Source organism: Rhineura floridana, chromosome 4, assembly GCF_030035675.1.
Source record: "Rhineura floridana isolate rRhiFlo1 chromosome 4, rRhiFlo1.hap2, whole genome shotgun sequence".
NCBI lineage: Eukaryota > Metazoa > Chordata > Lepidosauria > Squamata > Rhineuridae > Rhineura > Rhineura floridana.
Window position 1 is genome coordinate 208,561,235 of NC_084483.1, and position 250,265 is coordinate 208,811,499.

General features: G+C 46.8%; 2 protein-coding genes and 2 long non-coding RNA genes across 9 annotated transcripts in view; 3 read left to right on the forward strand and 1 right to left on the reverse strand.

Moving 5' to 3' along the window:
• EFR3B (EFR3 homolog B) overlaps window positions 1-36,743 on the reverse strand; it is a 163,707-nt gene extending 126,964 nt beyond the window's left edge. Inside the window, exons 1-2 of one of the 6 annotated variants that reach the window (XM_061625876.1) lie at window positions 36,702-36,743; window positions 32,344-33,170 (exon numbers count right to left, since the gene is read on the reverse strand). In XM_061625876.1, the coding sequence (XP_061481860.1) occupies window positions 32,344-32,350 (7 nt within the window). In that variant the 5' untranslated portion in view covers window positions 32,351-33,170; window positions 36,702-36,743. Of the gene's footprint in view, window positions 1-2,203; window positions 2,306-32,343; window positions 33,308-33,550; window positions 33,617-34,805; window positions 34,884-36,701 lie in introns of those variants that run through there. The other 5 variants (XM_061625875.1, XM_061625878.1, XM_061625874.1 and 2 more) reach the window with 5 other exon arrangements.
• Window positions 34,940-48,969, forward strand: LOC133384024 (uncharacterized). The gene is made up of 4 exons (XR_009762452.1): window positions 34,940-35,129; window positions 44,726-44,909; window positions 45,680-45,811; window positions 48,715-48,969. It is a non-coding gene; the product is annotated as an uncharacterized LOC133384024 (long non-coding RNA).
• A 44,927-nt stretch (window positions 48,970-93,896) lies between these two features.
• Window positions 93,897-96,873, forward strand: LOC133384025 (uncharacterized). Its single transcript, XR_009762453.1, has 3 exons — window positions 93,897-94,015; window positions 94,774-94,911; window positions 96,590-96,873. It is a non-coding gene; the product is annotated as an uncharacterized LOC133384025 (long non-coding RNA).
• A 22,149-nt stretch (window positions 96,874-119,022) lies between these two features.
• Window positions 119,023-242,989, forward strand: SCARA5 (scavenger receptor class A member 5). Its single transcript, XM_061626142.1, is given in 10 exon segments — window positions 119,023-119,491; window positions 127,548-127,667; window positions 153,361-153,489; window positions 193,124-193,798; window positions 207,741-207,821; window positions 215,410-215,508; window positions 227,892-227,948; window positions 239,064-239,364; window positions 239,366-240,059; window positions 242,969-242,989. Coding segments are annotated over 9 exon segments (2,169 nt in total). The 5' UTR covers window positions 119,023-119,491; window positions 127,548-127,555.
• The last annotated feature ends 7,276 nt before the right edge of the window (window positions 242,990-250,265 follow it).

Sequence of the window (250,265 nt, forward strand, 5' to 3'; positions counted from 1 at the left end):
AGAGAAAGGAGACAAAACATAGTACCCACCCAGCAGAACCACAGAGGTCCTCCCCCCCCCCCGCAGCATATTTATTTATTATTATTTATTACTGGCATTTGTTAGTCGCTTTCTTTCAACAGTAGAACTCAAAGCGGCTTACAACAAGAAAGCAAAAACACAATAATTGAAATAACTGATAACAAGAGTAAACAATTGCAAAGCATATGGCCTGCAGCAGTGGCCGTCCAACGCAGGCCACAACATCCGTTCCATAGGCTGCCAATCCAGGGCTTTTCAGGGGGAGGGTAGATGCAACACACATCCTGGTCTCTCTGCAGAGCTCTGGTCTACTGGACTCCAACATCTAGCCTGGAGCTGAGAGGAGATCTGCCCTTAGTGTGCATGGGGGGAGGGTGTCTCCCACTGGAGAAAGGTACCTTCTTTGGGAGCTCAAATGCTGCAATGGGGGGGGGTCATGAAGAACCACTTATTCCCACAGAAGTGTCTGGACTGCCCTCCCTTTGGGCTGCAGAGTGGCAGTTCACAAGAGAGACCTGCTCTATACAAGTGCGGCAGCTGTGAAAAAGGCAAATTCCATGCTAGCAATAATTAGGAAAGGTATTGAAAATAAAACAGCCGATATCATAATGCCGTTGTATAAATCTATGGTGCGGCCGCATTTGGAATACTGTGTACAGTTCTGGTCGCCTCATCTCAAAAAGGATATTATAGAGTTGGAAAAGGTTCAGAAGAGGGCAACCAGAATGATCAAGGGGATGGAGCGACTCCCTTACGAGGAAAGGTTGCAGCATTTGGGGCTTTTTAGTTTAGAGAAAAGGCGGGTCAGAGGAGACATGATAGAAGTGTATAAAATTATGCATGGCACTGAGAAAGTGGATAGAGAAAAGTTCTTCTCCCTCTCTCATAATACTAGAACTCGTGGACATTCAAAGAAGCTGAATGTTGGAAGATTCAGGACAGACAAAAGGAAGTACTTCTTTACTCAGCGCATAGTTAAACTATGGAATTTGCTCCCACAAGATGCAGTAATGGCCACCAGCTTGGACGGCTTTAAAAGAAGATTAGACCAATTCATGGAGGACAGGGCTATCAATGGCTACTAGCCATGATGGCTGTGCTCTGCCACCCTAGTCAGAGGCAGCATGCTTCTGAAAACCAGTTGCCAGAAGCCTCAGGAGGGGAGAGTGCTCTTGCACTCGGGTCCTGCTTGCGGGCTTCCCCCAGGCACCTGGTTGGCCACTGTGAGAACAGGATGCTGGACTAGATGGGCCACTGGCCTGATCCAGCAGGCTCTTCTTATGTTCTTAAGAACTAAGCTCCCCTGACATGCTTGTTTTCTATGTGCAGGGAATCTCTTTTCTTCTTAGTGAGGATTTCATCATAGGAGCCCCCCCCCATCCGATGGGGACACAGCCTAGACACAAGTTGACCCCCTTCCCTCACAAGGAGACCTGTGGGGCACACTGCACACCTTGCTTTTTTGCAAACGTTTCCTTTAAGAGGGAGCCATTGCAGGTATTGTGATTTTCAGAAGTGAGGTTGGCGAGGGAGCTGCTTAATCCTTTCCCTTCCCAGCAGTCCCCCCCCTCAAAACTGCATCTCCCCTCAGCTGCTTCTCACCCCACTGGAGAAAAGACACTTCTCTTATTTGTCGGCTGTAGAGAATGAAGGGTGTAGGGGCGCGCACTCGCCTTTGAGTCGACTCCACCATATCGCGCACTTCGTTTAGAACTCAGCAAAATACCGTCCTTAGTGAGAGATCCCTTCATTTATATTTACTTAGAAAACAACCCAGCGCCCCCTCCCCCACGAAGCATCTCTTCTCGATTGGGGGGCGGAGGGGGGGTTCACGCCTGGGGGAAGGGAGCCGACTGCGTCTCCCTGGGAACTCCTAGAGATCGTGCGCGTAGGGGGGGCGCGCGAAGGGATCTCCTCCCGGGGGAAGGGAATCCTCCTGGGAGAAAGGGGGGGGGAGAGTTTCCAGAGCAGGCGACCTTCCAGTCTAAAGGCTCTACAAAATGGGATGCCCTTATCCAAGGACTGGAGCGGCAGCGCCGCAGGGAAACGGCAAAGCGAAACGGAATCTAAAACACAGCACAATTTAAAAAAATAAAAAATAAAAAAGGCACAGCAAAGGTGGGGCCAAGCCGCCAGTCCCCAGTGATCCCCAATAGACAGACAGACGCATGCCCTCCCTTACCGTACATGGCTCAGCTGCGGATCCCACTCGCCCCCGGTCGTCCCGCTCCTCCTCGCCGCGCTCACCCTGCAGCTGCGGCGCCTTTGGCGTTCATTCAGCCGCCGCGGCGGAGCGCGGAGTAGGCGGAGCTACCAGGGGGCTTGAATGAAACAGGAAGGCGCGCGTCGGGAGGCGTGTTCTGCGCAGGGGCAGGGCAGGGCAGGGCAGGGGCGTGGCCAAACAGGAGGCGGTCCTTCTTTAGACACGCCCCCTCGCAGGGGGGCTGGGGCTGGTGGAGGGTTGTGGTACCTTGAGGATGGGCGACGCAGAGAGGATCATCATCCTCACCATCATCATGAGCAGTATATAAATGTCCTAAATATAATTAATTAATTAAGGATCTTGTCAGTGTGATGTGATGGAATGTCATACTATAACCCAGGTAGACTTGATGTTCAAATCCCCGTTGAGCCCTTTGGATGATTTGGGTCAGTCACTTTCTCCAAGGCTACCTTGCAAGGCTGCTGTGATGTTAAAAGGCAGAAGAGCTCTTTGAATGAAGGATGGAATAGAATATGTTCCTGTTGTTTGATTGCCAAGCAATGGATGCAAAAGGGCCAGCAGAGCTTGGAAAAGTTACTTTTTTGAACTACAACTCCCATCAGTCCAATCCAGTGGCCATGCTGGCTGGGGTTGATGGGAGTTATACTTTTAAAAAGTAACTTTTCCAAGCTCAGCCCCTGCTCGAAGTCACAATTTTAACGCTGAGAAAGATAAGGCAAATAGGGGCTGGCCCACGCTTGTTTCAGTAGCAGAAAGCTCGTGCTTTGTGTATCGCAGGTGCTGCGAGCAACTACCGCTTGCAGGGGAACACATCTGGCTAAGGAGGGAGCACGGGGAACCTTTGGCCTTCCTGACATTGCTGAACTGCAGTTCCCATCAGCCCCAGCAAGCATGGCCAATGGCAACAGATGATAGGAGTTGTTCATCAACACCTGGAGAGCCAAAGGTGCCCCACCCCACACCTGGCCTAAGACCTTGAAGGGGTCCCTGACAATTGAAGCTTAAAATGTTTTTCACCCCACAGGATGAAATGAGATGGGACCATTTGCTGGATAACAGTTTATCTGGCAGCTTCATATGTAAGTTGACTATCTTTTGGCCTCACCTCTCCAATGCTAATACTTACATGACCTTCATATTCAGCACACACACTGGATGGGATCCTTCAGGTGGGGCATTCATGAATTTGAATATGCATAGACACACACATATATATTAAAAATAATAAATCCATGCATGCAGAAAAGTAACATGTCAAGGAGTTAGGAAGCCTGCTCTCTATTATGCCAGTTTTCCATCTGCAGGTATTCCTTGCAATGTCTGCAATATCTTAGGTAGGGAAATGCCTTGAACCTGTCCTTCTGGGCATGCTCACATAATGTGATCCTAAACGCAGGTCCCACTGACTTCAGTGGGGATTACTTCCAAGGACAGGGCTACACAGAATTGCAACCTTAGCTCAGTCTACCTTGCAGGGCTGGTGTGAACATGAAATAAGCCCTGTAAAACATGTGCACACTGCCATGCAATGACAGCAATCGTAACAGATGTGGAGAGTGAAAACCTTTCTAATTTCGCCCAAGACTGCTCCTCCCTTGTCTGCAGCCCAGCTGAAAACTCCCCCTACTTGAACTTTTTTTAAAACAATCAACAGAATTGGAATTTCGGATTTCTTTTTTAATCCAGTTTAACTTCTGGATTTTTACTTTGTTTTTTGTTTAACTAAAATTTAAATCTTGCTAATTAGACTTAAGGCTCTCATGTTTTTAAAAATTCATTATGACTCCCTGTCTCTTCCCTCTCTACAACAGTGGGGGCTAGTGGCTCAGTTTCAATGGGGCAGTGGAATCCACTGCCCTAAAACTCTCAGATTCAGCAGCACAAGTTGAACATGCTGGGGGAGGGGGAGAGAGACTCAGATCAGGAGATGATACATTCTGTTTTTTGCTAATACATTGGGATAATCTGCTTCAAAATACCTCTCTCCAGAAAAAGAATTATTCTCCCATCTGCAGTTAAAATGCCCCTTTTGAGGCATGCGTCCATAGCCTGCTAAGTCTTGTTGCTTCTGTTGATTCTCCTTCCGAAGAATCTGTGGGGGTTGCAAATGACAGCATCACTGGGTGACGTGAGCAGCAACTCCACTTTTGGGAGGGGACGGAGGAGAATCAGCCTGGCTAACAACCAGCCATGAACTGGACCACAACAGTTATTTTTGTATATCTGCTGTTGGAGACCATCGTTTTTACCGGATATTTCAAATGCAACAAGGACATCATTGCCCAGGTGGGTGGGGGGGAGGTGCTGATGATACGTCAAAATCATGTTTGGAAAGCAAAAAAGAAAGAGAGCCCCAAAGCCTGATGGCCTAAGAAATGTGTTGCAGGAGTGGGGTGGCTGACATTGTGGACTGTTCCTTGGGGGGGGCACTCTGTGTTGAAGTCTAGCTGTCAGGGAGAAAAGACTCCACCTTCTTCCTGACATGCTAGCTTGCCAAGTACAGGGTATTGGCCAATATGTAAAAACATTCTATTATGTGAGGCCTCATCTGCTGTCTAAAGTGGTGCAGCCCATTTCTGTGTATGTATAAAGCCAATTACCAGCATTCTGTCGTAGTCTCTTGTGTGAACCAAAAATGGAACCCCACGGTGGTGGAGGACTATATTAGTGAAAGGGTGGGCCTATAAAAATAGCCACCCCCAAGAAGGGCAGACCCTCCCCCTTCTCCAATCATGTAGAAAAGGTTATTAGCATGCCAGGCACCAAGTAACTGCTCTTTTCTCCAGCATGTAGGAAATATTCATTCGTTTTTTAAAAAGGTATGCCTGGAGGCGATAATGCCACTTTTTCTAGGGTGCTTGCAGACATTTCCTCCTGGGTTGCACCTTTAGCACTTTCATCATCAACCTACAGCTCACTCAGTTTCACACACACAACAGAGCAAAGGAATAACATTTTCGGCTGGTCCTCTTCCCTACATATTATTATTATTATTATTATTATTATTATTATTATTATTATTATTATTATTATTATTATTATTATTATTATTATTGAATAGCCTTTCAAGGCAATTTCCAAACAGAATAAAAACAACTAACGATTGGTTTTTCAGCAATACAAAACTGATATATAGGCTGCATCTTAAAATGCACAGTGACAGCCTCAAATAACCCCAGCCCAAGTCATATAAGCATTAAGCCCCAACACCGCTAATTAAAGAAATTAAGCAGTTCTATGAGATAAAAATCTGCTCTGAATACCAGGACTCCATCCTGGAACAATACGAAAAGAACAGGGCACCACTGAGCATGTACAGTGGGCATTTTCAAAAGACCTGAGTCTTTTGAGACCAGGCCAAGGGTCCAACTAGTCCAGCATCCTGGTCTCAACAGGGGCCACCAGATACCTCTAGGAAGGCAATAATCAGCACATGAAGGCAAGAGCTGTCCCTTTCTGTTTGTTCCCCCAAAACTGGTAGTCTGAGATATACTGCCTCTGATCCTGGAGGTTCCATTTTAGCTATCATGACCATTGGTTGTGATAGCCCTCTCCTCCTTGGTGAATTTGCCAAATCCTTTTTTTTTAAAAGTCCTCTAAGGGGAGGGAGAGGAAAAATATAATGGATAATCCCATAAAGGGGTTGGAATCCTGAACAAGAGCACTCCACACTCTGCAGTGCTTTGGGGGGGGGGTCCCACCTGTAGATTTATATAAAGGCATTATGATGGTATTTTATTTCCAAGGTCAATGTCTACATCTCCCAGGCAAGCCAGAGATCCTTGTCTATTTTAGTAGCACCTCAAATACCCATCGGAGGTTTCCTGCTCTAGTTTTCAACCCACTAAAGGTGCCTCCAGGCAGCTGGAATGGCTGTGCCTCATACGTGCAAGTTTTTTGCACCATGCACATCAAAATGCGAGCCTGTATGCTCCCCTCCCCTTGACTCCAAATCTATTACCCTTTCTAGATTCAGGGGAAACTCCAATAAGTTTTTTTTTAAAAGCCTGTTGCCAATGACCCGTATGCAATATCTTAACCTATCTGCAAGTTAAGCCCCTGTCTGGAAACAACCTACACCCATGTGTGATGAGCGGTGTCACAGTTTGCTGCACTTTACCACAAGAAGAGCCCTGAAGCTGGATCCGGCCAGTGGCCCATGTAGTCCAGCATCCTGTCCTCACAGTGGCCAACCAGGTGCCCTCAATGGGAAGCCCTCAAGCAGGACCTGAGTGCAAGAGCACTTGCCCCTCCTGCGGCTTCCAGCAACTCATATTCAGAAGCATACTGCCTCTGGACCCTGATTTTATCCTCTTACAACCAATTATCACAATTACTACAACTAATTATCAAACTATTGCCTTAATATCCCATGCAAGCAAAGTAATGCTCAAGATTCTACAACAAAGGCTCGTACCATGTATGGAGCGAGAAATGCCAGACGTCCAAGCTGGATTTAGAAAGGGAAGAGGCACCAGAGATCATATCGCAAACATACGTTGGATAATGGAATGGACTAAGGAATTTCAGAAGGAAATCACCCTGTGCTTTATAGATTATAGCAAAGTCTTTGACTGTGTAGATCATGAAAAACTATGGAATGCTTTAAAAGCAATGTGGGTGCCACAGCATCTGATTGTCCTGCTGCACAACCTATACTCTGCACAAGAGGCTACTGTAAGGACAGAATATGGAGAAACAGACGATACCATCCTACCAGCAGAAACCAGTAATGAAACGAATTTGAAACGAATGCTGATAAAAGTTAAACAGGAAAGCACAAAAGCAGGACTACAGCTGAACGTCAAGAAGACTAAAGTATTGACAACAGAAGATTTATGTAACTTTACAGTTGACAATGAGGACACTGAACTTGTCAAGGAATTATCAATACCTTGGCACAGTCATTAACCAAAATGGAGACAATAGTCAAGAAATCAGAAGAAGGCTAGGACTGGGGAGGGCAGCTGTGAGAGAACTAGAAAAGGTCCTCAAATCCAAAGATGTATCACTGAACACTAAAGTCAGGATCATTCAGACCATGGTATTCCTGATCTCTATGTATGGATGTGAAAGTTGGACAGTGAAAAGAGCAGATAAAAGAAAAATCAACTCATTTGAAATGTGGTGTTGGAGGAGAACTTTGTGCATACCATGGACTGTGAAAAAGACAAATAACTGGGTGTTAGAACAAACTAAAGCAGAATTGTCACTAGGAGCTAAAATGATGAAACTGAGGTTATCATACTTTGGACACATAATGAGAAGACATGATTCACTTGAAAAGATAATAATGCTGGGAAAAACAGCAGGGAGTAGAAAAAAAGGAAGGCCAAACAAGAGACAGATTGATTCCATCAAGGAAGCCGCAGACCTGAACTTACAAGATCTGAACAGGGTGATTCACGACAGATGCCTTTGGAGGTTGCTGATTCATAGGGTCGCCTCAAGTCATGATCGACTTGAAGGCACATAACAACAACACACAACCAGTTCAGTCAAAGCAGAAGGGTGGGTTCATCTCAAATCAGGGGCAATATAGAGGGCAACCCCTTGCTTTGGCACCTCTCCTAGACTTCATGCAGACCTGGCACACCAAAAAAATCACGCTGGCTGTCTTTGGGGTATATTTGTAGCCCAATGAGATTTCCGGTGGAAGGGTGGGGTCTCTTTGCACCCCAGAGATCATTTTTGTTTGTTTTGTCAGCACAAGCATGCTTGACAATACCAAAGCACCTTGAGCCAAAAGAACACTTATTCAGAGGAGGTAGATTTTTTTTCTGAGCTGGCCTCTTCCCCATGCATATTGAGTAAACAACACAATTTGCCCCCAGGGCTTTTTGCTGGGGTTTATTTGGACCCCAGATTCTTGTTTGTTTGTTTCTAGGAGGAAAACAGTAAGTGGTAACTGGCTGAAAGTTGGGGACATTGTACAGGTTAAAATTTGTGATGTCATCTCTGTAGGTCTACTTATGTGTAAATTACACAATGAAAAGCACATCTGGGGTCCAAGTGCACCCCAGACGTCTGCATTAAGGCTACGTATGAACAGACAGAGAACTCCGAATGTGTTGACTCCCTAAACGCAAGCATCTGCAGTGCAGATGGATGCCACGGATACAACAAATTGGTTTGCTGCATTGAAGCAAAAAGGGGGAGGGCCACAGCTCAGTGGTCTTGGAGCAGCACTTGCCTTGCATGCACAAGGTCCCGGGTTCATTCACTGAGAAAGGAAGAAGGCATATGAAGAACAGAGCCCACCACGATCAAACCAAAGGCCGATCTATTTCAGCATCCAGTTTCACCAGCAGCCAGCTCATTCCCTGCAGGATGTTCACGTAAAGGCAACCACCACCACCCTTGCTTGTCACCTGTATTTTGTTTTTGGAAGTAGAGTTCCCCTGAACCTAGAGGTTCTATTAGCGATCGTGGCTAATAAATCATTGGCAGACCTATCCCCCACGCATTTATCCAATCCCCTTTACAGTCAGCTAAACTAGTGGCCATCCCTACATCTTATGCCAGTGAATTTCTGCCTGACACCCTGGAGAACAATGGCCAGTCAGAGCAGAGAAATATTGGGCCAGAACAGTCTTCTCCAACCTGGTGCCCTCCAGATGTTTGGAATACAATTCACATCAGCCCCATCTAGTATATGGCAGATTGATCTGGCCATGAATTGTGAAAGTGTGGGAGATAGGTGCGTTTGAGCCTTATAATAGAATCATAGAGTCATAGAATAGTGGAGTTGGAAGGGGCCTGTAAGGCCATCAAGTCCAGCTCCCTGTGCAATGCAGCAATCCAAATCAAAGCATTCCCAACAGATGACTGTCCAGCTGCCTCTTGAAGGCCTCCAGTGTCGGAGAGCCCACTACCTCTCTAGGTCATTGGTTCCATTGTCATATGGCTCTAAGTTAGGAAGTTTTCCTGATGCTCACTCAAAATCTGGCTCCCTGTAATGAGCCCATTATTCTGTGTCCTGCACTCTGGGACGATCAAGAAGAGATCCCGGCCCTCCTCTATGTGACAACCTTTCATGTACTTGAAGAGTACTATCATATCGCCCCTCAGTCTTGTTTTCCTTATCCCAGCCCTACCTGGAGATGCTGGGGTTTGAACCTGGGACCTTCTGCATGCAAAGCAGATGCTCTGCCCCTGAGCTTCCCCTCTCATTTTCATAGAATCATAGAATCATAGAGTTGGAAGGGGCCTTGTAGGCCATCGAGTCCAACCCCCTGCTCACAGCAGGAAATCCACAGCTAGAGCATCTCCCGCAGATAGCTGTCCAGCCTCTGCTTGAAGACATCCAGCGAAGGGGATCCCACCACCTCCCCAGGCAGTCGGTTCCTTACTGTCAAGAAGTTCCTTCTAATGTCAATCTGAATCTACGCTCCTGCAACTTAAAACCATTAGACCTAGTCCTACCCTCTGGGGCAGCAGAGAACAAATCTGTACCCTCCTCTGTGTGACAGCCCTTCAGGTACTTAAAGAGTGCAATCATGTCACCCCTCAGCCTTCTCTTCACCAGACTGAACATGCCAAGTTCCTTCAACCTTTCCTCATAAGACTTGTTCTCCATACCGGCTATCATCCTCGTCGCCCTCTTCTGAACCCGCTCCAACTTGTCTATATCTTTCTTAAAATGAGGCGCCCAGAACTGAACGCAGTATTCCAGATGAGGCCTGACTAATGCAGAATATAGTGGGACTATTACTTCCCTCGACCTGGAAACTATAGCTCTGATTATGCAGCCCCAAACCGCGTTTGCCTTTTTTGCCGCAGCATCACACTGCTGGGTCATGTTCAACTTGCGATCCATTACAATTCCAAGGTCCTTCTCACACGCACTACTGCTAAGCCGGGTATTTCCCATCCTGTACCCGTGCATTTTGTTTTTGAGGCCTAAATGCAGAATCCTGCATTTGTCTTTATTGAATGTCATTTTATTAATTTCAGCCCAATTTCCTAGTCTATCCAGGTCCCTTTGGATTTTATTCCTGTCTTCCATTGTGTTAGCTATCCCTCCCAGTTTCGTATCATCCGCAAACTTCATAAGGCTTCCCTCCACCCCATCGTCTAAGTCATTGATAAAAATATTGAAGAGTATCGGCCCCAGGACAGAACCCTGTGGCACTCCACTCGAGACCTCCTTCCAGTCCGAAGCAGAGCCACCGACGACCACTCTTTGAGTACGGTTTTCCAACCAGTTGTGAATCCACCTGACAGTATTTCCATGTAGTCCGCATTTGACTAGTTTGCTAATCAAAAGGTCGTGGGGGACTTTGTCAAACGCTTTGCTGAAATCTAGATAGATGACATCTACAGCATTTCCACCATCTACTAAGCTAGTGACCCGATCAAAAAAAGAGATGAGATTAGTTTGACAGGATTTTTTCTTAACAAACCCATGCTGGCTCCTTCTAATCACAGCATTGTCATCTAGATAGTTGCCAATGGATTCTTTTATTATCCATTCTAATATCTTTCCCGGTATTGAAGTCTGACTGACCGGTCTGTAATTCCCCGGATCTTCTTTTTTACCCTTTTTAAAGAGCGGGACGACGTTAGCAGAGCTTGGAAAAGTTACTTTTTTGAACTACAGCTCCCATCAGCCTAATCCAGTGGCCATGTTGCCTAGGGCTGATGGGAGCTGTAGTTCAAAAAAGTAACTTTTCCAAGCTCTGCGTTTGCCCGTCTCCAATCCTCCGGCACCTCTCCCGTTCTCCAGGATTTCTCAAAGATGATGGCAAGAGGTTCCGAGAGTACATCTGCAAGTTCCTTCAATACTCTGGGATGCAGTTCATCAGGCCCTGGAGATTTGAACTCATTTAGGTTAACTAGGTATTTCCTGACTATCTCCTTATCAATCTCGAACTGCGGTCCCGACCCCTTACTGAGATTGCTACCGATGCAAGGTTGCACACTGTTCCCTTTTTGGGAGAAAACGGAGGCAAAATAGGTGTTGAGCAATTCTGCCTTTTCCTTGTTGTCTGTCAACATTTTGCCATCCTCATTGAGCTGCAGTCCCACCGTTTGCTTGGTCTTTCTCTTGCTTCGAATATATCTGAAAAACCCCTTTTTGTTGTTCCTCGCTTCCCTCGCCAGCCTCAGCTCATTCTGGGTTTTAGCTTTCCTTACGCTATTCCTGCAAGCTCGAGCCGCTCGTCGGTACTCTTCCTTGGTGATGCGTCCTTCCTTCCATTCTTTATACATGCTCTTTTTTACTTTTACCTCCTCCACCAGTCTTCCGTGTAGCCACATTGGCTTTTTCCGATGTCTTCCATTTTTCTTCCTCTTCGGAATTGTTTGCGATTGCGCTTTTTGTAATACGTTCTTCATGAACTCCCACGCTTCTTGGGCTCCTTTCTTCTTTAGTCTATCTAGCCACGGGATCCTACCCATCATTTCCCTGAGCTTGCTAAAATCGGCTTTCCTGAAATCCAAGGTCCATGTTTGACTATATTCTTCTTTGGCTTTCCCCAGAATCCCGAATTCCAGCATTACGTGGTCACTTTCCCCCAAGGTACCGACCGCTTTAATTCCCGTGACCAATTCGTCCCTGTTAGTTAAGATCAGGTCCAGGATTGCCGATCCCCTTGTTCCTTCTTCTACTTTTTGAAAGAGGAAATTATCAGCAAGGCCCATCAGGAATTTGTTGGAGGCTTTGTGCTTCGCAGAGTTTGTCTCCCAGCCGATACCTGGTTAGTTGAAGTCCCCCATCACTACTACTTCTTGCCTCCTTGAGATTTCAGAGATTTGTTTGAGAAAGGCCTCGTCTACCACCTCTTCTTGGCCAGGGGGTCTGTAGTAGACACCTACTACCATGTCGGTTTTATTTGTTTCTCCATTTATTTTTACCCAAATGGTCTCTATCAGACCACTTTGTTCGCTCTCTTGGATTTCCATAGAGGTGTATTTGTCTTTGACATATAACGCTACTCCCCCTCCTTTTCTGTTGCTTCTATTCTTTCTGCAGAGTTTATATCCTTGAATGGCTATATTCCAATCATGGGAGTCATCCCACCAAGTCTGTTATCCCTATGAAGTCATATTTGCCTTGATGCACTAAGACTTCAAGCTCCTCTTGCTTGTTTCCCAAGATCTGCGGATTGGTATATAGACAGCAGAAGTCTCTTTTGTCCTGATTGGATTCCTCTGTTAATATACTGTGAGCTTTGCCATGCATCCATTTCTCTCTCCCAGTGTCTCCTGTACCCTTCAAATCCTCGCGTTTACAACCCGCTGTCTTTGGATCAGTATTTAAGCTATCATCTCCATCCCCCAGAGGCTTTAGTTTAAAGCCCTCTTGATGAGTTTTGCCATACTTCTGCCCAAGAGATTCTTCCCAGGCCTCGTGAGGTGCAGCCCATCTCTTGCCAACAGTCCCCCCTCCAAGAAGCTTAGACCGTGGTCCCAGAATCCAAACCTCTCCCGTCGACACCATCTGCGTAACCAGTCGTTGACCTGCAGTATCTTCCTTTCCCTTTGTAGTCCTCTATCCTTCACGGGAAGAATCGACGAGAAGACCACCTGCGCCCCCAAATGCTTGACCTTCCTACCCAGAGCCTCATAGTCCGAGGTGATCTGTTCCACGGTGTTTCTGGCCGTGTCGTTCGTGCCCACATGGATGAGGAGAAAGGGGTACCTATCTTGGTTCCCAATGAGCCTCGGCAGGTTGTCAGCGACGTCCCGGATGCGCGCCCCAGGGAGACAACAGACTTCCCGATTCATTTTGTCCGGCTGTTCAGTAGCAGAAAGCCTCCAGAGCTGTGGGAAAGCATGCCAGGGTCATGGCCAGGTCCATGCAGGGAGTCTGTGTCAGAGGCTTGAAATGGAGCCCAACACTCCTGCAGCCATGCACCCACCTGGTCGCATGCTGCTCTCCCCCGCGTGCCTAGCCACACAAGTGTTCCCAGCTTTACCATTGCAAATGCGATGGTCCACGGCCACCGTGCAATCCAACAGGCCTCTTCGGCAGGCCGTGATGCTCCCGGGCTCTCGAGAGGGCCTGGCCTGCAGGCAAAGCATCTGTGCCTCTCCTGCCTCAGAGGAGAGGGATGCTCATGGACTCGCAAGCTGCCCTGGATAAAGACGTGGTCTTCCTCCCCCCAGCACCTCCCCAGCTCTTCTGAAAGCTGGTTCACTGTGCAGGCAAAACCCCCATAAAAAACACACGCACACGCTGCAAACTGGGGTGGCAGCAGCAGCAGCCACATTTCTCATCCGGCGGCTTCATTCTGCAGCCCCAGCCTCCTTTTCCCTCCCTGGCCTCTCAGCTTTAGCCTTCCCTTCAAAGGCCTCTCTTTATTCCCTCGTCTTGCTTTCTCAGCCAAGGATTTAGTAACCCTCTAATTCCATCTCAACAGGAATCCATCTCCCAAGCACGCCAGCCGCTTCCTTTTGAATTCTGGAGTCTCCTTAGAGGGCATCACTATTCAGCTGGAAGCAGCCTCTCTGGCAGCTTCCCTCTCCTCGCCTCTCCCCTCCCCATACTCTTTGAACCCTTGGCTGCAATGCTGTAGATGAGAGGGAGGGGTGAATCTGGGAGAAGACATCCTGAACGGAGGGTTTGGGGGAAGGTCATAGCTCAGTGGTGGGACAGCTGCCTTGCATGCAGAAGGTCCCAGGTTCAATCCCTGACATTTCTAAGTAGAGCTGGGAAAGAGCTTCTGGACACAGTACTCAAGATGAGGCCTAACCAGTGCTGAATAGCGGGGAACTAGTACTTCATGCAATTTGGAAACAATACTTCTGTTAATGCAGCCTAAAACAGCATTTGACTTTTTTGCAGTCACAACACACTGTTGGCTCATATTCAGCTTGTGATCAACAATTCCAAGATCCTGCTTGCATGTAGTATTGCTGAGCCCTTGGCACCTTTTCCTCTGACCCTCTAACACAGCACCCTCTCCCAACCTGGCAGCCCTATCTGAAGGCTCTTTAACCCTCTCCACCCTGTGTAAAAAAAAAAGCAAGAGAATTCAACAGAGACCTCCTTTCCTTTCTGCTTCTCATCTGTTCCCTCCCACTTTCTTGTATCTTAGACCACAGATGGGATTCACTGGCCAAGGTACATACAAAGAAACTCTTCTGTTGGTGTCCACGTAGCATAAGAACTTGACAAGAGTCCTGTTGGATCAGACCAAAAGGAGGAAAAATAGATTTTGGAGAAGGTGAATGAATTCTTTGCATCTGTCGTCACAGTGGAAAATGTAGCAAACATCTTAGTGCCTGAACTAACTTTCACAGGAAGGGAGTCTGAGACAAAAAGTGGTGACAAGAGATTAAGTTCTAGGCCTCAAAGACAAAAATAAACTGACAAATTGCTGGGTTCAGATGGCATCCACCTGAGACCTCTTAAATAACTCGAAAGTGAAATTGCTGATCTTCTAACAAAAATAGCTAACTTGCCCCTAAGATCAGCTTTCATATGTGAGGACTTTAAAGCGACCAATGCAACACCAGTTTTTTAAAAAGGAATCTGTGGAGATTCAGATTACAGGCCGGTTAGCCTAATGTCTTTCCTGGGAAAAACTGGTGGAAAGCTTTGTTAAAGATAGAATAACCTAGCATATAGAAGAACAAGCCTTGCTGAAGCACAGCCAGCATGGCTTCTGCAAGGGGAAGTCCTGTCTCACTAACCTGTTAGAGTTCTTTGAGAGTGTCTATAGATAGAGGTGATCCAGTGGACATAGTAAACTTAGACTTTCAAATGCTTTCAACAAGGTACCTCACCAAAGACTCCTAGCAGTCATAGAATAAGAGGAAAGGGCCTCTTGTGGATCAGGAACTGGCTAGAAAATAGAAAGCAGATAGTATGAATAAATGGGCAGTTCTCCCAATGGAGTTCTGTAGAAAGTGAAATCCCCCAAGGATCGGTACTGGGACCTGTGCTTTTCAACTTGTTCATAAATGATCCAGAGTTAGGGGTGAGCAGGCAGGTGGCCAAGTTTGCTGACGATACCAAATTGTTCAGGATGGTTAAAACAAAAAGGGATTGCAAAGAGCTCCAAAAGAATTTATCCAAATTGGATGAATGGGCAGTCAAATGGCAAATGCAATCCAATGCAAACAAGTATAACATTCTGCAAGTTGGGGCAGAAAAATCCTGATTTCACGTATACGCTCATGGGGTCTGAACATTTATAGAGGCCAGATTTGTCCCAGCTTCAAGGCTTGGTGTGGTATAGCTGTGGCTAGCGTGAGCTGTGAGCCAGCAAGCCCCTGGTTCAAATCCATACCTGGTATAAAGTCACTAGGTGAGCTGAGGAACAGAGGACTCTGCTTTGTACTGAGCCAGACCATTGGTGCATCTAGCTCAGTATTGCCTACCCTGAATGGCAGCAGTGGCACTCCAGGGTTTCAGGCAGGGGTCTACCTGGAAATGCTGGGGACTGAACTGAGGGTCTTCCTCTTTCCCGCAGCCTCCAGGGAAGGAGCTTCTACAGCTATCAGCAAAGCAGGGGAAGAGAAGCTGCTAAGGGCAGGCGAGGGGTTTCAACAGCAGCCTCCCTGCTAAATTTAATTGCAGAGCACTGGCCGGTCATACGGGTTGACCCGCTGGAGGAGCACTTGCAATTGCAAACAAGGCCATCAAGTTAATTAACTGGGGGCAAGGGGAGAGACTGCAGTCGAAGTGGCAGTCAGGATGTGCTTCCAGGTGGCTGTCCAGGCAGGGGACCTGGGAGTTTTGCTTTCCATTGCTGAGGCCTCCTGTTGTCCTTGCAGGCTATTTCTGGTCTTTGTTTTGAACATGAGATGGCAAGAGTGGTTTTTTTTTTTTTAAAGGCTGGCACAGATGCTGTGAGGCAGGACCAAAACAGGGCATCTCATTTGGAAGCACCATCTCTCATTAGCAACCCTCTCCTCCCTGATCCCAGCCCTATCTCCCCTCCAGCCTCTCTTGTAAAGCGTACAGGGAGTCTGTCAGCAGCCGCTCACTTGGAAGGGCTGCAGATCAGCTTCCAAGCGCCCAGAACATCCTCAGGAGATGGCGGCCTGTCAGGATTTGGCACGCATTAAATCCTTGAGCAGCCGTCACAGCGCTTGGCTGGACCACTCAGAGACAAACAAGGATGCCAGAAAACTCCCAGGAGGGGCTGATAAGGATGGAGCAGCCTGGCAAGGCGGGAGGAAGGAGGAAAGAGCAAGAAGTGGATACATTCAAGCTGGAGAATGTTTGGGGTTTTCAGGTGCATTGAAGGCCATTTTGCATTACTACATCAGTGCATGGTGGCAAGAAGAAATCAGTCCTATTCTGGCCGGCTTGAGACCCAGCAGGACACTGAGCAAGGCTTGAAGGGGGAGCAGCAGGGAGCAAGGCCAGGCTCTGCAGGACCAGGGATAGCTCCCAGGGCAGAGAGACGTTGCTTCAGCAGTGGCCAGAGATCGACTCAATAGCCAAGTGGGTCTACTGAGTGCTCAAGCTGGGTTTTAAAAGGTAAGGCTTGGAGCCATGCTCACTGGTGCTGCCGGATGGCCTTCAGCTGTGCCCTGTCTTCTCTACAGGGTCAGATTATTCACTAGAAGCAGGCACCCAGTGTTTCTCTTTGGAGTGCCCTGCAGAGGGCCCTTCGCTGGACAGCGGCTCAGGTTGGCTGATCGTAGCTCCATTCCCCACTGCTTCAGAGCCCTTAATCTCCACAAGTAACCATGGCAGAAAGATGAATGTTTTTAAAAAAGATGAAAGCTGAACACAATGGAGTGGGGCTTTATCTAGATCTGATGGGACAGCCCACCTTGAGCACTCAACCACCCAACAAAGCTGAATGCTGGAAGATGGAAGACAGACAAAAGAAACAACTTCACACAGTGCATAGCTGAACTATGGGATTTGCTCCCACCAGAGGCAGTGACGGCCACCGACTTGGATGGCTTTGAAAGAGGGTTAGACAAATTCATGGAGGAGGTGACTAGCCATGGCGGTTGTCTGCTTCCGTCAGTGTCGGAGGCCCATTGAATACCGGTTGCTGGTGAACAGCAACGGGGAGAGTGCTGTTGTGCTCATGTCCAGCCAGTGGGCTTCTCAAAGGCATCTGGGTATCTGGCCACTACTGGATGATGGACTAGATGCAACAGCCCCTGGGTTCTGGAAATGCTACAAAGCACCAGATTGTTTTGTTTTCTAAGCTAGTAGCAGAAATTGCTACTGGGAGAAGCCAGCGTCGGTGGTAGAGCTCCTGCTATAAAAGCCAAAGGGCCCAGCTTCAGTCCCTGGCATCTCCGATAAAAGGATTTAAGGAGGAGGGTTGGAGGGAGAAACCTTTCTTCCTGAGACTTTGGAGAGCTGCTGCCTGTTGGGGGAAGAGAATGGTGGGCTAGACATCCCAGCAGTCCAACTCATTATAAGACAGCGTTGCATTTTCTGCCTTTCCCCCCTTCCACCATAACCATGAGGTATAGAAACTTGCACCTTTATTTTAAAACAAAGGGAAAGCTATGCCACACTTTATCTTATGGGAGCTACCAAATACTAGCCCAGGGAGCTGCTTTGTGCTACTAAGTCCAGCTAGCCCTGTGCCATTTGCTGTGACTGGGAGTAAGAGTTGCCAGTCTCTCTACTGAGCACACTGAACTATTTGACTCCTCCTCCGAAGAGGGAGCACCCCATTGGGCAGCTTGAGGGGCGTGGTCAAGCCCACTTCCTCCTTGGCATCACTACAGACCCACCCTCTGACCAGCCACGCTAGTTAAATAACATTTAATGTACAAATGTTCTTATATTGCAGTCACAGGCCTGGTAAAAAAAACAAATTAAAACCATACAGCTTCTAACATATACAGCGTTAAAATATGCGACTACTTATATAAAGTAAGGACAGAAGCAAACCAAGATATAATGAAATTAATAACCAGGTCTTTGCAACAGAAAGAAGAACGTGACCAGCTGTTTACGGCAGTATTTTTTCCCCCATGTCAGCCAATAAGTAGGCGAAATGCCATTCAAAAGTGCTTCCTGGATGTTTTAATAGGGTGGGAGTAAATTATCTATTCTGCTCTTCTCTGCAAAAGTTGCCTGCAAAAAGAACAAACATCTACGTTGCTGTTCCTCCATCCTCGCAGGGGCAGAGCTGTTCAAAACCGCATAGAGGTTTCAACAATCAAGCAGTATACAAACTGTATTAATTCAATAAATGTACAGAATACCCGCCAAAATGGCAGAAGGAAGGCAATTAAATCTGGCAATTAACACTAACAGTGTAAGTCAGCCAAAAATAATTGGCATGACCCAAAATGCTGCATGGAGTGTCACATTCTTCAAAGTCTGGTCATTCCTTTGCCTGTGAATCTTTCACATCGTTGCAAGTAAAGTGAAGGCAGGAGGGGAGAGAAACTAAATGGCACAAATATTATCTCATCTGCCAGGCACAACTTCCATCTCTCTTAATAAGCAGAGGGCCATTGGGCTGCCCTCAAAGCTCTATGAGCATTCCATAACTGGCTTCCAGTGCTATGTGTCTCTAATAAGCTAGATTCAATATCTGAAAGCAAATGGCCCGGAGGGGACACTGGAGGGAGAATGTCATGTTAAATTAAACAAACACATAACACTGCAGAAATAAAGGCATCGGCCATCACATGGGAGGCCTTTTTGCTTTCCCTGCTACCAGACAAGAGGAGGCCAATTCACCCTACAGTGCAGAAAAGGGCAGCTTTCCGCTAGTATGAATAAGGAGGATGATCCATCCCAGGCATGGCAGCATTGTTTGGGTAGGACAGGAGTAGGGAACTTTTTAGCCTTCCAAATGTTGCTGAAGTACAAGTCCCATCAGCCCAAGCAAGCACGGCCAATGGCCAGAGAGGATGGGAGATGTAGTTCAGCAACATCTGGAGAGCCAAAGGTTACCCCACCCCTGGGGTAGGACATAAAATTAGAGATAGGCAAAGTTCTCTCACACCCCAAAGCCAGCCGCTCCATGAGCTAGAGACACAAAGTGTCAAGGTGTGTACAGCGGCAGAGTGCGTTTGGCAGTAGGGCACAGAGTCCAGGACATTGTCTGCCAACTTGTTCCTTGAGGTGAACCAAACCTAAGCTTTCAATAAAGTAGCCAGAGTAATTGATCGTCCCAGAGTGCAGGACACAGAATAATGGGCTCAAGTTGCAGGAAGCCAGATTTCGACTGATCAGGAAAAACTTCCTAACTGTTAGAGCCATATGTCAATGAAACCAATGACCTAGAGAGGTAGTGGGCTCTCCGACACTGGAGGCATTCAAGAGGCAGCTGGACAGTTATCTGTCGGGAATGCTTTGATTTGGATTCCTGCATTGAACAGGGGTTGGACTTGATGGCCTTATAGGCCCCTTCCAGCTCCACTATTCTATGATTCTATTCTATGATCAGGGAACTGGTAACAAAGCCCTATGAGGAGAGACTGAAAGAACTGGGCATGTTTAGCCTGGAGAAGAGAAGACTGAGGGGAGATATGGTAGCACTCTTCAAGTATATGAAAGGTTGTCATACAGAGGAGGGCCGGGATCTCTTCTCGATCATCCCAGAGTGCAGGACACGGAATAATGGGCTCAAGTTGCAGGAAGCCAGATTTCGACTGGACATCAGGAAAAACTTCCTAACTGTTAGAGCCATACGACAATGGAACCAATGACCTAGAGCGGTAGTGGGCTCTCCGACACTGGAGGCCTTCAAGAGGCAGCTGGACAGCCATCTGTTGGGAATGCTTTGATTTGGATTCCTGCATTGAACAGGGGTTGGACTTGATGGCCTTATAGGACCCTTCCAACTCTACTGTTCTATGATTCTAGCCCAGCTAACTGCAAAAACAAGTATGCAGGTCAGGAAGCCAACAGGGCTGGGTGTGCAGATGGGGCTTTCCAGTGTTTTGCACCATCTGTCACATGTTCCCCTGCCAGTCAGTATGAGCAATACTGGGCTAGATGGGCCAATGGACAGTTTTCCCTGTTCTGTCTGCTGCAGCTAGAAAGAACAGGTTGCTCCCTGCGCTTGATTCTGGGAAAGATATTGTATGGGTGCCTGCAGACTGTCAGTATTTTGCAGGTGAGATCCAGCTGCATACCAGAATGTGAGGTTTGGACATTTAAAATGGATTAAAGTACTCAGTCATCCTAGGGCAACAAATCCACTTAAAAAAACAAAACACCAAATCTGGCTTTTTGTGGTTTGGAAAGTGATGGGACAATGCATTGAAGAGTGTGGGATGAATGAATGAATAACAGGAAGATGTATAAAGAGCATGCAAGCAAATCAGGATGAATTTAGGATGGATGCTTATTGTCATATAACTGTTCTGTCAACAAATCAGAATAAATGCTCAACAAAGGCCAGATATAATCTAATCAGCACGTAAGCTTTGTACAAGCAAATTGGGATGAATGCTGAATAAACAGATCATCTGGAGGGGCTGCAAGTCTGACAAAAATGTGGCACAGGTGATTCTGCACAACTGCATGCCATCTCTGTCTCCCTCCAGCCACAATTTGGTGTGTGCATTCCAGAGTGTAATTGTGGCATGACCTCTTAAGAATTGTGGTGTTAGGAAGATCACTTAGTCCACATCTTGCTCACACAAGTTAGGGATTTGGGAGGCTGGCATGGAAATCAGGCCAGCGATTGGCCCACCGACCTCACCTTTGTCCACTCTGACCAGCCGTGGCTCTCCGGAGATGCTGCCAGGGATTGAACCTGGGACCTTCTGCATGCAAAGCAGATGCTCTGTCCCTGGTCAGTGGCCCTGAGGCAGATCGGAGAGACAAGATGCTAAATGTGTTGGGGAGCTGTCAAAGGTGGCTCTTGTGAACAGATGTCCTGATCATAACCTTTTCCTAGACGCCGGCCGTGGCTGCATCCCAACCTGCTGCTTGTCTGTAATTATTGTGCAGCACTGAATGGCGATGCAGAAATCTGCCCTTTGGGGATGCCAAGCTTTAATTAAAACCAGGCTTTTGATCAAACATGTTTCTCTGATTTCCCTAGAAATCAAGAAACCTGGGGGTTAACGACAGCAGTTCAAACATATGGAAGCAGAAAAGCAACTGAACTCTATTCCTCGAGAAGTGTTGGAGTGCGGAGAGTCAGCGCCGACTACAAAAGATAAGTGACCTTCGAGGGCAAAACAAAGGCCAATTGAAAGCAGCCTTCCCCAGCTTGGGGCCCTGCAAATGTTTTGGACTACAGCTCCCATCAGCCCCAGCATCACACGGCCCTCTTGGAAGTTCTGCCACCATTGGAAGTTTGGGTGGTGGCGGCCCAGGAGAGCGCACTCTCTATGGCAGTTGTGCGATTCCCTCCCCACAGAGGTGCATTTGGCATCTTATGTAGTTTCCATCAGATGCTGAAGACCACACCTCTTCACCCTGGCCTTTGACACTTGGTATATATATAAAGGACCCACTCTGTTATTTTGATTTTAAATTGCTTTCATTTCTAATTTAGACAGATTCATGGAGGATAAGGCTACCAATGGCTACCAGCCATGATGGCTATGCTCTGCCTCCACATTCAGAGACAAAATGCTTCCAAACACTAGTTACTAGAGACTGCAGGAAGGGAGCCCTTGCACTTAGGTCCTGCCTGCAGGCTTCCTTTGGGGGCATCTGGTTGGCCACTGTGAGAACAGGATGCTGGACTAAACGAAATGGAAATGGACTGCCTTCACGTCGATCCCGACTTAGGGCTACCCTATGAATAGGGATTTCGTGGTAAGCGGTCTTCAGAGGGGGTTTACCATTGCCTCCCTCTGAGGCTGGTCCTCCCCAGCTGGCTAGGGCCTGCTCAGCTTGCCACAGCTGCACAAGCCAGCCCCTTCCTTGTCTGCAACTGCCAGCTGGGGGGCAACTGGGCTCCTTGGGACTATGCAGCTTGCCCATGGCTGCACAGGTGGCAGGGCACGTCACCCCTGAGCCACTCCCTGTGGGGGTGATCTTTAGCTGGCCCTTGAAGACACCCAGGAGACACGAGCGGGGATTTGAACTCACAGACTCTGGACTCCCAGCCAGGCTCTCCTCCCCACTGTGCTGGACTAAATGGGTCCCATTTGGCCTAATCCAACAGGCTCTTCTTACGGTCTTATGTTCTAATTGATTTTAACATTGTATTTCTAAATTGCTGTCACCCACCCTGGGACCTTATGCTGAATGACAGGTAAGAAATCAGCAGCAGTATCCCTGCTGGACCACCCCAGTGGCCCATCTAATCCAGCAACGTGCTCTCGCATTGACCAACCAGATGTCCTAATAAGGAGCCCACAAGCAGGACATGAGTGAAACAGCACTTTCCAAGGTCATATTCCCCAACAGATGGTATATAGAGGTATATACTGCCTCTGATCATGGAGGTTCAGGTTGCAGGTGATGGGGAAATATCTTTCTCTGCCTCAGAACCTGGAGAGCTACTGCCAGTCAGAGTGGACAATACTGGGCTAGATTGGCAAACAGACCTGGTATAAGCCTCCTGGCAGTTTTCTAATCTCACGCCAAGGAGACTGGCAGCTCTCATGTCAGTGGGGCAGTGAATCCACTCGGGGTTTAGTCCAAACTCCTTGAAAGTTCAAACTAACACCTGGGGCAGATCCCTTTCCCCACTGACATCGGAGCCACCAGTCTCCACTGGTCTCAGGGGTTGTCTGAATTTTCTGAGGTGGCCTCCCAAATGGCAGGGAGAGATGAATGGAAGTGGAGGATTGGGGCCACTGAATTTGTGCAGTCTACTCTGGACTAGAGATGGAAGGATCAGTCCGTTTTGGTTCTCTCAGGGTCTCATTATTCCAGTCTTAAATTCACTTCACATGTCTGCAGCAATTTGCATTTAAAAAAAAAAACCCTCATGAAAATTCTCCAGCATTTTAGCGCAGTTATCCTAATAAACACATTCTTGTAGGCACTTTTGACTCATGTACACCTTTTTGCAAGCCATTTCTCCCAATAGAATGCATTTGTGCACATTATTTGCATTCATATTAATTTTTGTGCACATTTTCCCCTAATATTTGCATTCTCATCAACATTGGTTGGCTGGTGAACTGCATTGCAAAATTCAAATACGTGCAAATTCTGACAAGTGGCTGCGTTTTGCTTCTCCTGTTGTTTTGGAAAGTGTGAATTTGACAGATTTGCCTTGAAATGCGAACTGAATAGAAATCCTCACCCATTCTCACACTGGGCAAAATGCTTTGTGCATTCTCAGTTCAAATCTCACCTTTGCCATAAGCTCACAAGGTGGACCTAAAGCAGCAAGTGTATTTCTCTCTCTCTCAATCTCTCTCTCAGCCTGCTACCTGCAAGAGAGGGACAATGTGTTTCCCAACATTTCATAGGTTAAAACAATCACAGACCTGCTTTTGACCCTATCCATGTACTGAGGATCACTTTGCAAATCCTGCCCCCTCCATTAGTACACATGGTCGAATGCTTTCTTCACCTCTCAAGTGTGTGTGAGCGCGTGCACCAAGGATGGAAACATCTCAATTTTGGGTCTCATTTTTTCAAACTTAAATTCAATTCTCCACAATTCTGCAGCAATTTACATTTTTTAAAGTAATTCCCATAAAATTCTCCATCATTCCAGTGCAAATTTCTCCCAATAATTTGTAGGCAATTTTGACTAATGTACACATTTTTGCAAGCAATTTCTCACCATATAATGCATTTTCACTCATATGCTCATTTTTATGCTCACTTTCCCCTAAGACATGTAAGCATTGTTTGGTTGCTGAACTGCATTGCAAAATTTGAATGGTGTGAATTCTGAAGGTTGGCTGTCTCTTGGTGCTCACGTTGTTTCAGAAATTTGGATTTGATAAGATTCAGCTTCTAATGCAAACAATCAAATATCTCACCCATCTCTAGTGTGCAGATGTGCATGGACTCCTCTGGATTCTGAGGACCTTCTCAAAGTCATTCCTCTGAGGGTGGTAACAAGAGAGGCGGGCCTTTCCAGTGGTGGCTCCCTATCTGTGGAATATGCTTCTCGGTGGTGCCTTCACTGACATCTTTTCAGCACCAGGTAAAGGCTTATCTTTTTTCCCCAGGTGTTTGAAGATGATGTTGATTGTATGGGGTGCTCCCAAAGCTTTATGTGGCTGTGGGTGGTTTTATATATATTATTTTGTTTTTGGTGTGATGCATTTATTTTGATTTTTCATAATGTTCTATGTGGCTTGGAGACCTTCCGGTAACAAGCGGCTAGTAAATCTAAATGAATAATATAATCTATTCATGGAGCATTCACCCTGATTTGCTGGCACAAAACGTATGCAGAGGTCATACAATGGCTGACCTTTATTGAGCGTTTGATCTTATTTGTTTGCTGGAAGGTTATACAACAATGAACATTCTTCTTAATTTGCTTGTGGGGTGTTTACACATCTTCTCATTAGTCATTCATTTATCCTACACTTTTCAGGGCATTTCCAGATCTCCTAATCACAAAAAGACATTTTTTTAAAAAAAGATTTGTTGCACCAAGGTAACAGAGCGCTTTAATCCACTTTCACTGCACAGATCTAGATTCCCAATGTGCACTTGAATTCCTCCCACAATAATACTGACAGTCTGGAGGCCCCCTCTGTGCTATACTAATCTGTTCTGCAATCAGCTGTGCCCACAGATTTAAAAACATCAGTGTTTGTCATTTGGGTTCAAGATATATTAGCATAATAAAAAAATGAACAAGTGACACAACAAGATTGTCTTACAAAATATGATCATTGTCATCCAAGATTCAAAATAGATCTTGGCAGCTGCAGTGCCTAGAATGGCAGGTTGTGCATGCTGTGGTGCTCTGGGTCTCATGAGCATGAATTTATATACATGCGCAATAGAAGAAGCACATCTGCTCCACCTCCTCTCTCCCCTCTCCCACTCCCCATCATTCCTGGCAGAGATTTAAGTTCTAGAGAGGCTGGGAAGCGAGCTGAGTTCCAAAGAAATACCATGTGGTGTCTCTAAAAGGCAAAAACAGGGGCAGGATTGTGTCAGAGAGCAGGAAACAGGGAGAGTGGGAGTGCGTCGTGAATTCACTTTGCACATTGTAAAGGTGGCAGTCTGTGCATACCTCCTTGGGAGGGGCCGCCTGCAATTCAGTTTACCTTTAAAGGCAAACTTACCTAATTTGCATTTTCTGAAACAATAGGTGAACTGAAACACAGCCATCCTTAAAATGAACACTTCTCCAAATTTTGCAATGCAGATCTCCAGCTGATAAATCTGTACAAAAAGGCATACACTGGGGAGAAATATGCGTAAGAAATCATAGTGAAAATAACATAGAAAAGTGAGTTATATTTCAGAAAACTGCTTTGGAAAAATGTGTGTATAGCGAGAAATTTGCACTACAAATGTGGATGAATTTTCGTGAAGAATTTTTAACAAAAATTCACAGACTGTTGTGAAAATATGAAGAACCTGAAAAATAAGAAATGGAGAGAAACCAAAACGGACCGATTCTCCTGTCTGTATGTGGGGGAACTGGGGCAACCCCCTTTGAACTCAAGGAAACATGGATACTTCTAGGAAAACATGCATAGCGGGAGGCTGAAAACCTCCATGGAAGTGCAAAGTATTGCTATTTACTAAAAAGTCATCATGATTGGGCTGAAATTAGTCAATTATTGGGCTGAAAACAACAGAATGGGATTTAACAGGGATAAGTGCAAAGTTCGACACCCAGGAAAAAGAAACCAAATGCACAGTTATACGATGAGGGATACTTGGCTCAGCAATATGACAGGTGAGAAGGATCTTGGGATTGTTGTTGATCACAACCTGAATATGAGTCAACAGTGTGATGTGGCTGCAAACAAAGCAAATGCTATTTTAGGCTGCATTAACAGAAGTATAGTTTCCAAATCATGTGAAGTATTAGTTCCTCTCTATTCGGCACTGGTTAGGCTTCATCTTGAGTACTGCACCCAGTTCTGGACACTGCACTTGAACAAGGATGCAGACAAACTGGAACAGGTTCAGAGATGGGCAACACAGATTATTAGGGGACTGGAAACAAAGCCCTATGAGGAGACTTAAAGAACTGTCAGAATTCTATTGAATTGCATAGCAGAGCGGAGAGTATTGAGCGAGCTGTGTGTGTGTGTTTGAATCCTTGCTAAGATTCTACCTTCCCTGCAAATTAGTCAGACAGAGACTTTAAGCTTCAAAATAAGAAATAGCTACTTTATTCTGGAAATACATGCTTGATAGGAAAAAGTCCTATATCTAGCTAACTAGCGAAGTTGGAGCAGTCTGCACTGGTCCCAGTGCAGCTCTCATGCTGGTTGAGAGGGAGAGACAAAGGAATGATGTCTGCTCCCCTCTCGAGAAAGAAGTACTTAGACTTTCAAAAAGCTTTTGACAAGGTACCTCACCAAAGACTTCTGAGGAAGCTTAGCAGTCATGGAATAAGAGGAGAGGTCCTCTTGTGGATAAGGAATTGGTTAAGAAGCAGAAAGCAGAGAGTAGGAATAAACGGACAGTTCTCCCAATGGAGGGCTGTAGAAAGTGGAGTCCCTCAAGGATCGGTATTGGGACCTGTACTTTTCAACTTGTTCATTAATGACCTAGAATTAGGAGTGAGCAGTGAAGTGGCCAAGTTTGCTGACGACACTAAATTGTTCAGGGTTGTTAAAACAAAAAGGGATTGCGAAGAGCTCCAAAAAGACCTCTCCAAACTGAGTGAATGGGCAGAAAAATGGCAAATGCAATTCAATATAAACAAGTGTAAAATTATGCATATTGGAGCAAAAAATCTGAATTTCACATATACGCTCATGGGGTCTGAACTGGCGGTGACCGACCAGGAGAGGGACCTCGGGGTTGTAGTGGACAGCACGATGAAAATGTCGACCCAGTGTGCGGCAGCTGTGAAAAAGGCAAATTCCATGCTAGCGATAATTAGGAAAGGTATTGAAAATAAAACAGCCGATATCATAATGCCATTGTATAAATCTATGGTGCGGCCGCATTTGGAATACTGTGTACAGTTCTGGTCGCCTCATCTCAAAAAGGATATTATAGAGTTGGAAAAGGTTCAGAAGAGGGCAACCAGAATGATCAAGGGGATGGAGCGACTCCCTTACGAGGAAAGGTTGCAGCATTTGGGGCTTTTTAGTTTAGAGAAAAGGCGGGTCAGAGGAGACATGATAGAAGTGTATAAAATTATGCATGGCATTGAGAAAGTGGATAGAGAAAAGTTCTTCTCCCTCTCTCATAATACTAGAACTCGTGGACATTCAAAGAAGCTGAATGTTGGAAGATTCAGGACAGATAAAAGGAAGTACTTCTTTACTCAGCGCATAGTTAAACTATGGAATTTGCTCCCACAAGATGCAGTAATGGCCACCAGCTTGGACGGCTTTAAAAGAAGATTAGACAAATTCATGGAGGACAGGGCTATCAATGGCTACTAGCCGTGATGGCTGTGCTGTGCCACCCTAGTCAGAGGCAGCATCCTTCTGAAAACCAGTTGCCGGAAGCCTCAGGAGGGGAGAGTGTTCTTGCACTCGGGTCCTGCTTGCGGGCTTCCCCCAGGCACCTGGTTAGCCACTGTGAGAACAGGATGCTGGACTAGATGGGCCACTGGCCTGATCCAGCAGGCTCTTCTTATGTTCTTATGTTCTTAAAACTGGGAAGGCGGGAAGGAACTGGGATCAACATCCTTTGCATATCAGTCTAGCAGGAAGGGGAGAGATGGCAAGGATCAAAGGACAGGTATAGCCTAGCAACCAAGAGGTCTCCTCCTTAGCTACCCTTTTTAACCCCATGCAGCCTCAACCCACCAAGTTGGAGTTGAACCTCATACATTCCAACAAGAACTGAGCATGTTTAGCTGCAAGAAGAGAAGATTGTGAGGAAATGACAGCACTTTGCAAGTACTTGAAAGGTTGTCACACGGGGGAGGGCCAGGATCTCTTCTCAATCGTCCCAGAGTACAGGACACAGAATAATGGGCTCATGTTGCAGGAAGCCAGATTTGAGCAGGGGGTTGGACTCGATGGGCTTATAGGCCCCTTCCAACTCTACTGTTCTATGCTTCTACCATCATACTTCATCCACCCACAGGAGATTTTGTCTCCCCCACATACACATATATTTAATCTACATGGAACAGATGGTGCATCAATTGAGAGTGCAGCTAAGAAAAGAAGATCTGTGTGCCAACTCTGAGATTTACAAATGCCATCCAACCACCACCAACTCTTCGTCACAAATAATGATAGCAATCTTTTGGCGAATGTCAAAAATGCCACCCGGGTGCCAAAATCGATAGCTCTCCTGCCTGCAGGGCTGGCTTATGCAGCCATCATTAAGAGAGATCTGCTGAGACACAGGAGCACGCTGCAGAAATTGTGGATAATAACACAACGACCCCCAAGCAGCAGCAACCAAAGACCAAAATGCCTTTGGCAAGCGGAGGTGTGCTTTTGGGGGTAGAAATAAATGTGCAATAATTATTGGGTCAAATGAAGTGGTGATCACAACTCAAAATGTCACACTTAGGAAGACAACAGTGTGACGTATTGCTGGGAATTAAAGGGGGGGAGACTATTCTAAACTTTTTGCTGTTTTGCCCAAGGGATGAAGTAAAGCAAGAATGTTGTTATTTTAAATGCATAAACCACCCCCCCCCGGGTCCTGGGAAGCCCAGGCCAGCTCACAGCAGTAAATAAAAGCAATTCAAAACATTATAATACATTGCAGACAGCAGCTAAAACCGGCAGCAAAAAAATTCTTAAAACTGTTAGCCCAAAGCCTGGATTAATAAGGAAGTTTTCACATGTTTCCTGAGTGGAGGTAAAGAGGGCTGTGAATGTCTGAGGTTCCGTTAGGAAGGAGTTGTGCAGCTCTGTTCTTCCTGCTGTTCCTGCTGATGGGACTGCAGGAAGGGCACCTTCCCCCAGATTGCAAATATTGGATTGGAAAGCACTGGAGAAGGCATTTTTCCAAGGATGTGGGTCCCACTCCCAAGTCATTTGGGGCTTTTTCGGTACCATCAGAAGCATGGGTTCTCATTGCATCTTAAAGGCTACATGTTTCTTGGTGCGAAAGTTTTTTCTCTCTGCTGAAACACTTTCTCTGTCAGGAGCAAAAGCAACGGGCAAACTGAAACCCAGATCCTAACTGGAACTGTTGCAAGAATTGTTCATATTTTTAGCAGAATTAATTTTTAAAAAAACTTGCTTCTCGTTGAGTTCAAGGAGTGGAACAGGAATTAGAAAAAAAATCTATGCAGGAAAAAAGAAAAAGAAAAAAATCTGTGCAGACAAGCTTAACATCAAGATTTTGAGAAAATCCCATCTCAGCTGTTGCTCACCACATGAGGGTGGAGCAGAGTGACCCCCACTGGGCGCATACATTCAGCTGAACACTGAAAAGCCTACATATGTTCACATGGGCTCCATGCTTAAAGGGAACATGTGGAGCCAGAGCGGGTTTGTGTCAACTGACCTCTGTGTGTTGTGGCAAATGGGAGAAGGAAACAGACTGAGATCTCCAACTCAGTGCATGGAGATTGTGGTGCGCTCAGCCCAGTGGTGACTGTCAGTTGGACTAAAACCACTCTGGGTTTTAGTGCAGACTTCTAAGGAGTTGCCCAAGGTGCTGAATCCAGAGCGGATTGTAATGGACCAGCCTGGATATTGGCCTAAAATATGTATAAAATGTGCTGAAATCATTTACATTCACTTATGTTTGCTTAGTTTATAGCTTTTGGATGCATAAGTTGCAAAGAGTAAAAAAAGTTCTCCTTTTAAAAATGGGCCTCTCTTCTGAATAAAGCAATGTTTACAATGAAGCAAAATACAGAGTGATAAGCAAGTCTAGGCAGTCAGCCAACATTCTGGCTGTATGAACATGGAATCTTCTCATATGGTTGATATAAATCACACTAGGCGAGGAGTGGCATGAAGAGGCACAATGAAAAGGCGGCAACTGATAAGGCCATGGGAACATGCCCTCTCTTTGACATAAAAGTGTTTTAAAGGTCAGCTTTGGTAGCACTCATGACCTTCCACTCTGGCTGGACTGAGGGTCGAAAAGAATGCAGAACCATCCATCTATTCCATCCATGACATTTGATGGGTCTTGTATTATGGCATGTACTTCTGTGTGTTTTGTACCTTTGGCTCTGTAACAAGACGTAGAGTTTAACTCAGTCTTTCATCTGTTGTAACCTATTTTAACTAAGATGTGCCTTCAAAGTCTTATACTTTGATATTAAATGGATATCCAGCAATTTCTTTCTTGCTGATGCGTATTCCTGTTTTCTCTTTCTGCAATGTTGGCTAAGGCCACCTAGAATGCATTTTATTCGTTGTAGTGTGCAAGATATGAATAAATAGCTTATATTATAAAGATTATTCTGCTGTCTGAAGTCTGACTCCCAAATTTCTAGTGCCTTCCAAGACTCAAGAATTCTTGAGTGGTGTCTCCTCCGCCTGCATTGATGATTGCTGTTGATAACCGCGGCTTAGGTGAACTAACGTTTGACATATAAGGACTCTAAGTAGACGTGGACGAAGGGAGAAAGCAAGAACCCTTGGCCCTGTGCATTCATGACAAGGGGACTGGCCTTGCTGGTATCAGGATTCACTGCCCCACTGATACTGGAGCCACTGGTCTCTACTGGCTCAGTCAATGTCCTCCCACGGAACCCATTTGCTCTATGAGTGCATTCAGGCTCTTGCCCCCCTCCCACCCACGGCATTAGAGGACTTGGGCATTGCCCACCCCCCAAGCTCCCTCTGCCTAGGCCCCTGTGCTAAGGTCTGACATGAAGTTCCAAGGATTTTGCCACCTCCTCGGGCTGTCTAGGAGTAGGAGCAACATCTCAGGACTAGGGGTCAGAATTGCAAGGACAGGCCATTCTGCGTGGACAGCTTCAGGCCTTTTGCTCCGTATATCTGGGCTCCAACCCAAGGCACAGTGAAGCCTCATCCGCTGAATAGCCAGGTGCCCCACCCCACCCCACCCACAGGCGCTGCTAGGCTTGGCCCATTTTCCTCCAAGGACTGCCCCCTCCTCTGCCCAGCACCACTCATCATTCGCCACTCTCTGCCCTCCTGCTGAGTCCCAGGAAACCTGGCAACCCAAGACTAGCTTGGGGCCCTTCCTTCCCCTACATGAAGGATCCCCGGCTTGTGACACTAGTTTACAGTCTCCCCCTCCTCCTTTGATCTCTTGCATGTTCTGGATCTTCTCCTTGGTGTTGCAGGCCTCTCCCCAGTTTGGGAGGCCCCTGCTGTTTGGTCCCTTTCTCCCCACAACTGCCTCTCAACCTGCAAAACTTTTCATCGTTAACTCAGTTTACTTCCCCTCTCTGGAAGGGACATACAGAAACATGCCGCCCTGGGAGAAAGGGTGGGATATAAATCTAATAAATAAATAATAAGAAATAAATGCACTGTGGCAGCACAGAAGAGCAATGTCAGAGGCAGATTACCATGCAGCCTCTTGAGTCATGCATTTGGCCACCATCTTCTCATCTGTTGTCTTGTTGTGATCCGTACAACAATCCTGTAAGGTAGGCCAATAGTATTGTCGCCATGTTGCAGATGGGAGGGGCAAAGGCTGGCAGGGTGGTGGCTTGCACAACATAATCTAATGAGTTTGTGGAAGAAATCAAATTCAGAGAGATTGAAGCTGCAATCCTACAAACACTTGCCCGGAAGCAAGCCCTATTGGGACTTGCTGAGTAGACATGTCTAGGATTACGATTTCGGTATCTCAGGCACTACAGATCTCCTGTTTTGGTCACAGCTGCTTTTCCTGAGAAACTCAAAAATGGTGAAAAACAAGATAATCAATATTAGTAATCTTTGCACTTTTTAAAACGTATAAGGTCTACAACAGTACAAAAATGAACTGCCAATCAAGCTGCAGATTCAAAGCTTTCCTAAAAAGCTCTCTCTTCTGTAGCCCTTACAGTTTTACATGGTAGCATGAACTAGCTGGATTTGTAGGCATTCTTTCTGGGAGTGGCGGCAAATCTGTTTTGATGTAAATGTTTGCACACACACGACACCAACGCATGGAGACAAAAGCAAATACACAGAGCCCTTCATCACAAGAAGTGTAACAGGGGAGGCTGAATGACTCTCACCCCTAACAGCCACCTCTGTCATTTTCCCTTTACCTGCCATTGTGGTGTCCAGGGTGGGGTTCCACTGTTGCCCTGTTGTACTTCAGCCTGTGAGAGATCTCGTCCTGTGCAGCCCCCAAGGCCCACTTCCAAGCCAAATCCTGGCAAGCCCAGAGCTGCAGAAATGGACAGACAGGCAGGCGCTGGCTTTCTCTTTTCAACAAGTTGCTAGAAAACCCAGCAAACACAGATGGATGCCTTTCCTTCTTAAAACCGTGTTCTAAGACCGACAGGCTCCCAAAGGAAATTGCTGAATTGCAGCGCCCATCCGCCACTGACGGCTCTCCGCTTCCCAAACCAAGGCGGGCACTGGGGTTGTGTCTGCTGTCCTTCCTGTTGGGGCCAACGGCGAGGGCCAGGGCAATCCCCTGATGCCACCTTGCTTAGTGGGAGGCCAGGCCCGCTTCCCCCGCTGCAGAGCTGTCAGTCGTTTTGATTTTCTGTCTCTGCTGTCTTTTGCATCAGGAAGATCCAGAAAGCAAGATGCCATGCAACGGAGCAAAGCGCAAAAGGCCCGGCTGCAGTGGTGGCTTCCTCGGGCGCAGTGCTGGTCACCACCTGCCTGCCACCCTGCCTAGCACGGAGAAGGCTGGTGGAGTGAGGTCCTTTGTCAGTCAGGTTCCTCCCTAGACTGTCAGCTCCCACCTCCCTCCTGGGCTGCCCACAGCTGTTTCCATGGACACGGGTAGGAGCAGCTGTCAGTGCCAGCAGGGTCTTGACGACTCAAGGAGCCCAGGCATCTATGCCGCGTATCCTCCTCGGAAGGCACCCAGATGACTCGGGTTCTGATCCAGAGGAGCAGGAACCATCCCCTGCTTGGTCTGCCAGTGATAGAGAAAAGGGAGTCACTTATACACACCCGTTGGCTTACAGTGGGAGCAAACTTTTTGATTGGGAAAGGCAGCAGCAAGAGGTCCAAACCCACCAAAACACCAGCCCACCTCCCTTGCGCAGAAGCTGGGATAGAAAAGCAGAAATGGAAGAGGCAGGCTGAGCTTCCAAGAGACTGAAGGCTAGTTTATTATTAGAACAAGCGGACATTGAAGAAATGCTGTCAGCTAACACTCTCCAGCTGTCCCTGCACATGGCATGTTGCTGGAGGCATTCGGAAACCGGAGGAGGAGGAGGAGGAGGAGGAGGAGAGAGGGGCCGCGTTTTGGACTTGGGCTTTCCTCTTTAAGCTCTGTGGTAGAGCACCTACTTTGCATGCAGAAGATCCCCAGTAGTCATGTTGTGGCAAATTCAGACGTTCAGGGGCCTTTCATGTTAGTCACAGCCAGGCACTCCCCCCCTTTTTTTTTTGCTGTGGAGTTGAGAATGAAATCCTTTTTAATGCCTTCTCCCACAGTAGGACACCCTAGAAGCCAATCTGCGTGAAAGAAGAGTGTTAGCTACTGAGAAGAGTCTTCTCAGTAGCTGACTTACCCCCTTTCACTCTGACTAGCTCCAATCAGCAGGAAATGACAAGGGCTCTTCTCTGTGGCCAACACATTCCCCTTTCATGCAGATTGGCTCATGGGGTGCTAGAGATATAGGGACCTTGGCCCCCAACAGGTAGGGGGTCTAAGACAACCCCTGGCCCCAAACAACTACACCCCTGGTCCCCAGTTCAATCCCCAATGGCATCTCCAGGTAGGCCAGGGAATATCCTCTTGACTGAATCCTCTGAGAGCCACTGCCAGTCAGTGTTGGCAATACTGAGCTAGATGGACCAATGGTCCGGCTCAATATAAGGCAGCTTTTGATGTTCCTACAACTTGTTTGCCCTCCTCCCACAGCGTAAGACAGAGAACTTCTGTGCAGAAAAGCCATTCATGCAGCTGCGTTGCGGGAGCCAGCATGGTCAGTGGCGGCTGGTGGGGCGGAAGGCAGAGATGCCATCAGTCGGTGGAGCCAGCGCCAATGGCAGGGAGAGCCAACTCCCTCTAGTCCTTTTCCTGGTGGGCTCCTATGTGGGTGTGGCAGGCTGAGGGGGGAAGGCACCTCGAAGCACCTAGGCGCCATCTCGCTGCCCCCAAGCTCCTCGCCATGGCCTTCTGCCAGTGCTCCTTTATCGACCATGCATTCGAGCGTGGGGTCTTGCCCCAGACGTCCTTGGAGGCCCATCACTTCACAGGGTATCCCCCCCACTGCCCTCAAGCCATCCCAGAGTCTGTGATTTATGGCCCTCTTCAAGGCAGGGAGCTCCTTGAGCTCCAGCTCAGCCTGGCAGTCACAGCCCCTTCCCTTCCTTTCCTGTAGGCCAGGGGCAGCAACCTCTGCCTGTCTGGCGGCCATACTCCTTCCTCCATGAGCTTGGCTCAACTGGCAGCACCTCTCTCACCCTCTGCCAGCTCTCAGCACACCCAGGGCTTTTGTCTTGTGCTTTCCCCCGTCTCTCTCAGTACAGTAGTCCCATCCAGCAGAGAGAGGGAGAGTGCACAGACAAGCCAAGGAGCCACTGCCCAGAGAGTCACCTCTTTGCACCCTGGACCCTTGGTTGCATCCCTGGAGAAGATTCCCTCCTTGGCCTGCCAGCCTTCTTTTAAAGGAGTTGGCCCTTGAGTGAAGCCAGCTGTGCTTCTCAGAGGGCTGGGCTGATGGATCCCGCCAAAACTCTCTCGCCTGCTCTCAGCTCCAGGGGCTGAATAACAGCTTGCACCCACTGACAAGGGAGCCGGCAGAGGCAAGCGTGCAGCGGCCTGCCTGGGAGGCTGGCCACGGGCAGCACTGAGACTGAGGAGGAGGAAGAGGGTAGGCAGTGCCACCTCCTGGACCGGAGAAGACAGGCAGGCCTTAAGGTACCAGCCCCCACTAAGTGTTAGCTGAAGTGGCAGACCCTTGGGCTTGAATCCCCACTCAGCCACAGGCTAGTCTCTCTCTCTCTCTCTCTCTCTCTCAGCCTAACCTACCACACAGGGTTGTTGTTACTGGAGGGAGGGAAAAGAGAACAACACAGGAGGCCCTGAGCTCTGTGGAGGAAGGCACAGGAGGAGATGCCAGGGGTGGCTCAGGGGAAGGAGCTGGCTGAGCCATCCCCTCCTCCATCGCCACGGACCTGCCCCATCCTACTTCAGGGGGATATGGGGGGGGAGGAGGTGTCAAGTGTTGAGACAGCGTCTTCACTTGTGTAGCCATGCTGAGTAGGGCCTTGCTGTGATCTGAACTCTGTGTGATCTGTAACCTGATCTCTGTTCCAGTCAGAGGGTTAAAAACATATTATTAAAGAAAACATATTCAAAGCAATTCTAACACAGACACATATTAAAATACAAGTCATATTTCAACAAACACAGTTCAAGAGCATACAGTAAAGGGACAACAGCACTAAATTTCAAATAAAATTTCTTCTCCTGAGTGAAAGATACACTGACCCACCCCCTGACTTAGTGGATAAGCATTACAGCCATGATGGCGCCAGGGCACAACCCACTCACCCCACAAGATTTTTTTGGTATCTAGTTCTTAGTTTCCCCGCAGCTAGAGCAAATTTTGCGACCTGGGTAGTTATAAATGTATTGTTGCCTGCTAGCAGAATACATATCTGCTCGAGGGAAGATCTGTTTGACAAGGAACGAAGGATGTAGGAAAGAAATTTAAGCCTTGGGGAGTTGTATAGGGGGCAACTTAGTAAATAATGTACAATGTCCTCAACTTCACCAGATACAAAGAGACAAACTCTTTGATGAGTTGGAATGTTAGAAAATCTCGCATCCAAAAAAGCAGAGGGCATAGTCTGAAGTCATAACGCTGTGAATGGTTTTATTCTTCATCACCTGATCCAGAAATACTTGCATATAAGAATGTGTATATATATTACACATTTTTGCTAATATGGTGCATTTTTCCATGTTATTTTCACGAATATATGCATTTTTGTATACATGACTTGGCTGGAGAGCTGCATTTTTGAATTCAATGAAATTGCAAATTGCAAAAGGTGGCCGTGTTTCGATTTATGTATTGTTTCAGAAAGTGCAGATTTTGTAGGTTCAGCTTTGAATGCAAACTGAATGGGAGACCCTTCTCTGCCTGAGCCCTTGGAGAGCTGCTGCCAATCAGAGCAGACACTACCTGGCTCACTGCACAAACACTCTGAGCTGGTATGTGGCAGCTTCCCAAGTCTGTCATCCGAATGATGATACAGCTGGCTCTCAGTGAACCAATCCCATGACAGGTCTGAGAGGTGGCAACTGCCAAATTTCCTTGTCCTCTGTGGGAATCGTTTCATCTGCTGTTTCCATAGGCAGCCTTCAGAAACTTAAGGCAGGACATTATTTGGAATCCCATCATCCGTATACAGGTGACAGGATCAGGCATGGTACTTTTGTCCTGTGATTCCCACTGAAATAAGCAGGTGCTTCAAAGCTCACCCTTTTGGTCTGGAACAAGCAAGCAACCCTGGAATGCCCCCTGCTGGCTCCATCGAGTTCCTGCTCTCTGTGACGGCTCCCCCAGAAGAAATGTGTATCATGCTGCAGTCAGAGGGAGAGAGAAAATAATCGTTTCCCAGGAATTTGAAAGTGGAACTATGACAGAGACATCTTTGTCTCCTCTCTGTCTCCTGAGCCATGAGGGCAAGACCCAAGTCTGGGCATTGTGCCTCCAAGTTAGTTAGTTAGAACTAGGTATGCCTTTCCTCTATCCTGTGTAATTCTGTAAATAAAGCAGCTTTTCTTATTTTACTAAGTCTCAGTGATCTCAATGCAGGGTACAAGTCTGCTACTTCGGTAAATGCACACACTAGCACACACACAGCTCAGACCTTTGAGGACCTCTGGTTATGCATAACAGGAAGGAGAAGGGAAAAAAGCAAACTCAAGTTTGAATTCTTCAATGCTAATGTCTTATAACTACCAGCTGGGATGGGGAAATGAGTTCAAGGAGAGGAGGAGCTAAACATATCTGGCTCTGGGCTGAGCCAATGGAGAAAGCCTCCAGTAGGGAGAATATTAGCTAAAGTGGATTTTTATAATCTGACAATCTGCATCGTTTTCAGACCGGCATTAATTTCTTGCAGCGGGGCACGGCAGTCATCGGAAAGGGTTTTTTTTTTAAAAAAATCTGCTCTCAATTTTACATCATTGTCTTTGTAATCAGTTTTTCTCTAAGCTGATACATTCTTAACTCAGTGGAACAAGTGCCTACAGCACAAACATTTTCATTAGCTTTTTCATTAGCAATTACATTTTTTTTTTGCTGGGAAAAAAAATCATGAATCAGCAATTGCGAAAACAGTCGGGAACAAAAAATGGTGGATCAGTACTGAGAGCCGGATTGCTGGAATTCAAATGGACAAGGGGGCAGCTACTGAACCCCTATCCCTCCCCAGCAGCCCCAAATCTCCCTCTGTTGTAGCCTGCTGGGATGGTTGTTGCTAGAAGACACTTCACTAGGGATGGAGGAATCTGCCAGTTTCAGTTTCCAGGTTGCCACACAGAGGAGGGCCAGGATCTCTTCTCAATCATCCCAGGTGCAGGACACAGAATAATGGGCTCATTACAGGGAGCCAGATTTTGACTGAGCATCAGGAAAACTTCCTAACTGTTAGAGTGGTACAACAATGGTACCCACGACCTAGGGAGGTGGTGGACTCTCCAACCCTGGAGGCCTTCAAGAGGCAGCTGGACAGGCACCTGTCAGGGATGCCTCCTCTGTGTGGCAACCTTTCAAGTGCTTGAAGAGTGCTATCACATTTCCCCTTAGTCTTTTCTTCTCAAGTGAGAAACATGCCCAGTTCCTCCAGTCTCTCCTCAGAGGGCTTTTCTTCCACTTGCCACCGTAATATAGCCTTTGCCAAATTGTCACCCGCCAGAAGCGGACTACGACTCCCATCAGCACCAGGATCCTATGTCTGTGTTGGCTGGTGCTGATGGGAGTTGTAGTCCAGAGCATCTGGGGGAGGGTGGCAGGTTGGCAAAGGCTGTGACCTGCACAGACATGAGATGGGTCCTGTGCCCATATCTCCTCCCTTCCCTTTTTTGTCCCCATACCTATGCAAGACTGATGCTCTCTCTCTCTCTCTCTCTCAATTTTCCTGCTTCCTTTTCTTGTGTGGGAACTGGTGGAGGCCAGTTGTGGGAAAGCAACAGGGCTTTAGGCTGAGGTGCTGTGGTCATCCCCCTCCCGCCGCAGGATTTCTAAAGACCCCTGAAAGTGTCACAATCTCCCAGTGACCTATAAATGTAGGCCCCCTCTGCTTCCTCGTGTAGTCCTTGGCTAAAAGCGCTCCCAATGACATCCAGCCATGAAGGTCTTCTACCTCCTCTTCTTCCTTGTGGGAGTGCCAGATAAGATGGGCGTGGACAGAGAGTGATGCTCCTCCCCAAGGCTATAGGATCAGACAGGGATAGCCAACGTGGTGCCCTTGAGACATCGATCGACTCCCTCCAACACCCATCAGCCCATGGTCAGAGATGAAGGGAATTGTAGTCCATCAACATCTGGAGGGCACCACATTGGCTACCTGTGTAATAGGGCTTTGCCTAAGGGGGAACCATAGCCAGTCCCTCCATCCATTAGGTAACACTTCCTGGGAGAAGATGCCCACTGCAGGACCTTCCAGGCCTAAAGCCAGCATTGTTACAAAGCAAAGCAAGGGGTTTGGGGGTTGAATGAGGGTTTATCAGTGGGGCAGGGTGATGACATGTCCAAGGCTGGATGGCTTTTTTGGGAGCAAGTTCTGATCAAAAACAAACCTTGCAGAAATTTGATGCAGCCCCTAATAACATCTGGGCCAATTCCAGCTCTTGTCCGCCAGCTCTGGTTGCTGTCTCACCGACTGATTTTATGGAAAGTGAATCCTGACCCTGGGGTTTCACTTCCACTGATTCTCTGAGGGAAGACCCACACACACAGGGCAGGGAATGGGGTTTAGTTTGACAGAGCATTGGGAAATCAAAGATCTAGGCTCCTGCCCTAGGGAAGGAAGGATCTGTCAAGTTTGGGTCCCTCTGTTTCTCATTTTTCCAGTCTTATATTCAATTCTCCACATTTCTGCAACAATCTGTGGATTTTAAAAAAAATCCTCATGAACATTCATCAGTATTTTAGTATAAATTTCTCCCAATAAAAACATTTTTATATGCAGTTTTGACTAATGCACACATTTTTGCAAGCAGTTCCCCTAATATGAATGGTGTTTGGGTTTTTTGTTAATATATTCATTTTAATGCACACTTTCCCCTAATACATGCATTTTTTGTAAACATTGGTTCTTTGGAGAATTTGGGTGCATGAACACTTTGAAGGATGGCTGTTATTTGGTTCTCAAAGTGTTTCTGAAAGCGCTAATTTGACAGATTCACTTTTGAATGTGAACTCAATTGAAAGATCTGTCCAATTCAGTTCTCTTTGTGTGTCATTTGCAAAATTTGGAGAAGTGCGGCTTTTGAAGGGTGGCTGTGTTTTGCTTCTCAGAAAGGGTGGGTTTGATAGACTCAGCTTTGAATGAGAACTGGACTGAATTTCTCCCCCACCCTTAGTCAAAGGCCGTTTAAAAGTCTCACTGCTGTTCAGCTGAGAGCCACAAAACCCATAACCATTGTGTAAGCAATGCAATGGACTGCCTTCAAGTCGATTCCGACTTATGGTGATCCTATGAACAGGGTTTTCACAGTAATCAGTAATCAGAGGGGGTTCACCATTGCCGCCCTCTGAGGCTGAGAGGCAGTGACTGGCCCAAGGTCACCCAGGGAGCTTCATGGCTGTGTGGGGATTTGAACTCTGGTCACACTGGTAGTTGTGCAGTTGTGCCTTAAACCCAGCTACCCAAACTCAGCCCAGAGAGAAAAAGTCTGTCAGCCCTTCAGAAACATGCTGTGGCCTCAGGCAAGTCTCCAAGGGGAGGGACTCTATGTGTGCAGAACTTACTGAGACGGTGTCTCCCAGGGCAGTCTATCTCACTGATGGGGCAGCCACACTTGGAATATTGTGTACAGTTCTGGCTGCCTCACCCCCCACAAAAGGATATTGTAGTGCTGTGACAGCATCAGAAGAGGGCAACCGAAATGATCCAGTGGATGGAGAAATGCCCCGATGAGGAAAGGTTGCCACAACGGAGGCTTTTCAGAAAAACAGTGAGAAAGTGAGCGGGGGCATGACAGAGGTGTAGGAAAGTGCGCATGGTGTGGAGAAAGTGGCTGAGAGTTGTCTCCCCCTATCCTAACACTAGACCTTGGAAAATTCAGGAGAGACAAAAGAAAGGCCTTCTTCACACACCATATGGTGAAACTATGGAATTGGCTCCCACACGATGGAGTGATGACCATCAGCTTGGATGGCTTTAAAAGAGGATTGGACAAATTCATGGAGGAAAAGGCTATCAGTGGCTACTAGCCATGATGGCTATGTTTTGCCTCCACTGTCAGACCCAGTATGCCCCTGAATACCTCTTGCTGGAAATAGCAGGAGGGGAGAGTGCTCCTGCGCTCTGGTCCTGCTTGTGTGCTTCCCATTAGGACATCTGGTTGGCCACTGTGAGAACAGGATGCTAGACATCAATGACCTAGGTGGTGGGCTCTCCCAGACTGGAGGCCTCCAAGAGGCAACTCGATAGGCACCTGTCAGGTATGCTTTAAGTGGGATCCCTGCATTGAGTAGGGGGTTGGACTGGATGGCCTCACAGACCCCTTCCAACTCTATGATTCTATGACTAGATGGGCCATTGGCCTGATCCTTCAGGGCTCTTCTTATGTTCCCCACCCATGCTGCCTTGGGCCGATGGGAACTGTCATTCAAACATCAGGTAGGGCAACAGGTATGACAAGGCTGGTCTAGGTCAAGGGTGGGCATCCTGTGGCCTTCCAGGTGTTGCTGGACTCCATCTCCCATCATCCCTGAGCATTGGCCATTCTGGCTGGGGCTGATGGGAGCTGCAGTCCAACAACATCTGGAGGGCCACAGGTTGGAGAAGGCTGCTTTCCAACAGAGACTTCAAGGGGCTTATATGTCCTCAGATCTGTGTTGCACCGTGCTCCGTGTAACATCAATAATAGCATATTTTAACATCATCACCAGCAACAATAATATAGACAAGGTGGACAGAGAGATATTACTCAGCTGCTGAATCAACTGGTATTATTGCCACATTTCTGGAGATGAACGGGATAGCCTTTTCTTTCCCCTTTTCTTTTGGCAGGAGCTAGAACAGCAGCCGGCGGCAGCATCTCTCCCTCCCAGTACTTTGACGGGGCGGGTGCCCTCTCTCCTCCCACCCTCAAGCTCATCTTCAGCACCTGCTGATGCTGCAGCACTGTGCCTCTGGCCTTTCAGTCCATGACGTCAGCAGGGAACCCCCCAGGCACGGATCCTACTGGTGCAGCCCACTTGGAACCCACTGGCAAAACTCCCCTTGATGAGAACGACTCCAGCTAGACCCTTTGACCTGCATGTGTGTTATCAGATGCTGATACTCTGCTCTCAGTAATGCAGTCCGATCCGTGAGGCTTCTTGTGTGGCGAAACCTGGAAGAGGCGCAGGCAAGGAGGATTCCTATGGCTGCTCACCCTGATGGCTGTCTTCTGCCTGCACAGCTGGAGTGGGGAGATCTTGCGCTCAGATCCTGCTTGCAGGCTTCCCTCCCTTGTAGGCATCTGCTTGGTGGCTGTGGCTAGTTGGGCCACTGGCCTGATCCAGCAGGCTGAGGGGGAAGGGTCGTAGCGCAGTGGTGGAGCATCTGCCTTGCCTGCAGAAGGTCCCAGGTTCGGCCCCTGACAGCATCTCCACATAGCGCTGCCAGTCCGTGTAGGCAATACTGAGCAAGATGGACCCAATGGCCTGACTTGGTATGAGGCAGGTTCCTGTGTCTGTATGCACTTCCTATGTCCCACCTTAAGCAAGCTCTCCAGCTCCTTTTCCCAGGAGTGCAGGTAGCTGGCCTGGGAAAGGCCTGTGGGTCAGACATGAGACCCACCTCCAGTCCACAGGGAGGACACTGGTGTAGCCCACCATTTCCCAGCCTCATGTCCTCTGGATGTTTTGGCTCCTCATAGCCCAGCATCCTGTTTTCACAGTGGCCAACCCGGCACCTTTGAGAAGCCCACAAGCAGCAGCGACTCTCCCCACTTGTGATTCCCAGCAGCTGGTACGGGGACAGGCTCTGTCTTCGACAGTGGAGGCAGAACACAGCCACTGACAGCCATCTCCTCCTTGAAGTGGTTTACCCACCATGAACATTATTGCAGGTTCAACACCTTTTGGAAAACTCTTCCTTCCTGGACACATTTTTAGAAGCAATTCTCAGGTCCAAGGTCCACGGCCGTTCTCCCCATCCACCTGCCCCCTTTTTTTTGCTCTTGCCTGTCAGTTGGGCTCTCCCATTTCTGTGGTTCTTTTTCCAAATGTGATGTGGATTTGCACAAGAACGTTACTCAAAATGTGGTGGGGACGGCAAGCCAGCCTACCCTTTCATGCCTCTTCCTCCTAGTGTCCTCTCTAACTGCCGCTTCCACCTGGGTGATTGCACAGAGAGGGGACTCCAGAGAGCAGGCAAGGTGGGTGGTGGGGACAATGGACTGGATGAGGGCTAATAAACTGAGGCTCAATCCAGACAAGACTGAGATGCTGCTAGTGGGTGATTCTTCTGACCAGATTGTGGATGTCCAGCCTGTCCTGGATGGGGTTGCACTCCCCCTGGAGGAGCAGGTTCGTAGCTTGGGGGTTCTCCTAGAATCATCTCTGTCACTTGAGGCTCAGGTAGCCTCGGTGGCACGGAGTGCCTTCTACCAACTTCGGTTGGTGGCCCAACTACGTCCCTATCTGGACAGGAATAATCTGGCTTCAGTTGTCCATGCTCTGGTAACCTTCCATATGGTGAGTGGTGGCAACACCTGCACTCAGCCCAAATAATAGAAAGAAGACATGTCCTGTGCTGATCTTGTTTTAGCAGGGAGGAAGCAACTTTATTAAGACAGTTGATATAGTTCAGATGGTCACTTTAAATATGTCTGATTTACTTTGCAATTTTAGTGAATTTTCCAATACGAAATCATTTTCTTTTGTTTCTATTTCTGTGAATATGTGAAGTACAACAACAGTTTGCAAAATTTACACTAAAAAAACTCCAAACATAATTGTGGAATAATGGCACTGACTTCTGCAGAATAGTATCCAGTGGACCTCAGGAGTGTCTCAGTTTGCACAAGTTAAACAGTGGGAGGTGAAATATATTCTAGCAAAATTCTAGGTGTGCTCAATGTTTTTGAGGCAAGTGATTCCATCTGAGGTCACTTCCAGATGACCTGTTTTTTGAGCATTCATCCTGATTTGTCTGCACAAGTTTGTGTGTAGGTTAGACAACACTGGCTATTTATTGACCATCATTCAGATCATTTTCCTGTCACGTTCCTTACAGCAAAATGTACTCTCCCCCCCCTTTTTTTTTTTTACAAAACCCACGTTTGTTATGCAGGAGTCCACATCTGCTTTAATTATGCAACCTCAATTTGCTGGGATGTGACTGAATCCCATCCAAAAATATAGACCCTCCGTCAGTGCTCTGAGATTGAGCTCAAACAACTCATGTTGGCAAAGGTTTGACTAGGTGATCTTTTTAGTTTCTTTCAGCTCTATGATGAGTCTATCTCACAAGATTATTTGGAGAACAGAAGAAGACAACCTCATGTCTACTACAATGGGGTCTTTCAGAGAAGAGGTGGGCCTACACAAGCCCCCCAGGATCCTGCCAAAGGTCCATCTAGTCTAGCATCAGGCCAACCAGATGACTATGGGAAGCCTGCATGCAGGACCTGAGTGCAACCACACTCTCCCCCCCTTGATTCCCAGCAATGGATAGTCAAAGGCACAGCGCCTCTGACAGTGGAGGTAGAACATAGTCCTTGTGGCTAGTAGCCGTTTATAGCCTTTTCCTCCATGAGGTTGTCTCAAACCCCTTTTAAATCCATCCACATTCATGGCCATGGTTTAACTGTGCACTGTTTGAAAAACGTTTAAAAACTCATCTGAAAAACCTGTAACTCTGATAAGAACATAAGAAGAGCTCTGCTGGATCAGGCCAGAGGCCCATCATAGTCAAGCAGCCTTTTCTTCTCACAGTGACCAACCAGAAGCGTACAAGGAGGACCAGACTGAACACCACTCTCTGCACTTGTGATTCTGAGTCACTAGCACTAAGAGGCATACTGACTCCAGAAGTTCAGGGAGAAAATAGCCATCATAACCATTGATTGCCTTATTCTCCATGAAGTTGTCTTTTGAAGCCATCTGAGTTGGTGGCCATCAACGCATCTTGTGTGAGTGAATTCCATGGTTTTAAAACTAGAAATGCAGCAGTGATGGAGTAATAGGAAACAGAAGAAAGGAACCTAGTATAACACTATGGTCTTGGTCCTTGGCTCATGGCATTAACAGCTTACAACATCTATTCTTCAAATGACAGTTGGCCTCCCACAAGATTTCAACAGTCCTCAAGCCACCACCTATAAACGGGGGGCCTCTCCTCTCCCAGCGCATTGCGCTCCCTCTCGGCTTCAAGCATCTCTCGGATTCCGACCAACATCCAGCCATGAAGATCTTCTTCCTTCTCTCCATCACCTTCCTCGTTCTGCTGCTGGTGGCACCAGGTACAGTCTCCATAAATGCTTCTCCTCAGAGCTGCATGCTTTAATTCAGTTATTTATTTTATTCGTCTTTCCTTGGTTTTACACACACCTCTGAATAAATAGCAGGTTTTGGGAATCACACATCTTGCACTCAGATCCTGCCTGTGGGCTTCCCACAGTGGCATCTTCCCACTGCTAGCCACTATGAGGACAGGAGGCTTTGGCCCTGATCCAGCAACAGCCAGGCTCTTTTTACGTTCTTATGCATATATACCACCTCCCATACAAATCCAAACATGTGGAAAGCAATCCAAAACAAGCCATTTTTTAAAAAAACCACAAGAACACATTTCAATGAATGCAGATTAAAAGACAAGCCTAAATCAGTCAGCATTGCTGGGGAGGAAGCATGGAGACCAGTTTCCTGGGCTAGTGGGCTTCTCTTTCTAAGGCTGCAATCACCCTGGAAGGGAAGCCCATTTAACTCTAACGCAGCCTTCCTTGGAGCCTTGGCTGAGACCTTCAGCTGAAGGTGCAGGGGGAAGAGGGAGGGTCTCAGTCTCCATCCCAGCCCCCTTCCCTGCATTCTGCTCACACCAGCGTTCCCTAACCTGGTGCCCCTGCAGAGGGTTTGGCCAGCAGGGCCTATGGGAAGGCGGTTGGAATATGTAGCAGAAGGTCAATCTTGGGAGACGGCGCAGGGTTCCAAGGCAGCTTCTCTCTGGTGGACAGGCTCGACCCCTCGGGAGTGTTCTCTGACTCTCTCTCATCCCCCCCTCTTTCTTCTCCAGATTTCACCCAAGCCAAAAAAGGCGGTGCTACCAAAAAATGTGCTGAGAACGGAGGGAGATGTCTGCGTCGCTGTGGTGACGGACAAAAGGAGATCAGTAAGTGCTCAGGGAAGAGGCGTTGTTGCAAGTAAGGTGAGTTCTATCCAAATTATCCTTGTGCCAGAAAATTAATCTATGACATGAAATGCAGCTCTGTTTCTCCCCCACTTCTTTGTTTTACTCTTTGTAGCCACTGTGGGGGGAACCATATTAGTTGGGGCCATAGTGCACAGACAGGGGGTTGAAAACTCTTTCTTTGCCCCTTGCAGACTTGGTGAAAATTCTGTCCTCAGTACAAAAGTTTGGCTAATCAGCTGATATTAGCCCTGTTTGTTGAAGTCAAGCTCCTATCTCAAAGGCAGTCTACCCCTATAGATTGATTGCTGGGTGGTGGCAAACAATGGGAGGAGCGAGCTCTCTCCCTTTCATGTCCAGTTTGTGGACTTTCAAAACGCACTGAGCTGTCCACTGTTGGAAAGAGGATGCTGGAGTAGTGGATCTCGACTCAGTGGAGACTGGTGGCTCCGATGTCAGTGGCGCAGTGAATTCACTCCAGGTTATTCAGTGCCCCACTGGGTGGATTCAGTCTGACATTGGAGCCACCAGTCTCCACTCATCAGATGGATCCAGCAGGGCTCTTCTCATGGTCTTGCGTTCTACTATCTGGAGAATATTCAACACCACAATCTGCAAAGGAGAATTTTATTTGGGGGGGGGGAGCAAACCCTTTGCAGTGCTATATACTTATTTCCTATAAACCCCCCCCCCCATCCATGCTGGTGTGAACTGCAGAGGAGTTAAAGTACTCCAGCTGATTAAAGAATCCATTTCCTGGGTCAGAGTTACCCAGCCACAATCACTCACTTGGATGACAATCTCACTGAATTCAGTGGGGCTTCTTTCCAATAAACATGCCCTGAATCAGGGCGAATGGCATCTCTCTCTCTCAGTAAAACAGTCCCAACTCTTAAAGGCTTTCTTCAGAGGAAAGCAGGTGGACCCAGAAGTGGCCTTGTTCTGCTCTATAGATCAATCTCTCCCCTTAAGGGGCTAGAGATTTGCAGTAGAAGATGGCTAGAAGGGAAAGGGTTAAGCACATGGGCACATGCACGCGTCCACACACAAACTGCTCTGCTCAAATATGTATTCTCCTGTGGTTGCTGTTGGTTAAAACAAATGAACCATATTAAAGACTGGAAAGCCCCATTTAGAACTCCCACAGTGCACATGCTGAATCCACACAATTTCTCAAGCTTCTCCCCCATTCCGACCCCCCCCACCTCCGGCTGTTCCCCCTTTCCACTCAGCATCCCAACCCCATGCTTGCCCTGCCCCCTTGTCACATTCAACATTTTACCACCAGGACTTGCCTCCATGCTTGTGAGTTTCTGGGTCCTTCTCAGTTGTGGAGTGGCAAATTCAGAAGTGCAGGGTCCCTTCATGTTAGTCACAACCACGCCCCCTTTTTGCTGCTGAGTTGCGAATAAGATCCTTGTTCATGCCTTCTCCCACAACAACAGAAGTCCCTAGGAGCAAATAAGCAAGAAAGGGGATTGTGTTAGCTACTGAGAAGAGTCTTCTCAGTGGCTAACTCACCTCCTTTCACTCTGATTGGCTCCAGTCAGCAGGAAAGGGCAAGGAAGCGTGTTAGATGATTCTTCTCGATGGCTAACACACTCTCCTTTTATGCTGATTGGCTCATGGGATGATGGAGACACAGGCAGCCTGCTCCCAAAAAAGGAAAGGGTTTAAGATCCCCCTGAGTCCCTGGACGACTACACCCCTGGATCCCTCCCGAGTCCCCACACAGAGGTGCATTGGCATCTTCACTCTACAGCTTTAGGCAAATGCTGAAGACGCACTTCGTTACCCTGGCCTTCAGCACTTGAGAGGTATATTTTTAGGAAACACCCAATTCCTGGGGTTGAAACTTGTTTTCAACGGTAAACAGCCACAACAATGTACTCAGTCTCTGTTTTGCAAAGGAGGCTGCAACCCGATCCCTGAGTAACGATGTCCCCTTTGACTTCTCTAGTAAATGCACCCCACTTCCCCCTACCACCACCCAGTCATGAAGTGGCAAATTCAGACGTGCAGGGGTCTCTTCATGATAGCCACAACCATGCCATCTCCCCCTTTTCTTCTTTTGCTGGTGGGTTGAGAATGAGATTCTTGTTAATGCCTTTACCCATAACAATAGATATCCCAAGGAGCCAATCAGCATGAAAGGAGGAAGTGTTAGCTACTGAAAAGAGTCTTCTCATTGGCTAACTCACCTCTTTTCACTAAGATTGGCTCCAATCAGCAGGAAAGCACAAGGAAGCATGTTAGAAGACTCTTCTCAGTGGCTAACACACTCTCCTTTCATGTTGATTGGCTTGTAGGATGCTGGAGACATAGGGACCCTGCTTGGGATCCTACTCTCAAAAAAGTAAAGGGTCTAAGTCCCCCTGAGACCCTGGACGACTACAGTCCTGATCCTTTGCTAACCAGATCCTGGAAACTGCTGTGTGCTTGCTAAATTCTCTCCAAGTGCTAAATTCAATATTCTAGCTTAGATTGTGAGAATGCACCGATATTTGGAGCACTTTGTCTCCAGAAGCCAAGGAACAGGAGTGGCAGGCCAAAGCAAGATTTGGGGTAAGCCCTGTTCAGATTTCAAAGAACCTCTGCCAACCTGGTGCCCTCCAGATGTTTTGGACTACAACTCCCATTAGCCCCAGCATCTTGCAACCATGGGGGCTGAGGCTGATGGGAATTGTAGTCCAAAACATCTGGTGGCTGGATGTAGGGAGGGGTTGTGATCAAGAGCAAGACCTTCCCCCTGACATCTGCACATTCAACAGGAAGTCTGAATCAAACCCTCTGTGCAATCCCAGCCTTTTCAAGATCCATCTCTTCACACACACACCCCTCTGTAGTCACTGGCCTGTTTTCAGCACCAGCCCTGTCCACATGTTAATGGCATTCTCCTTCATGATCAATTATCTCTGCAGACCAGCCATGCATCAACTCTGAGGAAAGAGCACCTTTTCCTCTGAAGCGCACCTCCCTGGACCATGCTGTGCATTTCTGCTTGGGAAGAAACCATCCTGCTTGCTGCTGAAGACAAGTCTGGAAAGGATTGATTAGAGCGCAACTTCTTATGCCTCTTTACTTGGGACTAAGTCTTCCTGCGTTCAGCCTGAATTTGGCCTGCCTGCTAAAATGCTCTCGCTTTTCTTTTTAATAAATGCAAGCGTTTGAAACCATTGGTTGTTTTTAACGCTGTGGTTTAATGTTGGTGTAACTCACCCAGGGGCTTCTGGGAGAAGAGCAGGCAATAAATACCAATAACGGCAATAACAATAACCACTGAGTAGGCACACGGTGTGAAAAGGGGTGGTGGTTAGTGGTGGTTGCTTTTGTTCCCCTCCGTGGACTTTCTTTCCTTTTGCTGACTGTATTTTTGCTCTGGAGATCTTGGTCCTCCAGGAGACATGAAGAAGGAGGGCAAACCTATGAAACCTCCTGTCAGACTCCACTGTCCGATGTCTCATGCACACATGCAGTCCTGTCCAGAGCATTTCTTTAAGCCGCCAGGGATGCCTGCTTCCATCCTGTATGTGTGCAATATCTTAGCAGGGCTGGGCAAAACCTCTGGCCCTTCTGATGTTGTTATACTTCAGCTTCCCTTGGCCCACCCTTGTGGAAGAGAACGGCATCCATGAGAATAGTGGTCATTTTTATTCATGGGAAGGATGGAGATTCAGGTGGTGCACGCCCTCCCCTTTATTCCACATCTGGAGCGTGCCCACGGCTGGTTTGTGAAGCCACGTGCACGCAACATTAGCCACAATCCCAACACCTATTCTGACGTTTCCTGAGAAATACTGACATGATGCATTTTCCCTGAAACCAGCTTCAATCTGATTAGAAAACATAAGCCATATGAAGGCATCCACGCACCCTCCCTGCCTTCCCAAGAGGAGGGGTGTGGTTGTCCAGGGTCCCAGGGGGTCTTAAACCCCTCTACTCTTTTGGGAGCAGAGTCCCAGCAGGGTCCCTGGCTCTCCAGCATCCTTTCTTGCTGATTGAAGCCAATCACAGTGAAAGGAGGTGAGCCAGCCACTGGGAAGAAGCTCCTCTTAAAACTGCCCAAATGCAGTTACTCTGAGTCTTTCTTAGTATGACAATCAAGGGGGAAACTCAGCAAAGGAAGTTCCTTACCTTATAGAATCTTAGTACTTTTGCCCATGTACTTACACTGAAAATAGTAGATCTAGCTGGAAGGCAGCACATGGAGATTTGCATTGATCTTTGCAATGCACCAGTAAGGGAAAGTTCTCCAAACAAAGTAAGAGTTTGAAAGCTCATTTTATTGTATGGTTGCGTGCCACCCCAATCTCTGAGTGGTGTGAGACTTCCAGGGGTTCCTGTACTTACCAGGTTTGGTTTCCATGGAAAGAATGCCAGCAGAGTCTATGGTGTCTTATGGGATATACGGTTTTTATTGACACATATTTACAACCTGAGCTTAAAATGGAGGGGTTCACAGCATTAACAGTCCAATAGATCTTGCTTTTCCATCAGACTTACAGGGAGGCACCCAAAAGTCATGGTGCAGGGAGCAGGCCTCTCTGAGTGTCTCCCCAGTTCCCGGCTTCTCCAGACTGGACTAAAAACACAAGGGTCTCCTTGTCTTCAAGATGGGGGAGGGGGGCCCAGCCAAGTGATGGAAGGAGGAATGCTCTCTCCTGTGTCTCTGGTAGATTCATGCTCTTGTTAATGGGGGCAGTTGACAGACCCATTAGCTACTCTGTTAGATGAACAAAGGAAACTAGTCTGACCGGTGGAGCAGGGTTCTTCCATTGCAAGTTGTATCTCTTTCAGGCACACAATTATAAACTAGAAAGGGTCTCATAGATATCATCCAAACCCACCCCCACAATCCCATAACAGTATAATCTTAGAAGGAGGCGTGGCTGTCAGGGGATGCAGAGTGACTATCATGAAGGGACCATGGGGAGGGTCTCCGTATCCCAGCCCCCTCCCCTGCATTCAGATTGCCCTGGATAATCCCAACGTGGGATGATGGTCTGAACAGATAGAAGGTCAGTCCTGGGAGACAGAGCCAGCTTTCTGGGTAGCTTTGCTCCACTGGAACAACATTACCCCTCTGAAATGTTCTCTGTTGTGTGTGCTCTCATCTTCCTCTTCCCCCACCCCTCAAGTTTTCACGAAAGCGAATTGTGGCACCCAAAACTGCTGTAAGGCAGGAGAGTGATGTGAGCCTGTTGCCTGCATTGAAAGGAAAATAGATATTGGACCAGGCTGGGACACTCACAGCTGTTGCCGTAGAAGGTGAGTTCTATCCACATGGTCCATTCTGTGCCTGAAAATTCACCTACGAGGGCCAGACTGAAAACACAAGCGTCTGCTTGGCTCCAAGATGGGGGAGAGGCCTCCAGCCAGGTGATAAGGGGAGGAAGGCCTCTCCCCTGAAAGAATTCTCAATAGCCCACATTGCCACTCTGGTATTTTATACAGCCACGAGATTATATTATAGCAGCATGGATTTTTCTCATTCTGCAATGTGAAATTGAAAATACTCCCATGCCATTCTGATGCTTCCCATAAGCTCATTTCAAAACAAAACCTAGCAAGACTTATAGTCCTGAACTCAGAAACACTTGCTTAACAACCCTCTAAATTTTTATGGTGATATACAAAACAATTGAGAGTTCCAAATGTAAAAATAGAGAAAAACCAGACCCCTTTTGGACTTTATTTCTGTCAGAGTTCTCATAATCTGTTGAAATTCATTAAAAATCAGCCATGTTCACAGAGTACCTGTAGTTCTATTACTGCCCTTGCCCCATACTCTGGCCTTCATCTTCTGCAGTTTAAACGTTTAAAAAATGCCTGGCTGAGTTTTAATTAATTTAAGAAATTTTACATTGAACTCAATAATAATGTCGGGCATGCTCAGTAAGAAAAGCCAGACTCACAGCTGCTTGGCTAATCAGGGGGCCACACCCACACCAGAACTTTACAGACCACAAACATTGGAGGCAATTTTCAGAAAACCTTTGCATAATGCACCTCCAAGAATCCAAAGATGGCAGTTAACACTGCAGAAATATCAATTACAAGTGCACTATAGACCAGGCAAAGAATTAATCATTGCTGATACTCTGTCCAGGGCATATCTTGAACAGGGTGAAGGAAGAAGTTCTGAAGAAGCCGAGGTTGCTGTTAACCTCATGTTATCTTATTTACCAATCTCCAAATCAAAACTGAAAGAATTTCAGTTCACCACTGAAAATGATAGCATTTCGCAAATCCTGAAAAATGCCATTTTGCAGGGGTGGCCAGATAGAAGAGTAGAAGTTCCAGAGTGTATACGTGTTTATTAGAATTACAGAGAGGAATTAAGTGTTCATGATGCACTCATTTTTAAAAGTGACAGAATCGTAGTACCACAAGATTTGAGGAAAGAGATATTGAATATTATACATGAGAGTCATCTGGGTGTAGAATTATGTAAAAAGCGGGCACGAGAAGCTGTATATTGGCCAGGTATGTGTGCCCAAATTGAAGAATTGGTACTGTCATGTACCACATGTCATACCTTCAGAAATAAAAACCAAAAAGAACAAATGTTACCTCATGAAATTCCAAGAAGACCTTGGCAGAAGCTAGGAATGTACTTGTTTGAATAATCAACTTTTGGTTGATTATTATTCAAAATATGTGGAAATATGTTTGCGTGAGGACACTACAAGTAGGTCAGTAATTTTACACTGCACATCTATATTTGCAAGACATGGTATACCTGAAGAGGTTGTCAGTGATAATGGCCCTCAATTTTGCTCTAGAGACTTTAAAATGTTTGCCAAAGATTGGGTCTTTGTTCACACAACATCCAGTCCACTATTTCCTCAATCAAATGGAATGGCAGAAAGAGCGATCCAAACAGTAAAGAGGATTCTTAAGAAATCTAGTCTGAATAACACAGATCCTTATCTTAGTTTACTGGATTACAGAAATACGCCTACAGTAGATACAGCCTCACCTGCACAACTTTTAATGGAGAGACGTTTAAGAACCAGGTTGCCTACCTCAGCACCGTTGTTACTACCTCAGCAGGTAAAAGGTGACATACAGACACATCTGAAGAGAAGACAAGAAAAACAGAAGCTTTACTTTGACAAAGGTTCAAAGCCTTTACCACCTTTGCAGGTAGGTGATTCTGTTAATGTTCGGCCAAATGGAGTGTGGAAACCAGCGAGAGTGACTGGACAAAACATGACTCCAAGATCATATTCGGTTCAGACTGATGATTTAGCTGTCTACCAAAGGAACAGAAGAGATCTTCAAGGCACTCCAAGTTGTGAACAAAAGATGGATGAGACTACTGAGACTGCAACTGCACCTCCATCAGAGGTAGACCTATCAGAGTCTCAAGACAATAAAAGTGGAACAGCTGTAGCACAAAGTGCCAGTGATATACCAGAAATAGGGTTGGCAGGTCTCCGGTTTTCTGCCGGAGTTTCAGGGAAAAGGGGGCTGTCTCCGGCCTCCGGCAATACTTTGCTTAAACTGGATGATCTCCGGCTTTTCACTGGCCCCCTCAGCCACGCATGCGTGATTGACACGCATGCGTGACGGGTGTGGTTGGCCGCCTTCCCACCCTGTGTCATTGAGGCAGGGAGAGCTGGTGCCGCCGGGGCCAGGCTCTGTCTCCCAGGTGGCAAGGCCAGGACACTCTGCACGTGCCCAGAGATGCCCTGCGGCCGAGACCAGAGGTGCAGCCTGTCTTGGACAGGGGCGGGCGGGAGCGGCAATGAGGGGCTGGCCCTGGGCGCGCGAGGTGGGCGCTGCTTAAAAGGCTGGTCGGGCGAGCACGGCGCTGTCATTCTCCCTCCTGCTGTGGGCGCCGCTGGGCGGGAGTGGCCACGATGGAGCTCAGCAGTGGCGTCGGCGTCGGCGTCCGCAGCGTCTCTGGCTGGGGGGGGCATCGCGGCCGCTGCCGCCCAGCGGCGCCCACAGCACCAGGGGTGAAGCGGCCGGGAGTCCTTGGGGCTAAGAAAGAACTGGCCCCATCCGGCATCCACTGCTGCTGTGGGTGGCAGGCTGGAGAGAGAGAGAGAAAGAGAGAGAGGCTAGAGAGAGAGAGAGAGAGAGAGAAAGAGAGAGATGCTGGAGAGAGAGAGAGAAAGAGAGATGCTGGAGAGAGAGAGATGCTGGAGAAAGAGAGAGATGCTGGAGAGAGAGAGAGAAAGAGAGATGCTGGAGAGAGAGAGATGCTGGAGAAAGAGAGAGATGCTGGAGAGAGAGAGAGAAAGAGAGAGAGGCTGGAGAGAGAAAGAGAGTTTGGCCCTAATCCTCAGTTTCTTACTATTTCCTCTGGATAATTGCACTGCTGGAAACGGACAGAATCATCATGTGATTGTCTTTTCTTGACAGGATGTGGGAGTGAGATTGAAATGACAACAAATAGGAATGTGTGCCATTGTTCCATTTTTCTGCACATTTCCCATCTCCCCAAAGCAGCCTTCCCCAACCTGGTGCCTTCCAGATATCTTTGGGCATACAGCTGCCACCAGCTAACATCTGGAGGGCACCAAGCTGGGGAAGTCTGCCCTAAATTGTCAGCTGCTTCAGGTCTGTCAGATGATCCAGAGCTTGGAAAAGTTACTTTTTTGAACTACAACTCCCATCAGCCCAATCCAGTGGCAGTGCTGGCTGGGGCTGATGGGAGTTGTAGTTCAAAAAAGTAACTTTTCCAAGCTCTGATCAGATCTAAGCATATGGTCACCCTGTTGTGGGAAAGTTCCCATTAAACTGACTCGTGTTGTCTCATTAAGTCTCTAATGTGGCAATTTAAGCGAACAGACCTGATCTTGTTCTGGGTTTTGGACTTCCAGCAGGGGCTTAGACTAGAAGGACTAAAAGGCCCCTTCTAGCTCTGTGATTCTATGCTACATGTAAGTGTGTGTGTGTGTGTGTTACACACAAACGCACAGGCACACACACAAGCATACTTTTTTTCTTTGATCAATTTTGCTTAGAAAAAAAGTGTCTTGTTCTTGTCAGTTGACTTCCTTTTTTATTCTTTGTATGTACTTAAACAAGCTGGTCTGTTTTAAAAGAAAAGCTTGGTGGTGTTTGTGAGAGCCCACGAAAGAGCAATTTCAGGTAACTGCCACAGCCAAATGGTGAAGAATTGGCCTTATGACATAATGTGTACTGGCTGGTCTCTACAGAATTCCAAACACCATTTCAGACTTAAGGCTGCCATCTATTATCCCAAAGGCAGCCAAAGTAGCATCCTCCAGATATTGTACTAAAACTCCCATGAGCCCTATCCTGCTTGGCCAGCAATCACAATAAAGTCCAAAAACTTGACTGCATCTGTTTAATTATATGCATGGAAATGGAAATGGACTGCCTTCAAGTCGATCCCGACTTATGGCTACCCTATGAATAGGGATTTCATGGTAAGCGGTATTCAGAGGTGGTTTACCATCTAAGGCTAGTACTCCCCACCTGGCTAGGGCCTGCTCAGCTTGCCACAGCTGCACAAGCCAGTCCCTTCCTTGTCCGCAACTGCCAGCTGGGGGAAACGGCTCCTTGCGACTATGCACCTTGCCCACAGGTGGCAGGGCACATAACCCCTGAGCCACTCACTGTGGGGGTGATCTTTAGCTGGCCCTTGACATCCAGGAGACACGAGCGGGGATTTGAACTCATAGACTCTGGACTCCCAGCCAGGCTCTCCTTCCCACTGTGCTATACCATCTGTTGCATGAGCATACAGTTAACATACAACTGACTTCATAGCACCATGCAGATAACAACTGGCTCATTCTGCATTAGCATAGCTGCTGCAAGCACTCTTAGTTCATTTTTACAAGATAGTTCAACATGCTATCTTGTTCATTAAAAAAATGCATTCATTCCTGACTTTACCTCTTACCACTTCTCCAGGCTGTAAAAAATAAAATAAAACGCCTTCCACTTTCCTCTTTTGTATCTTTAATTCAGTTGTCGTCGTTAATGTGCCTTCAAGTCAATTTCAACTTATGGTGACCCTATGAATCAGCGACCCCAATAGCATCTGTCATAAACCACCCTGTTCAGATCTTGCAAGTTCAGGTCTGTGGCTTCCTTTATGGAATCAATCCATCTCTTGTTTGGTCTTCCTCTTTTTCTACTCCCTTCTGTTTTTCCCAGTATTATTGTCTTTTCTCTAATGAATCATGTCTTCTCATTATGTGTCCAAAGTATATGTGTCCAAAGTCAGAGGAAGGCAATGGTAAACCACCTCTGAATACCTCTTACCATGAAAACCCTATTCATAGGGTCACCATAAGTCGGGATCGACTTGAAGGCATTCCATTTCCATTTTCCATCCATACTCCCTAAGATGGTGAGAAGGAATGACCTTGTCACTTCAGCTGGACCTCTTTTAGGTAAGATTTCTATTTTAATTTCCAATCAGAAATTTTTTTTTGAATGGTATGCTGCACGCACGCGTGGTTGATACAATGTATCATGCTTCATGACATCACTAGGGCCCGCCACATGATGTCACTAGGGCCCGCCCCATGATGTCACTAGGGCCCGCCCTGTGATGTCACTAGGGCCTGCCCCATGACATCACTAGGGCCCGCCCCATGATGTCACCAGGGCCCGCCCCCATTTTCTCAGGTTTTTGGATGGTTCCGACCTGGCAACCCTAACCAGAAAAGATTTTGGACTCTGAGCTACCTGTTACTACATCAAGAGGCAGAGTGATCAGAAAACCAATTTGATATAGACAGTAGTTTCTATATATTTTTTCTTTATAAAAAAAGGGAGATGTAATGTGAGTAGGAACTCAAGAGAATTAGATACAGTTGTATGGGGGAATCAGCTGGGGTTGAGACCAGTTGGAAAACGAAAGTAGAGCTCTGGGTTATGCTGCACGGACTGTTAAGTAAAGTTTGTTCCTTCTAATCTGCATTTGTGGTTCATTTCAAGACTTGCAAATATTACAGGGGAGGCATTCAGAGCCTTGCTGGTCTTTGTCCTGGGAGGAGGCAGGGTGGGACAAGGAGAAGACTTCCCGGTGCCTCGTTGGGCTGGAGGGTGTCATCTGCAACTCCCCATGCCAGGCCCCACCCCTGGATGTCGGGAGGATGAGCTGGGCTCCTGGGGGGTTGTCAGAAGAGGATTCAAATGGCTGGCAGCGGGAGGAGGGAGGAACTTACCCTCTGTGGAGCGAAGCCGAAACAGAGGACATGCCAGAGATAGGGTCGCCTAGCAATGGGGAGCCTGAGAGCCTTGAAGTTTTAGAATCCCCCCCAGACATTCCCAGGCCCTCCCTTCTCCGCAGCTCAGAGCAAGAGGGAGGGCTGATCACAGCAGAAAGGCGGAGAGATGGTTTACCCTCATCTCCTCCTTTATCACCCATAGGGGAATCGGACACTTCAGAAGAGGAGGAGGTGATGCCTCCCCCCTCCCCACGCACACGCAGACGGTTGAAAAGACAGGAGAGAAGGGGGGGAAGGCGGGCAGTACCTGAGGGGGAGTTAAGGAGGAGCGAAAGGTTGCGCGCCCGTTTAGCCCCTTCTTAAAGAACAGGCGGGAAGCAGCCCCTTGCTCTGTCAACTTTCTCCCAAGGTCGCAGGACCTGTATCCCTGTATTGCTTCATGAGAAAGCGCAGTCTTTGTTGGACATTACTCTGATAAAACACGAATTAACTACAACCTCTGGTCTGGTTCCTGAGTCGCATCCTGGGCCTGACACTGGAACAGAGTCCACTCTGCAGCCCCATTTCCTGGCCTGATCACCTCTCTTGCACACCATGACCTGATCCCGGGTCAATTGCTTCTCCCTGTGCAGGCTAGCAGTGGCTACATTTGGCATGTTAACTCTAGGGAGTTCACCGTTTTTGGCCATAAGAACAGAAGAAAAGGCCTGCAGGATCAGGCCAGCAGCCCATCTAGTCCAGCCTCCTGTTCTCACTGTGGACAACCAGATGCCCCAATGGGAAGCCCTCAAGCAGGACTGTGAGTGCAAGAGCACTCTCCCCACTGGTGATTCTCAGCAAGGGGCATTCAGATTGTTGGAGAATTTTGTATTTCTCCTGTGGGTTCTTTGCTGGGGGTCCCTTAAGTAAATTGAAGACACAGGCTTAAAGCAAAAAGGTAAGCCTTTATTTCTGGTACAAGCATATGCAGGGACATCTCATCAGAAATCTGAGAGGGACTCTGAACAGATTCTTTATACCCTACTGAATACACATGTGACATTAGTTACCAATCCCCTAAGTTCTTTCCTCTGTGACATATTTCCAACCAACCAGATAACTTTATTAAAATGAATACATGTATATTCATACCTCCCATCTCTATTGTGTTCATTGATGTCAACCTGGCCCCTTTGCGGATATTACTATTGGAATAGGCTAATATTGCATGGTCACTTTAAGGGATATTTGGGAAATATCCCATGTACCTGTTTACCATGATGTAACTTCCTAATGGGTGGGGTTTAGTTACCTGACTTCCTTCTCCTTTGTCCTGGGGGATTTTTGAATATTCTCCATCACCTGCTGATCTTCCTACCTTTGAGAGAGGCCGCATGGCAAGATGCTCTCTGCTGAGTGCATCATTACCAGAGACTAAGATGGACTGAGATTCCTATTTTTCTTTCTTTCAAGCTAAAGCCTATGTTCTTCTAAACATATGAAAGGTTGTAAGTAAACATTTTTACCTAAAGGATTGTGTCTGTTATCATTTATATAGAGAAAGGTGGGCTAGTTTACATTCTCACTCCGCTGCTTGCATTTTATACCTCTGCTAAGAAATAGGACCAACCAAATTAGTTCCTATTTCTGTGTATATTTTTATAATACCAAACAATTACCATGATTCAACTGTCATATATTACTGATGATCTTGTACTGTTCTGAAACCAATATGTACCATTTACATTCCATTCTATCATGGTTTCTGATCAGCCAAGCTGGTCAAGGAATATCTCTTAGGACAAAACAGCATGTTCCTTGCCATGATGTCAAAGCCAAGTTTTTGGTTCACATAGAGTGACTGGAAGTTCTATATGAGAATTCCTCTTACTACCTTGCTATAAATTTTAACTCACCATTTAACCAAAAGCCACATAACATAAAGAATATAATATAAAGAATTATTAGGGAACACAATGAAGGAAAAGGGGTAAATGGCAGCAAGCCACTCTCCATCAAACACAGAGGGAAGCAGAAAAGTGGCCCACACACTTATGACATTTATGGAATAAAATTATACATATCATGCTATTATAAAAATTGAATATCAAACTAAAACTTTATCTTGTCTTCCACTTCTGATTCTGTTATGAAGATTTTCTCTTAGCTGCTCTATAATCTCAGAAACCTGGTTTCCAATATCACTTAGTAACAGGTATATTAATCAAGAGAAACAATACGAAATAATACTACTACTAATAAATTTTATTTTTCAGCCGCCTATCTGTCCGGGTTAGGGACACTCTAGGCGACGAACAACAAGAATAAAAACAATCCATATAGATCAACATAATCAAATTTTAAGCTAAAAAACCATTCATTAATTCAATTGTAACATAAATTAATCTGTCCCAATCTTGTAGGCCTGCCTGAACAGCCAGGTCTTCAAGGCTCGGCGATAGCTGGACAGGGAGGGAGCATGTCTGAGATCGAAAGGGAGAGAGTTCCAGAGGGTGGGGGCCACAACAGAGAAGGCCCTCTCTCTGGTCCGCACCAGCCTAGCTGTTCTCACCGGTGGGACCGAGAGAAGGTCTTGAGAGGCTGATCTTGTCAGGCGGCATAATCGGTGATTCTGGAGGTGTTCCTTCAGATATACTGGGCTGAAACCGTATAGGGTTTTAAAGGTCAACACCAACACCTTGAATTGGGCCTGGTAGACAACTGGTAGCCAGTGAAGATCTAATAACACTGGGGTGATATGATCCCAGCGACGGCTATGCGTAATCAAGCGTGCTGCCGCGTTCTGTACCAGCTGTAATTTCCGGACCGTTTTCAAGGGTAACCCCACGTAGAGCACATTGCAGTAGTCTAAGCGAGAGGAGACCAGGGCATGTATCACCTGAGGGAGCAGGTGAACAGGAAGATAGGGATGCAGTCTCCGTATCAGATGTAATTGATACCAAGCTGCCTGGCTCACTGCTGTAATCTGAGCCTCCATGGACAGCTGGGAGTCAGGTATGACCCCAAGACTGCAGATCTGGTCCTTCAGGGGTAAACTTACCCCATCAAGCATCAGTTCAGTAATTCCTAACTTCCTTTTATCTCCCACAAGTAATATCTCAGTCTTGTCGGGGTTCAGCTTCAGCCTATTCTCTCCCATCCATCCACTTACGGATTCCAGGCACTTGGACATGGTATTCACAGCCAACTCCGGTGAGAACTTAAAGGAGAGATAGAGCTGAGTGTCATCTGCGTACTGATGGCACTGCAACCCAAAACTCCTGATGATTGCTCCCAGCGGTTTCACATAGATGTTGAATAGCATGGGAGAGAGGATAGAACCCTGTGGCACTCCACAGTGAAGAGGCCGAGGGTCTGAAACCTCATCTCCCAATGCCACCCATTGCTGCCTATCCGAGAGATAGGAACGGAACCACTGCAAGACAGTGCCTCCTATTCCTAATCCCTCTAGGAGGTTTAAAAGGATACCGTGGTCAACGGTATCGAAAGCCGCTGAGAGGTCCAGGAGGACAAGGAAGGTGTATTCACCCCTATCCAATGCCCTCCACATATCATCTACCAGAGCGACCAAGGCTGTTTCCGTACCATGACCAGTCCTAAAACCCGATTGGTATGGATCTAAATAATCCGTTTCCTCCAGGTGTGTCTGTAATTGCGCAGCCATCACCCTCTCAATCACCTTGCCCAAGAATGGTAAATTAGAGACTGGGAGAAAGTTGTTTAACTCTTGGGGATCCAAGGACGGTTTTTTTAAGATGGGCTTTATTACCGCTTCCTTGAGGGCTGATGGCATTGCACCCTCTTGCAAGGATGCATTCACCACCGCCTTGATCCCTTCGCCCAGTCTCTCTTTACAGCTCATGATGAGCCATGATGGGCAAGGATCAACCAGACAGGTGGTCGGCTTCACAGTACAGAGCACCTTGTCCACTTCCTCAGAGAGAAGAGGCTGAAACCGATCCCAACAGACCGGAATGCAACTGGCCGACTCTGGCCCACTTCCTGTCTCCACGGCGAGCGGAAGCATGCTCTTCAGACGTTCGATTTTATCGGCAAAGTGTTTAGCAAAAGTATCACAGGAGATTTTAGAATGTTCCATGGGTTCCTGAGCAACTGGACCGACCAGGCTTCGGACCACTTGGAACAACCTCCTGGGACAACACTCTGCTGACGCAATAGAGGCAGGAAAGAAATTTTTCTTTGCTGCCTTTGTTGCCACCTGGTAGGCAGCTATTGCTGCACTAACCCGTGTCCGATTGTCTTCAGTGCAAGATTTCCGCCACCGGCGCTCAAGTCGTCTCACCTCCTGTCTCAGACCCCGCAGTCGTGGTGTATACCAAGGTGCTGTCTGAGTTCTGTTCAGGGGGAGAGGACGTTTCGGAGCCACCCGGTCCACCGCCCTGGCGATCTCCTTATTCCACTCCATCACCAGGGATTCGACCGGGCGACCTTCAGTCAGCTCCATATCCCCCAGCGCATTCAGGAATCCTTTGGGCTCCATCAGGCGTCTGGGGCGGACCATTCTAATAGGTCCTTGTCCCCTGCGGAGGGCGTGCGGCATCGAGAGATCTATATTCACCAGATAGTGATCTGACCATGACACGGGGTTAGAAGAATTCACCCCCATTTTCAGAGCACTATCCTCCCCTCCCGAGACAAACACAAGGTCGAGAGCATGACCGGCTACATGGGTAGGCCCTATATTACTAAGGTGCAGATCCCAGGAAGTCATGGTTTCCATGAAATCCTGAGGGGCTGCTGTGAGGACAGCCTCGGCATGTACGTTGAAATCCCCCATCACCACAAGATTGGGGGAGAGCAATCGCACGCCCGCGACCACCTCGAGCACCTCAGTCAGGGATTCTGCTGCACAGCGGGGTGGGCGGTACACAAGCAGAATCCCTAAACTGCCCTTTGGGCCCAACCTCCAGTACATGCAATCAACAAACGTGGTCTCGTGGAGAGGGGGTCTGGCGAAACACAAAGATTCCCGGTAGATAACTGCCACTCCCCCTCCCTGCCTCCCAATCCTCGGCTGCTGTGCATATCGGAAACCGGCTGGACACATGGCCTCAAGTATAGGAGCTGAGGCCTCATCCAGCCATGTCTCCGTAATACACACCAGGTCTGCGTCCTCATCCAGGATCATATCCTGGATGAGTGATGTTTTCTGTACCACAGACCTGGCGTTACACAACAGCAATCGAAGATTGGATGGAGTTCTGCTTCCCCCAGTTATCTTCTGGTGGTAAACAGGCCCGGAACAAGGGATGGATATTAAGCATCTATCCCTAGTTCCCCGATGCCGGCTTGGCCTGCTACCCACGCCCCTACAGAATCTGCCGCCTAGCCTTTCAATATTGTGGCCCCCCACCCCGCCACACTAACCCCCTCTGATCTACACATAGCTCCCTCCAGTACGCTGACAGGCAGCAGTCCCACTGGGAAGGGTGGTGGAGGTGGTGTTCCAACAGCAGCAGCAACAGCAGGCTCTCCTTCCTTGGGTGGCGATGTTCTCCTTCTCCCTGCAGGCTCTGGGTCTCCCAGGCCACCTCAGCCGGCCAGCTTATGTATCCCTCCAAAGAGGGACAGGTGATGGCAATTAGTCACAGCTGGCTGGGTACCTGGGACCTGGTCCTGCAGGAGGCACATCTGCCAGGCAGCAGTCCCACTGGGAAGGGTGGTGGAGGTGGTGTTCCAACAGCAGCAGCAACAGCAGACTCTCCTTCCTTGGGTGGCGATGTTCTCCTTCTTCCTGCAGGCACTGGGTCTCCCAGGCCACCTCAGCCAGCCGGCTTATGTATCCCTCCCAAGAGGGACAGGTGATGGAAATCAGTCACAGCTGGCTGGGTACCTGGGACCTGGTCCTGCAGGAGGCACATCTGCCAGGCAGCAGTCCCACTGGGAAGGGTGGTGGAGGTGGTGTTCCAACAGCAGCAGCAACAGCAGGCTCTCCTTCCCTGGGTGGCGATGTTCTCCTTCTTCCTGCAGGCACTGGGTCTCCCAGGCCACCTCAGCCAGCCGGCTTATGTATCCCTCCAAAGAGGGACAGGTGATGGCAATTAGTCACAGCTGGCTGGGTACCTGGGACCTGGTCCTGCAGGAGGCACATCTGCCAGGCAGCAGTCCCACTGGGAAGGGTGGTGGAGGTGGTGTTCCAGCAGCAGGCTCTCCTTCCCTGGGTGGCGATGTTCTCCTTCTTCCTGCAGGCACTGGGTCTCCCAGGCCACCTCAGCCAGCCGGCTTATGTATCCCTCCAAAGAGGGACAGGTGATGGCAATTAGTCACAGCTGGCTGGGTACCCGGGACCTGGTCCTGCAGGAGGCACGTCAGCCAGGCAGCAGTCCCACTGGGAAGGGTAGTGGAGGTGGTGTTCCAGCAGCAGGCTCTCCTTCCCTGAGTGGCGATGTTCTCCTTCTTCCTGCAGGCACTGGGTCTCCCAGGCCACCTCAGCCAGCCAGCTTATGTATCCCTCCAAAGAGGGACAGGTGATGGCAATTAGTCACAGCTGGCTGGGTACCAGGGACCTGGTCCTGCAGGAGGCACATCAGCCAGGCAGCAGTCCCACTGGGAAGGGTGATGGAGGTGGTGTTCCAGCAGCAACAGCAACAGCAGGCTCTCCTTCCCTGGGTGGCGATGTTCTCCTTCTTCCTGCAGGCACTGGGTCTCCCAGGCCACCTCAGCCAGCCGGCTTATGTATCCCTCCCAAGAGGGACAGGTGATGGAAATCAGTCACAGCTGGCTGGGTACCTGGGACCTGGTCCTGCAGGAGGCACGTCTGCCAGGCAGCAGTCCCACTGGGAAGGGTGGTGGAGGTGGTGTTCCAACAGCAGCAGCAACAGCAGGCTCTCCTTCCCTGGGTGGCGATGTTCTCCTTCTCCCTGCAGGCTCTGGGTCTCCCAGGCCACCTCAGCCGGCCAGCTTATGTATCCCTCCAAAGAGGGACAGGTGATGGCAATTAGTCACAGCTGGCTGGGTACCTGGGACCTGGTCCTGCAGGAGGCACATCTGCCAGGCAGCAGTCCCACTGGGAAGGGTGGTGGAGGTGGTGTTCCAACAGCAGCAGCAACAGCAGACTCTCCTTCCTTGGGTGGCGATGTTCTCCTTCTTCCTGCAGGCACTGGGTCTCCCAGGCCACCTCAGCCAGCCGGCTTATGTATCCCTCCCAAGAGGGACAGGTGATGGAAATCAGTCACAGCTGGCTGGGTACCTGGGACCTGGTCCTGCAGGAGGCACATCTGCCAGGCAGCAGTCCCACTGGGAAGGGTGGTGGAGGTGGTGTTCCAACAGCAGCAGCAACAGCAGGCTCTCCTTCCCTGGGTGGCGATGTTCTCCTTCTTCCTGCAGGCACTGGGTCTCCCAGGCCACCTCAGCCAGCCGGCTTATGTATCCCTCCAAAGAGGGACAGGTGATGGCAATTAGTCACAGCTGGCTGGGTACCTGGGACCTGGTCCTGCAGGAGGCACATCTGCCAGGCAGCAGTCCCACTGGGAAGGGTGGTGGAGGTGGTGTTCCAGCAGCAGGCTCTCCTTCCCTGGGTGGCGATGTTCTCCTTCTTCCTGCAGGCACTGGGTCTCCCAGGCCACCTCAGCCAGCCGGCTTATGTATCCCTCCAAAGAGGGACAGGTGATGGCAATTAGTCACAGCTGGCTGGGTACCCGGGACCTGGTCCTGCAGGAGGCATGTCAGCCAGGCAGCAGTCCCACTGGGAAGGGTAGTGGAGGCGGTGTTCCAGCAGCAGGCTCTCCTTCCCTGAGTGGCGATGTTCTCCTTCTTCCTGCAGGCACTGGGTCTCCCAGGCCACCTCAGCCAGCCAGCTTATGTATCCCTCCAAAGAGGGACAGGTGATGGCAATTAGTCACAGCTGGCTGGGTACCAGGGACCTGGTCCTGCAGGAGGCACATCAGCCAGGCAGCAGTCCCACTGGGAAGGGTGGTGGAGGTGGTGTTCCAGCAGCAACAGCAACAGCAGGCTCTCCTTCCCTGGGTGGCGATGTTCTCCTTCTTCCTGCAGGCACTGGGTCTCCCAGGCCACCTCAGCCAGCCGGCTTATGTATCCCTCCCAAGAGGGACAGGTGATGGAAATCAGTCACAGCTGGCTGGGTACCTGGGACCTGGTCCTGCAGGAGGCACGTCTGCCAGGCAGCAGTCCCACTGGGAAGGGTGGTGGAGGTGGTGTTCCAACAGCAGCAGCAACAGCAGGCTCTCCTTCCCTGGGTGGCGATGTTCTCCTTCCTCCTGCAGGCAAATAAATGATCTGCAGTCACGCATTTAGCCATTTGGCACCAAAAGATGCTCAGGAATTTTGTAACAGGGTGAGCTTAACCCTTTTTCTGCTTCGTACACGCAGGCCTGCTTTAAATGCCTGCTGTGTGTGTCAAAGGGGAAAGAAATCCATTTTTCCTTAATCAATTTTCAGGGGCCCTAATTGCTTGGGGGCCAGGACCCCTTAGGGGTTCTCCATCACAGAAGCACACTGCCTCCAACAGCACAGGTGGTACATAGCTAGCAGGGATAACAGCCCTCTATAGCCTCGTCCTCTTCCATGAATTTGTCTAATCCTCTTTAAAGCCATCCAAGTTGGTGGCCATCCTGTGGGAGCAAATTCCAGAGTTTAACTATGCGCCGTGTGAAGTCCTGAATCTTCCAACATTCAGCTTCATTGGATGCCGCATTGGGTTCTCGTATTATGAGGGGAAGAAAAGCTTTTCTCTATCCACTTTCTCCATAAGGTGCATAGTTTTATACACCCCTATCATGTCTCCTCTGACTTGCCTTTTCTCTAAACTGAAAAGCCCCAGATACGTTGCTCTGCAGCCACACTAGAACACAGACCTCAGGCCCACTTAAGGCCATCATAGGTTCTGGCAGGATGATGCAGCCTATATATATATTTTAAATCATAGCCTGTGCATTTAAAGCTTCCCACACTGGTGGCAACTGGGCTTAAGCAGGAAAGTGCTTCTCCACTACGCCTGCCCTTACTTAGTGGGGGGAATTGGAGGTGGACTGCTCAGGGGGTTGAATGTGGGTTTATCTGTGGAGCAAGGTGAAGACAACACCACAACAAGTGATCTCGCTGAGGCTGGATGGCTCTGCTGGGCACAGGTCCTAATGAAAAAACCCTACAGAAATTTGATGCAGCCCCTAATAATTCCAGCTCTTGTCTGCCCTTTCTGGTTCCCATGAGACAAATAGCGGTAACGAGAGAGGAAGTTCTAAGCTTAATGGACAATATAAAAACTGACAAATCACCGGGCCCGGATGGCATCCACCCGAGAGTTCTCAAAGAACTCAAAGGTGAAATTGCTGATCTGCTAACTAAAATATGTAACTTGTCCCTCGGGTCCTCCTCCGTGCCTGAGGACTGGAAAGTGGCAAATGTAACGCCAATCTTCAAAAAGGGATCCAGAGGGGATCCCGGAAATTACAGGTCAGTTAGCTTAACTTCTGTCCCTGGAAAACTGGTAGAAAGTATTATTAAAGCTAGATTAACTAAGCACATAGAAGAACAAGCCTTGCTGAAGCAGAGCCAGCATGGCTTCTGCAGGGGAAAGTCCTGTCTCAGTAACCTATTAGAATTCTTTGAGAGTGTCAACAAGCATATAGATAGAGGTGATCCAGTGGACATAGTGTACTTAGACTTTCAAAAAGCGTTTGACAAGGTACCTCACCAAAGGCTTCTGAGGAAGCTTAGCAGTCATGGAATAAGAGGAGAGGTCCTCTTGTGGATAAGGAATTGGTTAAGAAGCAGAAAGCAGAGAGTAGGAATAAACGGACAGTTCTCCCAATGGAGGGCTGTAGAAAGTGGAGTCCCTCAAGGATCGGTATTGGGACCTGTACTTTTCAACTTGTTCATTAATGACCTAGAATTAGGAGTGAGCAGTGAAGTGGCCAAGTTTGCTGACGACACTAAATTGTTCAGGGTTGTTAAAACAAAAAGGGATTGCGAAGAGCTCCAAAAAGACCTCTCCAAACTGAGTGAATGGGCGTAAAAATGGCAAATGCAATTCAATATAAACAAGTGTAATATTATGCATATTGGAGCAAAAAATCTTAATTTCACATATACGCTCATGGGGTCTGAACTGGCGGTGACCAACCAGGAGAGAGACCTCGGGGTTGTAGTGGACAGCACGATGAAAACGTCGACCCAGTGTGCGGCAGCTGTGAAAAAGGCAAATTCCATGCTAGCGATAATTAGGAAAGGTATTGAAAATAAAACGGCCGATATCATAATGCCGTTGTATAAATCTATGGTGCGGCCGCATTTGGAATACTGTGTACAGTTCTGGTCGCCTCATCTCAAAAAGGATATTATAGAGTTGGAAAAGGTTCAGAAGAGGGCAACCAGAATGAATAAGGGGATGGAGCGACTCCCTTACGAGGAAAGGTTGCAGCATTTGGGGCTTTTTAGTTTAGAGAAAAGGCGGGTCAGAGGAGACATGATAGAAGTGTATAAAATTATGCATGGCATTGAGAAAGTGGATAGAGAAAAGTTCTTCTCCCTCTCTCATAATACTAGAACTCGTGGACATTCAAAGAAGCTGAATGTTGGAAGATTCAGGACAGACAAAAGGAAGTACTTCTTTACTCAGCGCATAGTTAAACTATGGAATTTGCTCCCACAAGATGCAGTAATGGCCACCAGCTTGGATGGCTTTAAAAGAAGATTAGACAAATTCATGGAGGACAGGGCTATCAATGGCTACTAGCTGTGATGGCTGTGCTCTGCCACCCTAGTCAGAGGCAGCATGCTTCTGAAAACCAGTTGCTAGAAGCCTCAGGAGGGGAGAGTGTTCTTGCACTCGGGTCCTGCTTGCAGGCTTCCCCCAGGCACCTGGTTGGCCACTGTGAGAACAGGAAGCTGGACTAGATGGGCCACTGGCCTGATCCAGCAGGCTCTTCTTATGTTCTTATGTTCTCTGACAGTTCCAGTGTGCCTCCACCTCTCCCTTCTGAAAATGCGAGCACATTGCGCTAGTCCAAACCTGCCCTTTTACTCTAAAACCTGGTGGAAGCAGCTTGAGTGTGCGTGTTTTTTAAAAATTCAGCTTCAAAGAGATTTCGCAATTGATCAGCAGATCAACCTGTCCCCCCTCCAGGTGTGGCTCATGGAAAGGCTTTGATCTGGGGACTACTGGCGTTCACAGCCTGATTTTATGGAAAGCGAATCCTGACTCTTGGACTGATCACCTAAGACTTCTCTAAGTGGAGGAATTTAAGGAAGGCCATCACAGAAGCTAATGGGCTTTAGTCAACAGAGTGTGGGGCATGGACTGTGAGATCCAAGATCTAGACTCCTGTCCTCTCCCACAAGCCTCGCCACGAAATCTGAGGCAAGTGATCCCATCTGAGGTCACTTCCAGATGACCAGTTCATTAAGCATTCATCCTGATTTGTCTGCACAAAGTTTGTGTGCAGGTTAGACAACATTGGCTATTTATTGAGCATCATTCAGATTTGTTTGTGGGGAGGTTAGACAAAGTTGCCCCAAGCAATTGTTACCCCGCACTTTCCTGTCACATTCCTTACAGCAAAAATTCCTTTTAAAAAAAACAACAGGTTTGTTATGCAGGAGCCCAAATCTACTTTAATTATGCAACCTGAATTTGCTGGGATGTAACTGAATCCCACCCAAAAATATTGTTGCGCGCCTCCCCCAATCTCCGAGCAGTGAGATTTCGGGGTCCCTGCGCTCCTCCAGGGTTTGGTTTCCTTTGGGAAGGAGGTCAGCGGAGTCTGTGGTGTCTTTATGAAATATGGTTTATTTATTTACACACATTCCAACCCGAGCTCAAGATGGAGGGGGGTTCAAGGCATCAGCAGTCCAATATCCAGCTTTTCCATCTGGGTTGCAGAAGGCACCCCAAATGCCATGGTGCAGAGAGCAGGTCTCTCTGCCTGCCTGCAGTTACCAGCCTTTCTCTACACACAACTGAAAACTACAAGCACAACTTCTGCTAGCTGCCAGTAGTGGGGGGGAGGCTCTCCTGCAGAGTTTAAATGACAAAAGGGGTCTTCCTGGCCCATTCATTGTTGCTGGGCAATTGATAGACCCATTATCCTACCTGGCCAATCTATTTGGTTAACGAACGGAATTCGTCTGGCCAACAGAGCCAGCCCCAAGACATGGGATTCCAAATCAGAGACTGGAAAGGGGATCCACAGAAATCATCCATTCCAACCCCCATGCTCATAACAATATTGACCATCTGGCAGCGCTCTGAGATTGAGCTCAAACAACTCATCATGTTGGCAAAGGTCAGCTAGGTGACCTTTCTAGTTTCTTTCAGCTCTATGATGAGTCTACCTCACAAGATTATTTGGAGAACAGAAGAAGATAACCTCATGTCTACTACAATGGGGTCTTTGAGAGAAGAGGTGGGCCTACACAAGCCCCCCAGGATCCTGCCAAAGGTCCATCTAGTCCAGCATCAGGCCAACCAGATGACTATGGGAAGCCTGCATGCAGGACCTGAGTGCAACCACACTCTCCCCCCCTTGATTCCCAGCAATGGATAGTCAAAGGCACAGCGCCTCTGACAGTGGAGGTAGAACATAGTCCTTGTGGCTAATAGCCGTTTATAGCCTTTTCCTCCATGAGGTTGTCTCAAACCCCTTTTAAATCCATCCACATTCATGGCCATGGTTTAACTGTGCACTGTTTGAAAAACGTTTAAAAACTCATCTGAAAAACCTGTAACTCTGATAAGAACATAAGAAGAGCTCTGCTGGATCAGGCCAGAGGCCCATCATAGTCAAGCAGCCTTTTCTTCTCACAGTGACCAACCAGAAGCCTACAAGGAGGACCAGACTGAACACCACTTTCTGCACTTGTGATTCTGAGTCACCAGCATTAAGAGGCATACTGACTCCAGAAGTTCAGGGAGAAAATAGCCATCATAACCATTGATTGCCTTATTCTCCATGAAGTTGTCTTTTGAAGCCATCTGAGTTGGTGGCCATCAATGCATCTTGTGTGAGTGAATTCCATGGTTTTAAAACTAGAAATGCAGCAGTGAGGAAGTAATAGGAAACAGATGAAAGGAACCTATTATAACACTATGGTCTTGGTCCTTGGCTCATGGCAGTAACAGCTTACAACATCTATTCTTCATATGACAGTTGGCCTCCCACAAGATTTCAACAGTCCTCAAGCCACCACCTATAAACGGGGGGCCTCTCCTCTCCCAGCGCATTGCGCTCCCTCTCAGCTTCAAGCATCTCTCAGATTCCGACCAACATCCAGCCATGAAGATCTTCTTCCTTCTCTCCATCACCTTCCTCATTCTGCTGGTGGTGGCACCAGGTACAGTCTCCATAAATGCTTCTCCTCAGAGCTGCACCCTTTAATTCAGTTATTTATTTTATTCGTCTTTCCTTAGTTTTACACACGCCTCTGAATAAATAGCAGGTTTTGGGAATCATACATCTTGCACTCAGATCCTGCCTGTGGGCTTCCCACAGTGGCATCTTCCCACTGCTAGCCACTATGAGGACAGGAGGCTGGACTAGATGGGCCCCCTTTGGCCTTGATCCAGCAACAGCCAGGCTCTTTTTACGTTCTTATGCATATATGCTGCCTCCCATACAAATCCAAACATGTGGAAAGCAATCCAAAACAAGCCATTTTTTTAAAAAACCACAAGAACACATTTCAATGAATGCAGATTAAAAGACAAGCCTAAATCAGTCAGCATTGCTGGGGAGGAAGCATGGAGACCAGTTTCCTGGGCTAGTGGGCTTCTCTTTCTAAGGCTGCAAGTGCCCTGAGAGGGAAGCCCATTTAACTCTAACGCAGCCTTCCTTGGAGCCTTGGCTCAGAGCTTCAGCTGAAGGTGCAGGGGGAAGAGGGAGGGTCTCAGTCTCCATCCCAGCCTCCCCTAACCTGGTGCCCCTGCAGAGGTTTCAGCCAGCAGGGCCAATGGGAAGGCGGTTCAAATATGTAGCAGAAGGTCAATCTTGGGAGACGGCGCAGGGTTCCAAGGCAGCTTCTCTCTGGTGGACAGGCTTGACCCCTCGGAAGTGTTCTCTGACTCTCTCTCATCACCCTCTCTTTCTTCTCCAGATTTCACCCAAGCCAGAATAATCAACCCTACCCAAAGATGTGCTCAGAATGGAGGGAGATGTCTGCGTACCTGTGTTAACAAGGGACTAGACATTGGGACGTGCGCAGGGCATAGGCGTTGTTGCCTATTAAGGTGAGTTCTATCCAAATTATCCTTGTGCCAGAAAATTAATCTATCACATGAAATGCAGCTCTGTTTCTCCCCCACTTCTTTGTTGTACTTTTTGTAGCCGCTGTTGGGGGAACCATATTAGTTGGGGCCATAGTGCACTGGCAGGGGGTTGAAAACTCTTTCTTTGCCCCTTGCAGACTTGGTGAAAATTCTGTCCTCAGTACAAAAGTTTGGCTAATCAGCTGATATTAGCCCTGTTTGTTGAAGTCAAGCTCCTATCTCAAAGGCAGTCTACCCCTATAGATTGATTGCTGGGTGGTGGCAAACAATGGGAGGAGCGAGCTCTCTCCCTTTCATGTCCAGTTTGTGGACTTTCAAAACGCACTGAGCTGTCCACTGTTGGAAAGAGGATGCTGGAGTAGTGGATCTCTGGACTCAGTGGAGACTGGTGGCTCCGATGTCAGTGGGGCAGTGAATTCACTCCAGGTTATTCAGTGCCCCACTGAGTGAATTCAGTCTGACATTGGAGCCACCAGTCTCCACTCATCGGATGGATCCAGCAGGGCTCTTCTCATGGTCTTGCGTTCTACTATCTGGAGAATATTCAACACCACAATCTGCAAAGGAGAATTTTATTTGGGGGGGGGAGCAAACCCTTTGCAGTGCTATATACTTATTTCCTATAACCCCCCCCCCATCCATGCTGGTGTGAACTGCAGAAGAGTTAAAGTACTCCAGCTGATTAAAGAATCCATTTCCTGGGTCAGAGTTACCCAGCCACAATCACTCACTTGGATGACAATCTCACTGAATTCAGTGGGGCTTCTTTCCAAGTAAACATGCCCTGAATCAGGGCGAATGGCATCTCTCTCTCTCAGTAAAACAGTCCCAACTCTTAAAGGCTTTCTTCAGAGGAAAGCAGGTGGACCCAGAAGTGGCCTTGTTCTGCTCTATAGATCAATCTCTCCCCTTAAGGGGCTAGAGATTTGCAGTAGAAGATGGCTAGAAGGGAAAGGGTTAAGCACATGGGCACATGCACGCGTCCACACACAAACTGCTCTGCTCAAATATGTATTCTCCTGTGGTTGCTGTTGGTTAAAACAAATGAACCATATTAAAGACTGGAAAGCCCCATTTAGAACTCCCACAGTACACATGCTGAATCCACACAATTTCTCAAACTTCTCCCCCATTCCTACCCCCCCACCTCCGGCTGTTCCCCCTTTCCACTCAGCATCCCAACCCCATGCTTGCCCTGCCCCCTTGTCACATTCAACATTTTACCACCAGGACTTGCCTCCATGCTTGTGTGTTTCTGGGTCCTTCTCAGTTGTGGAGTGGCAAATTCAGAAGTGCAGGGTCCCTTCATGTTAGTCACAACCACGTCCCCTTTTTGCTGCTGAGTTGCAAATAAGATCCTTGTTCATGCCTTCTCCCACAACAACAGAAGTCCCTAGGAGCAAATAAGCAAGAAAGGGGATTGTGTTAGCTACTGAGAAGAGTCTTCTCAGTGGCTAACTCACCTCCTTTCACTCTGATTGGCTCCAGTCAGCAGGAAAGGGCAAGGAAGCGTGTTAGATGATTCTTCTCGATGGCTAACACACTCTCCTTTTATGCTGATTGGCTCATGGGATGATGGAGACACAGGCAGCCTGCTCCCAAAAAAGGAAAGGGTTTAAGATCCCCCTGAGTCCCTGGACGACTACACCCCTGGATCCCTCCCGAGTCCCCACACAGAGGTGCATTGGCATCTTCACTCTACAGCTTTAGGCAAATGCTGAAGACGCACTTCGTTACCCTGGCCTTCAGCACTTGAGAGGTATATTTTTAGGAAACACCCAATTCCTGGGGTTGAAACTTGTTTTCAACGGTAATAAGAAACAGCCACAACAATGTACTCAGTCTCTGTTTCGCAAAGGAGGCTGCAACCCGATCCCTGAGTAATGATGTCCTCTTTGACTTCTCTAGTAAATGCACCCCACTTCCCCCTACCACCACCCAGTCATGAAGTGGCAAATTCAGATGTGCAGGGGTCTCTTCATGATAGCCACAACCATGCCATCTCCCCCTTTTCTTCTTTTGCTGGTGGGTTGAGAATGAGATCATTCGTAATGCCTTTACCCATAACAAGAGATGACCCAAGGAGCCAATCAGCATGAAAGGAGGGAGTGTTAGCTACTGAAAAGAGTCTTCTCATTGGCTAACTCACCTCTTTTCACTAAGATTGGCTCCAATCAGCAGGAAAGCACAAGGAAGCATGTTAGAAGACTCTTCTCAGTGGCTAACACACTCTCCTTTCATGTTGATTGGCTTGTAGGATGCTGGAGACATAGGGACCCTGCTTGGGATCCTACTCTCAAAAAAGTAAAGGGTCTAAGTCCCCCTGAGACCCTGGACGACTACAGTCCTGATCCTTTGCTAACCAGATCCTGGAAACTGCTGTGTGCTTGCTAAATTCTCTCCAAGTGCTAAATTCAATATTCTAGCTTAGATTGTGAGAATGCACCGATATTTGGAGCACTTTGTCTCCAGAAGCCAAGGAACAGGAGTGGCAGGCCAAAGCAAGATTTGGGGTAAGCCCTGTTCAGATTTCAAAGAGCCTCTGCCAACCTGGTGCCCTCCAGGTGTTTTGGACTACAACTCCCATTAGCCCCAGCATCTTGCAACCATGGGGGCTGAGGCTGATGGGAATTGTAGTCCAAAACATCTGGTGGCTGGGTTGTGATTGAGAGCAAGACCATCCCCCTGACATCTGCGCATTCAGGATGATTTGAATCAAATCCTCTGTGCAATCCCAGCGCTTTCAAGGTCCATCTCTTCACACGCACACCCCTCAGTGGTCAGCACCAGCCCCATCCACATGTTAATGGCATTCTCCTTCACAATCAGGTAACTCTGCAGACCAATTGAGCAACAACTCTCAGGAAAGAACATCTTTACCTCGACCATGCTGTGCATCTCTGCTTGGGAAGAAGCCACCCTGCCTGCTGCTGAAGACAAGGCTGGAAAGGATCTGTTAGAGTGCAGTCCTTTGTGCCTCTTTCCTCAGGAGTGTGTTCAGCCTGAATTTGGCCTGCCTGCTAAAATGCTCTTGCTTTCCCTTCTAATAAATGCAAGCATTTGAAACTATTGGTTGTTTTTAACGCTGTTGTTGTTTTGTTGGTGTTTTTAATGTTCTGTAACCCCACCTGGGAGAAGGGTGGGGCATAAATACCAATAACAGCAATAACAGTTACAATTGAGTAGGCACAATGGGTGAAAGGGGTGGTGGTGGTAGTTGACGGTGGTTTCTGTTCCTCTCCGTGGACTTTCCGCTGTCATTTTTATTCATGGGAAGGATGGAGATTCAGAGGGTGCACGCCCTCCCCTTTACTCCACATCCAGAGTGCACCCACGGCTGGTTTGTGAAGCCACGTGCACACAATATTAGCCACAATCCCTATACCTATTCTGACGTTTCCTGAGAAATACTGACATGATGCATTTTCCCTGAAACCAGCTTCAATCCGATTAGAAAACATAAGCCATATGAAGGCATCCACGCACCCTCCCTGCCTTCCCAAGGGGAGGGGTGTGGTTGTCCAGGGTCCCAGGGGGTCTTAAACCCCTCTACTCTTTTGGGAGCAGAGTCCCAGCAGGGTCCCTGGCTCTCCAGCATCCTTTCTTGCTGATTGAAGCCAATCACAGTGAAAGGAGGCGAGCCAGCTACTGGGAAGAAGCTCCTCTTAAAACTGCCCAAATGCAGTTACTCTGAGTCTTTCTTAGTATGACAATCAAGGGGGGAAACTCAGCAAAGGAAGTTCCTTACCTTACAGAATCTTAGTACTTTTGCCTATGTACTTACACTGAAAATAGTAGATCTAGCTGGAAGGCAGCACATGGAGATTTGCATTGATCTTTGCAATGCATCAGTAAGGGAAAGTTCTCCAAAGGAAGAGATTGAAAGCTCATTTTATTGTATGGTTGTGCACCAACCCAATCTCTGAGACTTCTAGGGGTTCCTGTACTTGCCCAGGGTTTGGTTTCCATGGGAAGGTCAGCGGAGACTATGGTGTCTTATGGGATATATGTTTTTATTTACACATATTCACAACCTGAGCTTAAAATGGAGGGGTTCACAGCATTAACAGTCCAAAAGATCTTGCTTTTTCATCAGACTTACAGGGAGGCACCCAAAAGTCATGGTGCAGGGAGCAGGCCTCTCTGAGTGTCTCCCCAGTTCCCGGCTTCTCCAGACTGGACTAAAAACACAAGGGTCTCCTTGTCTCCAAGATGGGGGGGGGCAGCCAAGTGATGGAGGGAGGAACGCTCTCTCCTGTGTGTCTGGTAGATTCATGCTCTTGTTAATGGGGGCCCTTGACAGACCCATTAGCTACTCTGTTAGATGAACAAAGGAAACTAGTCTGACCAGTGGAGCAGGGTTCTTCCATTGCAAGTTGTATCTCTTTCAGGCACACAATTATAAACTAGAAAGGGTCTCATAGATATCATCCAAACCCACCCCCACAATCCCATAACAGTATAATCTTAGAAGGAGGCATGGCTGTCAGGGGATGCAGAGTGACTATCATGAAGGGACCATGGGGAGGGTCTCCGTATCCCAGCCCCCTCCCCTGCATTTAGATTGCCCTGGATAATCCCAACGTGGGATGATGGTCTGAACGCATAGAAGGTGAGTCCTGGGAGACAGAGCCAGCTTTCTGGGTAGCTTTGCTCCACTGGAACAATGTAACCCCTTTGATGTGTTCTCTGTTGTGTGTGCTCTCATCTTCCTCTTCCCTCGCCCCTCAAGTTTTCACGAAAGCGAATTGTGGCACCCAAAACTGCTGTAAGGCGGGAGAGTGACGTGAGCCTGTTGCCTGCATTGAAAGGAAAATAGATATTGGACCAGGCTGGGACACTTGCCGCTGTTGCTGTAGAAGGTGAGTTCTATCCACATGGTCAATTTTTGTGTCTGAAAATTCAGGTATGAGGCCCAGACTAAAAACAGAAGAGTCTGCTTGGCTCCAAGATGGGGGAGAGGCTTCAAGCTAGTGACTGGGGGAGGAAGGCCTCTCCCCTGAAAGAATCCTAAATGGCCCACATTGCCACTCTGGTAGATTAAACAGCCACGAGATTATATTATAGCAGCATGGATTTTTCACATTCCACAATGTTAAATTGAAAATAGCCACCATGCCATTCTGATGCTTCCCATAAGCTCATTTCAAAACAAAACCTTACAAAATGTATAGTCCTGAACTCAGAAACACTTGCTTAACAACCCTCTAAATTTTTATGGTGATATACAAAACAATTGAGAGTTCCAAATGTAAAAATAGAGAAAAACCAGACCCCTTTTGGACTTTATTTCTGTCAGAGTTCTCATAATCTGTTGAAATTCATTAAAAATCAGCCATGTTCACAGAGTACCTGTAGTTCTATTACTGCCCTTGCCCCATACTCTGGCCTTCATCTTCTGCAGTTTAAACGTTTAAAAAATGCCTGGCTGAGTTTTAATTAATTTAAGAAATTTTACATTGAACTCAATAATAATGTCGGGCATGCTCAGTAAGAAAAGCCAGACTCACAGCTGCTTGGCTAATCAGGGGGCCACACCCACACCAGAACTTTATTTCACTTGAGATAGTCATGGCTTCCCCCAAAGAATCCTGGGAAGTGTAGTTTGTGAAGGGTGCTGAGAGGAGACTCCTCTTCCCCTGACAGAGCTCCAGTGGCCAGAGTGGTTTAACCTGCTCTGACTGAAGTTCTGTGTCTCCTAGCAACTCTCAGCACCCTTCACTAACTACACTTCCCAGGATTCTTTGGGAGAAGCCATGGCTGTCCAAAGTCAAATACAGACCAGGATTTGGTCAGGGACAGCTTTGGTTTAAATTTGGGTGGGAGGCTACATGTACCTGCTGTAGAATAAAAAAGTGGGGAAAACCCTGAAAAAGAATGATACTGTTCACAATGTTTTCCTTTTGGAAAGGAAAGGGGCTTCCCCTCTTCTCAGTGCCCACCCACCCAATCTCCTCCCCTCCCTTCCCCCTTCCCTTCCCCTTCCTGCCCTCCTCCTCCCCTCCCTGTCCCTTCCCCAGGCAAGTTTCACCTATCCTCAGCATAATTGCACAGGAGTAAATCCCACTGAAGTCAGTAAGCATGCAAATGATCAAACCTGCCCTCTCCTCCTCCCTCCTATCCCCTCTCTCATCCCCTTCCACACCTCTCCTTCCCCTCCCCTCATCCATGATCAGTTTTATCTATCCTAGGACTATGACCTGGGAGACCAGGGTTCGAATCCCCACACAGCCATGCAGCTCACTGGGTGACCTTGGGCCAGTCACTGCCTCTCAGCCTCAAAGGGAGGCAATGGTAAACCCCCTCTGAATACCGCTTACCATGGAAACCCTATTTGTAGGGTTGCCATAAGTCGGAATCAACTGGAAGGCAGTCCATTTCATTTTCAAGCATGGTTGCACAGAAGTAAATCCCATTGAACTCAATAAGCATGCAAATGATCCAACCTGCCTTCCCCTCCCCCTTCCCATCACCTCCCTTTTGCCCCTTCCCTCCCCGTTCCTTCACCCCTCCCTTCTCCCCTTCCAATCCCCTCCTTCCGCCTCCCCTCCTTCTGCTCCCCTTTCCCCCCTTCTACTTGCCTTCTACTCTCCCCTCCCACTTCCAACTCTACTGTTCTATGATTCTATGAATGATCAAGGGAACGGGGGATGGAATAGTTTGAATTACGGATGTCCTGGGTTGTCTGTGTCCAACGCTGCCATTCCACTTGTGAAATGGCCTTTCCCATGGGCAGTGGGACTTTTCTCTCCTCTCTGTGGCAGCTCCCCCCTCCGAATACGCTGCAGAGGGTTGGGGGACCCTCAGGATCAGATTTTGGGAGTGCATGGCGAGGGGGGAAGAGAGGGAAGGCCCGCTGTATGAGCTCAGCTCAGTTGGCATGTCAGATGCACCCTCCTGTGTTGGAGATGGCAGTGAGACACTCAAGCAGAAATGACGGTGGAAGAGGTGGAATAAAGACAGAATAAACAAAGGGGGCCCATCTAGCCCACCACTCAAGCGGGTGTGGTGGTTGGCAATATCCACGCTTGTGGCTGTGCAATGCTGAGTTGGTGCCTGGCCTGGCAACATCAGGGATGGCTAACCCTCTTTTGCCCTGAGGGCCACATTCATCTATGGCCAACCCTCGGGGTGGAGGTGGGGGGAGGCGCAGGCCAGTGGTGGGTGTTCCTGCTCCGCACTCCCTTTCACACACTCTGGCACTCTTTTGACAAGGGCTTAGAGGTTCTTTTTACAATTAAGCGGTATGTACATTTTCTTAAATAAAATAAATGCACATGTATGCAGGACAGAGCTTGGAAAAGTTACTTTTTTGAACTACAACTCCCATCAGCCCAATTCAGTGGCCATGCTGGCTGGGGCTGATGGGAGTTGTAGTTCAAAAAAGTAACTTTCCCAAGCTCTGCAGGACACCCCCACCCACACATGCCCCTCCTTAGCTGAGCTGTGCAGAACTGTTGAGCGGGGGGATTATCTCCCAGCACTGTGGCATATATTTGTGGAGTTGGGGGTGGAATCTCTTGGGGGCTGCTTTAAGACACCTGAAATGGGTGTTAGCCACCCCCAGTCTACATGAAACCACTGAGTACGGTCATCCAGAGATCTGGAGTTTGTTGTCATTCGTACGCTGATGACACACAGCTCAATTTCTCAACTTGAAGGCACGTAACCACCACCACAACAATCCAGATAAGACAGAAGCACTGACTGGTCCCTCAGAAGCAGGAGAAAGAAAGCATCGCCCCAAGGGAAGGAGAGGCTGCTGCTGCTGTGCTGCTGCTGCTGCGGGACCACCACCTCCACCACCCTTCCCAGAGGGACTTCTGCCTGGCAGGACCAGGCCCCAGGTACCCAGCCAGCCAGGACTGATTCTTACCACCTGTCCCTCTTTGGAGGGATACATAAGCCGGCTGGCTGAGTTGGCCTGGGAGACCCAGGCCCTGCAGGAGAAAGAAAGCATCGCCCCAAGGGAAGGAGAGGCTGCTGCTCTTGCTGCTGTGCTGCTCCTTTCTTTTTCTTTTTCTTTACTTTTTGTTGGTGTGTTGATGCAATTTGAGATGAATGGGTGCCTGATTATATGAATGTATGTTTGTTTATATGCTGTATATATGGCTGTATATATAGCTGTTTTTATACGTTTAATTGTTGTATATTTTAGTTGTATTATGTGCTTCAGAGAGAGTTTTATCCATCAGGCGGGGAGACTTGAGGGGGCCCCAATTGCCGTAGTGACGGGCAAAGGAAGGTATGGCGCTGTGAGAAGGACGTGCCAGGTAAGGGGAACGCGGTCCAGACATGTTGTGGCTGTGCCTTGTTCCGGTCCTTCCCACACCCGCAAGGTCGTTGGTAGTCCTATCAGCCAACTCTCAGATCTCCAGTTGCTGTTATTAAATGCCAGATCGGTATATAATAAAACCTCCCTCGTCCACGATTTGATTGTGGATGAGGCAGCCGATCTGGCATGTATAACCGAGACCTGGGTGGGTGAGCAGGGAGGAGTTGGTCTCTCTCAGCTCTGCCCACCGGGGTACCTGGTCCAGCATCATGGTAGATCTGAGGGTCGGGGAGGTGGGGTTGCTGTCGTCTATAAGAGTTCCATCTCACTCACCAAGCACCATGTTCATTCAGTTACTGGCCTGGAGTGTTTGCACCTTGTGGCGGGCCAGAGGGACAGGCTGGGAATCCTTTTGGTGTACCGCCCACCTTGCTGCCCAATGGCTTCCCTAACTGAGCTGGCGGAAGTGGTCTCGGATATATTGTTGAGGTCCCCCAGACTAATAGTACTGGGGGATTTCAACATTCATGCCGAGACCACTTTGTCTGGCGCGGCTCAGGACTTCATGGCTTCCATGACAGCCATGGGGCTGTCTCAATATGTTAGTGGTCCAACACATGTATCGGGGCACACTCTAGACCTTGTTTTTGCTACTGAGCATGGGGAAAGTGATCTGGATGTGGGGAGTTTTACAACACTCCCTTTGTCATGGACAGACCACTGCTTGCTGAAGTTTAGACTTTCAGTAACCTCTTCCCTCTGCAAGGGTGGGGGACTTATTAAAATGGTCCGCCCCCGGAGACTAATGGATCCTGAAGGTTTTCAAAGGGCTCTGGGGGATTTTCCGGCTGATAGGACTGGCGCTCCTGCTGAAGCCCTGGTCGCTCTGTGGAATACGGAGATGACCCGGGCTGTAAACACGATCGCTCCTGCACGCCCTCTCCTGTGTAGAGCTCATACAGCTCCATGGTATACTCCGGAGCTGAGAGCGATGAAGCAAGATAGGAGGAGGCTTGAGCGGAAATGGAGACGAACTCCCGACGGATACAATTATGCGCTGGTTAGTGCTTCGACTAAGCTCTATGTAGGAGCAGTGAAGGCAGCTAAAAAACATCATTTTGCTGCCACTATTAAATCATCTCTTTGCCGCCCAGCGGAGCTCTTTCGAGTTGTCCGGGGGCTTCTCCATTCAAACCCTCCGGACACGGTGGAATCATCGGAGGCCCGCTGTAATCAGTTTGCCGATCACTTCCAGAATAAGATCTCATGTATCCGCCGGGACCTAGCCTCTCAAGTTATAGCAGTAGATCCTAGTGAGGTGTCCGGAGCACAGTCTTGTCCTGTTTTGTTGGATGAGCTTCAGTTGGTTCAACTCGAGGACGTGGACAAGGTGTTTGGACAGGTACGTGCAACCACTTCGGTACTGGATCCTTGCCCCTCCTGGCTGATAAAAACTAGCAGGAATGGAACAGGTAGCTGGGCCAAGGAAGTGATAAATGCCTCTTTACGAGAGGGAGTGGTCCCGGGCTGTCTGAAAGAGGCAGTGGTGAGACCACTCCTGAAAAAGCCTTCCTTGGACCCAGACAATTTTAACAGCTACAGGCCAGTGGCGAATGTTCCATTCCTGGGCAAGGTCTTGGAACGGGTGGTTGCTGGCCAGCTCCAGGCGCTATTGGATGAAACTGATTATCTAGATCCATTTCAATCGGGTTTTAGGCCCGGTTTTGGCACTGAGACAGCCTTGGTCGCCCTGTACGATGACCTATGTCGGGAAAGAGACAGAGGGAGTGTAACTCTGTTGATTCTCCTTGATCTCTCAGCGGCTTTTGATACCATCGACCATGGTATCCTTCTGGAGAGGCTCGCGGAGTTGGGAGTTGGAGGTACTGCTTGGCAGTGGTTCCGCTCCTACTTGGCGGGTCGTCTCCAGAAGGTAGTGCTTGGGGAACATTGCTCGACACCGCGGGCTCTCCAATATGGGGTCCCGCAGGGGTCAGTTTTGTCCCCCCTGCTTTTTAATATCTACATGAAGCCGTTGGGAGAGGTCATCAGGAGTTTTGGAGTGCGTTGTCATCAGTATGCTGATGACACGCAGCTCTACTTCTCCTTTTCATCTTCTTCAGGTGAGGCTGTCGATTTGCTGAACCGTTGCCTGGCCTCGACAATGGACTGGATGAGAGTTAACAAACTGAAGCTCAATCCAGACAAGACTGAGATGCTGTTGGTGGACGGGTTCTCTGATCGGATGGTGGATATATACCCTGTCCTGGACGGGGTTACACTCCCCCTAAAGGACCGGGTTCGTAGTCTGGGAGTCTTTTTAGACTCTTCCCTCTCACTTGAGGCTCAAGTAGCCTCGGTGGTTAGGAATGCGTTTTACCAACTTCGGTTGGTAGCCCAGCTACGTCCCTATTTGAGTAAAGAGGACCTTACATCAGTGGTACATGCTCTGGTAACCTCACGTTTGGATTACTGTAATGCGCTTTACGTAGGGCTACCTTTGAAGACAGTTCGGAAGCTACAACTAGTGCAAAATGCGGCGGCCAGATTGCTGACAAGGACCAAGCGGTCCGAGCATATAACACCTGTTCTGGCCAGCTTGCACTGGTTGCCAATATGTTTCCGGGCTAGATTCAAAGTGTTGGTATTAACCTATAAAGCCTTATATGGTGCGGGACCACGATACCTTGCGGAACGCCTCTTCCGATATGAACCGGCCCGTGCACTACGTTCTGCTACGAAGGCCCTCCTCCGGGTTCCAACTCACAGGGAGGCCCGGAGGGTGATGACAAGATCTAGGGCCTTCTCAGTGGTGGCCCCCGAACTATGGAACAGTCTCCCTGAGGAAGTACGCCTGGCGCCGACTCTGCTTTCCTTCCGGCGCCAGGTCAAAACCTTCCTATTCTCTGAAGCATTTTAAGTTACATTGATCTAATTTTAAAAATGTTTATTGTATTGTTGATTGTATTTTAATATTATTTTGTTATTCATTGTATTTTTATACTATTTTATGTTCACCGCCCAGAGAGCTATCGCTAGTCGGGCGGTATATAAATTTAATAAATAAATAAAATAAATAAAAAAATGGGGTGCCAGCTATTGCAGATGGATCACAATTCCCCTGAAGGAGCAGGTGTACAGCTTGGGGGTACTCCTGGATCCATCATTGATGCTGGAGGCACAAGTCCGTTCCATCAACTGAACCTGGTGGTTAAACTGACCTTATCTGTGTGCGGACAGCCAAGCGTTTGCTGCCTGCACTCTGGCAGCCTATAGGTTAGATTACTGCAATGCAGTGTAAGTGGGGCTGCCTAGGAAGAGGGTTCAGAAACTGCAGCTAGTGCAGGGTTTGGCAGCCAGATTACTGATTGGGATGAGGCGGTCTGAGCATATGCCAGCAATTCTGGCTTGACAGCAGTAACTGCCAAGTGGTTCTTGGGCCCATTTCAAAGTGCTGGCTTTGACCTATAAAGCCACATATGGCTCAGGACACCAATACCTCAAGGGCTGCCTCTCCCCACACATGCCTATCCAGACCGTCCCACATTTATCAGGGGACTTTCTCCATGAGCCTACTCCAAGGCACACTCAGAGATGCCATGGTCTTTTCCAGCCCTGCAATGGGAGATTCCTGTCCGCTGGGCTTGTCAGGAATTGAACCAGGAACCTTCTTCACCATGCCAAGGAAGAGCTCTACCGCTGAGCCACTCATCCTACAACACAGAATCATAGAATAGTGGAGTTGGAAGGGACCTATAAGGCCATCAAGTCCAACCCCTTGCTCAATGCAGGAATCCAAATCAAAGCATTCACGACAAGTGGCTGTCCAGATGCCTCTTGAAAGCCTCCATTGTGGAGAGCCCACTGCCTCTCTAGGTCTTTGGTTCCATTCTTGTACCGCTCTGACAGTTAGGAAGTTTTTCCTGATGTTCAATTGAAATCTGGCTTCCTGCAACTTGAGCCCATTATTCCATGTCCTGTACTCTGGCATGATCAAGAAGAGATCCCGGCCCTCTTCTGTGGGACAACCTTTCAAGTACTTGAAGAGCGCTTTCATATCTCAGTCTTTTCTTTTCAAGGCTAAACATGCCCAGTTCTTTCAGTTTCTCCTCTCAGGGCTTTGTTTCCAGTTCCCACCATTCTTTTTGGGAAAGCCATAATGTAGCCTTCACCAAGCTGGCACCCTCCTCCAGACGCTTCAGACTGCGGCTCCCATCAGGACCAGGTAGCACAGCCGTGGCCCCATCACTCCCAGGATCTTACGTCTGTGCTGGCTGGGGTTGATGGGAGTTGTAGTCCAAAGCATCTGGAGGAGGCTGCCAGGCTGGCAAAGGCTGTGACATTCGCAGACATGAGTTGGGTCCTGTCCCCATATCTCCTCCCTTCCCTCTTTTGTCCCCACCTTATGGAATGACTGCAAGACTAATGCACTCTCTCTCTCTCTCTCAAAATTTCCTGGTTCCCTTTTTTTGTGTGGGAACTGGTGGAGACCAGTTGTGGGAAAGCAACAGGGCTTTAGGCTGTGGTGCTGTGGTCATCCCCGCCCCCCAAGATTTCTAAAGACCCTTGAAGGTGTCACAATCCCACAATGACCTATAAATGTAGGCCCCCTCTTCCCCTCTGCTCTATCTCAGAGTCCTTGGCTTGAAGCACTCCTAACAACATCTAGCCATGAAGCTCTTCTACCACCTCTCAGTCATCCTCCCCTTCTTCCTCGTGGGAGTGCCAGGTAAGATACCTGATGGAACGCCTCTCCCACTATGAACCTACCCGTACACTTCGTTCAACATCTAAGGCCCTCCTCCGAGTGCCGAGTCATCGAGAAGCTCGGAGGGTAATGACAAGATCCAGGGCCTTTTCTGTGGTGGCCCCCGAATTGTGGAACAGTCTCCCCGAGGAGGTACGCCTGGCGCCTACATTGTTATCCTTTCGGCGCCAGGCTAAAACCTTCCTATTCTCCCAGGCATTTTAATGCATTTTAATGCATTTTAATACATTTTCATATTTTGTTATGTATTTTAATGTCTTCATGCTTCAGTTATCTTAACTATTGTTGTGTTATTATGTATTTGTATTTTATACTTGTGATTTTTGCTGATTTATTGTATCATAATGTATGTTGTACACCGCCCAGGGAGACACTGGCTATGGGCAGTTTATAAATGAAATTAAATAAATAAATAAATAAATAAGATGGGCATGGATAGCGAGATAGAGACTCTCCTTCTCCAAGCTATTGTATGAGACAGGGGTAGCCAATGTGGTGATCTCCAGATGTCGATGGACTCCAACCCACTTCAGCCCATGGTCAGAGATGATGCCAATTGTAGTCCATCAACATCTGGAGGGCACCACATTGGCTACTCCTGTAGTAGGGCTTTGCCTCAGGAGGAACCATATCCAGTCCCTCCAGCCACTAGGTAACATTTCCAGGGAGGGGAAGAGAGGCCCACTCTAGGATCCTCCAGGCCTAAAGCCAGCATTGTTACAAATCAGCCCAAAAGCAAGGGGTTTGTGGGCTGAATGAAGGTTCATCGGTGGGGCAGGGTGATGGTATGTCCAAGGGTGGATGGCTCTTTTGGGAACAAGTCCTGATGAAAAACAAACCTTGCAGAGATTTGATACAGCCCCTAATAACATCTGGGCCAATTCCAGCTCTTGTCTGCCAGCTCTGGTTGCTATCTCACCGACTGATTTTATGGAAAGTGAATCCTGACCCTGGGATTCACTCCCAGTGTCCCTCCCTCCCACAGCAGGTAATGGGGTTCAGTTGACAGAGTGTTGGGAAATCCAAGATCTAGGCTCCTGCCCTAGGGATGGAAGGGTCTGTCAATTTTGGTCGTCTCAGTTTCTCACTTCTCCATTCTTAAACTCAATTTTCACATTTCTGTAACCATTTATGGATTTCTTTTCTTAGAAAGTCCTCATGGAAATTTATCAGCATTTTAGCATGATTTATTTCCTAATGAAACATTTTTGTATGCAGTTTTGACTCATGTGCACATTTTTGCAAGCAATTCCTCTAATATAATGCATTTTTATTTATTTATTTATTTATTTATTATATAATTTGTATCCCGCCCTTCCTCCCAGCAGGAGCCCAGGGTGGCAAACAAAGAGCTAAAACCACTTTAAAACATCATAAAAACAGATCTTAAAATACATTAAAACAAAACAGCATAAAAAACATTAAAGAAACTTTTAAAAAGGTTAAAAACATTATTAAAAAACATATTAAGCAATTCCAACACGGACACAGAGTGGGATAAGGCCTCTACTTAAAAGGCTTGTTGAAAGAGGAAGGTCTTCAATAAACGCCGAAAAGATAGCAGAGATGGTGCCTGTCTAATATTGAACGGGAGGGAGTTCCATAGGGTAGGTGCCGCCACACTAAAGGTCCGTTTCCTATGTTGTGCAGAACGGACCTCCTGATAAGATGGTATCTGCAGGAGACCCTCACCTGTACAGCGCAGTGATCGGCTCGGTATATAAGGGGTACGACAATATTTCAGGTATCCTGGTCCTGAGCTGTATAGGGCTTTGTACATCAAAACTAGAACCTTGAACTTGGCCCGGTAGCAAATGGGCAGCCAGTGTATGTTTTTGTGATAATATATTCATTTTAATGCACACTTTCCCCTAATACATGCATTTTTGTAAACATTGGTTCTTTGGAAAATTTGGATGCATGAACATTTTGAAGGATGGCTGTGCTTTGGTTCTCAAAGTGTTTCTGAAAGTGCTAATTTGATAGATTCATTTTTAAATGCGAACTGAATTGAATTTCAAGTGGCACCAAAGAATGCCACAATGCAGGGGCACCGGCAGGGCTCGTAGCTGCAATCAAGGTGAAAGTGAGATCGGAAAGTGTTCAAGCAACAGACCTCGTTGCTGCCGTTAAGGTAAAGTCTATCCAAATGATAATTGGGCCTGAAGATTACTCTGGGAGGGCCCAAAGTGAAGCGGTGCTAATGCAGCTCCATCTCCTCCTCCCCCCTTTTTACTCTTCATAGCCTCTGTGGGGGGAGCCATATTTGTTGGAATTAGGGACGGAAAGATCTGTCCAATTCAGTTCTCTTCGTGTGTCATTTGCAAAATTTGGAGAAGTGCGGCTTTTGAAGGGTGGCTGTGTTTCGCTTCTCAGAAAGGGTGGGTTTGATAGACTCAGCTTTGAATGAGAACTGGACTGAATTTCTCCCCCACCCTTACTCAAAGGCCGTTTAAAAGTCTCACTGCTGTTCAGCTGAGAGCCACAAAACCCATAACCATTGTGTAAGCCATGCAATGGACTGCCTTCAAGTCGATTCCGACTTATGGCGATCCTATGAACAGGGTTTTCACAGTAAGCAGTAATCAGAGGGGGTTCACCATTGCCGCCCTCTGAGGCTGAGAGGCAGTGACTGGCCCAAGGTCACCCAGGGAGCTTCATGGCTGTGTGGGGAATTGAACCCTGGTCTCCCAGGTCATAGCCCAACACCTTAACCACTACACCACACTGGTAGTTGTGCAGCTGTGCCTTAAACCCAGCTACCCAAACTCAGCCCAGAGAGAAAAAGTCTGTCAGCCCTTCAGAAACATGCTGTGGCCTCAGGCAAGTCTCCAAGGGGAGGGACTCTATGTGTGCAGAACTTACTGAGACGGTGTCTCCCAGGGCAGTCTATCTCACTGATGGGGCAGCCACACTTGGAATATTGTGTACAGTTCTGGCTGCCTCACCCCCCACAAAAGGATATTATAGTGCTGTGACAGCATCAGAAGAGCGCAACCGAAATGATCCAGTGGATGGAGAAATGCCCCGATGAGGAAAGGTTGCCACAACGGAGGCTTTTCAGAAAAACAGTGAGAAAGTGAGCGGGGGCATGACAGAGGTGTAGGAAAGTGCGCATGGTGTGGAGAAAGTGGCTGAGAGTTGTCTCCCCCTATCCTAACACTAGACCTTGGAAAATTCAGGAGAGACAAAAGAAAGGCCTTCTTCACACACCATATGGTGAAACTATGGAATTGGCTCCCACACGATGGAGTGATGACCATCAGCTTGGATGGCTTTAAAAGAGGATTGGACAAATTCATGGAGGAAAAGGCTATCAGTGGCTACTAGCCATGATGGCTATGTTTTGCCTCCACTGTCAGACCCAGTATGCCCCTGAATACCTCTTGCTGGAAATAGCAGGAGGGGAGAGTGCTCCTGCGCTCTGGTCCTGCTTGTGTGCTTCCCATTAGGACATCTGGTTGGCCACTGTGAGAACAGGATGCTAGACATCAATGACCTAGGTGGTGGGCTCTCCAAGACTGGAGGCCTCCAAGAGGCAACTCGGTAGGCACCTGTCAGGTATGCTTTAAGTGGGATCCCTGCATTGAGTAGGGGGTTGGACTGGATGGCCTCACAGAACCCTTCCAACTCTATGATTCTATGACTAGATGGGCCATTGGCCTGATCCTTCAGGGCTCTTCTTATGTTCCCCACCCATGCTGCCTTGGGCCGATGGGAACTGTCATTCAAACATCAGGTAGGGCAACAGGTATGACAAGGCTGGTCTAGGTCAAGGGTGGGCATCCTGTGGCCTTCCAGGTGTTGCTGGACTCCATCTCCCATCATCCCTGAGCATTGGCCATTCTGGCTGGGGCTGATGGGAGCTGCAGTCCAACAACATCTGGAGGGCCACAGGTTGGAGAAGGCTGCTTTCCAACAGAGACTTCAAGGGGCTTATATGTCCTCAGATCTGTGTTGCACCGTGCTCCGTGTAACATCAATAATAGCATATTTTAACATCATCACCAGCAACAATAATATAGACAAGGTGGACAGAGAGATATTACTCAGCTGCTGAATCAACTGGTATTATTGCCACATTTCTGGAGATGAACGGGATAGCCTTTTCTTTCCCCTTTTCTTTTGGCAGGAGCTAGAACAGCAGCCGGCGGCAGCATCTCTCCCTCCCAGTACTTTGACGGGGCGGGTGCCCTCTCTCCTCCCACCCTCAAGCTCATCTTCAGCACCTGCTGATGCTGCAGCACTGTGCCTCTGGCCTTTCAGTCCATGGCGTCAGCAGGGAACCCCCCAGGCACGGATCCTACTGGTGCAGCCCACTTGGAACCCACTGGCAAAACTCCCCTTGATGAGAACGACTCCAGCTAGACCCTTTGACCTGCATGTGTGTTATCAGATGCTGATACTCTGCTCTCAGTAATGCAGTCCGATCCGTGAGGCTTCTTGTGTGGCGAAACCTGGAAGAGGCGCAGGCAAGGAGGATTCCTATGGCTGCTCACCCTGATGGCTGTCTTCTGCCTGCACAGCTGGAGTGGGGAGATCTTGCGCTCAGATCCTGCTTGCAGGCTTCCCTCCCTTGTAGGCATCTGCTTGGTGGCTGTGGCTAGTTGGGCCACTGGCCTGATCCAGCAGGCTGAGGGGGAAGGGTCGTAGCGCAGTGGCGGAGCATCTGCCTTGCCTGCAGAAGGTCCCAGGTTCGGCCCCTGACAGCATCTCCACATAGCGCTGCCAGTCCGTGTAGGCAATACTGAGCAAGATGGACCCAATGGCCTGACTTGGTATGAGGCAGGTTCCTGTGTCTGTATGCACTTCCTATGTCCCACCTTAAGCAAGCTCTCTAGCTCCTTTTCCCAGGAGTGCAGGTTGCTGGCCTGGGAAAGGCCTGTGGGTCAGACATGAGACCCACCTCCAGTCCACAGGAAGGACACTGGTGTAGCCCAACATTTCCCAGCCTCATGTCCTCTGGATGTTTTAGCTCCTCATAGCCCAGCATCCTGTTTTCACAGTGGCCAACCCGGCACCTTTGAGAAGCCCACAAGCAGGACTTGAGAGCAGCAGCGACTCTCCCCACTTGTGATTCCCAGCAGCTGGTACGGGGACGGGCTCTGTCTTCGACAGTGGAGGCAGAACACAGCCACTGACAGCCATCTCCTCCTTGAAGTGGTTTACCCACCATGAACATTATTGCAGGTTCAACACCTTTTGGAAAACTCTTCCTTCCTGGACACATTTTTAGAAGCAATTCTCAGGTCCAAGGTCCACGGCTGTTCTCCCCATCCACCTGCCCCCTTTTTTTTGCTCTTGCCTGTCAGTTGGGCTTTTCCATTTCTGTGGTTCATTTTCCAAATGTGATGTGGGTTTGCACAAGAACGTTACTCAAAATGTGGTGGGGATGGCAAGCCAGCCTAACCCTCCATGCCTCTTCCTCCTAGTGTCCTCTTTAACTGCCGCTTCCACCTGGGTGATTGCACAGAGAGGGGCTGAATGTTTCATAAGCGGGAACTGCAGAGGGCGGGCAAGGTGGGTGGTGGGGACACAACCAGCAGCGAAGAGGGGGGATTCAGAGCCTTGCTGGTCTTTGTCCTGGGAGGAGGCAGGGTGGGAAAAGGAGGAGGCTTCCCGGTGTCTCATTGGGCTGTAGGAAGTCCTCTGCAACTCCCCATGCCAGGCCCCACCCCAGCATGGCGCTGGCTGGGGCTGATGGGAGTTGTAGTTCAAAAAAGTAACTTTTCCAAGCTCTGCCTGGAGCAAAGTCCACCCTGCAGCCCCATTTCCTGGCCTCATCACCTCTCTCGCGCACTGTGACCTGATCCCGGGTCAATTGCTTCTCCCTGTGCAGGCTAGCAGTGGCTACATTTGGCATAATAACTCTAGGGAGTTCACCGTTTTTGGCCATAAGAACAGAAGAAGAGGACTACAGGATCAGGCCAGCAGCCCATCTAGTCCAGCCTCCTGTTCTCACAGTGGACAACCAGATGCCCCAATGGGAAGCCCTCAAGCAGGACTGTGAGTGCAAGAGCACTCTCCCCACTGGTGATTCTCAGCAACAGGGATTCAGAATCACACTGCCTCCAGCTGTACAGGAGGTACATAGCTAGCAAGGATCACAGCCCTCGATAGCCTCCTCCTCCTCCATTGATTTGCCTAATCCTCTTTTGAAGCTTTCCAAGTTGGTGGCCATCACTGCTTCTTCTGGGACCAAATTCCAGCGTTTAACTATGCACCGTGTGAAGTGGCTTCCAACATTCAGCTTCATTGGATGCCCCCATCGGATTCTCATATGGAGAAAAACGTTTCTCTATCCACTTTCTCCATGCCGTGCATAATTTTATACACCCCTATCATGTCTCCTCTGACTTGCCTTTTCTCTAAACTGAAAAGCCCCAGATACGTTGCTCTGCAGCCACACTCGAACACAAACCTCAGGCCCACTTAAGGCCATCATAGGTTCTGGCAGGATGATGCAGCCTATTTTTTTTTATTGAATTGTAGTCTGTGCATTTAAAGCATCCCATACTAGCGGCAACTGGGCTTAAACAGGAAAGTGCTTCTCCACTATGCCTGCCCTTGCGGGGGGAATTGGAGGGGGACTGCTCTGGGGGTTGAATAAGGGTTTATCTGTGGGGCAAGGTGAGGACATGACACCACAACAAGTCATCTTGCTGAGGCTGGATGGCTCTTTTGGGCACAGGTTCTAATCACAAAACCTGCAGACATTTGACACAGCCCCTAATAATTCCAGCTCTTGTCTGCCCCTCCTGGTTCCCATCTCCCATACTGGGAGTAGAAACACACTCCCTGTCCTGCCGGTTCCAGCGCGCCTCCACCTCTCTCTTCTGAAAACGGGGGCACATGACGCTAGTCAAAACCTGCCCCTTTTTACTCTAAAACCTGGTGGAGGATCTTGAGTGTGTGTGTTTTTAAAAAAATCATTTTCATAGATATTTCGCAGTTGATCAGCAGATCAACCTGTCCCCCCTCCAGGTGTGGCTAATGGAAAGGCTTTGATCTGGGGACAGGACTCTGGAAAGGCAAAAATGTTAAGTTTCGCTTCCAGCTGAAGGCAGTTAGGGAGGCCTGAATAGAAACACCTGGTTATCTGTGCTAATCAGTGAGAGCCTGGTGCTCCAGGCCATGCAAGCCTGGGAAGGTTAAGAACACAGTTGGGAGGGGGGCCTGCAAGGCGCAAAAAAGTGAAGAATCTTCGGGAAGATGATTACATCAGTAAGCCCCTGATTGGTTAATTAATTCTGGACCGGGTTTCTTTTTCCTTAAGTATAGGGCTTGAGACCCATAGCCTTTGTTCCCCTTGAGGAGTTCCCTTAGAGAGGTTCTCCTGAGTTCTTGCTGGACTGTCCTAGGTGTCCATCTTGCTGGTGGTCGCCTAAGTGGGGTTCCATTGCTTTGTACCTGATGCTATTCTCTCTGAGGAGAGATGAGATTACAACCAACTACCTCCTAACTAAGTAGACAGGCTAGCTAGGTTGTTATTTTCTTGTTGTGTGTGTGAATTCTCTTATGTATACCTGAACCCCTGATTGGGTGGGTGGTTTTGAGGAATTGATTTGCTGCTATATTTTGATGTGTACTTATATTTTCAATAAAGCTACTTCTATTTAACCTGGTGTGCTCATTGAGGGTAAGGGTGGTTCTGAATCCAGCACCTTGACCAATTGACCACGAAACTACCAAGCATAAGGGAGTTAAGCCTAAATCTATTTGTGGGGTTTTTACCAGAGGTTTCTTGACAAGGAGCGCAAGTTTGGCTGTTGTCTTACAGAACCTTGGTTTACCTATTTTCTGGGCTCTGAGTTCCCCTAGCTCTGAGATGAACCAGTGAAGGGGTGGTGGCAGCTTATCTTCTAACTTGCAGGGTTGGTGTTGGTTTTGCACAGCCTTGACAAGGGGAATTTGGTGTTTGGGTTCCAGAACAATTGCCCTAAGGGTGGGAATTGGGTCTGAAGGATGGTATTCGTGCCCTGTGAGGGTGGAAGACCATGACACCCACCTCTCCGTTCTGAAAATGGGGGCACATGACTCTAGTCAAAACCTGCCCCTTTTTACTCTAAAACCTGGTGGGGGATCTTGAGTGTGCGTGTTTTTTAAAAATTCATTTTCATAGATATTTCGCAGTTGATCAGCAGATCAACCTGTCCTCCCTCCAGGTGTGGCTCATGGAAAGGCTTTGATATGGCGACTACTGGCGTTCACAGCCTGATTTTATGGAAAGCAAATCCTGACTCTTGGACTGATCACCTAAGACTTCTCTAAGTGGAGGAATTTAAAGAAGGCCATCACAGAAGCTAATGGGCTTTAGTCAACAGAGTGTTGGGCATGGACGTGAGATCCAAGATCTAGACTCCTGTCCTCCCCCACAAGCCTTGCCATGAAATCTGAGGCAAGTGATCCCATCTGAGGTCACTTCCAGATGACCCATTCATTAAGCATTCATCCTGATTTGTCTGCACAAAGTTTGTGTGCAGGTTAGACAACATTGGCTATTTATTGACCATCATTCAGATCATATTCCTGTCACGTTCCTTACAGCAAAATGTCCTTATATATATATATATATATATAAATCAGGTTTCTTATGCAGAAATCCAAATCTACTTTAATTATGCAACCTCAATTTGCTGGAATGTGACTGAATCCCATCCAAAAATATTGACCATCCGTCAGTGCTCTGAGATTGAGCTCAAACAACTCATGTTGGCAAAGGTTTGACTAGGTGATCTTTTTAGTTTCTTTCAGCTCTATGATGAGTCTACCTCACAAGATTATTTGGAGAACAGAAGAAGACAACCTCATGTCTACTACAATGGGGTCTTTGAGAAAAGAGGTGGGCCTACACAAGCCCCCCAGGATCCTGCCAAAGGTCCATCTAGTCCAGCATCAGGCCAACCAGATGACTATGGGAAGCCTGCATGCAGGACCTGAGTGCAACCACACTCTCCCCCCTTGATTCCCAGCAATGGATAGTCAAAGGCACAGCGCCTCTGACAGTGGAGGTAGAACATAGTCCTTGTGGCTAGTAGCCATTTATAGCCTTTTCCTCCATGAGGTTGTCTCAAACCCCTTTTAAATCCATCCACGTTCATGGCCATGGTTTAACTATGCACTGTTTGAAAAACGTTTAAAAACTCATCTGAAAAACCTGTAACTCTGATAAGAACATAAGAAGAGCTCTGCTGGATCAGGCCAGAGGCCCATCATAGTCAAGCAGCCTTTTCTTCTCACAGTGACCAACCAGAAGCCTACAAGGAGGACCAGACTGAACACCACTCTCTGCACTTGTGATTCTGAGTCACCAGCATTAAGAGGCATACTGACTCCAGAAGTTCAGGGAGAAAATAGCCATCATAACCATTGATTGCCTTATTCTCCATGAAGTTGTCTTTTGAAGCCATCTGAGTTGGTGGCCATCAACGCATCTTGTGTGAGTGAATTCCATGGTTTTAAAACTAGAAATGCAGCAGTGATGGAGTAATAGGAAACAGAAGAAAGGAACCTAATATAACACTATGGTCTTGGTCCTTGGCTCATGGCATTAACAGCTTACAACATCTATTCTTCAAATGACAGTTGGCCTCCCACAAGATTTCAACAGTCCTCAAGCCACCTCCTATAAACGGGGGGCCTTTCCTCTCCCAGCGCATTGTGCTCCCTCTCGGCTTCAATCATCTCTCGGATTCCGACCAACATCCAGCCATGAAGATCTTCTTCCTTCTCTCCATCACCTTCCTCGTTCTGCTGCTGGTGGAACCAGGTACAGTCTCCATAAATGCTTCTCCTCAGAGCTGCACCCTTTAATTCAGTTATTTATTTTATTCGTCTTTCCTTAGTTTTACACACGCCTCTGAATAAATAGCAGGTTTTGGGAATCACACATTTTGCACTCAGATCCTGCCTGTGGGCTTCCCACAGTGGCATCTTCCCACTGCTAGCCACTATGAGGACAGGAGGCTGGACTAGATGGGCCCCCTTTGGCCCTGATCCAGCAGCAGCCAGGCTCTTTTTACGTTCTTATGCATATATGCTGCCTCCCATACAAATCCAAACATGTGGAAAGCAATCCAAAACAAGCCATTTTTTAAAAAACCACAAGAACACATTTCAATGAATGCAGATTAAAAGACAAGCCTAAATCAGTCAGCATTGCGGGGGAGGAAGCATGGAGACCAGTTTCCTGGGCTAGTGGGCTTCTCTTTCTAAGGCTGCAAGTGCCCTGAGAGGGAAGCCCATTTAACTCTAACGCAGCCTTCCTTGGAGCCTTGGCTCAGAGCTTCCACTGAAGGTGCAGGGGGAAGAGGGAGGGTCTCAGTCTCCATCCCAGCCTCCCCTAACCTGGTGCCCCTGCAGAGGTTTCAGCCAGCAGGGCCAATGGGAAGGCGGTTCAAATATGTAGCAGAAGGTCAATCTTGGGAGACGGCGCAGGGTTCCAAGGCAGCTTCTCTCTGGTGGACAGGCTTGACCCCTCGGAAGTGTTCTCTGACTCTCTCTCATCCCCCTCTCTTTCTCCTCCAGGTTTCACCCAAGCCAATATTTCACCCCGTATTGACCACATATGTTTTGGGAAGGGAGGAACATGTCAGCCTTTCCAGTGTGGTAAAAACGAAAAGGACATCGGGAGGTGCGCAGGGCTCAGGCGTTGTTGCCGTTAAGGTGAGTTCTATCCAAATGATACCTATGACACGAAATGCAGCTCTATTTCTCCCCTCCTTCTCTGTTTTACTCTTTGTAGCCACTCTGGGGGGAACCATATTAGTTGGGGCCATAGCGCACAGGCAGGGGGTTGAAAACTCTTTCTTTCCCCCTTGCAGAGTCAGTGAAAATGCTGTCCCAACTGCAATGGTTTGGATAATCAGCTAATATTGGCCCTGTTCGCTGAAGTTGAGCTCCTATTTCAAAGGCAGTCTACCCCTATAGATTGACTGCTGGGTGGTGGCTAACAAGGGGAGGAGGGAGCTCTCTCCCTTTCATGTCCAGTTTGTGGACTTTCAAAACACACTGAGCTGTCCACTGTTGGAAACAGGACGCTGGAGTAGCTGGATCTCTGGACTCAGTGGAGGCTGGTGGCTCTGACGTCAGTGGGGCAGTGAATTCACCCCAGGTTTTAGTCCAAACTTTCAAGGAGCTGTCCAAGGTGCTTTCAGCTCCCTGAAAGTTCAGACTAAAACATGGAGTGGATTCAGTGCCCCACTGACGTTAGAGCCACCAGTCTCCACTGATCGGATGGATCCAGCCAGCAGGGCCCTCCTCATGGTCTTTTTTTCTACTATCTGGAGAATATTCAAAACCATAGTCTGCAAAGGAGAATTATAGGGGGGGGGAGCAAATCCTTTGCGGTGCTACATATTTATTTCCTGTACCCCCGATCCACACTGGTGTGAACTGCAGAGGAGTTAAAGTTCTCCATCTGATTAAAAAAATGGATTTCCTGGGTCAGAGTTATCCAGTCACAACCCTTAGTATACTCACTTGGATGACAATCTCACTGAATTCAGTGGGGCTTCTTTCCAAGTAAACATGCATTGAATTGGGGTGAATGGCATCTCTCTCTCTCTCTCTCTCTCTCTCTCTCTCTCTCACACACACACACACACACACACACACACACACACACACACATGTGAGTGAGAGAGAGAGAGCCCAACTCTTAAAGGATTTCTTCAGAGGAAAGCAGGCAGACCCATGTGAAGTGGACTTGTTCTGCTCCATAGATCAACCTCCCCCCTTAGGGGACTACAGAAATCCTTTGCTTCAGTCAGTACTAACCAGAATTCATGTTTGTATCTTTCTTTTTCCATTAGGGGGGGACTTGGGGGTAGTGATCTGAAGTAGGAAAATAGGGGATTTTATCACCAGGACTTGCCTCTGTGTTTCTGAGTTTCTGTGTCCTTCGCTAACCAGAAGCTGGAAACAGCTGTGTGCTTGCTAAAATCTCGCCAAGTGCTAAATTCAATATTCTAGCTTAGATTGTGAGAATGCACCGATATTTGGAGCACTTTGTCTCCAGAAGCCAAGGAACAGGAGTGGCAGGCCAAATCAAGAGGTGGGGTAACCCCTGTTCAGATTTCAAAGAGCCTCTGCCAACCTGGTGCCCTCCAGATGTGGGCTGAGGCTGTTGGGAATTGTAGCAAGGGGTTGTGATTGAGAACGAGACCCTTCCCCTGACATCCCCTGACATCTGCGCATTCAACAGGAGGTCTGAATCAAACCCTCTGTGCAATCCCAGCCCTTTCAAGGTCCATCTCTTCATACACACACCCCTCAGTGGTCACTGGCCTGTTTTCAGCACCAGCCCCATCCACATGTTTATGGCATTCTTCTTCACATTCAGGTGACTCTGAAGACCAGCCATGCAATACCTCTGAGGAAAGAACATTTTTACTTCAACCATGCCGTGCATCTCTGCTTGGGAAGAAACAGCCCTGCCTGCTGCTGAAGACAAGTCTGGAAAGATCTATTAGAGCACAACCCTTTATGCCTCTTTACTCAGGAGTAAGTCCTGCTGTGTTCAGCAGAGCTGACTCCTCCATAAGTGGGTTTAGGATTGCAGCCTGAATTTGGCCTGCCTGCTGAAACACTCTTGCTTTTCCTTTTAATAAATGCAAGCATTTGGAACCATCGGTTGTTTTTAATGCTGTGTTTTAACGTTGTTGTAACCCACCCAGGACCTCTGGGTGAAGAGCGGGCAATAAATTTCAATAACAACAATAACAATAACAATTGAGTAGGCACATGGTGTGAAAGTGTGGTGGTGGTAGTTGATGGTGGCTTCTGTTCCTCTCCGTGGACCTCCTTTCCATTGTCATTTTTATTCATGGCAAGGATGGAGATTCAGACGGTGCACGCCCTCCCCTTTGCTCCACATCCAGAGTGCACCCACTGCTGGTTTGTGAAGCCACGTGCACACAATATTAGCCACAATCCCTATACCTATTCTGACGTTTCCTGAGAAATACTGACATGATGCATTTTCCCTGAAACCAGCTTCAATCCGATTTGAAAACATTAGCCATATGAAGGCATCCACACACCCTCCCTGCCTTCCCAAGAGGAGGGGTGTGGTTGTCCAGGGTCCCAGGGGGTCTTAAACCCCTCTACTCTTTTGGGAGCAGAGCCCCAGCAGGGTCCCTGGCTCTCCAGCATCCTTTCTTGCTGATTGAAGCCAATCACAGTGAAAGGAGGCGAGCCAGCCACTGGGAAGAAGCTCATCTTAAAACTGCCCAAATGCAGTTACTTGGAGTCTTAATATGATAACCAAGGGGGAAACTCAGCAAAGGAAGTTCCTTACCTTACAGAATCTTAGTACTTTTGCCCATGTACTTACACTGAAAATAGTAGATCTAGCTGGAAGGCAGCACATGGAGATTTGCATTGATCTTTGCAATGCATCAGTAAGAGAAAGTTCTCCAAAGGAAGAGATTGAAAGCTCATTTTATTGTATGGTTGTGCACCAACCCAATCTCTGAGACTTCTAGGGGTTCCTGTACTTGCCCAGGGTTTGGTGTCTGTGGAAAGAAGGTCAGCGGAAACTATGGTGTCTTATGGGATATATGTTTTTATTTACACGTATTCACAACCTGAGCTTAAAATGGAGGGGTTCACAGCATTAACAGTCCAATAGATCTAGCTTTTTCATCAGACTTACAGGGAGGCACCCAAAAGTCATGGTGCAGGGAGCAGGCCTCTCTGAGAGTCTCCCCAGTTCCCAGCTTCTCCAGACTGGACTAAAAACACAAGGGTCTCCTTGTCTCCAAGATGGGGGAGAGGGGCCCAGACAAGTGGTGGAGGGAGGAATGCTCTCTCCTGTGTCTCTGGTAGATTCATGCTCTTGTTAATGGGGGCAGTTGACAGACCCATTAGCTACTCTGTTAGATGAACAAAGGAAACTAGTCTGACCGGTGGAGCAGGGTTCTTCCATTGCAAGTTGTATCTCTTTCAGGCACACAATTATAAACTAGAAAGGGTCTCATAGATATCATCCAAACCCACCCCCACAATCCCATAACAGTATAATCTTAGAAGGAGGTGTGGCTGTCAGGGGATGCAGAGTGACTATCATGAAGGGACCAGGGGGAGGGTCTCTGTATCCCAGCCCCCTCCCCTGCATTTAGATTGCCCTGGATAATCCCAACGTGGGATGATGGTCTGAACGCATAGAAGGTGAGTCCTGGGAGACAGAGCCAGCTTTCTGGGTAGCTTTGCTCCACTGGAACAACGTAACCCCTTTGACGTGTTCTCTGTTGCGTGTGCTCTCATCTTCCTCTTCTCCCGCCCCATAAGTTTTCACGAAAGCGAATTGTGGCACCCAAAACTGCTGTAAGGCGGGAGAGTGACGTGAGCCTGTTGCCTGCATTGAAAGGAAAATAGATATTGGACCAGGCTGGGACACTCACAGCTGTTGCCATAGAAGGTGAGTTCTATCCACATGGTCTATGTCTGAAAATTCTCCTATGAGGGCCCAAAGAGATTTGAGGCGAAATGCATGACTTGCAGGTCTGTTTCTTCCCCTGCCCCTCCTCTCTCTTTTTTACTCCTCTCAGCATCTGTGTGTGTGTTTGGGGGGAGCAATATTAGTCTGGAGGACCACCATGGGTGGGCCGGAGGTTGAAAACCCTTTCCTCCCCCTTTGCCGTCCAGATGAAAATCCCCCCTTCTTGCTGCAACTCTGATTAGCCTGGGAAGGAAGCCTTCCGTTGTGGCCAAAGATCAGCTGTTACGGTGGAAGGGCCTGTGTCCTTGCTCAAATTTGCAGTGAACTTCACCATGGAAATCACACTTCCCAAAGGGTCTCAGTTTTGGCAGGCAACAGTGAAACATGCATCTGCCACCAACATGACATTTACCAGCATTCCTCAGCCACCTATACCTGGCAAATGCTACATCAAAAGAAAGCAAGAAATGTATTTCCATCAGTAGTGTAGTGGCAAATTCAGAAGTGCAGGGCCCCTTCATGATAGTCACACCATACCCCTTCACAGCCACATCCCCAGGATTCACCGTCTCTTCTGCAATTACAAAATTATAGAACCAGAATAAAACTTCTACATGCGTAAGCTTCCCCCCCCCCAGCTCAATCTCCCTCTATGGGGGCTAAACGTTACCAGAAACGTTTTGATTTTAAGAATTTTGAAATGAAGCTGAGTGTGGGACTAGGATTTGGGAGACCAACATACTTTGCCATGAAGCTCACTTCTCACTTACCTGAGGAGCCTATCAGCATGAGAGGAGACGCTTATGTTAGCTGCTGAGAAGAGTCTTCTCAGTGACTGACTCACCTCCTTTCACTCTGATTAGCTCCAATCAGCATGAAAAGACAAGGAAGCAAGTTGTTTGTCATGTGAGAAGACTCTTCTCAGTGGCTAACACATTCCCCTTTCATGCTGATTGGCTCATACATAGGGGCCCTGCTAGGACCCTGCTCCAAAAAAAGTAAGGAGTCCAAGACCCCCCCGAACCCTGGACGACTATACTCTTGCTCAATTAGCAAAAGCAAACTGTGTGAAGTATCCTTGTAGGCATTATTTATTGTGCACAAAAGAAAATTTGTCCCACTTAAACAGGCTAATTGTATGAGGGTGCTATAATGCCATTCTGCTGCCATAGGGTTCTCCAAAGGGAGAAAGTTTGAAATGACCACAAGGATTTATTCACGAGTGCTAAGTGCCTGCCAAGTAATGGCTGTCAGATATCAATTCTTCTAAGCTACACAGGAAATGGTTTGGACTGTGAAAGACCAACCCAAATTGTCTTTGCATTTTGACCAATTTGTAGGGCAGTCCAATATCTCAGAGAAGACGTCATGTCTCCTGCTCCCCTGGTGCATTCACTATAGCTGCCCAATTTCTCTGCTTTTGATAGAAATATCTGTTGGCTATAGGTACGTTCTTAAACTGCAAGGTTTTTTTTGCCTATTAGTGAATTTCTCTGCTTTTTAACCCTGGAGGTAAGAAATGAGATCCTGTGCAAGTTTGCTGAGAATGGACTGATCATTTGCATACTTATTGAGTTCAGTGGGATTTACACTCCTGCAATCATGCTTAGGGAGCCAGTGTGGTGAAGTGGTTGTTGGGACTACGCCCTGGGAGACCAGGGTTCGAATCCCCACACAGCCATGCAGCTCACTGGGTGACCTTGGGCCAGTCACTGCCTCTCAGCCTCAGAGAAAGGCAATGGTAAACCCCCTCTGAATACCGCTTACCATGAAAACCCTATTTGTAGGGTCACCATAAGTCGGAATCAACTTGAAGGCAGTCCATTTTCAATCATGCTTAGGATAGGTGAAACTGACGACAGGGGATGGGGAGGGGATGAGGGGGAGGGGAGCACGCAGGAGGAGGAGGGGTGTCATGGCCCCGTCAGAGGACTCCTCAGATGAGGACAACTCGGGAGTAACAGCAGCAGACCCAGGAGCAGCAGACCCAGAAGGAGACACGGAGGAGACTCCTGAGAATCCAGCTCCTTCTCCCCCTCAGGTGCAGAGCACCCCAGATACAGCGGAGGCCCTGCAGCCAGACGCAGACAGTGAACAGGCTACTCCCCCCTCACCTGCAGAACGTAGACAGCAGAAGGTCAAGCAGAAGAGAGGCAGGCCTGTCCCCTTAAGGCCAAAACGCTGAGGGCTCACACCTGCTGTCAAACCTGCTCCTTATAAGGCACACCTTGGCTTCAGCTTGTTGCTGACTGCAACATCAGGTGTGGCTTCGTGTATTCCTAGTTTCCCTGCAGCATCTCTTGGACTGACCCCTTGGCAATTGATCCCGGACCTCTACTGACCTCGCTTCTGGACTTCGGACTTGGCAAGTAAGCTTCAGACAGGCCTTATCAGGTTCCCTCCTCATTGTCCTGGCAGATTTACAGCCAGACTGCCGGCTAAGGACTTTCCTTCCCTGCTAACGACCCAGGAATTTCCAGCCCCCACCGGCACTGCTGACTCAGTGCAGAGCTGACAAGGGGAGGAGAAGGGCAGGTTTGATCATTTGCATGTTTATTGAGATCAGTGGGGATTACTCCCGTGCAATCATGCTTAGTAAAACTGACCATGTGGAGGAAAGCCTGGAGTGGGCAGGGGAGGAGGAAGAAGGAAGATGGGAGGATAGAAGCGAGGAGGAAGGGTGAGGAGAGGGGAAGGAGGGAAAAGGCAGGTCTGACCATTTGCAAGATAATGGAGTTCAATGACACTTGAAGGGAGGGGGAGGGGGAGGGGGAGGGGGAGGGGGAGGGGGAGGGGGAAATGTGAGGTGATGGGGGAGGGGGAGGGGAGGGCAAGTGTTATAATTTGCATGCTTATTGAGTTCAATAGGATTTACTCACATACAATCCTGCTTAAGATAGGTAAAACTGACCATGAGGGGGCAGGAGGGGGAGGGGAGGGGAGGGGAAGGAGGGGTTTGAAAGGGATAGGGAGGGAGGGGCAAAGGAAGGGGAAGGGGAGGGTCAAGAGGGAGGGAAGAGGAGGGAGGAGGTGGGGAGAACAAGTATGATTGTTTGCATACTTTTTGAGTTCAGTGGGATTTATTTCTGTGCAATCATGCTTAGGATAGGTGAAACTGACCTGGGGGAGGGGGGGAAGGGGAGGAGATTGGGCTGGCACTGGGAAGAGGGGAAGCCCCTTTCCTTTCCAAAAGGAAAACATTGTGAACAGTATCATTGTTTTTCATGGTTTCCCCCACCTTTTTATTCTACACCAGGCACATGTAGTCCCCCACCCAAATTTAAACCAAACCTGTCCCTGGCCAAATCCACACCAGACCTTTATTCCACTTTAGACAGTCATGGCTTCTCCCAAAGAATCCTAGGAAGTGTAGTTAGTGAAGGGTGCTGAGACTTGCTAGGAGACGCCCTGTTCCCCTCACAGAGCTTCAAACAGAGCGGCTGACTGTTTAACCACTCTAGCCTCTGGAGCTCTGTCAGGGGAATAGGAGTCTCCTCTCAGCATCCCGGGCTTATCACTGACTCCAATGCGAAATTTCTTAAATTAATTAAAATCAGCCAGGCATTTTTTAAACTTTTAAACTGCAGACGATGAAGGCCAGAGTATGGGGCAAGGTCAGTAATAGGATTACCGGTACTCTCTGAACATGGCTGATTTTTAATTAATTTCAACAAATTATGAGAACTCTGACAGAACAAAGTTCAAAAGGATCTGGGGTTTTTTTGGTCTCTTTTTATACTTTGAACTCTTGATTCTCTGTGACTGTTTTGTGTATTGCCATGAACATTTAGAGGGTTGTTAACAAGTGTTTCTGAGTTCAGGACTATAAGTTTTGTAAAATTTTGTTTTGAAATGAGCTTATGTGAAGCATCAGAATGTCATGGGGGTGTTTTCAACATTGTGGAATGCAAAAAATCCATGCTGGCTACAATATACAGCCACTCTCATGGCTGTATAATGACATTTTCCTTCGCAATCAGGTTACTCTGCAAACCAATGGTGCAATGTCTCTGAGTAAAGAGCATCTTTTTCTCCTTTGAAAACACACCTTCTTCAATCATGCCATGTACCTCTGCTTTAAAAAAGCCACTATGCCTCTTTCTGAAGGCAAGCCTGGAAAGGATTCATTAGAGTGCAATCTTTATTCAGGACAGGATTTGAGATGGAAAGATCTGTCAGTTTCATTTCTTTCCATTTCTCATTTTTCCCTAGCTTAAATTCATTTCTCCATATTTCTCCACAAATTTGTGATTTTTTAAAAAAAAAACCTTGGGAAAATTCTTTAGCATTTTAATACACATTTCTCCTAATAAACACATTTTTTGCAGTTTTGATTAATGCACACATTTATGCAAGGAATGTCTCCTACTATAATGCATTTTTGTGTGTTATTTTCACCAATATATTCATTTTTATGCACACTTTCCCCTAATATAATGCATTTTTTGAAAAGATGAGTTGATTGGAGAAGTGCATCACAAAATTCAGAGAAGTGTGAATATCAGAGAGAGAGAATGAGAGAGAGAGAGAGAATGAGAGAGAGAGAGAGAGAGAGAATGAGAATGAGAATGTGATCCTGTGCAGGGCATTGCTCTAGGACACCATGGATGCCAGATTCCTGTATGTGTGCAATATCTTAAAGTAGGGCTAGAGAAAACCTGAGTCCCTCCTGAGGTTGCTGGATTCCAAATCCCATCAAATCCTCCATCCAACATGGCCCAATTGTCAGGAATGATGGATGTTGTAGCCCAGAAACAGCCACACAGTTGCTTCAGCTTTCCTCAAGGAAAGCAACCTTGTGGTTGCGCTTGAGTTAGCCAGAAGGTGACTTCCCCTTTCTTTAAATATTTCCTGATTGCTTCAGGACACCTCCAACAGTTGTGTTGCAAAGAGTCAATACGGTAATGCCACAGTCAGCAAAGTAGATGCATTCCTGGGCATTAAATCTTTAACAGAAACTTTGGTACCAGAGGTAGAAATAGCATGGAAAGAACAGGGATAGGTTCCTACACCTGGGGGCAGCTTCAACAGGGGTTTTAAAGGATGCCTACCTGGCACTTTCCTCCTCCTTTTCCTTCCCCTCCTTCTCCTCCCTTGTATTGGATTTGTATTTGGGGCTTTTTAGTTTAGAGAAAAGGCGGGTCAGAGGAGACATGATAGAAGTGTATAAAATTATGCATGGTATTGAGAAAGTGGATAGAGAAAAGTTCTTCTCCCTCTCTCATAATACTAGAACTCGTGGACATTCAAAGAAGCTGAATGTTGGAAGATTCAGGACAGACAAAAGGAAGTACTTCTTTACTCAGCACATAGTTAAACTATGGAATTTGCTCCCACAAGATGCAGTAATGGCCACCAGCTTGGACGGCTTTAAAAGAAGATTAGACCAATTCATGGAGGACAGGGCTATCAATGGCTACTAGCCATGATGGCTGTGCTCTGCCACCCTAGTCAGAGGCAGCATGCTTCTGAAAACCAGTTGCCGGAAGCCTCAGGAGGGGAGAGTGTTCTTGCACTCGGGTCCTGCTTGCGGGCTTCCCCCAGGCACCTGGTTGGCCACTGTGAGAACAGGATGCTGGACTAGATGGGCCACTGGCCTGATCCAGCAGGCTCTTCTTATGTTCTTATGTTCTTATCCTTCCCTCCCCAGTCCTTGGAGAAAGCAAGAGATCTTTTCAATGCAAAGCAAACACACCTGCTTGTCAGTTTCACCTTAAAGGAAAGACACCCACTTGAAAGTTTACCCATAGCAAAGCTAAGACACAGGTTAGTCAGTTTCACCTTAAAGGAAAGACACATGTTAGTCAATTTTGAATTAAAGGAACAGCAAGGGTTTGAAGGTTTATTCATAGCAAAGCAAGTCTGGTCAGTTTCACCTTAAAGAGAATCCTTCCTTAAAAGGAGCTTCCTGGAGGATTCCTTAACTGAGTATTACTGTACACAGAAAGATCAAGCATGAAGGGGGGGGGAGGAGGGTGCCGTGTCTATGGAAGAACACACACAAAAGTGGGAGGCTGTGGGGTGTACTCGGTCCATGTGGTAAATGAAGGAGTGAGATACACTGATGCTTGGAAGCAACAATTTAAGACTCACGTGTGAAGACTGCCTGACACATTCTAGAAATGAACTTTCTCTGGGCAGAGGGGGAAGGATCTTTGGGTATATTTCTCTGGTATACTAATTAACGCAACTCACTTAAGGACTACTTTGAAAGAATAGCCTTTTTTGAAAGATTTTTTCTTGTTTGAATTATGTTTGAATTAGCATTTCAGAGGAAGTTACATAAAAGTTTTTTTTTCCTCAGAAGGAGTTCATTTTCAGAGTGTGTCAGGCAATAAAAAAGGAGAAACATTTAATTTATGAATTTATTTAATTTAAATGTTTATAACTCACAGTTTCTTATAACATCTCACAAGGTGGTACACAAGTAAAAACATCAATCACACCAGCAAGTGCTGTGTCATGGCCCCGTCAGAGGACTCCTCAGATGAGGACGACTCGGGAGTAACAGCAGCAGACCCAGGAGCAGCAGGAGACACGGAGGAGCCTCCTGAGAATCCAGCTCCTTCTGCCCCTCAGCTGCAGAGCACCCCAGGGACAGCAGAGGCCCTGCAGCCAGACACAGGCAGTGAACAGGATACTCCCCCCTCACCTGCAGAACGTAGACAGCAGAAGGTCAGGCAGAAGAGAGGCAGGCCTGTCTCCTTCAGGCCCAAACGCTGAGGGCTCACACCTGCTGTCCAGCCTGCTCTTTATAAGGCACACCTTGGCTGCAGCCTGTTGCTGACTGCAACGTCAGGCGTGGCTTTGTGTAGACCTAGCTTCCCTGCAGCATCTCTTTGACTGACCTCCTTGGCAATTGATCCCGGACCTCCACTGACCTCGCTTCTGGACTTCTGACTCGGCAAGTACGCTTCGGATAGGCCTGGCAGATTTACAACCCGACTGCTGGCTAAGGACTTTCCTTCCCTGCCAAAGACCAGGAATTTCCAGCCCCCCTCCGACACTGCTGATGCAGTGTAGAGCTGACATGCTGGTTGGCAAAGAATCTCAGATTTGAAAGGCCTGTCTGAATAATACAGTTTATGGGTTTAAAAGCAATCAGAGATGACTCCTGCTAAACCTCTATTGGTAGGCAGTTCCACAGGGCAGGGAGTTCCACAGGGCAGAGCCTGCCACACTAAAGGCTCAGTCCTTAGTGAAGGCCAACCGAACTCCAGGTGCCATGTGAGGAATCACCAAAAGTGCCCCATCAGAAGATCTCAGTGGCTGAGGTGAAGCATAAGGAATCAGGTGGCCCTTAAGGTACTTTGGGCCCAAGTTGTTTCGGGCAGGGAACAAGATCACACAGCCAAGACAGTAGGATTTAGTCTCCACTCATCAGCTGAGCAGGGATTCAAGCCCCGTGCAAAAGTGCCCTTTGGAGCAGCTCTTGCATGCAAGAACTACATCAAACAGACTTTTGAAAAGGCACTTCCAAACACACACACACACACACACACACACACACACACAGAGAGAGAGAGAGAGAGAGAGAGAGAGAGAGAGAGAGAGAGAGAGAGAGAGAGAGAGAGAGAGAGAGAGAGAGAGAGACTCTGAAACATACACACTCGCAAATGTGTCCCCCAGGCACCCCCCTCTCCTCGCCACCTCCTCTTACAATTCTCCCCAGTACCTCCAGGCGTTGGGGTGCTTTGGACTCCATGGGCTTGTTAATGCTCCCCGCCTGTTCCAGTGCTGCACCGCTGTCCTGCACCACTGCTTCTCCCTCAACAAATGGCATGCCAAGTGACCTCCCCTCCTAGGGTGTTTACTTGCCTCTTGCCCAGGCCCCCGCCTCCTTCACTTGTCCCCCAGCTGCTTGCCTGCTCGCTCCACGCCTGTCCACTTGCCTGGCTCACCCCCCACCAGCCACCCTGCTTGCTCAGTCCCACCCCCCGCCTGTCATCCTGGCTTCCTTCATGCCTTTGCCTCCCTTGCTGCCCTGCCGTACCCCACCCCCATGTGATGCTGTGTGACAGCGTGATGCCTTAAGAGAGTATTATATAGTTTAGATCTAGATATAGATTAAGTCTATGGATGCTGGACTGGATGCAGAGTTATTTTTATCCTACAGTGGTGGCCATAGAGGAAGTGCACACTGTTTGGTGCATAAGGGCCCACAGGCTGTAGATGGCCCACCAAAACCAGAAATCAAATTATCATAGGCAATGATTTCATCATACGTGGCAGTTATGTGATCATTTCCATCGGTTTTTATTTTTTCACTGGTGTTTGTTCATCTCAAAGCAAGAAAGACAAATGTTTGCATTTGAGTTGTGAGGCTGTGACTTTTCTTTGAAAAAGCTTAAAATTGTTAATGTTTTAGATATTATATTGTTGTAATCTTCTAATATTTTTTTTCATAAGAATCTGCTGGATCTGTCCAAAGGTCCAGCATAGTCCTGCGTAATGATCTCACAGTGGCCAATCAGATGCCCCTGCGAGGCTTGTAAGCAGGACCTGAGCGCAACAGTACTCTCTCCGCTTGTAATTCCCAGCACCTGGCACCCAGTGACACACTGCTTCTGAGCACTGAGGTAGCCCATAGCCATTATTAACCCTACCCTCCATTTAAAGCCATCCAAGTTGGCCTAAGAGTGGCACTATAATTTACATACATTCTGAAGTTATTACATACATTCTGAAGATACATTCTGAAGTTTATTACATTTCTTCTTCATGTGATACTGTTTCATCTCTGAAACATAGAAGGTATGTGATTGGATACTGGTGCATAATGAAATTATATTGGGACCTCCCCACCCCACCCAACAAATTTTCCCAAAACAAAGTATTGCCACCACAGTGATCCACCCAGGCTTGCATGCAGCAATGGCAGTCCCCTCTCTGCTAGGACTCCAGGCTCACTCTTGGCTGCCTCCACCTGCCTGTTCCCCTTCTAGGATGCACACCTTAATGTGGTGAGGGGGGTTGAGAGTGTCGAAGAAGCTGATAGCAATGCCATCAGGTGTCTAGACCAAGAGGCTAGACTCCTAGCAGGGGCATCCAAAGCGTTAGACAGCAGTGTGCAAAGCATGCAGGCACAGTCAGGCATCTCTCTTGCACAAGAGCCCGCTGTCATGAAGATGAAGCTGCACAATTTCCCTGCATCAGTCCATCTTCACTCCTGGTCAGGGCTTTCCTGTCACCTCGCTCCATTCCATTGTCATTATTGTTGCAACATCTGTGACCTGCAAATTGGACCGAAACCAGTTTCAGCTCAACAGCTTCCAAGAGAATTCAATGGGTCCAAGTCCGAGTCCTTTGGTTCAAGGAGTGTGCTGATGTTTCTTGTGGGCCTCTACATCTCTGCTTGCAAGAGCCATGCTTGTTAGAGGCCGTCTCTACCCCCTCTGTTCCCTAGCCCAGGGAGCGCTGCCAAACTCAGCCCAGCGGTGTCTAAGCCAAGAGATAGACACAGCTGTATTTCTGGCAGTGTGAGAATGCCCAGGCTTGCATGTTTGATGGGAGGCTGCATTCAGGGGTGGGGATGGAAACAGCAGGGAGAATGGGTGTCCATGGCGATGACTGCTGCATCCCAAGATTGGGGAGGGATCCAGGACTCCCAACGCTAAACTGAGATTTGCCAGGCCTGAGATTTGCTCTGTTAGAATCTCTCAGGTGTGGAAAGGCTGACAGCAGCCTGTACATTGCTTACTGTGAAAATAAATGAACTCTGCACATGCTCAGAAATACTTGATTCTTTATTCCGTAAAGTTTATGGTTTCCTACTCTGTTCCACAACTGAGCCAGGGCACTGAAAATATCCCACATCAAGCCTCTCTCAACATAAGAAGAGGCCAGATGAATAAGGACAAAGGTCTGTCTAGTCCGGTATCTGGTCTCCAGTCAGATGCCTCCAGGGACACTCACAAGTAGGGAGTGAGGGCAGACCTTCTTCCCAGGAACTGGAATTGAGAGGCATGCTGCCACTGATGAAATGACATATAGGCAGCCTGACTAGTAGTCAGTGATAGCCATCGATAGTAAACCATTGGTAGTCTCCATGAATAAGCCCAACACTCTTTTAAAGCCATCTAAGTTGGATTCTGAGAGCCAGTGAGGAGGAGGACCTTGCTGAAGTGGTCCAGCCGCCTACCTCAGACCTGTAGGCTGTGGCACAAGCAGGCTCAAAGGGTTCCCACTGTCCTACTGAGGAGGACTGTTCACATGCACGTACGCTTCTGAAGGTGACACTTTTCTCACACAAATAGGGAGCCCGCCCAACCTTACTTAAGGCTGGTGAGAAGGAATGTCTAATTGCTGTGAAAACATCATAGTGCAGTGTAGTTGTGCGCCTAGCTATGCCTAGTAGAGACGCTGAATCTTGTGTAACCTGTAAGCTAATTCATGAAGCGCTCTGGAGTGAAATTTTCCATTAAACCGAATAAAGAAAAGGACACCTTCATGTCTGTGTCTGACTTCGACGGGTTCAGGCAGGACAGTCAATGACATGTTCGTGGATTTGTGGTTGAAAACTGGAGATGGTATATTCATCGTAGCAAACATTTTTCATTGCATTGCTATTTCTTCTTTTGTATTGTATTACAATTTGAATACATAAGAAATTAAAGAAGCAATTAAAAATCAATGAAAAACCATACAAGTGTAAAATTATAAACAAGTTATATAAATTATATAAAAGTATAAACAAGTGTAAAATTATGCATATTGGAGCAAAAAAAATCTTAATTTCACATATATGCTCATGGGGTCTGAACTGGCGGTGACCGACCAGGAGAGAGACCTCGGGGTTGTAGTGGACAGCACGATGAAAATGTCGACCCAGTGTGCGGCAGCTGTGAAAAAGGCAAATTCCATGCTAGCGATAATTAGGAAAGGTATTGAAAATAAAACAGCCGATATCATCATGCCGTTGTATAAGTCTATGGTGCGGCCGCATTTGGAATACTGTGTACAGTTCTGGTCGCCTCATCTCAAAAAGGATATTCTAGAGTTGGAAAAGGTTCAGAAGAGGGCAACCAGAATGATCAAGGGGATGGAGCGACTCCCTTACGAGGAAAGGTTGCAGCATTTGGGGCTTTTTAGTTTAGAGAAAAGGCGGGTCAGAGGAGACATGATAGAAGTGTATAAAATTATGCATGGCATTGAGAAAGTGGATAGAGAAAAGTTCTTCTCCCTCTCATAATACTAGAACTCGTGGACATTCAAATAACCTGAATGTTGGAAGATTCAGGACAGACAAAAGGAAGTACTTCTTTACTCAGCGCATAGTTAAACTATGGAATTTGCTCCCACAAGATGCAGTAATGGCCACCAGCTTGGACGGCTTTAAAAGAAGATTAGACCAATTCATGGAGGACAGGGCTATCAATGGCTACTAGCCGTGATGGCTGTGCTGTGCCACCCTAGTCAGAGGCAGCATGCTTCTGAAAACCAGTTGCCGGAAGCCTCAGGAGGGGAGAGTGTTCTTGCACTCGGGTCCTGCTTGCGGGCTTCCCCCAGGCACCTGGTTGGCCACTGTGAGAACAGGATGCTGGACTAGATGGGCCACTGGCCTGATCCAGCAGGCTCTTCTTATGTTCTTATGTTCATACAGCCTGTAGCACTGTGCATTATAACTGCTACACCAGGCAGAGAAATCATTAAATGATCTGCCAAGACCCTCAGCAGTTTTCCATGTGGTCTATGGGGAAAACATTGGGGGGCCACTGTTCTAGGGTACTAGGGCATCTAGAGCCTATATGAGAGTAATTCAGGTCACCAGTTATGTCAGCATTTCCTCTTTTGGATGCCTCCTTGATTTCATTCTCCATTTCAAGATTGTCCTGGGCATTTTGGCTGGGGAGGGGGATGATAATGATGATTTATATTTATTAGTGCGTTCTTCGCAAAGGAGATTCAAAGTCACTTAAACACTAAAACCAATTATAGCAAACAAAGAGTAAACCTTAAAAATGCATGTAGAAACTAGGGGCTCCACCCCTGCTCACTACACACACCAACCCCACCTACTGTCACCAACCCCGCCTTCCCCTGTGTCACCAAAGCCCACTGTGATGTCCACCCCTGTACCTCTCTACCTCCTGATACCCCACAGGAAATCCTCACAGAACGTCTGTCTCTGCCTGTGTCAGATATACCCTCTGAACCATAAGCTTGAGCAAGGTTCTAGAGCGTGTGGTCGCTCGCCAACTCCAGGCTCTCTTGGATGAAACTGATTATCTAGACCCATTTCAATCGGGCTTTCGGCCGGGGTTTGGTACAGAAACGGCCTTGGTCGCCCTGTATGATGACCTCTGTCGGGAGAAAGACAGAGGGAGTGTAACTCTGTTGGTTCTCCTTGATCTCTCAGCGGCGTTTGATACCATCGACCATGGTATCCTTCTGGAGCGACTTACGGATTTAGGAGTGGGAGGCACTGCTTGGCGGTGGCTCTGCTCCTATCTCGGGAATCGTCTCCAGAAGGTGATGCTGGGGGAACATTACTCGAGTCCCTGGGTACTCCAATATGGGGTCCCGCAGGGTTCAGTTCTGTCCCCCATGCTTTTTAATATCTATATGAAGCCGCTGGGTGAGGTCATCAGGAGTTTTGGAGTGCGTTTCCAGCAATATGCTGATGATACGCAGCTCTACTACTCCTTTTCATCTTCCTCAGGTGAGGCTGTTGATGTACTAGACCGCTGCCTGGCCGCGATAATGGGCTGGATGAGAGCTAATAAACTGAAACTCAATCCTAAAAAGACTGAGATGCTGTTGGTGGGAGGACCCTCTGCCCAGATGGTTGATGTTCGACCTGTCCTAGATGGGGTTACACTCCCCCTAAAGGAACAGGTACGTAGTTTGGGGGTCTTATTAGATCCGCTCCTGTCACTTGAGGCTCAGGTAGCCTCGGTGGCACGGAATGCATTCTACCAGCTCCGGCTGGTAGCCCAACTACGACCCTATCTGAGCAAGGAGCATCTTGCCTCAGTTATCCATGCTATGGTAACCTCTAGATTGGACTACTGTAATGCACTCTACGTGGGGCTACCTATGAAGACGGTTCGGAAACTTCAGCTAGTGCAAAATGCTGCGGCCAGAGTTCTCACTGGGACAAAGAAATTTGACCATATAACACCTGTCCTGGCGCAGCTGCACTGGCTACCGATATGTTTCCGGGCCAGATTCAAAGTGTTGGTTCTTACCTATAAAGCCCTAAACGGCATCGGACCGCAATACCTGATGGAGCGCCTCTCTCGCTATGTACCTACCCGTTCACTACGCTCGACGTCGAAGGCCCTTCTCCGGGTCCCAACCCATAAAGAGGCCCGGAGATCAACAACTAGATCTAGGGCCTTCTCGGTGGTGGCCCCCGAACTATGGAATGCCCTCCCAGACGAGATACACCTGGCGCCTTCTCTGTTATCTTTTCGGCGCCAGGTAAAAACTTACCTTTTCGCCCAGGCTTTTTAAATTTTGTAAATTTTTAAATATTTTAAATTTAACATTCTAAACTTAATATGATCTTAATTCATAAATCTCAATGGCAATTTTATTAATGTTTTATAATTGTACTATATATATATTTTTTTTCCACACTTGCTCATATTTTAATTGTGATTTTATTTGTTGTACACCGCCCTGAGAGCTTTCTGCTATAGGGCGGTCTAGAAATGTAATTAAATAAATAAAATAAAATAAATAAATAAGCTTCAGCTCACCACCTTTCTCCTCAAAAGGTGACCACTGGTGTACAAAAGTAGGACTGGTATAGGTATGGTGTGGAATTGGACCCTGTTGTGACAACGTACATGATCAAGATGAAACACAGGATTTTGAAGAAACAAAATAAACTTTATTAATTACAAGATGTTAAATTTTATAAATAGAGTTATCATCCCTATCCACTCTACCTACCCTTCCCCTCTAATCCTGAAAAAATCCTCCCTCAACACCCTCCCAGTCTATCGCTCCAAAATCACACACACCCTAACTCTTCAAGATCTAATAATCCCTGTCCCATGTGACTGACAAACAAAATGCTTTTCTATTCAAAACTCACTGGGAACTCTCACTCACACCCCCCCTCCCACCTGGAAGTCTTACATCATCCACACCTCCTAGCATTCCATTAACTATTTCATAGCAAAACTCGTTTGGAAACCAGGTTAAACAGATGGTTTCATCACACCCACCTTCCTCCCACGGTTTGCAGTAGCTCTGCCCCTCAGATGTCTCCAGAGCTCCCCTCCCCTTTCCCCACCCCAACCCAGGGGGCACCAGAACTCCCCCTTTCTCCCCCCACCCCAGGGGTTGCCAGACCTCCCCTCCCCTGGCTGGTGTCCCCCCCCAGTGGTGAGGTTGCGCTAACCCACTGCCGCTAGGGGCCTCACCAGGTGGACCCCCTGTCCTTACAGGCCTTGCAGTTTGCCCTTGCCTGCCTCACCTATAAGCATTCACAGGTAGTGTGACATTTACAAAAATATAGGTAGATAAAACACAGGTCTTGCAATACCTGCCACATGTCCCCAGTTCTAAATTACAAGCCTCATATCACCAGCACAGCAATTCTATATTATTAGTATTAGTATTAGTATTAGTATTATTACATTTATATCCCATTTTTCCACCAAGGAGCTCAAAGTGGTGTCCAGACATGGTTCTTCCCCTCCCAATGTTATCCTCACAAAAACTCTGTGAGGTCGGTTAAGCTGAGAGGCTATGACTGGCCCAAGATAACCCAATGAGTTTAACAGCTGAGCGAGGATTTGAACCTTGGTCTGCCAGGTCCCCATCCAACACTTTAACCATTACACAACACTGCCTTTCTGTAGAAAAATCTGACGCTATGGATATTTTTTAGTTTTAGTTTTTAATTTATTGGACACTTTGCCCTGTTTAGTGTGCAGATCAACTCTATCTTGAATATACCCCATCGTTCCTATAAGCAAGGTGTGTGTGTGTGTGTGTGTGTCTGTGTGTGTGACAATACTCATCAGTTCTTTTGTTGCCAATGGCAACCATGTCATGCTGGCATCCACCACATTTTTATCAAGGTATAAGCACCAGCACCTCATTTTTTTTACCAAATTAGGCTCAGCAGGCAGGGCTGGTGCCAGAGGGTGTTCAGGTCTGGCCCTGGCCGAGGGCCCCTGGGGCCCAGAGGGGTGCATTCTTATGGTGGGTGGGTAGCACTCCCATTCCATGATCTGTGGCAGCATCAGCTCCCAACCCTGCTGCAGATCGCCAAGAGAGAGAGAGCTCCCAGGCCGCCTGTGCCCACCTGCATGCCCCACCATTGGGGTGAATGCTCACCATGCTGCGCGCATGCCTGCCATCAACCAAGATGGCGGCTGTGGCTTCCCTAAGGAGCTGATGCTTCTGCTGCCATCTTCGTTGCTGGTAGGCATGCGCGCAGCACGGCCAGCATTTACCGCAGCAGGAGAGTGCAGGGGGGCACTGTGAGCCCAGGACATGTTGGCGTCACCTGTCAGCAGGGCTTGTAATTTGGGTCCAAATTTACCCCACAAGACCATCATATATTATATCAAGCGTGGGGCAGGTAAAGATGTGTGTGTGTGTGTGTGTGTGTTTGCAAGGACTCTGCGTGTTGCTGCAGTTGCTGCTACTCTGCCTTCATTTTGTGTCTTCTGCTCCAGGTATATTTATTTTATTTATTTATTTGTTGAATTTCTATACCGCCCGACTAGCATAGCTCTCTGGGCGGTGTACAACAGAGAAGTATAAATATACACAATAAAATCCTGTAATTCAATACAAAAACATATATGTAAAAATCCACAAATCTAAATCAATTTAAACATATTTAAGGACTAAAAGACTAAAATGCCTGAGAATAGAGGAAGGTTTTGACTTGGCGCCGAAAAGATAACAACGTCGGCGCCAAGCGCACCTCATTGGGAAGACTATTCCACAGTTCAGGGGCCACCACTGAGAAGGCCCTAGTTCTTGTTACCATCCTCCGAGCTTCCCTATGAGTCGGAACTCGGAGGGGGGCCTTCGATGTGGAACGTAGTGTATGGGCAGGTTCATATCGGGAGAGGCGTTCCAGCAGGTATTGTGGTCCCGCGCCGTATAAGGCTTTATAGGTTAAAACCAGCACTTTGAATCTGGCCCGGAAGCATATTGGTAGCCAGTGCAAGCGGGCCAGAACAGGTGTTATATGTTCAGACCGCCTGGTCCTCATTATCAGTCTGGCCGCCGCATTCTGCACAAGCTGTAGCTTCCAAACCGTCTTCAAAGGCAGCCCTACGTAGAGCGCACTGCAGTAATCCAGTCGAGAGGTTACCAGAGCATGGACAACTGAGGTGAGGTCCTCCCTGTCCGGATAGGGGCGTTGCTGGGCCACCAACCGAAGGTGGTAGAACGCATTCCGTGCCACCGAGGCTACTTGAGCCTCAAGTGACAGGGAAGGATCTAAAATTACTCCCAGACTACAAACCCGCTCCTTCAGGGGGAGTGTAACCCCATCCAGGACAGGGTGGATATCCACCATCTGATCAGAGAAACCTCCCACCAACAGCATCTCAGTCTTGTCTGGATTGAGCCTCAGTTTGTTAGCTCTCATCCAGTCCATTATCGCAGCCAGGCAACGGTTCAGCACATTGACAGCCTCACCTGAGGAGGATGAAAAGGAGAAGTAGAGCTGCGTGTCATCAGCGTACTGATGGCAACACACTCCAAAACTCCTGATGACCACACCCAACGGCTTCATGTAGATGTTAAAAAGCATGGGAGACAGAACTGACCCCTGTGGGACTCCACATTGGAGAACCCACGGTGTCGAGCGATGTTCCCCAAGCACTACCTTCTGGAGACGACCCGCCAAGTAGGAGCAGAACCACTGCCAAGCAGTACCACCAACTCCCAACTCCGCGAGCCTCTCCAGAAGGATGCCATGGTCGATGGTTTCAAAAGCCGCTGAGAGATCAAGGAGAATCAACAGAGTTACAATCCCTCTGTCTCTCTCCCGACATAGGTCATCAAACAGGGCGACCAAGGCTGCCTCAGTGCCGAAACCGGGCCTAAAACCCGATTGAAATGGATCTAGATAATTGGTTTCATCCAAGAGCGCCTGGAGCTGGCCAGCAACCACTCGTTCCAAGATCTTGCCCATGGAGGAGAAGAGCTGCCTGAGGCAGAGCCTCAGCGTCACATACTTAGAGTCGCACTTGACGTCGTCTTGGGGTTATCTTGGAGAAAGAAGACAATGGAAGAAATGTTATAGAGGATGGGGTTAGGCAGGGAGAAGCACAATGGGACATTGGAGAATATTTTTAGACATTTGTATAACTGTTATATTTGGTTTGTTTTGCTTATTATGTTATGTACATTGTTGAGATTTATTGTTTAGTTATGTTTATTTAAAATGCGATGTATTGTTTTTCCTTTTAATTGTACCAAATATGAACTCTTTTTTGTATATTGTGTTTTGATTTTGATGTTGTAAACCGCCCAGAGAGCTTCGGCTATGGGGCGGTATAAAAATGTAATTAAACATAAACAAACATAAACATAAACATGTGGGTGCAAAGGACCACTCAGGAGCCTTGAGGTGTGCTCCCAATTGCTCTGACAAGTGAGCCTTGAATTCAACACCTTTTAAATTTGTTGCCAAATACAAGCCCTGCTGTGATTGTTCCATTCCTCCCGGGATTGATCAGACCTCCTGAGTGAAGCCACTACAGGCCCAAAGTGAGACTTCAAGTCACTGCCAATATTATGAATGTTATTGTTTACATTTATTTATTTATTTATTATACTTGTATACCGCCCCATAGCCCAAGCTCTCTCAAATACAATTTAAAATACATTTATATCCCACCCTTCCTCCCAGAGGAGCCCAGGGTGAAAAACACATAAGTGATAAAAGAATTAAAATCCCTAAAATTATCTTTTAAAAAACAGGTCCAACACAGATGCAGTCTAGGATAAGGTCTCTACTTAAAAGGCTTGTTGAAAGAGGAAGGTATTCAGTAGGCGTCAAAAAGATAACAAAGGTATTTAAAGGGAGGGAATTCCACAGGGTAGGTGCCACCACACTAAAGGTCCGTTTCCTATGTTGTACAGAACTGACCTCCTGATGAGATGGCATCTGCAGGAGGCCCTCACCTGCAGAGCACAGTGATCGACTGGGTATATGAGGGGTGAGCTGATCTTTCAGGTATATGCTGATTGGTAGTGACTTCAAGTCTTGCTGGGATTGGTTGCTGGGGTGTTGTTGATTCCTGCTGAAAGTCAAGCCCCACTTAGCAGGCAAGGTTTGAACTGAACCCTTCACCTGCAAAGGAACTTTCCCCCCCTTTGCAGTAAAGGAAAAACAGTTCATCTGAAGTCATGGTGGCATCAGGTGATAGACAGGTGAGCAGCCCTCCCACCTGTCAAAGTGGCCCATGGGATGGGGAACCACTGGCTGGATCCTGTCTCCTCCCCATAGGCTTTGTATCCTGAGATAACCGTGTCCTAGTCTCCATTCCACCCAGTACTCATGCTCTGCTCTAAGACCAACCACTCCGGCTTACCTGTCGCGGCTCGGAGGCTTCTAACATTAGCATATAAGCAGCTTCCCAAAATGGTGTCTCTCTCCAAAAATGTCTTTGGCACTTGTCTGTCAGTCTAAAGTGCTTTGGCATCTCAAGAGTTGCTACTGTGTCCCCTTGCACTTCCATTCTTCTATCTTGTCCCCATTTGAACAATCAACAATCCCAAACATCTTATTTCAGTGGGGGCTCATACAGGAGAAATCTCAGAAGACCTTTCAGATATTTTTCCCCCCAGAGTTTTCTTTTTCTCATCGCTCCCCCTCCCTGGAAAAAGAAGGCAATTTTGCAGAAATATCTCTTAAAATTCTCTACCATTTTTTTTTTGTGGTAGCCCCCATTCCTCCTCACCAAGCCCACCAATGCCCTGTGGAGGGAGCAAAATACTGGTCAGGCTGCCAAGATAATAGTTTTTGCAGCTGCTGCTATTTGCAAAAGGGGAGGGGGGAGAGGAGAGAAAAGTTGTGTTTCTGCCATTACTAATGGTGAGCCTCACCCAGTGAGAAAAGGTTGGGAAATTTCTCCTCCCTCTGGAGAAAATTGGTGAAATAATCCCCCTGAATTTCTCGGCCAACAATAAGGGCAGAGATTTTCAAGAGGCCACTTGCTCACAGTCCTAGTTCTGACTGGGGCTTGTCACTTTCAGGTCACTGACATTTGATCTTTGGGATGGACCCACAGCTCAGTGGCAGAACATCTGCCTTGAATGCAGAAGGTCCCAGCTTCAGCCCTTGGTGGCATCTCCGGATAGGGCTGGGAAAGACTCCTGCTGTGGAACCCTGGAGAGCCCCTGCCAGTCAGTGTAAGCAATACTGAGCTGGGTGGACAGTTGGCCTGATTCAGAATTAGGCAGCTTCCTAAATTCCATGATTTATTGTATGCTTTTTCCCCATGGGGTTCATCCCATTTAACTTGGCCTGTGTGATCCATTCTGCTCCAGATACATGGAAATATGTGCTGATGTTTTCACAAATTATGATTCCTTACCATGGACAGCAAAAAAGACAAATAATTGGGTGCTAGAACACATTAAACCAGAACTGTCACTAGAAGCTAAAATGATGAAACTGAGGTTATCGTACTTTGGACACATCATGAGAAGACATGATTCACTAGAAAAGACAATAATGCTGGGGAAAACAGAAGGGAGTAGAAAAAGAGGAAGGCCAAACAAGAGATGGATTGATTCCATAAAGAAAGCCACAGACCTTACAAGATCTGAACAGGGTGGTTTACGACAGATACTGCTGAAGGTCACTGATTCATAGGGTCCCAGAAAAGCCCAGGCTATGGTCAGAAGCCTCATAAGGCCAGCTCCCTGTTGAAGCTAAGCAAGGTCAGGTCTGGTCAATGCCTGGATGGGAGGCAGCCTGGGAACCATATGTGAGCTGCTTTGCATTTTAATCATGAAAAGAAAGGCGAGGTAGACATGTAATAAATAAATAAGTCGAAGGCAAATAACAACAACAAACTATGCTATGACTCTCTGTAGGGTTTGGTATTTTAAATAATATATTCTGTTACATTACATTATATTACGTTATATTATTTGTTGAGATCAGTAAACCCATTAGAAAGGCTCTGTCCTGTGTGCTGTTTCCTACATTTCTCAGAATGCACCGCACAGTTAAGTGGTGATGGCCTCCGCAAGAGCCACAAAATTGGAAGGCAGAGCATTTTCTTAATTTTCGGAAACAAAACGTGACGCCAGCCAGGCTTCCAGGCGTTCAGCCACCAGAGGGCGCGTGTCTCCATACCTGTCCCACCACACTCCTAAGAGTGGCCACTTTCCCAAGAAACTTTTAAAAAGACTCCCAGCAACTGGAGCCTTTTGCAGACCACAACAATCCAGCCCTTGGAGCTGCCTCTGACTCTCCCCTGCCTATTCCTGCCCCCTTCCCACTCCCGTCGGCTCCCCATGAGGGGCAAGAGCTGGCTGAGAAACTCTTCAGTCATTAGCTGTCTCTGGAGAGGGTCTGATGGCAGAATTTTGAAAGAGCCACTGCGGAGATCTCAGGTCTCTTGTCCCAAAGAGCAGGGAAGTCTGGAAGAAAACGCAGCAGCCCCCCTCCCCAGTTGACTATGGAAGGGGCTGTTGTGTACGCCTAACTGGCTTTTCTCGCTCCTCGGGCTTGGAAGGAGTTAACTGACAAGAAAACTGTATTTTAAACTTTTCCTCCCTCTTCTTTACCCATGCTGAGTGGTAGGGACTAAGAGACATTAAGGCGTTACAGGCTACCAAGAACTCTGCTATCAGGTGAGTAACTTAAGCTTGCACCTTGTTTGCTGCAAAGGCTGACAGGAGGCAATTCTCCAGGGGGGTGGGGGTGGGGGTGGGAAGGGCCTTGTGCTGGAACCTGTGTCTAAACATACCTCTGCCACTGATTTCTAGAATAGCCTTGGGGAACTCATTCTCACTTCCCTGTCTGTGAAAGGGTTAATTAATTTCACACTTAACAGGGATGAACTCACATGGGGGAGCGGGCTTTTAGGGAAAGCTCTGGCCTCTTCCCCTAAATGCCCCTTCCAATTTGACCATTGTTCAGTGGGGCATATGAACAGGGGTAAAAGGTTGCCCTCTTTAGAGTGGGGAGAGCCACTTTCAAAGAGGCTACTTGCAGCACAACTTAACCCTTTCTCCTAGCAAGAGAGAGGCTGTGATTATGTAGTGAAAGGCTCCGTCCTCACTCCCAGCAGACTGGTGATCTCCCCCCCCCCCAGGGAAAACCATGCACCCTTTGCAATGAGTCCTCATGCTGCAAAAATCTAATTGTGGGGAAATTCGGCATGTTCCAAACTTAAATGAGGAGATATTGTTGCTGAGTGACAACAGCACCAGCCCAGCTCTCGAACCCGATAGTGTGCAAGCATCTGTGTGTGTGTGTGTGTGTGCAGGGGGGGCGGAGAGGCAGCATGGGTAGGGGCATAGCTCAGGGGCAGAGCATCTGCTTTGCATGCAGAAGGTCCCAGGTTCAGTCCCCGATGGCGTCTCCGGGTAGGGCTGGGAGAGACTCTTAGTCTGAAACCTGGGAGAGCTGCTGCCAGTCAGTGTGGGCAGTACTGAGTTAGATGGGCCAATGGTCTGACTCAGTGGAAGGCAGCTTTGTATATTCCTAACCTCACCACTCAGGAGGCTTTTTATGTGACTTATCATGAGGGAGATTCTGAAAGCTGGGCGTGGGAAGAACTGGGTACAAGTTGGAGAAGAGGGTGGCATCTGTGAGCATTTGTGGGAAGGGCACCATGCCTCAGTGGCAGAGCACATGATCTGCATGCAGAAGTTACCGGCCCAGATCCCACCTCCAGCATCTCCTGTGAAATGGCTCTCAGCTGTTGCGCTCCAGATGCAAGGGGAGTTAGCTCAGGGAGAGGAGTCAGATGAGGACGAGGTCCCTGGGGGCATTGAAGGGGGGGACTCTGCCAGTCTGCAGACTTCATCAGCCGGCACCCCCACTGAGGCAGGTCCCACTCTGCCAGCGAGCTCCCCGCCTGAACTGTTGGGAAGCAACCCTTTGCGCGCACCAACCCCACCCACGCAGGAATCCCCACCCAGCACTCCAAACTCTTCCCTGCCAACCAGCTTCCCACTCCCTGAGGTCATGCCGTCACCTAGCGAAGCCCCACTGTCAGATGGGTCATCGGAGGCTCTCCTCCCCTCGCCCCACGCGAGAAGGCATGAGAAGAGAGGCTTTCAGAGGGTGAAACTTTGCAGGAGCCATCGTTTCCACACGAAGACCTTCTCTACTTAAGCAGGTGCCCACCCAGGCTCTAGTGCTGAGTCAACTCTCCCCACACACTGCAGAGACTGTTTAGGTAGCCTAGTTAGGGAAAGTAGCAACTCAGAGTAGACAGGTTTATGAAGCGCACTGCTTTGGATGTAACCATCACACTAATAAAATGAGAATTAGACCAAAGCTCGCCCCCCGTGTCGTTTCTCCAACTCTGGGCAGGACATCGGCACCCGTACTGGGGAAGACCTCAGTCTGGTACCCACCAGCCAGAATAGATAATGGACCAATAGGCTGATTCCATTTGTTCTTCACCCACAAGCTTCAATGAGCTTAACAGCCAATCATTCACAAGGAGTGAGTTGTGAAACTGCTTCACACTGAAGTCAGACCACAGATCCACCTGACCCAGAACTACGTCAAACATAGGAAACTGCCTGATAGGCCGCTGGTCCACCTGGCTCAGTATTGTCCACACTGAGTGGCCATGACTTTCCTGGTCTTCCAGGCCTACCTGAAGTTGCCATTGGGGGTTGACCCTGGGGCATTCCCCATGCAAAGAGGTGCTCTGCCACTGAGCTACAGCCCTCCCCCCCATGGTCTCTATGGTCTGTGACAGAGCAAATTTCCACAGCCCTGGTGTCCAAAACCCCCCTTTTCAAGTGGAGAGGCAAGGACTGAAGAGGAGGGTCCTTCTGCCAGCCCTTCACTATTGCTCTATGGCCCTTTCCAAACATGTGCCTTGCAACTGGATAATTACTGGCACTTTTTCATGTGCATATATTTGGTTTCCTTGATTGCTAAGTTCTTGCACGACTTGTGCCCATGCTGGGGGTAGTGGTGGCGTGTGGTGTGGTGGGGCAAATGGCACAAATGAGGCAGGTGTGGAGAACATTTGGTCTTCCAGCTGTTGATGAACTATAGCTCCCATCATCCCTGTCCAGCTAGGACTGATGGGAGCAACATCTGGGAGGCCAAAGGTTTCACACACCCGGCTCAAAAGCTGCACAGGTAGTATTTTGCTCCCTGGAGATTGGAGGCGAGGGCCAAGTTAACAAAGGACGCCAACCGCACTCCCAGCTTGAGGCAAGCTAATGATATTCCAGGAGGAGTGTGAGAAGATGGTTTAAAGTCTTCTGGACCAGCTTTAGCCAAGGGTGCAGTCCAGTCTTCACTAGTTGATTAGTTGGGAAACTCTTTCTAAGTCTTACTTCCCCATTGTCAAAATGCAAACAGTGTTGACTAATTTCAGCAAGGCTAGTTCATTCACTTATTAAGAACATAAGAAGAGCTCTATAGATAGCTGAATCAGGCCAGTGGCCCACCTAGTCCAGCATCGTGTACTCACAGTGGCCAACCAGGCATCTCAAATGGGAAGCCAACCAGCAGAACATGAGCGCAACAACAACTCTCCCCTCGTGTGGTTTCCAGCAACTGGTATTCAGAAGCATACGACATCCAAACGTGGAGGGAGAAGCATAGCCACTGGGGCTAGTAGCTATTGATAGCCATGAATTTGTGTAATCTCTTTTAAAGCCACCCTTTGCCTCTCTGTGCCAGACACGCTTCAGTTTCTCTCTGGCTGGCACAACAGATGAAAGGAGCCAAAAGCCACCCCTTCACCTCTGCCCCTCAGTCTCTTTAATGGGGTGAGAGTGGTGGCCTGTGGGAGTGGCAGGGCACTTATCAGAGGCAGCCCACGCTGGGCCAGGATGGGGCCCTTTTCATCGCCTGAGTGTCATGAAAGCCACGGACCGTCAAACCTGAGTGTGTACTGAAGTTGAAAGGAGCCAGGCATGAAAGGAATGGGGGGGGGTGGCAAGGTGGGAGGGAAGCGGCTGAGAGAGCAGAAGGGGGGGCTTCTAAACGGGGGGGGCTTCTTTCATGTCTGCTTAGCGTCAAGCAAAGGATGGATTTGGCAGTTCTTTGTACATGTTGCCACGAGGGGGGGGGTGGCAGGGTGGGCAGCCTTAACCCCGTCTGTGCCAAACCTTATTCAGCGACAGATGTCTGGCATGTATCACGATTCTAAGGATTTCCCTGCTAGGAATTCAGATTAGAATGTCCAGGGTTGCATTATTCAACTAACTCCTTTTTAAAGTTTGTTTTTATGGTGTTTTAATGTTTTTAGTTATTTTGTTTGCCGCCCTGCGCTCCTGCTAAGTGGAAGGGCGGAATATAAATCTAACAACAACAATAATAATAACAATAACAACAACAACTCCTTACTCAGAGTAGGTCCACTGAAATTAATGAACCTGAGGTTAACAATAATTTATATCCCGCCCTATGTAAATAGGCGGCAAACACATCAACACAACAGTTTGACAACAAAAAAGCATTCTAAAAACAGTTAAAAACATTATAAAAGCAGTTGCCAGTTGAAAACATTCTTTCATCTAGTGATCTCCGGGTCATAAGGAACATAGAATCGTAGAGATGGAAGGGGCCTCCGTTTCTCCTTCTGGGTCTGCTGCTGTTACTCCTGAGTCATCCTCGTTTGATGAGTCCTCCAAAGGGGCCATGACAGTGAGCTAGCAGTGACTGTCCAGGAAAGGATCATAGAATCATAGAATAGTAGAGTTGGAAGGGGCCTATAAGGCCATCAAGTCCAGCTCCCTGTGGAATGCAGGAATCGAAATCAAAGCATTCCTGAGAGATGGCTGTCCAGCTGCCTCTTGAAGGTCTCCAGTGTCGGAGAGCCCACCACCTCCCTAGGCTGTTGGTTCCATTGTCCTACTGCTCTAACAGTTAGGAAGTTTTTAACAGTCTCCTTCAGCCATCATGTTTGGGAAAACAAACAGGGATGTTTTCAAATTCAAATTAACTTCAATGGGTCTTCTCTGAGTAGGGATGGGGAGAGATTTGCTTCAGTTTGCTTTTAAAGCTGAATCTATCAAACTTTCTGAAATGATATGAGAACTGAAACTCAGCCATCCTTCGAAATTCACTCTTACCCGAATTCTGTGATGCAGTTCTCCAACCAACCATTTTTTTAAAAAAAAACACCCGTATGTTGGTGTGCATAAAAGGAATATATTAATGAAAATAAAATAATTACAAAATAACAGACAAAAATGCATTATATTAGGAGAGTTGCTACAAAAATGTGTACATTAGTCAAAACTGCAGAAAATGTCTTTATTAAGAGAAATTCACACTAAAATGCTGAAGGTTTTTCATTTAGAAATGTGGAGAACTTAATTTTATATTGGAAAAATGAGAGAGAACTGAAATTAAAACATCCATCCATCCAAATCTAACTTTGAGTAGGTTTTGCATTGAATACTACTACTCCCTTCTATCCCAACATTCTCTCTTTCCCAAAACAGCAGGCCAGATATTGACACACAGACCCCAACACCCAGGGAAGCACACAAACAGGTAGTGTGGGCAACGATCTGCTCCTGTTGCTTCATATCTAGTGCTTGACATGCAGAGATAGACTGCATCCTTACATGGAGGTTTCATTGAAGTGCCATGGTCAATAGCTGTTGATAGACCTGTCTGCCATGGATGTGCCTAATCCTTTAAAAAAAATTATTTAAGCCAATAGCCACTGCCACCATCACCACCATGCATCAGTTGGCAGTGAATTGCCAATGAACATTAGGAAAAACTTTCTAACTGTTAGAGCGGTACCCATGACCTAGGGAGGTGGTGGGCTCTACAACACTGGAGGCCTTCAAGAGGCAGCTGGACAGTCACCTGTTAGGGATGCCTTAATTTGGATTCCTGCATTGAGCAGGGGGTTGGACTTGCTGGCCTTACAGTTCCCTTCCAAATCTATAATTCTAGGATTCTACAACTGTTCAGTTATTTTCCTTTGACCTCAATGGCATTTGTTTCCATGACCATTTCTGATATTGCAAGAGGGAGAAAGGCTTTCCTTTTTTCAGGCAGGAGTCCCACAAGAGGCAGTGATGGCCACCATCTTGGATGGCTTTAAAAGAAGATTAGACAAGTTCATGGAGGACAGGGCTATCAATGACTACTAGCCGTGATGGCTGTGCTGTGCCACCCTAGTCAGAGGCAGCATGCTTCTGAAACCCAGTTGCCGGAAGCCTCAGGAGGGGAGAGTGTTCTTGCACTCGGGTCCTACTTGCGGGCTTCCCCCAGGCACCTGGTTGGCCACTGTGAGAACAGGATGCTGGACTAGATGGGCCACTGGCCTGATCCAGCAGGCTCTCCCTAGGTTCTTATGTTCCATTCACCAGCCCTATGATCAGGCATTGAACCTGGGACCTTCAGCATGCAAAGCAGCTGCTCTGCCACTGAACTACGGTCCTTATCCTGTCATGTTCCTCTTCAGGCTAGCCATGTATTATCCAAGTTTTCCTTGGTCCTTTCTCCTGCCTTCTCACTTCCCCCCTCCCCTCTCCCCTCTTCCCCCCTCCCCTCCCACCTTAACTCTGCACGATCTGTCCCGTTGTTTTCATTTGGCCCGTTGTTTTCATTTGGCTCTCTTCAGAAAAGTGCCGTGTAGGTTGACATTGCTCTGCAGCTCACAGCACTGATCCTGGCCTTGCAGAGGTCCCTCTTCTGGGGCTGGAGAGGAGGAGTTGGGCTCTGGCCTATTTGGGCTGCCTCCAGGCTAGTTATCCAGCAGGGTTGATGCTGGGCTTGGCAGTCGTCAAAGCATCTGGTCTGTTGCTAAGTTGGGAGCAAAGGAGGAATCAGCCCTTTCTGGCATCAGCTGTCTGGGCAGGAGGGGTTGGCTATTCTGCCTGTTTTGGTTTCTCATACACATTTTTAATGCGATTTTCACTAATTTAGCAGATGGTTGTATGTTATCTTCACTAAGGTACTCATTTTTATGAACACTTTCCCCTAGTCTATGCGTTCTGTACATGTTACTTGGCAACTTTCCCTACTTCATATTTTGTATGTTGTTTTCACTATGCATACTTTCCCCTGATATATGCATTTCTGTATGTAATTTTTTAAAAAATTGGTTGGAGAATTGCATTGCAAAATTGGAGAAAAGCTGCATTTTTGTTTGTTTGTAAATTGTTTCTTGATGTGCAAATTAGGTATATTCACATGTAAATGTGATCCAAAGCAGATTTATCTCCCATCCCTATCAAGCCCTGGGGTTCTATGGGTGGTATTCAGTGCTAGTCCTACTCAGAGTAGACTCACTGAAGTTAATAGATATGTATAACAATTTCAGTGGGTCTACTCTGGGTAGGACTTAGTTGAGTACAACCCCATGTGCTGAGGCAACCCAGACAAATGGCAAGACAAATAGCTGTATAAACACAGCATGTGGTTCAGCCCTGGGTTTGGTTTTGTTCTGTTTTGCTATCAGGACATGAAAGTGCCTCTGAGCGTTTACAGAGTTCTCTTTCCTCAACCATGCATTCTCACAGACAATGCTCATAGTGGGCTGGGCTTCCAGATTAAGGGATTCATTTTTCAGCTGCGGGGGGGTGTCGATTTCAGTATTGAGTTTTCATATAGGAAGCCCCTCCTGATGGGGGGATGGGTGAAGAATCTTTCCCTTTCAGAAGCATTACGATTGGCAGCAGCAGCGGGAGGCATTTGTAAGGCGCCTTGTGGGCCTTGTGGCCAAAACGCAGGCTCGAAATAAACCACAAGAACAACAACTTCAGCCGTTTTCAGGGGGATTTTGAAAGCGGGAGGACAGGAGCCAGCCTCAAGGTTTGCTTCCCTGGCATCTCCAGATAGGGCTGGGAGAGACTCCCTGCCTGAAAGGAGGGAGGGCTGCTGCCAACCAATGTGGACAACACTGAGCTAGATGATATGACTCAGTATAAGGCAGCTTTTTTGTTTTATGTTCCCTGTCCCCAGAATGCCCCCAGAACAATGCTTCAACTCATCACTGTCATTTTATTTATTTATTTATTTCTCCATCCAGCCAGCCAGCCAGCCATCCTCCCAGAAGGAGCCCAGGGTGGCAAACAAAACACCAAAAACACTCTAAAAGACTTAAAATATATTACAAAACATCTTTAAAAACATCTTTTTAAAAAAAAAAAAGCTTTGAAAAGTCTTAAAAAGCAATTCAAACACTTAGACTGGGACAAGGTCTCTACTGAAGAGGCTTGTTGAAAGAGGAAAGTCTTCAAAAGGCGCCAAAAAGATAACAGAGATGGCGCCTGCCTAATATTTAAGGGTAGGGAATTCCAAAAGGATAGATGCCACCACACTAAAGGCCTGATTCCTATACCAAATGGGCCTGCTGATAGGATAGTATCTGCAGGAAGCCCTCACCTGCAGAGCGCAGTAACCAACTGGGCATATGAGGGATGAGATGATCTTTCAGGTATCCTGGCGCCAAGCTGTATAGGTCTAATCTGTGGTAGCCATGGTGAAAATTGGGGCAGGCTGGTCTTTATTCTGGATTGGTTAATCCACAACACTTCTGTCTTTGGGTCCACCCGCCACTGGCATGTCACACTCAACAGATTACATAAATGCACACCCCACCGCTGAAAGGAAATGAGGCTGTCAGCAACAACAAATGTCCACCACAGTTCTAACTGGAGAGGGCACGGATTGAACCTGGCACACTCTGCCTGCAAAGCATGGCCTTCCTAAGTGATTGTGTGTCCCCCACAGGTGGAAGGATGGAGAATAAAGCCATGTACCTTCATACCTTTGGCGAGAGGGAGAACGGATCCGTCTTGGAAGAGCAATTTGATGGGAAGAACCTCTCAAAGCTGAACCTCTGCGATGACGGTAAGTGATGGCTCTTGGGGTAGGGGAAACTCTGATATGAACTCAGTGGTGGCTGTTGGCTTCATGTCAGTGGGGCAGAGGAATCCAGTCTCGGTCTTAGTCTGAACTTTCAAGGAGCTCTCCTTTAACCATGCCGTGTGGTAGGGACTAAGAGAGGTTAAGGAGTTAAAGGTTACCAAGAATCCTGCTGTCAGGTGAGTAACTTAGCTTGCACCTTGTTTACTGCAAAGGTCGAACAGGAGGCAAAGTTCTCCAGGAGGGCAGGAAGTGCCTTTTGCTTGAACCTGTGTCCAAAACATACCTCTGCCACTGACTTCCAGAATAGCCTTGGGAACTCATTCTCGCTTCCCTATCTGTGAAACGGGAACAATGTTGATGAATTTCTCACTTAACAACAGCATCTCTCCAGTGTTTCAGGCAGGAGTCGTTCCAAGACTTACCTGGAGATGCCCCGATTGAACTTTGGACCTTTTGAATGCAGAGCATCTGCTCTGCCACTAAGCCATGGGCGCTCCCCATGATATGGGGTAAAAAAGACATGCACAACTTGTGGATGAGTCCAGAGAGTCATACTGGCCTTGGAGGCAAGTCTCCCCAGCAGCCCTTTCTGACTCTGCCCTTGCCGGCGTAAAGTATGATTGCTTTCATTTCTGGCATGTTCATGGCAGGTTCCCCCCAGCCCCAATGAAGCCACTTTGCTCCTGGAGTAGTTTTTTTTCTGGCATGGAAATGCCACCCACGCCTTCCATGGCATGGAAGGAAGCTGTTGGGCCTTCTCATCCTGACGGTCTCTTGACCCAGAGCAGATGCTTGTGAAAGCCTGCAAATGAAGCCAGTGACATGTGGAGGGAACTGAGGCACAATGTGCCAACAAGACTCCTGGTTTCTATAGGAGAGGAGGGCGAGGTTGGCAGTTCTCAGCAGCACATTCTGAACCTGTCAGGAGGCTTGTGTGTGCTCCAGAGGGCGCAAGAGTGGGAAAACAACAAACAAAAAAGACTTGCCTGGAAGGCGCAGCCCCTTGCTTAGATTAAAAGCAGCCAAAAGCTTAAACAGCCCCGCCCCTCGCTCAGGAAGGAAGCCTGAGAGAATACTAAAGAGTTAAGCCCCAGCTAATAGTTGAGCCATCAGCCTCAAGTAACACATCATTGGCTGGCAGCAGTAGCTGGGAGGAACCAGCCACACATATAAAGTCAGAGCACCCTAGCGAGGGAGCCTGCTCCACGAGCTAGAGGGAGCCCCAGCTGACAAAGCATCAAGGCGAGTTAAGCAGCAGAACGAGTTCGGCAGCAGGGCAAGGAGGCCAGGGCCCCCCACTCTGCCCGTCTGTTCCTTGACCTCAACTAAACCACAGTCTCCAACCTATTGACGTAATAAACCTTAAACAAAACTATGCAGGTAAGAAGCCAGCAGGGGTGTGGGGGCTTTCCAGTGTTTTGCACCGCCTGCAGCATGTACGACTATCTGCTTGTTGGACAGAAGTCGTGGGTGTGCTCTCGGTGCAATGAGCTCCTGGCTCTCCGGGAACGACTTCATTTCCTTGAGGCCAAGGTGGCGGACCTGGAAAAGCTGAGAGAGGCAGAGAGGTGTGTGGAGGAGGCCTTCAGGGACGTTATAGCTGTGTCCCACTCCAACGATGATAGCTCTCCTGCTATCATGGACAACGATGGTCTCGGGGAAGGAGAGCATCCAGCTGAGGAAGAGGGAAACGATCCCTTAGAAGGGACCCATTCCTTGGGGGATGAGCAGCTATCCTCTTGTGCCGAGGATATATCTCCAAGGGGTGGAGGGATCCTTGTAGTGGGTGATTCGATCATTAGGAACATAGACAGTGGGGTGTGTGATGGGCGTGTAGACCGCAAGGTGTTTTGCCTGCCTGGTGCGAAGGTTGCGGATATCGCCCGTCGTTTAGATAGTTTGGTAGACAGTGCTGGGAAGGAGTCAGTGGTCGTGGTGCACGTTGGCACCAACGACATGGGGAAATGCAGCCGTGAGGTCCTGGAAGCAAAATTTAGGTTGCTAGGTAGGATGCTGAAAGCCAGGACGTCCAAGGTGGCTTTCTCTGAAATGCTACCGGTTCCACGCGCAGGACCAGCCAGACAGGCCCAGCTTCGCAGTCTCAATGCGTGGATGAGACGATGGTGTCGGGTGGAAGGGTTTGGATTTGTTAGGCACTGGGGAACATTTTGGGACAAGCCGGGCCTGTACAAAAGGGACGGGCTCCACTTGAACCAGAATGGAACCAGACTGCTGGCACTTAAAATTAAAAAGGTAGCAGAGCAGCTTTTAAACTGACTGAGGGGGGAAACCCAACAGGAGCTGAGAAAGGTCCGGTTCGGAATAAACCTCCCCCCTGGGATAAAAACCAAAGAAATGATGAAATTTTAAAAGGGGTAGGCCTAGAAGTAGGCATTGTGAGAGCAGGGGCACAGGATATAAATTCAGAAGAGCAAAATTACCACAGGCCTAACCACAAGTGCCAAAGACACTTGAAGAGAGACACTGCTTACAAGTGCCTGTACGCTAATGCTAGGAGCTTCCGAACCAAGATGGGAGAACTGGAGTGCTTGGTCTTAGAGAAGAGCATTGATATAGTGAGCATAACGGAGACCTGGTGGAATGGAGAAAACCAGTGGGATACGGTTATCCCTGGATATAAACTATATCGGAAGGACAGGGAAGGACGTATTGGTGGCGGAGTCGCTCTATACGTGAAAGAAGGCATTGAATCCAGCAAGCTGGAAACCCCAAAAGAGGCAGACTCCTCCACAGAATCATTGTGGGTGGTGATACCGTGCCCCAGGAGGGACTTAATACTGGGAACGATCTATTGTCCCCCTGATCAAAATGCTCAGGGAGACCTTGAGATGAGATATGAAATTGAGGAAGCATCCAAACTAGGAAATGTGGTAGTAATGGGTGACTTCAACTACCCAGACATAGACTGGCCACATATGTGTTCCAGTCATGACAAAGAAGCAAAGTTTCTAGATATTCTAAATGACTATTCCCTAGACCAGTTGGTCATGGAACCAACCAGAGGGATGGCAACCCTGGACTTAATCCTCAGTGGGGACCGGGACCTGGTGCGAGATGTAAGTGTTGTTGAACCGATTGGGAGCAGTGACCACAGTGCTATTAAATTAAACATACATGTAACTGGCCAATTGCCAAGAAAATCCAACACGGTCACATTTGACTTCAAAAGAGGAAACTTCACAAAAATGAGGGGATTGGTAAAAAGAAAGCTGAAAAACAAAGTCCAGAGGGTCACATCACTCGAAAATGCTTGGAAGTTGTTTAAAAACACTATATTAGAAGCTCAACTGGAGTGCATACCGCAGATCAGAAAAGGTACCGCCAGGGCCAAGAAGATGCCAGCATGGTTAACAAGCAAAGCCAAGGAAGCTCTTAGAGGCAAAAAGTCTTCCTTCAGAAAATGGAAGTCTTGTCCGAATGAAGAAAATAAAAAAGAACACAAACTCTGGCAAAAGAAATGCAAGAAGACAATAAGGGATGCTAAAAAAGAATTTGAGGAGCACATTGCTAAGAACATAAAAACCAACAACAAAAAATTCTATAAATACATTCAAAGCAGGAGACCATCTAGGGAGACAATTGGACCCTTGGATGATAAGGGAGTCCAAGGTGTACTAAAGAACGATAAGGAGATTGCAGAGAAGCTAAATGAATTCTTTGCATCTGTCTTCACAGTGGAAGATATAGGGCAGATCCCTGAACCTGAACTAACATTTGCAGGAAGGGATTCTGAGGAACTGAGACAAATAGTGGTAACGAGAGAGGAAGTTCTAAGCTTAATGGACAATATAAAAACTGACAAATCACCGGGCCCGGATGGCATCCACCCGAGAGTTCTCAAAGAACTCAAAGGTGAAATTGCTGATCTGCTAACTAAAATATGTAACTTGTCCCTTGGGTCCTCCTCCGTGCCTGAGGACTGGAAAGTGGCAAATGTAATGCCAATCTTCAAAAAGGGATCCAGAGGGGATCCCGGAAATTACAGGCCAGTTAGCTTAACTTCTGTCCCAGGAAAACTGGTAGAAAGTATGATTAAAGCTAGATTAACTAAGCACATAGAACAAGCCTTGCTGAAGCAGAGCCAGCATGGCTTCTGCAAGGGAAAGTCCTGTCTCAGTAACCTATTAGAATTCTTTGAGAGTGTCAACAAGCATATAGATAGAGGTGATCCAGTGGACATAGTGTACTTAGACTTTCAAAAAGCGTTTGACAAGGTACCTCACCAAAGGCTTCTGAGGAAGCTTAGCAGTCATGGAATAAGAGGAGAGGTCCTCTTGTGGATAAGGAATTGGTTAAGAAGCAGAAAGCAGAGAGTAGGAATAAACAGACAGTTCTCCCAATGGAGGGCTGTAGAAAGTGGAGTCCCTCAAGGATCGGTATTGGGACCTGTACTTTTCAACTTGTTCATTAATGACCTAGAATTAGGACTGAGCAGTGAAGTGGCCAAGTTTGCTGACCACACTAAATTGTTCAGGGTTGTTAAAACAAAAAGGGATTGCGAAGAGCTCCAAAAAGATCTCTCCAAACTGAGTGAATGGGCGGAAAAATGGCAAATGCAATTCAATATAAACAAGTGTAAAATTATGCATATTGGAGCAAAAAATCTTAATTTCACATATACGCTCATGGGGTCTGAACTGGCGGTGACCGACCAGGAGAGAGACGTCGGGGTTGTAGTGGACAGCACGATGAAAATGTCGACCCAGTGTGTGGCAGCTGTGAAAAAGGCAAATTCCATGCTAGCAATAATTAGGAAAGGTATCGAAAATAAAACAGCCGATATCATAATGCCGTTGTATAAATCTATGGTGCGGCCGCATTTGGAATACTGTGTACAGTTCTGGTCGCCTCATCTCAAAAAGGATATTCTAGAGTTGGAAAAGGTTCAGAAGAGGGCAACCAGAATGATCAAGGGGATGGAGCGACTCCCTTACGAGGAAAGGTTGCAGCATTTGGGGCTTTTTAGTTTAGAGAAAAGGCGGGTCAGAGGAGACATGATAGAAGTGTATAAAATTATGCATGGCATGGAGAAAGTGGATAGAGAAAAGTTCTTCTCCCTCTCTCATAATACTAGAACTCGTGGACATTCAAAGAAGCTGAATGTTGGAAGATTCAGGACAGACAAAAGGAAGTACTTCTTTACTCAGCGCATAGTTAAACTATGGAATTTGCTCCCACAAGATGCAGTAATGGCCACCAGCTTGGATGGCTTTAAAAGAAGATTAGACAAATTCATGGAGGACAGGGCTATCAATGGCTACTAGCCATGATGGCTGTGCTCTGCCACCCTAGTCAGAGGCAGCATGCTTCTGAAAACCAGTTGCCGGAAGCCTCAGGAGGGGAGAGTGTTCTTGCACTCGGGTCCTGCTTGCGGGCTTCCCCCAGGCACCTGGTTGGCCACTGTGAGAACAGGATGCTGGACTAGATGGGCCACTGGCCTGATCCAGCAGGCTCTTCTTATGTTCTTATGTTCTTATGTTCTTAAGAGACGAACCTCGATTGGGAGGTACAGATAACAATGGCGTAACAGGAAGACACATACTCAGCTGCAGGCTGTGTGTATAGTGGGGGAAGCTGGGGGGGCAGAGATGTTTGGGCTTGCTTCAAAGTGGGACATGGTTTTTTCACTCCTTGTTAAGCAGCTGTTCTGGCATGTCTGCCTTCATTCTGACCGGCATCAATCTATCTCTGAACTGGCAGGTTGCAACTTATTCGGAAGGGTAAACATTCCATGCAGATGGCAAAGCGATCCAAATGGATCTCTTCAGACCAGGGGGAGGGACAACAGGTTTGAATCCCCCCACCCAGCCATGATGCTCGCTGCGTGACCTTCCACTGTCTCTCAGCCTAACCTACCTCGCTGGGTGGTTGTGAGGATAAAATGGAGATTGGGAAAAGTTGTACGTCCCCTTGAAGTTCAGGAGGTATATAAATTTAATAAATAGATAAGTAAATAAATAAATATGTGGTTGCCTGATAAACTTGATTGATTGACTGACTGACTTCTAAACAATGCCCCTCCCGCACACACCATCCAACCCCAAATGTGCCCCCCTTTCACATCCTACCCCGTTCTTGCCATGGGGGTGGCGCAGCTCTCCTGTCTTCTGAAAACTGAGCATCACTGCCAGTCCCTAAGAGGGGGAGAGTCAAGAGGAGGGGAGTTCAGCGTGGTGCGGGCACCATGGGGGACCCAGTCTGACCCTCCTGCCGCTGTATTCGCACCGCAGTGAGCTCCCAGTCCCTCGCCTTTCTCTCTCTTTGCAACCAGAAGCGACGCTAGGTGTTTGGGAGACAGGGGAGCAGCACTGCCCCATGTGCCGCCACCCCTGAACTTACCGGTCAAAATCCTTTCATGAGCATTTGTTGAAGCTTTCAGATCCCCCCCTTCTCAGCCTCTTTCTCACACTGCTTAGTGAGGATGGGGGTGAAATTCGGTTCGGTTCTCATTTGAAGCCAAATTTTTATCAAATTTTCCAAAACAATTTGAGAGCTGAAACACCGCCACCCTTTCAAATCTGGAGTCATATGGATTCTGCGATGCATTTTGCCAAGCAACCAATGTTTACAAACATGCTTAAAGTTAGGGGAAAATGAACACACTGGTGAATGAACAAAAATGTATCACATTGGGATAAATTACTTGCAAAGATGTGCACATTCTTCAAAACTGCATACAGAAATTTATTTATTTATCTATTGCCTTATTTATTTATATACTGCCCCATAACCGAAGCTCTCTAGGAAGTTTACAAATAAATAAAATGTATTTATTAGGAGAAATTTGCATGAAAATGCTGGAGAATTTTCATGAGGATTTAAAGAAAAATTGCAGAAATGTGGAGAACTGAATTTAAGACTAGAAAAATAAGAAACAGGGAATTGAAATTGTCAGATCATTTCATCCCTACTGCTTAGTGCTTAATACCCTTCAAAGTGTTCTCACAGGCCCATACCCAGCCCTTGGACCACCATCTTTGTCCTCTGTGTATTCTCCACCACTGCACTGACCAAAGGTGCTCTCCCACGCCCCCACTGTTACCCCTTGCGGGCAAATGCAGGGAAATGGAGACTCCACATTCTCAGTCTGGTCTTCTTGAGATCTGCCTAGGACATTCAGTGGAATGGGAGGGACAGCGTGGCCTTGTGGCATGCAGTAGCAGTGGCCATCGGTGGGTCACCCCCTTTGGCCCCATCGTGACTTCCCTTCTTGGCTCTGAAGAGGGTTCAAACATATGTGTGGCATGTGCTGCGGCAGGCCTTACGCCTGACAGCTGTTTGGGCTAAAGTGTCTTGGGTTTACTGAGTTTTTGAAAACCACGATTACTAAGGCACTCTCCAAATGTGGCCACATGTTGTGAGGTTGCTGCTGCTGGCAAAGCCTGGGGACTCTTGTCTTTGGGATTCTGCTGGCATGGGAGCCGACCGCAGCAGAAATGACCCACACATGTCGAGGTTTCCCTCAACAATAACAAATGCACTTGCTTTGCTGCAAAATTCTCTAGCTGTGGTTTTCTGAATAATGAAGACATTATTGCATCTTGATTTGAGTGGTGTCAGATTTTCACTTGAGAATTTCTTTAAGGTGAATGGAAGAGCTTTTTAGAGGTGTGATAACCTCTCTGAGCTCCCTGAACAGTTTTTTCTGACCTTAGCAATAGTTCAATGCTCTCGATGTCTATTTCTTTTGCTGCTCAGGTGGCATTTTTTTAAAAATGACTTTCCTTCCCACTCCAGTGATCCCAGCCAATTGGGGATCCTGTAGAACTGAGATGGACAGCCTGCAGCCCTTGGTCTACTTTCATGTGGCTAATTTGGTGGGGATAACAAGAAGGGGGAAATGGGGGTGAATGTGGTAGCAGGAAGGGAGGGAGAGAGGAGAAGTAATCCTAGAATCCTAGAATAGTTGGAAGGGACCTATAAGCCCATCGAGTCCAACCCCAATGCAGGAATCCATATCAAAACATGCCAGACAAATGGCTGTCCAGCTGCCTCTTGAATGCCTCCAGTGTTGGACAGCCCACCACCTCCCTAGGTCATGGGTTCCATTGTCGTATGGCTCTAACAATTAGTCAGTCGAAATCTGGCTTCCTGTCACTTGAGCCCATTATTCTGTGTCCTGCACTCTGGAATGATCGAGGAGTGATCCCGTCCGTCCTCTGTGTGGCAACCTTTCATGTACTTGAAGAGTGCTATCATATCTCCCCTCAGTCTTCTCTTCTCCAGGCTAAACATGCCCAGTTCTTTCAGTCTCTCCTCATAGCAATATGTTTGCAGTCCCCTCATCATCCGTGTTGCCATCCTCTGAACCTGTTCCAGTTTGTCTGCATCCTTCTTAAAGTGTGGTGTCCAGAACTGGATGCAGTACTCAACATGTGGCCTAACCAGTGCAGAATAGAGGGAAACCTCACACTAATACTTCACACAGTTTGGAAACTACACTTTTGTTAATGCAAAAAATGCCTAAAATAGCATTTGCCTTTTTTGCAGCAGCATCGCACTGTTGGCTCATATTATTCAGCTTGTGATCAACTACACTCCCAAGATCCTTCTCACATGTAGTATTGCTAAGCCAAGCATTCCCCATCTTATAACTGTGCATTTCATTACTTTTTCCTAGTTTCTTTTCCTTTGCACTTATCCCTGCTAAATTTCATTCTGTTGTTTTCAGCCCAATGCTCCAGCCTACCAAGATCCCTTTGAAGTTTGTTTCTGTCCTCCAAGGTATTAGCGATCCCTCCCAATTTTGTATCATCTACAAATTTGATAAGCATTCTCTGCACCACCTCATCCAAGTCATTAATAAAAGAGTTGAAGAGCTCTGGGCCCAGGACCGAGCCCTGTGGTACCCCGCTCATTACCTCCCCCCAGTTTGAGAAGGAACCATTGAGAAGCACTCTTTGAGGAGTGAGAGAGGAGTGGAAGAAAGAGAGAAAAGAACAGCGGAAAGAAGAAACAAGGGGTTGCCCCACTCACTTTTGCCTTCTGTCCAACCCACAGCCTGTGTATGCCCCTGAATGATTTCCTCTGAGGGAATGAAGCCCTTGGCAGAAAAAAAAAAACCTGGCCCACTTTTGCTGTACACAATGCAATGACATCATGGTGCCTCATAGCCAGTTTGTCTACGTAGCATTACCGAGGGGCACTGTGCAAGGGAGATGCAAGTCTTAACAGCCACTAGATGCTTTTTATTCCCCACTGCAGCAAACTGAAGCTTTAGGGTTAAACTGCTCCTTGAATATACCAGCCAGCAGGAGCAACCGGAAGCCACCACCGCAGGCCTGGTCTCCGAGCAGCAGCATTGCTGCCGCATAAGAGGACGGTGTGGGGGTGGGCAGGGCAGTGACAAGGACAGGGCGGTGCAGGCATGCCGGGGGAACCAATGAGGCACTCTTGCCGGTGTGCCCAAACCACCCAGATGCACAGTGCCGTTCCTCCCCGCAGACTGCTCTTGCCACTCATCACATTTCAGCGTCTGGCAGGACACAGCCAAAGGCTGTCTAAAAACTCAGGTGCGGTTTGCAATAGGTAGTTGACCAATGGGAGGGTTTCCATAACACACACTTGCATGTCGGAATCTAGCCGCTGTTTCCCCTTTTCCTTTCTGTTGCCATTTAGCGAGGAGCTAAATGACGCCTGCTTGCCGCACAGCTGCAGCCGGCCTCAGTAAGGGAGTGGCTGTTTCTGGAGGTCCAGGCCAATTCCCAAGGGACTGATATAAGTGTTAATGTCAGAAAAAATACGGTAACTGTCCTCGTTATGAAACCTCCATTTCCATCTGTTTGGCCGGTGAGGCAAGCTGAAAGACGCAAGTTGACAAGAAGAACATGCCGGTAATTAATGACAACTTGACCCACGCTGGGGTGAGGCAGTGAACGTGATGCTCACAGCTTAGCCGCCCCTCAAAAAATCCTCGTTTACAGCACTGTGTTTTCTCCAGGGATCCAACTTGGACTTTCCCAACAAAAGCCTGGCCTCAGTGTTTTATCGTTACAGAGCCTGGCTGTGCTGCAGTGATTTGAACCAGTTGCCTTTGCTTACATTGAACGTCCCTCTTAATTCTTAACCCTTTGGAGGTGAGAAACGTTTGTGCTGTAAAGATGGAGACAGGCAGGCCTTCCTAAGAGAAGTGATAGTGCTTTGAGAGATGCTTTGCTTCCTGTGGTGCATCAATATTTCCCCTGTCCCACTGCTGCCCTTGATCTTAGAGACTGTCCATAGGCCAGGGGTGGCCCTCTGGCCCTTGCTATCTGACCCTCGGAGCTCTCCCAAGGCACACCCCTCACTGGCTCTGCTTTGGATCCCTAATGTTTGTTGCCTGGATGCAGGCTCAGTGCGAGTGGGCCAAGGGCCCCTGCGGCCCTGAAGGGCCCCTCCTGAGGCTGGGAGCGTGGCATCTTCTAAAGACTTTTTTGTGCCAGCAGGCCTATGCAGCTGTTTAACATATTTTTGCCGAGCCAGTCATTTTAACGGTTGTTTTGTATGGCTTTTAAATGTTTCTGCGCTGCTGCTGTAAAGTGCTCTGCCTTGCGAGAGCATGGGATATAAACACCTTCATAAATAAACAAATAAGTGCCAAGTGATAAAAGTGGCTTCCATTGTCTGTACCCTGACATGAACACCATATGAAAATGAAAGGCTAAATATCAAGGCTCCAAGCCATTGGCCTCAGTGTTCTGCAAATGTTCTGCTGCGATGGACTGCTGCAAATGTTCACTGCAGGAGGGACATCTTCTGATTGTTCCCCTCTGAGCACAAACAGTTCCTTCTTTATAAAAAGACATTGTTTTTCTTATAATAGTGTTCCATGTATGTGTACTGGGGTTTGGGGTTTATTGCTGCTGGGGGGGGGATACAATTTGGTTTACAAGATAAAATTCAGGACTGGCCCAAGGCATTTCACTGCCTATGGCAAATGACAAGATGGCACCACCTCCCCAATTCCACATATAGAAGCCGACTGAACTGCTGGTTAAATCTTAACCTGAACTCTGGCAATGGGGCTACAATCCCCCGTCATACCTGTGAGGAGCAGGCTAGCTCAGTGAGTTGGGCAGACCACCTGACTAACACAGCTCTGCCCCCTAACAGAGGGGAATGCCAGGGGGGGTCTCAGAGGGAACATCAGGGAGGGTTGGTGCCCCCCAGTCTGGCACCTATGCCTGAGATGTCTGCCTCAATTTGCTTTATGGTTAGCCTGGCCCTGATAAATTGAAAGGCAAAGGAACACATACAAAAGTCTTCCAAAAGTTATATATACATCTAATCTACGTTTACGAGAACAATTTAAACCACAGGCTTCATGTTTCGCAAGTCATTCTTTATTTTAAGTGTGTTTGGTTCTGTTTGTTGATAATTGTTTAATAACATAGTAAGAGGTCACGCAGTGAAAATGGGAGCAGCAGTGATGACGCAAAAAGTGCGACGAGGATTTATGTGACACATCAGTTGGACATCAAGCTAAACAAACAACTGAATAATTTAGAAGGTCATCCCAAATCGATTTATGACAGGAAGGAGGATTCTTATGGGCAAAAGAGCCGAATGGATGCCATGCAACAGCCTTCTCCAATCTGGTGCCATTCCAATGTTTTTGACCGCAGCTCCAAAACATCTGGGGAACATCAAGTTGGGGAAGACTGTTCCATGTGGAATAGAACAGAGGTATCCAACATAGCACCCTCCAGATGTTTTTGGACTCTGACCCCCATCATATCTGGCCATTGGGTGTGCTGGCTAAGGCTGATGGGCTCTGGAGTCTGACAACAGCTGGAGAGCACCCTGTTGGCTACCCTTGGACTTGAAGGGCTACATTTTAATCAAAGCTTTAGCTAGCTGGGTTTGAAGTGTTAGTTTTTCCAAGAATGCAAGTTTATCAAATACATTTGTATGAAGAACATACATAGTTTCATTTTGGTCATTTCCAGTGGTGAGCTATGTTCCTGTGAATAGGAACAGTCCAGAAGGGAACAGCCTGTTTGTTATGAAGGAGGTCCTTTGTCTTGGCACGAGCAAGAGTCCAGCATCAGGGTGTGCTCTTTGCGTTGTGATTTTGGATAGTTGCAAACTGATCTGTTCACAAGGTTTGGGCTGTCTCCACACACTTATATGACAAACTTTGTGGTCACCTAAACTCCTACGGTTATTGTCAGTGGTTGGATCTGACTAGGCACACCAAGTAGCAGAGGTTCCACCTGAGAGCCTCCTCAGGTCTAGGGGTGTATCATGCAAATACAGAAAGATCAACGATGGAAGCTCTTATTGATTTCTATTTATTACAAACATACCTATTAGCAGCTACAAGTGGACAACCATATACCAGAACAGTCCTGAACAGCACAAACATAGGGGATGTACCCTAATATGCTACATTTCAAGGTATCACATACATCACCTCAGTAAAGGTGTATTTTCCTCCATGGTGCATGTAGATCTCAACACTCAGAGCAGATGTCCTCTTCTGTCTTTGGTCTGTGTCAGAGACAACTGACCCCGATCTCTCTGGCTCTCTGCCTTTTATAGCATTTGCTTGTCTCAGTATGGACTTTGCATACTCTCGTCCATACTAACTATCAGCTCTATCTCCCAATGTGCATGTGAGTTCTAATCCTACACCATACATCTGATATTGTTCTCTGCTGCTTCAACCTGCCTCGCTTCTGTCAGGCACTTGTTGGCCAAACGCCTGGACTCCTTATCGTATGTTGATATTTCACTAGGAACATTGCCTCAGAATGAAAGCAAACACAATTCAAAAGGGAAAGAGTATATTTTAACTAGAGACATGCCTTTTAGACTACATCTCTAATTCCTTTTATACACTTTTTTATAATGTATATTATTATATATCTAACGTAAAGAACTCGAGAGGACCAAAACTAATAGGGAAAACAGAGATGGCCCATAATGCTGTGTGTTCACACTTTCCCTCTTCCTGTCTCTCTTGGGGGGGGGGCTGATCAAGGGAAGGGGAAGAGAAGTGATAAGAGGGGGTGGCTGCCCCTGTGCCCACTCACATATCCAAATGTTCCCATGGTCCTAAAATGGATGGTGATCCCCGGCTCATTGTGTTGAACTTTGCAATTGAAGGAATACAATTTTAAGCAACATTAGATTCCTTTTTTATTTTGGAACTGAAAGTTCAGTACTAATTAGGATCATGATGTCTTAGGGACAGACTAGCCTTTCAAAAAAAAAAACAACGTTGAAAGCAGCCATATCCCAATGGACAGATAGTGTGTGGGAATTGGGTCGGTGCCTCAGTGCTGGTGGGGAACATTTTTATTTATCCCACCCCCATGCCATTTTCCTCATCTCAATATTTTCATTTTTTATTTTTTAAAAAACATTTCTATCCCACCCTGTTGGGGCAAAGGACCATTCAGGGTTGCCTTACAACATTTAAAAATTGTAGGATGGCATTCCATGTATGGATGTGAAAGTTGGACAGTGAAAAAAGCCAATAAGAGAAAAATCAACATATTTGAAATGTGGTGTTGGAGGAGAGCTTTGCAGATACCATGGACTGCAAAAAAGACCAATAATTGGGTGTTAGAACAAATTAAATCAGAACTGTCACTAGAAGCTAAAATGATGAAACTGAGGTTTTCATACTTTGGACTCATAATGAGAAGACATGATTCATTATAAAAGACAATCATGCTGGGAAAACAGCAGGGAGTAGAAAAAGAGGAAGGCCAAACAAGAGATGGATTGATTCCATAAAGGAAGCCACAGACCTGAACTTACAAGATCTGAACAGGGTGGTTCATAACATGCTATTGGAGGAAATGTGGTGTTGGAGGAGAGCTTTGCGGATACCATGGACTGCAAAAAAGACAAATAATTGGGTGTTAGAACAAATTAAACCAGAACTATCACTAGAAGCTAAAATGATGAAACTGAGGTTATCATAATTTGGACGCATCATGAGAAGACATGATTCATTAGAAAAGACAATAATGCTGGGAAAAACAGCAGGGAGTAGACAAAGAGTAAGGCCAAACAAGAGATGGATTGATTCCATCAAGGAAGCTGCAAACCTGTACTTACAAGATCTGAACAGGGTGGTTCACGACAGATGCTCTTGGAGGTCACTGATTCATAGGGTCGCCATAAGTCGCAGTCGACTTGGAGGCACATAACAACAACAACAACAACATTCCATGCTAGGCCTACTCAGAACTGACCCACTGAAGTTAATAGGTTTATTCAATTCAAAGAGTAGGCTTGGTCAGCAGTTAAAAACTAAACATAAATTCATGATCTGCCATGTCATAATAGAGCAAAGGCTCGCCAGAATGAAATGGTCATCAATAACCATTAAAAACAGCGAGGGAGTGGGGGGCAGTCACATGGCAAGGTGTCCCATAATCTGGGTGCAGCCACTCTCTTTGCTTCTGCTCAGATGTGCTTCCACCTTAGATGGGAGGGACACAGAGAAGAACCTCTCCTTATCATCTTAGGCAGGATGATATGGAAGGAAGTGGTCCACCCCACTTTTTAGACACATACGTTCAAGATCAAAGGCCCTCCTCCGGGTGCCTACTCCAAGGGAAGCTTGGAGGATGGCAACAAGGGAGAGGGCCTTCTCAGTGGTGGCCCCCAGATTATGGAATGATTTAGCCGACGAGGTGCGCCTGGCGCCAACACTGTTATATTTCCAGCACCAGGTCAAGACTTTCCTCTTCTCCCAGGCATTTTAGCATGTGTTTTATATTGTTTTAAATTTTTAAATTGTGTTTTAAATTGTTTTTTTAAAAGATGTGTTTTAAATTGTATCTGTTTTTAGTTACGGTAAACCGCCCAGAGAGCTTCGGCTATGGGGCGGTACACAAGTACAATTAAATAAATAAATAAATAAATAGGCACATTGGATTTTTGAACAAACACCATGGGCTCAGAAGTGACCACCGATCTCCTCCCTCCCCTAGATCAGCTAGCCCTCCCTCCTGACAGCACACACATACATAATTTGCTTTTCCAAGGGATCTGGATAAAAGTCTGATCCATTCACATTAACCTAAGCCTTGAAAAGCACATAGAGCTGAAAGAGGAAATGGGAAAGAGGTCCATCTTCCAACTTCCTCCTGCATCTCTATGTAGAAGAAAAAGGTAACTACATTCAGCAGCTCATGTCCAAGGGGGCAGAGGCTTCGTGGGCATCAGTGGAAGACTTTAAGGGTGCTCTTGTGCCTACTGGCACCACACTAGTGACTCCTGTCCTAAGATATCCTGGCTCTAAGCCATTTAGGGCTTTAAAGGTAATCAGCAACACTTTGAATTGTGCCTTGAAATGGGAAAGCCCAGATAATAGCTTAAAATATGCATATAATGTGCTGAAATCATTTACATATGCTTAGAGTTGCTTAGAAGATGCTTAAGAATTATTGAAATAGTTTATAAAGTCTTCTGCATGCATAAGAGCCAAACAGTAAAACAGGAGTAGTTTCAAACAGCCCACCCTTTCCCCTCCATCTGTTGACTAAAGCTGTAATTTTCCTGAGAAACAACTGGAATAGACAAAGCATTATTTTCTCATGAAGTTGAGTACAGTACAAGATAACAGGTCTGGGCAGACAGCCAGAGTGTCATGTAAACAGTTAATATGAAGTAAGCTGACTAGTTGAGAACAAAAGACTCACCAAGAGCATCTGATGAGAGCCTGATGAAAAATAGAGATGGGGTGAATTTTGGCATTTTCAGATTTGTTACCGAATTCTGTCGGAATCCATAAATCCTATATGTCGTTGGATCGGGTTTGACTAATGCTTGCGACTGTCAGTGACACCGGCTTTTTAAAAAACAAATCCGTGCCTAATTTGACATTGTTATTACCATAAACAGCTTTGCTCTGAAGTGCTGCAATGTGTATTCCTTTGAAGTTCTGTCTCAATGAGGTGATAACAATCGCCGTTAACATCTTTGGTCAGCACCACAGTAACCTGAGGCAAGAGGCAGAACTGACAGGCAATGATCTGCCTAATTTGAATTTCAACAGAAAACCAAGAGACCACCAGTAGAAAGTTTGCCAACAGCATTAGCAATTTCGTTAGCTATTACAAGCGGATCAGAGATAGGGAAAAAATGAGGGGGAATGTTGTGGATCAGCACCACCAGTCAGTTGCGAAAACCAAAACACGGACCAGAACCAAAGAGTGAACCCCATCCTTAATGGGAAGTAGCAAAAAGCAGATAAGACCATGGGAACACGCCTCCCCTTAGAAAAGAAAGTGTACAAAAAGCCAGGTCTGATAGCACTCAGAGCCCCTCAGCTCTGCTAGAGTAGGGAGATCGGAGAAAGCAGAAGAGAACCATCCATCTATTCCATCCATCCATGACATCTGATGGGTGATGTATTGTGACACGTATTTCCATGTACTTTGTACTTTGGTTCTGTGATATCTTAGAGTTTAACTCTGTCCTTCAACTATTGTAACTTGTTTTAACTAAGATGTGCCTTCAGAGTCTTTTTCTTTGATGTTAAATGGATACCCAGCTATTTGTCTTATGCTGATATATATATTTCTATTTTTCTGTTTTCTGTTTGTGCAATTTTGGCTAAGGCCACCTAGAATGCATTTTATTAGTTGTAGTGTGCAAGATATGAATATATAGCATATATTATAAAGACTGTTCTGCTGTCTGAAGTCTGACTCTCCAATAGAAAATTTCTGGTACCGCCAAGATGAACAAATTCTTGAGTGGGGTCTCCTCTGTCTTCCCCCTGCACTAGACGACTGCTGTTGATAACCTGTGAGCTTAGGTGAACTAACGTTCGACATACAAGGACTCTATGCAGATACAGGGGAAGGGGAAAACAAGAAGCCTTGACCATATGCATTCACTGGCAAGGGGGCTAGTCTTGGTGGTAAGAGCCTGATGCAGGTCCAGGATCAGTGACATATGATCCCATGGACCAGTGCTCCACCAACATTCTTGCAGCTGCATTCTGGTTTCTGGACCACATTTATTTAAATAAATGAAGCTTGAGCCCAAGCAGACCACAGTGAAAGAATACAACCTGGATGTAGCTAAGCCATAGGCCACTGTGGCCAGCTCTGATCTCCGTGGAAATGGGCTCAGCTGGCCAAAGGCAGCTCCTGCCCTGGCTACACCCACCACCTTTGCACCCCCCACCAGAAGAAAACATCCCAGAAACTTGTCCGGTTTTAAAAGGTTTGATTTTAAATGGGATGAGTCAAATCGTGGCTAGGGCCTTCAACCACAGACACACACACCCACACACAGAGAAACAGCATGCTTGCTTTGAAGATTGGCAGCTCAATCCTGTATAGAGTTAGGCACACCTCATTCTCCTTAGGACCAAGCTATATCATTTTAATGAAATGTTATGTTATTTTAGGTATCTATTTAAAAAAACCATGCACACATGCTCTCTGTGGTGCTTTCAGTACATGCTTACAGTGCCATGTGGAGTCTACTGTAAATGTTCTGGATTAGAATATGAACAAATCCTATGTGCGTGTCATCTCACTTTATTCTATTTATTTCGTTTCTACCACCATTGAACATTATATCATGTAAAAGCGCCCACTAAACCATCTTAATACATGACATTTGTTAAAGCTTGGGCATGATGCAACCTCTGTGTGACCAGGGCTGGGTGTGCATGGATGATGCTTACAGGTGTCCCACCCCTCATTCTCTTCGACGCATGTTGTCAGCTCCTAACTTGTAGAAATGTAGGTGGCCAAGGCTGCAGACTGACAAAAGAAACCTGGACTTTATTAAGGAGATCTACTACCTCCTGAGAGGAAGAGATGGGCAGTCATTAGATATGGATGAATCTGTCAGCTTTGATTGCTCTCATCAGTTTATTCTTCCAGTCTTAAGTTCAGTTCTTCACATTTAGCAATTTTTTTAAAAAAATGTCCTCATGAAAATTCATCAACGTTTCTGCATTCGTTTCGTCTAATATACCAATTTTTGCAAAGCAATTTCCCCTAATCTAATGCATTCTTTTTGTATGCTAGTTTTCCTGAATATATGTATTTTCATGCACACTTTATCGTACTATCTGCAGTTTTGTGTACGTTCCTTGGCTGGACAACTACATTGGGAATTCTGGAGAACAGTGGAATTTTAAATGGTGGTTGTGTTTTTGGTTTACGTATTGTTTTTGAAACCATGAATGAGATAGGTTCACCTTTACATGCGGACGTCACCCTCATCACTAGCAATCACGTCTGCTTTTAGAATGATGAATGCCGTTCAGACATCTGTCTGAGGGCACACTGTGGAATTGTGCCCATGGGCCATGCCCCCTATGCACAGGACTTGCGCATGCCAGTATTTGTATGATTTTATTCTGTACGTCGCCCAGAGCGGCTGGACAACCAGCCAGACGGGCGACTAATAAATCCAATAAATAAATAAATAAAAAGGAGGGGGTCCCCAATCATGCACCCAGAGCCTATGCATATACACGGTGTGATGTGTTGAGGTGCTTTCAAACATTATGCTAAACATACATCCTGTCAGTAGGGGTGAGGCCGGTGACAACTGTCCCACTCCTTCCCTAATTGTTTTTAGATGAAAGCTGAAAAAGTGCTGTATGTTGGTGGGCAGGTTGTACATTGGGATCTACTGGTAGATCCCTGGGTGATTGGCTATAGATCTGCAAGGGTTTCTGGCTCCCAATTATTTAACTATAGCAACAAGACAATGACTTTTCCCAGATAAATACTGAAATGAAGATTGCTAACCAGGAAGGACTTAGGTGGGAAGTGATGATGAGTTGGAATGGTTTCTACCAGAAACAAATCCTAGACTTGGAACACGCCCTGAGATGCCCTGTTCTTTAATTCTAAATGTATGCCTTTTGCACCTGGCTCTGGCTGGTAGATCTGAGGATCCTGGAAGGCAGAGGGGAGAAGAAAGCAGATCTTGCAAGCCCACGCCAAATTTAGTTCAGAAACAGCAATACCCTTTGTTCCCCTGGACCAAAGATTTATTTCCAGTCCATGTCTTTGGTGACTATAATTTAGTTCCTAATATCCCCTAAACTGTGAGGTCATTTTTCCCCTGAGTTTTAATCTATCCAGGGTAGGAATATGTCAAATGCAGCTGGACTCCTTGTCCAGGATAAGCAGACTGAGGCTTAGGAGATCCTGTGCTTCCTCTCATTGTGGTTGCAAGGACATTGTGCCAGTGGAGGACAGAGCTGGTCTTGGACAGGGGTGGACAAGCCCTTCTGTAGGCAAGAAGACCCCCCCCACTTTTCGTGATTAGGTTTTGGGCCCAGCACAGCAGTAGATCCAGGTTGTGTTTTGACAAACAGGCAGCAGTAACTAAGTCAGGAGTTCAGCCTGGGTCCAGAGGTTGCCAAATGAAGTGAAAATGTGCCCTCTGGGACAATCCCTCTGTAGCTGCCAGATGGTCAGAATAGCAGCTGTAGAGGTGAATTTGGAAATGGGCAAAGAAACAGCTCTTCCCTCTGTGTTGCCTGCAGGGTAGCAAGTCAGTCTCTGGTTGGCTTTTCAAAGAGACTTCCCAGCATATTAGAAACTAGAAACTCTACTGAGACAAAATGATGAGGAGACAGTTTTCTGGAGTGCATCATCAGAATGACTCTCCACCCTTTTGGAGATTTTTCATGGAACATTTCTAAACGGAAATTAACTATGTGAATGATCCCTGTTTAGCTAGGATCATCCATGTCACCCAGTGTGAGAAGCACTGCCCTCACTCTAATGGACTTCATTTGCCTTAATGTCACCTGTCACATAAGTGAATCTGATTGGTTACATACTGTTCTGACATCAACCTTTCTGTATATGATCCCTGATCACTTGAGGAGTCATGAAATAAAGGGGGAAATGGTGCTTCAAGGAGCAGCAGTAGAAATGATGGGGAATCCATAGATGTTGCGTGCATAGTTGTGAATCGCTAAGAAACTCTATGTTGTCCTTGTTGGTGAAGATGGAACATTTCAGCTCCCCTAGTACAATATCTGAGATGGGAAAGAAACCCTAGAGAACATTTGGTTCAGCACTGGCCGGAGCACATTGATTGTCTGAGATGGAAAGTAGTTACGGAAGACATCAGAACATTTGTTCTGGACGTGTAGTTTCAGCTTGTCTGAGTCATGGGTAGGGTATGTGTTTGGAGGGGGGACTGCATTCTAAACGTATCTTGCAGATTAGCCAATGACACTCCACAGGTCAAAGCCACTTGGCACCCGAGTCCCATAAACGGGCATATGACAGCATTGCAGCTGAAATGCCATGTGTGTCTCATTGGCCAATAGCACCAAGGCTGTGGGCATGAAGTCAGGGCTGCCTGTTCCTCTCCTCTGTCCCATTCACACCCCTGTCAAACTGCATTGTGACTCTGTTGTACAACATTGGGACTAAAAATACCAGTGTCAAATCTGGGAATATGTTCAGCTCCTGACATAATGTACGGTCAGGGTGTTAACAGTAGCATCCTGATCTTAGGCTGCTGGTTGGGATGGGAGAATCTGTCCATTTCAGAATTTCTCATTTTTCATATTTTCAACTCAGTTTTCCACATTTCCACATCAGGTTGCAATTTTTTAAAAGTCCTCCTTATTAAACTTCATCAGCATTTTAGTGTGAATTTCTCTTAATATGCATAATTCTGCAAAGCAATTTCCCCTAATGCAATTTTGTGTGTTATAATTTTGTGTGCTCTGGTAACCTCTAGATTGGACTACTGTAATGCACTCTACGTAGGGTTACCTTTGAAGGTGGTTCGGAAACTTCAGCTGGTGCAGAATGCTGCGGCCAGAGTTCTTACTTGGACTAAAAAATCTGACCATATAACACCTGTCCTGGCCCAACTGCACTGGCTACCAATATGTTTCCGGGCCAGATTCAAAGTGTTGGTTCTTACCTATAAAGCCCTTAACGGCATCGGACCGCAATACCTGGTGGAACGCCTCTCCTGCTATGTACCTACCCGTTCGCTACGCTCAACGTCGAAGGCCCTTCTCCGGGTCCCAACTCATAGGGAGGCCCGGAGAGTAATAACTAGATCCAGGGCCTTCTCAGTGGTGGCCCCTGAATTATGGAACGCCCTCCCTGACGAGATACGCCTGGCGCCTTCTTTGTTATCTTTTCGGCACCAGGTAAAGACCTACCTCTTTGCCCAGGCATTTTAATTTTAATTTTAACTTAATTTTCATTTTAAATCTATTGTAATTGTAATTTTATTTTAATTTTTGTCTTAATCTTGCTTTTAAAATGTTTTTATAGTTGTATTGTATCCACTCTCACCTGTATTTTAATGTGGTTTTATTCTGTTGTACACCGCCCTGAGAGCTTGTTGCTAAAGGGCGGTCTAAAAGCACAATAAATAATTAAATAAATAAATAAATAAATAATTTTTACTAACATACACATTTCTGTGCACCCTTGACCCCCATATATGCGTTTTTGCACACACTGCTTGGCTGGAGAACTGGATTGCGAAATTCGGAGAAGTGGGAACCTCGATGGATGGCTGTTTCAGCTCACGCCTTGTTTTGGAAACTGCGAATTAAGCCAGTTTGCCTTTAAATGCAAACTGAATCTATTCTCTTCCCCTTCCCTAGCTGTTGGTTGCTGATAGGTTTGAGGGCAAGGATGGGGCAGAAATTTGGTTCAGTTGGCATTTTCCTGCAAACCCACTTAATTCATACTTCCTAAAACAAAACATGAGCGGAAACGCAAAATGGAAATAGACTGCCTTCAAGTCAATCCCGACTTATGGGTGACTCTATGAAGAGGGTTTTCATGGTCAGCGGTATTCAGAGGTGGTTTACCATTGCCCCCCTCTGAGGCTGAGAGGCAGTGACTGGCCCAAGGTCACCCAGTGAGCTTCATGGCTGTGTGGGGATTCGAACCCTGGTCTCCCAGGTCGTAGTCCAACACTGACCTGGTGGATGGGCAGGGAAGGTATAGGAGGAGGGGAGGGCAGGTTTGATCATTTGCATACTTATTGAGTTCAGTGGGATTTACTCCCTTGCAATCATGCTTGAAAATGGAAATGGACTGCCTTCAAGTCGATCCCGACTTATGGCAACCCTACAAATAGGGTTTTCATGGTAAGCGGTATGGAGAGGGGGTTTACCATTGCCTTCCTCTGAGGCTGAGAGGCAGTGACTGGCCCAAGGTCACTCAGTCAGCTTCATGGCTGTGTGGGGATTCGAACCCTGGTCTTCCAGGTCGTAGTCCAACACCCTAAGCACTACACCACACTGGCTCGCTGAAACACAACTCCCTTTCAAAAGCAGCCATTCTCCAAAAGTTGTGCTGCCATTCTCCAGTCGAAAAACACAGGGACAAAAATGTGCATTTTGGGAGACAGTGTGCCAAAAATGCAGATATTAGTGAAAATAACCTACAAAAAAGATATTATATCGGGGAAAATGCTTGCAAAGTGTGTACATTAAGGGAAGAAAGAAATAAAATGCTGAAGAAAATCTGTGAGGACCTAAAAAAAATCACAAGCTGTTGTGCAAATGGGACAAGCAGCACTGAAGGGTGGAAATAGAAGACAAGGAGAAACCAAAACTGACCCCCATTTGGGTGTGTGAACGGATGTGAAGGTGGAGTGTGCAACCTCTCCCTGCCCTCTTTCAATAGATCTTCCTGCATCTCTGGGTGCCCCCACAGATCTGGTGTTCCTCTCCTCTCTCCCTGTGAGATGCTCCCGCAATGTGCTGCCTGCCATCAGTAAGGGCATGGGACTGAGAGGGAAGGAGGGGCACAGGAGCTAATAAAGGCTACCCCCCATGCATCCCCTTCCCTCTCTGCTTTCTCAAAGCCTGAGCCATCTGGTGGTGGTGTATATATGCCTTTCATTTATTTCCTTGGAGGACAGGCGGAGTCTCAAAGCAATGTACATTGCCCCCCCTTTATCCTCACAACAACTCTGCGAGGTAGGTTAGGCTGAGAGATCACTGTGAGCTTCAGGGCCGAGAGGGCATTTGAACCCAGGTCTCCCAGGTCCTAGTCTGACACTCTTGTCGGAATTGCTCTCTACTGAGATGCGTAGCAAAGTTGCGTAGCGCTGCAGAGCAGAGAGTATTGAGCGAGCTTAGTGCGTGTGTATGAATCTTTGCTAAGATTCTACCTTCCCTGCAAATTAGTCAGAGAGAGACTTTAAGCTTTAAAACAAGAAACAACTACTTTATTCTGGAAGTACATGCTTGATAGGAAAGAGTTCTATATCTAGCTAACTGGCTATGTTGGAGAAGCAAGCACTGGTCCCAGTACTCGCCCTCATCCTGGCTGAGAGGAGAGACAAAGAGAAGATGTCTGCTCCCCTCTCGAGAGAAAGAGAACACAGAGAGAGGCGGGAAGGAACTGGGATTCAACATTCCTTTGCTTATCAGTCTAGCAGGAAGGGAAGAGACGGCAGAGGATCAAAGGGATAGGTATAGCCTCAACCAGCAAGAGGTCTAGCTCTCTCTAGCTACCCTTCTTAACCCCATGCAGCCTCAACCCACCAAGTTGGAGTTGAACCTCATACATTCCAACAACTCTAACCATTACTCTATGTGGGCAAGTTCCTCTCTGTGATGCATTTTGAAGTTGCTACACTGCAGAAAGTTGCTTGCCTCCAAACGACAAAGTCCTGAAAATTATTACTTGTGAGCATTGTCTCTGCGGGTTTGGATGCCTTCACAAGCTGTTCCAAGCTCATCTCCCCCTTTCTTTAGTTTATTTTTAAAGTTGATGTGGCCTGTGTACAGCATTCTAAGGCAAACCTTGGCTCAGGAGCAATACATGAGATTCTTCCTATTGGCAAAAAAATTGTGAGAAATTCCTCAGGCCACATATTTTTTTTAAAGAAGCCTGTTTTGCAAGAGCTCTTGTTAAATGCTCTTTTTTGTAAGCAAAGTTGTTTTGCCTTTGCCCAAAGGTCTAGAGCTGTCTTCCACATCCTGGTGCCCCCACAGCTATTTTGGACTATAACTCCCATCATCCTTGATCTTTGGCCATAATGCCTGCGTTTGATGGGAAGCATCATCCAAAACATCTAGAGGGCACCAGGTTGCGGAAGGGCTGGTCTAGCTACTGGGATCCAGACCCACCTTTTCCTCACTCTGAATAGGGGGACCACCTGCCAAATAATATTACGGAATAATTATGGAATGCTCTTCCCAGGGAAACTCACCTGGCGGAAACATTGTCAGCTTATAGGCAAGAGGCAGAAACATTTGGGGAAGGGCTCAGTGGTAGAGCGCTTGCTTTGCATGCAGCAGGTCCCAGGTTCAGTCCCCAGCCTCTCCAGGCAGGGCTGGGAGAGACTCCTGCCTGAAACCCTGGGCAGCTGCTGTCAGTCAGAGTGGACATTACTGAGATTAGATGGGCCAACGGCCTGACTCAGTATAAGGCAGCTTTCTTCCTACGTCCCTATATTCCTGTTCACCCAGGCATTTGGATCTTAATTTAATCATAATGTAGGATGATTCTGGCCTTGTATGGTGCCCACCTTTGAGTGGGGTAGGAGGCATCCATTTTTATTCTTGAAGATGGATGGACACTTTTATTTTTCCTGTGTTTTATTCTGTGTACGGGTTTTAAATGCTTGATAACTTGGTCTGTATTTTAACATTTTGTAAGTTGCTTTGAGATGTTTTGTAAAAAGCGATGAGCTTATTTATTTATTTATTTATTTATTAAATTTCTATACCGCCCGCCTAGCATAGCTCTCTGGGCGGTGAACAAGAAAGCAAACAGGTATATACAATAAAATCCAATAACATACAACGAAAAATACAAAAGATAAAAAATCTAAAAACAATTACAGCAGGTTTTAAAACTAAATTAAATTAAATTAAAAGCCTTGGAAAAGAGGAAGGTTTTAACTTGGCGCCGAAAGGATAACAGTGTCGGTGCAAAGCGCACCTCATCGGGGAGACTGTTCCACAATTCGGGGGCCACCACTGAGAAGGCCCTGGTTCTTGTTACCACCCTCAGAGCTTCTCTATGAGTCGGAGCTCGGAGGAGGGCCTTCGATGAAGAACGCAGTGTCCGGGCAGGTTCTTATTGGGAGAGGCGTTCCAACAGGTATTGTGGTCCCGCGCCATATATTTATTTATTTTATTTTATTTATTTATTAAATTTATATACCGCCCGACTAGCAATAGCTAGTAGGTCAAAACCAGCACTTTGAATCTGGCCCGGAAGCAAATTGGAAGCCAGTGCAGGCGAGCCAGAACGGGTGTTATGTGTTCAGACCATTTGGTCCTCGTTATCAATCTGGCCGCCGCGTTTTGCACCAGCTGTAGCTTCCGGACTGACTTCAGAGGCAGCCCTACGTAGAGCGCATTGCAGTAGTCCAATTGCGAGGTTACCAGAGCATGTACAACTGATGTGAGGTCCTCCCTCCTCAGATAGGGACGTAGCTGGGCTACCAACCGAAGATGGTAGAAAGCATTCCGTGCCACCGAGGCTACTTGAGCCTACAGTGACAGGGAAGGATCTAAAAGAACTCCCAGACTACGAACCTGCTCCTTTAGGGGGAGTGTAACCCCGTCCAGGACAGGGTATATATCCACCACCTGATCAGAGAAACCCCGCACCAACAGCATCTCAGTCTGATAATGTCGTTGATGATTTAAATACAGAAGCAACCAGCCTACATCGTGGCAACCAGCCCTTTTTTGTTCTTCCAGGTCCAGGCAATAGGAAGAAGTCATTGGGGCCCTGTGGCCACCTTGGGTCCTTGGCTGCTCTCAGATACGCCGTGGCCGGACTCTACTTGCTGGTGTGCCTGATCCTTGTGGGAGTTTTCATTCTTGCAGGTAAGGACCATGGCTGCACTAGAGGGGAAAATCCTGCCCCTTGCACCTTTCACAGGTGAAAATAAGGACATGTTGGTTAGGAGCGGGGGAGAATATTCACTAAATCATTTATTACCAGATTTTGACATAATACGACAATCCACTTTGTTTTCTGACCAGCATTGATTTCTTTCAGCGGGTCGTGGCTATCATCGGCACTTTTTTAAAAAAAAATCTGCTCTGAATTTTACATTATTGTCGTTGTAATCAGCTTTTCTCTAGGCTGATTCATTCTCAGCATAACTCAGTGGAACAAGTGCCTACAGCATAAGCATTTTCATCAACATTTCTGTTAGCAATTGTTATTTGCCTTCAAGTCGATTACAACTTGTGGCAATCCTATGAATCAGCAACCTCCAACAGTATCTTACACCATTTTTTATTTTCTATTTTTTTGCTGGAAAAAAAAAGAAACGTAAATCGGCAGTGGCACACACCATCAGGGACAAAAAAGTGACAGATCAGTACTGAAAGCTGGACTGTTGGAATTCAAGCGGACAGGAACCACCTACCCTCATGTTGGTAACAGAGACATCAGAAGCTGCCTTAGACTGTGAGTCTGGCTGTTGGTCTATCTAGCCCAGTATCATCTACACTGACTGGCAGCGGTTACATTGTGGAAGTCTAGCCTATTTCTTCTGGTTGACAAATGAAATGGCCTGAGCAAGGGCTGTAGCTCAGCAGCAGAACACCTGCTTCACCTGCAGAAGGTCCCAGCTTCAATCCCTCAATGGCATCTCCAGGTAGGGCTAGGAAAGACTCTGCTCGTCCTGAAACCCTGGAGAGCCGCTGCCAGCCAGTGCAGGCAGTTCTGAGCTCAATGAACCAATCTGTCTGACTCAGTAAAAACTAAGTTCCAAGGAAACATGCTGAGGGGAAGGGCCTTGGCTCAGGGTGGAAGAGTGCTGGCTTTGCATTCAGAGGGTCCCAGGTCCAGTCCTTGGCATCCCCAGGGACAGCTGACCCAGGGGAGACCCCGATCTGAAATCCCAGAGAGCTGCCACCAGCCACTTGAGACCACACTGGCACAGATGGACCAATGGTCTGACTCGGTGTAAGGCAGCTTTCCTATCTCCCTAAACTTCCCGTGACAAGGTGCATCGGTCCCATCCGACGAGATTTAACTTCTGTGGAGCCTGGAGAGAAAACAGAACCCTGAAGAACGACAGCACTAGAAAGTCAGTGAAAAAAGTGGATAAGAGAAAAATCAACTCATTTGAAATGTGTTAGGGTTAGGGTTGAAATGTGGTGCTGGAGGAGAGCTTTGCACATACCATGGACTGCGAAAAAGACAGATAATTGGGTGTTAGAACAAATTAAACCAGAACTGTCACTAGAAGCTAAAATGATGGAACTGAGGTCATCATACTTTGGACACATCATGAGAAGACATGATTCACTAGAAAAGACAATAATGCTGGGGAAAACAGAAGGGAGTAGAAAAAGAGGAAGGCCAAACAAGAGATGGATTGATTCCCTAAAGGAAGCCACAGACCTGAACTTACAAGATCTGAGCAGGGTGGTTCACGACAGATGCTCTTGGAGGTCGCTGATTCATAAGGTTGCCGTAAGTCGTAATCGACTTGAAGGCACATAAGAACAACAACAGCAAGTCATGCTAGAACATGGGCTCCTGCTGGGAGGAGGGACGGCATATAAATTAAATAATAAATAAATAAACAAAATTCAACTAGGCATCTCTAAAAAGCAAAAATAGGGACAGTTGTTTTACAAGAGACTGAGAGCAGAGAATAGGGTCCATCCCCGTTAGGAACTGAAGGGTGTCTTTGTGTCTCTGTGTGTTTGCGTTAAGCTTCCAGCTGTCAGCATCACTAGCACTAGATCTTTCTGGATCTCAGTCCCTGGCTGTTTTGTTTCCAAACATTTCCCTCTGCATGCACCTAATTCCTTCTCCCCCACCGCCGCATTGGCCGATGTCCACCACCTTGTGTGCTTGCTAATGCCACCACCACCCAGTCTGTTGGGTGTAGCCATGGGAAGATGAAGCCATAAAACAAATGCTCCATGAGTAATTGTTGGCCAGGGGCAGACGTGTCAAACCCAATCCTCAGCATAATGAGCCAAGCAAGGTTTAGTGGGTGGCCACGAAGCGTCCCAAGGAGACTTTGGGCTCCGTCGCCAGGCTTGTGGCTTGGACAGCGGCCACCACAGCACGTTCCCAGAATGCCTGGAAGGGCTACACTGCACGGCTTGCTTCTCTGCTGGGAGGACAGATCACGGCACCAGAACGTCTGGAAGGCTGAAGGCTGCATGTGAGGCGTAGCCCAACTAGAAATCCACCCACACGGTCCTAGCTTTTGTTTCGTCCCTGATGACTCCCTCCGAAGGCTGTGCCAGAGAGATCCGTGTGTGTGTGTCTGTTCATGTCCATGTTGTGTTACGAGAGGTGGCAGCCAAATGTTTGGCAAACATGCCACCACCACAGGTGAGCCCAAACAGTATCCAGAATACGCACTGCAGCGCCAGCACAATGCAGCCTTTCCCCTCCCCACCTCTACCTTGCTGTGTCATTGGTGTTTAGCAAGGCAGGATGAGGGAGGCGAGCCCAAACAGCATGCCTCGAGATCTGTGGGTGAGGGTCTCCCCCGCCAGGGTGATGTACATAGCACGGGGGTGCAGGGAAGGGCCTTTTTGGTGGCAGCATCGCGTCTATGGAATTCCCTCCCCACTAAGGGGCAACTGACCTCCGCTTGACACTCTTTTAGAAATACAGGTCAAGTTGTACCTCTTTTGCCAGGCTTTTGGAAGAGGGATGGGATGCAGGATTATCAGGGGTTTTGCAGCCGGGTTTTTATGGATTGATGAATAATTTGATGCTGTCATTTCCTGCCCTTGTTTGTGTGTGTTGGAGGCAGAAAGGGTTTAATTATACCTGATTTTCATTCTGTTTTACTGCTTTATATTTTATTGATGTAAACCATAGCAAGGCTGAGGCCGGCATGTAAAACTCTTTGGTCAATCCATCAGCATAGTCAGCCATCAGCTGAGGCCAACATATACCAGCAATGGGCTTGTGGCTGATGTCAGGCCTGACAGTTTGAATCACTGAGTGTAGAGCTGAGCCAGAATTTCTGAGGGGGCATCTTTCTGAGGAAATTTCTCAATTTCCCTTTTTCTCCTCCCCAGCCCCTGAGGACAAGAAGTCTGCTTTGCAGAATTTTCTGTGAATATGCACCAGCAATTATTTGGGGGGGGGGGGCTGCCATTCCTTCTTCTTCCCCACCGCCTGCCATGCAGTGCCCCAGAACAACAACACACAATGTCCAGGCCGTTGTAGAGGATGTAATATGGTGTGTTTACCGGCAGAGTTGCAGCTGCTATCCTTTCCTGCAGCAATAACAGCAAAAGCCCTCAAGGAGAAGACACTGCCCTCCTCCCACTGCAAATGTTGAGACCCAAGAAACTGTTGGAGAACGGACGGCACCCTCTGCCACAGAGGCAGGCTGGCTGGCAGAGTTGGGCCTGCTGCAACAGAGCGGGACCAATGGGCCAGCTGCTCACTCCAGACTGCGAGGGAGGGAACCCCCTTCTAGAACCGGCTGAATTCCACCTCTCTGGGCAGATCAACCGTCCACTCTCAGTACCTCCATCTTGTCAGGATGGGGCTTCCGTTTGCTGACCCTCATCCAGACCATCCCCAACTGGGGGTAAGCGATGGAGCTCAGTGGCAGAGTGAAGGTTCAGTCCCCAAGAGCATCTCCAAGGGGGCTCAGAGATGTTCCTGTCTGAAACCCCAGAGAGCAGGGCCGGATTATCCATTAGGCTTAGTAGGCTGAAGCCTAGGGGCCCAGAGCTCTTGGGGGCCAGTGCATGAGCTAAAAAAAAATATTATAGATTTTTCATTATGTACAAAAAGAAAATGTTTGCACTTTGCGGATCGCGAGACAAGAGCTTCCGAACCGCCCGCCATCCCCTCGCGTCACTTACCTTTTTCTCAGCTGTTTTTTGCGGTTTGCCATCAATCATGATGGCAGCCGAGGTTTCCCTAAGGGGCTGAAGCCTCTGCTGCCAACTTGGTTGATGGCATGCAAGAAAAATATTGCCTAAGAGGAGAAGGGGCCTCCAAACACCAATCACCCTAGGGGCCCTCCTCAGCTTAATCCGGTCCTGCCAGAGAGCCATTGCCAGTCAGTGTAGACAATACCAGGCTACATGGGCCTGCGGGTCTGACTCAGAATCAGGCTGCCTCCAGACTCCAAGGGCTGGTTCAGTACTTCCACCCGGTGTAAAATGAAAATGAGATCGAGTTGTGGGGTCATTGGCATGCTAGCTGGATGACCTCTCCCTGTGGTTTTATGCAGATGTTACAAGAGCCTGGGGGAGAAGATAGAACCCTGCTAGAATCCCCAAATGGATTGCCACAGCAATCCCTTTCCTCTAGCTGCAGCTATCTGAAGTCTGTGTCTTATGAATGCCACTTAAGTCGAGATGATGGCTGGAAACACACTCACTGTTCTGCCAGTTCCAGTGAATCTCCACCTCTCTCTTCCGAAAACGGGGGCACACAATGTTCATCAAACCACATCCCTTTTTACTGTAAAACCTGCTGGGAGCAGCTTGAGTGCATTTTTTTTTAAATGCTTTAAAGAGATTTCACAACTGATCGGCAGATCGACCCATTCCCTCTCCAGGTGTGGCTAATGGAAATGCTTTGCTCTGGTGACTAGTGTAGGACTAGAATTCCGTCCAATTTGGATTTGGTACCAAATTTCTCATTAATTTGCTTATTCCAAAAAAAATGCTGAGGATTGGATTTTAATGTAGCGAATTTCCACGGCTATTATTGAAAACTACCTTTATTTTTTTTTAAATCCGCCTCTAAAGCATAAATTGTAAGAATGATTATCAATATTCCCTTTGAAAATATTGATAAATCCTTCAAAATATCGATATTTTAAAAGGAAATATTGGCATTTCCTTCAAAATATTGATATTTCCTTTAAAAATTTTAATATTTTTCCAAGCCAAAAAAAACAGATTACTGAAAGCAGCTGCTAGCAGATACAGAATAAATGAGTTTTATGCAGATGTTACAAGAGTCTGGGGGAGAAGATAGAACCCTGTCAGGTCAAGGGGGTGCTTTTGAACAGGCACCGGCCAATGGATCCCATTCCTAGTTCACAGCCTAAGTCAACCTCACACTTAGACTGTGTATACACACTTCCATTGACTCTGAATCCAGTGCATTCTCACCACTGGTTTGGGAAGCAGTGTACACACAACAATAGCCACAATCCATAGCTATCCTGTATCTATCCCACCATTTCTTGTGAAATACTGAGTTTTTATGCATTCTGACGCAAACCAGCTTCAATCTGAATTGAGAAAAAGAATGCCCTAGCTGTATTTTAAGCCAGTAATACATACACAGCCTTGGAGGCAAATGTGACAAACTCAGAAAGTAACAAATATACCTTTTGGTGGCCTTTGTGATTAGCCAGGAATTACTTCCAGATTAGTTTATAAACTGATGTCCATTTCCACGCAGAAGCCTTTGCAAACTTTTTGATATGTAGAAGTAAAGAAGCATTGAAAGAAATCTGGCATCTCCCCCTCCACATTGGGACATGATCTTCTGCTGAGATGTTCAGTTTGAAACATTAGCCTTTGATATGCTTCATTCACCAAATCCCCTTGCGTGTCTGATGAATTGGACACATCTACATTCTTTTTATAAAAAAAACCTCTGCTAGTAAAAACTCATGGTCATGGAGGGAGGGGAACCTTTTTGATATCTTGGGATATATCTACAAGATTTCATATGTGGCAACAGTCATTTGGCAAGAGGAGTGGAAAGGTTTGGTTTTTTTGCCTTGTTCTAGTCAAAACCCATTTTTGCTACATCTGATCATGATCAGAATGAAGGCATTTTTTTTGCAAGGAGGAGCTGCTGTAATGTCAAATGTTTGTTTATTTTTCCCCAAATGGAAAAAAAATGGTGATTGTTAAAATGGATGGATGGATCCTGGACCTTTGTCCTTGCAGAAGGTGGATGGGGATTATATATGCAAACATCCTCCTGCCCGCCCACCGCCAGAAGACCTTCTCTCTGGGTGGAGGATGGAACTGGAATGTGCCTGGAATAAAAAGCTATTCCTAGAGGAGGAAAAGGGTGATGACTCATCGACTAATTACACTGACCTTATTTTGGCTTGCTATTTAAATCTGCAGAATTAAAAGTGGAGCTCTCTTGCTTACAGCAGTACCTCTTGACCATTTGGTCCACCTCATACAGTACTGTCTACTGAGTTTACTTTGACTCTGGGATTGCCATGGAAGCAGTGCATCTTTTCCTGCCATGCAGAGATGAATGATGGTCGCATTTTCCATCTGCTGTTGCAGGCAGTATCCTTCTGAATGCCAGTTGCTGGGAATCACAAATGGGGAAAGTTGCTGTTGTGCCAATATCACAATGCCTTTCCTCAGATCTATGGGGTGGCCATACTTGGAAGACTGTGGACAGTCCTGGTCACCACACCTCAAAAGGAATATTAGAAAAGGTGAGGAAGAGACAGGTCCTGCTTGTGGGCTTCCCATAATGTGCACCTGGTTGGCCACTTGAGAACAGGATGCTGGACTAGATGGGCCACTGGTTTGATCCAGCAGGCTCTTATGTTCTTATGCTCAGTCCTGCCTAGGAACATCTAAGAAGGATTCAGGAATATAAGAAGGGCCTGGTGGATCAGGCCCACATAGACCTGCATTCTGTTACAGGCCAAGCAGATGCCCAAATAGGAAGCCCACAAACAGAATCTGCCCCTTTCTTACCTTTTCCAGTATCCTTTTTTGAGGTGTGCTGATGAAAACTATACACACTATTCCAAGTGTGGTCACCCCATCGATTTGGGTGGCATTGCGATATTGGCAGCTTCATTTACTTATTCCTTTCCTAATGATCCCGGACATGGAGTTTGCCTTTTTCACAGCTGTCTTGCGTTGGGGGGTGCATTGTCATTGACCCCAAGAATAATGGGCTCAACTTGCAGGAAGCCAGATTTCGACTGGACATCAGGAAAAACTTCCTAACTGTTAGAGCCATACAACAATGGAACCAGTGACCTAGAGAGGTAGCGGGCTCTCCGACACTGGAGGCATTCAAGAGGCAGCTGGACAGCCATCTGTCGGGAATGCTTTGATTTGGATTCCTGCATTGAACAGGGGGTTGGACTTGATGGCCTTATAGGCCCCTTCCAACTCTACTATTCTAGCTCACTGTCATGGCCTCTTTGGAGGACTCATCCGATGAGGATGACTTGGGAGTAACAGCAGCAGACCCAGAAGGAGAAACGGAGGAAACTCCTGAGAACCCAGCTCCTTCTCCCCCTCAGCTGCAGAGCACCCCAGACACAGCTGAAGTCCTTCAGCCAGACGCAGTCAGTGAACAGGATACTCCCCCCTCACCTGCAGAATGTAGACAACAGAAGGTCAGGCAGAAGAGGGGCAGGCCTGTCCACTTAAGGCCAAAGCGCTGATGGATCACACCTGCTGACAAACCTGCTCCTTAAAAGTCAAACCTTGGCTTCAGCTTGTTGCTGACTACAACGTCAGGTGTGGCGTCGTGTGTTTCCAGATTCCCTGAACCTTATCTCGGACTGACCCCTTAGCAATTGAACCTGGACCTCTACTGACCTCGCTTCTGGACTTCTGGCTTGGCACATAAGCTTGGAAAGGGCCTTGCCCTTATCACGCTTCATCTTTGTTAGCCTGGCAGATTTACGACCAAGCTGCCAGCTAAGGACTTTCCCGCCCTGGTAAATACCCAGGAATTTCCAGCCCCGCCTGCACTGTTGTCTCAGTGCAGAGCTGACATTCACAGCCGATCTATATGTATGTGAAGTGAGCATTTGTTTCGTGTACCAGTGTCCAATGCTTTACAATGTGCATAGGAACAAGGGAAGCTGCCTTTTTATGTATTTATTTATTTTATTATTTGATTATTCCCCACCCTTCCTCCCAGCGGGAGCCCACGGCAGCAAACAACAGCACTAAAAACACTTTAAAACATCATAAAAGCAGACTTTAAAATGCATTAAAACAAAACTTCTTTAAAAACGTTTCTTTAAAAAAGCTTTCAAAAAATCCTCTAAGATTAAAAAATATTTTAAAAAAGAAGGTTTAAGAACATATTAAAAAGCAATTCCAGCACAGACACAGACTGGGATAAGGTCTCTACTTAAAAGGCTTGTTGAAAGAGGAAGGTCTTCAGGAGGCGCCAAAAAGACAACAGAGACGGCGCCTGTCTAATATTTAAGGGGAGGGAGTTCCACAGGGAATTTTATTGAGTCAGACCATTGGTCTATCTAGCTCAGTATTGTCTACTCTGACTGGCAGTGGCTCTCCAGGATTTCAGACAGGCCCTGCATGGAGATGCCATTTGGGATTAAACCTGGGAACATCTACATGCAGAGCAGATGCTCTGCCACTGAACTATGGTCCTTCCTTGCATCTGGCTGCCCTGACACACTGTTGGAAGCAGGATACTGGACTAGATGGGCGTTTGGCCTGAGATCTAGCAGGGCTCTGCCTAAGCCACAGGCCCTTAAGTCCTTGCCTGTTAAGAATCAGTCTGAACGTTCTGCTGTGGCCCGCCACTCACCTATGGCCTCTCCTCTTTAGGTCCATTAAACTGAGGTCACACCGGCACCATAGATTTAAAGTGCTCTTATGCTACTTTAACAGCCATGCCCTGCACCAAAGAATCCTGGGATCTGTAGTTCGTTAAGGGTGCTCTGTGCTCTGTGAGGGGTATCCTTTAAGGGCCACCCCTTGCCAAACTATAATTCCCAAGATCCTTTGGGGGAAAGCCATGATAGTTAAAGTGGTATAAAAGTACATTAAATCTATGGTGAGGAGTGCACTATGGTGTGGATGTGACCTCAGCCTCCATGCAGGTTGGGTTTGTTTTATCTCTGAGGACATTTTAACACTAGTCTGGTAAATTCCTCATGATTCTCAGCAGAGTGGCTGTTGCAGGAGCAATTCCCCTGAAGCCTTGCGAAACAGGAAGTTGAAGATCAGTGATTTATGCTGCTCGGAATCAGGCTGGCTTTTTAATATCCTCTCTCTGCAAAGGGCTTGAGAGGTAATGTCAGCAGTTGTGATGGAGTACATATAGCAGCTCTTGCCCAATCCAAAACACTCTAGGCTAGAAAAACCTCCAACAGGGAAGGAAAGAGCCATTGGCAAAAGTCCAGGAAACATGAGAAGTATTCCAGAAGGGACTTATTAGGGTTCATGTGGTTTGACTCTCTGAATCTACACCGGCTGCATAACTTACCCCGACTGGACAGAAACCGCACTTGACAGCCAGCCAAGCTAGAATTACAAGAAGCCATCAGCCAAAGCAGAACAAGCCACCTGCTCCAGTAAATAGCCCCAGGGCTTAGATATGTGACCCAGAACAATAAGGAAATATCAGGTTGGGCTGCTGGGTTCTGCACTGAAGCAAAATAAAAAACTGCATTGAGAAATCTGAAATTCCTTGTTCAAAAATAACTTACAAAAATAGAACATGCAAGCTTCATAGGTCCAAATTGGCACTCGTTTGGACTGCGTGAACATGTCTGTCCTTGGGTGATGTCTTTGTGCAATGCTCCATGACTTGGGTGATGACCCTGGGAACCTTCTGAGACTTTTGGCCCCAATCCTTCACCCGTCCCTAAGGAGGTCACTAGCTCAGCCAAATTAAGGCTGTGAACCCACTAGTTGCCTACAGCAAAGTGTTTCCATTGGCCACACCTGGAGGAGGAACTGGTTGATCTGCTGATCAGTTGTGAAATCTCTTTGAAGCAGATTTTTTTTTAAAAAAAAATGCGCTGGAGCTGCTCCCACCATGTTTTAGAGTAAAAAAGGGGCAGGGTTTGACTAGCATCATGTGCCCCTGTTTTCAGAAAACAGAGGTGGGGACTCACTGGAACCGGCAGAACAGGGAGTGTGGCTCTACCCTTGGTGGGTATCTTGTTCCAGTTTTATCACTGGGCAATCACAATAAAACAGCCCCGTGAGTCAATAGCGCCCACTACCTACTCAGCAGAATAGTTGGACTTGCGAAGAGAGATCTAACTGGGGTACAAATTGTCACTTTTCCAGCTCCCAGTTTTGTCCCCCCAACTCTAAAAAGCAGGGGTGGGAAATCTGTGGGCCTCCAGAAAGGATGGGGGAATAATTTGATTTGGTGTGCATTTCAGGCCAAATCCATCAAATCCACACTTTCCGAAACAATCTGAGAACTGAAACCCAGCTGTCCTTCAAAATTTGCACATATTTGAATTTTGTGATGCACTTCGCCAACCAAACCACATTTACAAAAAAGCATATGTTAGGGGAAATGGTGCATAAAAATGAATGAAGGAGTGAAAATAACATACAAAAAATGCATTACACAACGAGAACTTGCTTGCAAAAATGTGTAGATTCCTCCCATATTCTCTTGCAAGCAGAAACCCACCTGCCGAGTTAAACGTTTAGGTTCCAGGAAAGGCAGTCAGTTTGGCCTCTGATAAGATGTGCCTAGTTTCTCTTAGTTAAACCTTTTTGCTTCCAGATTAGATGCAACTTCTGTCCTAGTAACTACCCTGTGGAGGACAGAAACAAATAATCGCTCCCATTATGCTGGAGTTCAGAACAGTAAAACCCAAACTCCCTGTTCCTTTCCTGCTCCTTTCATGGCTGTTTCCGTTGGAACCCCTCAATATACTTTGGATCGTCCACAAAAGCACGGGATGCCGTTCCATTTCCTCCTCTACTGAGAGGCCTTTAAAAGATCTCTTTAAATTAAATGCAAAGTGAAACTTGGCACAGAGGAAAATAAAGGGGATAGCAGCAGACATTCCTTGCCTCCCCAAAATGAGCCACATGTCAAAAGAACTCGGGGGCAAAATACGCAAGTCCTGTTAATAGGCCAGGCTTTCGTACATCTGTGTGTGTGATGTGCCTTCAAGTCCATTATGACTTATGGAGACCCTATGAATCAGCGACCTCCAAGAGCATCTGTCATGAACCACCCTGTTCAGAGCTTGTAAGTTCAGGTCTGTGGCTTCCTTTATGGAATCAATCCATCTCTTGTTTGGCCTTCCTCTTTTTCTACTCCCTTCTGTTTTTCCCAGCATTATTCTCTTTTCTAGTGAATCATGTCTTCTCATGGTGTGTCCAAAGTATGATAACCTCAGTTTCATCATTTTAGCTTCTGGTGACAGTTCTGGTTTAATTTGTTCTAACACCCAATTATTTGTTTTTTTGCGGTCCATGGTATGCGCAAAGCTCTCCTCCAACACCACATTTCAAATGAGTTGATTCTTCTCTTATCTGCTTTTTTCACTGTCCAACTTTCACATCCATACATAGAGATTGGGAATACCATGGTCTGAATGATCCTAACTTTAGTGTTCAGTGATACATCTTTACATTTGAGGACCTTTTCTAGTTCTCTCGTACCTGCCCTCCGCAGTCCTAGCCTTCTTCTGATTTCTTGACTATTATCTCCATTTTGATTAATGACTGTGCCGAGGTATTGATAATCCTTGACAAGTTCAATATCCTCGTTATCAACTTTAAAGTTACATAAATCTTCTGTTGTCATTACTTTAGTCTTCTTGACGTTCAGCTGTAGTCCTGCTTTTGTCCTTTCCTCTTTAACTTTCATCAGCATTCATTTCAGATCATTACTAGTTTCTGCTAGTAGTATGGTATTGTCTGCTTATCTTAAATTATTGATATTTCTCCCTCCAATTTTCACACCTCCTTCATCTTGGTCCGATCCCGCTTTCCGTATGATATGCTCTGCATATAGATTAAATAAATAAGGTGATAAAATACACCCCTGTCTCAAACCCTTTCCGACTGGGAACCAATGGGTTTCTCCATATTCTGTCCTTACAGTAGCCTCTTGTCCAGAGTATAGGTTGCGCATCAGGACAATCGGATGCTGTGGCACCCCCATTTCTTTTAAAGGATTCCATAGTTTTTTGTGACCTACACAATCCAAGGCTTTGCTGTAATCTATAAAACACAGAGTGATTTTCTTCTGAAATTCGTTGGTCCATTCCATTACCCAACATATGTTTGCTATATAATCGCTGGTACTTCTTCCCTTTATTATTATTATTATTATTGTTGTTGTTGTTGTTGTTATTGTTATTGTTATTATTGTTATTGTTATTGTTATATCCTGCCCTTCCTCCCAGCAGGAGCCCAGGGCGGCAAACAAAAGCACCAAAAAAATTTAAAAGTCATAAAAACAAACTTTAAAACATATTAAAACAAAACATCTTCAAAAATGCTACTTTATTTTTCCCCCCAAAACATCTAAGATTAAAAACATTTTTAAAAGAAGGCTTAAGAACATATTAAAAAGCAATTCCAACACAGACGCAGCCTGGGATAGGTCTCAACTTAAAAGGCTTGTTGAAAGAGGAAGGTCTTCAATAGATGCCAAAAAGATAACAGAGATGGCGCCTGTCTAATATTTAAGGGTAGGGAATTCCACAGGGTAGGTGCCACAACACTAAAGGTCTGTTTCCTATGTTGTGCAGAACAGACCTCCTGATACGATGGTATCTGCAGGATGCCCTCACTTAGAGAGCGCAGTGATTGACTGGGTATATAAGGAGTAAGACGGTCTTTCAGGTATCCTGGTCCTGAGCTGTATAGGGCTTTGTACACCAAAACTAGAACCTTGAAGTTGGGCTGGTAGTAAATGGGCAGCCAGTGCAATTCTTTCAGCAGCGGAGTAAGATGTTGGCGATACCCTGTCCCAGTGAGCAGTCTCGCCACCTCATTTTGCACCAGCTGCAAGTTCCAGGCCAACCTCAAGGGCAGCCCCACACAGAATGCAATACAGTAATCCAACCTGGAGGTTACCAGTGCATGGACAACAGTGGTCAGGCTATCCCGGTCCAGAAATGGCTGCAGCTGTCTTACCAGCCGAAGCTTTCTAAATCCATCTGGCATTTCTGGCCTTTTTCACTCCAGTCTTGAGCATTACTTTACTTGCATGGGATTTTATGGCAATTGTTTGATAATTACTGCATTCCCTGGGATCCCCTTTGTTTGGAATTGGGATTATATTGAACACTTCCAGTCTGTGGGCCATTGTTTAGTTTTCCATATTTCTTGACAAATTTTTGTCAAAATTTGGACAGATTGTCTCAGTAACTTGTAGCAACTCTGTTGGTATGCCATCTGTTCCTGGTGATTTTTTTCTTCCAAGTATTTTAAGAGCAGCTTTCACATCACATTCTAAAATTTCTGGTTCTTCATCATACGGTTCCTCCGTGAATGAATCTGTCATCCTGTCATCTCTTTTATAGAGTTCTTCAGTGTATTGCTTCCATCTTCCTTTCATTTCATCTTGGTCAGTCAGTGTGTTCCCCTGTTGATTATTCAACATCCCTACTCGTGGTTTAAATTTTCCTTTCATTTCTCTGATCTTTTGGAATAGGGCTCTTGTCCTACCTTTTTTTGTCCTCTTTTATTTCTGTACAATAATTAATGTTGTAGTTCTCTTTGTCCCTATATATTAGTTGCTGTATTATTGCGTTTAGGGTTCTGACTGTGTTTCTATCTCCTTTTGCTTTTGCTTTCCTTCTCTCTTTAACCATTTAAAGAGTTTTGTCAGTCATCCATTGAGGTCTTTCTCTCCTTTTAGCTAGACATATTGTCTTGTTACATTCTTCCCTGATAATGTCTCTGAGTGCAATCCGTAGTTCTTCTGGTTCTCTATTAGTTTAAAGCCTCAAATCTGTTCCTTATTTGATCTTTATATTCTTCTGGGATGTTATTTAAATTGTATTTTGGCATTATGATTGCTTTGTTGGTCTTCTTTAGCTTTACTCCGATTTTCGATACGACCAGTTGATGATCTGTACCACAGTCTGCTCCTGGTCTAGTTTTCACAGAAAGTATGGAACTTCTCCATCTACTGCTACCAATTATATAATCAATTGGATTCCTATATTGGCCATTTGGTGATGTCCACGTGTACAGTTGTCTTTTTGGTTGCTCAAAAAATGTGTTTGCAAGAAACAAATTATTGGCTTCGCAGAATTCAGTAAGTCTTTCTCCTGCTTCACTTCTATCTCCTAAGCCCCTTTCCCCCACATTTTCTAGTTCTTCTCTGTTCCCTACTTTTGCATTCTAGTCCCCCAGGATTATCAGAGCATCCTGTTTTGGTGTGTGATCAATTTCTTCCTGTACCTCTGCGTAAAATGTCTCCAATTCCTCTTCTTCTGCGTTTGCTGTTGGAGCATAGACTTGAATGATGGTTATGTTAATAGGTTTCCCATTTAATCTCGTTGATATCACTCACTCAGACCTTTCGTTATAGCTCTTAATTGTTTTTGCTACGTCACTTCTCACTATTAGAACAACCCCATTTCTTCTTAATTTATCATTTCCTGCACAAAATACTTTGTAGTTGCCTGATTGAGTGTCACCCTTCCCGTCCATTTTAATTCATTCACACCAAATATTGTAATATTGATGCGTTCCATTTCTTGCTTGACAGTTTCTAACTTTTCCTGATTCATGCTTCTCACTTTCCATGTTCCTATTGTGTACGTCGTACAACTCCAGACTCTCCTTTCACATCTATGCGCATCAGCCTCTGGACTTGCTTTCGGCTTTGACTCAGCTGCGTCATTAGTCACAGCACTACTCATACTTGTCCATCGTTCTTCCCCAGTAGCTCGGTGAGTGTCTTCTGACCTGGGGGGGGGGTCATCTTCTAGCACTATCTCGTGTTGCATTTTGGATACTGTTCATAGGTTTTTTGTGGTAAGAGGCATTCAGAGGTGGTTTACCATTGCCTTCCTCTGGATGCATCCTAGTCTGGTGTCTCAGCTTTGACCATTCCGCCTTGGTGCCCCTGCTAGGAGTCTAGCCTCTTGGTCTAGACTCCTGACAGCATTTCTCTCAGCTTCTTTGACACTCTCAAACCCCCTCACCGCATTAAGGTGTGCATCCTAGAGGGGGTTTGTACATCTAGGAGACTGAAAACATTTTGAGAGGATTAGAACACAGAGCAATGCAGAAATCTTTCCAAACGGCACAGGCCTGGGGGAAAGGTCTACCGTTCAGTAGCAAAGCTCATGTTGGTATGCACAAGTCCCCAGATTCAGTCCATGCCAGGGCTGGAAAACAATTTCATTTGGCCCTCATTTTAAAGTAAATAATCTGGATACATGGATCAGAATGCAGTTATTCTTTGGATTTCACACTTTGTGATTTGGTTCATTGCAGAAAATAAAAAGGTACCAAGATGCATAAAAATGCATGCTTTTAGGATACCATGTGCTTAGGAATGCATACCTTTCAATGTAACTGTGGAATTGGCTCCCACAAGAGGCAGTGATGGCCACCAACCTGGACGGCTTTAAAAGAGTCATGGAGGATAAGGCTACCAGTGGCTACTAGCCATGATGGCTGTGCCCAGCCTCTACCATCAGAGGCAGTATTCTTCTGAATACCAGTTGCTGGAAACTCCAGGAGGGGAGTTGCTCTCAGGCCCTGCTTGTTGACTTCCCATTAGGGCATCCGGTTGGCCACTGTGAGAACAGGATGCTGAACTAGAGGGGCCACTGGCCGGATCCATCTGTAGGGATGTGCTTATGTTCTTATCCTGCAAAAAAATACATTTTTTAAAAAAATGTTCCTTTTATTAATTAATTACTTTTAATATCAAATTTAACAAAGAAAAAAAGGAAAACAAAGAAAGAGGGAAAGGGGAAGGGGAAAAAAGGACACAAAACAAAAAGTGCCTTCAGTCAGTTCACATTAAGAATACAATAACCATCAGTACATCCATCTGAAATTAAACATGCAAGTTGATATAAGCCCTCCAGACATCCAAATAGGTATCCACACAAGGTTGGTATTTATAGAAAATATGTTCATAAAGGGCAGCATGGCCCTCAGGCCATTGAGTAATAGACAGTGGGCGTTTATCCTTCCAGGCTCAAAGTATGCATCTCTTAGTGACCATAAGGGCTGGCAAAATCCACTTTTGTTGTCTTGCCATTGAGCCGCATACTACAGGAATATAATTCAAAAGCAATGAACATCTGCAAATATCAAGGATTTCTCATGCAAAATCGATACGGACAAGAACTTCAGACCAGAAAAATACCTGATGGAACGCCTCTCCCGATACGAACCAACCCTTACACTACTCTCAACATCTAAGGCTTCCCTAAATGTATTTCGGAAAGCCTTAAAGACCTGGCTCTTTCAACAGGCCTTCGGGATCTCCGGGGAGGGTTAATTGCTATAACTGAAATGCCTCCTGCCCTGTTTTAATATTGTTGTTGCAGCCGCATTGTTTTTATACTTTTTATATTGTATCATTGTAATTTCTCATTTTGTATTTTAACGATTTTGTACGTCGCCTAGAGTGGCCATTGGCCAGATAGGCGACACAGAAATTAAATTTATTCTTATTATATTATTTATTATAAGGCCCTCCTCCGGGTGCCTACTCCGAGGGAAGCTCGGAGGGTGGCAACAAGGGAGAGGGCCTTCTCAGTGGTGGCCCCCAAATTATGGAATGATCTCCTTGTAGAGGTGCACCTGGCGCCAACACAGTTATCTTTTCGGCACCAGGTCAAGACTTTCCTTTTCTCCCAGGCATTTTAGCATGAGTTTTTTAATTGTTTTAAATGTTTAAATTGTGTTTTAAATTGTTTTTAAAAGATGTGTTTTAAGTTTGTATATGTGTTCTTAATGTTTTTAGGTACTGTAAACTGCCCAGAGAGCTTCAGCTATGGGGGGTATATAAATACAATTGACAGATGCTCTTGGAGGTCACTGATTCATAGGGTCGCCATAAGTCGTAGTCGACTTGGAGGCACATAACAACAACAGTATAAATACAATAAATAAATAAATAAATAAAAAAGAATATTTCCCTGGATGTGCCCACATCATATGCCTCAACGAGGCATACCCATAATTACAACTCTTTTCCAGCATATCTCTCTCACAGCATACGATCAAGTCCCTTCCATCTGTTTGCCGCAGCCACAGAGGTGACCGACTTGATGCTATAGAAAGAAAGCTGACATCATCACTGTAATGGGAGTTTTAAAAAACTGCCAAATATCACAAAACTCTCAATAACGTTGTGCATAAGTAGTTTCAAGAGATGAATGTTCAGCCTTGTGTTTCTAGCCTATTGGTTGGACGCAGCATTAATATATTTAATTTAAGTGCAGTGTGGTATAATGGTTAGAGTGTTGGGAGACCAGGGTTCGAATCCCTACACAGCCATGAAGCTCACTGGGGTGACCTTGGGCCAGTCACTGCCTCTCAGCCTCAGAGGGAGGCAATGGCAAACCCCCTGTGAATACCGCTGACCATGAACACCCTATTAGTAGGGTCGCCATAAGTCGGGATCAACTTGAAGGCAGTCCATTTTTTAAGTGCAGTTTTTTACTTACTGTTACATAAATTCCCCTATCAGGGGACAGCAGTTTGTGCAATGGGGTTGGCTTCCCACAACTCAGTTAAGTTGATTTGATTAATTTTAAGCCAATTGGGTCCCAACAGTGGATCAAACTACCCCAAAGAATGTGTTTTTTAAAAGAAGTCTCCTCAAACACTTTTCAGCACAATCTGACACTTCACAAATGGCTGTCTGTATTGCAGGTTGGCTATTAGATTTTTTTAAAATTTTAAAGTGAGCAACTCCCTATCAAAACATGCCATTGGCCTCTCAACATTGATGAAGCCAGAGGCTTGGAGTTTCGCCTCTTCCCGCTTCCCCTGATCATGTAGTCAGTCATTGGCCCTTTTAATTTATCAATTTATTGAGCATTCCCCCACCCCTTATTTTAGGCTGTGTGTCAACCATTCATCTCTGGCCTGCTGTCAGTATAAGCTATATGACTGAGCAGAATTGTCATATTAAATATTCAACAGGCACCATCTCCTTTCAGCACGTACTGAAAATCTTCCTCTTCCAACAAGCCTTTTAAGTAGAGATCATTCCCAGTCTGCATCTGTGCTGGAATTGTTTTTCTGATGTTGTAATTGTTTATTGCTTGTGTATTTGCTGCCATGGGCTCCTTTCGGGAGGAAGGGCGGGAAGTCAATTTAATTAACACATAAATAAATTGCCAACATTTGCATCCAAAAGTAGAACAAGAAGGTCCATGTCCGGCACACTAACTGCAGCTTATCCAGAGCTGTGTAAAAAGCCCCTCAAGGCTGGCTTTCAGTGCTCCAGGGATATGCTCAGGGAAGGCCTCCCAGCTTTAAAAACAAGGGAGGTATCCTATCCCTGAGCTTCTCCAAGGGTGCTCAGTGAGGCTGTCCTACCCCAGTGAGCTAAAACTTAGGCAGAACTCCCTTTATATACGCTGTAAGCCCTACCCCCCCACACACTTAGCACATGTGACTAGTTAGAGCTGGAGGGAAGACTCTCCCCAGTCACACAGGGTAAGGGAGAATCTTACAGATACAATTTAAAGTGACTCTTCCAAAACTTGAAGTCCCTTCTCCAGGTCCGCCTGCATCATGAGGCATGGCAGCTGAGATGGAAGGAAGCCAGGGCCTGCTTAGTTGTGGTGCCCACCAGTGGAAGTCTCTCTCATAGGGGATTCCCTGATGCATATGTGTATGCTGATGCAGTTTATGTGCCAGGCAAAGACCTTATTTTCTTTTAGGAAGTTGATCTACAATAAATGCCTAGGCTTTTAAGAAGGGTTTTCTAAAATATGTGCCACTTTCCCTAGCCTGTATCAGAAGCCTATCTACAATAAGTGACAATCTTGAGATGGTAATTCAGGAAGCTTTCTGTACACCAGGAGTGGGGAACCTTTGGCCCTCCAGGTGGTGGTGAACTACAACTCCCATCACCCTTAGTACGTATGGCCAAATGGCCAAAGATGATGGAATTTGCAGTTCCGCAACATCTGGAAGGCCAAATTTCCCCACACCTGCTGTTGACCATAGGAACATAAGGAGAGCTCTGAAGCTGGATCAGGCCAGTGGCCCATCTAGTCTAGCATCCTGTTCTTACAGTGGCCAACCAGATGCCCACAAACAGGACCTGAGCACAAGTGCGCTCTCTCCACTTGTGATTCCCAGCAACTGGTATTCCGAGCATATCGCCTCTGACAATGGAGATGAAGCATAGCTATTGTGGCTAGTAGCCGGTGATAGCCTTATCCCTCATGATCTCCAGCTTATTTCATTCCTTTCATGAATTTCTTCCTATAAAATATATCTTACTATAGTATCTTTATAATAAAAAATATTGTAAAATAATTGCAACAGTTTCATCTATAAAAGCAATTAAAGCAATTTCATATATGAAAACAATTTCAAATCTGGTACAGACTTTAAAATATATATAATCCTTTTCAACAACAAAATGGGGCTTATTCCCAAATAAATGTGCTAAGCATCCAGGCAGCAGAAAGCAGACCCCATTTTTGTAGCGATGGTGGTGCTGTGATTTACATGAGTTTAACATGCGAAACTGCATAGCTTAGAGTATTTCCTTTTTTAACTCAGAGTTAGCAAAGAATGTTGTAAAGCATGCAAGGCCAGAGGATGGTGGGGGGAGAAGAAAAGTGAACTTATTTATTATTGTTTATGTATTCATTAAATTTATATCCCGCTTTACCTCCCAGAAGGAGCCCAGGGCAGCAAACAAAAACACTAAAAGCAAACTGAAACATCTGAAAAACAAAAGACTTTAAAACGTTTTAAAATAAAACATCTTGTAATTTTTTTAAAAAAAACAACAACTTTAAAAACAGATTAAAAAGCAATTCCAACACAGACACAGACTGGGGTAAGATCTCTGCTTAAAAGGCTTGTTGGAAGAGGAAGGTCTTCAGGAGGTGCCGAAAAGATAACAGAGATAGCGCCTGTCAAATATTTCAGGGGAGGGAATTCTAAAGGGTTGGTACCATTACACTAAAGGTCCGTTTCCTATGTTGTGCAGAACAGACCTCCTGATAAGATGGTATCTGCAGGAGGCCCTCACCTGCAGAGCGCAGTAATTGACCAGGTATATAAGGAATAACACAGTCTTTCAAGTATTCTGGTCCCAAGCGGTATAGGACATTGTGCACCAAAACCTTGAACTTAGCCTGGTAGCTAATGGGCAGCCAGTGCAATTCTGGACTAACCTCAAGGGCAGCCCCACATAGAGTGCATTACAGTAATCCAGCCTGGAGGTTACCCGTGCGTGGACAACAGTGGTCAGGCTATCCCTGTCTAGAAACGGCCGCAGCTGTCTTACCAGCCGAAGCTGGTAAAAGGCACTCCTAGCCACTGAGGTCACCTGGGCCTCTAGCGACAAAGATGGATCCCGGAGCACCCCCAGACTACGAACCTACTCTTTCAGAGGGAGAACAACCCCACCCAAAGCAGGCAACTGACCAATTATCTGAATTTGGGAACCACCAACCCACAGTGCCTCCATCCTGCTAGGATTCAGAGTCAATTTATTGGCCCTCATCCAGCCCAGCACCGAGTCCAGGCGCTGGTCCAGAATTGTTTACAACTGAAGTAACATGCATTGTTGTTTAAAGCCTTCCCCCTGGCCTGGTCAGATCATGAAGTCTACAATTACAGCTGAGGCTTCTTTTTTAACAATAAAAAATAATTATAAATGAGCCTCTGGGGCTGTGATTAGCATCCAGGACTTGTGCAAGAGATTACATTTTTAGGGTTCATTCAAAAGCACACAGACACACACAAACCAGAGGCCCTTCTCAACAACAATGAAAGTAAAGCTGCAGCTGAAAAAGTCTGCCTGGCCTCAGCTCGGAAAAGACACCATTGCACCAGGCAGTTGACAAACCAAGGCACTGTTTTGGTGTTGCGAGAGGCAAGCATGTTAAATACTGCGTTCTGCTGAGCCAAGGCCTGGGGAATTCCTGGCTGCGTCTCCAACGGGTGACTTGGGCCAAGTGGATCCAACTCATGCTCTGATGGACAACAAAAACCCTTGTTCTTGGAAAGGAAGGCTCAGGTTGGCCTCTGGATTTTATGGTCCAAGTAAACAGCCAGCGAGCGAGGACGCCAGCCCCAGTGAGCTCATCTGTTTTTGCCAGAGAGGAAAAAGCGACAGCAAAGGTGTTTGACTATAACCTGAGGGAGCAATAAGGGACATTCCTCCTGCCTGGCCTCCGGATGGGATGAGCAACCCAAGAGTCCCCCCAGCTCCACAGTCAATGCAAGGGATCCATTGGAATAGGAGGTGCATTGTGACGATTGCCACAAAATTTGGTGGTAGGCCCTTACATAAATCTTTTTTTAAAAGCTTTTTTAAAAAATGTTTTTAACATTGTTTTGTTTTAATGTATTTTAAGGTCTGTTTTTATGATGTTTTAAAGTGTTTTTAGCATTTCTGTTTGCCGCCCTGGGCTCCTGCTGGGAGGAAGGGCGGGATGTAAATCAAAGAATAAATACATAAATACATCTTCCACATATGTTATTTCATATATGAATTTCTAAATCATACTTTACCCTAGTGTAGGCATTTTTAAACACACTACTTGCCTGGAGAACAGGACTGCGAAATTCAGCAAGGATGACATGGTGTCAGTTCAGGTATTGTTTTCAGAAAGTGCAAATTGGGCTCCTTTCACACATGGGGATGACTGTGTTAATTTAACGGATTAAAAAGGTAGCGCTTCTGCCCCAATTTCTAAAACCCTACCTTCCCAACCATCTGATCCCATCTGTGGTACATGCCCTGGTCTCCTCTCGCCTAGACTACTGTAATGCGCTCCACGTGGGGTTACCCTTGAAAACGGTCCGGAAGCTGCAACTGGTACAGAACACGGCGGCTCGCCTGATCATTGCTCCAGTGCTGAAGGAGTTGCACTGGTTGCCAGTTATTTTCCGGGCCCAATTCAAGGTGTTGGTTTTGACCTTTAAAACCCTATACGGTCTCGGCCCAGTTTATCTGAAAGAGTGCCCCCAGCTTCATCAAGGATGCCCCGCAACAAGATCAGCTTCAAAAGGCCTCATCTCTATCCCACCAGTTAAAACAGCTAGACTGGTGAGGACTAGAGAGAGGGTTTTTTCTATTGTGGCTCCTACTCTGTGGAATTCCCTCCCAAACGATCTCCGCCATGCCCCCTCTATGATGAGCTTCCGCCAGGCCTTGAAGACCTGGCTCTTCAGGCAGGCTTTTGGGGTGGGTTAGGTTTTATTATTGTTGTTGAGATTTTTAATGTTTTAATGTATTTGTATGTTTTTATTTTGTACGTCGCTCAGAGTGGCTGGACAACCAGCCAGATGGGCGACTAACAAACCTAATAAATAAATAAAACCCCTTTCACACTGCAGAACCTGTTGCATTAAGGAACAGCAGTTTTTGAAGCCGATATACCGGCATTTTGTGCAACTATCTTTCACACCGTTCCTTTCGTTCCTCAACCATTATACACATGCACACTGTTCCCACTGTGTAGGAGGTCTAAGATCTCGTCCTGTCACTGTGCAAGCCCTCTCCCTTTAGCATCTGACTTTTTAAATTATTTGAGTTGTATCGACACAGGTGTGTGTGTAGGAAATTCTGCTGCTATCTGCACTGATGCCAGAATACCGGTACAATTTCCATCAGGCAAAAAACCCCATGAGGGCGGGAACACACTGCACGCTGGGATGCCTGTCCTGTGAGCAGCCACATTTAGTGAAAAACTCCTGCAATCTTCAGGGTTCCCAGCGTTGCTAACGGATTGTTTCTGGTATCATTTGTCACAGACGTTTGTGCTAAACTTGCACTACATTCCATTAGAATTCCTGAGCTAGCTTGTACATCGTGTGAAAGATCAAATAAATTGTGCAAATTACCAGTTAAGAAATCGTCAGAATAACTAAATAAAGTGAAGTGTGAAAGCAGCCTAGGTAAGCTTGCAGGGCCGGCTCCAAAGGGCGGCTAGGTGGGGCCCTGGCTGAGGTTTCCTGGGGCTACAAGGGCCCCTGAGGGGCCCCTCCACTCCACTTCCATGATCTGCGGACCTTCTGAGCCACCCGCCATTCCCTCGCTCCACCTACCTTTCTCTGCTGACTTCTGCGGCTGTGCTCAGTGCACGCACATCACTACCATTAACCAAGAAGGCAGCTGAGGTTTCCCCAAGGTGCTGATGCCCCTGCCACCATCTTGGTTGACGGCAGAGATGCACGTGTGTAGCACGTATGAGTGCCATCAACCAAGATGGTGCCGGAGACTTCAGCCTCTTAGGGAAACCTTGGCCACTATCTTGGTTAATAATGGTAGTGCTGCGTGCACAGCCCACATAGCCGCAAAAGACAGGAGACAGGTAGGTGGGATGTGCTCATGACTGTGTGTGCATGCATGTGCAAGGGCTCCGGAATGCCTGGGACTGGCCCTGTGAGCTTGCCTTTAAGTGCAAAGTAAATCAAATTTCTCCCCCCACCCCTGGCCATAGTCAGCACACCAGAAGGATCTTTCAACATCCAGTATCGTTGGATGGCCCTGGGTTCCAGTATTATGGAGATGCTGTTTGTTCATGTGAACAGAACTTCCATCAAAGGGGGAAGGGAAGAAATGAAGCGTGTGGACCTTTCAAGGGCTTGTTTATGGCCTTTAGGCTTCAAGCATGGAGTGTGGGCAAAGCGATTGGAGATGCCAGCCCCTCCTGAACCCTTTCAAAATAACCTCGTTGCCAAGCATTGAGGTCCAATTGGAAAAACAACATAGACAAAGGGGAGAGGTGATTCCTCCAGCTGATGTGGTAAGAGGGGGCAAGGAGAGCTCTCTAAAATAAACATGCTACTAGAACACTATGTCCAAAACCACAGTGCCGAGGAGGGTGGAACTCCACAGCCTCGCAGAGGCGTCTTGAGGAAATTACCTCCGCCCGAGACCTTTCAGGGCATGAGTTGGCTATCAGCATTGGATGCTTCCCTTCCAAGTTGGCATTCGTCTCTTTGCTGGACTGGCCATGCTCTAAGCCCATTTACAAATGACCCAGCCAGCATGGTATGCGTTTGTGTGTGCTGTAATAGATGTTTATCACCAATGCTGTGGCTTGCACTTGCTGCTTTCACCATAGCTGTTCACACCCTGTAAGCGAGAGCTGCAAGCAATTAAGGCAGTGCTGATCAATGGTTTGATACATGGAGGCAGAGTTGTGTTTCCCCCTCCCTGATTGAAACTGCAGGTGCACATCTCAGAATCCTGCATGCCCATTAGCTCAGTCAGAACAACATGCGGGCATCTCCCTCGCTTTGCAAATGTGGAAAGGCCCAGTTATGATATCTTCCTGGCAGGGCTTTGTGTGTGTGTGTGACAGTACTCATCGGCACAGAGTACAGGCACCTGCCTCTTTATTTTTTTGCTGCCCATGGCAGCCATTTTGTGCACTTTTAGCAAGACACAAGTACTACCTCATTTTTTTACCAAAAAAGCTCTGCTTCCTGGCATCCTGGTTAGTCAGGGATTCTTTCTGGGCAGTGATGATGCTCCTGGGATTGCCTTCTGAGCCCAATGCAAAATGCTGGTTTTGACCTATTAAGCTCTTTGCAGGTCATGACCCCAGAATATTTTGGAATGCCTCTCCCAATATGAACCGACTCGGACCCTTAGATCTTCTTCTGGGGCCCTTCTCCAGAAAGAGGCTTGAAGCGTGGTGACAAGGGAGAGGGGGCCCTTTTCAGTTGGAGCTCCCCGTCTGTGGAATGTTCTCCCCAGCGAGGTCCGCCTGGTGCCTTTGTTTACATCTTTTCAACACCAGGCAGACTTATCCCCCCCCAGGCATTTTATTGACTGAGAAGGTGTTGTTTTGTTATCAGTGTCCTGCCAAAACTTCCTGTGGCTGTTTTGTGGGTTGTTTTGTTCTATTTTCGTGGTACAATGTATTTATATTTATGACTAAAATAACAACAGAAGATTATGTAACTTTAAAGCTGACAATGAGGACATTGAACTTGTCAAGGATTATCAATACCTTGGCACTGTCATTAACCAAAATGGAGACAATGGTCAAGAAATCAGAAGAAGGCTAGGAATGGGTAGGGCAGCTGTGAGAGAACTAGAAAAGGTCCTCAAATGCAAAGATGTATCACTGAACACTAAAGTCAGGATCATTCAGACTATGGTATTTCCGATCTCTATGTATGGATGTGAAAGTTGGACAATGAAAAAAGATCAACTCATTTGAAGTGTGGTGTTGTAGGAGACCTTTGTGGATACCATGGACAGTGAAAACGACAAATAATTGGGTGTTAGAACAAATTAAACCAGAACTATCACTAGAAGCTAAAATTATGAAACTGAGGTTATCATACTTTGGACACACAATGAGAAGACATGATTCATTAGAAAAGACGATAATGCTGGGAAAAACAGAAGGGAGTAGAAAAAGAGGAAGGCCAAACAAGAGATGGAATCAACCCATCTCTATGAATTGTCGTTGTTGTTATGTGCCTTCAAGTCGATTACGACTTATGGTGACCCTGTGAATCACTGACCTCCAAGAGCATCTGTCATGAACCACCCTGTTCAGATCATGTAAGTTCAGGTCTGTGGCTTCCTTTATGGAATCAATCCATCTCTTGTTTGGCCTTCCTCTTTTTCTACTCCCTTCTGTTTTTCCCAGCATTATTGTCTTTTCCAGGCCACACCCATCACTGGACCTGATTAGCACCTTCCTTGAGTGATTTTGCCTGGTTCGAATCTTCCCCTGAACTCTGTAGAAATTAGCCTGTTTTACAAAGGTAACATGTATTTTGATTCATTGCTCTGCCAACTTTTGACTCTGGCTCCACTCACTACTGGAATGTGGCCGTCCGAAAGTTTCCCAGAAGCGATTGTGTCCCTTGGTCTGAAAGAGCTTCCCCACCCCTAGCTTAGATCAAGTGACATACATACATTTACAATGACTGACATTTTAAGTAAGTAAATCAATAAATATTGTCCCAGTGGTGAAAAGGTAATAAAATAAGGTCTTGAGCCTGGGTTTGAAGATGGAAGACTGGGAAATTGTGTTGGAACCGGCTGACCAGGATCAAAATGGCAGGCGTGCCAGCAGCTGTAGGCCACAACAGACCCACTGGAAGCTCAACTGGGATCCATTGACCCAGTGGGCCAGCAGGATCCCACCTGTTTCTGATAAAGCTTCTACCTCTCTGGCCAGGCTCATCTGATGGCCTTCCTTCAGGCTTGAGAGGCGTCCAGGCCTCTGCCTTCCATCACAGCAACGCTGCAGCTATCATATTGCTATCATAGGCTTGGGGGGCGGGGCGGTTCTGCTCCATTTCATTCTGCCAAATTTAATTCTGCTTGGGTGGAAGTAATTGAACTGGGCTGTGGATTTTATTAGACAGTCATGGAGCAAATGAGGTGTTTTGCTTTGCTTTGCTTTTTGACTCATCTTGTCTCTCCTGAAGCTTACTTGCTGCCGGTGATGATACTGGAACTCATGGAAATCTCAATTTCAGCACAGACAAAAGCTCTGGATAATGTGGGAGGGCAAACTGGCGAGGGAATGGAGGGTAGGGACATGCTTGTGTTGTTGGGTGGGGGTCCTGTGGGGGGGGGATGGATGGTGCAGTTGGTTTGCTGACAGCTGCTACCCACGATGACTCCCTGGACGGATCTGGAATGAAAGCAGACAGATTGTTCACAGTATGATTCTAAGACAAAGAGCACCTTAGCAAGCTGGCTGGTGTATGATAAGATCGCGTTCAGACAGAATTTATCCATGTAGCCCCTGTCCACCCCACCCCACCCCCTAGGCACAGTTCACCTTCTTCCATATATTCCTCCCTGCATGCTCTGTTCAATATCTGAGGCCTTGCTCTGGATCCCTCTGCTTTATGAGGCATGATAAGCAACTTTTGGGAGCAAGGCCTTTTCTCTGGTGGCCCCGTCCCCGTGGAAGGCCCTGTCAGTTGAGATCTGGCAAGCTCTGACACTGGGCTCTTTCAGGTGATAAACACAATCGCAAAGAGTTCAGTATTAAAAGAACGGACGTGGCTGTTCAAAAAGGCTGGATATTTCTCTGTCCATTGTTTTAATGCTTTGTAATCCTAAGCGGCTTGGGGCTTGAAAGATAATAATTTTGAATTGCACCTAGAAATGGACCTGTATATCCAGTGAAGTTTTGATAACTTTGAACTTAGGAACAGTCTGCTGGATCAGGCCACATGGGGCCCATCTAGTTCAGCATCCTGTTCTTGCAGGGGCCAACCAGATGTCCTAATGGGAAGGCTACTAGCAGGAGCTGAGTGCAAGAGCACTCTCCCCTCCTGCGGTTTACAGCCAAATAGGCAACTATTCAGGTATATAGTGCAATCCAGAGTTCTGCACCTCACCTTCCACCTGTCTGTGCTACTGCATACAGGTGAAGGAACATCATAAAGAAAAGGGGTACCTTGCCTGTAGGTTTTTGTTGTTGAAAGACTTCTCTTCCTGGTGGGAATAACTCTGCACATGCTCTGTTGCACTCAGCAGAATTTCTGTATTCAAAAGATGGCAACTGTGGGCTGCAGAGAGAAATTCCATCCTTCCTTTCATCCCTTGCCTGATGACTGGGCTCCAGATACCAAAGGTGTAGTGCTATATGTTGGAACCAATAAATGAACAAGTCCTGTTATTGCCAGAGGGGGTCCTGTTATAAGCCAGGCCCCACCAACTTGGCTGGAGCCAGAAAGCTACTTTTATGTGCCTCCCCAAACAGATTTTATCCCCCCCTTTTCAAAGACCCCCCCCTTCTCCTTTCTGGTCCTGACCCAGTATGCGCTCTCCCAACCGAACCACCCAAAATTTGTCCAACCCTGTAGCTTTTTGCCAGGAAATGTGGAAATTGTGACACAGTTGTGATGCTGTTTTGCATGCTCAAAGAGAGCCGTTTTTTTAAAAAAAATTGAGAGATGTTTTTGTTTCTTTAAAAGTTCCTTCTCTTTGCCTGTGCCCTGCCCTAATGAAAAAAAAAATAACCAAACAAGACACACACACGCACGCACAGAGCCTACCCTGCTTTGGCCTCTTGCAGAGGCGATGACATAAAAAATATTAAAAGTGACAGATTGATGTGCAAGGACAAGCGCCATGGATATCTTGCAGAGTGTGCAATACTTTTTCCTTCCATTTCCTTTTTTGCGGAGCTGCCATGCCCCCCTTCCCTGGCCCAGCAGAGAACGGACACACAGCAAGTGGAACTATAAGACAATCTCATCTTTTTGGTCAAAGGTTAAAAGGGATACAAACACAGGAACATAAGAAGAGCGCTGCAGCAGCTGGATCGAGCCAGTGGCCTTTCTAGTCCAGCCTCCTGTTCTCACAGTGGCCAACCAGATGCCCAAATGGGAAGCCCACAAGCAGGACCTGAGCGCAACAGCACTTGTGCTCCCCACTTGAGATTCCCACCAGCTGCTGTGTTCAGTGGCATGCTGTCTCCAACAGCGGAGGTAGAACATAGCTATCGTGGCTAGTAGCCATGGATTGCCCTATCCTCCATGAGACAGCCTTTTCCTCCATGAAAATTGCAATGTTTATAATTTTTAGAAGCCCGTTATTTCAATATCGACACAGGAAGCTGATTTATACAGTGTGAGACCATTGGTCTTTTTAGCCCAGTACTGTCTACTCTGACTCGCAGCTGCTGTGTCCCTCCCACTGCAAGTCCAGAGCAGCTGGTTATTGAGCTTTCATCCTGGTTTGCTTGTGCAAAGTACATGCAGAGGTTAGAATATGTCCACTCTTCATTCAAGGGTGTCTGCGGGGGACGCTTTCCCCCCTGGAATTCTATATGTTATGGTGGGTGGAGTGAGTTGCCAATAGTAACAATTCACATACCTTGCCCCCCTCCCGAAATACTGCTGCAGACATTCTTGTCTTCGTTGAGCATTCATTCTTTTTTGTTTATGGGGAGATTATATGGCAGCGAGTGTTTCTCTTGCATTCATCCTGATTTACATGCAAGGTGTTTACACGTCTTCCTGTTAGTCATTCATTCATCCCATATTTTTCAATGCATTTCCCTGTCACTTTCCTCACTGTAAAAAGTCTGCTTATTTTTTAAAGTGGAGTTGTTGTGCTAGGGTGACAGGTCCTGTTATTCCACTTTAACTGTGCAAACCTATCATTCTGTTATGTGCTTGAAGCCCTCCCATAAAACAGCGAGTGCCTCTGGATGCACCCCCAGCCCTGCTGCCGTGGAACCTTTTCACAGTGGAGAGTCAAGCTGGAATCTTTTGCATGCAAACCTGGTGCTCAGTGGAGCTTTGTCCCATCCCCAGATAAATGGATTGGACTTTAAAAGAATCTTAAAAACTCTCCAATACAGATTAGGGTTGCCAGGTTCAGGGCCTGAGACTGATCCTGTATCTTTAGGAGAAGAGAAAGCCAGCCAAGTGCAGGTGTTCTCTGCAACTCTGTAAAGGGAAAAACCACAAGGTGGAATTCTCCCTTCCCCTTGCACAACAGTAGCAACCAGATGGAACCGATCCCTGGACTGGACCATCTCTGCGTCTCTCTGGAGACTGAAAAAGACCGAGGGCACATTCCAATGAGAAGCTCTTCTGTGCCAGTTCCACTGAAAGGACCAGGAGCTGCACATGAGCTCAAGAGATCTGATGCACTGCTCCAGTGGGGCTTACGCAGGACACCTTCCCACTGGAAGGTGCTTTTAAATCACTTTCTTCTGCTATGGCAACTTCCTCAGCCCCCCCCCCCCAAAAAAAAACCACGCACAGCAGCAAATGCCAGTGCAGGGATGGAGGGAGGGATTGAGAAAGTAGTACCAGTTTCCACAGCCAAAGCTGTTTCTACTCTGCTGCGGAGAAGATAATCCCGTCTCCAAATCCTGTTCTCCTGAAAGTCATGCCCTGTTCCTTCAGCTCTTAGCAGCCAGCACTTCAAATCCCATGGTCTTGCCTGCTTGGTACAAAAGCCAAGTGTGGCCAGAAGGCGTGCAGGCTGAGGCTGTGTGTGTGTGTGCTCTCTCCCTAATTTGTACCAAATGTGCCCCATTAATATCCTCTGCTCCCCCCCCCCCCGGTAAACAAGAGGTTGCATCACCAGAGGCTCAGGGCCGGGTGGATTCTAATATCTGCAGTGATGACTACTTTATTATTATTTGGGTAGGTTTGGCTTTCATCCCGCACTGCCAAGGCCTTGTTCTGGGAAGGGGCAGAACATTTTTTTTAACTCTCTTGGTTAACAGAAAGGGGGGGGAGGGTTGTGTAAGCCTGATGTTCCTTTTGCATTTGGCTTTTGGCTGTGCAGAGTCAGATTCTGAGTGTGGCTTCGTGGTGGTGTGACTGGAGTGAGAGAAGCCGAAATGGCCAGGCTGAAGTTGTGTTTCCCACCGTGGGTCTTAAACCACAGCCCATTCCAGGCTTTGAGCCTTGTATAGCCCACAATGAGCTGGATACCCCACCCATGCCCTTGGCCTGTGGGTGTCCCCCTTTCTGCCTCCTCTCTTGTCATGCTGAGATCCCGGCCAGCTGTTAAAGATGCAACAGTGGTTGCCTAGCAACTGCATCCCTCCCTCCCAGTTACTCCCAGTTTGGGAAAAAAACAACATCGTCCCAGAGTGCAGGACACAGAACAATGGGCTCAAGTTGCAGGAAGCCAGATTTCGACTGGAAAACTTCCTAACTGTTAGAGCGGTACGACAATGGGACCAATTACTTAGGGAGGTGGTGGGCTCTCCGACACTGGAGGCATGCAAGAGGCAGCTGGACAGCCATTTGTTGGGAATGCTTTAATTTGGATCCCGCAGGGGGTTGGACTTGATGGCCTTATAGGCCCCTCCCAACTGTACTGTTCTACGATTCTATGAACGCCAAACTAGTCCAGCATTCTGTTCTCACAGTGGCCTCTTGGGCCCATAACGCTGAACATACTGCAAGGTGGACCTTTATGGTTCAGATTTTTAGGGTATAGTTTTGTGTGATATTTTTACGTAGTGTACATGTGTGATGAAGTGTGCAATTTATCCTTGGTTGGTTTTATTTATACATTTCCATGTTTGATTGGCATCTGTGTTTATCCTTTGCAAACCACCTTTGTCTAAATATTGCTTGTGCGTGGGGTGCAGGATGGGGGTGGAGGAAGCAAGGTATAAAAATCAACATAAAAATAGCCTCAGGGTGTAGCCTCTGGAATTATGTCCTAGAAGTAGGTGTGGTGTTGTCTCACCATGACAAGAGTGACTCTGGGCCTCCTGGTGCTTGAGACACGAAATCCAAATGGCTCCACCCTTTACACTAACTGGCATAGGCCACAATCAACCAGAGTGCCCCCCCATGTGCAAGCCTTGATAAAATGAGCCACTCTTGAGGGCAGTTTCAGGGGTGCAGGGCAGGCTGAGTGGTGCATATAGCATGGTTCTCCACCCAACAGAGAGGAATGGCTGGAGGGCTCAAGGGGAATTGGCAAACAACTTGGCATCACTGCCCCCAATACACCCCCACCATGCACCGCCTGAGGTGGCAGTCTCACTCTGCCCAGTGCCCAATGGTAGCCCAGGGCAAGGCCTACCTCCAGCCCAAAGGCTTTTCCAAATCAGGCTGGCAGAAAACCTGGATTCCCTGCAAGATCTATGAGAAAATCAATCCAATGCCACAGGGTGGAATTAATGCTACAGCTGTTGCTACACTGTTGTGCCTCTCCTCTTGGTTAGGGTTGCCAGGTTCATGGCCTGAGACTGATGCTGTATCTTTAGGAGAAGAGAAAGTCAGCCAAGAGCAGGTGTTCTTGCAACAGTGTAATGAGAAAAACCTCAAGGAGGAATTCTCCCTTCCCCCTGCACAACTTTTAAAGATACACAAGACTTCTTTGAAGCAGGGCCTGGCAACTCTTTGCCTGATATATGCACTCATTCTGCTTTACCAGCTCTCTGCATGGTTTCCAAAACCTTTACAACCTCTTTGCCCAGAATATTGTCTCTCCTCAGCCAGAGGGGCAGCAGCACAAATATTCAACAGGTGCAGCCCTCCCACTTCACTGTGTTTTTCAAAATGCTGGGGAAAGCAGCACATATGGAATTTCTGCCTGTTACACAGCTGTGAGGAGACCAAGAAAAGGTGGAAGCCTAATGGCAAAGGGCTGTGCCTTCCAGCCCAACCCTCCAAAGTGGCTGTGCCGGACCAAGAAGGTGTTAATACCTCCACTGTCGGAGTCAGGATGCCTTTGACACTATAAAAATGACCCCTGAAAGGATGCTGAAGCTCAGTTATTAAATCATAGAAGTGTTGTACACTGCATCCTGGACAGGGCTGCCAAAGACATTTTGATTCTCCTGGGGTGGAAAATGGCACCAGATGACAAAGGCTCAACCACTAGTGATGGCCACCAACTTGGGTTAAAAGGGAATTAGACAATTTAGACACATTCATGGGGGATGAGGCTATCAGTGACTAGTAGCCATGATGGCGTTGTTTCACCTCCACTAGACTACAGTTCTCATCAGCCCCAGCATCAAATGGCCATGCTGGCTGGGGCCAGTGGGAGTTGCCAATGTCCAGAATATCTGGAGGACACTTGGACAGAGAAGGCTGATGTAAAGAAAAAGAAGATCCCAGGATGGTTTTCCAGCATCTCGTCAAGTTTGGCCCCCATTTAATTGGTCAAGTTTAGTTAGTTTGGACCCAGTTAAAATCATGGAAGATAAGGCTACTAGCCATGATGGCTATGTTCGGCCTTCATGTTGGAAGCAGCATGCCTTTGAATACCAGTTGCTGGGAATTACAGGTGAGGAGAGTATTCCTGCGCGCAGCTCCTGCTTGTGGGCTTTCCTTTAGGGCATCTGATTGGCCACTGTGGGAACAGGAGGCTGGACTAGACAGATCCTTGGCCTGGTCCATGTTCTTGCCGGGATGTTTTACGAAAGCAGATCTGATTTCCGCCTCTCTCTATGTTAAACAACTTCTTGTTGTCTTCTCCTTTCTGTGGGTTGGCTGAACTGGCCTCCCTTTTCACGTTGACCTCCTTTTTTGAAATACTTGATATTTTCCCCCCTAGACTAAGCATGCCCAGTTCCCTCAGCCTGCCCTTACACAATTTCTGTTCAGTTCTCTGAAAACATCCTTCTGGAACACGTTGATACTCCAGCTTCTGAGAAGGCCAGCAGCTGCTGCTTGCCGTAGATCTGTCTCCTGTCTGGCTCTGCTTGGAGGTGGAGCCTTTTCATCTGCAAGATCCCAGGCTTGAGACTGTCTTTGACCTGTGCCAGGAGGCTAGTATTCTTTCTTTCTTTCTTTATTGCATTTTTATACCGCCCCATAGCCGAAGCTCTCTGGGCGGTTTACAACAATTAAACAATTAGTAGGTCCTGACATCTCTAAAAATGTTTGGGGAAAGAGACCATAGCTTCGGGATGGAGCATAGAATCATAGAACAGTAGAGTTGGAAGGGGCCTATAAGGCCGTCAAGTCCAACCCCCTGCTCAATGCAGGAATCCAAATCAAAGCATTCCCGACAGATGGCTGTCCAGCTGCCTCTTGAAGGCCTCCAGTGTCGGAGAGCCCACTACCTCTCTAGGTCATTGGTTCCATTGTCGTATGGCTCTAACAGTTAGGAAGTTTTTCCTGATGTCCAGTCGAAATCTGGCTTCCTGCAACTTGAGCCCATTATTCTGTGTCCTGCACTCTGGGACGATCGAGAAGAGATCCCAACCCTCCTCTGTGTGACAACCTTTCACGTACTTGAAGAGTGTATATCATATCTCCCCTCAGTCTTCTCTTCTCCAGGCTAAACATGCCCAGTTCTTTCAGTCTCTCCTCATAGGGCTTTGTTTCCAGTCCCCTGATCATCTTTGTTGCCCTCCTCTGAACCCGTTCCAGTTTGTCTCCATCCTTCTTGAAGTGCGGAGACCAGAACTGGACACAGTATTCAAGATGAGGCTTAACAAGTGCTGAATAGAGGGGAACTAGTACTTCACGCGATTTGGAAACTATACTTCTGTTAATGCAGCCTAATACAGCATTTGCCTTTTTTGCAGCCACATCACACTGTTGGCTCATATTCAGCTTGTGATCAACGACAATTCCAAGATCCTTCTCACATGTCGTACTGCTGAGCCAAGTATCCCCCATCTTATAACTGTGCATTTGATTTCTTTTTCCTAAGTGTAGAACTTTGCATTTATCCCTGTTGAATTTCATTCTGTTGTTTTCAGCTCAATGCTCCAGCCTATCAAGGTCCCCTTGAATTTTGTTTCTGTCTTCCACGGTATTAGCTATGCCCCCCAACTTTGTATCATCTGCAAATTTGATAAGCATGCTTTGTACCTCCTCATCCAAGTCGTTAATAAAAATATTAAAGAGCACTGGGCCCAGGACCGAGCCCTGTGGTACCCCACTAGTTACTTCCGCCCAATTTGAGAAGGAATCATTGATAAGCACTCTTTGAGTACGATTCTGGAGCCAACTGTGGATCCATCTGATAGCTGTTTCATCCAGCTCACATTTAACTAGCTTGCTAATCAGAATATCATGGGGCACTTTGTCAAAAGCTTTGCTGAAGTCCAGATATATTATGTCCACAGCATTCGCACAGTTTACAAGGGAGGTTACCCGATCAAAAAATGAGATGAGATTAGTTTGGCAGGATTTGTTCTTCATAAATCCATGTTGGCTCCTAGTAATCACTGCATTGCTTTCAAGGTGCTTACAGATTGACTGCATGCCTTAGTTACATCCCGTTTAGACTACTGTAACGCGCTCTACGTGGGGCTGCCTTTGAAGACTGTTCGGAAACTTAAACTGGCACAAAGAGCTGCAGCCAGAGGATTAACAGGGGCTGGTCACAGGGACCCTTGTTACAACAGCTCCACTGGCTGCCAGTTTGTTTCCGGTCACAATTCAGAGTGCTGGTTTTGTCCTTTAAAGCCCTATACGGCCCAGGTCCAGGCTATTTGTCAGACTGTATCTCCCTATACGAGCCTCCCCGGCCCTGAGATCTTCAGGAGAGGCCCTTCTCTCAGTCCCAACACCCTCACAAGTGCGATTGGTGGGGATGCGAGATAGGGCCTTCTCGGTGGCTGCTCCTAGGTTCTGGAACTCCCTTCCTAGGGAGGCATGAATGGCCCCCTCCTTGCCATCCTTCCGTCGGCAAGTAAAGACTTTTTTATTCCGACAGGTTTTTGGGATAGAAGGTGTTTAGGATTGAGCTTTACAAGGCTTGTTTTATTGTTTTATATTATTATCTGTATTATTTTAAATTGGTTTTAGATTTTTAAGTGCCTTTTACGGTTTTAAGGTTGTGCATACTTTAACTGTATTTTAATTGTATGTTTTTCTATGTTTTTAACTACATGTAGTTCTATCTGTAAGCCGCTCTGAGTTCCAGGCTGGAAAAAGGGCGGGGTAAAAATAAAGTTTCAATTCAATTCAATTCATAATCTGCTCCAGAATTTTTCCAGGGATTGATGTTAGGCTGACTGGTCTGTAGTTCCCTGGTTCCTCCTTCTTGTCTTTTTTGAAGATAGGGACAACATGAGCCCTCCTCCAGTCCTCCGGCACTTCACCAGTCCTCCATGATTTCGCAAAGATAATAGACAGGAGTTCTGAGAGTTCTTCAGCCAGTTCCTTCAAAACTCTAGGATGCAGTTCATCGGGCCCTGGAGATTTGGACTCGTTCAAAGTGATTAGGTATTCCTTGACCATTTGTCTATCAGTCTCAAGCTCCAATCCTGCCCCTTCCACTTCGTGTTTCCTAGCAGGGTCATAGGCCCTTTTTTGGGAGAAGACTGAGCCAAAGTAGGAACTGAGCACTTCTGCCTTTTCTTTGTCATCTGTTATGATTTTGCCATCCTCATTGAGTAGCTGTGCCACCATTTCTTTTCTCTGTCTTTTACTATGCATGTACCTAAAGAAAGCTTTTTTGTTGCTTTCAGCATCCCTAGCTAGCCTGAGCTCATTCTCAGCTTTAGCCTTCCTGACACCATCCTGGCAATTCCGTAATACCTGCCTGTACTCTTCCCTTGTAGCCTGGCCTTCTTTCTGCTTCCTGTATGTGTCCTTTTGTGTTTTCATGTCATCTCTAAGCTTTTTGTGAAGCCACATTGGCTTCTTCTGCTGTTTCCCCCCTTTTTTCCTTGTTGGAATTGCTTGCCATTGCGCTTTTAGAATTTCCTTTTTTAGAAACTCCTGCATGCAGAAGGCCCCAAGTCCAACCTCCCAGAAGAAGACTGCTCCCTGCCTGAGACTCCAGAGCCCTTCTGCCTGCAGTAAGAGATAATCTTGGAGTAGCTGAATCCATAATCTGATTCAGAATAAGACAGTGCCATGTTCAAATTCGGCTCTGCAGTAATGAAGTTTAGGAACATTCTTACTCTTAAAATGAAATCTGGTAACCCAATGGGTTACCCTGCGCAACCCCCCCCCCCGATCCCCTAGTTCTGCACCATGTACTTCTGCAGAGGCTTTGCAAGTTGAAGCCACAGGGAACCAAGATAATGTAACCTTCACCTATGGTCCAACCTTGAGACTCCAGCAGTGAAGGAGCCTCATTTCTCTGGGGTCTCAATTGCAGATGATAATACTGTGGTTACAGTCACATGGAGGCAACCACTGGTTGATGTGGATCATGAATAGGGGTGGACAAATCTGTCCATTTTGGTTCCTCTCGGATTCACATTTTTCCAGTCTTTGGACTCCGCCTTTCCACATCAGTTTGTGAATTTTTTTCCTAAGTCCTCATGAAAATCCATCAGCATTTTGATGTGAATTTCTGCTAATATATACATGCCTGTATTCAGTTTTGCTTAATATACATATGTTTGCAAGTTTCTCTAACATAATGTGTTTTTGCACATATTGCTTGAGTGGAGAACTGTATTGCAAAATTCAGAAAAGGGCACATCTGGGAAGACAGCTATGTTTTGGTTCTTGTAATTTGTTTGGGAAGTGTGAATTATGTGGATTTGCCTTTAAATGCAAACTAAATTAAAGTTCTTCCTCATCCCTAAACATCAAGTGTTTTATATATATATTTGAAAATATTTAAGAATGATAAATAGGTGGGTAACAGCTGAATAACTGAAGTGGCCATCAGGTTCAAAAGGGCTTAGCACGGCCCTGTTTGGGATCATCTCTTAAAGTTCTCTTGCCCTTCAATCTTTGCTTCTTTGCTGGGCTAGTAACTGGCGGCTTCCAGGTTCCTGCCAGGATTCTGCTCCAGAACGCCTACAAGCCTCATCTGGAGTCAATTATAACGTGGAGAGCACAGCCTTGGCCCCAAATTGCCAATCCAGAAAGCAAACCTGATTGTTAAGCACTTAAAAGGGGGGAGCGGAGAGGATGGACACATAACCCAGCAGTCTGAGCCTTTTTAAAGAACATGAACATTTTAGACAACTGGGCAGATAAACCCCAAAGAAAACTTTGCACCCAAAGAGCCAGGAACAAGAGCTAAAAAAAAAAGTTGCCCCAAAACTCTTTTAGAAAGTTAGGCTGCAGACAAAATAATGGTGCTCTTCTCATGGATTGTTTAAATATATATATATTTAGAAACATTTCTGAACTGCTCAGTGTTTAGAAATCTCTAAGCAGTATGCAGAACAACAAAACGGAACAATTAAAAACATTACAGTATGATAAAAACAATACTATTTAATATCTACATGAAACCACTGGGAGAGGTTATCCGGAGTTTTGGGGTTCGGTGTCACCAATATGCGGATGACACCCAACTCTATTCCTCCTTTCCACCTAATGAAACCAAGGAAGCTGTCCAGGTCCTAAACCGCTGCCTGGTATCGTGATGGACTGGATGGGGACGAACAAGTTGAAACTAAATCCTGACAAGACAGAGGTGCTTCTTGTCAGTCGGAGGGCGGATCAGGGATCAGGGATTCAACTTGTGCTGGACGGAGTTACACTCCCCCTGAAATCTCAAATTCGCAGCTTGGGAGTACTCCTGGACTCGACTTTGAGCTTGGAGGCGCAGGTCTCTGCTGTGGCCGGGAGTGCCTTCGCTCAACTAAGATTAGTGCGCCAGCTGTGCCCGTTCCTTGACCTGTCAGACTTGACTATGGTAACACATGCCTTAGTTACATCCCGATTAGACTACTGTAACGCGCTCTACGTAGGGCTGCCCTTGAAGACTGCTCGGAAATGTAAATTGGTACAAAGAGCGGCAGCCAGAATGTTAACTGGAGCTGGGTTCAAAGAACATACTACTCCTTTGCTATACCAGCTCCACTGGCTGCCAATCTGTTTCCGGGCACAATTCAAAGCGCTGGTTTTGACCTATAAAGCCTTATACGGCTTAGGTCCAGGCTATCTGTTAGACCGTGTCTCCCTCTATGAACCTGTCCGGATTTTAAGATCATCCGGTGAGGCCCTTCTTACTATTCCATCTTTCTCGCAAGTTCTTCTTGCTGAGACACAGAATAGGGCCTTTTCGATGGCTGCCCCTAGATTGTGGAATTCCCTCCCTAGCGAGGTTCAGTTGGCTTCCTCGCTATCATCCTTTCGCGCCCAGGTGAAGACTGTTTTATTTAGGCGGGCTTTTAACTGAAAATGTTATAGTTTTAATCTATTTTGATTTAATCTATTTTTAATTGTTTTTAACGTGTATATTGGTTGTTCTGATTGTTTATTGTTTTAATTGTGAGCCGCCCTGAGTTCCTCGGAAGAAGGGCAGGGTATAAGTATTTTAAATAAATAAATAAATAAATAAAAATTTCATGGTTGGTTTTAGTTGTGTTTTGCCATCCTGAGTAGTGCGGAAACACCAGAAGAGCAGGATATACATTTTTGCATGAATAAATAACAAACGAGACAAAATGCAATAAATGGAAATAATGTGTCAGGGAGACATTGAAGATCAGGTGTGCCTGGCTTCAGTGTGTGCAATTGACAGACAAAAGAAAGCACGTTATTTGCACAGCACACAAACTAGGGCATTCTCTCCCACAAGGAGTGGTGAAGGCTATGGCTTCAAAAGAGGATCAGACAAAATCTTGGAGGATAAGGCTATCAGTGGCTACTAGCCATTTTGGTTATGCTGCCAGGCATCTGGTTGGCCACTGTGAGAATAGAATGCTGGACTAGATGAGCTCCCTTTGGCCTGATTCAGCAGCAGCCGGGCTTTTCTTAGGTACTTATGACAGCATGCCTCGTAGGTTCTAGGCACATGTCCAGCGAAACATGTTCAGTGTGGGGGCCACAGATAGTGGGTGTGATTGATCTGGCTTGCATCTCCACGCATTCGCAGAACATGCGAAGGGATTAAAGAGATGGGGCATTCCCAAAAGGTGCTTCGACATAGTTTCAGTGAGTCTGCAGTGGAAGGGAGTTCCATCATTGGGGAACAGCCACCACAAGTACCTCCCTTTATGCCCTTGCTGATGGCACAGGTGGCATCATTACGAGGGAGCCCTTGGTGGATCTCAGATACTGCAACGGGATACAAAAACAGAGGCAGCCTCTAAGTTAGACTTGTCCAACCTGGTCCTCTCCAGCTGTTTTGGATGACAACCCAGCTCTGGAGGGGACCAGGTTGGAGAAGATTGCTCTAAGGTATGTTGGGGCTCTGCCATCCTCCCCCATCTCTTGGGCATAGAGATGTGCATTGAGAGAGCTCTGCTTTGTTTTGTGCCTTCAGATGTCTCCTTCCTCTGCTTTCCAGTGTCCAGGCCTCAGAGGTCTCCTGAAGACCTGAAGGTGCTAACAGGGAACGTCAACCGGTTAAATGAAAGCGTCTGGGACCTTCAGCTGAAGGTCATACAGCAGCCGTCCAAAGGAGACTTCGTGGACCATATCTGGCGCCTGCAAGACGTCCTCCAGAACCACTCCGACAGCCTCCTGCTGATGACTAGCTCCCTTCAGAAACTGGAAGGGGCTCTTGGGAGCTTGCAGGCCCAGGCGGCTCAGACAGACCGGGCTATCTCTGGCTTGCAGGAGAACTTGAACCAGCAGAGCGACGTGGCGCAAATGGAGATATACAAGCTCTCAGTAGAGGGGAACAACAGCCGTCTCTTGCTGAAGCACCATGAGGGTTTGCTAAGGGAGCTGGCATCCCACGTAGAGAACTTGAGTGACCAGCTGACCATGGTGAGTGGGGACGTGGGCAACATGAACCGGACCTTGTCCTATGACGTGGGCATCCATCACACTCGCATTCAGGACTTGCAAGTCCTGCTCAGCAATGCCACTGAGGATGCCCGGCAGATGCGCCTCGTCCACATCACCATGGAACAGCAGCTGAAGCACGAGTTGGCCATCCTGAACAACGTGACCGAAGACCTGCGGCTGAAGGACTGGGAGCACTCCATTGCCTTGAGGGACATCTCAGTCGTACAAGGTAGGGGAGGGCAACAAAGTCTGTGATCATGGAGTCATAGAATCATAGAACAGTAGAGTTGGAAGGGACCTGTAAGGCCATCAAGTCCATCCCCCTGATCAATGCAGGAATCCAAATCAAAGCATTCCCGACAGATGGCTGCCCAGCTGCCTCTTGAAGGCCTCCAGTGTCGGAGAGCCCACTACCTCTCTAGGTCATTGGTTCCATTGTCGTATGGCTCTAACAGTTAGGCAGTTTTTCCTGATGTCCAGTCGAAATCTGGCTTCCTGCAACTTGAGCCCATTATTCCATGTCCTGCACTCTGGGACAATCGAGAAGAGATCCTGGCCCTCCTCTGTGTGGCAACCTTTCACGTACTTGAAGAGGGATTTTATATCTCCCCTATGATCATTGGAGCATAGAAAGCTGCCTTATATCAAATCAGACCATTCGTCCATCTAGTTTAGTATTGTCTACACTGACTGGCAGCGGCTGTCCAGGATTTCAGACAGGGAGTCTCTCCCAGCCCTACCTGGAGACACTAGGGATTGAACCTGGGACCTTCTGCATGCCAAGTAGGTGCTCTGCCACTGAGCTACGGCCAGAGCTTGGAAAAGTTACTTTTTTGAACTACATCTCCCATCAGCCTGATCCAGTGGCCTTGCTGGCTGGGGCTGATGGGAGTTGTAGTTCAAAAAAGTAACTTTTCCAAGCTCTGGCTACGGCCTTTCCCCAGTCATTGTGAATTTGATTCATTTTAGTATATACATTCCTTATTTATTTATTTACTTATTAAATTTATATCCCACCCTTCCTCCCAGAAGGAGCCCAGACTACAGTCCCAGAGAGGTGGGGTGAATCTGTCAGTCTTGGTTTCTCTCAGTTTCTCATGTTTCTAGCCTTAAGTTTTCTCCACATTTCCACATCATTATGCTTTTTTTTTTTTAAAAAGTCCTCTTGAAAATTCATCAGCATTTGCCTCTTGATGTGCATATACATCTTTTTGCAAAGCATATGTTCCCTAATATTTACACTTTCCCTAATATAATGCAGTTTTGTGTGTTATTTCTCAGGAAATATGCATTTTATGCACTCTTTAGCAGAGCTTGGAAAAGTTACTTTTTGGAACTACAACTCCCATCAGCCCCAGCCAGCTGATGGGAGTTGTAGTTCAAAAAAGTAACTTTTCCAAGCTCTGCTCTGTAGCTTAGTATATGCACTTTTGTACACCTTACTTGGCTGGAAAACTGCACTGCAAAATTCAGAGAAATGCAAATTTTGAAGAATGGTTCTCATTCAGTTCACGTAATGTTTCAGAAAGTGCAAACCAGGTAGGTTCATCTTAAAATGTGAATTGAATCGAATTCTTTCCGCATCTGTAGTCACAGCAACTTAAAAGCACTGGTTGACAGAGTCTGAATGGAGAAGATCCTTGTTCCTCATTTATTTATTCATTATTTACTGTATTTTTATACTCTTCCCCTGAGCTAAAAAGGCTCTCTGAGCAACTTACAAAAATCAAGATGAGCCCTGCCCTCAGACTCAGACGATCTTAAAATACATGACACACAAGGAAAACAGTATGGGAGGGAGGAGGAAAAGCAAGCTCAAGCACAGCTTTTTAAGTTACAGTTGTTATAATATAGTTAGGAGCAGCAACTCATAGATGTCAGTGGCAGCTCCGGGCACCTTGCCCTTGATGAAGAACAGACCCTCCCCTGAAGCACTCCTCCCATCCCCTGCAGATCAGCTCTGGGAGCAGAAAAGATTACCATCTCCAGATCACGAGGAGAGAGCAGCTCCTCCCTGTTTGAGTTTAACAAGCCTTGCTGAAGCAGAGCCAGCATGGCTTCTGCAAGGGAAAGTCCTGTCTCAGTAACCTATTAGAATTCTTTGAGAGTGTCAACAAGCATATAGATAGAGGTGATCCAGTGGACATAGTGTACTTAGACTTTCAAAAAGCGTTTGACAAGGTACCTCACCAAAGACTTCTGAGGAAGCTTAGCAGTCATGGAATAAGAGGAGAGGTCCTCTTGTGGATAAGAAATTGGTTAAGAAGCAGAAAGCAGAGAGTAGGAATAAACGGACAGTTCTCCCAATGGAGGGCTGTAGAAAGTGGAGTCCCTCAAGGATCGGTATTGGGACCTGTACTTTTCAACTTGTTCATTAATGACCTAGAATTAGGAGTGAGCAGTGAAGTGGCCAAGTTTGCTGATGACACTAAATTGTTCAGGGTTGTTAAAACAAAAAGAGATTGCGAAGAGCTCCAAAAAGACCTCTCCAAACTGAGTGAATGGGCGGGAAAATGGCAAATGCAATTCAATATAAACAAGTGTAAAATTATGCATATTGGAGCAAAAAATCTTAATTTCACATATACGCTCATGGGGTCTGAACTGGCAGTGTCCGACCAGGAGAGAGACCTCGGGGTTGTAGTGGACAGCACGATGAAAATGTCGACCCAGTGTGCGGCAGCTGTGAAAAAGGCAAATTCCATGCTAGCGATAATTAGGAAAGGTATTGAAAATAAAACAACCGATATCATAATGCCGTTGTATAAATCTATGGTGCGGCCGCATTTGGAATACTGTGTACAGTTCTGGTCGCCTCATCTCAAAAAGGATATTATAGAGTTGGAGAAGGTTCAGAAGAGGGCAACCAGAATGATCAAGGGGATGGAGCGACTCCCTTACGAGGGAAGGTTGCAGCATTTGGGGCTTTTTAGTTTAGAGAAAAGGCGGGTCAGAGGAGACATGATAGAAGTGTATAAAATTATGCATGGCATTGAGAAAGTGGATAGAGAAAAGTTCTTCTCCCTCTCTCATAATACTAGAACTCGTGGACATTCAAAGAAGCTGAATGTTGGAAGATTCAGGACAGACAAAAGGAAGTACTTCTTTACTCAGCGCATAGTTAAACTATGGAATTTTCTCCCACAAGATGCAGTAATGGCCACCAGCTTGGACGGCTTTAAAAGAAGATTAGACCAATTCATGGAGGACAGGGCTATCAATGGCTACTAGCCATGATGGCTGTGCTCTGCCACCCTAGTCAGAGGCAGCATGCTTCTGAAAACCAGTTGCCGGAAGCCTCAGGAGGGGAGAGTGTTCTTGCACTCGGGTCCTGCTTGCGGGCTTCCCCCAGGCACCTGGTTGGCCACTGTGAGAACAGGATGCTGGACTAGATGGGCCACTGGCCTGATCCAGCAGGCTCTTCTTATGTTCTTATGTTCTTATGAGTCTTGATGGAATCTAAGTCTTGTGCAGAATAAGTCTTGTGGGGTTATGCTCACTATATCAATGCTCTCCTCTAAGACCAAGCACTCCAGTTCTCCCATCTTGGTTCGGAGGCTCCTAGCATTAGCGTACAGGCACTTGTAAGCAGTGTCTCTCTTCAAGTGTCTTTGGCACTTGTGGTTAGGCCTGTGGTAATTTTGCTCTTCTGAATTTATATCCTGTGCCCCTGCTCTCACAATGCCTACTTCTAGGCCTACCCCTTTTAACATTTCATCATTTCTTTGGTTTTTATCCCAGGGGGGAGGTTTATTCCGAACCGGACCTTTCTCAGCTCCTGTCGGGTTTCCCCCCTCAGTCAGTTTAAAAGCTGCTCTGCCACCTTTTTAATTTTAAGTGCCAGCAGTCTGGTTCCATTCTGGTTCAAGTGGAGCCCGTCCCTTTTGTACAGGCCCGGCTTGTCCCAAAATGTTCCCCAGTGCCTAACAAATCCAAACCCTTCCACCCGACACCATCGTCTCATCCATGCATTGCGACTGCGAAGCTGGGCCTGTCTGGCTGGTCCTGCATGTGGAACCTGTAGCATTTCAGAGAAAGCCACCTTGGAGGTCCTGCCTTTCAGCATCCTACCTAGCAACCTAAATTTTGCTTCCAGGACCTCACGGCTGCATTTCCCCATGTCGTTGGTGCCAACGTGCACCACGACCACTGACTCCTTCCCAGCACTGTCTACCAAACTATCTAAACGACGGGCGATATCCGCAACCTTCGCACCAGGCAGGCAAAACACCTTGCGGTCTACACGCCCATCACACACCCCACTGTCTATGTTCCTAATGATTGAATCACCCACTACAAGGATCCCTCCACCCCCTGGAGATATATCCTCGGCACGAGAGGATAGCTGCTCATCCCCCAAGGAATGGGTCCCTTCTAAGGGATCGTTTCCCTCTTCCTCAGCTGGATGCTCTCCTTCCCCGAGACCATCGTTCTCCATGATAGCAGGAGAGCTATCATTGTTGGAGTGGGACACAGCTATAACGTCCCTCCTCCACACACCTCTCTGCCTCTCTCAGCTTTTCCAGGTCTGCCACCTTGGCCTCAAGGAAATGAAGTCATTCCCGGAGAGCCAGGAGCTCATTGCACCGAGAGCACACCCACGACTTCTGTCCAACAGGCAGATAGTCGTACATGCTGCAGGCGGTGCAAAACACTGGAAAGCCCCCACACCCCTGCTGGCTTCTTACCTGCATAGTTTTGTTTAAGGTTTATTACATCAATGGGTTGGAGACTGCGGTTTAGTTGAGGTCAGGGAACAGACGGGCAGAGTGGGGGGCCCTGGCCTCCTCGCCCTGCTGCCGAACTCGCTCTGCTGCTTAACTCGCCTTGACGCTTCATCAGCTGGGGCTCCCTCTAGCTCGTGGAGAATGTGTCTCTTTGCTCAGTGTCAGGAACCACGGGAATGACTTCTCCTGGAAATTGTTCTGAGTGGGGGCTGTGAAATTGGGTGAAACCATTCGCACATTCAGAGTGAGGGCAGGAAGGAATGCCCCATCCTGATATGGCACTGTGACATCATCATGCAGCCAAATCTGACTGGCTACGTGGCACCGTCAGGAAACTTTTTTTCTTTTCAAAAGGACATTATTGCCCTCACTCTGATCAGCTTCTGTGACATTTCCATATAGCCATAAGAACATAAAAACCTAAGAAGAGCCTTACTGGATCAGGCCAGCTGCTCTTCTACCCAGCATGCTTTTCTCCCAGTGCACAACCAGAAGCTCATTATGGGAATTATCACGGAATTGCAGGGATGGCGTCAGGAAGGCTAAAGCTGAGAATGAGCTCAGGCTAGCTAGGGATGCTAAAAAGCAACAAAAAAGCTTTCTTTAGGTACATGCATAGTAAAAGACAGAGAAAAGAAATGGTGGCACAGCTACTTAATGAGGATGGCAAAATGATAACAGATGACAAAGAAAAGGCAGAAGTGCTCAGTTCCTACTTTGGCTCAGTCTTCTCCCAAAAAAGGGCCTATGACCCTCCTAGGAAACACGAAGTGGAAGGGGCAGGATTGGAGCTTGAGACTGATAGACAAATGGTCAAGGAATACCTAATCACTTTGAACGAGTCCAAATCTCTAGGGCCCGATGAACTGCATCCTAGAGTTTTGAAGGAACTGGCTGAAGAACTCTCAGAACTCCTGTCTATTATCTTTGCGAAATCATGGAGGACTGGTGAAGTGCCGGAGGACTGGAGGAGGGCTCATGTTGTCCCTATCTTCAAAAAAGACAAGAAGGAGGAACCAGGGAACTACAGACCAGTCAGCCTAACATCAATCCCTGGAAAAATTCTGGAGCAGATTATGAATTGAATTGAATTGAAACTTTATTTTTACCCCGCCCTTTTTCCAGCCTGGAACTCAGAGCAGCTTACAGATAGAACTACATGTAGTTAAAAACATAGAAAAACATACAATTAAAATACAGTTAAAGTATGCACAACCTTAAAACCGTAAAAGGCACTTAAAAATCTAAAACCAATTTAAAATAATACAGATAATAATATAAAACAATAAAACAAGCCTTGTAAAGCTCAATCCTAAACACCTTCTATCCCAAAAACCTGTCGGAATAAAAAAGTCTTTACTTGCCGACGGAAGGATGGCAAGGAGGGGGCCATTCATGCCTCCCTAGGAAGGGAGTTCCAGAACCTAGGAGCAGCCACCGAGAAGGCCCTATCTCGCGTCCCCACCAATCGCACTTGTGAGGGTGTTGGGACTGAGAGAAGGGCCTCTCCTGAAGATCTCAGGGCCGGGGAGGCTCGTATAGGGAGATACAGTCTGACAAATAGCCTGGACCTGGGCCGTATAGGGCTTTAAAGGACAAAACCAGCACTTTGAATTGTGACCGGAAACAAACTGGCAGCCAGTGGAGCTGTTGTAACAAGGGTCCCTGTGACCAGCCCCTGTTAATCCTCTGGCTGCAGCTCTTTGTGCCAGTTTAAGTTTCCGAACAGTCTTCAAAGGCAGCCCCACGTAGAGCGCGTTACAGTAGTCTAAACGGGATGTAACTAAGGCATGCAGTCAATCTGTAAGCACCTTGAAAGCAATGCAGTGATTACTAGGAGCCAACATGGATTTATGAAGAACAAATCCTGCCAAACTAATCTCATCTCATTTTTTGATTGGGTAACCTCCCTTGTAGACTGTGGGAATGCTGTGGACATAATATATCTGGACTTCAGCAAAGCTTTTGACAAAGTGCCCCATGATATTCTGATTAGCAAGCTAGTTAAATGTGGGCTGGATGAAACAACTATCAGATGGATCCACAGTTGGCTCCAGAATCGTACTCAAAGAGTGCTTATCAATGATTCCTTCTCAAATTGGGTGGAAGTAACTAGTGGGGTACCACAGGGCTCGGTCCTGGGCCCAGTGCTCTTTAATATTTTTATTAACGACTTGGATGAGGAGGTACAAAGCATGCTTATCAAATTTGCAGATGATACAAAGTTGGGGGGCATAGCTAATACCGTGGAACACAGAAACAAAATTCAAAGGGACATTGATAGGCTGGAGAATTGAGCTGAAAACAACAGAATGAAATTCAACACGGATAAATGCAAAGTTCTGCACTTAGGAAAAAGAAATCAAATGCACAGTTATAAGATGGGGGATACTTGGCTCAGCAGTACGACATGTTGATCACAAGCTGAATATGAGCCAACTGTGATGTGGCTGCAAAAAAGGCAAATGCTATATTAGGCTGCATTAACAGAAATATAGTTTCCAAATTGCATGAAGTACTTGTTCCCCTGTATTCAGCACTGGTTAGGCCTCATCTTGAATACTTCATCCAGTTCTGGTCTCTGCACTTCAAGAAGGATGCAGACAAACTGGAACGGGTTCAGAGGAGGGCAACAAGGATGATCAGAGGACTGGAAACAAAGCCCTATGAGGAGAGACTGAAAGAACTGGGCATGTTTAGCCTGGAGAAGAGAAGACTGAGGGGAGATATGATCGCACTCTTCAAGTACGTGAAAGGTTGTCACACAGAGGAAGGCTGGGATCTCTTCTCGATCATCCCAGAGTGCAGGACATGGAATAATGGGCTGAAGTTGCAGGAAGCCAGATTTCGACTGGACATCAGGAAAAACCTCCTCACTGTTAGAGCCATACGACAATGGAACCAATGACCTAGAGAGATAGTGGGCTCTCCGACACTGGAGGCCTTCAAGAGGCAGCTGGACAGCCATCTGTCGGGAATGCTTTGATTTGGATTCCTGCATTGAGCAGGGGTTGGTCTTGATGGCCTTACAGGCCCCTTCCAACTCTACTGTTCTATGATTCTATGGCCACTGCGAAAACAGGATGCTGGTCTTGATGGGCCATTGGCCTGATCCATCTATAGAACTATTCTTTATATTCTTGTGGTCTACAGAAAACATCCTGAAATGCTGTCTCAAGATTGTCACATACTATAAATAGATTACCACAAACTGGCAGTTTTTGCTCAGTCCTTCATGCAGGTCAGCTGGTCCCAATTAGAAATGGGGGGAGGGACTCAGTTCAGGCCACATTTTAATGCAAACCTACATAATTCACATTTCCTGAAAACAACGTGCAAACCAAAATACAGCTGTCTTTTGAAATTTGCACTCGCCAAGAAATGTGTAGAAACAGGTATGTATTACAGGAAAGTGCACCCAACAGTGCCTACATTAGTGAAAATAACATGTAAAAATGATTTATATTAGGAATGATTAACTGCAAACGTGTATATTAGGCAAAAGTGTGTATAAAAATGTATTTATTAGGAGAAACATGGACTAAAATGCTGATGAATTTTCATGAGGACTTGTTGGCTGATATGGCAAAAACAGAAGACTGGAAAACGGAGAAAGTTAGAGAAAGAAAACCTGATGGATTTGCCTATCCTTAGATCCAATAAAGGTTTTATTCTGCTCTTTGGATTTTTCTCCCTAATGGATCAACCCAGCTGCCATAAACAGAAAATACCTTTCCTACCCTGCTTTGAGGTTGACTGAAAAGTCACTCGCTCATGCCAGTGTTTCGAACACCCTCCCCGTTTCCCAGATCCTGCCATCCCCCAGGGCGAGGGAAACGCCAAGTGAGAGAGAAATCCCAATTGTTCTGTGAAATGGTGCTGGCTCCAGCCTGGCTGAGCCCCAGGTTCCTCCCAGAGTGGCGGCTCCAAAAAGTTCCACATGGCCTCACACAATATGGGCACGTGGGGAGGAGTGCACCATCTGACTCTCGTTAAGCAGGGAGGGTGGAGGCTGTGCCCCTGGCAGTGGTGCTGATGCCACAAAGTTGTGTTGACTTTTGCCAGCGTCTCTGTGCCAGCCCCTCATCCATTAAATCCCCCCCCAAATATCATACAGGAGACTTGGCAAATGTGCATGAAGGAGGTGAGGGTGTTGGATTGAGGACTTGGAAGGTGCGGGTTCAAATCCCAACTCAGCCATGAAGCTTGCTGAGTGACTTTGGGCCAGTCACAGCCTCTCACCCTAACCTCTTAGGGTTGTTGTGAAGATAAAAGGTGGGGGAAGAACCATGTACACGTGGAGTTCCTTGGAGGAAAAGTGGGATGCAATAAATAATCATAGTTTCATAGACTCATAGAATAGTAGAGTTGGAAGGGGCCCATAAGGCCATCAAGTCCAACCCCCTGCTCAATGCAGGAATCCAAATCACAGCATTCCCGACAGATGCCTCTTGAATGTCTCCAGTGTCGGAGAGCCCACCACCTCTCTAGGGAATTGGTTCCACTATAATAATATAGTGAACATTAGTTCTTTTCCTCCCCTTCCTCTCAGTTCTGTGCCATTATTTTGTGCCATTTAGACTTGTTCACATGACTAACTGGGCACTAGGGAAATGCTAGGATTCCGCCCAATTCATATTTGGTACCAAAATTTCCATTAATTTCCTTATTCCACAGCTATTTTTGAAAACCAACTTTTTAAAAATCCACCTCTAAAACGTGGATTGTAAGAATAATGTATCAATACTTCCTTTAAAAATATCAATATTAATATCAATGTTTTTGTGAGGGAACAAAACAGATCAGTAAACGCAGCAGCTAGTGAATACAGAATGGACTCAAATCAATGCCAGCCTGTTAGGTCGACGGAATGTTTTTGAACCGGCACCGGTCAATGGATCCCATCCTTATTGGGCACACGACGAATGTGTGAAGGGTAGGGGAGAGGGGCTGTAGTGGCAGGTGTCCCACTCCTAACCGCCACCGCTGTCATGTGGACAGGGCTAATATGGTGCAGCAGAGGGACTGGTCACCCTCGTGTAAGTCATTTTCTCAGCCTTACCTACCTCAGGGTCAGCTTAGCAGCCAGATGTGTACGGTGTGCTGCTGTGTCTGAGGAGATGGGAGGTCTCTCTGTGGGGTTCAATGCCTCATTCACAATGCAGTCATCCCTTGATACACCTATGAAGGGATGATCCACACCCGTGTGAATTGACTCATCTGGCTGTTTGGTACAAACAGAATTGGCACTTACCAAGCTGAAGTCCCTCTTCGGCTAGCCCAGATGGAACAGGAGTATCTATGATTTTTATCTCTTCCCAATCTCTATGTATGGATGTGAAAACTGGACAGTGAAAAAAGTGGATAAGAGAAAAGTTAACACACTTGAAATGTGATGTTGAAGGAGAGCTTGCACATTCCATGGACTGTGAAAAAGACCAATAATTGGGTGTGAGAACAAATTAAACCGGAACTGTCACTAGAAGCTAAAATGATGAAACTGAGGTTATCGTACTTTGGACACATCATGAGAAGACATGCTTCACTAGAAAAGACAATAATGCTGGGGAAAACAGAAGGGAGTAGAAAAAGAGGAAGGCCAAATAAGAGACGGATTGATTCCATATAGGAAGCCACAGACCTGAACTTACAAGATCTGCACAGGGTGCTTCACGACAGATGCTCTTGGAGGTCGCTGATTCACAGGGTCGCCATAAATTGAAATTGACTTGAAGGTATATAACAACAAAGTTCTTAGAACTGGATATTTCTGAAAACAAGAGTGTGCTCTCACGTGTGTACACATTATGTGATAATATTAAACTTATCTATTCTACGCTGAAGTGAAATTCACATTGAAGTCTTCAGCAGGGATGGGCAAGAATTTCCACTCAGGTCACATTAAGAACATAAGAACATAAGAAGAGCCTGCTGGATCAGGCCAGTGGCCCATCTAGTCCAGCATCCTGTTCTCACAGTGGCCAACCAGGTGCCTGGGGGAAGCCCGCAAGCAGGACCCGAGTGCAAGAACACTCTCCCCTCCTGAGGCTTCCGGCAACTGGTTTTCAGAAGCATGCTGCCTCTGACTAGGGTGGCAGAGCACAGCCATTTCAACCCAAATTTATCAAATTTGCACTTACCAAAACAACATGAGAACCGAAACACAGCCATTCTTTTCAATTTGCCCTTAATCAGATTTTGCAGTGCAATTTGCCAACCAACCGATGTTTACAAACGATGCATATATTAGGGGAAAGTGTGCATAAAATGAATATATGAGTGAAACTACCACGCACAAATGCATCATGTGATGAGAATTGACTCGCCTAAATGTGTACGTTAATCAAAACTCCCTAAAAAATGTGTATTAGAAAAAAAATCACACTAAAATGCTGAAGAATTTTCTTGAGGATTTAAAAAAAGAAATCACAAATTGCTGCAGAAATGTCCATTACGACTGGAAAAAATGGGAAACAGAGAAGCAAAACAGACAGATCTTTCCATCCCTGGTCTTTGGAGGACCGGTCTGCATGGAGTATCCATTGGTGGCATTGCTCAATCCCTGCCTGGCCTTTTCAAGGATCAGGCTCCAGTCTAGTTCTGTTCCTAGACCTGGTGGCAGCTGTCTGCCTGCCAGTCCAAGTGGGCTAGAAGCAGGGACCTAGCCAAAAAGCAGTCAGTGGTCAAGATCCAAGGCAGCAACAAGGGCTTGGGAGTTTCGGCAACATCATCTCACTGGAGACAAGTGGCCCAGACAGACTGATTAGAAACATTTCTGTTTATAGAACCATAGCATGCTTCTGAAAACCAGTTGCCGGAAGCCTCAGGAGGGGAGAGTGTTCTTGCACTCGGGTCCTGCTTGCGGGCTTCCCCCAGGCACCTGGTTGGCCACTGTGAGAACAGGATGCTGGACTAGATGGGCCACTGGCCTGATCCAGCAGGCTCTTCTTATGTTCTTATGTTCTTAGACTAGTAGAGTTGTAAGGGGCCTGTAAGGCCATCAGGTCCAACCCCCTGCTCAATGCAGGAATCCAAATCAAAGCATTCCTGACAGATGGCTGTCCAGCTGCCTCTTGAATGCCTCCAGTGTCGGAGAGCCCACTACCTCTCTAGGTCATTGGTCCCATTGTCGTACCACTCTTAACAGGAAGTTTTTCTTGATGTTCAGCCGAAATCTGGCTTCCTGCAACTTGAGCCCATTATTCCGTGTCCTGCACTCTGGGACGATCGAGAAGAGATCCCGGCCCTCCTCTGTGTGACAACCTTTCATGTACTTGAAGAGGCAATCCAGACATATAGATGTTAATGTGCTTTAATCTCTTTTTAGTTTACTGCTGTTTTAATTGTGTTTTTTTAAAAAAAAGGTTTTAATTACTTGTTTTTAACTGTTTTTCTTGATTATCTAATGTTTCTTATAAACTGCTTTTCTTCTGGTCAAGCAGATAAATAAATAAATTGTGTTTGGTCAGGGCTTTGCAGGTTCCGATGCACAGTGATTGGCCCTAGGGAGTCAGCTGACTAGAGTGCTCAGGCAGGGTGGTACTGCACCCTAGGGTGGCACCCTTGAAGCACAGAGCTCATTCTACAGGAGGTGAGGTGCTTGAGCCTGATTGCTGAGGGGAGGGGGTACTCAGGACGAGGGATGGGATCCATTGGGTAGTGCCACTTTGAAAGCATTCTGTTGACCTAACAGGCTGGCATCGATGTGAGTTTGTTTTCTATCCACTAGCTGCTGCTTTTACTGATGCGTTCTCTTGGAAAAAATCAATATTAATATTTTGAAGGAAATGTCAAATTATCATTCTTACAATTGATGTTTTAGAGGCAGATATTTTTTTAAAGTCTGTTTTCAAAAAAAAGCCACAGAAATCCGCTACATTAAAATCCGATCCTCAGTGATGGGGAATAAACGAATTAATTCAGTGCCAAATCTGAACTGGGCAGAATTGTAGCACATCCCTGCTCAAGACACACGTGCCTTTCATGCCTTTCATTCCCTTTCTAAAGACCCCAAATGCAGTTGACGTAAGACTTCTTCACACACAACATTTAATACAGGTAGAAGCTGGCCCAGTCTGCCTTTGTTCAAGTGTTGGTGTGAAAGGGTGTACACTTGCTGATTTGTATAGCTCAACTGTTGCTTACACAGGTGCACATGTTCATTCATGGAATTTATTATTTATTTATTGTACTTATATACCTGCCCATAGCCGAATCTCTCTGAGCAGTTTACAGCAACTAAAAACAAATACAATTTAAAACACATCTTTTAAAAACAATTTAAAACACAATTTAAAAATTTAAAACCATATAGAACACATACTAAAATGCCTGGGAGAAGAGGAAAGTCTTGACCTGGCGCCGAAAAGATAACAGTGTTGGTGCCAGACGCGCCTCGTCAGGGAGATCATTCCATAATTTGGGGGCCACCACTGAGAAGGCCCTCTCCCTTGTTGCCACCCTCCGAGCTTCCCTTGGAGTAGGCACCCAGAGGAGGGCCTTTGATCTTGAACGTAGTGTACGGGTGGGTTCGTATCGGGAGAGGCATTCCATCAGGTATTGTGGTCCCAAGCCGTGTAAGGCTTTATAGGTCAATACCAGCACCTTGAATCGAGCTCGGAAACATACAGGCAGCCAATGCAAGCGGGCCAGAATCGGTTTTATATGTTCGGACCGTCTGGTCCCTGTTACAAATCTGGCTGCTGCATTTTGCACAAGCTGCAGTTTCCAAACCGTCTTCAAAGGCAGCCCCACATAGAGTGCATTGCAGTAATCTAACTTGGAGGTTATCAGAGCATGGACAACTGAAGCCAGGTTGTCCTTGTCCAGATAGGGACGTAGTTGGGCCACCAACCGAAGTTGGTAGAAGGCACTCCGTGCCACCGAGGCTACCTGAGCCTCAAGTGACAGAGCTGGTTCTAGGAGAACCCCCAAACTATGAACCTGCTCCTTCAGGGGGAGTGCAGCCCCATCCAGGAGAGGTTGGACATCCACCATCCGGTCAGAAGAACCATCCACTAGCAGCATCTCAGTCTTGTCTGGATTGAGCCTAAGTTTATTAGCCCTCATCCAGTCCATTGTCACAGCCAGGCACCGGTTCAGCACATTGACAGCCTCACCTGAAAAAGATGAAAAGGAATGTAATGTGTGAACACCCCTATAAAAACAAGCATATATACCATCTATGTCAAATCTTGGTGGCTATGAAATGAAGCCAATGCTAACCATAGAATAATAGAGTTGGAAGGGGCCTATAAGGCCATCAAGTCCAACCCTCTGCCCAATGCAGGAATCCAAATCAAAGCATTCCCCACAGATAGCTGTCCAGCTGCCTCTTGAATGCCTCCAGTGTTGGAGAGCCCACTACCTCTCTAGGTAACTGGTTCCATTGTCGTATGGCTCTAACAGTTATGGCTCTAACCACTTCTTTATTTTACATTTTAGGGCCACCCGGACCAAAGGGGGATCCAGGCAATGAAGGGATGGAAGGCGAGCCTGGCCCTCCTGGCTTACCCGGGCTACAAGGTAACACATCACATGAGCCATCAGTGCTCACACTGGGTTGATGTGATGGAGGAGTGGGAAGCCACGACAAGGCTCAGCCCACTGCAGGTTTCTGCCAGCCTGCGTCTGCTTGAGCTATGCTTGGGGAGGGAGGCCACAGTTCAGTGGCTGTGCGTGCTGAAGGGGTCAAGGCCCATCTCTGGCTGGCATTTTTCTGTTCGAAAGATCTCAAGGAGAAGCTGATGGGAAAGGTGATTCTGCCTGGGATTCTGGAGGGCTGCTGATAATATTGCATCAGGTCACCCTTTGCCAGCCACTGCCCTCCAGAAGTTTGACCTCAACTCCATTCATCCCTGACCATTAGTCATGCTGGCCGGGGGTTGATGGAAGTTTTAGTCCAAAACATCTGGAGGATAGCAAGTTGGCAAAGGCTGGAGCAGATAATCCTGGACTACATGGCCAAATCGTCTGAGCTGGTCTAAGCACTTTCTTGTGTTCAGTGGGGTGGCATTCTGGGTTGAGTCTTTTGGGGTTTGATGGGGTTTGTTCTCTCTGGAGACAGCCACAAGGGACAGCTCTATTGCCTCCACATTAGCAGACAGCGTGGGCCCTTACAGACTAGGGATGGATGAAAAATTCAGTTCAGTTCACATTTCAAGCTGTATTTATCAAATCCACACTTTCCGAAACAACATGAGAACTGAAACTCAGCCATCCTTCGAAATTTGCTCTTGCTCAAATTTTGCAATGCATCTTGCCAACCAAACAATGTTTACAGAAATTCATATGTTAGGGGAAAGCGTGCATGAAAATGAATATATGAGTGAAAAAAACATACAAAAATGCATTGTACGACAAGACATTGCTTGCAAAAACTGTGCATTAGTCAAAACCACTTACAAAACGTGTTTATTGGGAGGAATTCACATTAAAATGCTGGAGAATTTTCATGGGTGTATTTTTTTTTAAAAAAGGCAAATTGCTGCAGAAATGTGGAGAACTGAATTTAAGATTGGTAAAATGAGTAACGGAGAGAACGTTAATCAAGAGATCTTTCCATCCCTATTATGGACGTACCATTTGTAGCACTGTAGCTGCAGGGATTTTTCTGCCGGATTTTTTCTGGATGCTTCCATATGATGCCGTCATCCTTCCATTGCTACTCTGGAATACTGCAGTAATCAAACCGCTTTCTCTTCTATCACAAAAAAACCCACCAGCATTTGTGAAAGATCCTGAATGGTTCCACAATGTTTTCCTTATGTTTTACACAATTTACCACATTTTGTGTGGCTTGGTTTGTGATTTGAGTGACTTTCATGTCATACCTCCCCCTCCCCGCCATCGGCCCTTTTGACAGGAGATTATCCACAGCTCAGACCAAAACGGTGAACTCAAGAAGTCCCTGCCTTCTGATTTCCTCTTGCTTTCCTGGAGGGAAGATAAAGACAGGCGTGTGAGTGTGTGGAGGAAGTAGCCTCCTGCGGTGCTGAGGTGAAATTCACATCTGTTGGCTGGCGCTACTCACTTTTGTCTCTGGGCCAGCTAAGCACTGGCCCTTGGAAGACTGCCCAGTAGGGAATGCAGCCCTTGGGCAGAAAAGGTTGCCCCACAGTAGCTCATCATGTGGTGCTGCTGGACTATAGCTCCCACCATCCCTGACTCCTGACCATGCTGGCTGGGGCTGATGCTGGCTACCCCAGCCTAGGAAGTTGCCTTGGTGGCTTCCCACAGAGGACAGGTGAGCCTAGAGCCCCGGGCTCTCAGTTCTAATCCCAGGAACCTCCAATAGTTACATGCGGCGACTGCCTGTTGGAATGCAAGCATTCAAAGCAAATCCACTCATGCCAATTCCCCTTTCATGGTTTCATTTAATCAAACAAGCCTGCATTCCTGTTACTGCGTGCTGCCTTTCAAAATGCTCGCTTGCGGAAGGTCTTAAGTTTACACTGGCACTGAATCGCTAACCACGAACCAAATGGCTTTGAGGCAGGAAGCAAAGGGTTAGCCTTAGCACCAAGAATGCCAGTCTGTCTTGGGGGGTGGGATAGCAGCTATGTCTTGGGGTGCTCCATCTCGGGAAGAGGAGCTTAGCACTTGGAAAAAAGGGGAGAATTTGCTGCAGCTTCATCTCTGTTTTGTGGGTTGTGAGTGAATCGCAAAAGGTTTCAGGAAACGTCCCCCCCCCTTTAAACTGTTGTTTGCAAAGGGAAATTTAATTATAAAGCCCTGAAGGAAAACACGATTTTCTAGCTAAGTGAAAGCTTATGTCATGTATGCTCTAAAAGCTGGAGGCTGAAGGGCCAAGTGCCATCATCAACCACCTGTAATTGCCTGAGATTTCTGCCCCAGCCGGCTCAGTTATGGGAAAGATCGCCTGGATTTGATTTGCTCTGGTGGGCAGCACTCTGTTGCCAGTGTGTGTGTGTGTGTACGTAACAGAAGAGCATGGATTGCTGTAGGTTGATTGCTGGGTTTATGCCCTCACCGTGCAGTTTGGTTTTTCCATCACAGATTGATAAGTGAAATAACCATCAGAGCTTCACATTGTCTGGCTGAATGATGGATTGAAGTGTCTTGCACCATTCTCTGTGTGAGGTCTAAACTTGCAAAGCCCGTGCTGCATTTCTCTATGGGTATTCCTCATCCTGTGTGCCAGGCTGGATCAAATCCTCTCGGATCAGGATTTGGCCTCCTTACGCTTTTGTTGCCTCCCACTTAGACTCCTGCAGTGTGTTCCATTTTGGGCTGCCCTTGAAGACCATTTGGCTTTCTCTTGTCAAATGTATTTCCTGCCCCCGGGTGAGCAGCGCAGAGCCTGGGTTTGACTTAATTCAATTGGTTTCATTATCCCTGGGTGGGTTTTTGGTTTTGCTGACTTTTTGGTCTAGAGCTTATCATATTTAGGACCACTTTTAGCATTTGTTTGTTTGTGGTTTATTTTTAATTATTTCATTTAAATGGAACATACAAAACCAATGGAATCCCAGGATCTCCCAGAAGTCTACATGCATTCTTTATTTATTTCATTTGAACTTAAATAAAGGGGGAATCTTACTTTTTGCATAAGGGGCTGCTAAAAAAGAAGGCGGAGAAGGTGTGTAGGACAACCAACATCTACTGCACCATAAATGTTACATTTTTAGTGCTTCCTTCTAAGATGCTTCTAAGATGGCTATTCCACTTCATCCTGGTAGTATTGCTTATTTGTCTTTTAGACTGGGGTGGTGGAGCCTGTTATGTTTTATACCCGATCTTTTTTTTTGAAGAGGGACTTGGAGCCTTGGTTTTGATATGGCCCACGAGCACAATATAGGTGGCAATGGGCTGCAACATGAGGCAACACGGCTACCAGGCAACTGTGATGGAGTCAAAATGGCAGCACTCTATGTCTTCCATTGGCACAAACTCCACTGGATTTTCTTTCTGTCCTAGGCAAGAAGTAGTTCATTGGCGTCTCTGAGGCGCAGAGGCAAATTGCACCAAGGCTGATCCCAACACAGCTGCTGCTGAAGCAATTTGAGGCATTTGAGTCCAGAAAGGCTCTGCCACAAGGAGAAAACCTCAAAATTGTCCAGGGACAGCCTGAAATACGTGTACTGGAACGGGAAGAGCTAGCTCACCCCTCGGTATGTTTCTTTCAGGCTCTCAGGTTGCAGGACCTGCAAAAGAGAAGCTGACTGTCAGTCAAAGTGGGCAAGAAGGATGTCTGTGGGTGAAAGCTGGCAGGTCCGAAGGCCCAACGCAGCCAGGGGAGGGAGGAGGCAGGCAAGAGTTTCAGCCGAATCCTCAGACTGGAGACCAGTTGCTCAGAGTGAGGGTCAAGCTGTAAGGCTAGGGCCTTCATCGAATCATAGAATGATAGAATAGTAGAGTTGGAAGGGGCCTATAAGGCCATCAAGTCCAACCCCCTGCTCAATGCAGGAATCCAAATCAAAGCATTCCTGACAGATGGCTGTCCAGCTGTCTCCTGAATGCCTCCAGTGTCGGAGAGCCCACCACCTCTCTAGGGAATTGGTTCCATTCTCATATGGCTCTAACAGTTAGGACGTTTTTCCTGATGTCCAGTCGAAATCTGGCTTCCTGCAACTTGAGCCCGTTATTCTGTGTCCTGCACTCTGGGACGATTGAGTTACTGAGACTCAAAGGCAGCTGAATAATAGTGGCCCTCTCTGAACTGGGGGCTGTGTGTACGCCAGATGAACTAGGGCTGGTTAAGTTTCCTCAGTATTTGTGGAAATGCACTCTGTCTGTGGTCTAAAGCAGAAGTCTACATGCATTGTATATTTACAAGTTCAGTTCTCCACATTTCCACATCATTTGGCCATTTTTTTTTTAAAAAAGCAAGTCCTCGTTAAAATTAAGCAGATGTTAGTGTGTATTTCTCCTAATAGAAACATCATTGTATGCAGCTTACCACACATTTTTGCAAAGCAATCTTCCCTCATATAATGCACATTGGCTGCTATTTTTACTAATATATGCATCTTTATGTGCAGTTTAGTATATGCAGTTATTTCAACGTTACTTGGCTGTAGGTGACAAAATCCAGAGAATGACAGGATGGCTGTGTTTTGGTTCACTTATTGTTTCAGCAAGTGTGAATTAGGTTCGCCAATATATATGCAACTTGAATCAAATGTCTCTCCCATTCATACTTCACTCTGCCAGGATCTTCCCTGCTTCTGAGCTTTTATCAGCTGCACCTGATGAGACAACTATGAACATTTCTGGACCGGGAGAGCTTGGCTGCAGTAGTTCAGGCATTGATGACTTCAAGACTGGATTACTGCAATGCACTCTACGTGGGGCTTCCCTTGCACTTGACCTGGAAACTGCAGTTAGTGCAGAATGCTGCAGCCAGACCCTGTCAGCATATAACAGCTCTGCTCAGAGATCTGCACAGGTTGCCAATTTGTTACTGGGCCAAGTTCAAGGTGTTACTTTGGTTGTATAAAGCCCTTAACAGCTTAGAACCAGGTTATGACCAGGTTATATAGCACTCTTCAAGGTTGTCACACAGAGGAGGGCCGGGATCTCTTCTCGATCGTCCCAGAGTGCAGGACACGGAATAAGGGGCTCAAGTTGCAGGAAGCCAGATTTCAACTGGATATCAGGAAAAACTTCCTAACTGTTAGAAAAGAAAAAGGAATGGAAAAATTTAGAGGGAGTCCTCAGGTCACCTCATAACACAGTTGTGTATTTTTAAGTGCAGTGTTGCTGTTTTTAAAAATTACAAATACAAACAGGAACAAAATAGACTTAAGGAGAAGATGTGCAGAAATGAGATGGACCAGAGATGATTGATCCTCTCTTTAGTGATCTTTTCTTGATCATCTCAGAGTGCAGGACATGAAATAACAGGCTCAAGTTGCAGGAAGCCAGATTTCGACTGGACATCAGGAAAAACTCCTGACTGTTAGAGCTATACGACAATGGAACCAATGACCTAGAGAGGTAGTGGGCTCTCCGACACTGGAGGCATTCAAGAGGCAGCTGGACAGCCATCTGTCCGAGATGCTTTGATTTGGATTCCTCCATTGAGCAGGGGGTTGGACTTGATGGCCTTATAGGCCGCTTCCAACTCTACTATTCTATGATTCTACTTGTGGGACCGCCTTACCCCATATGTGCCCACTTGAGCTCTTTGCTCTATGGAACAGGCACTGTCACAGGTGCCACATAATACTTATTCCGCACTTGTAAGAAATCGCTCTTTTAGTGTTGCAGCACCTACTCTTTGGAACTCCCTGCCTATTGACATCAGGCAGGCACTTTCGCAGTATTCCTTTTGGTGCCTGCTTAAAGCTTTTTTGTTTAGGCAAGCCTGTCCAGACACATAGATGGTGATCTGTTTTAATCTTTTTAGTTTGTTGTTGTTATAAATGTTTAAAAATGTTTTTATTACTTGGTTTTAACTATTTCATTGATGATTTTAACGTTTTTTGGAAATCGCTTAGAGGTCTTTACATTCAAGCAGTATATACATTTTGTTAAAATGAGTAAATAAACAAACAAATCCACCATCTTCTCCCCAAAAAACCACTTGGTAAAACCAAATCAAGGTTTGGTGTTACAAGAGCAGTGAAAGCAAGGAGGAATCCCAATGAGATTCAGATCCTGCAAAAATTTATTTCAGTTCCTCTTAACTGCCTGTTGAGGAAAGAAACATTTAGCTGTTCCCTCAACAAATCTTGCTCCTGTCAGAATCAATCTGTCCTAAAGAAGGATCGTTCCCAGGCTCCAGAGATTAAGAGTTGAATAGCTTTAGCCTCATTTATATCCATGGGATCAGAGGTTCTCCAAGCAATTGTCATCCCCCACAGTTTAGAGGATGTTGACATTGATAATACCTCTGGGCACCAAATCATGTGACCTTGTAATGTTAGAAAGAAGACTCTGAACTATCCAGATTCCTGGCTGGGTTTTAAACGCTCTAGCCGTCGTCCAGCCTGTTTCATTGCCCTTAGCTCACTGGTGTACCAAGGTGCAAGCCAGGCTCCACAATGCCGGAGAGGGCGCTCGGGGGCAACTGTGTCAAGAGCCTGATGCGCCTCACTGTTCCACAGTGTGACAAGGGCTTCAACTGGGTCACCTGCTCTATCTACTGGGAACTCACCCAGGACATTCAGGAATCCTGTGGATTCCATTAGGCACTGGGGGGCGGACCATCTTAATCTGTCCACCACCCCTGCAAGGAAGGATCGGAGCCACAAGTCTAAACTTCACCAGGAAGTGATCTGACCATGACAATGGGGTGACATCCACCCCCCCATCTCCAGACCACCCCTTCCTCCATCTTGAGTAAAAACCAAGTCGAGGATATGCCCTGCCCTATGTGTTGGGCCAGTGACAACTTGAGACAGCCCCATGATCGTCATGGAGGCCATGAAGTCCTGAGCCAGAACACTAGAGGCAGCCTCAGCATGGACACTGAAATCACCCAGCACTATCGTTCTGGGCTCCTCCAACACCACAGCCGTGACGGCCTCTGCCAGCTCAGTCAGAGAAGTTGTCAGGCAGCAGGGTGGATGATACACCAGCAGTAACTCTAGCTTACTGTCTCCTCGGCCCGACACCAGGTACAGGCCCTCACAGCCAGCTCCAAGACAGAGTGGTTTCCTGGTGACAGCGATGGAAGTTCTGTAGACCACAGCAACTCCTCCCCCCCCGTCCCTGCAGCCTGTGCTGGTGCTGCAGCGAGTATCCAGGTGGGCAAAGCTGGGTCAGATCAACTCCTCCAAGGTCACCCACCCAGGTCTCGGTAATACGCACCAAATCGGCACCTTCATCCACAATCAAGTCATGGATGAGAGTGGTCTTACTATGTACTGATCAGGCGTTAACCAACAACACACGCAGGCCAGTGGGCACAGCAGATGAGCAATGAGGAACCCATCCATGAGAGGAGTGGCAGCAAGGAACAAGGCGCAGATAAAGCATCACTGCTTTATAACCTCAGCACAATTTGGTGGGTGGAGAAAAGTAGGAGACCCAGTTGGCATGCACATGCTGCAATTTATTGGTCTTCGTTGCAGTTGCAGCGTGCAATCTATGAAAGATACCACAAAGTCTTGGCTCTCATGTTTTCTTTTTCTTCTGCATCTAGGATTTCCCGGGGAAAGAGGACCTATGGGACCACATGGGCCAAAAGGGGACCAAGGAGACATTGGCCCACGAGGTATGCCTGGGCCCCATGGAATCCCAGGTATTATTTGCTCTGTTTTTAAAAAAATATATGGAAATGTGTCTGAATTTCTACCTTACCCTCATTCTGAGGAATCATTGGAGCACTGCTAGCCAATCTTCTTAGGCCTGTGGGCACATTTAGATTTTTGAGTGAGTCTATGGGCACCACACCATCGTCACCCCCTGAATCACCCCCCCAAAAAAAGCATAGAGAAAGTGCAGATGCACACACTTCACTTTTCCAAAGGATCTGGGTAAAAGGCCAGTAGAATCCATCTGAGCCTTGAAAAGCCCATAGAGCTGAAAAAGGAAGTGGGAAAGAGTGTCACTCTTCTAATTTCCTCCTTCAGCTCAATGCACTTTTCAAGGGAGAATAAGGTAGCCATCTTTACCACCTCATGACTAAATGGGCAGGCGGGGGGGACTCGGAGACTTCATGGATGCCAGGGGAAAACCTCAAGGGCACCATTGTGCCCATGGGCACCACATTGGCCACCCTGCTGTAGAAATATTAGTACTTTGACAACAAACTTCAGTATAAAACAGTGGTGGCGGGTGGCTCCATGTCAACAGGGCAGTGGGATCCGCTCTGCGTTTAAGTCTGAACTTTCATGAAACCTGTGTTAAGGCTCCACATTTACCCTCACCTTGAAACCAGTTCTCCTACCCTCTGTGGTGAGAGGGGAGACGTTTGTTTGCTTTCTGAGATCATTTTAAATATTTGGAAACTGTCAACACATCTCCCCTTTGATTGCCACCCTCCGACTATCTTTAGTCCAACGTCCATGGCGTGATGCAGAGCTGGAGCGACATCCTGCAAATGTTCAAAAGTGATTGAAATTTCAAAGTTTGGTGTTTGGATTTTGAGGCTGAAATTTGGCTGCCAAATCTGACATTTGACTTCCAGAATCAGAATTCGATATTTGAAATACACCTTTATTTTTTAGTAGCTGAGTGAACTGAGTAAACATTATTTATTATTATTCATTACTTTATTTATTACATTTATATCCCGCCCTTCCTCCCAGAAGGAGTCCATTATTACATCTGACTGCATGCTAAATGTCAGGAACAGTCAACTTTTGAGCACTACTATGGGATCTGTAAATGTGAAATATTGATGTTGACTATGAAGTACTGGGCAAATACGAACACACAGAGAATATCCAGATGTCATTCATTCAGCATCACATCTGCAGAGAAGAACAGGGGTGGGAGGGTTGTTTCATCTCCGTTATGAAGAGCCCCTCCTCATCCTAAAAGTGGCATAACAGGATAATAGTTTCTCCCCATTTGCTCAGCTATTTTAAAACTGAAACAAATTGCTGTTTGCCTTCTGTTTCATTCAGGGTAGTGACACTCCCTGTCCTGCCTGTTCCAGTGGGTCTCCACCTGAAAATGGGGGGCACAGGACGCTAGTCAAACCCTGCCTCTTTTTACTATAAAACCTGGTGGAAGCAGCTTTGAGTGCATTTTTTAAAATTCGCTTTAAAGAAATTTTGCAGCTGATTGGCAGATCAACCCGTTCCCCCTCCAGGTGTGGCCAATGGAAACACTTCGCTATAGGCGACTAGTGTGCTGCTCACAGCCTCAGAGTTTCATCATATATTGTTTTGGGTGGTTCCTCATCCTCCACTCCAGTTGCTTTCCTAGTTGGAAAAGCGATCAATATATTCTATAAACAAATAATAAGCAAACGGTGTGGGGCCCACATTTCCACGCAACGGTGGCTTGTGCCCACCTGTGTCTGGTGGGGCAGAAGGCAAGGAGCCCAAACATAAGGTAGAGCCGGAACCAACGGCAGGAGAGCCCACTCATTCTAGCTGTGTCTCCATCTTCCTCCTCCCTGCTGATTCCTACCCTGAGACCAAGGAGGCCACACCCTACATTGGGTGTAAGAAGGCAGGCAGGTGGGGGCTGGCTGAGGGCAAACTGAGACTGGCTGATGGAGCAGTGCCCCATTTGCCTGACCAGCCTCCACTGTTTCCAGGTGAGGGTTCCAGTTGTTCATTGGTTCCCAGCATTCTCTCCTTCCTGCAAATGGGACCCCATCTTGCTCTAACCTGCTAGCAAAAGTTTTCCCATTCTGGGTGGCACATCCAAGGGCCTCTGGATCAAGTGGAGGCAAAGGCAGTGTGGCATGGGCAATGAGCATCACTTCTTCAGCTTCTTGGCTGCCAATCAAAGTTCTTTTTCTGGCATTTAAGCAGCCAAAGTGGTGTTGTTATGGTTCTACGCCCTCCCCCTCCATTCCTCCTCCTCCCCCCTCCCTGTCCATGGCCCTCTGCCAACCAACAATTTGATAGGTGACCAGTTCCACAAAGCAAGGTCAGGTCACATTTTCTTTCACTCCCAGCCCAGCAGTTCCCTTTCAACCATGCGGTCAATTAAGTGCACATGTTTTCTGAGCCTGAGGGCTTGTGTGCGGCTGGCAGCAATCCACAAAACTATTTTAAATTGAGCTGTTGCATATATCCTGGTTTCAGTGGGTCTGTGATGGCCCGATCCCAATAAAAACCTTAATAATATTTTGCTGGATGTGAGCAAATGGGTCCATCCAGTGAGACTACCACTGTCAGTTCTGTTACCAGCAGCAGCAGTCAACCAGATATTTTTAGGACGCTTATAAGCTCTCTCTAAATGGTGGGAGGGGGAGTAGAGGCCAATAATCTACAAGCCACACTGGACACCTCCAAATTTTAGTCAAATTATTCCCACATAGTCTTTTTAAAAAGAGTAGCTAAGTCAGCTCTCATAAAAGATAAGAGGGATAAAAGGATAAGAGATAAGATACCCTTCCCCTGTAATTCAATTACGGCATTAGGCTGATGGTCATCATCCTTTGAGCTTTGGCCACTCAGGTGATGGTGTCCGCAGCATTTGCAAGGTGATGCTTTCCAGATATAGGCTGATCTGTTTGGGGATGAAGGGAAGAGGAAAAATGGAAAGGAAATGGGCTGACTTCAAGTCGATTCCGACTTATGGCGACCCTACGAATAGGGATTTCATGGTAAGCAGTATTCAGAGGGGGTTTACCATTGCCTCCCTCTGAGGCTGAGAGGCAGTGACTGGCCCAAGGTCACCCAGTGAGCTTCATGGCTGTGTGGGGATTCAAACCCTGGTCTCTCAGGTCATAGTCCAGCACCATAACCACTACACGACACTGGCTCTCATAAGGGAAGAGGAAGGGGGCACAAAAAGTTTTGAGGAGGGGGGTGTTTTTAAGAGAGGAAGGTGGCACCTCCTACCACCCTCCCTCTGCCTGGAGAAAAGGTGGACCGTCTGGTTTGACGCTCTCCCAGACTGTAAGCCAGTGACATGATAGTTCCTGATAGGCTCCCACCAGAGCCATTAAGTGTACGGAACAGCTGAATGCATTTATTATGCGTGTGTATATGTATGTGTTACGTGCCAATTCAAACCACATCTTTAATAACAACATCCATATCCACGGAATACAATTTCTTATCGGCAAAAACCTCTTGGAAGGCGAAGCCAAGGAGGCAAACTGGCTTGCAGGGGGGGGGGGGAAGTTGGCCTTGCAGGTGCTGAATAAAAAGATGGATACACAGTCTTTGAGGTGAGGGGATTTATAAGGGGCCAAACACAGCATCCTTCACCTGGGGGAGCTGCACACAGAGTGCATGCCCCAGTCATAAGAAGAGTCCTGCTAGATCAGACCAAGGTCTGTCTCGTCCAGGAGTGGGGAGTCTGCGACATGTAGGCTGAGTTCGACCTGGAGGGCCTGTCCATTTGGCCAAATTATTTCGGCCAAGCCACACCCACCTGTCAATCACCTGAATCCAGGTATGGGCATGTAAAAGGGCAGCTGGGCTAGGCCAAAAGGGGCTTGCAAAGCACCACCAATCAGCTGAGCATTGGCATTTCAAACACCAGTGCATGGTGCTTTTGAGGTCCTGATGATCAGCTGATTGGCAGGGCTTCCGAAGCACTGCATATTTGGCTTTTGAAGCAATGGGCTTGCAAAGAGCCCTGAAGTGGGCTTTGTAGTTCCAACAATCAGCTGATCATTGGCATTTAAAGTGGCATGTAGGCACATCACCTGATGCCACTGGGATGTCAGGTGATTGGCAGGTAGGCAGCCCCACCCACCTGTCAAATTTGGCCCGCTGGGTATAGACGAGGTAAGGATTTCCCCACCAGCCAGATCCAGATCTCCACCCCTGATCTAATCCACCAGACTATTCCCCGCAGGTGCCAGCCAGATGCTCAGATGGGTAGACCCAAAGGAGGACATGAGAGCAATAACTCTCTCCCACTGTTGCTCTGAATCGCAGTGTGACTTTTGCCCTCAGAGGCCGTGTACAGCCGTCATGATTAGTAGCTGTTAGTACATATTTACCTTGCATCCATAGCACCCGGAAGCAGACCAATCTTTTTTTGGATCTGCTCTGTACTTTTCCAATGAAATTTATTATTCTGCCCATTTGCTACCGGGCCAAGTTCAAGGTTCTAGTCTTGGCGTGCAAAGCCCTACACAGCTCGGGAGCAGGATACCTCAAAGACCGTCTCACCCCTTATATACCCAGCCGATCACTGCACTCTGCAGGTGAGGGCCTCCTGCAGATACCATCTTATCAGGAGGTCCGTTCTGCACAACATAGGAAATGGACCTTTAGTGTGGCAGCACCTACCCTGTGGAATTCCCTACCCTTAAATATTAGGCAGGCGCCATCTCTGCTATCTTTTCGGTGCCTGTTGAAGACCTTCCTCTTTCAACAAGCCTTTTAAGTTGAGACCTTATCCCAGTCTCCTTCTGTGTTGGAATTGCTTTTTAATATGTTCTTAAACCTTTTTAAAAATGTTTTTAATCTTAGACTATGTTTTGAAAGCTTTTTTTAAGAATTTTTTTTAAGGATGTTTTGTTTTAATGTGTTTTAAGTTTTGTTTTTATGATGTTTTAAAGTTTTTAGTGCTTTTGTTTGCCACCCTGGGCGGGATATAAATCAGATGATATAAATAAATAAATAAATAAATAAATAAATATTCTGGTCCACATCTGATCTGCTAAATCCAAAATGTTTCACCTTCATTGACTAATGGGGAATCTAAAAACAGCTGTAATTTTAATTAATTTATTTATTTATTATTTGTATCCTGCCCTTCCTCCCAGCAGGAGCCCAGGGCAGCAAAAAGCACCAAAAACACTTTAAAACATCAACATTTTCAAGCAAAGAAGTCTCTCCAGAATGGATTAAGTCTCTAATTTTTTTTTAATTTCTGCCCAAATTGGATGCAGATCGCAGGCACGGTTGCCTCTTCTCTAGGGACAAAGCCTGCCCAATTTCAGAATGTTAGGGGTAGCAGTTCCCCCAGAAGGGCAGACTTCACTATTTTAGAGTGGGGAAACCAAGTTTCAGGCTGAATGCCCACATAAAACCAGGGAAGGGACTGTGATCTTTCTCCCCTAGGTTTATGTGGGCATTCAGCTTGAAAACGGGGGCCCTGCGGGAGGTGCCCCTGGGTAAGAAACCTGCCAAATTTCAGACAAAGAAGGCTCAGGGGCTAGGTGATTTTACCTTTATTACAAGAAAATGGGAAAACTCGCTGTTTTTTCTCACTGACCGCATCCCTTCCTGAAAGAACCCTCCATGAAGAAGAGAGAGCTATGATTTTAATTGTTGTTAGGAAAGAAGAATTGGGCAAGAATGTGAAAACATGACCCAAATCACCCCAATTTGCTGATGCAGACCCTTAGCATTGTTCTCAAGTGACGCCTGGCGGGGGGAATGTAGACATGCCCAAACTTCCAACTTAAGCCTGGATAATTTGGGGGGATTTGTTATCTCTGCTTCAGTTCCCTTGCCTGTAAAATGGAGACATTAGTAAATTCGCTCACATCCTGTGAGTGTGAACTAGATATTGACTGCAAAGTGTTTTGCCCAGTGAGCAGTGACTGAAAACAGCCATCGCTTTGAAAGATGCACATCCTTGTGAATTGTTAGAAAGGGTCATATTCTGTCTGATCCCAGTCTAATCTGTCTTCAGGGGATGGAAGAAGAGATAAAACTTTCTGGAAATGAAAGGACCCTGCAGGCTGCCGACTGTGGTGCCAAGGCAAACAGAGACGGGCAGCGCCAAGAGGCCAAGATAAACTTTAATAGTAACAAGAGAGTCCAAATGCCTTGGCCCACAGCGCATTTCCCAGGCTGAAGGAGGAGATGTTGAACAGGCGGGGGGGGGGGGCTTGGGAAAGGAGATCATAGCCTAGATCAGCCTTCCTCAATCTGGTGCCCTCCAGATGTTTCAGACTATAACTCCCATCAGCCCCAGCACCATACAGCTGTTCTGGCTGGTGATGATGGGTGTTGTACTCCAAAACATCTGGGGGGCTCCAAATTGTTCCAGTCTTCCCTCGATGTTTATCTCAAATTTTGCCCTAGATGTTTGTCCTAGATGCTGTCTTAGATGTTGATCTCAAATTTTGGGTCAAATGCTTTGGGTCAAATGCTTATTTTTCATTTCCTGGGTTTATTTATTTATTTATTCAAATGTGACCAAATTTACTTCTCAAGTTTCTGTGCCGTGCTCACTGTCTGTGATGGATTTCTGTCCTTCCATGCCCTCGGAGGCAGATTGTGCTCCTAGAGAAGAGGTCTCCAAGCTTTCGGGACCTGGGGGAAACTTTGCAAAGCTGAGAAAATGTTGTGGACACCATTTGGGGGCCATGGCTCAGTGTTAGAGCTCATGTGTTGTAGTTTCTTACATGCCACAAAGTACCCATTTCACAACAGGAAGCTCAGCAATGATGTTCAGAAAAAGGCCCCCAAACACAGGCAACACAGCCAAATAAACAAAGCAACAACAACAACAAAGGCAAAACACACCCTAACCCAACAAACCAACTGAGCAGGCAACAGGCATACCTCTAATCAGTAGGGCTGTGTACAGACCCCCCCATCTGCCCTGTGGTTTCAGTCTGGGGGGGCATCAGACTGACCCACTCTGGATCAACTTGGGAACCACCCACCCCAGCTCAAACCCACTTCTGAATGAATCTGGGGATGCAAGGCTCATACATAATTGGGGGAGGACCCACATGGCATGTGTTTATCCTCCAGTCAGTGTCTGATCATCTGTGTTGAGCATTTGCACAGAGACCCCAGCTTGTTACATTCATGCTCACAGTGGAGGGGAGGCATGCCATGTCATGCATTTGTTCCGGCTAATGTATGAACTAAGGGGCAATGTTTGAACGGAAGACTCTAGGATCCAAATGGTATCTAATACAAAATAAAAAAATGTTAGGTGGTCATAGAGTTGTGTGCACGTTTTGTGTGCATCCATCCACTCACTACTAGGCATGGGGGAGAAATTTGATTTAGTTTGCATTTAAAGCCGAATCTATGAAATTTGCACTTTCTGGAGCAATACAAAACCCGAAAAACAGCCATCCTTCAAAATTCACATTTCTCTGAATTTTATGATGTAATTCTCCACCCAGTGTGTAGAAAATTCATTATAGCAACAGAAATTACTTGCAAAAATATGAGCATTAGTCAAAACTGCATTCCAAAATGTGTTTAGTAGGAGACATTCACACTAAAATGCCGAAGAGTTTTCATGAGGATTTTTTTTTTTTTTTAATTGCAAACTGCTGCAGAAATGTGGAGAACTGAATTTAGGAGTGGAAAAGCGAGAGATGAGAGGACCACAGTGGACGGATCTTTCCATCCTTCGTCACTGCGTACTGTTTCTTCAGGAGGTCATTACCTCCCATTTTAAATTTTGCTCTGTGTCCTGAGAGCCAGTGCAGTGTGACGCTTCCCATATCACAGCAAGGCAAAATAATCAAAGTTCAAATTCCTGGTCAGCCACACAGCTTGCTGGTTGACCTTTAGCCAGTAACCTACCTACCTCACAGGGTTGTTGTAAAGGGAATCCCCTCATTAGGCTGGTCTAAAATGGACCGATCTGAGGAGAAATATTTTTCCTTATTCAACTATCTATGGGAAGATCTCATAGACAGTTCCCAGACCTGAATTGTTTCCTGTCCCACTAAACTACCAGGCAAAGTTCAAGGTTCTAGTTTTGGTGTACAAAGCCCTATACAGCTTGGGCCCAGGATACCTGAAAAACCATTCTATCCCTTATATACCCAGTCGATCACTGCACTTTGCAGGTGAGGGCCTCCTGCAGATACCAACTTATCGGGAGGTCCATTCCACACAACAGAGGAAACGGACCTTTAGTGATGTGGCACCTACCCTGTGGAATTCCCTTCCCTTAAATATTAGGCAGGCGCCATCTCTGTTATCTTTTTGGTGCCTTTTAAAGACTTCCCTCTTTCAACAAGCCATTTAAGTTGACACCTATCCCAGTCTGCATCTGTTTTGGAATTGCTTTTTAATATATATTTTTTAAAAAACAATATGTTTTTAACCCTTTTTAAAAGATATTTTTAAAGATTTTTTTTTAAAAAAATTAAGAATTGTTTTGGTGTATTTTAAGGTCTGTTTTTATTATGTTTTGGTGTGTCTTTAGCACTTTTGTTTGCCCTGGGCTCCTGCTGGGAGGAAGGGCGGGATATAAATCAAATAATAAATAAATAAATGTCAATGGTTACGAACAAGAATGTTTCTTTGGGTTAATAGATTCCATTGAAAGAGGCAGCATGACATCTTAATGGGGTCAGCGAAAGCAGCATTTGCACAGAGGTGATGTTAGGTCTGAGAGTCACACATCCAAGTATATCACTCTCAAGATATTGCATCACTTGACAATAATAGGGATGGATGAAACTGTCAATTTTGGTTTCCCTCAGTTTGATTAAGTTTGGTTTTTCCAATTCTAAATTCATTTTCTCCACATTTCCACATCAGTTTGTGAAATTTTTTTTTTTTAAAAAAAGTCCTCATGACCATTTCTTAGACTTCCATGCAAACTTCTTCTAAGATACAGATTTTTGTATGTAATTTTCCCTTATATGCATTTTTGCAAATCAATTTCCCCTAATATAATGCACTTTATAATGTTATTTTAATGTTATATGTATGTGTTTTATGCACACTTTCCCCTAATAGATGCATTTTTATAAACATTGGTTGTAGAACTGCACTGCAAATTTCAGTGAAGTGCAAATTTCGAAGGATAGCTGTGTTTTCGCTCTCATATTGTTTTAGAAAGTGCAAATTTGATAAATTTGACTTCAAATGCAAACTGAATCAAGTTTCTCCTCCATTCCCAGTAGTGAGTGGATTGATGCACACAGAACATGTCCACAACCCTATAACCACCAGTGCATGAAAGGGGAGTCTCACTCTGTCTCCCCTCCACCATGGCAGACTAGAGAACTACTTTGCACAATTAATAGAATCTTAGAATTGTAGAGTTGGAAGGGGCCTATAAGGCCATCAAGTCCAACCCTCTGCTCACTGCAGGAATCCAACTTAAAGCGTCCTGGATATGTGGCTTCCAACTGTCTCTTGAATGCCTCCAGTGTTGGAGAGCCCAGCACCTCCCTAGGTAACTGTTTCTATTGTCGTATGGCTCTGTTAGAGAGTTTTTCCTGCTGTTCAGTCGAAATCTGGCTTCCTGTCACTTGAGCCCATTATTCTGTGTCCTGCACTCTGGAATGATCGAGGAGTGATCCCGTCCATCCTCTGTGTGGCAACCTTTCATGTACTTGAAGAGTGCTATCATATCTCCCCTTAGTCTTCTCTTCTCCAGGCTAAACATGCCCAGTTCTTTCAGTCTCTCCTCATAGGGCTTTGTTTCCAGTCCCCTGATCATCCTTGTTGCCCTTCTTTGAACCTGTTCCAATTTGTCTGCATCCTTCTTGAAGTGCGGAGACCGGAACTGGATGCAGTATTCAAGATGAGGCCTAACCAGTGCTGAATAGAGGGGAACTAATACTTCATGTGATTTGGAAACTATACTTTTGTTAATGCAGCCTAAAACACCATTTACTTTTTTTTGCAGCCACATCACACTGTTCACTCATATTCAGCTTGTGATCAACTACAATTCCAAGATCCTTCTCGCATGTCATATTACTGAGCCAAGTATCCCCCATCTTATAACTGTCATTTGGTTTCTTTTTCCTAGGTGTAAAACTTTGCACATATCCCTGTTAAATGTCATTCTGTTGTTTTCAGCCCAGTGCTCCAGCCTATCAAGAATGCTTTGAATTTTGTTTGTCTTCCAAAGTATTAGCTATCCCTCCCAATTTTGTATCATCTGCAAATTTGCATCTCCACATCCAAGTAATGAAAAGGTTGAAGAGCACTGGGCCCAGGACCGAGCCCTGTAGTACCCCACTCATTACTTCCACCCAGTTCGAACCATTGATAAGCACTCTTTGAGTACGATTCTGTAGCCAACTGTGGATCCATCTGATAGTTGTTCCATTCAGCCCACATTTAGATATCTTGCTAATCAGAAAATCATGGGGCACTTTGTCAGAAGCTTTGCTGAAGTCAAGATATGTCCACAGGATTCTAGGGAGGTTAACCAATCAAAAAACCCAGAAAAGATTAGTCTGACAGGATTTGTTCTTGATAAATCCATGTTGGCTTCTAGTAATCTCTGCATTGTTTTCAAGGTGCTTACAGTTTGACTGCTTTATAATCTGCTCCAGAATTTTCCCAGGGATTGATGTCAGGCTGACTGGTTCTTAGTTCCCAAGTTCCTCCTTTTTGCCCTTTTTGAAGATGGGGACAACATGAGCCCTCCTCCAGTTATCCGGCACTTCACCCGCCCGCCACGATTTTGCAAAGATAATAGACAGTGGTTCTGAGAATTCTTGAGCCAGTTCCTTCAATGCTCTAGGATGCAGTTCATCGGGCCCTGCCAATTTAAACTTGAATCACTTTGTTGATTAGGTATTCCTTGACCATTTATCTATCAGTTTCAAGCTGTATTCCCGCCCCTTCAACTTCACATTTCTCAGGAGAGTTTTAAACCCTCTTTTGGGAGAAGACTACCTTTTTTGTCATCTGTTATCATTTTGCCATCCTCACTGAGTAGCTGTGCCACCGTTTCTTTTCTCTGGACATACCTGAAGAAAGCTTTTTTGTTGCTTTTAGCATCTCTCACTAACCTCAGCTCATTCTCAGCTTTAGCCTTCCTGACACCATCCCTGCAATTACGTGATACCTGCCTGTTCTCTTCCTTTGTGGCCCGGCCTTCCTTCTACTTCCTGTATGTGTCCTTTTTTGTTGTCAGATCATCTCTAAGCTTTCTGTGAAACCACATTGGCTTCTTCTGCTCTCTTCCCCCTTTTTTCTTTGATGGAATTGTTTGCCATTGTGCCTTTAGCATTTCCTCTTTTAGAAACTCCCACCCATCCTTTTCTCATTAGGGTGCTTGCCACGGAACCTACATTACTATTGTTTTGAGTTTATTAAAATCAGCTTTCCTGAAGTCCAGGTTACACGTATGGCTACTGTCAGCTTGTGCTTCCTTTAAAATCAAGAACTCTAGTGTAACATGGTCACTTTCCCCCAGAGTTCCTGTCACTGCCACTTCATCCACCAAGTCATCTCTGTTGGTTATAATTAAGTCAGGGATAGTTGATCCTCTAGCTACTTCCTCCACTTTCTGTAGGAGAAAGGTATCTCCACAAAAGTCAGGAATTTTTTGGAGGGGCCGTGTTTGGCAGAATTTGTCTCCCAACAGATATTGAAGTAATTGAAGCCCCTCATTACTACTACATCATTCATTCATTGGAGATCACTCGTGGACGAGTAAGATTGTCTTCCAAGATAAGGTCTTTAACGGTGAGTCCGTAAGTGACTGTGGAGGCCAATTCTGGATCCACACAGCCTCCCACAGTGAGGACATAGATTGCCAGATGGAAGTACACATTTCAAATTATGGTTGTATTTCTTAAGTTCAGTTCTTAATTAAATGCCCCAAATGCCCCGAAGGGAAGCATGAAAGCGGGACCTGTGAGCAAAACCAACTCTCCCCATGTGTGATTCCTAGCAACTAATATTCAGAGTCATACTGTCTCCGACAGTGGAGGTAGAACACTGCCATCATGGCTAGTACCTGATCCTCCGTGAATTTGTCAAATTCCCTTTTAATCCAAATTGGTAGCCATTTATTTATTTATTTAGTGTTTGAACCTCTTGGTGCCATCGTCCACCCCAGGAGCATCAACATGTCTTCAGGCAGCTTTCTCCAAGATGCAAGATGCCATATCCCTACAATATGCAATCACGGGGCAAAGTCAAACTACCTGAGACAGAGATATGGAAATAAGCATTTGCTCATATTAATTTGGCATCCACCAGCAGGAAATAACATACAGAGTTGACAAGCTTCAAGTACCCCACACAGTTCCTGAGCAATATCCCATTTGAACCCTTATGACGGTTCGTTTGTGGCACATAATCCATCACCGCCCTTCCTCTGATATCACTTTTCTGTTTTCAGGTGACCGAGGATCAAAGGGTGAGAAAGGGGACAAAGGAGAACGAGGCGGAGAACCAGGTAAAGCAGGGTTTTGATTCTCCTCAGTGGGTTGCCACCTTTTGTTTTTGCCAGTGCTCCTCTGCCTTTAACTGCTATGGGAGAAGAAGTCATTGAGAAGGCAAGCCTTTCCCATCCATGCTAGGCAAAGGGGCAGGTGTGGTTGCTATTAAGGGCATAGGAGCCTGTTAAGCGGTGAAGTGCCTGGGTTTTTATTTTTGATGCAAACAGACACAGGAGAGGGGCGCAACGTATGGCTTAGCATAATATTGTTAATATGGGTCTTAAGGTGGGCGGGGGGAGATTAATTCCATTCAGGGAATGGACATGTTCCGGAATGTTAAACTCCAGAATTCCTCAGGTACATATATAGCATGCATGCTACCAATGTGTTTGGCACCAGGGTGTTGACCGACAGCAGGAGTTCCTGAAGAATTAGTGCAGTTCAATGCTTCCCCTTCATAAAGATTACAAATCCTATGCTTCAGTGCAATATCCAACAATATGCGTGCACAACAGTTACCCAGCATTTTGGCATGAAATCATGAGATTTGTTGCCCTTAGTATTGTTAACTAAGGACAGAATATGGAGAAACCGACTGGTTCCCCATCAGAAAGGGTGTGAGACAGGGGTGTATTTTATCACTCTATTTATTTAATCTATATCATACATATCATACAGAAAGCAGGACTGGACCAATATGAAGGAGGTGTGAAAATTGGAGGGAGAAATATCAATTAAGATATGCAGACAATACCATACTCTTAGCAGAAACCAGTAATGATTTGAAACGAATGCTGATGAAAGTTAAAGAGGAAAGCACAAAAGCAGGACTACGGCTGAATGTCAAAAAGACTAAAGTAATGACAACAGAAGATTTATGCAACTTTACAGTTGACAATGAGGACATGCAACTTGTCAAAGATTATCAATACCTTGGCACAGTCATTAACCAAAATGGAGACAATAGTCAAGAAATCAGAAGGAGGCTAAGACTGGGGAGGGCAGCTGTGAGAGAACTAGAAAAGGTCCTCAAATGCAAAGATGTATCACTGAACACTAAAGTCAGGATCATTCAGACCATGGTATTCCCAATCCCTATATATGGATGTGAAAGTTGGACAGTGAAGAAAGCGGATAAGAGAAAAATCAACTCATTTGAAATGTGGTGTTGGAGGAGAGCTTTGCGCATACCATGGACTGCGAAAAAGACAAATAATTGGGTGTTAGAACAAATTAAACCAGAACTGACGGTGCGCGAATTAAACACACAGACACACACACAAACTACAATCCGTTCAACTAATTCCTGGCACTGACAACAGGAATATCAAGACTGCCACTGACAACAGGAATAGTAAACAACAAACAGAAAATGGAGGGGGATCAATTTATTTATTTATTTATTAAATTTCTATACCGCCCCATAGCCGAAGCTGTCTGGGCGGTGCACAACATTCAAACATAAAATACAATAGGTCACATATAAACAAATTTAAAACTTTTTAAAAAACTTTAAAATTATAAAATACCCAGAAGAATCAAGACAGTTTTCAACACATACTAAAATGCTAAAATGCCTGGGAAAAGAGGAAAGTTTTAACCTGGTGCCGAAATGATAGTAATGTTGGCACCAGGCATACCTCATCAGGGAGATTGTTCCATAATTCGGGGGCCACCACTGAGAAGGCCCTTTTTCTTGTTGTCACCCTCCGAGCTTCCCTATGAGTAGGTACCCGGAGGAGGGTCTTCGATGTAGAGCATACTGTACGGGTGGGTTCATATCGGGGGAGGCGTTCCACCAGGTGTTGTGGTCCCGCGCCATATAAGGCTTTATAGGTTAAAACCAGCACTTTGAACCTGGCCCGGAAACATATAGGCAGCCAATGCAAGCGAGCCAGGATCTGTGTTATATGATCGGAATGCCTAGTCCCTGTTATCAATCTGGCCGCTGCATTTTGTACAAGCTGCAGTTTCCAGACCGTCTTCAAAGGCAGCCCCACGTAGAGCGCATTGCAGTAATCTAACTTCGAGGTTACCAGAGCATGGACAACCGAAGCGAGATTCTCTCTATCCAGATAGGGGTGTAGCTGGGCCACCAACCGAAGTTGGTAAAAAGCATTCCGTGCCACCGAGGCTACCTGAGCCTCAAGTGACAGGGATGGTTCTAAAAGAACTCCCAAGCTACGAACCTGCTCCTTCAGGGGGAGTGCAACCCCATCCAGAACAGGTTGAACATCCACCATCCGGTCAGGAGAAGCACCCACTAACAGTACCTCAGTCTTGTCTGGATTGAGCCTCAGTTTATTAGCTTTCATCCAGTCCATTGTCGCAGTCAGGCATCGGTTCAGCATATCGACAGCCTCACCTGAGAAAGATGAAAAGGAGAAGTAGAGTTGCGTGTCATCAGCATATTGATGGCAGTGCACCCCAAAACTCCTGATGACCGCACCCAGTGGCTTCATATAGGTATTAAAAAGCATGGGGGACAGAACTGACCCCTGCGGAACCCTATATTGGAGAGCCCAGGGTGCCGAGCAATGTTCGCCAAGCACTACCTTCTGGAGACGGCCCGCCAAGTAGGAGCGGAACCACTGCCAGGCAGTACCGCCAACTCCCAAATCAGCGAGTCTCCCCAAAAGGATACCATGGTCGATGGTATCAAAAGCCGCTGAGAGATCAAGGAGAATCAACAGAGTCACACTCCCCCTGTCTCTCTCCCGACAAAGGTCATCATACAGGGCGACCAAGGCTGTCTCTGTGCCAAAACCTGGCCTGAAACCCAACTGAAATGGATCTAGATAATCGGTTTCATCCAAGAGTGTCTGGAGCTGGCCAGCAACCACTCGTTCCAGGACCTTGCCCAGGAATGGGACATTTGCTACCGGCCTGTAATTATCAAGATTTTCTGGGTCCAGGGACGGTTTCTTCAGAAGTGGTCTTACTACCGCCTCCTTCAGGCAGCCAGGGACCACTCCCTCTCGCAATGAGGCATTAATCACTTCCCTGGCCCAGCCGGCTGTTCCAATCCTACTAGCTGTTATTAGCCACGAGGGGCAAGGATCCAGCCCAGAAGTGGTTGCACGCACCACTCCAAGCACCTTGTCAACGTCCTCAAGCTGTACCAACTGAAACTCATCCAACGAATCAGGACAAGGCCGTGCTCTGGATACCTCATTCGATTCAACTGCTACAACATTGGAGTCCAAGTCCCGGCGGATGCAAAGGATTTTTTCCTGGAAGTGCCTAGCAAATTCATTGCAGCGGGCCTCAGATGACTCGACCATGTCTCTAGGGCCAGAGTGTAATAGCCGCCGGACAATTTTAAAAAGCTCAGCTGGACGGCAGATAGATGATTTAATAGTGGCAGCAAAATATTGTTTTTTTGCTGCCCTCACTGCTCCTAAGTACAACTTAGTATAGGCACTTACCAGTGCATAATTGCATCCATCAGGAGTTCGCCTCCATCTGCACTCCAGCCGTCTCCTATCCTGTTTCATCGCTCTCAGCTCCAGAGTATACCATGGAGCTGCATGAGCTCTACACAGGAGAGGGCGAGCAGGAGCGATCCTGTCAACCGCCCGGGTCTTTTCTGTATTCTACAGTTCAACCAGGGTTTTGACAGGAGCACCAGTCCTATCAGCCGGAAAACTCCCCAGAGCCCTTTGAAAATCACTAGGAACCATTAGCCTCTGGGGGCGGACCATCTTAATAGATCCCCCACCCTTACAGAGGGGAAGAGCCGCTGTAAGTCTAAACCTCAGCAAGTGGTGATCTGTCCATGACAAAGGGACTGATGTAAAACTCCCTACATTCAGATCACCATCCCCCTGTCCAGTTGCAAAAACCAAATCCAGAGTATGTCCTGCTACATGCGTTGGGCCAATAGCATATTGTGACAGCCCCATGGTTGTCATGGAAACCATGAAGTCCTGAGCCGCCCCAGATAAGGCGGCCTCGGCATGGATGTTGACATCCCCCAGCATCAACAATCTGGGGGATCTCAGCAATACATCCGAGACCACCTCCGTCAGCTCAGTTAGGGAGTCCATTGGGCAGCTGGGTGGGCGGTACACCAACAGAATCCCTAATCTGTCACGTTGGTCCAACACAAGATGTAAACACTCTAGACCAGTAGTCACATGGACAGGGTGCTTGGAGAGGGAGATGGAACTCCTATAGACCACAGCAACCCCACCTCCCCGACCCTCAGATCTACCCTGATGCTGAACCAAGTACCCCAGTGGGCATATCTGGGAGAGACCAACTCCTCCCTGCTCACCCACCCAGGTCTCAGTTATACACGCCAGATGGGCTGCCTTGTCCATAATCAAGTCATGGATGAGGGAGATTTTGTTATGTACCGATCTGGCGTTTAGAAGCAGCATCCGGAGATCTGAGAGCTGGCTGATAGAACACCCAACAAACCTGTGGGTGTGGGGAAGACCGGAACAAGGCACAGCCGTTAACTGTCTGGGCCGAGTTCCCCTCACCTGGCAAGTCTTCCGCACAACGCCATATCTCCCTCTACCCGTCACTACGCCAATTGGGGCCCCCTCGGATCTTCCCACTCGCCGCTGAATTCTCTCTCCCAGGCACATGACACAAACCCAAACTTACACAACAATCCACAAACACAGTCACTCCCAACGCACACCACCACACTCACACACACACAAAACAAGAACTGCAAGTAAGTGCAAAATGGCAATGTTAGCAGCTCTCCTTTTTTAAAATTGGGCAGCAATAGTAATAGCCAGAAAGGAGCAGCAGCCACAGCAATTAACAGCGAACACAAACGCCCCTTCTCTGGCGGCAGATGGAAAAAGTAAGATACAGCTGGGCAGCGTCCGGAATCCAATCCTGCAAGGCACAACACCCGCCGATCTACAGCAATCCAACCGGGGAAGAGAATGATGGTAACAGATGGTAAACAGACAGTAAAAACAGAAAAACAGCAACGCACTCGCAGACGACAGCAACAGTTTTCCCTCCAGCAGATGACAAGAGCAGCGGCAGCATCCCCTATTTCCCAGTGTCTCCTCCTCTTCCAGCAGACCAGGAGACCAGGAGAGACGCAGCGGGTGGGCGCACGAAACAAACACCGCCAAGGCATGGGAAGCAGCACTCTCCCCTGCAACCCACAACACCGCAGCGGCAGCAAGTAGATGACAACGGCGGGCCGAATGGGCATCCCCACCAGCCCCGATGGCAAACTCGCCGACCGTCGCGGTCCGAGGAAGAAGCGGCGGCAAAGGGAGCAAGGGCAAAACAGCCTGGCAAATCCGGCAGTCCGGCAGCGAAGCCCACCCAACTGCCCTCTCTCAGTCACAGACCGGCCCAAGAAACTCCATGCCACCTTCGTCCACCACCGGGACGACTCCAGCACTGCAAGACACCGCCACTCGGGGGCACACAAAGATAGTCCAACTGAGGTTAGTAAAGTTTAGTAGAGGAGAATACAAACACTCCTCTCACTGCGGCAGCCATCTTTGTTCTATCAGTTGTTGTCACCTGCAAGGTGTGCGCTATGTTCATCTTCTTGACGGAAACCAGCCGCGATTACACTTGCAGCAAGTGCAGATTGGTGGCGCTCCTAGAAGAAAAGGTCAGGGGGCTGCAGCAACGCATAGACACCCTGCAACTTATCAGAGAAGATGAGGACTTCCTCGATAGAACACAAGAGGAATTAAGGGAGCGACACAAAGTACAGGAAGAAAGTGACAAGGAAGAACAGGACTGCAACAGCTACAAATCCCCATGGAGGACTGTCACTGTAAGGGCAAGGAAAAACAGGAGGGATTCAGAACTGCTGCAACTAACAAATCGCTTTCAGTGTCTCTTGGCAGACAGCACCTCTGAAGAGCCTCAACAAACTCACCTGCATCAACAGCCACTGACTGCAAAGGAAGACTCCACACCCCGGAAGAAGGAAGCTCATGCAACCACTGCTCGCGGCAAAAAGAGGAGGGTGCTGGTGGTTGGAGACTCGTTGCTCAGGGGGGTAGAGGCACCGGTATGCCAGCCGGACAAAATGAATCGGGAAGTCTGTTGTCTCCCTGGGGCGCGCATCCGGGACGTCGCTGACAACCTGCTGAGGCTCATTGGGAACCAAGATAGGTACCCCTTTCTCCTCATCCATGTGGGCACGAACGACACGGCCAGAAACACCGTGGAACAGATCACCTCGGACTATGAGGCTCTGGGTAGGAAGGTCAAGCATTTGGGGGCGCAGGTGGTCTTCTCGTCGATTCTTCCCGTGAAGGATCGAGGACTACAAAGGGAAAGGAAGATACTGCAGGTCAACGACTGGTTACGCAGATGGTGTCGACGGGAGAGGTTTGGATTCTGGGACCATGGTCTAAGCTTCTTGGAGGGGGGACTGTTGGCAAGAGATGGGCTGCACCTCACGAGGCCTGGGAAGAATCTCTTGGGCAGAAGTATGGCAAAACTCATCAAGAGGGCTTTAAACTAAAGCCTCTGGGGGATGGAGATGATAGCTTAAGTACCGATCCAAAGACAGCGGATTGTAAACGCAACAATTTGAAGGGTACAGGAGACACTGGGAGAGAGAAAGGGATGCACGGCAAAGCTCACGGTATATTAACGGAGGAATCCAATCAGGACAAAAGAGACTTCTGCTGTCTATATACCAACGCGCAGAGCTTGGGAAAGAAGCAAGAGGAGCTTGAAGTCTTAGTGCATCAAGGCAAATATGACTTCATAGGGATAACAGAGACTTGGTGGGATGACTCCCATGATTGGAATATAGCCATTCAAGGATATAAACTCTACAGAAAGAATAGAAGCAACAGAAAAGGAGGGGGAGTAGCGTTATACGTCAAAGACAAATACACCTCTATGGAAATCCAAGAGAGCGAACAAAGTGGTCCGGTAGAGACCATTTGGGTAAAAATAAATGGAGAAACAAATAAAACCGACATGGTAGTAGGTGTCTACTACAGACCCCCTGGCCAAGAAGAGGTGGTAGACGAGGCCTTTCTCAAACAAATCTCTGAAATCTCAAGGAGGCAAGAAGTAGTAGTGATGGGGGACTTCAACTACCCAGATATCTGCTGGGAGACAAACTCTGCGAAGCACAAAGCCTCCAACAAATTCCTGATGGGCCTTGCTGATAACTTCCTCTTTCAAAAAGTAGAAGAAGGAACAAGGGGATCGGCAATCCTGGACCTGATCTTAACTAACACGGACGAATTGGTCACGGGAATTAAAGCGGTCGGTACCTTGGGGGAAAGTGACCACGTAATGCTGGAATTCGGGATTCTGGGGAAAGCCAAAGAAGAATATAGTCAAACATGGACCTTGGATTTCAGGAAAGCCAATTTTAGCAAGCTCAGGGAAAGGATGGGTAGGATCCCGTGGCTAGATAGACTAAAGAAGAAAGGAGCCCAACAAGCGTGGGAGTTCATGAAGAACGTATTACAAAAAGCGCAATCGCAAACAATTCCAAAGAGGAAGAAAAATGGAAGACATCGGAAAAAGCCAATGTGGCTACACGGAAGACTGGTGGAGGAGGTAAAAGTAAAAAAGAGCATGTATAAAGAATGGAAGGAAGGACGCATCACCAAGGAAGGGTACCGACGAGCGGCTCGGGCTTGCAGGAATAGCGTAAGGAAAGCTAAAACCCAGAATGAGCTGAGGCTGGCGAGGGAAGCGAGGAACAACAAAAAGGGGTTTTTCAGATATGTTCGAAGCAAGAGAAAGACCAAGCAAACGGTGGGACTGCTGCTCAATGAGGATGGCAAAATGTTGACAGTTAACGAGGAAAAAGCAGAACTGCTCAACACCTATTTTGCCTCCGTTTTCTCCCAAAAAGGGAACAGTGTGAACATAAGAACATAAGAAGAGCCTGCTGGATCAGGCCAGTGGCCCATCTAGTCCAGCATCCTGTTCTCACAGTGGCCAACCAGATGCCTGGGGGAAGCCCGCAAGTAGGACCCGAGTGCAAGAACACTCTCCCCTCCTGAGGCTTCCGGCAACTGGTTTTCAGAAGCATGCTGCCTCTGACTAGGGTGGCACAGCACAGCCATCACGGCTAGTAGCCATTGATAGCCCTGTCCTCCATGAATTTGTCTAATCTTCTTTTAAAGCCATCCAAGCTGGTGGCCATTACTGCATCTTGTGGGAGCAAATTCCATAGTTTAACTATGCACTGAGTAAAGAAGTACTTCCTTTTGTCTGTCCTGAATCTTCCAACATTCAGCTTCTTTGAATGTCCACGAGTTCTAGTATTATGAGAGAGGGAGAAGAACTTTTCTCTATCCACTTTCTCAATGCCATGCATAATTTTATACACTTCTATCATGTCTCCTCTGACCCGCCTTTTCTCTAAACTAAAAAGCCCCAAATGCTGCAACCTTCCCTCGTAAGGGAGTCGCTCCATCCCCTTGATCATTCTGGTTGCCCTCTTCTGAACCTTTTTCAACTCTATAATATCCTTTTTGAGATGAGGCGACCAGAACTGTACACAGTATTCCAAATGCGGCCGCACCATAGATTTATACAACGGCATTATGATATCGGCTGTTTTATTTTCAATACCTTTCCTAATTATCGCTAGCATGGAATTTGCCTTTTTCACAGCTGCCGCACACTGGGTCGACATTTTCATCGTGCTGTCCACTACAACCCCGAGGTCTCTCTCCTGGTCGGTCACCGCCAGTTCAGACCCCATGAGCGTATATGTGAAATTCAGATTTTTTTGCTCCAATATGCATAATTTTACACTTGTTTATATTGAATTGCATTTGCCATTTTCCCGCCCATTCACTCAGTTTGGAGAGGTCTTTTTGGAGCTCTTCGCAATCCCTTTTTGTTTTAACAACCCTGAACAATTTAGTGTCATCAGCAAACTTGGCCACTTCACTGCTCACTCCTAATTCTAGGTCATTAATGAACAAGTTGAAAAGTACAGGTCCCAATACCGATCCTTGAGGGACTCCACTTTCTACAGCCCTCCATTGGGAGAACTGTCCGTTTATTCCTACTCTCTGCTTTCTGCTTCTTAACCAATTCCTTATCCACAAGAGGACCTCTCCTCTTATTCCATGACTGCTAAGCTTCCTCAGAGGTCTTTGGTGAGGTACCTTGTCAAACGCTTTTTGAAAGTCTAAGTACACTATGTCCACTGGATCACCTCTATCTATATGCTTGTTGACACTCTCAAAGAATTCTAATAGGTTACTGAGACAGGACTTTCCCTTGCAGAAGCCATGCTGGCTCTGCTTCAGCAAGGCTTGTTCTTCTATGTGCTTAGTTAATCTAGCTTTAATAATACTTTCTACCAGTTTTCCAGGGACAGAAGTTAAGCTAACTGGCCTGTAATTTCCGGGATCCGCTCTGGATCCCTTTTTGAAGATTGGCGTTACATTTGCCACTTTCCAGTCCTCAGGCACGGAGGAGGACCCAAGGGACAAGTTACATATTTTAGTTAGCAGATCAGCAATTTCACATTTGAGTTCTTTGAGAACTCTCGGGTGGATGCCATCCGGGCCCGGTGATTTGTCAGTTTTTATATTGTCCATTAAGCTTAGAACTTCCTCTCTCGTTACCACTATTTGTCACAGTTCCTCAGAATCCCTTCCTGCAAATGTTAGTTCAGGTTCAGGGATCTGCCCTATATCTTCCACTGTGAAGACAGATGCAAAGAATTCATTTAGCTTCTCTGCAATCTCCTTATCGTTCTTTAGTACACCTTGGACTCCCTTATCATCCAAGGGTCCAATTGTCTCCCTAGATGGTCTCCTGCTTTGAATGTATTTATAGAATTTTTTGTTGTTTGTTTTTATGTTCTTAGCAATGTGCTCCTCAAATTCTTTTTTAGCATCCCTTATTGTCTTCTTGCATTTCTTTTGCCAGAGTTTGTGTTCTTTTTTATTTTCTTCACTCGGACAAGACTTCCATTTTCTGAAGGAAGACTTTTTGCCTCTAAGAGCTTCCTTGACTTTGCTCGTTAACCATGCTGGCATCTTCTTGGCCCTGGCGGTACCTTTTCTGATCTGCGGTATGCACTCCAGTTGAGCTTCTAATACAGTGTTTTTAAACAACTTCCAAGCATTTTTGAGTGATGTGACCCTCTGGACTTTGTTTTTCAGCTTTCTTTTTACCAATCCCCTCATTTTTGTGAAGTTTCCTCTTTTGAAGTCAAATGTGACCGTGTTGGATTTTCTTGGCAATTGGCCAGTTACATGTATGTTTAATTTAATAGCACTGTGGTCACTGCTCCCAATCGGTTCAACAACACTTACATCTCGCACCAGGTCCCGGTCCCCACTGAGGATTAAGTCCAGGGTTGCCGTCCCTCTGGTCGCTTCCATGACCAACTGGTCTAGGGAATAGTCATTTAGAATATCTAGAAACTTTGCTTCTTTGTCATGACTGGAACACATATGCGGCCAGTCTATGTGCGGGTAGTTGAAGTCACCCATTACTACCACATTTCCTAGTTTGGATGCTTCCTCAATTTCATATCTCATCTCAAGGTCTCCCTGAGCATTTTGATCAGGGGGACGATAGATCGTTCCCAGTATTAAGTCCCTCCTGGGGCACGGTATCACCACCCACAACGATTCTGTGGAGGAGTCTGCCTCTTTTGGGGTTTCGAGCTTGCTGGATTCAATGCCTTCTTTCACGTATAGAGCGACTCCGCCACCAATACGTCCTTCCCTGTCCTTCCGATATAGTTTATATCCAGGGATAACCGTATCCCACTGGTTTTCTCCATTCCACCAGGTCTCGGTTATGCTCACTATATCAATGCTCTTCTCTAAGACCAAGCACTCCAGTTCTCCCATCTTGGTTCGGAGGCTCCTAGCATTAGCGTACAGGCACTTGTAAGCAGTGTCTCTCTTCAAGTGTCTTTGGCACTTGTGGTTAGGCCTGTGGGAATTTTGCTCTTCTGAATTTATATCCTGTGCCCCTGCTCTCACAATGCCTACTTCTAGGCCTACCCCTTTTAACATTTCATCATTTCTTTGGTTTTTATCCCAGGGGGTGTGCAACCTTGCAACCTTGCATCGGTAGCAATCTCAGTAAGGGGTCGGGACTGCAGTTTGAGATTGATGATGAGATAGTCAGGAAATACCTAGTTAACCTAAATGAGTTCAAATCTCCAGGGCCTGACGAACTGCATCCCAGAGTATTGAAGGAACTTGCGGATGTACTCTCGGAACCTCTTGCCATCATCTTTGAGAAATCCTGGAGAACAGGAGAGGTGCCGGAGGATTGGAGACTGGCAAACGTCATCCCGCTCTTTAAAAAGGGTAAAAAAGAAGATCCGGGGAATTACAGGCCGGTCAGTCTGACTTCAATACCAGGAAAGATATTAGAACGGATAATAAAAGAATCCATTGGCAACTATCTAGATGACAATGCTGTGATTAGAAGGAGCCAGCATGGGTTTGTCAAGAAAAAATCAAACTAATCTCATCTCTTTTTTTGATCAGGTCACTAGCTTAGTAGATGGTGGAAATGCTGTAGATGTCATATATCTAGATTTCAGCAAAGCATTTGACAAAGTCCCCCACGACCTTTTGATTAGCAAACTGGTCAAATGCGGACTACATGGAAATACTGTCAGGTGGATTCACAACTGGTTGGAAAACCGTACTCAAAGAGTGGTCGTCGGTGGCTCTGCTTTGGACTGGAAGTAGGTCTCGAGTGGAGTGCCACAGGGTTCTGTCCTGGGGCCGATACTCTTCAACATTTTTATCAATGACTTAGATGATGGGGTGGAGGGAAGCCTTATGAAGTTTGCGGATGATACGAAACTGGGAGGGATAGCTAACACAATGGAAGACAGGAATAAAATCCAAAGGGACCTGGATAGACTAGAAAATTGGGCTGAAATTAATAAAATGAAATTCAATAAAGACAAATGCAGGATTCTGCATTTAGGCCACAAAAACAAAATGCACGGGTACAGGATGGGAAATACCCGGCTTAGCAGTCGTGCGTGTGAGAAGGACCTTGGAATTGTAGTGGATTGCAAGTTGAACATGACCCAGCAGTGTGATGCTGCGGCAAAAAAGGCAAACGCGGTTTTGGGCTGCATAAACAGAGCTATAGTTTCCAGGTCGAGGGAAGTAATAGTCCCACTATATTCTGCATTAGTCAGGCCTCATCTGGAATACTGCGTTCAGTTCTGGGTGCCTCATTTTAAGAAAGATATAGACAAGTTAGAGCGGGTTCAGAAGAGGGCGATGAGGATGATAGCCGGTATGGAGAACAAGTGTTATGAGGAAAGGTTGAAGGAACTTGGCATGTTCAGTCTGGTGAAGAGAAGGCTGAGGGGCGACATGATTACACTCTTTAAGTACCTGACGGGCTGTCACATAGAGGAGGGTACAGATTTGTTCTCTGCTGCCCCAGAGGGTAGGACTAGGTCTAATGGTTTTAAGTTGCAGGAGCGTAGATTCAGATTGGACATTAGAAGGAACTTCTGGACAGTAAGGGCAGTTGGGCAATGGAACCGACTGCCTAGGGAGGTGGTGGGATCCCCTTTGCTGGATGTCTTCAAGCAGAGGCTGGACAGCTATCTGCGGGAGATGCTCTAGCTGTGGATTTCCTGCTGTAAGCAGGGGTTGGACTCGATGGCCTACAAGGCCCCTTCCAACTCTGTGATTCTGTGATTCTATCACTAGAAGCTAAAATGATGAAACTGAGGTTGTCATACTTTAGACACATCATGAGAAGACATGATTCACTAGAAAAGACGATGCTGGGAAAAAGAGAAGGGAGTAGAAAAAGAGGAAGGCCAAACAAGAGGTGGATTGATTCCCTAAAGGAAGCCACAGGCCTGAACTTACAAGATCTGAACAGGGTGGTCCATGACAGATGCTCTTGGAGGTCGCTGATTCCTAGGGTCGCCATAAGTCGTCGACTTGGAGGCACATAACAACAAATGATCGTGATGGTTTCTCCCTGTGGTGGTGGGCCTGCCTGGTATCTCAGAAGGGAAAACTCAAGTCTGGCAATAACCCTCAGGCACCTGAGAGGCCAGATAATACCAACAGAAACAGGACCTGAAATTGCTTATTCGCTTATTTGTCCCATGGCTGGAATAGAAATCAGTCCAGCGGATATAATCAATATTTGCTGCTGCTGCTGCTGCTGCTTTCAGTCTGCAGGCGATACGTAATTGATGACTTTCCCCCAATTTGCCTTGTTTTTCTGTTGCACTGCAATGAATGGTGTGGAATTATGTAATTGATTAAAATTCTGCCACAGTGGACAGCGAGACAAAGAACATAGTTTTTTGTCAGAGCTGAACTGCAGCAGAACTGAAACAGTGCTGCACATTATGAATGTGGGTCAGAGTGGAGATTGATGCCTTTTTCCATTGCTAACCCTGAGTGCTATCCTGCATTCTGGTGATGTGACCTGGAGAAGACCTAACTCACCTTCCGCTGAGATGTTGGGATGTGCAGTCCCGGCCCTGGTGTTGTCTCCCAAATGGGTTCGTTGCCCGGTGCGCAGTACAGCCAAAAGACCACACCCAGGTTGAAGGGTCCAACAAGCTTTATTTCATTCTGGCCAGAAGAGGTGCAAGGCGATAATTCACAAAACAAGCACACCCCTTATGGGGGGGTGCTACACTTTTATACAATGCAAGCAAAAATTCATGACACATTCTAATTGGCCCCCTAATGCCATCCTGCCACCTTTCCATTGGTCAATCTTCTAACTTATGCATGCCCATCATTTCTTATGCACCCAGCACATTAATTTCTCCACCCATATCTGCATTCCAAGCTAGCCATCACACAACAGCTTCCCAGCACGTATTCTTGCTGATAAGCTTCAGCAGGGCATGTAACTTCTCTAGGCCTTGTAACATTTAGTTTCTCTTCTGTGCGTTTTTCTTAAAAATGCTGGCTCTTGAGTCGTCACTTGTTTCTACAGAATGGGAGTCCTATTTATATGGAGTGATCCTGTGCTAGTATGTTTTCTGATCAGGACTTATATTCTGCCTGCTGCTACTGCTGCTGCTGCTGCTGCTGTGGCCACCTTTCCACTGCTATAGCTATCGGTCAGTTGGGTTCCATGGTGACTGCAGTCCATGGGACTGGGATCCTTGGTGAATGAATCTGTGACCGAGTTTCCCAAATGCCCTTACTTCCCGTTTAATTTTGAACAGTGGTTTTCCTTTTTGAATCCCAGCAGCATGTACTTCTGCCCTAGCTTTGCTTCCTCCATTCAAGTCAGCTGAGCCCCCAGAGGGCCCCCAGGGTGGCACAGCTCCTAACAATGAAATGCATGCATATTACGTATGTACCTGAGGAATTCTGGAGTGGAACTTTCTGGAATATGTCCATTTCCTGAATGGAATGAGAAGCTGGCTCCTTCCTTCCTTCTGGGGGATTCAGAGAGCAATCCTCTCTGTGCTAGGGGATAAATCTTCCACTTCCCTAACGGACACATGGTCCCAATTATCCAAGCTGGTGATATCTTTCTGCAGCTGTATCGACTTGCAAGCTTGTTTTCCTAAGCAAGTGTGTTTATTTTTTTTCCTTATAGAGGATCGACGAGGTTATAGGCTCAATAAAAACAAATACAGGAGAGGAAGAAAGGCCTGGGCAATCTCTTGGGTCTTATGCAAAGCAAGGGGTGGGGGTGGGAATTAGCAGACACACAACCCTGTGCTACAGACAGGCTCCTTTTGGGGAGAGGGGAGAATCCAGGCATTGCTGCAAACCCCCAAACATCAAGGAGGTTCGTATTTACTTTCTAAGAGTGAGGGGCCTTGACTGAAGTGAGGGGACCCGTTGCAGCTGGCATGAAAAATATTGCAAGAAAGATGGCACCTGCCTCTTTGGCCTCCTCAGCATGCTTAGAAATAACAACCATTCATGGACAAGCTAATGAGCCACCCAGCCCCAGTATCTAGATTCCAACCATGGTCCACATGTTTCAAGAGGATTTAAGCAGCCAGGAATACAACCAGCTTTTCAGCTCAAAGGTTCCCCCGCCCCCAAATAGTGAGATGGCCCAATGTGTGCGTGTGCCTCATGTGCTGCAGGAGCTGTTAACGCTCACATGATAGCTTCGTTTCCTCTAACTTAGTGGTTCGGGGTGGGGAACTCAGGGCTATTCCAGCTCCCTCCTTGCCTTAAAAAAGAGCAAGTCTCTAGTCCTTTTAGTAAAACAGGGATGATGAAAGTTGTGCAGACAGCATTCTGCTGAATGGCTCAGCACAAACCTGCTCTCATATTCCATCGTTCGGTTTCCTGAGTGCAAAGGCACTGCAGTGACAGTGAAGCAATTGATCACTTGGCACTCGTTAGCTTTCATCTTAAATTTGGCTAGTGTAATATGGTTAGATTTTTTATCTTTTTGCATTGACTTCCCATAACCTTTGCCAACCTGGTGCCCTCCAGATGTTTTAGACTACAACTCCCATCAGCCCCAGCCAGCACAGGGCACCAGGTTGTCAAAGACTGACTCACAGTGAACATTCCTGGTGAACTCTTACGAAGCTCTCACCCTGAAATGTCTGTCTGCAGGCCAGATTTGAAGAAATTTAAATTTGAGGGCTGAAGGTTAACTAAATGGGATCTGGTGCATTTTTATGTTTTCTAGTTTGAATTAAACTGGGTTTTAATGGGACAAAAATTGATTGTGACTTGCCCAGAGCTTCTTGGCAGAAGGGTTGGATGTAAAATGATATAATTCAATGGAAATGGAAATGGACTGCCTTCACGTCGATCCCGACTTAGGGCTACCCTATGAATAGGGATTTCATGGTAAGCGGTATTCAGAGGGGATTTACCATTTCCTCCCTCTGAGGCTAGTCCTCCCTAGCTGGCTAGGACCTGCTCAGCTTGCCACAGCTGCACAAGCCAGCCCCTTCCTTGTCTGCAACTGCCAGCTGGGGGGCAACTGGGCTCCTTGGGACTATGCAGCTTGCCCATGGCTGCACAGGTGGCAGGGCATGTCACCCCTGAGCCACTCCCTGTGGGGGTGATCTTTAGCTGGCCCTTGAAGACACCCAGGAGACACGAGCGGGGATTTGAACTCACAGACTCTGGACTCCCAGCCAGGCTCTCCTCCCCACTGTGCTATACCAGCTGTACATAATTCAATGAATGATATATAAAAATAGTCCCACACACACAATGAAGGTTTTAAATGGCTGTCACATGGGTGGCAGGAGTCTGAATCCACTTGTGTGAGATGTGATGTGCTTGCATGAGAGTGTGTGCGCACGTACATGCGCTATTATCTCTGGGTTTTTATGCATCCACTGGACACTGGAATTAGGAATCTGCCCCCCCCCCAGCTAAATTAGCTCTCCCGCAGTTTCCTTCTTCAAACAAATCATTGAATGGCCCACCTCTCTCATAGGACACCCAACATCTGCACAAGTTTTGCTTACATAACATGTGCCTCCTTTGTTTGATGCAAGCTGAGCATGTTCGAAAGCACATTTTAAAAACCCTTTAAACTTGCACAACAGCACATCTGCCGCCTGAAAGCAGGAGCAGAGCAGGAGAACATTCGGCATCTGTAGCCAAGCTAAGGTTGATGGAACTGCAAGGAGTCACGAGGCTTTGGTTACAGACTACCTAAACATACCCATAGAGAAGTCAGTGTGGGAGTCAGTCAGAGTAGCACCCAGGTCTTCATGCATCTGTTAACAATTGCCACTCCACCCTACACCTCGGCTACCCCCTGGGCAGCCATTCTGGACAGGCGAAAAGAATAATCTTTCCAAGGCTGGCCAATTGGCAGGATGCTTATTAACTGGTCGTGTCCATTGGTTAGTCAATCCTTTATTAGGTGCAACAGATTTGGTGAAACCTGTCATCCTCCAGATGTTGCTGCATTACAACTGAGGATGCACAAATATGTCAGTTTCAGTTTCTCTCCATTTTGCATTTTTCCAAACTGAAATTCGGTTCCACACACTTCTGCATCAGTTTGCTTTAAAATAAAAAAAAAGGTTCTCATGAAATTTCCTCAGCATTTTAATGTGAATTTTTCTGTAGGCATGGAAGGATCTGTCCATTTCAGCTTTCTCAGTTTCTCATCTTTCAAATTTTAAATTCAGTTCTCCACATTTCTGCAGCAATTTGCAATTTTTTTAAAAAAAATCTTCACGAAAATTCTTCAGCATTTTATCGCAAATTTCTCTCAATACATTTGTTTTTATATGCAGCTTTGACTAATGTGCACATTTTTACAAGCAATTTATCATAATATAATGCATTTTTGTATGTTAGTTTTTTCCAATATATTCATTTTGGGCACACATTCCCCTAATATACACATTTGTGTAAACATTGCTTGGTTGCAGAACTGGATCACAAAATTCAGATAATTGCAGCTTTGGAAGGATGCCTCAGTTTCAATTCTCATATCGTTTCAGAAACTGAGAATTTGATAAATTTAACTTTAAATGCAAACTGGATAGAATTTCTCATCCATCTCTAAGAACATTAGAACATAAGAAGAGCTTGCTGGATCAGGCCAGTGGCCCATCTAGTCCAGCATCCTGTTCTCACAGTGGCCAACCAGGTGCCTGGGGGAAGCCCGCTAGCAGGACCCGAGTGCAAGAACACTCTCCCCTCCTGAGGCTTCCGGCAACTGGTTTTCAGAAGCATGCTGCCTCTGACTAGGGTGGCACAGCACAGCCATCACGGCTAGTAGCCATGGATAGCCCTGTCCTCCATGAACTTGTCTAATCTTCTTTTAAAGCCATCCAAGCTGGTGGCCATTACTGCATCTTGTGGGAGCAAATTCCATAGTTTAACTATGCGCTGAGTAAAGAAGTACTTCCTTTTGTCTGTCCTGAATCTTCCAACATTCAGCTTCTTTGAATGTCCACGAGTTCTAGTATTATGAGAGAGGGAGAAGAACTTTTCTCTATCCACTTTCTCCATGCCATGCATAATTTTAGACACTTCTATCATGTCTCCTCTGACCCGCCTTTTCTCTAAACTAAAAAGCCCCAAATGCTGCAACCTTTCCTCGTAAGGGAGTCGCTCCATCCCCTTGATCATTCTGGTTGCCCTCTTCTGAACCTTTTCCAACTCTAGAATATCCTTTTTGAGATGAGGCGACCAGAACTGTACACAGTATTCCAAATGCGGCCGCACCATAGACTTATACAACGGCATTATGATATCGGCTGTTTTATTTTCAATACCTTTCCTAATTATCGCTAGCATGGAATTTGCCTTTTTCACAGCTGCCGCACACTGGGTCAACATTTTCATCGTGCTGTCCACTACAACCCCGAGGTCTCTCTCCTGGTCGGTCACCGCCAGTTCAGACCCCATGAGCGTATATGTGAAATTCAGATTTTTTGCTCCAATATGCATAATTTTACACTTGTTTATGTTGAATTGCATTTGCCATTTTCCCGCCCATTCACTCAGTTTGGAGAGATCTTTTTGGAGCTCTTCACAATCCCTTTTTGTTTTAACAACCCTGAACAATTTAGTGTCATCAGCAAACTTGGCCACTTCACTGCTCACTCCTAATTCTAGGTCATTAATGAACAAGTTGAAAAGTACAGGTCCCAATACCGATCCTTGAGGGACTCCACTTTCTACAGCCCTCCATTGGGAGAACTGTCCGTTTATTCCTACTCTCTGCTTTCTGCTTCTTAACCAATTCCTTATCCACAAGAGGACCTCTCCTCTTATTCCATGACTGCTAAGCTTCCTCAGAAGCCTTTGGTGAGGTACCTTGTCAAACACTTTTTGAAAGTCTAAGTACACTATGTCCACTGGATCACCTCTATCTATATGCTTGTTGACACTCTCAAAGAATTCTAATAGGTTACTGAGACAGGACTTTCCCTTGCAGAAGCCATGCTGGCTCTGCTTCAGCAAGGCTTCTTCTTCTATGTGCTTAGTTAATCTAGCTTTAATCATACTTTCTACCAGTTTTCCTGGGACAGAAGTTAAGCTAACTGGCCTGTAATTTCCGGGATCCCCTCTGGATCCCTTTTTGAAGATTGGCATTACATTTGCCACTTTCCAGTCCTCAGGCACGGAGGAGGACCCGAGGGACAAGTTACATATTTTAGTTAGCAGATCAGCAATTTCACCTTTGAGTTCTTTGAGAACTCTCGGGTGGATGCCATCCGGGCCCGGTGATTTGTCAGTTTTTATATTGTCCATTAAGCTTAGAACTTCCTCTCTCGTTACCACTATTTGTCTCAGTTCCTCAGAATCCCTTCCTGCAAATGTTAGTTCAGGTTCAGGGATCTGCCCTATATCTTCCACTGTGAAGACAGATGCAAAGAATTCATTTAGCTTCTCTGCAATCTCCTTATCGTTCTTTAGTACACCTTGGACTCCCTTATCATCCAAGGGTCCAATTGTCTCCCTAGATGGTCTCCTGCTTTGAATGTATTTATAGATTTTTTTGTTGTTGGTTTTTATGTTCTTAGCAATGTGCTCCTCAAATTCTTTTTTAGCATCCCTTATTGTCTTCTTGCATTTCTTTTGCCAGAGTTTGTGTTCTTTTTTATTTTCTTCATTCGGACAAGACTTCCATTTTCTGAAGGAAGACTTTTTGCCTCTAAGAGCTTCCTTGACTTTGCTCGTTAACCATGCTGGCATCTTCTTGGCCGTGGCGGTACCTTTTCTGATCTGCGGTATGCACTCCAGTTGAGCTTCTAATAGAGTGTTTTTAAACAACTTCCAAGCATTTTTGAGTGATGTGACCCTCTGGACTTTGTTTTTCAGCTTTCTTTTTACCAATCCCCTCATTTTTGTGAAGTTTCCTCTTTTGAAGTCAAATGTGACCGTGTTGGATTTTCTTGGCAATTGGCCAGTTACATGTATGTTTAATTTAATAGCACTGTGGTCACTGCTCCCAATCGGTTCAACAACGCTTACATCTCGCACCAGGTCCCGGTCCCCACTGAGGATTAAGTCCAGGGTTGCCGTCCCTCTGGTCGGTTCCATGACCAACTGGTCTAGGGAATAGTCATTTAGAATATCTAGAAACTTTGCTTCTTTGTCATGACTGGAACACATATGCAGCCAGTCTATGTCCGGGTAGTTGAAGTCACCCATTACTACCACATTTCCTAGTTTGGATGCTTCCTCAATTTCATATCTCATCTCAAGGTCTCCCTGAGCATTTTGATCAGGGGGACGATAGATCGTTCCCAGTATTAAGTCCCTCCTGGGGCATGGTATCACCACCCACAACGATTCTGTGGAGGAGTCTGCCTCTTTTGGGGTTTCGAGCTTGCTGGATTCAATGCCTTCTTTCACGTATAGAGCGACTCCGCCACCAATACGTCCTTCCCTGTCCTTCCGATATAGTTTATATCCAGGGATAACCGTATCCCACTGGTTATTCCCACTGGTATTCCACAAGGTATAAAGCTTTATAGGCTTTATAGGTTCAACAACACTTACATCTCGCACCAGGTCCCGGTCCCCACTGAGGATTAAGTCCAGGGTTGCCGTCCCTCTGGTCGGTTCCATGACCAACTGATCTAGGGAATAGTCATTTAGAATATCTAGAAACTTTGCTTTTTTGTCATGACTGGAACACATATGCAGCCAGTCTATGTCCGGGTAGTTGAAGTCACCCATTACTACCACATTTCCTAGTTTGGATGCTTCCTCAATTTATTTATTTATTTATTTATTTATTATTTCAATTTATATACCGCCCTTAGCAGAATAGCTCTCAGGGCGGTGAACAAACAAGATAAAATACAATATATCATAATAAAAATCATAAAAACATATACAAACAAACAACAAGAAACACTACAAAAACACAATACGACAAAAATTAAAAATACGGATTAAAAGATTAAAATGGTTAAGAAAATTAAAATGCCTGGGAGCATAAAAAGGTCTTTACCTGGCGCCGAAAAGATAAAAGTGTAGGCGCCAGGCGTACCTCTTCGGGGAGGCTGTTCCACAACTCAGGGGCCACCACAGAAAAGGCCCTAGATCTCGTAACCACCCTCCGGGCTTCCCGATGGGTTGGTACCCGGAGGAGGGCCTTAGATTCTGAACGAAGTGAACGGGTAGGTTCGTATCGAGAGAGGCGTTCCACAAGGTATTGAGGTCCCACGCCGTGTAAGGCTTTATAGGTAAGAACCAGCACCTTGAATCTCGCCCGGAAGCAAATAGGAAGCCAGTGCAGACGCGCCAAGACAGGTGTTATATGCGAAGACCGACTGGTCCTCGTCAGTAGTCTGGCAGCTGCGTTCTGCACCAGCTGAAGCTTCCGAATTGTCTTCAGGGGCAGCCCTACGTAGAGCGCATTACAGTAATCCAATCTTGAAGTTACCAGAGCGTGAACAACGGAGGCGAGGTCGTCCCTGTCCAGATAGGGGCGTAGTTGGGCTACCAGACGAAGATGGTAAAACGCATTCCGTGCCACCGAGGCCACTTGGGCCTCGAGAGACAGGGAAGAGTCGAGAAGAACCCCCAAACTACGTACCTGTTCCTTCAGGGGGAGTGTAACCCCATCCAGAACAGGGTTAACATCCACCATCTGAGCAGGGAAGGCATTCACCAACAATGTCTCGGTCTTGTCTGGATTGAGTCTCAGTTTATTAGCTCTCATCCAGTCCATTATCGCGGTCAGGCAACGGTTCAGCACATCAAGAGACTCACCTGAAGAAGATGAAAAGGAGAAATAGAGCTGCGTGTCATCAGCATACTGATGGCAACGCACTCCAAAACTCCTGATGACTGCACCCAGTGGCTGCATGTAGATGTTGAAAAGCATGGGGGACAAAACCAACCCCTGAGGGACTCTGCAATGGAGAGTCCATGGTGTCGAGTGATGTTCCCCAAGCACTACCTTCTGGTGACGATCCGCAAAGTAGGAGCGGAACCACTGCCAAGCAGTGCCCCCAACACCCAACTCCGCGAGTCTCCTCAGAAGGATACCATGGTCGATGGTATCAAACGCCGCTGAGAGATCAAGGAGAATCAACAGAGTCACACTCCCCCTGTCCCTCTCCCGACACAGGTCATCATACAGGGCGACCAAGGCTGTTTCGGTGCCAAAACCGGGCCTGAAACCGGATTGAAACGGATCTAGATAATCGGTTTCATCCAAGAGCGCCTGGAGTTGGCTGGCAACCACCCGCTCCAAAACCTTGCCCAGAAAAGGGACATTCGCCACCAGTCTATAGTTGTTTAAATTATCTGGGTCCAATGAGGGTTTCTTTAAAAGAGGTCTCACTACTGCCTCCTTGAGGCTACCAGGGACCACTCCCTCCCTCAAGGAGGCATTAACCACCTCCTTGGCCCAACCGGTGGTTCCAGCCCTGCCAGCTTTCACTAGCCAAGATGGGCAAGGATCCAGAACAGACGTGG